General features: G+C 45.4%; 4 protein-coding genes across 15 annotated transcripts; 3 read left to right on the forward strand and 1 right to left on the reverse strand.

Annotated features, from left to right (window-relative positions):
- The first annotated feature begins 10,178 nt into the window (after positions 1 to 10,178).
- IKBKE (inhibitor of nuclear factor kappa B kinase subunit epsilon) lies at positions 10,179 to 44,654 on the forward strand. The gene is made up of 21 exons (XM_039534425.1): positions 10,179 to 10,455; positions 13,141 to 13,284; positions 14,996 to 15,136; positions 15,835 to 15,970; positions 17,427 to 17,608; positions 18,220 to 18,380; positions 19,787 to 19,897; positions 23,831 to 24,010; positions 24,656 to 24,852; positions 26,184 to 26,248; positions 26,343 to 26,434; positions 27,302 to 27,403; positions 29,691 to 29,766; positions 29,878 to 29,987; positions 32,893 to 32,969; positions 33,169 to 33,208; positions 34,195 to 34,296; positions 38,612 to 38,708; positions 39,694 to 39,806; positions 41,672 to 41,743; positions 42,801 to 44,654. Exons 2-21 carry the CDS (start codon positions 13,189 to 13,191, stop codon positions 42,832 to 42,834), a joined length of 2,184 nt encoding a protein of 727 aa, XP_039390359.1. The 5' UTR covers positions 10,179 to 10,455; positions 13,141 to 13,188; the 3' UTR covers positions 42,835 to 44,654.
- On the forward strand, positions 39,747 to 162,467 carry RASSF5 (Ras association domain family member 5). Of its 6 annotated transcripts, none has more exons than XM_039534438.1 (7): positions 39,747 to 39,806; positions 41,672 to 41,743; positions 99,027 to 99,145; positions 151,682 to 151,795; positions 154,440 to 154,737; positions 157,584 to 157,699; positions 159,458 to 159,957. In XM_039534438.1, exons 2-7 carry the CDS (start codon positions 41,710 to 41,712, stop codon positions 159,608 to 159,610), a joined length of 834 nt encoding a protein of 277 aa, XP_039390372.1. In that variant the 5' UTR covers positions 39,747 to 39,806; positions 41,672 to 41,709; the 3' UTR covers positions 159,611 to 159,957. The 6 variants fall into 6 exon arrangements, with proteins under 6 accessions (XP_039390372.1, XP_039390370.1, XP_039390369.1 ...); XM_039534436.1 differs by lacking the exons at positions 39,747 to 39,806; positions 41,672 to 41,743 and adding exons at positions 56,782 to 57,856; positions 161,027 to 162,467 and having other exon boundaries at positions 159,458 to 159,623; XM_039534435.1 differs by lacking the exons at positions 39,747 to 39,806; positions 41,672 to 41,743 and adding an exon at positions 56,782 to 57,856.
- Positions 162,468 to 163,007: 540 nt separating this feature from the next.
- Positions 163,008 to 186,841, reverse strand: EIF2D (eukaryotic translation initiation factor 2D). Of its 4 annotated transcripts, XM_039534426.1 has the most exons (15): positions 186,322 to 186,841; positions 183,535 to 183,725; positions 180,537 to 180,620; positions 176,421 to 176,511; positions 175,045 to 175,152; positions 173,527 to 173,816; positions 170,663 to 170,780; positions 169,640 to 169,685; positions 168,504 to 168,607; positions 165,990 to 166,148; positions 165,272 to 165,361; positions 164,817 to 164,912; positions 164,193 to 164,313; positions 163,380 to 163,554; positions 163,008 to 163,273 (listed from the first exon to the last, which is right to left on the reverse strand). In XM_039534426.1, the coding sequence occupies exons 1-15, from the start codon at positions 186,375 to 186,377 to the stop codon at positions 163,203 to 163,205; spliced, it is 1,800 nt and encodes a 599-aa protein (XP_039390360.1). In that variant the 5' UTR covers positions 186,378 to 186,841; the 3' UTR covers positions 163,008 to 163,202. The 4 variants fall into 4 exon arrangements, with proteins under 4 accessions (XP_039390360.1, XP_039390363.1, XP_039390362.1 ...); XM_039534429.1 differs by lacking the exons at positions 180,537 to 180,620; positions 183,535 to 183,725; positions 186,322 to 186,841 and adding an exon at positions 178,412 to 178,965; XM_039534428.1 differs by lacking the exons at positions 180,537 to 180,620; positions 183,535 to 183,725; positions 186,322 to 186,841 and adding an exon at positions 178,212 to 178,296.
- DYRK3 (dual specificity tyrosine phosphorylation regulated kinase 3) lies at positions 172,689 to 206,219 on the forward strand. 4 transcript variants are annotated; one of them, XM_039534431.1, is made up of 4 exons: positions 172,689 to 172,705; positions 173,879 to 174,008; positions 196,476 to 196,591; positions 203,485 to 206,219. In XM_039534431.1, exons 3-4 carry the CDS (start codon positions 196,508 to 196,510, stop codon positions 205,054 to 205,056), a joined length of 1,656 nt encoding a protein of 551 aa, XP_039390365.1. In that variant the 5' UTR covers positions 172,689 to 172,705; positions 173,879 to 174,008; positions 196,476 to 196,507; the 3' UTR covers positions 205,057 to 206,219. The 4 variants fall into 4 exon arrangements, with proteins under 4 accessions (XP_039390365.1, XP_039390367.1, XP_039390364.1 ...); XM_039534433.1 differs by lacking the exon at positions 172,689 to 172,705 and having other exon boundaries at positions 173,859 to 174,008; XM_039534430.1 differs by lacking the exons at positions 172,689 to 172,705; positions 173,879 to 174,008 and adding an exon at positions 193,608 to 193,801.
- The last annotated feature ends 51,187 nt before the right edge of the window (positions 206,220 to 257,406 follow it).

Raw genomic sequence — 257,406 nt, forward strand, 5'->3', positions numbered from 1 at the left:
TAGGAGTATAGTCTGTTTTCATCAGCTGCAGTTGCAGGAGGTGCCAGCAGCATAGGGTTCCTTTAGAAGGTCGTCATTCCAGTGGGAACAGTTGTAGAAAGATCAGCTCCACTTCCCACTGCCAGAGTGGGCTAGTTCCTCTCTGTGAGGAGAGAAGCTGTGGGTAAGAGTGGGAGCCAGGTTCCCCTCCTGCCCCCCTTTTCTCACTCCATAGAACCACCCAAGTAATAGCTTCTCTTCCCACCCTTCCAACTGCAACGTTCAGCACAGTGGAAACTAATCACAGTGGAGTGGAGCTTGACTACAAGCACGATGAAGCTTGACTGCAAAGAGTGAAAGTCACTGAATTGCACTGAAGCGAGTCAGAGCTTTCTCGTCCATTTCAGTAGCAATGTAACCAAAAATCCATTGATTTTTACCAGGAAATCTGACTTCAGTGGGTTTTGCATCTGGCCCACTAGAAAGCTCTGCTGTATGAAGTGATAGTCCAGTGTCCTGGCCCTGCATTGGCAGTTTTCAAAAGCTCTGCCAGTGGCTGTTTTTTTCCTTATTGACTTAACTGGAAGGAGGCAAGAAGGCCAGCAGGACACTCACAGCAGGGAGGGGCTGCAAAAGGAGCATTAAGGGAGTGTTTTGTCTCTACTTATTTTAAGTGGGTTCTTTATAATGTAAAATTATTTATTTTTAAGAGATGTTTGTGCCGGGCTATATATACCCCAGTGGGTTGTTTTGATATAAAGCATGACTGAAAAGACCCCAAAGCAATTGATTATATTGCCGTGTACTCAGTGATGTTTATAGCCCTGTAGGTATTCACTCCTGTTGAGTGGGTGTGGGTTTGATTTTTTTTTTTATGGATTCCATTTGAAATAAGAGTAAACAGTCAGAATATTGCCTTAGGCTCTTCTGGTCATGCCCTCCCTGTTTCTAAACCAGTGGTTCTCAAACATTTTTGTGTTGGTAACCCTTTTCATCCAGCAAGCTTCTGAGTGCAACCCCCCCCCCAACTAAAAATACTTTTTTTTAATATTTAACACTATTATAAAAACTGGAGGTTAAGTGCATTTGGGGTGGAGGCTGACAGCTCGCAACCCCCATCCCCACATAATAACCTCTCAACCCCCTGAGGGGTCACGACCCCCAGTTTAATCTCTGTTCTAAACTAACTTCCTGTCCAGAATCCATTGCTCTGTCCCCTGCTGAGTGCCCTTGGCATGCCTAAAACCAATGAAACCAAGGGCCCCATCCTGCAAGATAGAGTTGTAGGACTGGAGGGGACCTCAGAGGTCATCTAGTCCAGTCCCCTCCAGGCCACTGGGCTATAAAGGTGCTCAGCATCTCACCAAGTTGGGTCCTAATGTATTTTCATGCATTGTCAGCTCACATGCTGAAGCTTCTTGGTTCCACCAGAGCCCCATTTAGGGTAGTCTACAGAGGAAGAATGCTCTTGTGGTTAACGTGATGGATTTGGAATTGCAAGCTCTGGGCTCAGTTCCCAGCTCTACCATGGATTCAGTGTGACCTTTGGGCAGGGTCATTCTATCTGACTGTACCTTGACTCTCCATCTGTAGCATGGAGGATACTTGTATTTCCACAGCTCACAGGGCATTGACTATACATTTAATTAAGGTTTGGGGGGCATTCAAGAATACTATGGGAATAGGGCCACATGTTGGTAAGTCTCTGATAAATATCTGCTCCTAGAAAACAGTGTAAGGTTCTTCTAACAGGTTTTTGGAGATTAACCATCAGCATAGAATCTGAGTGCCTAAATCAGAACAACATGCACAGTAACCAGCACTGAATCCACAAGAAAAGGTTGATTCAGTGCCTCCAAGATTTCTTGGTTCCAAAAAGCTGGTGAATTTCAAACCTTGAAATCCATCCAAATATGCCTCCTTCCAGGGGCTGAATTTTATTTGTTAATGGACACCCAGGCTGCTAACATTTTCTGTGTTTTTAGCTCCCATCCAGTTTAGATTAGACACACCTGTCCGGTTACAAACAGGATTTGATGGAGCATGAACTTCTGCAATGGGCTGATTTAAAAAAATGCTTAATCTTGCTGGCGTTTTCATGGAGAGGAGGGGGCTCAAACTGCCCCTGGGGGGAAAGAGTTTGGCCATGTGGATTGTGAGTTGGAATTTCTTATGTTTTCAATATTTTGTTGGGGAAGGTGGAATCCCACCGGGTTTTTGTAATTGGGGGTTAGACATCCTCTTTTTGGTTAGGGTCCAAATAGTTAGTTACAGTAGAGTTTGGTGTGGGGAAGGGAGGGGTGTTTGGTGTTTAACGAAACCATTTTGTGTTGTGCTGGAAGTCAGCTGGGTGCAGCTAGCCATGGGCGCAATCATGTGCTGAACTCCCATCAGGAGGGAAACTGGCTCCTTCTGAAACTACTGTGACCGGAGCATGGCACTGAACCCTGGCAGGACCCTCTACATCTACTTAAGTCAAATGCTATTTATAAGTCACAGGGGGAATTCCTTTATAAGGAAAGGAGGGGGGAAAGTTCCTGAATAAGAGACTGTGGATTCTGAGATTTAATGTTCTGTCTTGTCAAATTCCAACTTGCATAACTGGAAACAAATACATTTTAAAAGTTCTTACAAACTTGGTTCACAACTTCGAGCTTCAGCAGTTGGATTTTTAATTTGATCTATTTATTCTGTAACTAAACATCTAACCATTACAGGTACAAACCACAGATAAATTATTGCAGAATGTAGCCTTCCCCCCTGCCACCCCCCCACCCCAAAAAAAGTTATAGGAGCAGTAATATACAGACAGGTTAATAAGAGAGATGTGTTGATACAGGCTACCATTTTATTTTTCTATATCTGCAAGGTAGCAAAGAATAGCTGTACACCTTGACACGGCAAAGATCAGTGTTGTCATCCAATGCCACGTCTCTCTAATGCAGCCAATGTATGGGCAGGAGAGCTGAGAAATTGGGAATTTTTCTCTAGTGGATTAGTGGTCTAAATCACAGTAGGCTAAATAGAAACACCATAAACCAGACTGGACACCATAGTGAGCAAAGCAACAATTGTATGCTGGGACATCTGCTTCCTTTGTATCTCAAAACTCTCTTTTCTCCAGGTAAGAACTTGCTTCTCTGCTATTGCTGGAAACCCTGGGCTTGTCTCAGAAATACAAGGGCTGCTTTGCAGCAAGAGGTGGAAGAGAATATTGCCTGGTTTAACCTAATTGGTAAGAGACCTTAACTGAGGAATGTTATGTTGAGTCTCTTTGTTGATTCAGGAGTGTCCCTGGGGGATGTCATCTGATCAGTTTGCTTTCCCTGCATGGTTCTGTCATGCTTCTGCTGTCACAGTAAACCCTGTGGCCTGGAACCAGAGCAGGCCTATCTCCCCAACCAGCCCTGCCAGCCTGTGGAAAGAGCTATGTTCTGTTAGTGAGAGAGGCTCTGACTTGAGCTGTGCACTCACATAAGGGAGTAGGGACCTTGCAGGCACCCCTCCAGCAGCCACCTGGATTTTGGTCCAGGAGTGTAGGGGTAAGTGGGACTATTGGTTGGGTTGCTGCTCCTCCCATGAGCAGGCAGCTGGAGAATGGGCGGAGCCTTGTCTCCACCCCTTCCACTCACTGGCCAGTGTAGCCCAGCCAGTTCCAGGGTCATTGGGTAGGAGTCTATTGCTGATGCAGGTCAGCAACAACTGAGACCCTTCGAGGAGGAAGCCTGTCAGGAAAGGAGCGCTAGGGAGGGACTGGGCCAGTGCTCCAGATTGTAAAAGATAGCTAGGCTGGTGGGGGGGGGGGGGGAGAATTCCCCCCCAGGGCAAACAGACTGTAGCACAGCTGTGTTGTCCTATGGGGCCCATCCTGCAAGCTCTAGTGTAGGGGGTATTCAAGGGCAGGGCTGGAATAGAGCAGCCCCATAGCATCTAGCACTACAGGGCCATTGTGCAGTGCTGTCACCACCGCCAGCAGGGGGTGGGCTGCCAAAGTTACTATAGGGCCATTTTGACCCCTGGAGCATCCGATTCCTGGAATCGCTGTCTTCCTTTCTTTAAGGTTATGCTCTCTCCCCCAGGGCTGCTCAGCCCACGGACACCCCCACACACTCCATCCCCAAGAATAATTCGGATGGAGAATGTACTGTAGGAAACAGCCTTGCACTGATCACCAGAGAATGTACTAGGTGCCCTGGCAAGTCATTTCCATCTCTGCCTCCCAAGATTCTGCTTAGCACCCTGCATTTCTATGCCAGGAGATACCATCCCCCTAAAAATCACACTTAGGTTTGCAAATGTCCCCACTATGATTACCAGTAGCCCCTAAGGTGACTTGACTACTGTCTCTTTGCATATGTCATTTCTTTCCCCCAGTTTGGTTTTGTGGATTTGACAGCATGGGCGACGGGGGCGAGTGATTGTCCTTTGCCTTTCTTGCGTCTTTGTGTTGTCATTGACACCAGGGTAAAATGGGTGCTAAAAACTGTGCCCCCTACCCACATTGCTGACACACTCCAAGATCATGCACAGTGCCTCGTGCAACAGGGCCAGGATCTCCCTTCAAGCTTCATGGTGCTAGTAGAATACCAGTGATGATTGTTCTAGGCCAGGGGTTCTCAAACTGGGGGTCAGGACCCCTCAGGGGGTCACGAAGTTATTACAGAAGGGGTCGCGAGCTGTCAGCTCCACCCCAAACCCTGCTTTGCCTCCAGCATTTATAATGATGTTAAATATATGTGTTTTTAATTTTATTAGCAAGCCTCTGAGTGCAACCCCCCTATGTGAAAGGGGTCACCAGTACAAAAGTTTGAGACCCACTGCTCGAGGCAGTGCGGGGAGCTACATCTGTAGTTATGGCTGTATATAACACAGGGCCTGATGGTGCCTCATTGAAGTCAGTGGGAGTGGGCCCGTAACCATCTGGGAAACTGCTAGTCTTCCAAGCGAGGTAGTGGTGTCCTTCAAATCTGCCCTTGTCTGTCGAAGACCCCCTGTGATGTATTTTGCCTCCAAGGCAGAGAGAGGCGGCACTGGGATGGGGACTCTCTGTTCCCTACAGGCTTCATCGCCGCCGCGGGGAGCCTGGGCTTTTAAGGAAATCAGGCTCCTTGCTGCTAACGTCCTCTTCAATAAATCAACAGGCTGATTGAATTGAACATCCCTTTCATTTTTATGAATCTTCAATTAGTCTCCATTGATTTCCGGGGGCTCAGGTGGCTCCCGGCGCGCATCTTTTTTGAGCGTATCAGATACACAAATAAAAATGATTTTTGATTCTCCATTAGAGCTGTTGCTGTCAGATGACATTGACTCAGATGCTGTAATCTCTTAAAACCTTTTAATCAGATCATTTATCGCAGCTTGGGTGTCTGGTGGGTTGGATCCCTTCCTCCCCTCTTCGAAAGCACATTTGATTTTATTTTATTCAGTGAAAAAATAAACGAATTGGGAAATTACAAGTAAAAGGTTACAAGTGAAAGGCCAGGTGGGGGAATGTTCCCAGCTGGGAAGCTAGGAGGTGACTAAGTAATGGAGGCTCCAGACCCATTTAGAAAGAGCTTCTGTAGCAAGGTGGCTGGAAAGGGTGTGATCCCTCAGAACCATGGGGAGATGCAGACCTTTCAGCAGGTTCTTCTCTGTTTTTATGAGCCTGATTCCGCCACCTTTCGTCCCACTGGCATAGCACCTTACCATGTGAGCCGCCCCGGTGAAATCAATGGGCTGAGACCACTGTCACAATAAAGCACTACTCAATGCACGGGAGGGTATTGGAACCTGGCCCCAGGCCTCTGTGCTGAGGATAGAGCTGGCTTTAATGAGCTTTCTCCTCTCATGGCAGAGTTACAAATGTAAATGAGCTGGGGCATTTTCCCGTTCTGTGAGGTTCTCCGCTCTAAGTCAAAGAAGGGGTTACAGCGACTGGAGATCTGCCGTGTTTGGGGCCCCCAGCCTAGGAGGTGAGCTGGGAGTGGGTGAGGTCATGTGTACCTAGCACTGAGATTCACTTGCCATTTGTTTGGGATGGTTTAGTGGCTTGAGCACAGGCCTGAGATCCAGGCTCTTTAGGGTTCTAATTCCAGCTCTACCGCTGAAAGTCAGTGTGCGACCTGGGGCAAATCACCTCCCTGCTCTGTGCCTCTGTTCCCCCCTCTCTAAAAAGGGAAGTGCTTACCCTCGGGGGTGTCGGGAGACTTAGTTCATGTGAATAAAGTACGTTCAGGGTGGAAAGCGCTGATGAGGGCTGAATGGTGTTACGGAGTTGGCTGTTCCAAAGGAGGTGAATGCTCCTGGGGGCTAGTAGTTGCGAGGGTCTAGCTTTGCTGTCTCTTGCAGATCGGTGCCGGCTGCTGATGGGGCAGGACCTTGGGGTGATTGCTGAGAGGTCCCTTCTGGGTGCTCTGAGTGTAAGATGCCAGACCCAGTAAGATACCTGGCCTGCTGCAGGGCAGGCTACTCAGGGTAATGAAGTTCTGCAGGTTGCAGAGTCTCACTTTGTTTCTATGTGTACAATTCCTCCACAGAGTACATGCAAAGCGTCCCATTGGATGTCAGTTTTCATCTGCCTCATTGGTCAGGATGTCTGGTCTCCATGGGTGTCCCAACCAAGGGGCGGGAGGCAGGGGGCAGGGGCCTGTGGTAGACACAGAGATGTGGCCCTGGCCTTAGAGCACTTGTGATGTTAAAGGACACAGACTGAACTGAATAGACCAGACCAGGAGGGGCGGTGGGTGCAGCACCCAGCGGTCTCCTCGCTCCTCTTTGGGAGGTGGATCGGCACTGCGGGCCCTGGGAAAGAGGTGCTTTTAGAGCACGCACGTGTATGGGTGGGGACTGCAGGCCGGACCTTGCCCCTTAGGGCCCAGAGCTGGAGAAGGCAGCATGTGAACACACCCACCTTCCTGCCTCCAGCTTTATTTTTGAATCTCTACCACCACCTTGTGGAGTGTCTATTTTACTAACAATTCAGCTTCAGGGAAACTATTGACCCCCCCCCCCCTTTAAACTGTGTCACTGCGGCCTGTGTTTGAAAGGGGGACCCTTGACAGGACTGGCTTTAAGCCTATTCACCCAATTCCCTGGGATCGGGCTCCGAAGAGGGCCCCAGTCCAGGGGTCTTCGGCATTTTGACGGCGGAGGGTCCTTCGGTGCTGTGGAAAACCCAGAGCGGACCCTGTGCCACCAAAGTCCCGGACTGCCATGGAGTATTCCAATCGGGCCCCAGGGGTCATAAAGCCGGCCCTGACCCTTGAGGGCTGTCAGAGAGAGGTTCACTTTGCCCAGGATAAGCTTTCACTGTGTTTGGAATTTGACTTCCTGTGTCTATTCCTGCTCCAAGGGGCAAGTAGCTCCACAGCGTGATGCTATCTCACTCCTTTCTCCCAGGGTTGGGCATATGTTAAGGGCTGTTATAAAGAGGACAGTGATCAATTGTTCTCCCTTCAGTGGACATGGAGAACAAGCCGCAATTCAATGCTTAATCTGCAACAAGGCCGATTTAGGTTGGTTATTAGGAAAAACTTTCTAACTCTCTAGTTAAGCTCTGGAACAGGCTTCCAAGGGAGGTTGTGGCAGTTCCATCATGGGAGGATTTTAACAACAAGATTAGACAAACACCTATCAGGGACGGTCTAACTTTACTTGGTCCTGCCTCAGTGCAGGAGGCTGTATTTGGTGACTTCTCAAGGCCCCTTCCAGCCCTACAGTTCTATAATTCCATGGTTTTTTCCTCATTGTTTTTGATGAAAGGTTTACAATTGTTTCTGATCAGTAGACGGAATTGAGCATCCGGTTCAGTTTTGAAGCGGGATGCAGCATTGTAATGTCGGGGAGGGGCTGGTAAATTTTGCACTGTGTGGAAAAACCACAAGAAAAGCTTTAAAGATGAAAAAGCAGAGTGTGACCACAAAGATACAGGAAACTTGGACCTAGTCCTTAACTTCCCCAGAGCATGGAGGGAACTGGATCCATCCTGTGAAACATCAGCAGTGGATGATTTAGTTGGGGATTGTTCCTGCTTTGAGCAGGGGGTTGGACGACTAAACCTCCTGAGGTCCCTTCCAACCCTGATATTTTATGATCCAAACCTGGGTGGGTTGTTAACAGTTCTATTATAGTGCTCAGAAGCTCTGAACAGGATCAGAGGCTCGCTGTGCTCGCCACTGCACGGTATCAGATGAGGTCTGTGCCCTGAGGAGCTTACAATCTAATTGTAACTTCGCAAAAGTTTGGGGGATTTTAGATCTGAAGTTGTAGTTTGGAGCTACCTCTGATTGAAGGGGGCATTTGTTCCTCTTCTGGATCTGGCTAGGGAGAGCTGTACTTTTAAAAGAAAAGGGAATTGTAGCAGTACCTGAAAATACTGTTTTGCTGTTGCAAAAAACTATTTTAATTGCTTCCTTCCTCTCTCTCTCATCAGCACCCTCAATTCAAATCCACCGAGCCATATGTGAAAGTCAAGGTAGTGTAGGAAAGTCAGAGGACACTAAACACACTTGGTTTTGAGCACTTGGACTTTAAATGTTAGGGTTTTGGTCGCTCTTCTGAGCTATGGGCTTGGCTCACATGATCACCTCTGGAATTTCCAGGCCTGAGTGTCTTTCATTGGAACAGTCAGGCCCCTGTTCATTGAACAAGTTTGGTGTTCAGGTTCAGCTCAGGTAGTCTGTTCATTGGTGGGTTTGGAAGCAGGATACAGGAAGCTATTGTGCATGAATTGGGCTCTTTGACAAGGGTGTGGTGATTATGGGGAGCCCACAAGACAGTAAAGGAAAGGAAAGCTGATCCAGTGGTTAAAGCACAAGACTGGGCGTCAGATCTGGCATTTACATATTGGTAGTGGCAGATTTACAATGGCATGCAATACACTAAGGGTTTCCTCTGGTGCTTTGTAAGGCTCTCTCTGAGGCTTGGAAATACTTTTGTTTTTAAAGTGCCTGCATTAGCAACTAAACAGGTGCTCTGTCCCTGGAAGTTGAATGCAGGAGCAGCAGTCTGCAAATGTGAAGTGGGAGTTCAAAATAGTCATGTGAATGTGAGCAGGAAACACTGTATTCTGGTTGTGTTAATATCACTATGCCCTCGGGCAGGGCTGCATGAGAAGATTGCTGGGTACTGCAGTGGGAATTTCCCTTCAGACTTTTTACTGGTAGAAGCATCTTCCTTATGTTAACTGCTGCTCACTTATACGCTCTCTGTGCAAAGTCACGAGAACAGAAACAAACTGCAAACTTTTTTTTCATGGGTAACAGTCCAAATATCCCAGGTACACAGACCAAGATCTTTGTCTGCTTTGAATGAATAACATGGAGTAACCCATCCAGTGTGTACCATGCATATTTGGTTTCAGAAGTGGAGTGAATTTAAAACTGGCTCCCAAATCAGTTCGGGGGCTTTAGTTGAACTTGGTAGGACCTGCAGATCTGTATTAAGTAATGTCACTGGGTGAGGAACAATAAAAATGTGATTTGCAGTGGGGCAAATATAATGCCCCCCTGATGTTTGTAGCAACTGACAGACAGTGTTCTTCAGGGCGCAATTTTGACTTAAAGCATAATTTTAAGACCTGGATTTCTATTGAGTCCTATAGTGACAGTACATCACATATTATTTGTAGTGTTGTTTTTATTCCAGCATCATCTAGAGAGAGCCCCTTTATGCAAGGCGCTGTACTTGCATGTAGTGAGAGAGCGTCTGTGCCTCAGAGGTTACAAATGAAAGAGAAGACATACAAAGGAAATATTACTCCAGTTTACAGATAGGAACCTGAGGCACAGAGAGACTAAAGTGATTTGCCTAAAGTCACACAGAGAATTTGTCAGTGTCAGACCTAGGAACTGAACCCAGATCTGCTGAGTCCATGTCCACAGGACTAATCCTCCTGTGTGTGTGTTTGTATGGAATACAGACCTCAACATTTCTGTTTCTCTCCTAAAGGCAAGGAATATCCTTAGGGTTGAGTGGGGGTGATTTTTTTCTCCCCTCCACCATTTTCACTGATTCTGATTGGATAATAATTAGAATTGTTAAGGACAGGGAGCAGAATTTGTACCAGGCTGGTGTAACTTTTCATGATAATTTTACTTGAGTGAGGAAGAGAGAGAAGACTGCACTGGAGATGAACTTCCCTTCAATGACTTGACAGGCAGGTTATGATTTAGTCCCTTTTTTGCTTTTATTGTCAGGCCATCCAAGCAGGAAGCAATGATTTGTGTTGATGTGCGTCAGCTCAGTGAAAAGGGGTCCCGTTTCGATGCTTGCAATGTGTTCAAATGACAAGGGAGAAACTGTGCAGTGTCCCTTTAAGAGAAAAAGAAAGCAGGAAGTCTGAGCAGAAAGAAAGTCTCAGCCTGGACTTCGATCCATCCCTGCCTGTGTGGGGTCCTTGTGGCTGCTTTCAAGCCCACACCATGGCTCCTAACCTGGGCACTTAAGTGTTTTCACTGCATATATTGCTCCTGAGCCAGCTGCTGTCTTCAGGTGAGTGGGAATTTCCTTTCACGTTTGTACATTCTGTCTTGCAGATGTAAAGAGCTAGGTAAATGCTACAGAATGTTCCTCTCTTGGAGTCTACACTGGCTTCGTTGCACTGCATTATGCTTAGGGTGGTGTATGGAAACCCCTGATGTGCAACCAGGATTACACGTAGTGCCAGAGTGTGTGTGTATTTTTGTAGCATGGTATTCTGTTGTAACAACAATACTGAAATGCATTGTTATCCTCACATGCATGTGATAATGTGAGACCAGAACAGTGAGAGAAAGATGGATCATGTGCTGATGACAGCTGCGAAAGGAAGCATTGGGGTGGGGGGGATGAGAAAGATGGGGAGACTAGAGGTGATATCCCTGTAATCAATACATGTTCTATGCTGGAATAGAGCAGAACTGGCTTTTTTGTTCGGGAGGAAAATTCATTGTGGTTAAATCATCTGGCATGACCTGATAGACCATGTTAATCTTGGCAAGAACATCAGCAGGATCACTAGCTCTTTTTAGCAACTTATACCTTGAGAACACTTCTGTATCAATCTGAGGATTCGCCGAGACACTTCCTCATTTTCTTTTCTGGGTGCTGACCTAAGGGAGCCTGTGGATGTACATCAGGGGACTCACCAGACTTATGTGCCAGCTCCCACGGGCGAGGGACAGGGTTTGTGTCCTTTGTGGCGAGCCACGTTTTTTAAAAAGTTGGTTTACTTTGAATAAGGTCCCTATCTCCGGTCTTGCATTTTGTGATCTATTTTTGCCTGGGATTTTAGAGCACATGCAAGAAGAGCGCAGGCCAGAGGGTGCTGGACTGCAGGTGTCCTCCATGCAGTTCTGCAAGCTCACTTTACCATGGGCTTGTAACATTTTTGCTACTCCGGCTCTGGACATCTCCTAAACACAGAGCTGGAAGGTGTGATTTCCAGCTTGGAGAAGCAGGCCGTGCACATGAATTGGCTAATAACTTACTCCGGCTATTCCAAGGAGGGCGGGGATGCAGCAAGCACTTTGCGAATTATGTGCGTACAGCTTTGCCACTGAAGGGGGTGAAGGGCAGCTGCCAGGAAGACAACAGCACTGTGTGATGGATGGGGTGTTCGGGGGTGGAAGGAAGCAAGTTTGGCTCACCACAGCAGTACAGACACCTCTGCAGTGGAACATGGCAGCCATTTGTCACCAATCAATTCTGCACAATGGCTTTCACCTATGGGGAGAGTTATCTGATGAGTAGGGTTGGATGGGTATCCCGCTGAAGCCCTGAGGGCTGCTTGTAAGAAGCATGATGTGTCCTATTCGCTTCCTATTCCCCAGTGGGGTGTTCATAGTGAGTTGTTGAGCCCCGAATAGGCCCCAGCTGGCATTATCCTGTGAGGGGACAGCGTCGAAGGCCAACAGAAGCATGTGCTTGTGCACTCGTCCTTAGAACAATTGCAGGTGAACACAGGTGACAGAACTGCAGACGTATGAAATTCAGGAGTGTTTCAACATAGAATTTTGGTTCGGCTCTTTGTCGTGACGGGTTCAGGTGCAAAACTTGGATCTGGATCCCAATTTGGATGCTGAGCTGTCTCCCAGGCTGTCCTCTCTGCCCAAGTGCAATCTCACACACCACTCAAGTCTGGGACAGCCCACTGTGGAGTTTGGCACAAGCCCATTTCTAATGACCACATGAGCTTGAAGGTTCTTTGTGCTGAGATGCTGCTGCTGGTAAGTGAGATTTGAATGCTGAGCAGAGACTGCTCTGAGTCTGGGAATTTTTTTGCTCTCTGGGCAGGAAGCTGAGTGCTTCCTCTTTAACCGGTGGCTGTGAAGCTGGTGTTGCAATCCTATAGGTTTCTGTTCTTGCAGCTGGGAGGTGCCTCTCTTACCTTGCAGCCCTCAACGCTTAGTATTTTTCTTGCATCACTTAGTGTTTCATTACCAACCTGAGTGGCTTCTGACTGGGTTTCCCTGCACAAGGTTCACAGCTCCATCCTTACCCCATCTTCTCCCATCCTTTCTGAGCTCTGCTGTCATGTTGTTTGCAGAGGGAGGTTGGTGGCTGCTTTTTAAGGGATATACAGAAGGACTCCACATTAGCAAGAAACAGCAGAAGAGTTGGAGATTGGGGGGGGGAAGGGGGCGCAGTGGACACAGGTAGGAGAACAGGTGGGGTGAGGTGGGTCAGTAACCCCTGAATAATAATGATGCTGCTAGAGACAGATTGTTCCTGGTTATGCTGATTGGTATTGTCTGTGCACCACTGATCTCTGCTGGACAGAATCCAAACTCAGCCGTATGTCAATGCTCATCTCTTCTGCTGAGGTCTGATGGAGATTCTCAGACAGCTGCAGTGGCAGCGGACTGGGCTTTAGCCCATAGGGATCAGACTTCTTAGACAAGCCGCTGCTGTGAGGCTGTGTTGGTTCAGTGACAACCGTGCAGTAGTAGGTGTGGCTGGCTGTGTTACAATCAGCTTCTTATGGAAACAGATGGGATCTGAACCCTCCAAGCGGTGGGGAGGTTCATCTCCTTGTCCAGGCTGTGTGTGGCTTGGTCCCACATCTCATTTCGGGGAGCAGGAGAAGTGGAATGAGTGTTAGAACAGCAGGAAGGCATGTGCACACTGGGGCTGGTATGACTTTACTGTCTGCCGGGGTTGTCCGTGTGTGTGTGTAAACGGCTCTTTTCCTCACAGACTTGTCTTCTCCCCCCTGCCTTGCACCTCAGAGCTTGAGCTGGCCTCATGCTGAAAATGCAGAGCACGCCCAACTACCTCTGGAACCCGGACGACGTGCTGGGCCAAGGGGCTACAGCCAGCGTGTACAAAGCCCGCAGTAAGGTGAGTGAGGGGCAGGAGGACAGCGCAGGATGGGATGCCCTGGGGGTGGGAAACCAGAGTTGATTCGGTTGCAGCCTGTACATGCTTCTCTCAGGTGCAGAGTTTACTGGCAGTACATGGACCCACGTCGGCTCCTAATTCGATTCCCCTCCAGTCTGTCCAACCCAGCTGCTCTCTCTCTCACACACACACACACCTCAGCGACGCATGGCCAAACCCACTCCCAACAACCAGCCCTACTCTGATCTTCCAGCTGCCAAGACCTCCCAATCTGTGACATGCTTCCAAACCCTCCCACAAATTCCTAAGTGATGTGCACCCCATCCCAACTCCCTGTAGCACCCCCCCACCACACTGGAGCCACCAACCCTTCCCATGCACTCTCTTGCAACCCGCTCTCAGCCGCCAATCCCCTGGCATGCCCTTCTCATCTCAACTATGTGTAAATTAGTCCTGGGTGGGTAGTTTCTATCACTATCGCTCCGTGCCCTGTTGGTGCCCTGCAGCCATTGCTTCATGCTGCGCAGCCCAGTGAGCAAAGCCAGGGTTGATTTTGTATTCGTACAGTTGATCATCATTTTACAGTCCCTGCACTGCTCTCTTCCTCAAGCAAAGACAGTGGGCTGCAAAATCATCCAAAGCACTTTCTTGTTATAACCTGATCCAGGCCAGTTTTCATTCTGAGGCTGACCTAGGCCATGGTTTTCAAGGGGTAATTTAGACTAAGGATATGGTTGGGTTTTTCAAAATGCTTTGGCTTATCTGTGTTCCCGTTCTATGCCCACGGTAAAACTCCCTGTGACCTTGGGGGAAGCGAGAGGCGAATGCCGAATGTTTTTGAAAAGGCCACCCATAATCATTTGGAATGTATCGTGCATGAGTTCCAGGAAATGAACCCACTGGGATTGGGCCAGATGCTGATCAGTGTCGCTGCTCTCTGACGTTTATTCAGAGGGTTGTCTCTCTGCTCTGTTCAGAGTAAGGCTCTGGAAGGAGATTCAGTTTAAAGGATGCTTTATAATGTGAACCACTAACTCTCGTGGAGGAAAGACTGGGGGTGATGGTTTTGGGCCTTGCTGGAGATGTTTTACAGAACTGGATAAACCTGTCCCGCTCAGCACCATTCACCTGGGCTTTGGGGGCACAGAGCAAAGTGCAGTGAGCATCGCTGTCCTGGCTTTGCAGTGGGGAGAATGGGTGAATCCTACAAAGAAACACAGACTTGCCAGGATCGTTTCCTTGCCAAACTGCAATGTACTAACCATGGCTGAGCTATTTTGGTCAGGACAGGAACTGCACGACGGCGCCAGGCTGGGTATGAAATGGGGAACAGAACTAGGGAGAGAGTCAAACAACCAGCTACTGTAGTGCAGCCGTGAGCAGCGGCGATGAATGAACAGTGTGTGAAACCCAGGGCTGCTCCGGATCTTGCGGGGAGATTTTAAGATGACACGAAGGGGAATTTGATTTCCAATGGGAGCTGATCATCTCACTTCCCTTTGTGCCTTTGAAATCCTCCCCCGTAATCCTTTCATTCCCAGCTGGAAACTGAGTTGCCTTCTGGCTTTGTTTTTATCATCCCCTCTAGAACAGAACCGGCCCCACTCTACAGAGCATGTGTTGTCCACTAACCTGTTTTCCTGGCGGGTTAGCATTCCACCTGGGGGCAGCTCTCTGAATCTATCCTGTATCTTTTCTCCTCCTTGCCCAGAGATCAGGGGAGCTGGTTGCTGTGAAGGTCTTTAATAATGCCAGCTACCTGAGACCACAGGAGGTACAGATGAGAGAGTTTGAGGTGCTGAGGAAATTAAACCATAAGAACATCGTCAAACTGTTTGCAGTTGAAGAGACTGTAAGTCTGTCACTAGCTCTGCAGTGGGAAAGGTGTGGCTTGGTGGTAATGCAGCGGGACTTGGCTTTTAGCAGCTGTGACAGGGCACCCATTGCCGGGATGTGCCACTGCTGCTGAATAACCACAGCTGCTTCCTGTGGCTTTTCTCTACTCGCCCTCAACCCTCCCTATTGTTTCAGCTCAAAGCACTTGACAAACATTCACTCGTGACATCTCCCAGCATCCCTGTGGTGTTATTCCCCACTGACGGATGGAGCATTGAAGTGACTTGTCCAAGGCCCCAAGGTAGCTGAGTGATGCAGCTAGGAATAGAACTCAGGTGCCCTGCCATCACATCTGGTGCTTTAACCACTAGTCTACCCGGAATCCCACCCCCTAGGCGATGGAGCCAAGCGTCCTGGATCTCACACTCAAGTGGTTCATTTGCCAATTCCTTCGAGTTCTGGGTGGGGTGTGTTGTGTTAATCAAGGACTTCGTTTTGGGTGGCAGAGCTCATTTTTCCCACCCAACATTCTTTTGCCTGTGCGGTCAGTCATTTCTGACTAGAAGAGCCATGTCGACTTCTTGGACAAGGAAGGGACGCCACACTTCCATGGACGGGGCAAGGGGTGGGACACAGCAGCCTGCCCTGGGACTCTGTGCATAACACAGCATCACAGGGCTGCTCAAGGGATCCATCTCTTCTTCTGCCCCCCAGACCCAGGGAAACAGCAAGCAGAAGGTGCTGGTGATGGAGTACTGCTCACGTGGGAGCTTGCTGAGCGTGTTAGAAGATCCAGAGAACTCCTTTGGCTTGTCTGAGTCAGAATTCCTCATCGTGTTGCATTGTGTTGGTAAGTCTCAGAGCTACTGGCTTGGGTGTCTGTGGCGGGAAAGGGGGATAAACGAGTGCTCGACGCAGCTAGTGGGGACATGGGATTTGTGTTCTACTGTATATAAGAATGGTCACACTGGGTCAGATCAAAGGTCCATCTAGCTCAGCATGCCATCTTCCAACAGTCGTCAATGCCAGGTGCCCCAGAGGAAATGAACAGAACAGGTCATCATCAAGTGATCCATCCCCTGTCACCCATTCCCAGCTTCTGGCAAACAGAGGCTAGGGACACTATCCCTGTCCATTCTGGCTAATAGCCATTGATGACCTATCCTCCATGAACTTATCTAGTTCTTTTTTTAACCTTGGCCTTCACAACATCCTCTGGCAAGGAGTTCACAGGTTGATTGTGCATTGTGTGTTCCTTTTATTTGTTTTAAACCTGCTGTCGATTAATTTCATTTGGTGACCCCTAGTTCTTGTGTTATGAGAAGGAGTAAATAACACTTCCTTATTTACTTTCTCCACACCAGTCATGATTTTATAGACCTCTATCATATCCCTCCTTAATCGTCTGTTTTCCAAGCTGAAAAGTTCGTTTTATTAATCTCCTCATGTACCAGCTCTCTTCACACTCAGCTCCTCGTCAGATCTGCTGTTGTGTAAAGATGTGGATGGGTGCAAAAACTAACTTACTGCATGCCTGGAGGTGCATTTTACAAAGCAGTGTGAATGGTGGAGAGTGAAGGCCTTTGTCTGCCGAATACACAGGGAGTATGGTCCCTCTGCCAGAAGTGCACTTCCCGTACCGACTTGTCCTTTGCTGAGGCCAGCTGTGACTGTTAGTCAGTTCCCTTAAGAACCGAAACTGCCAAATTCAGGCCACGAAATGGTAACCGCTGTCTGTCACTACTGACCCAGGCTGGATTTGAATCAGTGACTTGGCAGGTGAAAGACTCCATACCCCGGAACCAAGCCCTTTATACTGTCCACTTTCCCACCCTGAGAGGCCATTTGATGAGTGGGCATCTCCATGAGCCTATGTTGGCAGGACTCGAGGTGCTGCAGTGCTCTCGGTCCCAGTAGCAAAGCCCGCCTTGAGCATGTCAGGAATGTCACCCTATGCTTCTCCATCGAGGTGCTTGGATTCTGATGATGCCCTCAGCATCCTGAGGCTGCTGAGAGACTTAACTGTGCAACTGAACAAGAAGGTAGGTTGTGCCCACGTTGTCACATGTCTGAGATGGTACGGTATGGTTTGCCTGTGCGTGCTTCCTCTCTTTACAATGGGCGTCATGCTCATGAGTCTTCTCTGTTTTATCACACGTTCAAGTTAGCTTCACCGGGTCTGAAAGCTGAACCCAGGGCCGCCTGCCTGCCTCAATTTTAGTCCACACCGCTGCCTGTTAGCAAAGCCGGCTCAGAGAAGCCGAGGCCATTCTAAGCAGCGTCTCACTTCCCCATTGTGCTCGTAGTGGCCGGCATGAACCACCTTCGTGAAAACAGCATTGTTCATAGAGATATCAAACCAGGAAACATCATGCGGCTGGTGGGGGAAGACGGGCTGAGCATCTATAAGCTCACGGATTTTGGGGCCGCTCGAGAGCTGGACGATGATGAGAAGTTTGTGTCTGTCTACGGGACAGAGGAATATCTTGTGAGTAAAGCAAAATGTTCGTTGCTTAAGGAGCAAGAGTTCAGGAAGGAAGGGTTACTTTTCTCAACATACATGGTCTGGAACGGTAGGAGCATGGGCTGTTGCTATGCTTAGCGTATAATAACAATACCTAGTTCTGCTATAGCACTCTGCATCATTATCCCCATTTTACTGATGGAGAAACTGAGTCACAGAGACGGGGGTTGTGACTTGCCCACAATCATCCAGCAGGTCAATGACAGAGCTTGGACTAGATCCTAGGTCTCTAGTCTCTGTTGCTCTGTCTACTTAGAATGGATGACCTCTTCTGTCCCCAAGCGTTTGATTCATAGAGACTCATTTGCTTGATCTTCACTTTCTATGGCCAAGGTTTTTGAAAGTGATTGGAAATTTGGAATGCCTCAGTTTTGGGGAGCCCAGCTTACAGAGACCTGATTTTCGGTGCCTACATTTTCGGAAAACCAAGCCCTCTGAAGTGTCTCAAGTTGGGCAGCCAAAAATGGAAGAACCCTAAATCACTAGTCACTGGGGAAATCTTGGCTTCCATGACCGACCTGCTGTAAGTAAAGCGGATTCATTCACAATGCTTTTCTTCCACTTCGTCCCATTAGCACCCGGACGTGTACGAGCGAGCGGTTCTGAGAAAACCCCAGCAAAAGGCTTATGGGGTGACTGTAGATCTGTGGAGCATTGGGGTAACCTTTTACCATGCTGCTACGGGCAGTCTCCCATTTATCCCCTTCGGCGGACCTCGCAGGAATAAAGAAATCATGTAGGTAGTGCCGCCGACAGGAGTGCGGTGTTTAAATGGGGTTTGTGTTGTCTGTTTTGGCGGAGTTTGATGAATTGAATTGTGTCCTAAAGTGAGAAGCTGTAGTGACGAGTGGACGAGGTAGGCTACATGGAGAGCTAACAGTGCACCCCAATCCAGGCCTGCAATACCTCCTGCTCTGCCAGTGCTGTGTGCCCCTCCAGATCTGCCAGTGTCTCCTAGTCCTTGTGTTGCATTCTTTTCTCGAGTCCTGCCTCTCGCCCGTTCGGAGGCTCTGAGTCTCAGACATCTGCTGAAGACCCATTTCAGCTACTTGACACCTCATTGTGTTGTTTTTTATGAATGTGGAATTGATTGGGTGTGTTTGTGTTTATGCACCTTAGCTTACTGATGATTTAATCACCCAGATTCTCATGTATACTTAGATCTGCTGGAAGTGTAGCCTGTGGCTGGCTTCATCTGCAGTTCCCAGCATGCCCTGCTCCATGCTGTTCTTAGGAAAGGCCTCATGAGGCAAGATAGAACATAAATGATGTAGTAGGGGCTGCACTTTCTGTGGGGCTGCCCCATCTTGGCAAGACACCAATGCAGCCCCTGCTATTGACTGCCCCTGTGGTTAGCACTACAGGGACGGGCACCAAAGCCCCCTTGGAGACCAAGCTGGCCGTGCTGTCCCTAACTCAAGTAACTGGGTTCTGCTCAGAGTGAGCATCCAGGCAGGAAGATGGCAGAGCTGCAGTTGGCAATCAGTGCCCCTTTCTATGGTACGTTTGCCCTGATAACGGTGTTTCTGTGGCTTTGTGGTTTAACGGCTGAAAGACGGGGCAGCTTCTGACTTGACTTCCATGCTGTTGCTTGAAATGTCTTCCCTCCCCCCACGTACCGTCTTCTGAAAGCAACGCAGCTTTTCCCCTGAGGGATGATGCAAACAGGTTTTGGATTTTTCTTTTCATACCTTTGTACTTCTAGGTGGGGGGTGGGGGGATTGGTGGTTGATCATTCTGGATTGCAGCTTCAAAAAGCAGATGCCTAAATGGCACCCAGGAAACAGGCAGGTGCAAACTAGTCTAAGCATGTGTGGGTTATGTGGCTGTACGTGCAATTGCCCATTTGTTTTGCTAGCACGCACAGTCTCTGCTCGCTTGTTCCCGTTTGTCTGGTTTTCCATGCGCGATTTAGGCACCTCTCGTTGTTGGTAAATTTTGGTTCTGTCAATTGAAACTCCTCCCTGATGATGTGGGAAGGTGGAGACTGATTTTCTCCTTAGCCGATCCATTTCACTCCCTCTCTCTGCCTGTATCCCCTACGCACTTGCCATTAAATTTGCAAGCCCGGTGGTTGGAATCTGCCAAGGGGAGGCCAGTTGTCCAGTTTCCACACAACAGAAACGACTTTTCTTTCAACAGGTATAAAATAACGACCGAGAAACCGGCTGGAGCTATCGCAGGTGTCCAGAGGCAGGAGAATGGGCCCATTGAGTGGAGCTACGAGCTGCCCATCACCTGCCAACTGTCTGTGTGAGTATTGGAAGGGGTGGGGTTAGCCTGCAGTTTCTGATTCCAGGGAGCTGTCCCTCCTCCTGCTTTGATCATAGAGCCTCCAACCAGTCAGTGAGTTGCATGGCCAGAAGTGCTGCTTTGGGCTGGAAAAGAGCACAGGGACTCTGCTCTGCCCTCAGCGTACTCCAGGGATGTAGTTATAGCATGCAAACGTCCCTCCCCTAGATGTGCTCCTTCCATAGTGCCTGGACCAAGCGAGTCTGTAATAATATTAATACCTCTATATAAAGGATATTTTTCAGTGGTACTTATGGAGATGTACACGCCTTGTTCTATGGGATTTGGGCACTGAAAATCTCAGCTGTAAAAGTCTACTCGTTCCATCTGCTGGACTTCTCTGTGCATCCCATTTTCTCTGTCTCTGATTATAAGCTCTCGGAGGCAGGGACTGTGTTGTGCGTCTCACGCAGGCTTACACAGCATAGCTGTCTACCCCCATCTAGTGGCTGGACTGCAGAGATGGTTGAGTTGGCTACATCCTTTGAGCCAACAGAGCTGGGCTTTTAGCTCAGGCAGTGGAGGCTCTCGCTTGTTGATCATAAGGTGCGTTACTTCAATCCCAGCTGCCCACGACCCTCCCGAGTGTCCCGTGTCCCATACAGCGTTGGGTACATGGCTGGTGTTTAAATAAATAACCTTGAGCATGGTTAAGACTTTCGGAGCAATACGAGGCTCTAAAAAGCTGTGATTGCAGCCTCAGAGAGAATGTGTGGAGCCCATTGCTATCTCTGTGCCCTTAATTATAGTCTTGTGACTGTATACCTGTCTCCTGTGAGGTACTCATCAATATGTACCCGGGGCCTGATTCTCATTTATGTTAAGACTGGAGTGGTATAAAGGGCCTAAGTGTATATCAAATGCATCAAACCAGTTAGTGTTTGTCCCATGCTATAAATCTGGGGAAAGAGAATTTGCCTGTTTTGTCACATTATCCCTCTCCGTTGAAGTGACTCACATTGTTTTGGTTAATTCCAAAATTTCCCACTATTGACCGTGTCTATATTAATCCTTTCACAGTAGAAGATACTTTGGTACTTAAAATCAGAATTTAGGGTGTAATTATGCCGTGAGTCCTTATTGAACCGAACAGCCCTAATGACTTATCACTGATCAAGCCCATAACCAGTATGCGAGCGTATCATTGTCTTAACAAATAACTTGGAGACTTCTCACAGTCACAGTCATCTGTAGCAGCTGCGCTACTGGGTGGGATCTTAGTTTAATAATTTCTGTGATGTGTTCTGACTTTCGAGGGGATCCTGAAAGTTCCACTGTCTCTCCTCTTTCTCCAGGAGCTAAACGGATCATTTTAAAACCCCAGCCAGGGAGGTTTTCTTTGTCAATGAGCTCCCCAACTTCTATCTACTCCCTCTCTTCCCATGTCTCTCAGTTGTGTATTAACACAGGCTCATAATCAGCGAATGAGACTCTTGGCCAGAACGCCTGGGTTCTGTTCCTGGTGCTGACTCCGGTGCTGTATTGGGCAAAAAAAATTGTGGTTAACTTAGGGGTTTTGTCATTTTCCATCTCCGTGCCTCTGTTTTCCCATCTGCAAAATGTAAATAATTATATTCACCTACTACACAAAGGAGTTTGGATTCATTCATGTTTTGTAAGTGTCTAGGAGGAAGTGCATTATGGAAAAAATATACATCACTGGTGCTCAGGGCCGCCCGGGGGGGGGCAAGTGGGGCAGTTTGCCCCAGGTCCTGGGCCCCGCAGGGGCTCCATGAGCCCTGGCCTGGGTGGTGGTCTGTGTCTTCAGTGGCGGGGGGGCCTTCAGTGCTGCCGAAGACACGGAGCGACTGAAGGGCCCCCCACTGCCGAAATGCCCCGTGAGTCCTAGCCGGGCAGCGGTCCGGGTCTTCGGTGGCATTTCAGCAGCAGGGGGCCCTTCAGAGCTGCCAAAGACGCGGCGTAACTGAAGGCCCCCCCACCGCCGAAATGCCGCCGAAGACCCGGACCGCTGCCAGGTGAGTACAAGCAGCTCCCCCGCTTTGCCCCAGGCCCCCTGAATCCTCTGGGCAGCCCTGCTGGTGCTCCATTTTGGAACCATCTTTCTAGTACTTTGTAGCCTCTGTCCCAGTGTCCTTTCTCTTAACATGCTTTGAGGTGATAGTAACTTATAAACCCCTCCCCCCCCTTGGTGCCTTGCCTATGCATGGCACAGGGCACGGTTCATGAGAGGAGGAAAAATGAGCCAAGCACCTAATTCCAGTTCTACTACTTTTGTACAATGAGTGAGTTTCTTTATGTAGTTCCCCAGAGACATCAGAAGCTGAAGTTTCAGTGCTAAGGCCCTGTCCATATGCAGCAAAAGGCTACCCTTTGTATCTCTGTTGTCTTCAAACAGCTGATGAAAACTAAAAAAATAAAATTCTGTTGACACCCTTCTGATAATCAGTGTGAAATATACAGCCAGGAGTTAGGACATTTCCCAGTGGGCAAGTGTGCACATTGTAAAACACACCAGTACTGTAAAAATCATCCCTGCTCCTCTCAGGTCTGTTTTGTTCCAGGTCTTGTACTGTGCCCATTGCTGTGCTATCTGGACACCTGAGGTCAGGATTGAAACATATTGATGGGGCAAGGTGAACACTTTAATAAAGCTTACCTGAGCAATGGTTTTCCCATCCTGTGAAAAATTTCAAGTTACTGAGAATTTTTCTCATCCTAAATTGGAAAAGTCGAAATCTAGAAAATTTGCATGAACCAAAAATCCCCCCCAAAAGTTCCATTTGGGCTAATCAAAATGTTTTCTTCTGGTTGTAACTTCTTTTCTTAAACTTTTTAGTTTAAATTCACTACAATTTTGAGCAAGGCCTTTCGATTGGAACAAAACTTTTTCACTTTGAAAATGTTGAAATAAGGTGTTTCAACTATTCGGGGGGGGGGGGGGGAGGAGCGGAATCCAGTCTTTTTTTTTGAGTTGGGAGATGGACACTGTTTTGCAAACAGCTTCGACTTGAACGAGTGGGCGAAAAACCAGTTAGTCAAAATATTCCCAAGCAGCTCTAGACTTAAGCTGCTGCTGCTGTCTGTGCCATCCCTCTCCTGTGGCTAAAGAAGGGGTTTCAATCTCTAGGGCTGTCAATCCAGCACCTCTCGCCAGCCCTAAATTCCCCTTAAAAGAAAAGGCATTCATTTCTTAAACCCTCCCCTTGCTCCCCCCCACCCAAATCTTTCCATCCTATCAAGATGAGACTTCAAAGATTCGAAAGAGGTTTATATTCAGTCTGTCTCTTCCTGCCTGACAGCCTGTGAACCTGTCTATTTATTCTCCGTTACATCCCCAGGGAAATGAATATTGGGAAAACAAACTCCCTGGTTCCTGAGTTTGATTCATTTGCGAGGGCTAAATTGTAATGGAGCATCTGGAGAAATGCATGTGACAAGCCCATGGATGCTGGATTAATATTGTATGGGGCTGTGTCAAGGAAAGCTGAACGTATCCTTAATGATGACAAAGTGTAGGCCATGCGTTCCTGAGAGCTCGTCAGGGAAGCTATTCGGCCATGCCATGAAATAGGTAGTAAGTGGCACAATTTGATGATGTCGTCCTTATAATTCCCAGTCCCATTCTTTTTGTAATTGATTGGAAAGATTACAAAGGGAGTTGGATCAGGATCATAGAGTACATGGGTTCTTTACCTGGGGCACATGCTTCTCATCTATAGATTTCAAGGTGCTTTACAAAAGAAGGTCTAGTAGTATCACCATTTTACAGAGGCATAGACAGGCCAAGTGACTTTCCCAAGTCACACAGAGATCAGTGGCAAAGCTGGGAATAGAACCCAGGTCTCCTGATTCCCAGTCCAGCACCCTAACCATTGGAATGGGGTGTGTGGGTGTGTGCGTAACATCATCTTCATTCTCTTTCTTTCACTTCAGGGGGCTGAAGAGCCTGCTCATCCCCATCCTGGCTAACATTCTGGAAGTTGATCAAGAAAAATGCTGGGGCTTTGATCAGTTTTTTGCTGAAACAACTGACATCCTGCACAGGATAGTGGTCCATGTCTTCTCCTTGCAGCAAGCTACCATGCACCGGGTCTACATCCATGCCTACAACACGTAAGCACAGCTTAGCCCCTGGCAAATCTGGGAGAAGAATCCCAGAGTCCTGAGTCGCAGGCCAAATTTTCACTGCAGGTTTACGGTGTGACCCTGGGAGAGGCACGTGTTCTCTTTGCACCTCAGCCAAACTGGCTGAAAAACCAGTGGGAAAAGCAGAAGGTTCAGTTTAATGCTGAGCTGCGCTTTCCTAGGGAAATTTATCTGCTGGAAGGGGTTGCTTATTGCTGTCCCCTGTATGCCTGCTCTGCTGCCCTCCACTGCACAGGAGGCTGCATTTCATTGGAGGAGAAGTGACCCTTGAGGGTTTTTTTGCTCATATTGGGCATAATCCGAAACCCATTGATGTCAAAGGAAAGTCCCCCCACTCTGACTTCATTGGAAGTTAGGTCAGACTGCTAAAACATTCAGGTGACAGAATGCTCAGGCAATGGCAATTCACAATAAGTATCAATGTAAACAAGTCTGATGCCACATGCTGCCAGGAAACTTTGCTGGATCTCAACTGAGTTTCCTTTAGTGAATGATAAACTCAAGGGGGGCAGAATAATAGCCAAACTACAGACTATTGTGTGACCTTATCTTGGTTGCTGATAGCCTCATGTTTTATTTCCCTTCCGTTCCCTTGTTTGTTTTTTGTTTCAGTACCACCATATTTTTAGAAGCTGTCTTCACACAGACAAATATAGCCCCTCACCATCAAGAATATTTTTTTGAAGGTCACCCGTATCAATTGGAACCCAGCCTGCAAGCTCACAATTTCTCCAGAACCACAGAAAATAGCCCGCTGACCTTGCTGAGCAGTGTACCGCAGGAACCCGTGGGAGTGAGATTCAGAGATCGTGAGTACAGTCATCTCGTAAAATGGAGCCTTCTGCTTCCCGTCCAGCCATTTGAGCTCTTCTAGTGGGTTTAGTTTCCGCCATCTGTGTATGCACGCATATGGTCACGCTTGCAATGTCCTCCTGATACAGGGCTCTTGGTCACTTCATCTGGAGTCTCACTGCAGAACTTGAAATTATTAGGGCAAAGTTCAACAGAGAGGAAGGGATGGTTTTGTGGTTAAAGGCATTGGACGTGGTTGGGTCGGGTTCAGTTTTCATCTCTGACACAGAATTCCTGAGTGCCCATGGGGAAGTAATTTAACCTCTCTGTGCCTCTGTCCCCAATCTGTAAAATGGGAATAATAATACTCTTTTCCCACCCTTTGTCTGTCTTGTCTGTTCAGATTACACTTCAGGGTGGGAACCACCTCCTGCAATGTCTCTGTAGAGTGCCTAGCACAATGGGGCCAGGACTTGGCTGAGACATCCGGTGCTACTATCAGTCAGTAGTCTGAGCTCTGCTCTGCTGAACCCACAGATGTGGGCGAGTGATCTGAGCGCAGGACTAGGAGCAAGGAATTCCTAGCTTCTCCTCCCAGATCTGACACAGATTCCCTCTATGGGCTTGAGTGAAAATTTTCTGCCTCTCAGTCTGTCTATAAAATGTAAATTGTTTAGCCATGTCTTAAAGATGTGAAGAGGATTAATTAGTTAATATTTGTAATTCACTTGAGAGATCACAAGTGCTCTCTACCTGCTAAGTAGTTTTGTGTATTAGGATCCACACTGCAGTTCTCTGCTTTATATCCTCTCTTTATTCCATGTGCAGAATTCCAGGGCAAAATGTGTTGCAGAGACCCACAATGTGAGCTGGAGAGAAGAACATTCCCCTTCCCATTAGATTAGACAGAGAAGTGCCCACAAAGCCTTCAGGGAAGGATGCTTTCTGAGTTGATGTCTGTATAATAAAACATTGGTTGAGATGAGAGTGGCAGACAGTTAAATTCCTGCTTGGTTTTTGTGAACAGGAGCTGATGGTACAACTTCCAAGATGTAGGGTAAAATTTTAAGCATTTCCTATGTGACTTAGGCTTCTAAGTCATTTTTGAAAGTAGAACTCGGACTTCTAAGTCACGTGGGAGATTTGGAAAATGCCCCTCCATATCTGGTGTAATACCTGTGATTTGTGTAAGTGAGCACTAGATGTCACTGCTGATCCACAGGAGTGCAACTCCATGAGAGATTCCCTGTTAATGAAGCAATCATGAAGCACAGAGGTCCCTCTGTATAGTGGGTGATATGGGAAATATACCCACAAAGGACTCTGAACAATGTCTCTTTGTTTTCAGCATCACTTGAGTTTCCAAAGTTTGTCCCAAAGGTTGATGTCCTAGCTGACTGCAGCATGGCAAAGGTATGTTGGGGATTTCAGCTCAAGATTGAAATAGGCTTTGGAAATCACGCTCCAGTGAAGGAGTGGTCATTGGCAGTGCCCTTTTGCCTTCTAGGGTGTCCTGAGTGCCGTTCACCAGACACTGAAGATCTCTCGGTCACTTCTGAAATGTCAAGAGTTTATTCTGAGAGGTCTTTACTGGGTGATGTAAGTACATGACGGCCAGTGTACCCTGTTGGCGCTGTGTAAAGAACAGCGGGAACTGTTTGATTTCTTTTCTCTCTGGGTAGCTGATAGAAATATCTTGTGTTTGAGAAGCAGATCTCTTACTCAGACAATCCCCCAATACTATTCTACAGCGGTGCTCCAAATCTTGCAGTGTCACTGCATATGCTGCAGTGGTTTGGATCAGTACTCTTAGAGAGAGAGAGAGAGAGAGACCTGAGAGCTTCATTCAGAGCATGTGTTCCAGATGGAATCCTTGTCCCCACTGTGGCTGAGCACTCGTCACAGTCTGACACCGATGGGTCGGTTCAGTTCAGGCCATGGTGGTGAATACAGCAGTGTTAATGCACATAGTACAGTGTCTTACCTGGTTAGACTCTAAGCTCTTTGGAGCAAGAACTCTCTCATGTTATAGGGCCCCTGGTATCAGGTGATCAGAGTAAATGATAGATCTGTGCATATACTAAGAGCTGTGAGTAAATGATAGAGTTGGGTCTATTCTACTGTTCATGGTTACAAGCACCCAAAGGAAATTCTGAAGCACAAGGCTGGGGCTTGGGAGATGGGGGACAGATGTGGTTGGAAGCAAATTAAGAACATAAGAATGGCCCTACTGGGTCAGACCAAAGGGCCAACTAGCCTAGTATCCTGTCTGCCGACAGTGGCCAGTGCCAGGTGCCCCAGAGGGAATGAACAGAACAGAGAATCATCAAGTGATCCTCCCCTGTCGCCCGTTACCGGCTTCTGGCAAACTAGGTTTGCAAACTGGCAAACCCTCAAAGTTCAGCTGCATTGCACCCCGTGGGTGAGGGGTGTTGGGTGATTCCAGACAAACCTGACTCTTTGCAGTGAGAGCCTGAAAGCCAAGTGCTCCCGTGTTCTGGAGAGAAGGGAGGCGGCCGTTTCGATGCTGAGCTGCTTGCAGCATACCGAGCTGAAGGCCTTCGTGTTGTAAGTATCACTTTGTTGCTGTCACTTCTGCAGCAAGGGGTAATGCAGGTGCCAGTGCAGGATGCTCTGCAGCTGTGCACATGTGGTCATGGCACTGAGCTGTGTCTGTCCCACACGTGGGCTGGTCCGATAGGAGCTCTGCACAGGCCCTTGACTCTTGAGCTTGAAGAGAAGTTATTGCAGCTCTCAGAACATTAGGGATTAAGAGGGAAAGTTTCCAAAACTCCTGCATGACTCAGGAGCACAAGTCTAGCGGCAAGCCACTGGGATTTGTGCTCCTCCGTCGGGGCTTTGGAAAAATCCACCTGAGCCCTCTTTGGTGGCCCCCACCTACTGGACTGTGGCGTCAGTTATAGGACTCTTTGTTAATATAAATCCAAAGGCATGTTCTCTTCTCCAGACTTGGGACGATGTAGGTTTCTCACCTTCTGTATTGAGGCATCTGCTGATCTCGTGTGTGACAGAAAAATGTGTAGAGCTCCGTTAATGTCTCTGTGGTGAATCTGGTGCTGCCTATTTAAAACCCTGGTGAGTTCTGCTCCCCATCCCAGGAAACAGCAAAGGCCACATGCGCAGCCACCGAACCAAGAACTTAATTGACTGCAGGAGACAAAGAATCAAAAACAAGGGCAGAGCATGTAGCTCCCAAGGTGTAAACAAGGGATCCAGAGGGGAACACCAGGCAGAGAACTCCCCTGACAAGGAGGCCAAGGTCCTTTATTATCCACAGAGCTGGTCCAGCATGGAAAGTAAGAAGTGCGGTATCCCTCTCCTGCCCCCCACCAGTGACAGTTCCTTCACCCTGACCGTCTGAACCACTTTCCCATTCTGTTTCCAGGGCTCATTCAGTCCTTGTCCTCTGTGCTGAGATCTTCAATCAGTGGTGGAAGTTTCGGTGATGTGGACACCAGTCCACTAGGAACTGGATCTAGTTCACCACTCGAAGCAGCGCTTGGCAGCGCAGCTTATTGGATAGAGCACTGGGCTGGGACTCAGGAGACCCATCTTCTATTCCTGCCTCCTGCCCTTTGGTGACCTTGGGCAAGTCATTTCCTCTCTGTGCCTCAGTTTCCCCATCTGTAAAAAGTAGCTAATGACACTGGTCTCCACTGTAAAATGCATTGAGATCTACTGATTAAAAAGTGCTATACAATAGCTTGAGATTACTTTTATTCCTGAAGTGACGTGACCAAGGCAGTGCTCTGTGCAGGAGGAACTTGTCAGGAGCCCTTGCTGGTTATCTGTAGGTATTGTGCTCCAGATGATTGGGGCAGTGGAGAAAGAGACTTGTGAATAAACTAGGTTGCTGGTGAGTGTTACATTCCTGCAATCCTTGTACGTGGGGAATGTGCAGGAATGTATGAGCTGAATGGTTACCCTTCCCCCCTCCTCCCCCCAGATGATCAGTCTCCAGTTTCATAAGAACTTGGATTTTAGTCCCTGGTGGTCTGGCTGCTCTCTGGGGTTTTTCAGACTGAATATTACAGGGTACAGCAAACCTATATAAGCCACAGAGATGAATTCACAGCGTAAATTCAAGGAGACACCAGTGCTGAATGCAAATGGAAAAAAAGAGCCTTGTTGCTCAGTAAAATGAAAACCATGCGAAGAGTTACACTGCATTAACCTAAATCCCAGAGGGAGGTCAGTCAGACCAAGACGTTGTTCTCCCAAGTGAATGGGTGGAATCCCTGTCCTTTTGGAACAAGAATGGACGAAACCCTGTAGAATCTACTATAAGGAAGAATTCTGCATCTGCTCTGGAGGATGGATGTGTGTCTTCTGTCTCTAACCTCTAGGATTCAGACCCATTACAGTGCATTTCTGCTGAGTGCTGCCTCCAGCCTGACCGCACTCTTTTTATGTTGATGTGCCTTTTATTTCCATTTAAGAGGCTCCATTAAGAGACCAAGTTACAGGGAAATCGCTGACAATCCTACTAAATACAATACATCTATTGCTGTCACTGCTGCTCCAGTGAAATCCAAACCCATCCTTGGTCATTTAGCTCTTGTCTTTGTTTTATCACCTCAGTGGTGGAAAATGGTTTATTTGGGGTTGGGTTATTTTATTGCTGAAAGAGCTGCCTAGGGGGATTTAGAGGTGTGATTCCCATTCATTTCAATGGGAGCTGTGATTGTAAATCTCCTAGATGCCTTTGAAACTTCCAGCCTAAGAGGAGGGTTTTCATTTGCCCAGGTGTTAGCTGCCCCTCTTAGCCCAGAGCAGGAAAAGCCCCTCTGAATCCAGTCTCTGGTTTAATAAAGCTTTGATCTGTGTCTAATAGGTATGATTCTGTTTCTGGAGGCAACAGTAGTCCAGAGCTGAAGGATCTGGCTGAGGTGAAAACAAGGCTGCAGACTGTGAGTATGTAGCTCCAGCTACGGGTGTTATGTGGGGAGGAGCTGAGATGCCCATGTGGAACTTCTGATTAATGGAGAGCCCTGGTCTGGACCTTTTCTTTCCCACTGTAGGTCACTGAAGACCTCACCAGATGTTCCCACAGCATCTCCGAACATAAAGGGGCATTGGACTCTCTTTTGGCTGAGTTGGTAAAGCACAGGAAACAGGCACACAAAGACAGGTTTATGGAATAAGTTTTTGTTTAATGTTGAAAAACATATTAATATATTTTCATGTGCAACTGTCTGTATATTGCTGTACACACCTACTTATAGTGTGTGCATATATCGATGGATAAGTTACAGTACACTACCAATATTTGTGTACGCAGTTAATAGTACACGTTTTATATTAATATTACTTTGCATTTAAGTGGAAGATATAACAATTTTATGTCAGATATAAGTGGTGTATGTATATACAGTTCCAGTACACTGCCAATATTTGACGCCTTATTTTGCACTTTATATTTAAGTAATATTAATAGCTGTACCATTATTAGCACTAATAATATGACTTTGGATATAATATAGCTCCTTTCATCCATACAGCTCCAGGCACTTTCTAAACGTATCATTATTGTTATGGGAAAACTTTGGAAAATTGGCACCAAATATGTCAGCAATTCCTCCCTCCCCCCCCCTTTCCAGTCTTTTCTAATAATTACCCCCATTTTCATATGTGGGAAAATGGAGTCAGTGGCAGGACTGGGATTAGAACTCAGGACTGTCACACACATAACAACTAACCCTCTGCCAAGATGCAGGATTAGACTAGATGACTCTTGCTGTCCCTTCCAACCCATGGTTCTTTGATTCTTTGACTGTCAACTCCCAGGCCCAGTCCCTACCTACTGGACCATACTGCCTGTAACCTTCTAGTAATGTTCTTGGCGCATGTGCGTTGGCCAGCTGTGATTCTAGGGAGCATGATTTCATTTCAGGCGACTTATTTGGAACTTGTTTCACTTTCTGCTATGAGAACAATTCAGTCCCAGCTTCTAGAGAAACATGCGTATAAACGGGTAGAGGAGCAATGTGTATACACTTATGCCACCAAAGACTATAGTACCTTTGATCTCAAGGATGCTCTTTATCATTCTTATCTAACACTTGCATTGAGGATGCCAGTTTCCTGGATTAGAGTACCAGGGACTGTCTTATGGTATTAACAAAGCCAGAGCCTGAGCTTTTCCCCAGGAGCCAGAAGAGATTGCACTCAGAAGCCTCTGTGTTTCCAGGTCATTGCTGTTTAAACTAAGCTATATTTAGAATGCTGCTTATTGTTATAATGCCCATCATGGCAAGTGTCACAATGCCCGTTACGGGTGAATGTCGATAATATCCTTAGATGAGAAGGAGAAGTTTGGAGGGACGGGACTCCCCTTTGGAAGGAGATGGGGAGGTTGCCTCAGGCAAATGGAGCAGTGCAAATGAATCGACAGCTATAGACAATGAAGGAGGTGTCGGGGGAGGAATGGGCGGGAAGCCAAACCTAAAGGAGCAGAGGAGTAGGTGAAGATGAGGTTAAATGGAGACGGAAGGGGCAGCGTAGGTGGAGGTGAGGCTGGCAGAGCAAGTCTCTGGGGAGGTTTGACAATCAGGATGTGGTCTCAGGCACCAGCTCCTAAATACACCCACTTCTGTGACTCAGTTTGAGGTTTTCTTGGTGGGCTCCCAATTTCCCCATTGGCTCAAGGGTGTTTAAGTGTCTCCCCACCCATGCGTGCCACACCGGCCAGCTCTGCTTTTATTTGAATGCCCGAGGAGTGAACCAATGAAAACTGTCCAGGCCCTGCACCAGGGAGCTTGCAGCCTGCTCCAGGCACAAGCACAATATTTCAGAGGTGCAATAGGTAGGGGTTAAAGTCGATTGCAACAAAAGGGGAGTTCTCACTGCACCAGCTGAGCTAATAGGAGTGGGAACTTCCCTCCAAGCCTGGGAGGGAAGGGGAAGCACCTATCTGCTATGAGCAGAGGTGGTGGAGCTAAGTTCCTCTGTCCCACTGCCCACCACCACAACCCCTGGGCTAACACAAGCTGGGAGTGGGGGAGAAGAAACTTGCAATAGGCACCATTGGGAAATCTCTTTTGGGGCAGGGACTGTGCTGCTTTTCTGCTTGGAAAATGCCTCAGAACATTGCAGGCGCTACCAGAACCAACTAACCACAATAACAGGTGTGTTTTAAGGATGAAGCCGCATGATCCTGGCCTCCCGTGGGAAGAGCTGCAGGACAGCCTTCTTTGGCCAGGCCTTCCCCCTGATGAATTTCTGGCTGGCTGCCGCAGAAGGAGATGGGGTTTAAGCTCTCTTGAGCCTTTCCTGCACTGAGCTTTTAGTTAAAATCTCCCACTTGTGCATCCCACCTCTGTTAGCAACACTGGGAGCCTTGTTTTAACTGGTGTGTCGTCTAACCCCACTTGGAGCAGGGCTAAACAACATGGTGGTAAAAGCACCTGCTTGTGCTCTTTCTATGGAAGGGCTCCTGCTGGGGGAACTATGCCTGCAGCCGATGCAATGCTGGGAGATTTAACACAAAGCTCAGTGTCGATGCAGCCTTCTCGACATCTTGAATGTCTCAGCTTAAGTCTAGTGAGATGCCTGGACACCCCGATGGTGGGAGCCAAGTAAAGGCTAGTAGCAGTACTAACAAGGAAGGATTTGGTGGTTGGTTGTGTGAGATGACAAGTGAATACCTCAAGGCTGGTCTTGGCCACATAGATTTCAAAGTCCTGTTGGGGTTGTAATAATACCTCGCTTTGTGTAGAGCTTTCCATTTGTCAATCTCAAAGGGCTTCACAAAGGAGGTCAGTATAATTATCCCCTTTTTACAGAAGGCAAAACTGAGGCATAGAGAGGGGATGTGCCCAGGGTCATGCGGCAGGCCAGTGGCAGAAGTGGGAATAGAACCTAGTTATCCTGAATCCCAGTCCAGTGCTCTATCCACTAGGGGGCACAGCCTCCACTTTGCGCTCTGAGAGACTCACAGGGAAATGGGTTGCTGCAGACACAGCTCCTCATCTGAAACGAGGTTTAATTGAACATTTGGATGGAAAGAAAACGCATCTCATGTCCTGGTTCCACAGCATCCGGCAGATGGAGTGCTGCCTCGAGAAGATGCAGCTCATATACAAGCAATTCAAGAAGACCCGGATGAGTCCGCGTAAGTAGCTGAAGTTGGTGAGTTAGGCACTCGACTACCATTCGAAAATTTTAGCTGTAGTTTTTTTCCCTCAAGCGATCTCTTGCCATAGTGTAGCAGCTGTGAGTATATGTAGGTACGTTTATCAGTCTGTATGAATGTGGAAGGTCTCAGTGTTCTTTCCCTGCACACGACCAATAAATATCTTTCTCTTTTCTAGGGCTAGCTTACAATGAGGAACAAATACACAAGCTGGATAAGTAAGTAAATAACCCATTGTTCCAGGGTCTTGAATGCCTGGCCATAGTTAACAGGGCCGTTCAGTGTCTGGCATTTCTGGTTGCCTTTTGAGGAGACTCAAAATGTTCTCAGATTATTAATGCTAAGAATGTCTGGCCTGTAAATGACTTCCATGTCAATCAGTTTATCAATCCCAGCCCTTTCCTCCTAGCCAAACTACAAACTGCTTTAGAAGAAGGTGCAAGAAACCCCATAGTGTCAATATACGTACCCTGTAAGATTTTTGGGACAGAGACTGTCTTTTCATTATGTGTATACAGCGCCTAGTGCAAAATGGCTCAATCCGTGACTGCAGCCTTGAGGCACTATCACAATACAAATTAAAACTAATAGTCATGGAGAACGATAAAACAACCTGCCCGCAGGTTACTGCCCGCCAGCAATTACTGGCTGGCTTATGCATGAAGACCCCTGTTCAGGAAAGCAATTAAGTCACACGCTTAACTTCTGGTGGGAATTAGGTGTCCAAATGGCACTTGTTCTTTTAAAAATCTCCCTCAAACCCAACTGAAGCCAATGGGACTTAAACAGATGCAAAACGTTAATCACATGCTTAAATGCTCACCTGACGCAGAGTTTATACGCCCTATATATTTTATCAGATCTAATGTTACTGTGGACTCTCATTAAACTTGAAGGTGGAGATTTTTCAAAAGCACTTGTGGGATTTAGGAGCACAAGTCCTAATAGCTTTCAGTAGGACTTGTGTGCCTAAATCTCTTGGATGCTTTTGGAAAATCTCCCATTAAAGAGTTTCCCTACAAAATTTTGCTTGGGACTTTGTTTTTACACCACCGCAGAATTTGCCATGCCTTCAGAAAGTGCAGCGCCCCCACCCACCTTTCCTTTCTGGAGACCATCTCAGCGCTCATGTTACTTCAGCGACGGTACTGAATCCCACCCAAATCATGCTCATTTTCTTTTTCTTCTCCCTCAATCTTTTCAGGATGAATTTAGGGCATTTGGCCAAAAAGGTCTTGTCAATTTTCCAGGAGGACTGCGTACAGAAATATCAAGCTATGCTGACCATCCATGGGAACATAACGAGGTAATGGCCGTGCTCTCTTCTTCACCTGTGTCCTGTGTGTTACACCAGGTATCCGGGTTCTAGTTTTCCATGTAACCAGAGCTGGTACTTTGGGAGCAGCCTCTGTGTTCATAGTCGTGGGTTAGGATCACCATGGTGCAGGGGCTGTGATTCTTGTTAACACCAATATGTAGTCATCCCTTTGAGAACCTCTCGTAGCTCCTAAAGGTCTCCGAACATTACGCTAATGGTGGGGCTTGGTTCAAGATATATTACTAGTACCTTCCATTGGGGTTGGGAGGAAATAGCAATGTCACAAAGCTAGTAAGAAACGCTCCAAGGCTGCTACTGCCTGTCTTGTGTTTTTATTCTGTGCCAAGAATTTCTCAGCCGTTGCTCTGTAGAAGAGCTTATTAAGAAGCATGGCGGAGAGGCCCTGCCGGTGATGATCCTAATGGTGTGGACGGATGTAATTTGGAGACAAGCCCAAGTCTGAATCCTGGATCCATGTTCTAGCCTGTATCTATTTCTGCGATGGTCTGAATCCAAAGAACCTGAACCCTGGGAAAGACTGAATTTAGATTCAGATTCTGACCCCCCAACTTTTGGATTGCTTGGATGCAGGGTCTGGGTTTGGCTGACAAAGATTCTCTCTGGAGTTTGGATCCTGGGGTTTGAGGATCCACCTCTAGTTCTAATATATTGCCTATGTTTATTATTACGCTAATTTGTATTGTAGTAGCACCTAGAGGCCCCAGTCAGGGATCAGAGCCTCATTGTGTTAGGTGCTGTACATTCACATAACAGCCTGTTTCCTGTCTGAAAGAGCTTACAGTCTAGGGCCCTAGCTAACATCAGTGGGACTATTTATGGTGTCAGTAGGCCTTAAGCATGTGTGTAAGTCGTTACAGGGTAATAATAAATACCCAGCTCTTTTGTATAGCATTTTTCATCAGTAGGTTTCAAAGCACATTTACAAGGGAGGGCAATATCGCTATCCTCATTTTACAGATGGGGAAACTGAGGCCTGGGGAAGGTTAAGTGACTTGCCCAAGGTTAGCCAGCAGGGCAATGGCAGAATCTGAAACAGAACCCAGGTCTCCAGAGTCCCAGTCCAGTGCTCTGTCCAATCGGCTGAGCAGGTTCTAAGTAATAACCCAGAGCACAGGAAAAAAGTTACAAGTGGGTAAGAGGAAGAGAAAATTAATTCCCTGGCTGGGTAAGTGCTGACCAGTCGGAGTTGAGGGAGAAGACAAAAGGGGGTGATTTTCCTGACTGTCCCCTCACACCTCTGTATTAGGGAACACACACATGGCAGCATTTTAAAAAAAAAAATCCAGCTGACCATCCCTCCCAGTGCAAAACTGCCTCAGCTTCCCTTCAAGTGGCTGATTTCTTTGTTCACTCAACAGGAGGGTTTCACGTACCACAAGGAGGCTGCTATTGAGACAGAGAGCTCCACTTACAAAGAATGATCTGATGTTAAATGGTGTTCGGGGAATACAGCAAAGAGCAAATTGCCCAGTGGTGATTGAGTGCTGCACAGTGACTTATTACAGCAAAAAAAAGTGGAGTTACTTAGCTGTGGCTGTTGCCGAGGTTGGGTTTTTATTGCAAAGTTGCTTTTAAAGTGGAGCATCTTCTCCCCAAGGCTTTAGGTGTGGGTGGGAATGGATTTTCTCCAACCGTTCGCATTAGAACTTGCTTGTGGTTTGGCACCTCTGTTTCTGAGGTGGAATCGAGTTCAGTGAGATTTACTGTATGGGGCAACTTTTAGGACAAGCCTGGTAATGAAGCTCAAACCTCCTGTAGGTGGATCTCAGAAAGTCCTAGGACATCTTTTTCAGGAGCAAGCATCTGCCGTGGTGTCCTTGGCTACCATTTTCTTTCTCCCCACCCCCCCCACTGTTGGGCGGGATGCACAAGGCACCTCCGTGGAGAAACAGACTAGAGCGGTGGCTCTCAACCTTTCCAGACGACTGTCCCCCTTTCAGGAGTCTGATTCGCCTTGCATACCCCCGAGTTTCACCTCACGTAACTAGTTGCTTACAAAAATCAGACATAAAAATACAAAAGTGTCACAGCCACTAGTCCTGAAAAATGGCTTATTTTCTCATTTCTACCATATACTTATAAAATAAATCAATTGGAATATAAATATTGTACTTGCATTTCAGTGTATAAACAAGTCACGGTCTGTGTGAAATTTTAGTTTGTCCCAACTTCGCTAGTGCTTTTTACGTAGCCTGTTGTAAAACTAGGCAAATATCTAGATGAGTTGATGTACCCCAGGAAGATCTCCGTTTACCCCCACGGGTTGAGAACCACTGGACTAGACACACTCTTGAGGTGCCCTCCTTCCCTACCCTTTTCTAATCCTGTGCTGTGCAGGAGTTCTGACTAGCTGCAATCCCGGACCCCAAAAGTGGCTGCATTTCAGTGGTAGGGGAAGGAGTTCTCGAAAGTCATAATGGATGCAATCCTGCAGTCCCCATTCCCTGTGCAGTTAAATCTCTTGTTGACTTCAGTGGGAGTTTTTTCTCTGAAGATGATTTTCAGCCCTTTGCAGAGGGGACAGTATGAGGCCTTTGCAACAGTCTTATTTAGATTTAAGTGGGATTTGTATGGGAGTGGTGTGAAGGGTTTTTTTTTGTTTTTTAAGATTTCTCTTGTTTTCCTTTTCACTCCTGGTGGATTTCTGTAGTTTGAGGTCAGAGTTGTTTTTTTACTTTCACTTCATTTCTAATTGGCTTGTTTTGGATTTGTCCTTATTTAGTGGGTTGGGTTCTGTGGTGTGATGGGTCTTTTCTGGGGATTGCACTGTTCACTTTCAATGAACAAAAATAAAGCCAAAACAAACATACAGCCTTTTTCCGTAATGATGAGGGTTTCATCTGTGTCACGTCTGTCCACTGGGAGGCACCTTTGCACTCAGGCACATAGCACAGGTGGCAACAGGGTGAGTCCCCCAAAGATTGTAGACTTGTTCTTGGACTGAAACACACCAGTGACGCTGTTGGTAATCTGCACGTGGCAGCTGTTGCTCTGACCAAATACTGAGCTCTGTCCACCCGAGATGTGTGATGGCTCCGTTGGAGAGGGTCTCGTGACTCAATGCTAATTGTTCTGATCAAACAAGCGATCCCACTGACTGGGAGTGATCTGAGCTCTTTGGGGCAGGGACTGGTCTAATTTCTTGTCTGCACAGTGCCTAGCGTAACAAAACTCTGATCCTTGACTGGGGCCTCTACACCTTACTGTAAAACTGCTACTAAAATACAGGAATAGGGTAAGCTACACTTGGCCCTAAAACAGGGACCCCGAAATCAGGACTCTAAGGATATGTCTATACTGCCTCATGAAACTGGGTCTGTGGGACCCAGGCTTTTGCACTAGGTGTTTCCAAGCTTGTGTTTGAGCATCTACACTGCATTGTTAACCTGGGTTTACAGTCGCTGGAGCTGGGTCTCACAGCTGTGCTGACGTCTCCATAGTGCACTACGCAGCCCTTCTGACTTGGGTTTGCAGCTTGACTGGAGTCCACTTCGCAAAATGACAGGGCTTGAACCCAAGTCATGGCAGGATTCTGGCTCTGACCCACCCCCCTAGTAGGGTCCTAGGACCCAGGTTGTAAGTGCTTGCTGACCCAAGTCAGACTCGTGTGTGTGTGGACGGAAGCAGGGCTTGGACTCAAGCCTGAGTCAGAGCCCTGGTTTAATGTGCGGTGAAGACACACCCGAAGGTGCTATTCCCAGCTCAGCCACCGATGTGCTGTGAGACTTCAGGCAAGTCACTTCGCTTCTCTGTGCTTCGGATTCCTCAGCTGTAATGTTGACCTCATCATAGTAAGGTTTAGTGTATTGCTTGGAGACTTGTGGATGCTACAGAAGTGCAGTTGTTACTTGTAGGCACTGCCTATTTTTCTTTATTATTGGCTGTGTGGGAATTAAGCACATAGGGCCTGATTTAAAGCCCATTGAAGACAAAGGGAGTCTTTCTACTGGATCAGGCACAGAGAAAGGAGAGCAGCCATTGTTAGTTACAAATTTAAATAGCCTTGTAGAGTGAAATTTGGCATGAGGTGTGTGCACCCTCCACACCGGGTACATTTTCCCCATTAGTTTACTGCTAGTGCTCTTTGGCCAGCCTTGCCTAAGAACAATAGAGGCAAGGCTGTAATTATAACCTGGGTGTGACACCAAGAGCCATTCATCTGCTTCCCAGTTGGATTTTAACCCAGATTGAACATGGTTTTCAGAAGGGGGGGAAAAACCTCAAAGTTCTCATTCTTACCAAATATTTGAATGGAGTTTTTGTTTGTTTTTTTTGTCAATAGGGAAGTTTGGGAGATGAGAGAGCATTTGAAGAAACTCAGCAACTCTATAGTCGCTTGTAATGTGGAGATGATGGGATGCCAGGAGTGCCTCCATAATGTACCGTGTTTATTCTAAAACCCTCTCTGCTCAGAAGATGGATACTACAATGTAGACTTTTTTTAAATCAAGCTAGTATCTTGCACTTGTAAATTTCAAAGCGCTCACAAATCCCCCTGTGATATTAAGTAGTCTTCATTTTATAGGTGGGGAAAACCTGCAGAAGAGCAAGGTGAAGTGGGTAACACTTTCAAAAGGCAATGGGACCTTGGCTCTTGTGGCACTTAAGTGCTTTTGAAAATTTGATCCCAAGTGACTTGCCCAAAGTCGCACAGTGAGTTGGTGTCAGCAGTGCAGTTACAGTGCACTCATTCCTGGCTCCTAATCCTGTGTTCAGACTACTAGTCTGCAACACACTCACACTTCTTAAAAAATAATTAGCAGCAAATTAAGTCTCTATTTACAAGTTATCCCAGTGAGTATAGGTACTGGGCCCGTATCCTATATGCTACAACATACAATCTGTAATTTCATGAGTGACCCTTCTGATGACTCTTGTGGTTTTTTGCTTCATTGAGTGTTTCGTTAACACCCTGCCAAATTTCTGTGTAACTGATGGTCGAGTATGATGTGTTGATCTCTCAACTGAACAGGTTATGTAATGGCAGGTCCTGGGTGCCCAGTGGCCGGGAAACAATGAACACCCCTCCTCCAAGTGAATAGCTGCCTAGCGGTAGTTACTTCAGACTGTAATAAACTGGAAGTGGCAACAGTTATAAACATGATGAGCTGCCTAATGTGTTTAGGATGCATTCGCTGGCACTTCATGACGTAGACATATAACAGGTGCCCAGGTCCATCTGCTACTTTTATTTTGCTTTCCCTGGAGAGGTTTATGTGATGGCCCTGGTTATCTGCACATCACTCTATTTCAGTGTTTAAAACCCCCTTGCTGTTAAAACCTCCTAAGCATCAAAGATGCTAGAGTTAAATGTAGGAAATAGCATGTCATTTGCAGGCTGTAAAGTTTCCTTCTCCTTCACAGGCTTTGGACAAGTTACCTCAGAGAATCCTGCGGGAGAAACCGAATTTGGCCCAGGTCTCTTCTGCACCCCCACCAGTTTACATGAATCTAGCCCATCAGGAGATGGTACTTAGGTGAGTCCAGGCGGGTGACTGGAGAGAAGGGAGCTGGAAGATGTCCAGAACCAATGAGAAGGACCCAAGCTGTGTGCACCATTACGAGTTCCCTTATGCCTAGGAATAGGCCTGGGTCGTAAGCGTCCCCAGGTTGGTTTGGGCTTGGGCTAGGGACGGCTACCAGCCATGTGAGAGTTCATGGTCCCCCTTTATATTAAGGTTCCATTGATAAATGGTTTGAGGGGTTAACAAGTATCATGTTAGACATGTACATGTGTTTATAAATGGTCTGGCGTCCATCAGGAGAAGACATTATAGATGGTTATAAGCTGTGGCTGTAAGCAGCCTGTTGGACTCTACAACAATTGATAAACGGTGCATTCAGACGGCTGTTAACCCTTTGTGAACTGTTCGTAAAAGGAACCAGGGGCGGCTCTAGGCCCCAGCATGCCAAGCGCATGCTTGGGGCGGCATGCCGCGGGGGGCGCCCTGCCAGTCGCCTGGAGGGCGGAAGGCAGGGTGCCTTCGGTGGCGTGCCTGAGGAGGGTCCGCCGGTCCCGCGGCTCTGGTGGACCTCCCGCAGGCATGCCTGCGGAGGGTCCGCTGGTCCTGCGGCTCCACCGAAGCCGTGGGACCAGCAGACCCTCCGCAGGTACGCCTGCGGGAGGTCCACCAGAACCGCAGGACCAGCGAACGGCAGAGCGCCCCCCGCGGCATGATGCCGTGCTTGGGGCGGTGAAATGTCTAGAGCCGCCCCTGAAAGGAACCTTAATATGAAGTGTGGTGGTGGTGATTTTAGGTGTGGGTATCAGAACAGAGCAGGCTTGAGAACTTGAAGGAGCGGGGAGACCTTGTTTGTTCGCTAGCAGATAGTGTTAACCAGCTTTCTAGCCCTCCCACGGGTGCACAGGGGTTGAGGGAGGAGGGGACTGCAGGCTAAGTTGGGCTCTCAGAAGCAATGCAGGAAACTCCAGAATAGCTACTTGCGACACAGAATGGGGGGTGTCTGAGCAGGGGAGCTCTGTGCTTGGTACTCCTGCCTTATACCTAGGGCCCTACCAAATTCGCAGCCATTTTGGTCAATTTCACAGCCATACAACTTGAAAAACCGTAAATTTCATGATTTCAGATATTTAAATCTGAAATTTCACAGTGCTGTAATTGTAGGGGATCTGACCCCAAAAAGGAGTTGGGGGGGTCACAAGGTTATTGTAGGGGGGGTTGTGGAACTGCTACCCTTACTTCTGCACTGCTGCTGCTGGTGGCGGCGCTGCCTTCAGAGCTGGGCGGCTGGAGAGCAGCAACTGCTGGCCGGGAGCCCAGCTCTGAAGGCAGCACCCCGCCAGCAGCAGCGCAGAAGTAAGGATGGCATGGTATGGTATTGCCACTCTTACTTCTGTGCTGCTGCTGGTGGGGTGCTGCCTTTAGAGCTGGCTGCTTGGCCAACAGCTGCTGCTCTCCAGCCGTCCAGCTCTGAAGGCAGCTCAGAAGTAAGGGTAGCAATACTGCGCCCCCCTCCTCCCCAAAAAAATAACCTGGCAACCCCCACAACCTTCTTTTGGGACAGGACCCCCAGTTTGAAAAATTCTGGTCTCCCTCGTGAAATCTCTGTAGTATAGGGTAAAATACACAAGACCAGATTTCACGGGCCATGATGCATTTTTCATGGCCGTGAATTTGGTAGGGCCCTTATATCTCCTGCTGGGGAACGTTTCTCTTGTGTTCTTAGCTACGTTAAGCCATTTACTTTTGCACACACTGTTCTCCTACATGAGGGTGAGGACTTGCTGAAGAGAAGAGGACTTTCCACTTCCCTTCTGCAGGAAACCGTCCCACTAGCAAAACAGCATGTGTGTTAAGAGGCTTATTTGTGTCTTTATCAGAATGAAGGAGCTTCGAGAGCAGATGAAACTGGTAGCGAATGACCTCCAGAGCAACAACAGCATCATTGAGCGGTAAGAGAGAGTGCTCTGTGTGCAGCAAAGCTACTCAGCCGAGCATTTACTTGCCTCCTGTAATGTCTAGCTAGAGCTTAACCTGCTGCCTGGGAGGAACATGGGATGGTTCGGATAGGAATTTGACCAGGGGAATAGTGTTGATCATTGGTATTGTAATGAGATAAAGGAATATAAGGTATACAACAAAGTTATGCCAGCCAACTGAGCCATTTCTCACCATGATATTAGGACTATACTAAATTTACCTCCTGACCTAGAACTTCTGAAGAGTTTCTTGCCTTTGAAGTTATGCCTGACCTTAGCTTATGTGAATGCCTACCTAGGTTTCACCCTGCCATTTCGGGCATGCTTCCTTTGTTGCTCTGCACTGTTCAACAGTTGCTGTTTTCCACCCTAGAGGTGGCTGTATTCCAGTGACAGTGACGGATTAAGTGTTTCTTGTATGCACTTAGCAAATGAGTTTGTAAAGAATTTCTGGATGAAACACTAAGTGTAACATCAGCCTCCTCCTACTAAGAACATCTGGCACTTCTCCTGGTCCTTGGGTCTGAGGATCAGAGTGATTTAACAACATTAAATACATCTCTGCTTACAGATAGAGAAACTGAGGCAGAGAAGGGTTAAGTGACTTGCTTAGGGTCACACAGCAAGTCAGTGGCAGAAACAGAAATAAAACCTAGGAGACTCACCACCTGCTCCCTAGACACCACCACCTCAGTTACCATGAATCCTTCTGAATAATAAGAATCAAAATGTCAATATGTTTCAGGCTAGAATTTAGAGGGAGAAAAATTCCATTTTGTACCTCCGTGTTTGCATCCCTGCCTGCTTTTAGAGACATTAACTACATTATCACCATAGTCCTGGCTGTGAATGAAGAAGAAAAGAGCAGGTGTGTTTCAGAAACGAACAGCTTATTTCAGGAGATGTGGGAGGAAGCTGCAGAAGTTTGGATCCACATCCAAATTCCATCCCAGAGTTCAGGAGTGTATGAATCCAGTAAGGTTGCTTTGTGTCCTCCTCTAGTATAAACCTTTTGATTTTGTTCCCACAGGTTAAGTGGGGTTGCGTCCGCTCCAGATGTTTGAGGGAGATGTGATGTGATGGATTTGGCGCTGATGAAATAGTGTTTTGTTTTTTGTTTTTAAATTATATCTCACACTTTGGGTCAAGATCAATGGAGAACTTTAACTCAGACATCACCTTTTCCTACCTCTCTGCTCCAGCACTTTGGCACAGTTCACCAGCATTAGCCTTAGCTGGGCTGCAAGCCTCAAGCACTTGAATACTGGCAGTGTCCCTAACGTTGTTCAGACGTTACCCTGTTTGGGTTTCCTTTGAGAAAATGGATTATTTCCAATATTTTACATTTATTTCTTATTCCCATCGAATTGTTGACTTCATCCAGTATCAAGGAGGCCATGCTCTGTTAGATGAAATGGGTTAGATTAAATCAGCTTCTTTAAGCCACTTTACATCTCTCCCACCCATGGAATACAAGCAGAAGTCTCTAATTTGTGACTCCAGCTTAAAGATGATTCTCCATTGCATGATCTCCTGGTTTCTTTATCCTTTTCAATTTTGATCATCACGGGTCCTTGCCAGTGTGAGCCGTGTGCAGGAAGGATAGTGGACTCGATGGACCAAAGTTCTGCTCCAGTATGGAAATAGTCCCTCTTCCAACTGGGAGAAGGTGGAATATGGGCAATGCAGAAATCAACAGCACCAAATCTTCGAAGAGCTTCGCTTTGGAGTATAGCTGTTGTCAACTGTCTGCTGGAGACTGACTGGACCCATCTGGTTGTGTTCTGTCACTTCCTCTCTACCTAAGTCGCATGTGTTCTGATTACCAATGGCCATAAGAATATGAAACAATTGGAAGCTTCGGTTGCTGTGTCTTATAGGCCTGTTTCCAGAGTGATACATGACCTCTGTGCTTATATGCACATGCGTGCACATGCTCCCTGAGTAATTCCATATAGAAGATATTGTGTAAAATCCTTGAACGTGACATCCATGGGCTGCATCACACTGCATCTTTACAAGTAGGAGAAGGTGATTTTTGTTTTGGGATGAGCCGTGGAAGTCTATGCCAAGCAGACAAATGATCTATCTGTGAAATGCTGAATTATTCCAGAGAAAGCTGGTCCGATTGGCTTATTGGCAATTTAATTTAAATCTGTTAAACGGACATCCTAGTGAAAAATGTTCAAAAGTGACTTGGAGACCTAAATTATATTTTCAAAAGGGACTTAGGCACTTAGGAGCCTGAATCTTATTGAAAGTTAATGGAACTTCAAGGTCTTAAGTGCCCAAGTCACTCTTGACAATTGGGCTTTGACTCCTAAATCACTTAGGCGCTGTTGAACATTTATTCACAGAAAGCTACACCAATGAAACAGTATAAAAATAGCTCTTTCTGGAATAATTTCACTACCCACTAAGTGTCATCATTCCTGGATAATATGGGCCAGATTCTCAGCTAGTGTCTCCATTGGAGCTTCACTGATCTCCACCAGCTTCATGATCTGGCCCTATGAATTTCAATCTTGTTTTCAATCAGGAATCTCTTCTTTCTTGAATCTCCGCTTTTAACTGCCACCAGAGTTAATGAGAGCTGTGTGCGTGTAATCCCAGAGCACTGACTATCCGAATGCTTTGCTCTCCAAACCTTCTTTTCTAATACATTGCCCTGGTACCCTTTTGGCTCCCTGTCTCTTGACTCTGATTACCCAAATCAGTGATCCAGGCGTATTTGGTGGTACAGTTGATCTGGATCCGACAATGTATCTGATGCAGAGAAGCCATCGCTTTAATGCAAACCAAATGTAAATACAGGAATGGTCTGGTCTGTTTGGAGAACAACTTGTAAATGGAACTCGTTTGCTTGGTCATGTCTGTGGTGTCTGTTAACGTAGGCGTGATTATGGAATAAAATGGTTACAGAAATGGTGTTTTGTTACAGAAATGATTACTAGGACTATTTATAAAGCCTCTGCTCCAATATGCAGAATAGTGTGTCTGGAGTTTGCAGATCTGGAGAGTCCCAAACTCCCAGTAAATCTGACTGCAGCGTTCCAGGAAAGCATTTTGTTAGCTTTAATTAGGGAGATAATGGCCTTTGACAGTGGTTGAAAGGTGTCCTTATACGTGATACATGCACAGGCCCCCATCCTGCTTGGCCAAATTCCATATTCTTCAGTGGGATTCTGCATGGGCCCAGGGTTCTGCTGCATTGGCCAGAGTGCAGGATCCAAGCCATAATTTTCAGGCATAGTTTTGAAGATAAATCCACATGAGAACAGAACGAACGATGAGTGTTTCGTGTTGCTGTGCGCAGAGTTCATTATAAAATGTGGCTGCGTTTTTAAAGGAGAAACAGATTGTTTGCATGTTCTATAGCTTGATTTATTGCTGATCCCCAGCAGGCCTTTTGGGATTAAGTTTATCCCAGAATAAGAGAGACTGGGGCCTTGAGGATGCATGACCTAGTGGCTAGAGCACTGTGCTGGGTTCTATTCCTGCCTCTGCCACTGGTCTGCTGGGTGTGAATAGAAAAATCTATTCATGCAACTGATTCCCTTCTCTCACTCCTTTTGTTCTCTCTGTTTGGATCCTAAATTCTTTGTGTCAGGGACTCTCTCTGTGTTCCATGCAACATCTAGCACAATGGTTCCCTGATCTGGTCAAGAGACTGAATAAGTAGAAGCAAAGAACCATTTCTCATCTTCTGAGTTTTGAAATGGAGTAATCTATGGGTCACAGAGACAGAGGGAAGCTGTTCTAGATGGCAGGAGCCACTGAGGAGAAGGCTTTAGCACGGACAGCATTGAGAAAGGTGGTGGTGGTGGGGGGGAGGGAATGCAAGGGTGAGGCCAGTGCCAATTGAGCAAGGAGAGAAGTAGGAGTGACTAAGTCCATGAGGTTGGCTGGAGTGAGTTTGTGGAGGACTTAAAACAGGGCAGTTGGGAGCTGATGCCTGAAATGAATGCTGAGCCAGTGGAGCCGTTTGAAGATGCCACTGCTGCTTTGTGTGTGTGAGGACAGCCACAGCCCTTTGCCTGTGTTGATCTAGGAGAGCTGGGACTGAGGGAGAAAATTTCCATATAATTGTAGGCCAGGAAAAATGAGATCTATTCAAAATCCCTATTGCTCCAAGTCAATGCTGATTCCAAATGCTTTGCCTCCAGTATTTGTTATGCCCCAAACTTCCTACCATTTTTTAACGTTGGGCTTTACGAGGGGTTGTAATCCTTAGCCTTTATCCGCTGACTCAGCTGTTTGCTGGCAGCAGTGTGTCAGGTGGTGATATAGGAAGCTTAGACTCTCCAGGGGGCAAACATTAGATGATATCAAGAAGCTATTTGCAAGCAGAGTCAGATGCACTGTCTTTTCCCTTTTCCATCTTCCCGCTGGGTGATTTATGGGTGAAACCCCCAGCGGAGGGGAGCAGAGAGACCCAGATAAAAGGTCTCCAAGCTGCAAATGGAGCTAAACGGAGTGATGATGCCGCTCACAGAAAGGGGGAGGGGAGGGGGGTTGCAAGTGCAATCCATGGCTGAGAGGTGGCTATTTAGAACCTGGGAGCTGATCATTTAAAAGGGGAGGGAATTCCCCTGGTGCTCTCTCCCCCTGCCCCCACCCCACTCACACTCACAGATAAATCACTGCCTGTGCCCCCTAGACTCCTACTTCTCATGCTACAAAAAGGGAACTATGCTAATGATACAATGTAGAAGGTGTCCAGGAGTCTCTAGAGGGACACGCAGGCTCGCTGCATTACTTGGTCCTTACAGCCAAGTGTTTGTAGCCATTTAGTAATGGTAAGTGGAGAGACGATGTGATAAAGAAGGTAGGATACTGGGCTGGGAGCCAGGAGACCTGGATTCTATTCCTGGCTGTGCCACTGGCCTGCTGGATGACCTTGGGTAAGTCGCTTCCCTTTTCTTCCCTTCCAAGCCTGTCTATTCCAATTGCAAACTCCTTGGGGCAGGGACTGCCTCTGAGTGGATGCCTGCAGCATTTGGCTCAATGGGCCTCTGACTCTTTCACAATGCAAATAGGTGCTTTTGTACTGGCACTGCCGGTAATTAATCTCCATGTCTAGTAAAACCATAGTTGCCTTGTGGTTGTGGGTTTTCCCTTCACTGCGTACTGGTGTAAGATGTGTTACAAGTCAGGGCAAGCTGAGTGTTTCAAAGACATGATGGAGGAGAACAGCCCCTCTGTGTCAAGCTTCCTTGTCAGTTTCTCAAGGTTAACTTCAGAAAGAGAAACTTTATTGCTGGAGGAAAGTTTCACACTTATGAAACTTAGTGTTTCAATGTGTTTGTCAGTCCCTCTCCCTTGATAATATTTCTTGCTAGTTTTGATTATTATTGAAGCTATTAGCATTTTAAAAATATGACTAACTTGATACTTTTACGGGAGGAAGTAGTATCCAATGCTTACAGCAGGGGACAGGGAGCCAGGACTCTTGGGTTCTATTTCCAGTTCTTGAACATAGCATTGGATCATGTGCTCAGAGCGAGGGACTAGGAACCAAGACATCTGACTTCTGTTCCTAGCATTGGGTCTGATTATGGGACTGGGTTACCAGAGAAAGGGATTTAAGAGCTAAGATTCCTGAATCCTAGTGGATTTGATTTTACCTTAAGCAAGTCACTTCACCTTCCTGGGCTTCAGCATCTGCACCTATGTAATGACAATAGCAATACTGGGCTGCCCCAGGAGATGGTTGAGTCCAAGTGCTTTGAGAGCTTCTGATCAAGGCACTGGAAAAGTGCAAAATACTTGTGGTTGTTCATACTTTCCAGCCGATCTGCTGATCCCACATATAGAAAAAGAAGCGGGGCTGCTATCCAAGCATGAATGTCTGAATTAATAGCAAACAGGATACCAAGAATGACTGTCCCAGCAGATCTGTAAAAAGCTGTTTCTTCTCTTTCTTTCACCTCTCCTGCAATTCCCTCTCCAGTGCGTTTTCTGTGGCTAACCATTGGTTTGCTAAACAATCAACGGTAAACCCCACTGTCAAACCTCAACCCCCCTGAGTGAATGTTTTGGTTCCAGAGCGTTGACTCTTGCATCCTTCGAGCAGTCACGTCCTTGGGCTCAGGCAGTCTGACAGGTCACTTTGTCATTATGATTTAAAGAAACTCAACGGTCCCAAAGTGCTGCTTAAGCTCAGACTCTAAGCCCTGAGTGTATCCTTCACCCCCTGACAATAGGGTGGTGTCAACCTTAAGATAAATTAATAGCCTCACAGTCTGGATAAGCCTCAACTATCCTTGTGCCTGATTGGGGGGGGGGGGGGATACTTTTATTTTATTTTTATTTTTTGCTTTCTGCTTGGGGAGGCTAAACACTAGCTGTTATTACTGTTGCACATGATGTGTACATGCATGGGGCTGCTGCCTGGTCCCTGGTTAACAAGGGGTTAATTTCAGATCTGCATACCCCACCTTTTGAGCAGCCAGTTGAGGGGAGGACTATAAAGAGATTTCTTTGGGGATGGAGTTGGAGAGATGTCTTAGGAAGAAATCAGGATCCAAACCTCCAGGGCCACAGGACTGGGCTGGAGACCAAGGTGGGAAGTTTTCTACTTGGTTTTCTTTTGGCTTATTATTGTTAAATACATGTATTGTGGTAGCACCCAGGGGCCCCGATCAGGTGGGCCTCGTTGCACTAGGCTGTGTGCGTGATGTGCACACACGGTTCCTGCTTCAACGTTTACAATTGAAGTAAATAGCAAAGGACAAAATGTGAGTACAGCAATTGGTGGGGGTAGCACATAGTAAAAGTGAATATTAGTTAAGGTCAGTTTTTAATATGCAGTGGTCACATCACAAGGGCTTGTTTTGCTTCCTTGATGCAAATGTGATCCTTGAAGGATAAATCTTTTTTTTTTTTTTTAAATAATAATCTGGGGCCCACAACATGCATAAAATGAGCCCCAAACTCTACTTGACAGGGGAGAGATTAAGATTGGGGGCCACTTCTGAAAATGTTGGCTTTTAAAGTGCCTCAGTTTTTGGGTGTCTGTCTAAGGCACTTGCATGGCCCCCATCACCATAGGATTTGAGATCCTCATAATCTTTAATGGGTTTGTCATCACACGCTCCTAGGAGGCAGGGCAGTGCTAGTGCACAAATGGGAACGGGAGGCATGGAGAGGCTGCGACTCATTCATGCTCACACAGGAAGGCTGCGGCGGAGTAAGAATTTGAACCCAAGTCCTAGGCTAGTGCCCGGACCACTGGACCATCCACCCGAATGCTTGAGACATCTAGGGTCTGTTCTTTCAGACATGCTGGACTGCTGTTGTTTTCAGTGGGAGTTGTGGGAGTTCCATATCCACAAAGTCAGCCCCTGGGTTTGTCTGGTTGAATTCCTCAGAAATGAGGAAACAAATATTTAGTGGCCACTACTGGAAAATCGGGGGCTAAAATCAACTTGAACTGAAATCCATGTAATGTTTCAGACTTAGGTATACAACAAACAATTTAAACCGTATTAACGTAACGCTTCTGCAAAGATTGTGGTGGTGGTAGATATAATAATCATATACACCAAGTGAAACCTGGCATAGAATCTAAACATTCCCTTTCCGTTCCAATTTTAAATACCCAGCTCTCAAACCAAACCACTTGCGATCGTGAACACACTGGGAATGAGGCCCTGTTTTTAAAAACCTTACCCGCAAATTATTTTCTAAGAACCTCCTAATTTATAAGCTAGCATTTATATTGCAGTCAGCCTTAAACATACTTAGAACTCCTGGAGGAGCAGAGGACCAGAAGCTGAGCTGGGGGTAAATTAGCACAGCTCCCTTGACTTCAGTGGAGTGGCACTGATTTACACCAGCTGGGGTTCGGACCAGGGATTCATTGCGCTTTTTTGGCAAACTTCCTGCAGGGTTTCGCTAACCGCTCTTGTCCTGTTTAAACTGCCATAAAACAACAGTTAGATGGAACTCCCTGAATCAATATGAAACAGAAATCCTCCTGCCAAAATTATTTGGCTTGTAATTTTCTTACGTTAACCCTTGATATAGAAGGCTTCTTTCACTCCCTCCTGCACCCGCCCCCCACCATCTCAAGCAGCTGGGGTGAGCCCTGGCCTCACTGAAGGTGCTGGCAAAACTCCCGTTGCTTTCTGTAGGGCAAGAATTTCACCCCTTGTGTTTGGAATCGCTCAAACAAAAATCAACTGACCCCATAGAGCATTTTTTTTAAAATGAACAAATGAGCTGGGAGGTGGGAGAAGGTGTGTGTGTGTGTATCTGTCTCATTTATATCTTTTAATAGTCACCTCATGATTTTCAGTGTTGGAAGATGAGACGCACTGGTTCCTAAAGGTTATTTGGGCTAGGTTAACCACTGTTTCTAACCAGCCTTTTCCTGGCCCGTACAAACCTGCTGACAAATGAAAATGGAAACATTTTTCTAGGGAAGAAACTGTATCATCTTTTCTGCAAAATAGCGCTTAATAGACTGTAGCTGTCCAGTTCAGGAGGTTGGGAAAAGAGCAGCGAGCTTGCTTTTCCCCAAGTACTCTTGCAAGCCCTAGGCTGTATCCCTATGCAAGCTTAACCTAGCAATTTATCCAAAAACCTGCTTTTTTCAATGCTGCATTTTAATGTCTAAGTGGAAAGAAAGGGATGTTTTCCCGCTCCGTTCCATACAATACTATTTTGCATTCTGTAGCACCTTGCAGCCCAGGGCCTGGAAATGCATAAAAACATTCATTAATGTAGCCACACTGATCTGCTCTGAATCCCCATTTTACTGATGGGGAAGCTGAGGCATAGATGACTTGCCTGAGGTGTCACATGGATTCCATGGCACAGCTGGGGGTAGAGCCCAGGTGTCCTGACCCTTAGTCTCATGCTTTGCTCTCAAAAACATCCTTCTTCCCAAGAGTCAGAAGTCCTTTCTGCTCCTCAAAGTTTGAACGCACAAGATGGGATTTTCAAAAGCGCTCATATATGAAATCAGGTGTTGATTTTATAAAGGAACAAAGTGAGGCCAGTGCCGAGCGCTTTTGAGAAGCCCATCCAAATGATCGCGCTCTGTCATTTCTCCTTGGAAATCACAGACTTCTGCACTTTGTGTTCCCGCCACAAATATAGATTTGTTGTCTTCACCCCTTTGTGCACCGTTATTAGTGTGTGCAAACTTTCCCACTCCCTGGCCACAAGAGCTGACAGGGCGGAATCAGACACACGCAATACACTCACACACATGACCTGTAGGTAGAAGGTTTTCTGTTGTGATGTAAGGGGACTTTCCTCCAAAGGGAGGCTCTGCTTCTCTGGTGGAACCCCGCCTCTGCAAAATTTCCTGTAGCCTGCCTCCTCCAGCCTATGTCTAGGCATGTGCTATTAAACGGTATAAAGAGGCAATAAGGGTGTCCCCTTCCGGTATGCACAGGGAATTTCCTCTGGCAAGAACCACTAACAGACTGAATCCAAAAGCAACTGGGGAATCCCCAAGTTCTTATTTTGTCTCCGACTGTGAAACCAGTTGAAAGTGATGCTATCCCCCTGGATTTGTGGCAGAGGAGCAATTGACCAAAACAACTTTAATCCTCTCAAATGGACTTGGGCTTTGTCCTGCAACTATCTGTGCTCAGAACATGCACGCAGCCATGCACACCCTGTGTCAGCTAGAACCTCTCTCTCTCTCTCTCTCTCTCTCTCAAGAGGCACCCAAACTAGAGTGTAAAAAACCCAGGGTAGAGGTGGGTGGAAGGTCAGAAGCTGCCTGAATTGCCACCTTCTGATGCATATAACCAAGTGGGCTCCTGGTGGGCAGTGACTTTTACTCTGAGCATGTATTTCAGCCCCCTGAAAGTTCATATTATTAACATGTTGATACAATGACCACAATATGTCAAGACACCACAATACAATAATGGTGGATTGCGGGACGGGCCCTGCTATTCTGCTTGCTCTGTAAGGTAAAGGGGTAAGTAAGATGATAGTTGTATTTAATGTTCAGGATTGATAGTCAATGTCTTAAGCGTGTCTACGGCTTTCTCTCAAGTGAAGGTTCATTTACTAATCTCCTCTTGTGGCAAATAGTCCTTTAACAAGCTGTATTGGTCCATAGTGAACAGAAGCATGTTGTTGTCCAGCAGCTGAGAATGCATTTTTTGGTAGTGGAAACAAACAAAACAATAACACACCCACACACACACCCACACACACACCCCTCCGCTCTTTACAGGTATATTGGCTATGGATTAATACCTGCCAAGCAAACATTTAGATCAGCATTTGGAGGGTTGTGACATGATAGGGGACATTCACGGATCAGAGATGAGCAAACACCTGACTTTTTTTGTTCAGTGTTCAAAATTAAATTAGCTTAAATTTGGTTCCAACAAAACATCATGTTTGACCCAATGTGTATTTTTATTCTTATTTTGTTTTGTTTTTGGGGTGTCTTATTCTTTCTGGCAAGTAAATCTAGCTTTTTTTAAACTAGATGGCATTTTCAAATGAAAAATCAAAATGAAAAGTTTTTGACTTAACTTTTTTTTTTAGGGTATTAGTGTCCAAAACTATTCACTTAATTTGACCTGAATTTGCTAATAGTTTGGGTGAACCTGAAACTGTATTTCTCAGCAAATCAAGGATTTGTCCAGAAAATTTCACCCAGCTCTGTTGTAGAGAACTTCCTTTGGTGGAGGGGCAGGAGAGTGCTTCATAAATAAAAATGTTGCTAACTTTTCTAACAATATCCAGCATTTGCTCACTGTACTGAAAAGCAAACAGGGAAACACTGTGTTGTGTTCAGTTTTCCCAGGAGTAAATTCTACTGTTGGTTTGGATCTGTGCAGAGGTAAGAGCATTGGGCCTATCTAAATTCCACCTGCAGTTCCACCTAGTTAGTGGTGTTCTGCCCTAAACAGTTGTGTAGTGTGGCTCTGTGCTGTTAAATATTTGCCAAGTCTCTCCACAGAGGCTGCTGCATTTTAGTTGGGGGAAAGCAATTTGTGTGTATATAATGGTAGATCTGTTTAAATATGCAGAAGAATACATAGCACTTCACAAATATAAAAACTCTGTCCTCCTCCATCTTCAAGTTAAGTAAATATCCCTATTTTACTGATAGCCTCTCTGCCTTAGTTTCCCTATCTGATCTGCTCAAGGTCACAGACAAAGTCAGTATCAGAACAAGATTGGAACTCAAGAATTCCTGAGTCTTGGTCCTGTGTGCAGATCATGAGACCAGATGTTGACAGGACAAGAAACGTGTGAGAAAGTGAGTTCTTCCAGTCCAGCAGCCGTGTAAGTATAGAGGATGCATGTGATTGGAACAGACCCAGAATCCAATGGGGAATTGTCACATAATTGTATATGAAGCAAAACTTTTGGATTGACTCTTCCTGGGGCCCATGTATTTTTATTTGAAGTTCTGGGGTTTTTTTTGTTCTTTTTCTTTTCAAATCCCACATAACCTTGAAGTAGAAATCTCTGATGAAGCAGCCTTGACATAACATGCGTTTGCCTGTCTCAAATATTCTTCCATTCTCTCCTCTTACTGGTGTGTGTGGGTGGGTGTGTGGGCTGCAGCTGCATTGTAACTCTGTCACTTCAGTAAAACGCAGCCCTCGACTTCATAGAAAAGAGCGGCTGCGATGATATTAAAACAACTCAGGACCTGAACATTGTGAAGACGGGATCTTAAAAGGCAAAAGCAAAACAAAAAACGTTGTGCTGAAATGAGGAATGAAACTAGCAACTCTCTTGAGTGGTAACCTCATGCTATCTCTATGCTATTGTGGCACTATTAGCTTGTAAACCAGATCCACTATTTTTGGATTTAAATATCTCTGGTTCATCCCTCACTCAATTGTGACAGACACACTTAGGAACTCAAATTTTCCTGCAGTACAGCAAATGAAAAGCTATTATCTCTTTACATTATTGACCTGATTTTTCTCACATTGGAACTCATGTAACTCACTGAAAATTATTTAGAAGTAACACCATCGGAGTTGCACCAGTTTTACACCTGTACGAGAGCCCTTGTGCCAGAAAGAAAGGGTGGTGCTGGGATAGGGCAATGGCCTGGGACCTGGAAGACCCAATTCAGTTCCCGGTTCTACTGGTCACTTGGCATGTGACCTTGGCCAACATTTTCAGAAGTGTCTAGCAATTTTGAATATCTCATTTAAACATCCAACTTTAGATGCCTTAAGGTCCTGAATTTCAGAAACTGTGGAGCCATTCACCTTCTGAAAATCAGACCTTCTTAGCCTCTCTCTCGCTGAACACCCAAAAACTGAAGCCTCCAAAATAATGTCATTTTTTAAAACCTTGACCTAATTACTCTCTCTCCCTCAGTTTTCCTATCTGTAAAATGGGGACAATAGCTGGCTCATGGGCACTTACTGAACCCTCACTGATGTTTAGGGAGTGCTTGGTGTTCCCTGGTCAAGAAGCACTGCAGAAGGTACAATATTACATTTAATGGTATGATTGGCTTTTTGTTCTTTTTCTCTCGATTGAAAAAGCATAGAAAATAATGAGTTTGCAAAGCAGAGATTGCAGGAAGCTCTGAGGAGGAGGCAAAAATCTTCCACAGCAGTAGCTTGTTTTGCCACCCTTATTTTTGTGCTCCCTGAAAACCTCTTGTTTGCTTGGCACTGGTGAATGCAAAGCAGGTAGCTAGATGTGTACCCACTTGGGGTGTACAGCTGCCTCGAGGCCCAGGCTGGAGCCATTTTAAAGTTGGTCTATAATATTTTCCCCCTTTATATTGCCTGTGGCATGTATAGAGATAAGTTTCAACTTTCTAAATGCACATAACCTCTGTAATTGCAGTGGGAAAATTTCCATTAGTTCCCGTTGTCCACTAAATTGGTCTGCTGCTTTCTTAAAGGTGCTGATTACTGTGACTACTAATCTTCTGGTTAAAATCAAGAGACAAACTGGAGGGGTCTGCTGGAATTTCCTTTGGAAAGATCTTGCTGAGCCACATCACTCATTCATCCCATCCCAGGCAAAGCACTGCAGGAGCTCTCCCCTTTCATACCGAGCACTTCTGTGGCACCTTCCATGTCAAGATCTCATCCTTCTGTACTTTGCCTGACTAATCCGTGTGACACCCTGGAAGATTCTCATGTAATCACCTGACTCCAGGAGCTGGGGCTTTAAGAAAAACACCAACTATTGTGAGATGATAAAATTGAAAGGATTGGCAATACTGCAGACATGGAAATGGAGGCACCTAAGATCATTGTCTCCTTGCACCTAGCATTGTCACTTCCACCTGTGTAAAGCATGGGTCTTCCAATTTGGCTTACTCCAATGTGAAAGACAGAGAGAAGAAAAGTGAAAGTTCCACCTTGAGGAAAGGCTGAGCAGGGTGGATTGTGCAGACAGTCTTCTCACCATTCATTGGTGTTCTTGCTCACCTACCTTCTACCTACCTCAAAAATCCCTTGATGTTTTAAATGGACAGTCAGGTCAAATTTGGCCCATAAGCTAGGTTATTGTGGTGGGGGGGGGGGATCTAAAAGCAAAAGAAACATTTCAGGGATATTAAAAATTCAAATTGAAACTTAAAAAAAAAAAAGCCCCCAAAAGCAGCTAAACATTATCTAACTCTGCTTGCAGCTAGGTCATGCTAGTGCCAGAAGCTGCCTGCAATGGGAAGTGGATGAGTTCATTTTCACTTTGCTTCCAGGGAATAAAACATACCAAAAAAGAGCAGTAACATTTTTTCAACTTGGGAGCTCAAAGTTAGGCACCTAAGTAAGTGGCTTGATTTTTTTCTCTCTCTCTCTCTTCCTCCCCCTCCACCCCTGTTTCTTCCAGAAAACCTTGAGCAGCTGCAGTTCCCATTAAGTTCAGTGGAAGTTGTGAATGCCCGTCACCTCTGAAAGTGCCTTACATATAGACTTAGGCACCTAACAGCAAGCACCCAAGTTTGAATATTTTGGTGCACAATGAAAAAATCTTAATATCTTAATAAACAAGTGATAGTGACAAAGGTAGGAAAATTACATTATTATTAATATAGTTCCTAGGAGCCCTAGTCCTAGATCTGGACTGCAGGTGCTAGGTGCTGTACAGACAGAACAAAAAGACAAACCGTGCCCTAAAGAGCTTAGTCTACCTATAAAATAAGTGGATACAGACAGAAAGGGAAGTACAAGGAAACAATGAGAAAATATTGGTGAGCTTAATTGGCAATAGTATCTGCTCACTAGCTGAAATGTATCTTTGTGTATATAACAATATAGGTCTGTGGTAGTTTACTGTTTTGCAAAGGCTGTAATTTACTTTATTTATATTAAATATCCTATATTTATATAGCCTATTTATAAATAGGATTTAATGATTCAAAACTTCCCCTCCAAAAACTCCCTTGTTGCATCTTCATGCACAGCTTCCTGTTACTGTGTTTGGGGAAAGTGTGAAATTAATGGACCAAAGTGTTTTGCAGATAGGCGTTCAACAAATAACGGGAGGGAAGGAGGCGGTGCTGTAACTTGGTCTAAACGCTCTACCCTTGAACAACATTTTGATTTATTTATCATGGTGTATCAAAAACCGCTTGATCAATCTCCAAACTGTGAATGTTGTTTTACCCCAAATCAACGCAGGGGCAAAATTCTTAGATGTGCCAAAGGACCAGCTTATTAACAGAATTCTGGCGCTACTTTTGAAAATCCCAGTAGGTGCTCGACTACCTTTTAAAAATCTGGCCATAAATCCTGTTTTCAAAAGTGACTTGGGCACTTAGAAGCCTAAAACTATTGTAGATTTTTATTCTCCTAACTGCCTATATCACTTTTGAAAATGACGTGGGGGCAGGTGCATCAGTGAGACACTCTTGAAAATCTCACCTCTGGTGTGTTTGCCTTCTAGGGCCGGCCCCCTGTAGCATTTGGTGGAAGGGCTGCTAGCTCGGCTTTAAAACTCCGTGCCTGCCTCCCTCCTCTAAACACGTGACTGAGCTAGGCGTGCATGCACCAGGGTAGCGTTACACTGATTGCCTTGGGACACAGGTACACCAGTGTTTGCAGGATCCGGGCCCTGGACGGAATGGTTCTTGGAAGAAGTGTTTTGAGCTTCGCGCAGCGGGGCTGAGGTCGCTGATGGGCTCGCTTAGGTGCTATCCCCCGCTGAAGAACGATTCTGGTTTAACTTGCGCGGGGGGGTTGGAGGGTTGTTTTTTAACAGGTTGCCTCCCACTGCAGCTGCGTTTGCAAACCTAGGAGCGCTGCTGGCGTAGCTGCTTCTCGCCCCGTCTCCTCCTTTCTCCATCCCCCCCACCCCCTTGCTCAGCAGGGCTGAGGCTTGGCGACCGGTCCCTCTTAAAAGCGCCTGCGCTCCCCGGCCACCCTCCGGCTGCTCGGAGCGGCTGGCGGCTCGCAATGGCCATGGCCTCCCCTGCCATCGGGCAATGCCCCTACCCCCTGCTCCTGGACAAAGAGCAGCAGCTTTTCCTGCAGAGCCTCAGCGCCAACGAGAGGAAGAAGATCCTCAAGCGCTCGGCGTCCGGTGACATGAAGCAGTGGAGGCGCCAGACGCCGGCGCAGCAGCAGCTCGCCGCGGGGGCTGCAGCCGGAGCGATGCCCCAGCAGCGGGGCACGGAGCAGGGCAGCGGGCAGGCTGGAGGCGGCTGGGGGCCCGAGGACGGGGAGCGCCCGCGGGGCGAAGCTGGGGGCAGGCGGCTCCTTGGCACCGCGGAGGACCCCGGCCCGGGGCGCGCGGCGCCCGCCCAGCAGGACGCGGCTCCCTCGGCCGTGCCGCAGTCCCGGGAGCCGTTCGCGGGCAGCAGCGGAGCCGGGGCCCCGAGCCCGCCCGGGGAAGAAGTGGAGCTGGCCGGCTGCAGCCCCCAGGACCCGCCCGCCTCCCCCGGCTTGGGCAAAGCGCCCCGCTCCGGGCTGCTCCACCTGCGCCTGCGGCTGCGCTCCGGGGCGCCGCGCCAGCTGCCCGACGTGCGGACCATCTTCGAGCAGCCCCGGGACCCCCGCGTGCGGGAGGAGAAGGGGGAGGGGCACCGCTTCGAGGCCTTCGCGCTCGGCAGGGGCTGGTGCGACCTGTGCGGGGAGGCGGTGCAGCAACGGGCCCTGCGCTGCACCAGTAAGTGTCTCTCCCCCCCTCCTTGCTGGTGACTGATCGCTCCCTCCCTTTGCAGATGTCTGGTCTACCCCCCCCCCCCATTGCAAAGGACCTGTAGCCCCTCTCGATCCGAAATTTAATCACCCCCTCATCACCCAACCCTTCAGCCCCCATAACAGAATTCAGGTGCCACCCCCCTCTGGGATACCCCCACCCCGTGGCAGTTGATTGAGAATGGCCGGTGACCTCCAAATCCCCTACCCCACGCCCTACTGATTGTATCAAGAAAAATAAGCTGAAGGGAATCTATATATTTTAGAACATGATCTATTGTCTCAGAGAACTAATACATGGTGTAACCTTGTTGCTTCTGTTTTGCATTCTTGTAAAGCAGTTATGATTTCTCTAGGAGAGCTCCACTGCTTTATGCAGAAGGCTATTTCTGTAGTGCCTATAGTCATATATTTTAGAGGAGAGCTGTTTCTTTCCCTGCTTCTAAACCTTGAGTGACCTCCCAGGTGGGGAATATATTTTTCCCTCTGTCTGTCTCTCTCATTTTTCCGCATGGTGCATTATCATTTATTAAACCTATTACATCTGAAGGTATTTACCTTAATTTGCAGTTTTGAGATCATCGTATGCCTTGTCCTTTTCCCCATTGGTAAATCACCTAGTACTCTGACAATGTATTTGCAGATTTATTCTTGAGTAGGTTACCTGTTTTACCTTCTTCAGTAGCTGTAAAGGCATGCTAAGTACATAGCTGTATTGATGATGACAGATAATTGATGCACAGGGGCTGTGTTGCTCATTGGGATCTAATGTAAGATTGTCTATACAACACTGTGGACTTGCATATTGCCACGGTGCTTGAATAGATGAGACAGATGACTTTTTGATTCTGGTAGCAAAGAGCTTGTCGTGTGTTAATGTGCGGTAGTCAACTGCTGCTTCGAGGGTTCATTTTGGTCACTAGCACATAACGCCTGTCATTTTGGCTTTAAGATGTAGAACAGCTGTTCCATGAGGGCTGGTGACATTTAATAATAGTCTTTCCCCATCCCTTTCAAAGACTTTCTAGAAAATCACAAATTCATAGAGTAATAATGATGATGGTCCTACCTTCATTATAGAATTTCCATAGTTTAATGATCTACAATCATGACATTCTGACTCCTCTGATGTCAATGGGAGTTGCACCTGCTTATGGGATTTAGCCCCTAGAATGCAGGATGCTCCTGAATCATTGCATGATGTATATTTTTCTGCCAAGATGCCATTTGGCAATGTAAGGGCATTTCTCAATAAACTAAATAGCACACTGGGGGAGAGGGTTGATTGAACTTAATGATCAGTGTGGAACTTCGGATAGTGTCAAAGGAACTTGGATTATTGATTTTTTTTAATTGACTCTTGTATAGTAATCAAAGCTTAATATTTGATGGGGTGATTGGGTTAGGTAGATGTACATTTTCCTGTGCCCAGCACTGGCTCAGAATGGCTCATTCTCTCTCCCTTTTTGTAGCTGAAAAATATGCTTCCATGTTCAGTGCTGAATGGACATTCGCCCTGTGTCTGGGCAATAACATCTACTTGTTTAAGTAGCTGAAAATTACATTTTCCTATTACCAACTCCTTATAACTGCTAATATAGTTAGAGGTAGAGAGGACAGTAATTAAATTCCTCTTTCCAAACAATGGCACTGATAACCTGTGAAGTACTGGAGCAGTATTTTTTTTTTTAAGCAGCTAAATAGTTCTACAGTGATTTTTCTCTTGTGTTGTATTCTTTGTTTTTCTAACCCTGCCTTGTGCAGCATGTAGAATCTTGTAAAGTGTATCGAATCCTGACATGTGTTGGTATATTAAACTGTGTGTCTGGCAGGGGATGCATGCTTCAGAGGTTATACTTGGCACTGCAATGTGTGCGCTAGTGTACCATATTCAAATCTGAATTACCTGTATACTAGATATTGATGGGGCAGGGGATGAGTTCTCGTCCTTAAATTCACTCTGCGTGGTTTGTTCAATAGCTTATGGAGGAATATTTAGTTATTAACTAAAGAAACGGAGACAAGATAACTATAAGTTAAATAACTTTTAAATAAATAAAAGGTGAATTTTTAAAGTAGGTCAGTATCACTGTCCATCTTGAAAGTGCTATGATCTGGAAAAGGAAGCGTGTCAGGAGTCTAAATCTCTTGAGTCTTAATTTTTTTTTCTACTCCAATACCTGAGAAATTTTGAGGCAGGCTGCAAAAACAGTCCAGCACATGTGTTTGTGCACATGCCGTCAGTACCGTTTTTATTTCCAGTACTGCACAAAAATCCCTCCAAACAAGCAAACCTGCAGCAGTTAAAATACTCTGTTCCCAGTGCTGTTTTGACATCTGCAATGACGGCAGTGCCCAAACATGGAAGTAAACAAAAAAGCAAACCTGTTTAATTTTGATTCCATTGGCAAAACATGGAGTTTGGTAATACAAGTCAACATTGTGGTGAACTTACTTTCCCCTTCTCTACTGAAGGCATTACAGTCTCCTGTGGTCAGGGCCTGCTCTGGCTTTTTTTGCAAGCCAAAAAAAAAAGGGGGAGGGGGGCTGTGCTGCCCTAGATTTGAGCGGAATGCCGCCCCGTAGAATCTGCCACCCCAAGCATGAGCTTGCTCGGCTGGTGCCGGGAGCCGGCCCTGCCTGTGGTGTTGGAGGTGCCATCATTCAAAGGAGACCTAAAACGAAGGTCCTGGCCACTTATGGTTATTAAGGCCCTGACCTTGCAAACACTTACGCACATTTTAACTTTATCATGAGTAGGGTCATAGTAGCAAAGTTAGACGTGGACTTAAGTGTCTGCAGGATTGAAGCCCGAAATCTTACTGGCACTTTTCACAAAAGTAGGCGTGTCAATGTAGGTTCTTAGATTTATATACAGTAAAATATTTTATTTTTCCGGGGTTTTTTTTTCAGGTGACCGTTGTCATGTTTTAATTACCTTTTGTTATCTTGAGAAAATGCCTCTTCACTGGAGAAGACATTCCACATTATAACAGTGAAAGGGCAAGAAATTACCTGAAACAGCAGTTGACTAATAGATGGCAGGGTAGTATTTTCACTTAGCAGAGAAGTTCACACTTTTTGATTTGATTTGTCATTCACTAGAGCATAACATTAGCTGATTATAGCTGTAACATGAATCCTGAATACAGCATGGGGAAAAATGATGAATACGCTGAAAATCTATTAGTAGTTAGTCTTGCTAATGAATGTATTTGTTCCTTTTTCTTGTCGCAGGACCTAAATTGACACTAATAAATCAGTTCATTCACCTCAAGAGAAGTGATCTAAGAGAGCAAAGGGTTCTTGGAGATTGATTGCTGAACACACTGTCTGCTACTGACACACGTTTCTGTTGCAGTGCTTGGTTACTGACTGGTTGTCTCCAACTTGATGTGATTTGACATTTAGGTCTAGATTGTCAAGAGTGCAGAGTTGGGTTGGTATGTGCTCAGCACTCCCAGCTTATTTAGATGTCAGCTTTTTGGGGTTAGGAGCTGTCATCTTGTTCTGTGTCTGTGCAAAGCCTCGCGGCCTCCCGGTTGTGGCAGCACCTCCTGCTGCCACAATACAAAGAATAATTGGGGCCAGGTTTTCACAAGAGCTCAGTGTAAACCATGTACCCAGTGTACTGAGCTCTTCTGAAAGTCTGGCCCTGATGGTAGGGACTGAGTCCTTTTGGTCCTCGGAGCTGCTGCACACGCGTGGGACCTCATTCTCTGCTGCCTGGCTCTCTGTAGAGTCACAGCCATTGGTGTAAGTGGAGGATTCTTATCAGGGAGTGTTGTGCTCTCACTTGGCTCTAGTGTAAAAGACTTCCTAAATGCTGGTCAGTGGAGAACCAAGCCCATTGATTTCTGCTGACACTGCGGGTGTTCAGTGCGTCGTGAGACCCGGCCTTTTGTGTACAACTTAGCACCACAGGGAGAGTTAACACCCTAGTTTGCTTTCATCCAAACTGTGGTGTGTGTGTGTGTGTGGGGGGGGGGTGGTTGGGTTTTTTTTAGTGGTCTGTGGAGCCATTGGGCTCTAGGTCATCTGGTAGACATGTACCCTAGGTCAGTAGCAACTCAAAGCTGCGACAATCTGGAGGCGGTTCAGCAGCCCCTGTGAATGAGTTTGGTGGTCTGGTTCCTTGTGATAGCTGCCTGCCAACATCCGAGCTGAGCCCTGTTGTTGGCAAGATTAGCCATGAGGCCAGGAGTTTGACTAGGCCCCTGGAAGATGAAATGCCTGTCACTCATCAGCATGCTTTTCCCTTAGTGTTCATGCACTTTAACAGAAAGCTTGCTTTGCTGCTTCCCATGTTCATTCTATGGCTAGATGGAGCACATCTGTCTCCAACTCTCATTTGTGATGTTAAATTTCCCTTTCATAAAATTTATTGTCCTCCCACTCTCATGCAAATGTAAACTTAAATTGAGTGGGTGGTAGAAACTGTGTGAATGTGTTATTTATAATGTCATGAATCTCCTGGGCTTTTCACTGTCATTGCATTTGTTTCCTTGTAGAGAGGGAGACAGATGAGTAACATCCATGAAATATCTTCACCTTTGATTTGATAAATAAATAAAGGTAGTTTATGTAGCTGCCAATGATAGAGACTGCCAATGGGCTGATCCGTCCACATTCCTGGCAGTGGATGCAGTTTGCATCAGTTTGGCAGACTCAGTTTCTCTGGCAGGCAGGCAAGATCACAGTTTGCTCCTGGTCCAGTGGAAGGTATGGGTGGGTGGGTTGTGTGTGTGGGTGTGTGGTTTTTTTTTTTTTTGGGCAGAGACATGTTCTAATGCTGACCTTTCTGGAGCAATTATTCCCCTGTTCAGCCCTTTCTGGTTTTTATGCTTTTGGTACTTCATAGAATATCAGGGTTGGAAGGGACCTTATGAGAACATCTAGTCCAACCCCCTGCTCAAAGCAGGACCAATCCCCAGACAGATTTTTGCCCCGGATCCCTATAATGGCCCCCTCAAGGATTGAACTCACAACCCTGGGTTTAGCAGGCCAATGCTCTGGATTCTGAGTTAAATGTTTCTGGCTGTGATTCACATACTACGGTGTAAGAAGGGATCATACACATACCTCCTGGTGCCATTTGTTAATGAAGGGCAAGTGGGAGAGACAGTAGCGGCATATGGTCCTGTTGTATCACATTAAGGTTTTAACATATGATATTCATTAAGTGTAACCCTATCAAAATCGTATCACATGGTAGCACAATATGGTACAATAATATGTCAGTGCTGGTCAATTTGTCACATGGTACGTTGTTTAAATCCCTGCAGAATAGTGTGTGCACCTTACATGCACTTCCTTCCCACCTGCCCTGCTTGCTTCTTATTAAAGTACTAGTAATAAATGGTGCACGTGGTGTTTGTTCACCAGTGTCGAAAGTTCTGCCGTTAAAATTTTCCACATGTTATGCAAAAGGCGAGGCATGATTGACTGTCAAGCATTTAAAGGGATATGGTGCTTTAATATAGGACCAAATGTTTACATATGGTTTATTTAAAAAAAAAAACCCAACCCACCACCTCCAAAGAGGGAAATTTTTGAAAGAACCTAGGGGAATCTAACTCACTTAGGTCCAGGATATGGGCATCTAACTCACTTAGGTCCCTTTGAAAATTTTAGCTTAAAATGTTTGTGTGTGAAACAGTCAAGGTGTTACGAATAGGTTTTAGGGGGAGAGCTCATATTGCTTAGGAATGTTTAAAGACCCTGGAGGAAGATTTAAAAAAAAAAAATCCAAACGCGTTTAATTAGGAGAACCAAAAAGAGAAATAACTCTGAACAAAAATACAAACACAGATTAAGTAGTTTTTAGTATCAAAATTCCAAAAATAAACAAACTTCATATGGGGGCAGGGATGGAGTAAATGTAGGTTGTCATTCAGTGGTAAGAATCTAAAGCAGTGTTTGTAACGCAGGAGAAGAGGTCTTAAGTATCTTCTTAACCAGGACCCCTTTAAAAGTTATGTCCCCCAGAAGAGCAGTGTGTCTCAGTCAGTGCATTGCCTTCCCTTGATGAGTCCCGGTTGTGCATCTCTTGGAGCACAGAAAGTTGCAAATTTCACTCTTGCGCAACTCCTGATTGCATGTAAGAGGTGCGTCTGAGCCATGACTTGGATCCAGACCCGAAGTTGGAGGCTATTCACGGTTTCATTAGTACAGTTCTACCATTCTGGTTCTGGCCCATCTTTAATATTTATTTAAATTTAATTTGGCCTGTTCTTTACCAACCAGAGGGCTTTACCTGGAATACTGGGCTGTGTGTTTCCCAGTTCAGGTTTCTGTCTACATTAAGAGCCAACTTCTCATTCCAGTGCAGAACTTTACATAGGACGCAAAGCTGCACGTGCTGAAAGTGCAGTGGGAGAGTCCACCAGTGTCAGGGTTGAAGGGAGAGGAAGATGTTGAGTCCAGAACTTCCCTAACTTGTTTTTTTAGAGATTGTGTGAATGGTTCTGCTATTAGAAAAAGAGGTAGTAGGTGACAGCGGCATGTTGCTGAACAAAGACTGGGGTTTTGGCTGGAATTTTTTCTTTTTGTGTGAACCAAAAATGTTGAAATCCCCTATTTTTGATTTCCCCTTTCTAAACTGGTGGCCATAAATAAACCCTTTGCAAGAACTAGTTAGGGTGGATTCTTTTTGTTTCCTTCTCAATGGGAAAGCTAGGGGTGTGGTGATAGCAGAGTGTATGCCATGGTTATGTCAGAGGAAAAACCTTTCATTTCCTGGAGACTGCCTTCCTTATGGCAGCTGGTAGGTTCAGGTTCCGTCTCTCTCTCAAGATCGGATCCAAAGGCCATTACAGTTAATAGAGTCTTATTGACTATAGTAGGTTTGAATCCAGTCTTAACAGCATCCGTGATTGACATTCTAGTCAATGGGAGTCTTTCCAACAGCAGTTGGCTGAGACCTTTCACGATCACTTAATATGCGCTGGATTTGGGAAATTTTGGATAGGCAGCAGGGAAGTGGGCTGTCCAGAGTCTCGTTCCTAGCTGCTCCTAGGATGTGACTCAATTTGAGCAGAGGCCTGGAGAGAGTAACTTGGGCTGCCTCATTGGTCTTTTTCATCTGTTCCGTAGGGTGGACTACTGGGTCTTCACATGCAGCCCATTCATGTCAACAGATGAATGGATGGTATTCTGCGTGTGGATCCAGGACAGCATATGGTCCTTATTTGTCATCCTGTTAGTTAATTAAGAAACATTTGGGCTTCAGTCTTTAATCTGTATTGTTGCAGCAAATGGAATCAGGCATACGGGACTAGACTAGGCTATTGTATGCTGTGCTGGTAAAGCGTGAAACCTAGTCTGTAGTTTTAAGTATTTGTTTGGTAACCAGCATCCTGTGATATGGCATCTTACAAGGTTTGAGCTGAGACATTCAAGATCTCAGTGGGAGAGACCAAATACCAGGCTCTCCTGCTTCCTACAGCTTTACCAGGAAGCTTTACCTGGTAGCCAGGAAACTGGGAATTTGTTGGGGTGGAGGGAGCTCGGAAAAGAGATGCATCTTGCAGTGCTTTCTAAGAGTGTGGTTACATTTGTGATGTGGCTGCTGTAGTGGAGCAGAGGGCAGTTATTTAAAGGAAATGCTGACAAATTCAGTTCCAAACCCATCAGGTTTTCATCAAGGATTTCAGAGAACCAGGCTGAACCGCTGATGTCATCTACACTGTTGATGATAAATCTTGGGGGGAGAGAGGAGAAAATAGGAGTGGTTATTGCTAGATCGGACACAGGTCTCAGATAGAGCTAGGACAGCAGGGTATATAGAACAGCAGATAGAGTTATGGAAGACCGACCAAGTATGTCACCATGCAATGATGATGGTCTGAAATGACTTTGTTTGTAGTCCAAGACCTATAAAGGATGGCACAGCTACTGTCATTAACAATTTAAAGACCTTCAGACCCTGCTTTTGTTCTGAGTTGTTGGAGCGCTATGATATAGGTGCGTGTATATGTCTAGTGTGGTACACGTTTTTGTAAAGGAGTGAGTGGAGCAATTAATTTTCAGATTCTGTTGAGCAAGAATCTTGATATTTGGTTCTCTCTTATTATATCACTGAATATGCAGAGGGAAATTCACACCTCAGCTTGGACCTTTCTATCAGAGGTCCCCTGTCTTCTGTTGTAGGATTGCAGCTCTATTGAAGCTAGAATATTGAAGTCTGGTGCAGTCCCTGCTTATGGACCACGAATTATGGAGGTGAAGGGGAAGTCTCAGATTTGAGATTTGTCACATGTATTGTGGGTCGCTGAAAGATCATCAGTCTGACCACTTAAAAAATCTAGATAAATTAATCTAGGAGTTGGCTCTGATTGTGAAGCCTCCTACCTAGAGAGATGAAGGTCGCTCATTATATACAATGAATTTTAGCCAAGGAAGTAATTTTAGCCAAGGAAGATTTCAGAGGTGAGTTTATTGTTGGCACTTATTTTGATAGCTACGTCCACCTGAACCATAGATTGCTATTTTTGGGGAGTGTGTAAATACACACTCCTCCCTGCCACCACGATAATGTACGTTTGCATTACCACCTGGGGAGAAGATTCATGTTACCTGTCCTCACCATTAGAACTTCGTTACTTGATTAGCCTTGTTGTTTCTCAGCAGTCAAATCTGTTTCCCCTTCTCTGAGCCAGTGCCCTTTCATGTTTCCCCTGCTTGCATCTGTTGGGAAGTCTCATGGCTTGCTTTCATCCCCAGTGAATCCAGGCGAATGTGCAGCCATTGCATTTTGAGTGACCATAAAACCGCGATCGTTTCATTTGAGTGTTTGTGGCATGTCGATAGCATCTCCCTGCAAAGGGCAGCCTGCTCTGGGGTTCGAATCTGATGCCTTCAGTTTTCAGCTTGTGTGCATTCAGCTGCGACAGCTGTAACTTTACAAAGACAGGAAACCTTTTGGACTAATGTTTCTCTATAAGGGAATCTTCCGAATCATTCTGTGTGTGTTCTGCAAGGAAGCCTAGTCATGTGACACTCTGTAGAGGAGGCCCTTGAAATGTACACGGAACCAGGTTCTTCCCTTAGGTTCATATATTAGGGTGACCAGATGTCTCGATTTTATAGGGACAGTCCTGATTTTTGGGTGTTTTTCTTATATAGGATCCTATTACCCCCACCCCCGTCCCGATTTTTCACACTTGTTGTCTGGTCACCCTATCATATATGCATTGCTCACTGAGCTCAGGGTAATTGCACATGTGCATCTGTGGACAGGATTTGGCCTTTAACTTCTGCATTGTGGCCCTGATTAAACAAAACACTTAAGCTAAGCATGTACCTGGCTTTAGGCACCTGCTTGAATCCATCCGTGTTCATCAAAGCAATTAAGTGCATGCTTAAGTGCTGTGCTGAATCAGGGCCCGTTTCCCTAGCAAGGAATAACGCCACCGCCACCACCCCAATCTCTCCCCATGCTTCATGGAATGCTACATGTTTCTAACAGCACTCGTTCGTTTCAGGCAGTGCATTCCTTTACCGGGTGAAAGCATCCGTTTAATACTGATTCCAGTAAACCTGGGAAATAGAATTTCAATTGTTCACATTATTTAATGTTTCTCTCTTCAGGAGACCACTGGCAGATTAAAATAAGTCACTGTCTTTGTCTTTGTCTGCACTCCTCTTCTCCCCCTCCCCACTTTTAAATTCTTTCCAATTTGGGCACTTGAAGTAAAAGTCACTAATAACTCACCCAGATAATTTTTGGAGCAACATCCTGCTACTCTCTCTGGCTAGTCTAAGCAGAGCAGTGAGGCTTTGTCTGAAGCCAGCCATCTGGGCAGCTATGGAGGTGTCACTTTAACGGACAGCATGTTCACAAGATTAGACATAGGTCAGGTGGGGGAATGGTGCTGCTGCTAATGCGAAGCTGTTATATATGCTTTAAATACATAAACGTAAGAACTCTTTCCAGCGGTGGGCTGTGTGTTTTGCAAGCTGAGACACAGGGAGGGGAGGAGAGTTGACTTGTCCAAGATCGCACAGCAGATCAGTGGTAGAGCTGGGTATAGAATCCTGGTCCCCTGTCTCCAGGTCCATTGTTCTAGCTAGAGGACCATGTTCCCTTGTTGCTACTAATACTGCAAACCAGTTTAGTGCCGGGGGGGAAGGGAGGGAGAGGAAATGTGATTAGGTAACAAGCACAGATTGTAGCTCTTATTTTGTAAGGTAGTTTGTTTTTCTGGCCCAGTAGATTAAATTGGATCTGTTAGCCTTGAAAGTGTTCCCTTAACTTTTGTAGAGGTTGACTCAGTGTTGCGTGGCTACGGTACAGGATTAGGAGGCAGGATTCCTAGTTTTGGGGGAGAGGGGTTTGTGCATTAAGGGGAGTATTTCCTAGTGGACTGCCCGGGACTGCCTCTAACTTGCTGTGTGACGTAAGGCAAGTCACTCCATCTCTGCCTCTACTTACTCACTTGTAAAATGGCAAGAATATCTCACAGGGGTATTGCAGAATTTAATTCATATTTGTCAAGTTCCAACCTTGGATGGTTGTATAAATGCGGGATAGTAGCCATGCACTGGGATATGGATTGCAGGGCTTTAGAGGTTGTGAAGGGCTAGATTTAAAGTGTGATGTTAAACTGATTTCTTTTCCTGGCACATGGCGCTTGAGACGTGCATTTCTAGTTGTAACTGCAACTAGAAAATAAGCAAATTCTCTTCCTCCTTTGGATTAGTGCCTATCTGTGGCGTTTAAATCCATAATCTAGGGTTTAAGTTTAACCTGATTTTTACCCGTTGTTATTCCTTTATTAATCAATCAATTAAGCTTGTGAGGCTTTGACTTTAAACTCTGAGAACAGCAGAAAGCTATCACTTGCATGGAAAAAAAAAAAGGATATTGGAAAAAGACTTCCCAATGAAAGGATGGGTCCTGCACGCACTCTCTCGCTCTCGCTCTCTCTGCTGTAATCTCTTCCGTTAGCTTGTTTTATCTTATCAAACAAAAAGCCCCAGAAATAGAAAGTTTTCCATGGGTAAGAGAACCAGCCCTGGGATACACAGCATTAGGCTGTGTGCATTCCCCTTAAAAAAAGGAGCCCAAAGTGGCAGTAGGTTATAAGTGAACAATATTGATGTTCTGTCTGCATGGGGGAAGAGAGAGGGGCTTGAGTTGGAAATGTACAGAACTTGCAATGGTGCACACTGCGTCTTCCAGTGACATTCCGCATCTGAGTGCTGTCTGCTTGCTTCTCTAGTCTGCCTCGGTTGCTTGAGCCTGGAGAAGCTATTGATCTTCTGTTACAAGGATGACACAAGGGAAAGCAGAGGCAGCCGCTTGCTTTGGGGTTGTAACAAAGAGAATACGCAAGATATTCAGGCATTTTCCCAAGTCGAAATCTTGGTCCGAGGGTCTCCACCTACTCAGGAGGCCCAGCAGGGAGGTCTTACTGGTTAAAGGTAGGTGCTCTTCCAAGTTCGTATGCTAGGCATACTAGTTAATTGCCGAGATATATCAGGTTGCAGCTACTAGTTAAATGTTATGGGATTTGTGCAGTACTGGATTGTTGCATGTATTAGAAATGCAACACATCATAAAGAGGTAACAAACTGTAGTAGTTCTGCTTTGTAACAGGCCAGATGATAAGCTTCCCTTTTGGCTTTGTGTTCTTACATATGTTGCTATTGAGGATATTAAGCAATTTAAAAATCTTCTGTTTAGTCTCAGCTACTCAGGATTTATATTATGTTTTTCTACAAGTGTGTCCCCAAGTGCTGAAATATGGCTATTGTGGGCTGTTGTATTGGGGTGTTAAATTTCTTCTTTCCCCAGGAAAGCGCGACTTTCTAACTAAAGGTGACCCTATTGTATTTGCTAAGAAGCTAGTTTCAAATATTACCAAGATCAAGTAATTGTACGTTTTTCAAGAGTGTTTTCACAACAGTTATGGTTTGGGGGTATGTGCGTGCTTGTTCTGAAACAATAAGGCGAGATTTATTTTATTTGCTTCAAAAATTGGGTTTGTCGTCTCAGGTGAGAATATGTTACTGTGAAATCTTAGGACTGTAGTTGGAGACTAATCTTTGAACAAAGTAGTATCTGCAGTTCATATGCTGTGTGTTAACCCGGGAGTCAAAAAAGGCCGCTTTTAAGGATGACTATCTTGAATATGGTGCAGTTCAAATGAATGTCTGTTGGAAAACAGAACAGGGTTAAGTTTTATGCTCTGTCATCACTTAAATTGGTGGCAACTTTTTTAGATTACCCCCTCCTTTGAAATGTATTTGACAATAGAGGTTTGCTTTTATCTTGTTTAAAGGGCCAGATGCTGCAGTCTTTACTCAGGTAAAATGCCCATTGATGTCAAGGTGTTTTATCTGAGGTCAGGCTGAAGGACTGAACCTTCAATCTACTTGTGTTTGAAAGATAAGTGACAAAGCCTTCAAAATCAAATCTCCTATAAAGTGTGTGGTGTTTGTGGAGTTAATATGGAAATTGCAGGAAAGGCAGACTTTGAAAGTGAGTGAAAATGACTATGTAACTTTAAGGGATTTAGATGATTTGTGTTCAGGGTTCACCTTTCAGCATTGCTAAGATCATCGTAAGCACTTTGTGGAACTGCTGTATTCACTGCCATGAGTCTCCTGCTAAAATATCACTATTTGGTACATACATTTATCTTAGTGACTATCCCATGACCTTCACAGAGAGCGTGTTAGGCTGTGGAGTGCATGAAATGGGAACGGACTGATTCTCTTGAACAGCAGGCCAAGAATTATTCAACAGTCATTTCCCTGTTCTTTTTGCTTCTGAATTTGAGATGGGGCTATAAATTTAATAATATCAGTCAAGTATGGAATTGCAGACCTATGCTCAGTGGGGCTGTGGGGTTGCTGCTACACCCAGCTGCTGTGTTCTAGTTAAATAGTCACCATTCCCATTAGAAACTGCCGTTTTCAGAGGATTTTACTAGCTGGTTGTCAAGTGTTGGGGTTTTTTTTGTTTTTGTAAACCTCAGGCTGAAATTTTAGCATATTGGGTCTCCAGCTGTGTTTGCACTGGTGCAAGTGGGAGAATAAACCCCTTATGCTCTCCCCAGGAACGCTGTTTGTTACAATCTGGTGTATTTTAGAGGCCAATAATTTCTCTTTCCAGCTCCCTTTTTTTGAACTGTGAATAAAGTGATCTGGGAAAGGATTTCTTAGCCCCGGGGGCCTCAAACTTTTTCATGGCATGGGATGCATCTTCAGCATTGTCAACCCCAAGCATTCAAAAATGTGTCAGGCCTCAAAAAATCACGATTGGCTTAAAAATCATGAGATTTAAAATAACAAATGTTGTTGTGCTCTTTTTATTTACTACCTGTTCTCTGAGGGTGCACCCATGTCTCTCTTCCAAGCTTTTCTCCATGGCTATGAGGGCTAGCTTTTTTTAATGAAAGCAGTGAGTTTCTCTTATCACATGACTCCTGGGGCTTTAAGGAAAACCTCAAATATTGCAAGACTCATAAAATCGTGAGAGATGGCAGCATTGCTTTTTAATAGATTGTTACCTGGACATGTCTCCTCCCATTCACAATTGAATGGATCGCCTTCCATCCATCTTAGCAGCTGGAAACATTTGGCCAGCCTGCTTTTCAGATCACAGTGTGAGAACTGTTGGTTTAGCAGAAACCAGAGAGAGGGGGGTAGAGAAATTGCCTCAAACCATCTTCACCACCCACAGGTCTCATCTCAGGAACAAAGATTCAGAAAGTTCTCGTGTATAAAACCAACTGGATATTTTAAATCTTTTTTAATTTAAAATTTGTGGGTAATCTTTATTGCATCCCCCAGGTAGTTTGGTCTTCAGGTTAAAACTGCTCCTCAGGCCACGGGGTTGTTTTCTCGCTGCTAAGAGGAAGTGTGGCTGGTAATTGGAGCAGAAGGCTTGTTTTCAGGACTCCTTCGTTCTCTTCCTGCCTCTTCCATAGACTCACTACATTACCTTGAGCGAGTCACTGCTGCTTCTCTCGGTGTTTCATTTTCCTCTTCTATACAGTGGGATATTCAAGGATTATACCTTAGTTCTGTATGAAGTACCTTGCACGTTTTTAGGAATTCGTAGATCATAATAGTAATAAATACCCATCCCATAGGTCTACTGTGAGGTTTAATTAAATGTTTGCAAAGTGCTTTGAGATCCTGTGGCTATGTGCTATGCAGGTGCATCATCACATAGTGTAAGCATAGTCGAGCACTAGAATTACAGGGTAACATTCAAAAGAAATATAACAAGAAAATAGGTAAGAATAAAATATTGTAATAGCCTGAGACTTAGAAACAGTGGTAAAAGTGAAGACCAAGAGAGTGATCAGCAGCCGTGTTGAAACCTTAGCACCTCCTGTGGGAGACAAGGAAGCTGGTTTAAAGTTGTTGCTATTTTAAATCCTAGCTTCTGTTGATGTGACATGCTTGCTTTGTTCTGTGCAACTTCAAAATTGCTTTGATTGGAAAAGCAAGAGAGGATATTTGGCAGCTTAACGGTTCCTCTCCTAGCAAGCTCTGACTAGTTCTAATTGCAAAAAGGCCGTGATTCCCGAGGGCCAAACGTGGCATTCAGCTATACCAATGTTGCTCTGACATGACTCAGTTGAAATACATAAAATTGCCCCCAATTTAAACTGGTGTAGCTGAGATCAGAATCTGGTCCCAGCTACACAAGTATGATGGAGTAATCTGTCGAATGGAAGAGCTTAGAGATGCACAATTGTCTCTTGGAAACTGGGTTGGCAAAAGTATTTGTGCTTAAAACTGCAAGAGGTGCTGTTTGGTTTGTGCATTTGGGAAGGAGATGGAAGGAAATAGCTTCCTCAGGGGGCACTCATGTATCAGCTCAAAGAGTCTCTAATTTTAGCTGGACAAAAAATAATCAATCTCTGTTTTTAATGGAGGACGGCAGAGATTCTGATCGATCGCTAAACCCGATGTCTTTGTGGGAATTTATTTACATGTTTGATAGAAATTCAGTTTCTGTCCAATTAAGTGTCTCTTAATTTAAATGTAAAATATCTTGCTCATTGAATGGAGGCATCCTGCTTCAGAGGCTCTTGGCAAACCCTGTCACGTGGCTATATCCTAGAGCTGGGTTAAGTTTCTAAAATTAGCTTTCCCTGCAAGTTACTGAAGTGATTATATCTGTTAATAGGTGATAGTGGCTAGAGAGTGTCATAGTAAATCCCGTAAAGAAATGTCTAATAATCGTGGGCCTGATCCTGAGGGTTGCTGAGCGGCCAGGACTCCTGTTGACCTCAGTGGGGGGTGGGAGGGCTGGCACTATGGGTGCCTACCTGCTTCCAGGGTCAGAGCCGATATCAGTGTGTTTTTAAGCGATTGCTGTGGTCCAAGGAAGATGAACGGACCAATCCAATCTCTGTCATGCTATCGGTGCAGCCCTATCCAGAGCTGGCTACAGGCCCCAGGATATTATAGTGGTGAGGCTGGCCATATAAGTACTGAGATAGATGGGACAATGGTGCAGGGAAGGGGCCAGCTTCAAAGAGTTTGGGTTTTGTTTGGTAAACACCCAAAAGTTTGGCTGCTGTTTCTGCAAACTTGGGCTGGGGATTTCCCAAGAAGAGGCTTTTTACCAGTGCTCTCCAGCCCTTTCACTTCCCGTTTTGGGCTGAAAAGGTAATGAGAACAACCTGGGTCATGGCATCCTAGAATTTCTTGCTCTTCCCTTATGGAGAAACACTGCAGTTTTCTAGACATGCGCCCCCATGCACTACAACTGGCAGGAATGCGAGGCAGAATTAGGGTTGTTACTCTAGAATGGTGGCACTCAACCTTTCCAGGCTACTGGACTCCTTTCAAGAGTCTTTGTCTTGTGTGCCTCAAGTTTCACCTCACTTAAAATCTTACAAAATCAGACACAGAAATACAAAAGTGTCGCAGCGCACTAGTACTGAAAAATTGCTGACTTTCTCACTTTTACCATATAATTATAAAATAAATCAGTTGGAATATAACTATTGTACTTATATTTCACTGTATAGTATGCAGAGCAGTATAAACAAATCCTTGTCTGTGAAATTTTAATTTGTACTGACTTCGCTAGTGCTTTTATTGTAGCCTGTTGTAAAACTAGGCACATATCTAGATTAAAATTGGGTCTCTTTAAAGTGTGTCAAGTTGAGCTTTTGAAGTTATTAGTTGCTTCAGAAAAATCATATCAATGTGCAAAAGTGGGGTTGGGAAGGAGAGTAGACCTGAACCTATCCTAGACCTTAGCCCATTTCACAAATCAAATCCTATGTTTTTATGGAGTAAAGGCCAAGAGATTAAATGATTCAGTTGCCTAAGCACGCTGTAGGTGCTTTGTAGCAGCACCTTTCAAAGGAATATAGAGAAATTGGGTGACTGACTCCCTTAGACTGCTTTGAAAATCCCAGTCTACAAATAAATACATATGAGAGAGACCTGAGACTGTTCTGAATCAGTTGATGGTGCTTATATCACAAGCGGTTCATGGGAGCCCAACTTGGTAGGGAGCAGAATGAAGCCTCTTGAAAGTTAGGCCGTGTGTAGCATTGGGAGCAGATGTGTCTGTGAGGCTTTGTCTTACACAGAACATAGAAGGTGGAGATTTTGCCCTCCTGGATTCCTTGTTGGCAGGCCGTCCTTAGCCATAGGCAGAACAGGCGGCCGGCTAGGGCACCACTAGGTCTGGGGGCACCGCTCTGCTGTGAGCCCGGACCGATGGGAAGCAGTGGAGCATGTAAGAGCAGGGTTAATGGGTCCTAGAGAGAGCCGAATGCAGCACAGTCTGAGGGAGGGGATTGGCTGCTGGGGTCTCTGGGAAGGGGTGGGGGAAGGAACTCACCTGTAGGGTGACCAGATGTCCCGATTTTATAGGGACAGTCCCGATTTTTGGGTCTTTTTCTTATATAGGCTCCTATTCCCCCCCACCCCCGTCCCGATTTTTCACATTTGCTGTCTGGTCACCCTAGGTGGGGGTAATTGGTACCTATATAAGAAAAAGCCCCAAATATTGGGACTGACCTTAAAAAATTAGGACATCTGGATCTGGTCACCCTAGCTGGGAAGCACGTCTCTCCCCCGGGCTGGCAGTGATCCATCTCATCCAGGGGGAGCTGCACAGGGCAGGATGAGCTGCTGTGGCTCCATGGGTGCCCCGTCCCTGAGATCAGATGCTGTGCTAACTTCACCATGGTCGTTGGGCTGGCGGTGGTGCACATTGGCGTGTGATCGGAGATGAGGGTTTGCTGCTGCTGTTGCCAGTCTGCACCCCAAGAGGTGGATTTTGGGGTCCTGCAGTTTTCCACCTATCTCCTCCTCCTACTGCAGCTGTTGGACCAGCAGGCTGGGGGGTGAGCCAAGCATGAAAGCAGTACTGAGTTGCCATTTAGATTGTCATTTAACAACTTTGTTTGCCAAAAGAGCTTGCTAACAATCCTGAATTAAATTTCAATATATTTTTTAAATCAATATCTTAGCTAAAAACAGAAAATTAAATTGTTGACAATTATTTGTGACAAGTTTGGTATGGGGAAGGGAGTGGGCCAGTTTTCATCAGAGAAACAAAAAATGTTGACTGACTTTCCTATAGCCCTGTTACTGCTAAATAGAGCCCTCCAACAACTGTAATATGCTCATCTCCTTACTAATGTATAGAGCAGGGGTCGGCAACCTACGGCATACATGCCAAAGGTGGCACGCAAGCTGATTTTCGATGGCATGCAGCGGCGGCTCAGCCCGCCGCTGCTCTGGGATTCTGGCTGCTGCCCCATTGCCACCCGGGGTCCCGGCCGCCGGCCCCACTCAGCACCCACTGCTGGCCTGGGGACCCCCAAGGAACCCCAGGCTGGCAGCGGGCTGAGCAGGCTGGCGGCTGATACCCTGGCTGAGCCACTCAACCCGCTGTCGGCCTGGGGTTCCATTCACTTAGCTGGTAGTGGGCTGAGCAGGACTAAATTCAATGAAATAGGAAAACAAGAGCAACTAATGACACAGTGCAAGAACCTAGAGCAGTGGTCACCAACCTTTTACCGTGGCAGTGGACGAGCATCTGCCGAAATTCGGCGGCATTTCAGCGGCAACGCCTCTGGATGACGCTGCTTATCGGCGGCAAGCGGCATCATCCAGAGGCGTCGCTGCCTAAATGCCGCCGAATTTTGGCGGCATTTTGGTGGATGCTCGTCCGCCAGCCAGTACGCAGGTGCACTTAGAGGCCCCTGCGGGCGCCATGGCACCCACAGGCACCGCGTTGTGGACCCCTGACCTAGAGAGCCTCCTGAAGCACGGCGATCGTTTTGATTTAAATGGACTTGAACTGTATGAAGAATTGAGTACACTGTCATCAGTGTTGCCACATGCAAAATCGATAATGGACATTGTACAGTTTACTCATACCAGCAAACTTGTTGACATATATCCTAATGTGTACATTGCCACTCGTATTCTACTGACAATTCCTGTAACAGTAGCATCAGGAGAATGGAGTTTCTCAAAACTAAAGCTCATTAAAAACTATCTCCGCTCTAAAAGGAGTCAGGAACACTTGACTGGTCTTGCTATTCTTGCAATCAAACAAGACATCACTTTGTCTTTGTCATACGATTACATTATTACTGATTTTGCAGCCAAAAAACCCAGAAAGATTGCTTTTAATTAAAAACAAATCCTTGTTTCAATACGTCTTCATATAAATTTCCAGTAAAATGTTGACAAATTAAAAAAATTACATTATTTGCATCATTCTGTCAAATCAGAATTTTTTCTATAGTGCTACTTCTTTAGTGTTAGTTCATCAGCATTACAGTGTGCTTCATTAAGTTAAATTGGTTTTAATAACATGCATGTGGCAAGTTTTCCAATAGTGTAAGCTTATGTTTGTGTTGCTAAGAGCAAGACAGGCACAGGGGCACCAGTTTAATAATCCTGCCTAGGGCACCATAAATCCTAAGGACGGCCCTGCTTGTTGGTGTCAGCACTTGACCCAAGGCAGGGAACACTTACCTTCTGGTTCCCCCTTGAGGCTTCTGTTTCCACCTCACCACTATTATTAGTGTGAAACTGTTTCTGTCCAGAAAAATAAGTGGGTACATGACTAGGGCTGGAGAGATCCATGTTAGATGAAATAGCCCCTCCGTGTGACTCCCGTGTTGAACAAAACTAGGTCTGGTTGAGAAAATATGTATATTTCCCTTGTGAAAAATTTGATGGAAAATTTAAGTTTTTGGTTTTGTTGTTCAACATATTTCAGATTTTTGTCAAAGTAAATTTTCATTAAAGTGAAAATTTCCTTGTAAAGCTTCCATTCAATCAATAAATGTTTGGATGGAAAAATTTTTTGACCAGCTCTAAACCAAACCCTTCTGGAGATTCAAACAATACATTAGGTTTTCCCATGCATCTGGAAGTACTTCGATACAATAAGAACATCTAGTCTTGGAATGTTTCCAGTCAGACTGGAAGAAGGAAGCACCAGCTGTCTTCTGACCAAGCCCATTCTTGTTCACTTTCACCTCCCAGCTTTGTAGCCTCAACAGGAGTGGAGGGTTTCTGGAAGGGTCATTTGGTAATAATTGGAGATATACCAATCTCCTAGAAGTGGAAGGGACCTTGAAAGGTCATTGAGTCCAGCCCCCTGCCTTCACTAGCAGGACCAATTTTTGCCCCAGATCCCTAAGTGGCCTCCTCAAGGATTGAACTCACAACCCTGGGTTTAGCAGGCCAATGCTCAAACCACTGAGCTATCGCTCCCCTCCCTAGGGGTCAGGTCAGTAATGCCTGTATTGGGTTCCACTTTGCATATTCAGGTACCTCCTCCCTAACGCTTTGTGTGAGCCTATGTTTTTGCTTTAAGTGCTGTTCCTAGGGAGTTCTGATTTGGCTCGTCCTTTTTTTCTTTTTTTTTCCTAAATAAAGTAGTATGACTGCAGCTGAGGGTTTCTTTGGGTTTTTTTTTTTAAGTAGGTATCTGTGGAAAGATTAACAAAAAATGGTAAAATAAAAAGGTATGTATCCAGTGCTGATGAAGGGTGCTGGATGCTTTTTACACACAGGCCAGGTAAAGCATTATACAGTGGCAATATTAGCCTGCACCTCACCCTTGAGCTGGAGGGACCATCTCCAAGACTGAGTGAGGATAGTTCAGCCTCCGTGGTTTGTTCATTGTTTTCTTTGTGGAGAATGCTAAGAACGTGGCCAGTTGTAGCGGTGCTGGTACACGTTCACTGGGACTTGACCTGACGCACTCAAGTAGTGGTTGAAAGATGTCACTGACCTTGGCTGGGTTTGAATGGGTAGCCTCTAGCCCAGGGGTAGGCAACCTATGGCACATGTGCCGAAGGCAGCACGCGAGCTGATTTTCAGTGGCACTCACACTGCCTGGGTCCTGGCCACCGGTCCGGGGGGCTCTGCGTTCGAATTTAATTTTAGATGAAGCTTCTTAAACATTTTAAAAACCTTATTTATTTTACATACAACAATAGCTTAGTTATATATTATAGACTTATAGAAAGAGACCTTCTAAAAACGTTAACATGTATGACTGGCACGCGAAACCTTAAATTAGAATGACTAAATGAAGACTCGGCACAGCACTTCTGAAAGGTTGCCAACCCCTGCTCTAGCCCATTCCCAATCATCTCAGCCATCCAGTGCCGTCTGTAATGCTCCTTTGGTGTATTTAGAAACTCTGGTGGAGGGACACCATTTACAATGAAAATGCCTTTGAACTTTATGGCCATTGTATAGTGAGCTTTGTGGAAGGTACGACCGCAGAAATTAGACTAACGTGCTGTAGTGCAAAGCTGTCTCAAGACCCCTTGGAAGTTGCCAGATTATCTGCGGAAGGATATATGGAATTGAAGTCAAAAGGGATTCCGTTATCTTAATATCTAAAACAATCTGCTGGTTAAATTTCTTGGTGTGCATTGGGCTATACTCAGTCTCTGCTCCCAATTCACATACTCAGAACTCTATTCTTCCTTTTATTACTCTCTGCTTTTCCATGCAGTGAATCTGCTTTCATTGCAGGAACAATTAAATAATGCATATTCCAGGCATGTGGTAGGGAGAGCTGGAAGAAGGTCACAGCAGTAATACAGTACCCATCGTTCATGAAATTCCTGTTAAAGGGAATTTGTGGTACTGGGGAAGATCTAGAGTGAGGCTGTTATTACTTGTTCTCAAATGCTTGTGATCCCCAAACTGTGTGAGTAACTGAACTGGTTTCCCGAAATGCCTCCTTCGTTGTACAAGCCCGCGTGTGCTGCTTTCCATTCCGCTCCGGGTTCTCTGACTCATAACAGAACTGTCTGCAGCATCTCCCAGCTTTGCAATTGCCTGCAGAGCTGGAAGCCAGTACTGGGACCCAGCCCCAAGTTTATCATCAAGGTGTAGGGAGGGGGAGATTGGAATGCTGGTCGGATCAGCTGGAGGTATCTGCACTGGCCCCTGTGTCAGTGGTCTGGAATTGCTGCTTTATGACGTAACCCTAACTTGATCTAGGGAGGGGAGAGGGGATCTGAGGCTACAGTGAAGTAGGGGATGGTTACGTTAATTGCTTCATCTTTGCCATGAAGTTTTTGAGGTGCATGTCACTGCACTTACACGTACCCCTCATGTGCATCTTTCCAGAATGCTTGCTCCAAAGCTCCATTGCATTCAGCCCAGAGAGAGGCTGGTGGTATCTAAACTGGTGACCCACCACCTTTCTCCTCGCGCTGAGAAAGAGGCTCTGTCACCTACCCAGACTGTGAGGTGATAAAGGATCTCCTGACCACAGACTTGTGACCTTTGTTATCCTCATGCATGGAACTCTTCCCCCCACTCTTTGCATTAATAACCAGAGTTAGGCTCTGAAGTCTGTATTTATGCACTCGAATAAGAGGCCTGATTCTGAGAGGGGCTGACCTGCTCTCTAGCAGTTCTACGCTTATGAAAACGATTACGCTTATTATGGTGCCTAAATACAGGCTTCGGGGCCTAATTGTAGGGCACCCAGGTTTGAAAATCTTGGTCTATGGTGCCTTAAAAAGTCTGTGGCTTGTTCTAAGACGTGTCCAAGTCAGAGGTAACTGAAGGGTGGCCTGAAGAGTGCTAAATTCCAATCTGTCGTCTTCACCCCATGGGGAGCAACAAAGTTGATCAGCAGACAGCAGTATGTTTTTTATGGCTGGCAAGCTGCCCCATGTGACTTCTCGTCTTTGTCCAAGTGAGATACAAATAGAGTTGGGCAGGAAACAGTTGTTCTGTCCCATGAACGTTTTTGAGAGTTAGGATTTTTTTCTCATTTTGAATCATGACAAAAAATCAATTTCAAGTATTCGCAAACCAAAGTTTCTTTTGTTTCAGGTAAATCGGAATATTCTGATTTTGACCTTTTAACCTTTTAGTCTAGATAGCTTAAATTGGGAAATGGGAATCGGTTTGAATTGGAAAACCTGGAATTTTTCATTTTGAAGATGTTTCATTTTGACAGTTTGTTGAACCTTTTTCCCTGACTGTTTCTTGAATCGGGAAATTCGTTGAACCCAACCTTGTTCCACAGACAGTTTTGGTTTTGACAAAGTGGCATTTTTCAGTGAAAAATGATTGATCAAAAAATTCTCAGCTGGCGCTAGGTACAAGTAACTGTCGTAGTGTGCGTATATTTTTGATATGGTCCATGGGCTCCAATGTATTGTAAAGGGTTAGGAGCTCTGCAGTACTTCAGTAATGTTGAAGATTTTGAATGTTGTTGAGCTGGCAGACACTTCTGCTTGAAATATGACATTCAGTAGCATTACTGAGACTGTTTCCATCGGGCAACAAGTCTTTCTTGGTCAGTGCTCACTTGAGGAGTCTCAGATTTTCCATTTGCCAAGGCTTCCAACAAGAACGCTGTGTAAGGTCTATTTCCCTAAACACGACCGCACTGCAATAAACACCCATTCTTTCCAGTGGCCTGTGTGACATGCAGTTGATGAGTCCCAGCCACATTCCCAGTGACAGGAGTCAGTGTCGCCAGAACCACAAGCGCAGCTGGATCTAATTGGCACCCTCAGCAGAGAGGGAAGACTGGGGACGGAGCAGGCCAGTAGAGCTGGAATGCCATTCTCCACACAGAGACAGAGCAGTTTAAGGGAAGCTTGTGCTACAGCTGCTGCGGTGTAAGGAGAGCAGAGTTCAGTCTCCAGGGCTGTTGAGAAGCTCCTTTTCGGTCGTGCTGAACTGATGCACGTGAAGGAATAAATGCCAGAGACAAACCGGAGCCAAAAAGTTTAGATGGGGATTCGCCCACCTGGATAGTGCTTGGCTCGGGGGGCTTAACCCAGAGCCTCAAGAACAAACGTGTTTGCAAAGCTGAACCTTTCCAGTGGGGTTCTGTGACAAAACACTGCCATACAGGTGAACAAGCTAAATCCATCTGAATTCCTGCTACGATTTCCAGTGGGGTACAGAGCGTGGAATACGGAATCAATCTGTCCAGGGAATTGGCGAGTTGAATTTTTGCCAAGGGGGAGTAGTTTTTTTTAATCGTTATTTATATCCTGGTAGCATGTAGAGGCCCCAGCAAAGACCTGGCTGTCATTGTGCTTCGTGCTGTATGAACAATAAGAGACAGTTGCTGCCCCTAAAAGCTCACAGTACAAATAGACAAGACGGGCGGAGGGAGTATCGTTATCCCTCTTTTACAGTAGGGAAGCTGGGTCCCGGAGGGACGAAGTGACTCTCAAAGGGTCTGTGGCAGAACCAGAAATGGAACTAGGATCTAATGAGTTGCTCTCCAGTGGTTTAACCACAAGACCATCCTTCTCCATCTCTCTCAGTGAGTGTTGAATGCTGCGTGCCCGCCCCAACAGAACAAATGGTTCGGATTCAGTTCACTTTCACCCTAACTTCTGTTCAGCTCTATCATCCCACTGCACAAGCTGGGGGTTTTCCTCCTCCAGCTGCTCTAGGTGAATGCACAGCTCAAGCAGAACTGGCACCTCCCGCAAAGCATTTGTACATGACCCTTACTGAGAGGATGTTCTGATTACCCAGAAGGCCGTGCATTACAATTACCGGGTAACTGTTCAGCTAGTCTCTAATTAAAAAAAAAAAAAAAATCCTTCTTGACTTGCCCCAAGGCATATTTAAGCAAATTGACTCTAAATAGAAAAATGATAAGCAGCTCACGTCAGCTAACTGTGAAATGATAAATGACTTCCCTCTCCCTCTTGAGATTGCTAATGCCTTCCCCTCAGGCACCAGCTCCCCAGCAGAGGTTCAGCTTCTCTGATTCTCCATCATTTCTCCAGGAAGACAGTGCGCACAGCTGAACAGACACCACCATTGCCAGGGTAAACGTGGGGTATTCCTTCCTTCACCTCTCGGGCCAGCATTGCCAACCCTAAGTGTTCAAAAATCGCGCATCAGGTTCCAAAAAAAGAAGAGATTGGCTTAAAAATCATGTATCGGGGGTATCCGTGTTAGTCTGTATCCAAAAAAAACAACAAGGACCCACTGGACTCCTTGCTTAAAAATCATGAGATTTTTTTAAATTAATTTTGTTTTTTTGCTTGGTCTTTTGAGATTTTAGGAAACACGTTTTCAAGCTTTTTCCCAACAACCATGAGGGCTAAAATATTTTTGTTTAAAAAAAAAAAAAGAAAAAGCTGAGATTTTCAACATCATCCTCTGACTCCAGGAGCTGTGGCTTTAAAAACACAACCCCCCAAAATTGTGATGCTCGTGCTAAAATTATGTGAATTGGCAACGCTGCCTTCCACAGTTTCTATTTACTTTTTTTAAAAAGCTACTGAAATAACATTGATAGTCCCAGGAATGTGGGCATCGCCAGATGGGAGCAGACCAGAGGGCAGCTAGCCCACTATCCTGTTCTCACAATGGCCTACGCCAGCTGCTTCAGACAGAGGTGTAGGAAACTCCATAACGGACATTTCTGTCTGTCTGATACACTTACATAGCCCCGATCACTGTAGTATCAGAGTGCCTCACAATTGCTAGTGTACTTAGCCTCACAACACTCCTGTGAGTATTGTTATCCCCATTTTACAGATTGAAAACGGAGGCAGAGAGTCTGTGCTGCAGCTGAGGGGAGAGCCTTCTAGCCCAGGTAGGTAGATCTGTGCTAGCAGGGCTTGAGCTAGCCTGCTGCAAGTAGTAGTGTGGCTATTGTGACTCCGGCAGCAGCTTGGGCTCTCAAGCACATCCGCCCCTTAGGTTTGAGAGCCCAAGCTGCAATGTCCACACTGACTTTTATTTAATTATTTATTTATTTATTTTGCATGCTACCTGGAGCCCTGTTAGTGTGAGTCTGTCGGCCTGGCCTGGGAGACTGGCACTCTGCATCTTGTAAAATAGCCGCACAGGAAGTCAGATGGAACAGGGGCTTCAACCCAGGGATCCCAAATGCCAGGCTAGCCATCCTCCTTTGTGTTCCTTCCATTGTGCAATGACCTGCCAGGTAATGCATGGATTAGGCCCTCACACACAAACAATGCTGAACATATAAATTGCGTTCCTTCAGATCTAAGTGCAAGCTTTTTTTTTTTTTAAAGGAGCTCATTTAGGTTATCTTGAGCTGCTTCGCCTCTCCCCAAGCCTGGTGAGTAACAAGGGATTTCTCTCAGTAAAGAGGCAACTTTTTAAAAATTGCTGGGGGATCACAAGTTCCCTGCTAAACATTAGGGCTGCGGCATGTTTAAATTGATAAAGGAATATTATGCGGGCTTTGTGAAATCACGCTTGTTTTGAGCAAATCTTTTCTTGATCTTTAAAGCTACAGTTAGTTTAGCCTCCAAATGGAAGCTTTGTGTTTAAAAATCACAAAACCTGCTGTAAACCGGAAGACCTTTGTGATTTTTAAATAAAATCAATGTAGATGGTTTTGTGTTGGGGCTTTAAATATTTCCCAGCAGCATATGTAGCCCAGGACATGAGACGTGGCAGCCTATCTTTGCTGCCTAAGCAGAGTGAAGCTCAAAATATAGCACAGATATAAGAAGAAATGTTATATATTAAGTCTGTGCTCAGTTTTAACAATCTCAGGTATGAGGAACACAGGTAAGAAAAACTTGTTAAATTAAAATAAGCTTTTCAGCCCCAGTTCAGCAAAGCACTTAACTAGAATGGAGTGTTCTCGACTTCACTGGGATTTAAGCACGTGCTTGAGTGACTTGCATCCGACGAAGTGGGTATTCACCCACGAAAGCTCATGCTGCAAAACGTCTGTTAGTCTATAAGGTGCCACAGGATTCTTTGCCGCTTCTTGAGTGACTTGCTGAATCCAACTTTAATCCTGACAGCGTCCCTTTAAGTCTGAAATATTATGCTCCGTAAGGCCACGGTCCTGTGAACTCTTCCTCTTAATGAACTATCTCTGATCTTGTAGTTTCATCCATGTGGCTGGATCCTCACGTGCAGACAGGCCCATTGATGTCACTGGGTCTCCACATGGACAGACTCTCGTGCCCATGTGCTGTCTCGCTGAAGTCAGTGGGCCTCTGTGCAGAGTGCAGGGACCCTGCCCAGCTGGCTCACATTGCAGGATTGGAACCATCATGCCATTTCTATGAGTAATCCCGTTGCCGTTGAGCAGGGCTAGTCACAGGGACGTGTACTATCCCTTTCCAGGACTGGTCCTAAACCTAGCAGTTCAGTCATTGCGGAACTATTCTGGAACAGGGTTCCCAATCCAGGGGCTAATATCCAGATCTATGTGGCTTATCCAGTCTTCGATCATCTCTCTGTTTTGTGGGTGGTTGGTTTCTTTTTGTGGGTTGTTTTTCTTTTTTCTTTTTTTTAGTTCAAGAATACATTAAATTATGGTTTGAATATTCTTTTTCCGCAGTCCTTACTTGTTTGTGCAGTTCCAGTGAAGTCAATGAGATTGCGCATGTGAGTAAAGGCTGAAAGATCTGGCTCTCCTTTAATCTATGTTCCGGAGTGAAATACATCATATAGATCAGGGGTAGGCAACCTATGGCACGGGTGCCGAAGGCGGCACGCGAGCTGATTTTTCAATGGCACTCACGCTGCCCGGGTCCTGGCCACCGGTCCGGGGGGCTCTGCATTTGAATTTAATTTTAAATGAAGCTTCTTAAACATTTTAAAAGCCTTATTTACTTTACATATAACAATGGTTTAGTTATATATTATAGACTTATAGAAAGAGACCTTCTAAAAACGTTAAAATGTATTACTGGCACGCGAAACCTTAAATTCGAGTGAATAAATGAAGACTCGGCACACCACTTCTGAAAGGTTGCCGACCCCTGATATAGATAATTTGTGTGTGTTAAATAAAATAGGTAATACAAAAGATTCTTCTTGGTGTTTTCCATTTGCTTGTAATGCAGTGGAAAAGGTTGCTTTTTGTTTATACAGTCACCTTATTTTTCTTGTAAACATTGATACAAAAATCTGATGAAGCAGATACTGTTTTAAAAATACTCTGTAAATGCTACAGTGTAATGTTAAAGATCAGAATTCTTCTAGGGGAGTGGGTGTGTGTTCAATCTCTCCTTGCCTTATTTTTGACTTTGGTTTTGCATCAAATCAACAAAACCTAATTTTTTCTTAGCCTATTAGATTCCAGAGCACCCTGGGAGGAGGAGGAGGGGAATGATCTATGACTTGGAATTATAGTAGAGCTTACTCTAGCAGTAGAGTCTAAAAACTGTGTGTGTCCTATCTACGTCCTGGGTAGGTTTTAGGAGTTTTTTTTTTAGTTATGATTTTGAAGAGCTGGTTGTTTTCAGCTACAGAGTTTCCATTTCACACACACCCTCACCCCCATTTATGTAAGGAGCTTTTAAGCATAATTGATATATGTAGAATACGAATGAATGCGTTGATTTTTTTTGTCCTGCGATTGTGGAATTGTCTGGGATCAATTTCACACTTACCCTGGTAAGCAGTGTGTCAGCAGCTGCCAGAGTGAAGACGAGAGTGAGTAGCGAAACCTGGGGTTTGGCAGGAAATCTGTGAAAACTTCGAGAAATGAAAGCTCAATTGGGGTTTTGTGATTGGAAAAAACCCACAGGGTGGTTTGGTGGCTTTTGCTCCCTGCTTCTTCTCATGCCAGGTTGCACTCTCTGTTTTTCACTTTTTAGTTCTCCTCAAGCAAGAGGTAAAAAAAAACTGCTCTGTGTAGGCTTAATTTTCCAAGGGATCAGCTCCCACAATCAGGACAGGCTGTTCTCCCCCCCCCCCCCCAACACACTAAGGTTATCTCTGCATTCGAGTTTTATAGCTCGAGTGAATGGATAGTTGACTCAGATTAATTGGCAAATGTGTTTGTTCATGCGGGGCTGGACACTCCATAAATGTTAATGGTAAACTGCAACCTTTGTGGGGTGTCCACAGAAGTTAATTTATTGCCTGTGACGCTGATTTGGCTAACTCGTTAAAACGCTCATCTAAGCCTACCTTTCGTGCCAGATTTCCAAAAGAGCCCAGCACCCATTGTGAGCACTTTAAAAATTTGGCTCTATAAGTCTTTATTTTACATGTAAGCTAAGGAGGTGCTAATAGGGGCCGAACATTGGTCCTAAAATGTACTATTTGTGGTACGTGAGCTGTGCAAAACCTGTGAACCATTTTATGTTATGTTATGTTCGAGGATGTCAGCAGACTAAATGATCTCTCTGTATGGAACGTATTACAGACCTTGGCTCTTTTTCAGATAGGATGTAAAAAGAAGGCTCTCTGGCTATTTGTGATAATGAAAGGTCCCCTATTGATTTTCACAAGGGTTGGAGTGATAAATCCTATTCTTTTCAGGTGCTAGTTTGAGTGACTGCGATGTGTCCTGGGCAGTATGAATGGGATCTGAGACTCTTCTCCAATTCCTGTGTCTCTACTGCACGAAGGTCCTTTGCTGTAAATCTGGGCAGTTCTGCAGAGCCTTTTATCTGAGGCTCATGCAGAGTGCATTACAGAACATAATGAATTAACCCTCACAATGCTCTTGTGAGGTAGATCAGTGTTATCCTTCTTTGCATAGGTGAGGGGTTTTGCCGGGGCGTCACATGAAGTTGTGGCAGAACTGGGAGTAAAACCTCAGTCTCTATACTCCCAATCCCATACTCCAACCACAAGATCACCCTTCCTTTCCTAAGGCTTTTCTGCCATCTTAGCCTTCAGAGCTGATGTGTTTGATGAGCTTTCTGGTGCTGCTGGAACTCTGGAAGAAGCAAATCTCACCTCATTCTGGAAGGAGCCCGGTGTGTCGTCCAGTTCTGCAAAGTTTAAAAACCCTTCCAACAAACTGTGAAACAGCAAGAAGAAGAAAAGTCTAACAGTAAACCCTTCACCGAGCACTGTGGAGGCAGCGTCTCAGCCCGGCAAGGCAGGAGGTTACCTTGCAGTGAACCCTTCGTGCCCCCTCAGTTGTATTATCCTTGGATTCCAGTGACAGGAAATCCAGTGCTGATGTTAATGAGTTGCTTTGAGAACAGGGAAGAGTTACTTAGGGAAATTTAAAAGATCCTGCTCCTGTCCTGGGCTCTATAGTAACCCAAGCTGCATAGCAGTTTGTCTGTGCTCTGTCACCTGTGGTGGAATTGCAGTCAGAGAGTTAGAGCGGGAGACCTGAGCTTAGAACTCCGTGGGTTCTCTTACCAGCTTGGGAGGACGGGCGGGGGGGGGGGGGGAAGGAGTGAAGAGGGGGATAATAGAAGAGGGGCTTGACTAGGGGATTGAGGTCCTGGCTCTGTCACTTGGGCAAGTCACTTAACCTCTCTGTGCCTTATCTTACCCATCTGTAGGATGGATACAATAATACTCCCTACCTCACTGGGAAAGATACCTAATGTTTCTAAAAACACTTTGGGTTATTCAGACAAAAGGGGCCATAGAAGTGCACTAACAAAGCCATAATATTTGTAAAGCTGCTGTTTGTTTGACTCCTAAGAGATGGGCCTTTAGCTGTCTTTTCAAAGCAGAGACCCTTTTTATTCTAAAGAATGTCTTTTAATTGAGAGACTGTTGGCCATTTGGGAAAATAAAACTTCCAAAACATCTCAGTTGTTGGTTTAGACTAAATGTTACTGTGTTGTCTGAAATGTCAACTAAATGTGCCGTATGTTTTAAATAAAAGAATGGCAGATTAAAGGCTGTGCAGAGTATGCCTATGAATATTAATTTGATCCAGAATGAGGATGAAAGCCCTTTAATGAGGGATTCTTTTACCTAACATTGATATGATCAAGACTCTCTAATAGCTGCTCTGTGTGCGATTACACCAGTGACTGAATCCTGTACTGAAAAACACAGCCTAAGCAAGCAGGGACGGACAAATGTCTGGTGGTATGAGCCTGGGATTGAGGCAACAGGACTCCTGGGTTCTGTTCTCACGACTTCCATTGACTTGCTGTGTGAGCTGGGACAAGCTGCTGCCAAATCTTTAAATGTGACCCCTGATTTTTTGGGTGTCCAGCTGGAGGAATCTTGGGCTTGATTACTAGGTGCTCCGCTTCTTTGCCCATCAGACCTTCGGTGTCTCCAGCTGAGCTTCCAAAGCCAGTGGCTACTTCAGTCCCTTTATGCCTCAGTATTTTTCATCCTTCAAACAGGTACAACACACAGCTCCTTGGCAGTTCACAACCCCAGCACTTCTGGGCTTGCTGCATCAGTTATGAATGTAAAAAAAAATTGCCTGAGCCCAGGCCCCTCTTCCATTACAAATGAAGCGCTGCTCCCTGAGGTGAGGGGAGGGCTGACGTTTATAAAGCACTGCAAGACCCTTAGATGGAAGATGCTGCATTTGGGCAAAGGATTGTTATTTGAGATGGGCGTGTACTAAAAGCCCCAACCCTGCCACCGTCCATTTGGTGGTGTTTGAAACCTGGATCTGAACTGCAGCTTGATCTCCCATCTCCAGTTATTATTTGGAGCTTTGAGCTCTGAAAGTGCTCAGTGCAGTTGGAACCACAGTAATTTAGAGGCCTCGGGGTGCAACGGAGAACTCCCATAGACTTTAGGGCAAACTGTGAACGAAGAATTGCTGCTGCCCTGTTAATACCCTCTCTCTCTCAGGGCTTGGCTACACTGGAGAGTTGCAGCACTGGTGGTGGCTTTACAGCGCTGCAACTCACTCACCGTCCACACTTGCAAGGCACATACAGCGCTGCATCTCCCTGGCTACAGTGCTGGCTGTACTCCACGTCTGCCTGGGGAATAATGACTGCAGCGCTGGTGCTGCAGCGCTGGTGTGCCAGTGTAAACAGTGATTAATCTTACTACGCTGTAACTGACCTCTGGTATTTTCCCATAATGCTTTTAACTAAAGAACTCTCTTTGTTTTGTTATGATGCCTCTTTGTTTTGTTGTGAACTCGGGGCTCCCGGAGCTGCTTATCTAAAAAACAAACACAGCTCCTGTTTGCTGTGAATGAGGCAGGCAGGGGGATGAATGTCCACAGCCTAGGGCTTGGCTACACTTACAAGTTGCAGCGCTGGGAGTTACAGCGCTGCTCATGCAGCTGTGTAAGGGCCAGCGCTGGAGTGTGGCCACACTGACAGCTACCAGCGCTGCAGTGTGGCCACACTTGCAGCACTTTCCAGCGCTGTATTGAGAGGTGCATTGTGGGCAGCTATACCACAGAACACCACGTCCCGGTTTGGCGCCGTTTTGGCGCTGAGTATTGTGGGAAGGGGAAGGAAGTGTGCGGGTCATTCCGCTTCCTGTTTGCCAGCGCCCCGTGGTGCATCGCTTCACATCCCAGCATTCATTCCGGCAGCGTTTGGCGCCATTGTGAGTGTCTTTCTGTTACTCTCTGTGAATCGCGATTTCTGTGGCAAATGGAGCCCGATCTGCTGAGGACTCTGCTGATGAGTGTCACCAGCACAACACGTTTGGCAGTCGAGCTATTCCTTCAGCTCCAAAGTGACAGTGAGAGTCCGGCGATGATATCAATATGGATTTGTCTGCCGCGTGTGACACTAGAGTGCTTGCGGCATTCACGGAAATGCTCAGCACCGTTGAGCGCCGCTTTGGGCTCGGGAAACAAGCACTGAGTGGTGGGATCACATCGTCATGGAAGTCTGGGATGACGAGCAGTGGCTGCAGAACTTTCGTATGAGAAAAGCCACTTTCATGGGACTGTGTGCTGAGCTCGCCCCACTCTGCGGCGCAAGGACACAAGATTGAGAGCTGCCCTGACGGTGGAAAAGCGGGTGGCTATTGCAATCTGGAAGATGGCAAATCCAGACAGCTACCGGTCGGTCGGGAACCAGTTTGGTGTGGGAAAGTCGACCGTGGGAATCGTTTTGATGCAAGTTTGCAAGGCAATTAATCGCATCCTGCTAAGAAAGACCGTGACTCTGGGGAGCGTGCAGGACATTGTGGATGGCTTTGCACAAATGGGTTTCCCTAACTGTGGAGGGCGATAGATGGGACGCATATTCCTATTCTGGCCCCCACCTGGCATCAGAAATACGTTAATCGTAAGGGTATTTCTCTATGGTTCTCCAGGCGCTTGTGGATCACCGCGGGCGTTTCATTGACATTTACACAGGCTGGCCTGGAAAGGTGCATGATGCACGCATCTTCGGAACAGTGGCCTGTTCAGGAAGATGCAGGCAGGACTTTTCCCAGACAGGAAGATCACAGTAGGGGATGTCGAAATGCCCACTGTGATCCTTGGAGACCCCGCATACCCGTTACTGCCTTGGCTCATGAAACCCTATACAGGAAGCTTGACAGGAGCAAGGACCGGTTCAACTACAGGCTGAGCCGGTGCAGAATGACTGTGGAGTGTGCTTTTGGGCGTTTAAAGGCTCGCTGGAGATGTTAGTATGGGAAGCTAGACTTGGGGGAAAGCAGAATCCCAGCGGTTATAAGCGCTTGCTGTACCCTCCATAATATTTGTGAAGGGAAGGGTGAAACATTCAGTGAGGCATGGACCACCGAGGTTCAAGTCCTGGAGGCTGAATATGCACAGCCAGAGAGCAGGGCTAATAGAGAGGCCCAGCACAGGGCTTCAAGGATTAGGGATGCCTTGAGGGAAGAATTTGAGGCTGAAAGCCAACAGTAATGTTGCTGCCTTGCATGGGAGTGAATTGCACTGCTTACACTGTTATTCTATTATCCATAATAATAATATGATTTGCAGTGCCTCTTTCTTTACTGGGCTAAGGTGTCTTTCACTATCTGCTATAATAAAGACTGTTTTCAAAGCCAAGAATTGTTTTATTGAAAAGAAAAAAACTTCCTTGACAGACAGACAGACACACAACATTTCATTAACACAAGAGGGCAAGGGTGTGGGTTGGTGAACTGTACAGTCACAAGTTTGCATATGCCATGTCTGGATTGCTGTTTAATGAATCCTGCACTTCAGGGTGCATATACTGCATGGTGATGGGGTTGAATGCAGAGGGTAAGGGTGGTGGTAGGTATCAGGGCTGGTTGGGGAACGTACAGGTGTTGGAGGCAGCTGGTGGTGGTAAGAGCCTGGATGCTGGGGAAAGGTGGTTGGAGCTGACATTGGGGCACAAGGCACAAAGGACGGGGCGGGTGGGGGAGTAGCACGGTAGTGCTCTGCTTGCATGGCAACGAGTGACTCTATAGACTCCGCAGCGCTCCAGGATGCTTAGCAGCCGCTCCGTGCTTTCCTCTTGGCCACTGCATTTCTCTTGCGGGTCCTGCTTTCTTTCTGTCGCCACTCCTTCAATTCTTTTCTCTCTGTAGCAGAGTGCTGAAGAACAGTTTTCAGCATGTCCTCTTTGCTCTTTCGGGGATTTTTTCTCAAATTTTGAAGCCTCTGTGATGTTGAACATCTGGGCAGTCCAGTCAAGGTCACTGTACACACAGAAATGACAACATTTAACACGGGCAGCATTGTATCCACTATCTCCAGACATGAATTGTTACGAGTTCTCACTTGCAAGTTCTCACTTGCATTCTTTATCCCAAAAGGAAAACACAACAGAAGCCACGAAATGGTGAGTGAGGAGTGGGGCTTGAGTGAGAGGGAGCTGGTTGCTTGGGTAATCTGGAGTGCTAGAGGGGTTGAGTGAAGATGCAGATGAAGTGGTGATATTATCTCACTATCTCTTCACTAAAGAGTCTCCCAACATTTTTCACAGGACTTAATCCTGGAAGATGTTTCCCTACTGCGAGTCACTAGGGAACAGCGGGGGGCTCTTTTAGAGCAATGTGGATTCCGCCCGGGACCCTATGCGGCGTGCCTGTGTTCAGAAATGGTCCCCCCCCCCCTGGCCGAAGAGTGGCGCGGAGGCGTCACCGTCACTGGGACAAGGGACACAGTGGCTCTGCCTATAAACCTGCGCAGGCATATTGCCCACGCTCTGGATGAAGCTTTTGCTGAGATAACTGAAGCAGATTACCGCGACGTGATAGACCACATCAACGGGCTATTCCACATCTAGACGCTGCCATGCATGCATCCATAACCCCCCTTCCTCTCCAGAAACATTTCCACCCAGAAAATAAAAGCCGCTTACCGGTACACCGCTCCTCTGCCTGTCCTTCTGCAACTGCTGGCTGCTGCTGCGATTGGGTACTTTCCTCCTGGCTTGAGAAGAGCTCCTGGCTGCATGCCTCCAGGGAATCTGCGGTTTCTTCCCCCATCCCAGGAGCTTCACTCGCGGTTTCCTCTCCCCCCCCCGCAGCCTCCTCCTCCTCCTGTCCCCCAGCCTGCTCAGAAGTGTCCATCGTTACCCTGGGATTGGCAGTGGGGTCACCCCCAAGTATGTTGTCCATCTCCACGTAAAAACGGCAGGTCGTGGGGGCGGATCCGGATCTGCGATTCCCCTCTCGGGCTTTGTAATAGGCACTCCGCAGCTCTTTAACTTTCACCCTGCATTGTAGTGCGTCCCGTTGATGGCCCCTATCCAGCATGTCCCTTGATATCTGCTCAAAGATATCGTAATTCCTACGGCCGGAGCGCAGCTGCTGTGCCTGAACAGACGCCTCACCCCAAACACTGATGAGGTCCTGCAATTCACCTGTGCTCCATGCTGGGGCTCGTTTGCAGCGTGGAGGCATGGTTACCTGTAACCTGTAACTGATTAACTGATTGCACTCCACACCTGGCTGCAGCAAACAGGAAGGAGATTTTTAAATTTCCCGGGGCATTTAAAGGGCGGGTCACCTGAGGCAAGAGCAGTAGAGTGCAAACTGATGTGCAGAGTGGCTGAACAGGAATTCTGGGATAGCTCCTTATTCCCTGGAGGACAGGTAAAGCGCTGGTGAGTGTCCACACCTGCTGAGCAGCGCTGGTGTCACCAGCGCTGCACTCTTATACCCCAACCCGGATGGGTTTTCAGCCAGCGCTGCAACCAGGGAGTTGCAGCGCTGGTTGTGCCCTGCAAGTGTGGACGGGGTGTTAATTGCAGCGCTGGAAAGCCTCCACCAGCGCTGCAACTTGTAAGTGTAGCCAAGCCCCTAGTGTTTGCTTGAGGAGAGAAACAGCACGGCGGGGGGGAAGGGAGTCCGTCAGTGCAGCTGCTTATCTGGCCTGCAGGCTATTTGCATTTAAGAGTGAATGAGGGGTCGGGGAAGTGGTCAGAATTTGCAAGGCAGGGAGCTGACAGTGTTGGCTCCAAAAATCCACTCTCTCTCTCTCCCCCCCCCATGCTCCCTGTCACACTCCACCCCATCCCCCTCTTTTGAAAAGCATGTTGCAGCCACTTGAACGCTGGGATAGCTGCCCATAATGCACCACTCCCAGCACTGCTGCAAATGTGGCCACACTGCAGTGCTGGTAGCTGTCAGTGTGGCCACACTCCAGCGCTTTCCCTACAAAGCTGTACGAAGACAGCTGTAACTCCTAGCGCTGCACACCTGCAAGTGTAGCCAAGCCCTCAGCCAGAGGATTGTGGGCTTGAACAGTCCAGTGCTGACTACACAATGCGACACCAGGGGAGTGTTGCTATCTTGTTGAGGCACCATCCTTCAGATGAGATGCTGAGCAGGTGACCCCTCCTGCCCATCTGTTACCTTTCAGAACACAAACAGACTTGCACTTGCTCTCTCTTGCTCTCTCTCTCGGTGGCCTCCTAGTGGTGATGGACAAAGATGATAGGAAAGCGTTTGCCACTCAGGAGTTTGGGAGCCACCTGCACAATCTTTTATCTGATGCGTGCTATGGGTGCCTTGAGTATGAACGAGGCCTATGTCTATAAAACAAAACCCTGGTTCTGTTCCATGGCTTTGCAGCTGCAAATTAACCGGCACTTTGCAATGCAAGAGCTAATATGCATCTCTAAGCACAGCCAGATAGAATGGTTGGATAATTACTATCTTTTTGAAAGCTCCACTGTGATATTTTAATTTGCTGCAGCAGCAGATGCAAAGTGCAATATACATTTTGCTTTATAGAAAATATCTGATAGCCAATCTCATGCTGTTGATTGAATTACTTTTTCCCCCCAGTAACCTCTCTGGAATTTTGGCTAATGTAAAAGGGAAAGCAAGTTTGGTTATAGTATAGTTAAAATTGAAAAGGCTCACATGGGTCATGTAAATACCAACAGGATGTTTTAGCTGCAGTTAGTAAACTACAGTCAAGTCAAATCTTTGAGAGAGGAGGATGGGAGAACGGCAACAAATTTAGGCCAACACGTAGCTTTTAGTAAAGAGAAATGGTCAAGCCACATGTGGTGCAGGATGCAAACTTCGCTGTGCTGCGATTGCCATTGAAAATAGTTCTTTATAACAAAAAGAGGCCAAAGCGAAATGCTCGCTTCCTAAAGTTCTTTATGGAGCTTCTACTTGATTGAGCAGTTGAACATCTTACAGTAACACAGATCATCTTCCAAGAAAATCTGCGTCAGTTCTTTGTTTGTGCCTAGGCAGTGTGTGTATGAGGAGGGAGCTAGGTAACATGTCATCTGTACATTTGAGACCATGTGAAATTTCCAATATCCTGTCCAAGGGCGTTTTCAGGCAGAATCTGACAATAGATTTATGATTTAGGTACATACTTCAGTTACAGTAACTGGCAATGAAAGTGCTGATACAGAGAGACCTCTTTTCTTCCTAAACTTGCTCTTATAAATTGCTATGTAATCATACTAACACCTGCATAATCCTATTTAATCCAAGGATCTCAAAATGGTTTATAAAAAGCAGATCAGTGTTCATCTTAGGTACTTATCTGGCCCCCATCACCACAGTATCTGAGGGACTCCCAATATTGCATGTATTTATCCTCCCAACACCCCTGTAAGATATGGCAGTGCTACTATCCCCATTACACAGCTGGGGATCTGCTGCCCAGAGAGACTAAGGGTGTCTTCACTGACAGACTCTTTCTTTCACTATGGGTGTTAGCTCTCTGGCTGGCTGGAAAAATGTAGTGAAGCCAAGGCACTTCAGATTTACTGCAAGGCCAACCACAGATAGGGGGTACGGTGCTGACCTCACCTGGCGACCTCACAGTTAACACTCCAAGTGCCTCACCACCTCTTAGGATCTGACACCAAAATAACTCACCGGTGTCACCTTGTCATAAAGAAGAGCGGGGGACCCCCTTTCCCGCAGTGAAGACAAGGCATTTATGACTTACTCATGGTCTGTAGAGAAGTAGGGAAATGAACCCAGGTCTGCTGAGTCCCAGGCTAGTGCCCAAAGCCTTGGCCTGTCCTTCAGTGTTATCCCATTTTGCTGATGGGGGAAACTGATGCGCAGAGATGTGAAACGGGCTTACCATGGAAATGCTGGGCTGGAAGGAACCCCGAGCTAGCCAGCCCTTGTGCTGAGGCAGGACCATGTAAACCTAGACCATACAGAACCTGGGAATGGATCACTTGATTACCTGCTCTGTTCATTCCCTCTGGGGCACCTGGCATTGGCCACTGTCGGAAGACAGGATACTGGGCTGGATGGCCCTTTGGTCTGACCCAGTCTGGCCATTCATATATTCTTATCCCTGACGTGTTTGTCCAACCTGTTCTTAAAAACAACCAATGAGAGGGATTCTACAACACGTTCCAAAGCTTAACTATCCTTATAGTTAGAAAGTTTTTCCTAACGTACAACATACATCTCCCCTTCCTTCAGATTTGCTTCTTGCCCTCCCTTCAGGGGACGTGGAGAGGAGTGCATCACCATCTCCTCTTTAATGGCCCATCATATATTTGAAGACTGTCAGGTCCCCCTTTGTCGTCCTTTCTCAGGACTAAACATGCCCAGATGTTTTAATTTTTCCTTGTAGGTCACATTTTCTAAACCTTTCATCATTTTTATTCTCTCCTCTGACTCTCCCCCAATTCATCAATCTCTTCTTAAAAAAAAAAGTGTGCAAAACCCACCCCAGCTCTCAGCTCCCCACCTCACCAGTGCTGAGTAGAGCGAAGTTATCTCCTGCGTCTGATGTATGACACTCCTGTTAATACACCCCAGAACGTTGTTACCCTTTTTCTCAACTGCATCAGCTTGCCCCGTGTCTCACAATGAGTCAATGTTGGAGCTAGAAATAGAACTCAGAAGTCCTACCTTCCAGTAACTAGTCAATAATGGTGCCTATTTTAGGCCTTAAATATCAAACCAACACTTTACGTACAACTTACTGATATCGGAAGGAAGGGTTCTTGCCTCAGTTTAGCAGAGACTTGCAATAGACTTGTTCTTACACTGCTAGAAAATCGGTCTCTTAAACCCCCAGCACAAGAGGTGCAGTAAGAGTTGGAGAGACATCAGCTGCGATTCCCGAAGGAGCGTTGCTATAAAGACTTGCAAAGTGCTGTGGATTCAGTGGAATGGGATGCTATCTTCTACTCTGTGTATCCAAGTGTCAACACTTCTCAGTTCAGATCAGGAGAAAAACTAGTAAAGAGTAAGGCAGGAAACTTGTCAGCTTTTAATAAGTAGTACAGGTTTCCTTTGGGCAAAGGTGTGTGAGCAACCAGGCACAGCTGTAGCAGAGAATTTTGTGCGTGACTAGATACATTTCCTCACCCACCGAGAGAGCAGGATTGTGCTAAAGACTCCCCCACCACAGTTCTAACTATTCTTCTCTCTCCTCACAACTTTGAGATACTTTCCATGCTGATAAACCAATCCGTATCTATGAACCTTTCCTCTACTTGGGAGGAGAGGTGGGATGCTGGTAATGGTCTAGTGGAAAAATACAGGGCTCATAGCTGGGAAATCCTTGACTGCATCCCAGCTCCGCTTCTGGAGTGGGGTTTTGGTCCAGCTGGTTAGTGAGCTGGGAGCCAGAGACACAACTTCAAATGCTCCCAAAGTGTGTGACGTTGGGAGTGGGATCTTACTCTGGGCTCATCTCATCCGTAGCTTGACCACCTGTGAATGGTTTCTTGTATTGGTCAGTTTGGAATTTTTTTGGTGGGGCAGAGGTCAGTATTTCTCTCTGTGTTTGAATATCTGGGAGGGCACATCTCTTAGTGCACTAATTGGAGTTGAGTGTAACATCTGGTGCTAGGAAACACAAACCACTCAATCAGAGAAATGTGGATTAATTTTTTTTTTTTTGCAGTGGTTCCATGTCTCACTCCAAATCCTCTTCTAGTTGTTCCACCTGAGCAGAGCTCAGTAACCACATGGAATGATTTACAGGACAAGGGTCTTAATTTTTTTTTATATCACCTTTGCAGCAAATGTAGATGTGTCCTTGGCTCCAAGTAGCATAAACAATGTACTGTACTGAGTGAGTGACTCTTGTGTGCTTACGACTCTTACGGTACTCTGGGAACCAAAGCGTACGGTATTTCTCCTGTGAAGAATGTGTCTCTGGCTTAGCTGAGAAATTAGAGTTTGAACGGAGGCAGGAGGGGAACCCTGATATTTTCCTTCCGAAGTGTTCCACGTAGAAATAAAAGGAAAGAAATGGGAAGAAAACAATGCAAAGCTTTTCATTGCTCGTGGCAACGCAGTTTTAGAATTACTCTCTCCCCTTTGTAAGTTATCTCTGTGTCTGGGTAAAAGCACTCGCTGCTATTCATGCAAGTATTGCTGATGTCGTGTGTGCACTGGGGCAAGCTGGCTTTTCCGTGTTTAATTACAGTGCTCTTCACACTTTGGGCTTATGGGTTATTTCCCCCCCTCCCTTCTCACGGTGCATCACCAGCTGCTAATCTCTAGCGCTCACCTGCCTCTCTGCCACAGAGTCTTAGCATAAATGGGAGTAGGGTTTTTTCATTATTTTTGCCTTTATGCATTCTGATGGCAAATGAATGTTTAAGGCAAGTGCTGAGGCATCAAAGCCTGTGTAGTGTTTAGTGTTTCACGTAGGTGAGGCTGTTGGCACATGCTACTGAGAATTCTGCTAGCGGATGGTTTTTTCAGTCTGACGGATGCCATGTGGGGCACTGAGACTGAATGCTTTTTGTGGCAGAGACCTGGCGGTGGGGCTGGTCTGCAAAGCGCCACGTATACCTGGAGCGCTGCTGAAGTAACGATGTGGAAACCAGTTACATCACGGAGATCATTTGAATAACTTCTATGCCAAGCCAATACTCACAGGCTTCTGTTCACTGGTAAAGTGTAAAACTTCAGCCCATTAACATTTGTGATTATTTGCTGCTTCTCTGGTACCTTTTGTCTCAGGTACTCTGCAAATACTAGTGAAAACCTCAATACCCCCATGAGAGAGGGATGTATTATTACCCTTATTTCACATATGGGTAAACTGAGGCTCTGAGGTCATAATTTGCCCAAGGTGTGTCCATCTGAATATAGTCAAGAATAGGATATAGGAGTCCTGACTCCCAGTTTTCCAACCGCTAGTCTGCAACAGTTTCCATTAACTAGTCTTTATTGGTACTTCATGTGTACAGCTGTCTGGTTTGCACATGCATTTCCATGCTTGGTCACAATAAAAGTGCATGCAAATAACCAATTAGGCATCTGATAGGCCATTTAGGTGTTTCATTGTAGTAAATGTTTCTTTGCACATCACCTAGTACAATGTGGCCTGAGGCCTATGTAGGGTTTGGAGGCACTACCACAATGGAAATAATTGTGGCTGCAATTTGGGTGGGCACGTGCATGTTTCACTTGCAGTGGTGCTATCCTGAACATCGGGCTCTGTAACTTTAGAGTTTGACCTTCAGCAGAAATCTGATCCCTTTATTTCTCACTGTTTCATTCTGTTTTTATCCCCCTTGAAAACCAGTCATTATTTCTAAAGCATCCTTCATTTTTTTTGTTTCTCTCCCCCTCCCCCTCCCGTTTAGATTGCAAATATACCTGCCATCAAGAATGCAGAAGCCTGATTCAGCTGGACTGCAGCCAACAAGGAGAGCCCCAGAACAAACCCTCGCCAGAAAATACACTGACACAAAACTGCAGCCAGGTATGGATTGGGGAGCCCCTGTGCTGGGTGGCTGGCGGGAGGGAAATGGGATAAGAGGGTGTTTGGTGTTTTTATATGGAGAGGGGAGGGGGAGTTGCTTTTCTGGCAAGCAGGGGCAGTGCATTGCAGAGATGGCAGCCTGGCATTCTCGTCTTCAGTGCTAATTGCACTTCACTAACACACAAGATTTTTTGTAAGCACCTCCCAATTAAATTCCTGCCTCTTTAGATTTCAGAGCTCTTGCCCCACTGTGGTTTAACATGAGCTTTTAGCTTCTCTACTTAGTTTACCTGGGAGGATTTGCCAGGGGGATCAAATCATGCTTTCGAGGCAGGTAACCAGGAGAAGCTGTCTGATTGTCCAGGGCTGTTACTTGGGCAGGGTGGAGTGTGGGATCAGCTTGCGCTCTGCAGCATGAAAGCTGATTATCCCATTCGTTGTGTGCACAGCTACAAATGTTTGTCAAGAGCTTTAAAATCAAGTCATCACTACGGCTGCTTAACCGAAGGTGCCTGTGGTGCAGCACCTTGCACAAAAACCAGTGTGTTGCCATGGAAACAAGCCTCTGAGGCAGGACAGCAGTGTATTTTTGCAAGGAGGGGGGCGCCTGTGCATTTGCTGTTGCTTTGCCTGCCCCTTGTTAGAATGGGTCAGGTGTTCAGCAGTGCACGGCAATGCTATGGCACGGAAAATGGAGGCAAATTCCACCTGCAGTTTGTTTTTGGCGGAATGCAATTTAACAAAGATGGATTTTGCCGGGGCACGTCATGAAACTCGATGGCCTTGATTAAAACTTGGAAAGCATTCCAAGAGAACATAGATGCACATCTCCCATTGCTGTTAAGAGTTCGTGTGTGTGGGGGGGGGTTCCTTGCACGGCTTTGAAAAATCTCAACCATTCACTCTTACAGAGAGTGTGGTGGGTTCTCCAGTGACCGCCACTGGTCAGGAACTTTAGTGTTTGTGTCCAGTCCTGGAGAAGGAGGCCATAGTGCTTTGCAACCCCAGTTCAGCAAGGTACTGAAGCAGATGCCCAATTGTAAGCCAGCGAGCCGTTCAAGTGAAGTCAGTGGGAGTACTCCTTACGCAGAGGCCTAACTAAGCATTGAACATAAGATCCAGAGAAATAGAAAGGGTCATCAGCTGCATTATTCACTTTGTTTCTAAAATCTTCCCCTGCCAAACGAATGATGCAAAATATTACAAGGCTGTTCCAATATCCGTTTATCCCACGGTGAAATTCACAGTAAGAGTCTTTCGCTGGCTTCATGCAGGATGTTAATATCAAAGGACAGCAGTGAGGCTTCTATGGAGAAACGTTTGCCCGGATAATAGATTGCTGTCTCAGCTTCTCTTTCCATCTGAAGAGGAGCCTTGCTTGTGCTCAAGTCTGCATCCCAAAGGTGCAGCTTAACTACGGAAAAGAGATTGGTGGTGGGAGGGGAAGCCAGCATTGAAAATGCGGGAGTCCTGCAGCTGCACTGAGGGTGGATGTCAACAGGAGAGTAAAAAGTTGCTGTCAGGGAGACGATGGTTTTGGCTGTGCTGTACCCTCCACATCCTTAATGTTGCTCTGAGATGTAAAGGGGAGGGCAACACCAGAAGCAGCATGAGTGTCTGAGCAAAGGTTAGACAAACGCCTGTCGAGGGGTCTAGATAATACTTAGCCCTGCCTCGGTGCAGGGGAGCGGACTAGAGGACCTGTTGAGGTTCCTGCCAGCTCTACAGTTCTGTGAAGCTATGATTGCTGTTTGGTGGTGGTGGCTAGCCAGGCACAGGAAGAAAAGACCTGTTGGCTGAGTTGGGTATGTGTCAGCCTAGCGCTCCGGTTTGGTGTGATTTCCCCTGCCAGATTCTCGTTAGGTTCCTGGCAGCAGCAGATGCTTCGTGCACATGGTCAAAAGTCCCTGCACGTTGTCACTAAGGAGGGGAGCTATTGGGATGGGGCAGCGGCACATTCATGTCACCATGTACAAGGCCTGCTGCTAAGTCATTGCATATCCACCACATCAGGGAAGTCTTGGCCACTCCCTGATCCTGGCCATCGCCAAACCAAATACTAGCAGGAAACCTGCAGGGCCGAGCTGCCAGGCCTTATTGAAGGGGGTCACGTTGCAGTCAGCCCTGCTGGATGAGCTGCCTGTTACCCCAGTGTATTTAATGAACCATTCAGTCTCCACTGACTCCATCCATTAGAGGGCAGAAGTGCTCAGTTACGTGTCAGAAGCCCTAAACTGCGAAGGGTAAATGAGATTCTCCTATAGCTGAAATGGGTTTTAGAGAACAAGGACAATGGTGAGCTCAGTCCCTTCTTTTGTCTATGGATCTATTCTTCTTCAAGTTTCAGATGCCTAGATTAGTCCCTCTCCGCTGCATCCTTAATCTGCTGGTATTAGTGCCGCAAAGGGAGGTGATTTAAAGCTGGTCGTGGGTGACTTTTCCGCTTAACGATAGAAACGGCGTTAGGGTGGCAGCTAAGGCCTGTGGGCACCATCCACGTGGATTTGGACCGTGACCTGCTGGTGCCGTTGCCAGCCCTGGGAGGGTGGAAGGACTGGACGTTTTGTGGTTGGGGGGGGGGGGTCTCAGTGTTCCATTCATCACAATTCGGGCCCTACCAAATTTGCCATCCATTTTGGTCCATTTCACAGTTAAAGGATTTTAAAAATTGTAAATTTCACAGTTTCAGATATTTCAATCTGAAATTTCACTGTGTTGTAACTGTGGGGGTCCTGACCCAAAAATGGGTTTGGTTTTTTTTTTTTGAGGGGAGGGGGGTTGCAAGGCTATTGTAGTGGAGGTCATGGTATGCCACACTCACTTCTGCTCTGCTGACGGTGGTGGCACTGTCCCCGGAGCTGGGCTCGCGGCAAGCAGCTGCAGAGTTTCCTGCGGCCAGGGAAGGTTCCCAGAAATGGGTCTGACCTGGCCCTGGGAGTGGACCCTGCAGGGGAAGAGGAAGTCATGTTCTCTCCACCCCACCCCCGCAGCCCAGCTGGGACTAGCATCTGGAGTCCAACACAGGGTAAGAGCCCCCCAGCCCTGCCCCTCCCCTACACTAGCCAGATTTCACGGGGGAGATCAGATTTCACTGTCTGTGTAGCTTTTTTCATGGCCATGAATTTGGTAGGATTCTAATCATGATAGTTTGAGCAGCAGAAGAGTTTAGAGAGGGTGGTCCATTGTGCTAGGAGCTGTACATTCATCTAGTAAGAGAGAGTCCCTGCCCCAAAGACTTTACAGTCTGAATAGACAAGGCAGGCAAAGGAAGGTTTATCGCCTTTTTACAGATGGGGAACTGAGGCATGGAGAGGTGAAGTGACTGGCCCAAGGTGTCACACGCAGTCTGGCAGAGCAGGGAATTGACCCCGGATTTTCTCAGCCCCTGTCTAGTGCCTTAACCAGAAGGCCACCCCTCTTTTACCAAGAGTTCTACTCAGCCATATTCGAGCTGGGTCATTAGCAATGAATATTGCAATAAACTGGGGCAAACAGCTTGTGCCCGTTTTAGGCTACCAGAACTCGATCCTCCGAACGACATGGCCGGTTTGTTTTTGCAGTTTGTGGGCTGCAGTGGGAGGCAGGTTGGTCACTGGGCTGCAGTGGGTGAGTACTGACCTAGATGTCCAAAGTCACTGTGCCTTTGGAAGGTGGCATCTCCTCCCCTCGGGAATGCTCACCTAGGGATGAATGTTCTGTTCTGACAGCGTTGCTTTACCACTGTGACCAAAAATGGTCTGAACAGTCTGATCTGATTACCAGAGAGAGCGATAGCCTGTAAATCCTGACATGCAGACAAAAACAAATATGCCTCAAGCCCGTGACAGAAGCCAACAAATATCTGCAGGGATCTAAATAGCCAAGCTGTACCTTTAATTAAGTAAATACTGGCTCCTGCGGACTGATAAAATCAGCAGGTCCTGTTTGGTTTGGACAGGTCAAACTGCGTGTTCTAGCAAAAGTGGAATGAGACTATATCCTTTTATCAACAAACTGCTGCATTCCAACTTTCAGGCCTGTTCCCTGCACACTCCTTTTATGAGCAGACCTCTCCGATTGCCTCTTTCTCACAAAGTCGCTTCTCAAGCAGTAGAACTTTGCACACCACCCCTGGTACCTAGTTCACCTGCCGTGCCCAGCAATGGCATTTCCTAAGAGAGCTTCAGTCAATGCTGATGGCGAAAATCCACCACAGACCAGCTAGAAGTCAGGGTGCAAAATGCCCATCCAACTTTCAGTGGATCTTGATTACCAAGGACAGGCCATTTTGGTGTGCAAGGATGGGAAAATCTCTTTAAAGAGAGAGAGCGCTGTTACTCCAGTACGCTGCAAACAGTGAGGAACATTCCCTGCCCCAATGACCTTACAATCCAAATAGACCAGACAGGCAGTAATAGCTGGGCGACCCGACAGGTAAAATGATAGGAACTACAAAACTTGGACGTTAGCACTGATGAGACTTCCCTTTCTGTATTCCTTGCCCTAGGGCTTGCTTTGGCCTGATATTTGCAAAGGGCCCATTATTAGTTAATATGCTACCAAAGGTCTGCCTGGCACTCTGAAAACCCAAGCTCTGTGCCCCGAGGACCTTGCAGTCTAAAACGCTGAATCAGAGAGGTGGGAGTGGGTATAGCTGGGTGGGATTGGTGCTAGAAGGTTAAGAGAAGGAGCAACTTTTAAGAAGAAGCAGAGGGAATTCCTGTTTTCAAAGCAGCAGAGTAACTTTGAAGCCCCATCCACAGCACAGTCATGTGCCCCAAACCTCTCTGCAGCTGGAAGGGGCCCTGCTGCTCAGTTTTTGTTTTGCAGGAGGACCAGTGTCTTACCTAGTGGTGTCGCTTGGGGGAGCTGGGTGGTAAGTGATGCCTGGAATTGCATGCGTATGTGTTTGCACTGCAGTGCCAGGTGAGTGCTGCAGGCAGCTAGGAAGGTGCAATGTGATCACTTTGGTACCTGCACAACATTTCAGGGCATAACAGGTTGCAAAGGAATTGCAGCTAAACAACCTGATTTTTTTTCAATGGTGCTGAGCACCTGCAGTTCCCACTGATTTTGGTAGGAGCTGGGGTTGTTCAAAACTGGAAATCCAGCCAGTGGCTTTTAGAAGGATAGTGTTGTCTTGTGAATCACTTAGAGGTGGTTCTGGCCTGAATACACAGCTCTTCCCAGTGTAAGGGGAGAGAAACTTTACACTGATTATTTCATCCTCTGTGTTCACCTGGTGATTGCAAATACTCAGTGAAATCCCCTCATTTGCTGTGTAATTGGAGCTGATCCAAAATATGTCATCCCTCAGAGTAAAATTAACTTCCCTCTCAGAGCACTAAGCCACTTTGGTATGGGAAACTGCTCTGGCCTGTGGAGGGAGACACTCAACCTATGAACAGGGCACAGCGCAGCTCATGCTTTACGGAGGAGGGTCAGTATCATTAGCCCTGTTATATATGGGGAAACTGAGGCAGAGCGGAAGTGAATTTAACAAGTTGGGCTTGATGCAGGAATCGCTGAGTGAAATTCTCTGTGCTATGCAGGAGTCTAGAGTTGAAGGCCAGAGAGACCACTTGATCCTCCTCTAGTCTGACCTCCCTTATGTCACCAGCTGCCAATACAACCCAGCACGTGGGCACAATTATAGCCCACAGGAGACTAGACTGTTGTGCCACAGGCAGAGCACAGGAGTGACCAAAGCGCACCAATGCCCGAGGCCTCTGCAACGTCTGGGAATTGAGGAAGTGAGAGAAACCCGGATAATCCTGGCAAGCGACCTACACCCTGCAGAGGAAGGTGTAAAACTCCCTGAGGTCCCTGCCAATCTGACCGGGGAAGAATTGCTTCCCAGCCCCGCACATGGGGATTGGTTAGACCCTGAGCATGTGAGCAAGAACCAGCCAGCCAGGCACTTCACAGAGGATGCTCGGTGCCACCTCAGAGCCCTGGCCCACCCTGTCCAATGTGCCGTCTTCAGCTGTGGCCATCTCTGATGCTTCAGAGGAAGGTGACACAAAATCCCAAGCCCCAGAACACATTGGCAGGGTGGGGGAGGGAGAATCCTTCCTTACCCCTATGGGTGACTGGCTGAAACCCTGAAGCATGAGGAGAAGGTCAGACTAGTTGATCACAATGGTCCGTGCTGACCTTAAAATCAATGCGTGAGTGACTTGCCCAGTGAATTAGTGACCGAGCCAAGGATAGAACCCAGGCCTCCTGACTTTAGTCCCTCGCAAGTATTACTGTGCACTGACTTGCAGGCCACTGGACCTGTGTTGCTGCTGACTGACTTGCTGTCCCTAAATCCCTTCCCTGTCCCCAGATTCCTTCTCCATGGTGACCTATATGGAGCTGGTGCACAATTGCCACATGCACCTGCTCTGCAGCAACCCGACCGCATGGTGCAGAATTGGGGATTGGGGAGGCTTCTGAAGACCCTCCTCTAGTGGGCGAACTTCATCCTAAGACAGTAAATTCTTTATGCAAATGCTAACACTAATGGGGTGTATGCTTTAGTGGGGTCCCGGTGAAGGCACCGAGATGCTGCAGTGATAGGCTTGGCACAAGCACCTGCCTATACAGACAGACTTGACTAATGGAGTCCTCACTTCTAGTGGGTTTTCTAGAGCTGTTTTAAAACCCAATAGGATAAAACTTGGCAGGCGGGTTGTAAATGCTGACACAGTGATTTATCATTATGCGAAAAGGACTGTAGGTCGATCAATGGTGAATCCATTCACAAAAAATAAAATCAAAATGGAGTGGTTTCAAATGCTGGCTTTTTAAATTTCTTTTGGTAAAACATTGCTAACTACATAGCTGCAATTTTTAACAGTTTTATCCCCTTCTATAGCTGGGACCTTTTTAGTATTTTATTTTTGTAGGGATATGAGGGGAAAATCATTTAAAATGAGCTATTTGTGGAATATTTGTGTCATTTAAATGATAGGGTTGAAATCTCCTTTTTCCTCTGGCTCTCATTTAGGTTAGCAAATACCTGTATTTGCCTTAAGCTAATTATTATTTATTAATCATATTTAGTGCCTAAGGACTGACCAAAAATGGGGCTCCAGTGTACTAGGTTCTGCCGTCAGAGAAGTACCGTCCGTCCATGAAGAGCTTACAGCCTAAATAGAGAAGATGGACACAGAGTGAGAGAAAGGAGTATAACACATAACAGACTCCTAGAATTTGGTGTACAGCTCTAGCCATAAGTCAAGTATCCAATGGGCGTCTGTGCCATCTTAAAATGGGCAGAGAGATGAAAGGTGTGGGGAGGGACTGTACCATACAAGTAGGCTTGGAAGAATTAGATTTTTATCAGTAAATGTCGATTTCACCGGACACATGCAAACCAACTAAAAGATATTTCGGTGGACATGAATTGAAATTTACAGATAGGTAAAGTAAGAAAAATGCTGCTTGAGAATTTGAGTTTCATTTAAGGATATTTAATTTGTATATTTTTGACATGATGTTGACAATTTTTCAATGTTGTAAAGCTTTAACTTTTTGAATGTCAACCTCTACTGTAAATAGTCTTCCCCCTACCCCACAATTTCCTGCAACTGTGAAAATTTAAATCAATACAAATAAAAAAGGCTTAAAATCCATAATTTTGTGCAACTGTGAAAATTTAGAGATAAAAAATAAAAAAAATGCTTAAAATAAGCATTGATATTATCCTTTGAAATTATTAAAACAAATCAAATCAAATTCTGCCAAGCCTGCATGCAAACAAGATGACACACAGTCACTCTAGACTTAATAGAAATCTCAGGAGTAATAGGGGTTTAATTCATTTGTAGTAATGAATGTGAATGCAGCCACTCTCTTTATCATGCAAACCTTGGTTTTGCGCGTGGCTCTTATTTTCCACCTGTTCTTGAACAATTTTCCAATGTGTTTAGGCGCAAGCTGATCTGTCATCCAGTTTTCATTTGCTTCACTGTCCACTTACTGTTTCTCCAAGAAACACAGATTGGTTGGCAATTGTTGTTTTTAGTGGACAGTACAAGCAGGGGTGCTGGAAAAAATTTGTATAGTGGGGGTGCAGAGAGCCATTGAACCAAACTGTAAAACCTTTATATGATGGAAACCACTTCAAGCTGCAGGACCCCCAGTTCTAGCACCCGTGAGTACAAGGAAGTGTATGAATTGAGAGGGAATCAAAGAGCAATAGAAATAGTGAAGCAGCTGGAGAAAGTGATTTATGATGAAAGGTTAAAAGATCTGAATACGTTTCTTTTGGCCAAATGATGACTCTTAGAGGACAAGCATGATGAGCAGCTGCAAGTAATCCCAAAGGGTGCAATCTCCAAGGGGAGCCAGTAATTTGTTAGGGTGGTTTAGGGGGGTATGACTGCCATTACCAGGGTGAAATTTAAGAACATGAAAATGTATCTGTTATATGCTGCTGCCCATCCGTGTAGTACACCTCTACCGCTATATAACGCCACCCGATATAACACGAATTCGGATACAGCACGGTAAAGCAGCGCTCCAGGGGGGTGGGGCTGCGCACTTCGGTGGATCAAATCAAGTTTGATATAACGCGGTTTCACCTATAACGCGATAAGATTTTTTTGGCTCCCGAGGACAGCGTTATATCGAGGTAGAGGTGTATCTGGGTTCCTTCTGTGTAAAATCAATAGCAATAGCGAAATCCCTAGAGGACTTCATGGAGTCTCTGGTACTTCTCCCTTTTGGGGGTCAAACCTCTGCTTGGAGTAAAGGTTGGTTGGTTGGTTTTTAACTGTGTCTGTGTTTAGAGGTAGATTAAAGTTAAGGTGGAGTATCAGGGAAAACTTCCTGTTGGTGGAGAGTATTCTACTGGAGAATAGTTTCCCAAGGGAAGTGCCAGAATCATTATTGCTTGCAATGTTTAAAACAGGACTAGATAGAGCCTTGGGGGATATACTCTAGATTAACAGTCCTGTACTGACTGGAGGTATAGGTTCATTGGCATCTCTACCTGCTGTGTAATTTTTTATTTTTTAAGATATCCTTAACCCTTCAAAAAAAAATTGGGCTTGTTTAGTCTGGCGAAGAGAAGACTGAGGGGGGACATAACAGTTTAAGTGCATAAACAGTCGTTACAAGGAGGAGGTTGAAAAATTGTCCTATTTAACCGGTGAGGATAGGACAAGAAGCAATGGGCTTAAATTGCAGCAAGGCAGGTTTAGATTGGACATTAGGAAAAACTTCCTGTCAGGGTGGTTAAACACTGGAATAAATTGCCTAGGGAGGTGGTGGAATCTCCATCATTGGAGGTTTTTAAAACTGGTTAGACAAACACCTGTCAGGAATAGTCTAGTTATTACATAGTCCTGTCTTGAGTGCAGGAGGCTGAACTAAATGGCCTCCTGAGGTCCCTTCCAGTTCTACACTTCCATGATTCTATGATTCCAAACATGAATTCATATTCCTCTTAGTAGAACAGATTGGGCTTCTTCAAGACCTCTGTTTAGTGGATTCATCTATGTACGTGGGAGCTGTCTGGGTGTGCAGAGGGTGATTGATAAACCCGCAATTATCAGCTGCTGCTCTGCCAGCTATCTACAGCAACCAGAAGCCCATTAGCTCAAATAGCAAGTTTATCCTCTATGGCCAGGGATTTAAAAATCCAGCCAGGGCAGTCTGACATCTCCACTCCCACTCTCAACCACCGAATGTAGCTAAGAAGTGATTTGTCATTCCTTCTAGACAGCCGAGGCACCAGGCCCGCCTGCTCCGCTCCTTTGCATGTACTCATCCAAAACTGGAAATGGGGAACATGCACATTAAAAGGACATTCTATTTGTGCTTACTGTGCAAGGAGCAAACATTAAGAACTGGCTGGCCGTCCAGTTTTTGTGCTGATCTGGATTCTGCTGGGTTGAAGGTTCCTGGTCTTGGGCAATCTGAAGTATTGACTGTATTAATTATTCAGAGGGAAAATATTTAATTGTGTTGTCACTGTACAGCAGAGAAGGCATCCATAGAAGATTATGAGCTTGAGTATATTTTGCGAACATTGGAATAACTCATGTTTGTTTGAAAGCTGCTTGTGGTGGTGGTGGTGGTGTTCCTCCCTCCCCCCCCCCCCCCCCCATTAACCGGATGTAAAATTGTAAATCTTCCATCATAAACTCTATTAATTTTTTCAGTGATTTTAAAATCAGCTAAAGCAAACCGATGGCTGCGGAGTCAAATGGATAGGCTCCCTAGCACTGAAGTACAGGAGCTTCTGGGACACAGGCCTGAGAGTCAAGAGATGTCGGTTCTCATCCCGCCTCTGCCACAGACTCACTTGGGGTGTGCTGCTCCCCTGTGCAGAGAGCTAGCACATGGTTTAAGCACACTTAAGCCCTCTGTGCAGGGGCGAACTTCACTCTGTGCTCTTGTCATTTAACTTCTCTGCACCTTGATTTCAAACAAAGTGAGACTTTTCATGCAAACTGCATTGGGTCTAAATTCAGATATGACCTACCCGGAGCAAGTATTTTTGCTTTCTTCTTCCTTACTTTTTCTTTTTAAGCTATGCATTACAATAAGCATCTAACTAGATTCTCCATTAAGCCTTGAATGATTTTAATAGCAGCGAGTATGCTCTGTCTATTTCAAACGTATCAGGGTTTCCACTGAGTGAGAATGTGTATTAAAAGGCTTGTTTCATCTTCAGAGTGACAAAACAGCCAGTGCATTATTGATAGCTCTAATAATAAACACAGAGTCTGCGTATCACAGCAATTCATCATTCTGACACTTCCTTGGTGGCTTCCCTCAGTCCAGCCCAAAGGGAGGAGCTTTCAGTGACAAGGAAGCAGAACCGCTCCCCCTCTCCACACACACACGCGCGCACACACACTCCGTGTCTTCCCCCCCCCCCCATACACAACAGCTTCAGCAAATGGAAATCTATAAAACCGGCTCAAACCATCACTCAGCAATTAGGATTTGTCTTCTTACCTGCTCATTAAAAACCTTGCTCCAGCAAAACTATGCCTTTCTTTTTCTTAACGGTTCCCATGAAAATATCTAATCCATTCTGCACCTGAAGCCATAGACTCCCCCGGAGAGGAGAATCTAGCAAGAAGGAGGGAGAAGTATTTTGATATCAATCACCTGCTGAAGATAGCGAATCTGTTGTTTGTACCATATTCCATCAGGACTGGTTGGCCATGTCCTCTCCATGCCCCAAGTTGTGTCAGAAACAAAACACTAGGAAAATGGATTAGTTGTTTGATTCAGATGCTCTGGGGGAGGAGGAAACCTTGGCAATAAACATGCATCTTATTTGCATTTTCAGGAATGCATCTGTACCTGTGACTCTCCAGTGTATTACCTAATTAATGGGGGGAAAGCGACATTTAAAAAAAAATCCACTGTCGTCAAAAGATGGGAAAGGATAAGAGATTGTATCTGAGTTGCAAGGTCATATTTGCTGCTTGAATCTAGTTCCGCGCTACAGATCAAGATTAAGTCATGTGTTTCTGTTGGTCATGTAGTGTTGGCTTCTGGGAGGAAGTGGAAGAGCATGAAGGAGGAAAGATGATGAAGAAACAGTATCAGAGCACCAGGGAGAGATACGGAACCTATTTGTGAGCTATTTAATGTGTGGGGTGGAAAAAATCCTTTGGCAGCACATGTTGCAAACTCAGGAATTTTAAAACTGATTCAGAGTTGGCAAGCAATAAACGTGATTAAATGTAACTGAGCTAGTGAAATCAAAGGGATAGCCACTTACTTAACACGTCGTTAATACTTAATATTGCATGTTAGCAATGCTTAATATTTCGGGCCCTGAGCCAACAAAGTACTTAAGCATGTGTGCCCATGCTTTTATGCCCATGAGTAGATTCCTGGGTGAAAGCCCCAGTGAAGTTAATGGGAAAACTCCATTGATTTTTTTTTTCAATGGAACTACTCATGTATGTTTGTAAGTGTCTGCAAAATGGAGGTCTTAGATTGTAAGTTCTTAGTAAAATATAGAAAGATGTGTTCCCAATAAAAGGGAGTCCTGATCTTGAATAGCCTTGGGGTGCTACTGTAATCCAGATATTTAATAGTAAATGTATGTGCGATAGGTTTCTCTTCTCTTACTGACTTGTCTTTCAGTGCCCGCTATTGGTGGACAATGCAGAATTCTTCCAGCGAAGACAGTAATCGCCATATCTTCACCAGCATCTCCTTAGCCTTGACTTGGGTTTTGAATCTTTCCATAGCTGGGAGTTGCTTTTTTCCTCTCTATGGTAGTTCAAGTATGGAAGGATTTCCTGAGCAGATGCTTATAGTTATTCCAAACTCGGGGGTGGGGGCAATGGGCTATTTTGTGATGCAGACATTTCAGCTTGTCAGTGAAAGAATTTGGGAGGACATGGTTTACAGGAGGAGATTGATCTCCAAAACGTTGGTGACTGACATCTGCAAAGAGAACCATGAGCCTTGTCGGCTGGTGTACATTTGCCTGGTTCTTGACTTCTGTGGAACTACGGCCATTTACCCCAGCTGAGGATCTGATCCGGTGTTCGTGTCTTTGTAGCTGAAATGGTTGTGCAGCTGCTGCTGCTGTAGATTTGCATTCCATCCTTGCCACCAAATGTATAGGGCTGAATTTTCACAAAAATTGCTGACCTAAGCACTGCTAGCGGAGTTGCTGCTCGCTTTGTGCATGCAGTGGCATGTGTTTAGGCTCATTTATGCACCTGACCCTTCTGTGCGTATCTTGGTATATACAACTTAAGAGCCTGTTTTTAAACCCATCCCTATAAAGTCAATGTAACTCACTCACCTATCCCCAATCAGAAATATTCCATCCATGTGGTGAGAAAACAGCTGCTATATTGTTACAAGCTGCGTTGTAAATACTTGAATAGTTAACTAGTTCGGGTTTTTATTCTCCTCTCTGAGGCCCAAACTCGGCCCCCTGTCTTCACATGATTTGCAGTGGCCTCAATCATTTCCCACACTGAGGGAGTAATTCACCCTTGTGTTGAGACACAACAAGGTATATGCACCATTTAAGCCCCACTTCTGACCTCAGAATAGGGCTGAAGTGGCGATGGCTGTCTCAGCACAGGGGTCCGTTTCATCCCTCAGAGGCTAGCACGTAGCTCTTAATTTGTTAATGTTCTAAAGCTCATCGCTTCATTTGTGCTGTACCCCGCAACATAGAATCGGCTCCTCCAGAGGAGAAATAAACAAACCTTGGAACGCCAGGTGTTTCTATTCCGGGCCTCTTAAAGAAAATGCCTCGAGGAGGGAATTTTCTCCGAGAAGCTGGCTGAGCAGAATTCTCCCCTAATAGACATGCACTCTGTGTGAGCAGAGAGGAGTGGAGCTGCATATCCGATGTGTTGTCTTTACTGCCCCCGAGCGATTTATAATGCTGCTGTGTGTCGGAACCGCACAACACCTCTGTGCCCATAACGCATGTTTCATCTGCGCTTGGCAGCTCGGAGACCTCCTTATGCAGAGCTGCTGTTCGTGTGAACACGGAGGGCTGTCATCTGTAGTGCATTCCCAGCTTGTGCGTTTAGACATGGAGCCTGCTCCGTCCTGTCACAGTGGGAGGCTCTTGCTGTCAGTTGCTAGAATCAAACTTTCCTGGGCCAGGTGTTGGGGGCATTCTCAACGAGTCATCCAAACGTGTAGAACTTGCTCCTTTTGGTGGTCCCTGCCAGGGTCCAGTGGTCTTCCTGTATATTGCAAAGCTAACCTGCTTACCTTTGGCTTTCTGGTTCTCTGTAATCTCAGAGTTGCCCACGTGGAGAGTGACTCATATTTGTTGATTTGAAATTAAATGTGAATTGTGCAGGTGCCATGGCAACAGGTGGCATATAAATAACATAAGATCATAAAACACCATCTGTAAATTATCACGGGGGCGGGGGAGTTTAATACACAGCGAATTCTTTGCACTTTGCTGTAACTGAATGTATGTTAATGTTAGAATAATTGCTGCACTTATGCTCATCTGAGGATCTCCAAACCCTTTAATCCACAGTGAAGCCTCATAGCCTAGTGAAGCAGACAGTATTATGCCGTTTTCCGGATGCTGAGAGATGAAGTGGCTTGCTTACAGTCACACAGCAAATCATCAGGGAAGCTGGAATTAAAAACTAGGAGTCCTGATTTCCTGCTCTCTTTCTCTGTTGCTAAACTCTAAAAACACCAGGGCAGTCAGAATTACATCCTGAAAAGTAAGTGGATGGTTGGATGGATATTCCATATGAGAGAGAGAGAGAGAGAGAGAAAACTACCTGACTTTAAAATGAGCACATTGGTGTCAGATGCACATACAGCTCACCTGTGTTGGTTAGTGCCTAATCCAACTGCAATAAACTTCAGTGGAAGTTGGATTGGGGCCTTATTGAGCATGAAATAGTGCAAACCACAGAAGTTATATAGTGGAAGAGAAGAAAAATAAATTCCCAGGATGGGAAGAATTTATATATTTATAGCTAGAGAGCTGATACAAAAAAAGGAGAGATTTTTCCCCCCCTACTTGTCTTCTCTACCTGCCCACCCACCCCTCTCCTGTTTTATAAATTAAGCCCTGAAAAATTGTTATACATGGGGAAAGTTTCCTCTTCTGAAAACCTGAGTCCTACATTGACCATTAGTATTTTACTATTAAGAAGCTTCTTAATCTCAAACTGACTTTGGGTTTTTCACTAGCCCTGCAAAGCTTGTAGTTAATGCTTTTCTATTTTCCAGATGGGTCAAAATGTAACCTGCTACCCAATGTTACAGGATACTTCAGGGCCCAATCTGACAAAGTGCTAAGCACCCTCAACTCCCATTGACTCCAATGATCAGCCCCTGAGGGGATCAAGCCTTAGTCTGGTGGAAGTTTATGGATATAAAACTTACCTTTGCAAGTCTCCATCTTAATATTCAGATTCTTCACCTCTGTGAGAGGCAGGGGAGATGTTTTAAAACTAGAATTCAGAGTACGAGACATGACCCTGAAACCAACAACCCTGCAGTGGACAGGTGAAGGAAGGAGTTAGGGATAGACTAGGTTTATTCCATCTCTAATTTCTGTGATTCTGTGAATTGCAGAAAGTTACGGGGATTGAAAGGTGGGAAGAGGGGGAGTGATGGTGTTGCTACAAGGCTTTATCAACGCTAAAGAATCATTTTAACAGATTTGGGAATCTGTTGCCTGTAACGTGACAGCAATTGACAAACTGAAAGGTCTAACCTGGCAAGCTGAGCGGTGCTTTCTAAGGTTATAAGCAAAACTGCCTCATTTTTGTGGCAGCTTTGCTGAAGTCATCCTGGCTGTTCTAAAATTATCTGCAGAATGCAGAGGCACATACTGATTCGTGCATTAAAATGTCAGTAGGAAATCAGTCTGTCATGCACCCACTACCGTGGTGTCTGTTATTCAATCTGTGGTAACACATAAAGGCCCCAACTAGGGGCTGGGGTCTCATTGCGCTTAATGGTGTACTGAGCTTCTGATCCCTTGCATTGCCTCTCTTTTTGGATTTTCTTGGTGCAAAATATTTAAATAGCAGCTGAGCAAAGCTAAAACTCAGCTCAGCTTGTTCTTACAGCTTTAATTCCAGGAAGGCTGTAAATGAATTAAGCCACACAAGGATATCTACCTGGCAGAGTGTCGTAAGCCGGCTTTCTATAGCAATATACTTTTAAATGGCTGCAGGATTACTCAGATCACAATCCCCACCTTTATGAAAGGTATTGCAGGACACCTGAGAGGGAAGCCCAGATCCTCAGCTGGTGGTGTAAATCAGCACCACTCCACAGACGACGTGGATTTACACCCACTGCGGTTCTACCCTGGAGACGCTGAGAATTTGAGCCCAGTGCAAAAACTGGGTGCAAAAGCTTGCAAGAGGAAGTGGCTGTGTGAACTGAGAGTAGGCAGGAAAGGGGGTGGGGGGAGGGAGGTGATGTGTTCTTACAGCCAGCTTCACTGTGCTTGCAGGCAGGAGATTAAACCACAGATGGTGGGTGAGTCTGAGAGTGAAGAGAGAAGAAACTCAGTCAGGTCTGATCCCTCAGTATCCTCCTTGCTAAGGGAGTTGGTTGGGTGAGGAAAGGGAAGGGTAACCCAGCAAGGCCGTTTTAACAGAGAAATCACGGAGTTAAATGCTGGATAACAAGCAGAAGGAGCTATTGCAGATAAGGACAAGCGAAGCCGAGGATGTGAAATCGTGTCTGCTGCTGAATGTACAGGAACTGGATTGGGAAATCCCACTGCTGCTGCAGTGAACAGGAATCAGATGGTTACCTGCCCCTCCAGCTCCTTGGTGAGCCCCAAACGTTCTGAGGGTCTCAAATCCACTGTTGGTAGATGACCTTTGGCAGCGCAGCATGAGCAGCGGGTACAGTAGTCTGGATGAAGAGCTCGAGGATTTTTTTTTCACAGCCAAGACCACCTTCTTCAAGAGTGCACAGAGCAGAGCCCCTGCCAAGGTAATAGCTTTAAAACTATCTAAGGGGCCATGTTGGGTGTAGCATGGAGCATTCTCCCTAGCCAAAAAAAAAAAAAAGGCTGTGTGTGCATGCATGTCTATCTGCAGGTGCCAGGCTGTCAAAATTAGCTTGCGATCATAGTCAGGGTCACAGTCTGTTCTCAGAATGAGGGGGGCATTTACTTACATCTCTCTTTATCTGGTAAAGTAGATGAAATGTCTTTGCTCTGTTGCAATGGTTCTCACCTTTATCTATCCTGCCACTCCCTTTTCCATGGCAGGATATGCACCCCCACCCTACACCCTCCAAAAGATCCCCTTCCCAGTCATCCAGGATCTGGCTGAAACCCTTTGCCCCCCTGGGTGTCAGAACCCCTCAGGCTAAGAATGCCTGTGCTGTCACATGCAACATATAACACTTCAGATTATTTAGATTCTGAGAGGCATGTTATGGTGGCGGCATAAAGTTAATGGGCTAAATTCATCTCTGGTCTAATTCTATTGACCTCATTGGAATTACTTAAATGGACAAAGTTAATCCCTGGTGTATGTTTAAAAAGAGAGTGTTTGTTTGATTGTGTATACCATTTTATCCTGACTTCAAAACTATTATCGGTTAGTAACACCGACAGGGCATTACCTATATTAATATACACATTTAAAATCAACCCTCAGAGAATCTGTAATCACCAGCCAGCGCAAGGTGTAAAAAAGAGAAGAGAGGAAAAAGCTGTTACAGAAGTAGAGGTTTTACACAGGAAAAAAGAACCCTAAAATGTTCACAGATCACATGTTACGTAGGAAGCATGCGCTGGGTCACCATTTTCCTCCACTGCTGCAAAAAGTTTGATCTTGGCTGTGCTGTCGCTCTGAGAGAGGAAAGCACCATGTCACTGTAGCAGTTCTTCTTTTTCACTTAAGAAAAAAATATTTTAAATGATCAGTAGTGAAATTCCACTGTAGAGTGCTGCCATATTTGCATGTCTCAAACTGCAATGGTATAATCCTCAGCAGGTGCTTTTGGTCTCATCTTTCTCTGTGGTGCAAAAAAAAAAGGGGGGAGGGCAGCTCTGAGTTAATCTGAAAGTGTTTATTTTGCTTCGTCCAGTTGAGTGAATTGGTGCGTGCGACAGTGCCTTTATTATCCAGTAGTTTTTAGGATCTCATTTTACTCATCTGAAACTTTTTAGAAATACTCCCTTGGGTTATAACGTGGGACATCCCCCATTAGTCATCTGTGTCAGGAGCTGACAGCTAACAAACTTTTTTTTTTTTTCCAGAAAATGTCATTTGATTATCCATTTGTGTAGAAGACCTAAATATCTTTGTATAATTATATATATCCCTGTGTGCATTCAGTTCCTATTTAATTCTTTCTTCTGTGGCAGGATATTGAAATGCTAATTTTTAAATAAGCCTGCTCTTTCATTCACTGCTTTATCCTGCCCTAATATGTGCCCATCACTGTGATATCTGGGCTCCATTCTAATGGATATTAACTGCACTGGTTTCTCCCCTCCACTGCTCTCTTCTTAACAGTCAAACATGGTGAAAGTTAAAGGAAGTTCATGTCAAGTGATCTGGTATTACAGGTTTCTTGTACTGTGCGAAGGAAATGTTTCTTGTTTAAAGCAGCATAGCGGCCCAAGCAAACCATATTATATGATATATATATTGTCTGGCTTTACAATAGTACAGTAGATGCAAGTCATCAAGCAGCTGGTTGTTTTTTTCCTGGGGGAAAAATAGTTTAAGGCTCTTGATCATATGTGGGTGGTAGAGGCTATTCAAAGTGTGCTGTTGCTTTTGGCTTTCTTGTTTTGAAGGTGTGATTAATGGGAATTACACATGTACTGCAGCGAATTCTTAGACCCTCTAAGGCTGGAGCCAGCTCCTGGAGTTCTGAAGGAACAAGTCACTGAATAGTGGCAAAGAGTAGCTAGGAATAAATTTAGAGGCCTAATATAGCCAAAAAAGAATGATTTCCAAGGGGTAACTGGTACTTGCAAGAACCTGATCATCTGAGGAGCTTCCCATTGCCTCAGAACTGTGTGGGGGTGTGTGGGGGGAGACAGAAGATAGGGAATAGAGAACAGACTGTAAGGAACAATCCTGCACTGACAGTTATGTAGCAGCATGAACCTAATGAGTTTTTGTCTCCTCCCATCTCTGATGTAAATGTGAATCATTGAAACTAAATTCATCCTGGGTCCAGATGACACAAAAGCTGTTTGATAGGCACAGGCCGGGTGGTGTGGGTGGAATGCTGTGCCCCGGCATCCTTGGAGATTACAGAGGGGAAACAGGTGCAGCCATTATTCAGCCTTGACACCAGTACAGGCCTCGATGTGCAGGATGCTGGGACAGCAGCGGTATCGCCCCAGCAGGTGGGAAGTACTGTACAGTACACGCTCCTCCCAGGCCAGGCAAGACAGATATTTCAGATGTTGGTTTAACTTGACAGCCTTATTTTTGCTACTGGTCTTCTGGAGGCCCTCAGTCTGTCTTTACTCAATCAAAACGCCCACTGAAGCGACTGGGAGTTTTCCCAAGACTTTAGGATTTGATCCATTTATCTGCTCTTCTCATTCACCCTCCAAGTGCTATATAGTCTGAGAAAAGCAACTTGACAATGAGATTCTGTCTCCTCCGTCAAACTGTCTCCTCTGTGGCTTTGTTTGTTAGTCTCCAGGGCCAGGCCCCTCTCTTGGTCATTGTTTGTCACTAGGTGAAGCAGAGACTTTATTGACGTTCCAGAACCAAACACATTTAGGATCCAGAGAAGTCCTTCTTTTAATTAGGAGATGCCAGGGTTATGACATGAAGCCTGCTACAGTGATTGATTGCTCCTAATACCAAGTAGTGTGAGTGATGCTGGGCCAAAGCATGTATTTATTTGGCTGTCTGAAATCCCTCAGAACTGGGCAGGTATAGCATCAAATTAGGGTAATTCCCCCCAGGGATTTAGAGCAATCAAATTTTTGAATTGCTCCGCTCCAGCTCCAGGCAAAAATCTACTGCTCCAGCTCCGGGCTCCGCTCCAAAGCCCTGATTCCCCCTTCTACTTGTACCTCCTTCTGGAACCATTTTGAAAAATTAAAAGCAGTCTGTAAAAAACCTCTCTATGGCAACAATTTTGTGTTTTCAGCCACATAGCCCATCATCTGCCCGTGGCTGTGTGCAGTCATGTTCTGAATCCAAGATTTAATCAATCTGCTGGGCACACTTCAGCCCAGCCTGTCCCAGTCTAGATACTCAGGAAGGATGCCCAAATCAGAGATGCAACCCTCTCCTGAGCACCACAGGCTTCTTAACTGGACCGGCCCCGCAGGACTGATGGGACTCCAGATAGAACCATCTTGTCAAACCTAAAGTAGCTCTGCCATTTTCCGGCACATGCTTGTCCATGTTCTGTTTCATTCCCGTCCAGCTGATTTGTTTGAGCTGGTTTAATCAGCCTGTTCAAGCCAGCTCTTTACATGGTTAACCATGAGAAAGCAATGCCCCTGCATATGAGTGTAGCACCGACCCATCACGTAACATGCACGCTAGATTGAAATCTGAGTTGTGGGCTTTCATATGCTAAGGGCTGGTCTACCTGGCGAGGACGTCAGAGCGCACTATGGAACTTCCAGCATCATGCGAGATACAATATTGGAAATATCATTGTTCAGAGCAAACATTTGGATTTTCCTTGTAGCATTTTCCCCTGCAGCTCTGCTGCTCTATACTTTCATAATTCCCCATCTGACTGGTTCTGTGAGCTTCTGTATAAAGAACAATATGATGTACTTAAAGGGCTTAATCAAATTGCTTGTTGGCGTCCAGCAGTGACAGACCTGGGGACATTGTGTTTATAAAGAGAAAAGGGCAAATTACTATCTAGGCTCTAAAATGTGCATTTCCACATTATGATTCATATCTGTTGTTCTTCCGTTGTTGTTGTTTGATCAGAATTCTGTGTATCTGCAGTAACTTGCTTCTTAAAATCAATCTCACTTTTCCCTTCCCTTTGTAAACATCCATTTCAAGCAATCTGGCCTTTCTGTAAATGCTTTGGAAGGTCTTTAGGCTTCTTATGGCTAACTGTCCAACCCACTGATTTCTCTTTTATTCCCTGTCGCTTTCTTGCAGTCTCTTCCACCTTGGTCTGCCGTTATCGATCTATGGACAGAATGGAGACCCCCTGCTCAAATACAGGGGTAGATTAACACTATAGTATTCAGGCTCTGATTAATCAAAATTAAAGTCCCTACCCATATGACCGTTCAAAATCTTCAGCTCTCCTGCGTGTGCAGATTAAGTTGAATTCACAGGGCTGTCACCCAACCTACTTCACTTTGGTTGTATCAGGACCTGCAACCTCTAAGGCCTTAATTCAGGGGCCTCTGAGCTTCCACACCACCTCATTGATTTGGACGCTGGTCTGTAGCACTTAGGTCTGCCTCTGTCCAAATGTCTCCTCATTGGCCTCAGAGTGTGAAAGTGACGAGTACTGGAATGTAAGTAAGCAGGGCCAGTTCCTGAATAACTCTTTTCTCAAGAGCAAGTGCATTGACTTGGGGCAGAGGTCCAGAGCAAACTGCAGCTGCATTCATGTCTCTTCTGCTTACTAATATCAGCAAGCCAGCTGTGTAGACACGTGGCCTCCCTCGGCTCTCTAATGAGCTGAGACAGTGCACAAGCATAGGGCCTGATTCCGTAACCCAGCTATGCATGGAAGTCCTGTGGATGCACAAGATAGATCCACAAGTGGAACAGCTGCAGAATCCAGCCCGGGTTCCTTCTCGCCATGTGTGTCAGGCTGAGAAACTGCATGCACTCGCACTCAGGTGCATCTGTAGGATTTTAAGTAGTGGATTGGAAGATACTAGGAGTCAGTTTTTTCTCTGTTCTTTTGGACATCAGCCTGAGCCAGTTAAATGGAGACGTGACTCGAGAAATTTGAAAATGAATCTATTTCCCCACAGAGATTTGGAGGGAGAGGGGGAATACATAGCACAGCAAGACCTGGTCAAAGAGACCATTCAAGGTCTCAGCCTCAATAGCTTAATGAAGTTAATCTTCTGTAATGAAGATGGAGCAGAATTGTACATGCTGTGTTTAGGGCAGTTTCTTAAGAGAGGAAGCTATAACGAGTGACCTTTTTGTCCAGTTTTCAGTGCATATATTAGTTCAGGGGTTCTCAAACTTAATTGCATTGCGACCCCCTTTTGACGACACAAATTGCTGCATGACCCCAGGAAGTGGGACTGAAGCCCAAGAGTGGGAGCTGAAGCCCTTGGGGGACTAACCTGAGCCCCACCACCCATGATTGAAGCCCTCAGGCTTTGGCTTCAGCCCAGGGCCCCAGCAAGTCTAACACCAGCCCTGGTGACCCCATTAATAGGGGATTGCAACCCACTTTGGGGTTGCGACCCACAGTTTGAGAACTGCCATTTTAAAACTAGTTCTTAGGATGCTTACTGTTAGTCATGAGGGAAGATGGCACAAAAATGGAGACCTGAATTAGTTTGTGTTTTGGAATTATTCCACTGTTTGAGCCCTAGTGAGGCATGATGTTCTCTGAGCACTTTCCAAGCCATCTGTATTGGGAAGGTGTCCTCAGTGCGCACAGAAATAAGACCACTTGGCTGAAAATTGCTGCCCATGAGTCAAAAGTTCAGCACAGACAAGGTTGACTAAGAGTCCTGGAGACTGAACTCCTCTTTATCCAGAGAGCCAGAGACAACTGCTATCCCAACAATGTGCCTCAACCTAGTCTGAAGAGGTTTACCTCTAGGGGGTAAGAGAGGAATCCTGTCTCCATGGCCCATTCAGACAGACTTTGGAGCCTTTCTGAGACTGCAGTGAGAACAGAGTTTTTATGGCTGGGTTTGAGTTGCGGTGGCCCAACGCATATGTGGCTTTCCCCCCCCTCTGTAGGTCAGATGCTGGCAAATGTGAGTTCAGTTGTGGAATAGCTAAGTCTGAACGAACACCAAGGAAGACTCCGATATTTTGGATGTGTAACTCTGCTGTGGGGGATGAGTCACACTGGGTATGTCTCCCTAGTGAATTAGTTTGTGTCAAACCCTAGCTGGGTAGAGAGAAGAGAGGATTCTCCAGTGGTTAGGGTGCTAATTGGGAGACATCCCTGTACTGTCACAAACTGCATGTACGACCTGCGGCAAGTTGCTTAGCCTCAGTTCCCTATTTGTAAAATGGGATAGTGTAATCCACTTGGGTAGTGGGTCCCCGTCTGTTCCCAAGTATGTTATAGCCCCTGCAAGAGTGCCAGGGCTCTTGAGCTGAAGCTGTAGCATCTCATGCTTTTAGCACGCAAGGTCTCCAGTTCAGTCCCTGGTGTGTCGGCCATCACAATAGCACTTTCCTGCCTCACAGGGGTGTTGTGAGGATAAATAAATTAAAGATTGTGAGGTACTCAGATATTCATGAAATAGCAGCCATATAAGTACCTAAGATAGACTAAATATCTTTTCACGTGGGGGTGTGAAGGAAGAGGAGAGGGATGGAGAAACTGGGATCCAGCCTTTGTGAAGTGCAGCCGGAAAAAATTCCACCACGTAATGTCTTTCTCAATCGGAAAGAAAAAAATTAAATCATTCTTTCAACTGTTTGCCATGGAGATATGGAGAGCTATGTTGCTATGTTACCAGGTGATACTGTGGTGCTGACTGCGTAACTGTTTGCTTGGGGTTCGCAACAAAGAACATGATTGTTACCTTAGCCCTGTTGACCTCTTAGAGGAGGGGACCTCTCTTAAGACCAGATAAATGTGTCCAATTTAAACCAAAAAGTATTGGTAGGCAAGAGCTGTTTATCCTTAAGCATCTCTCTCTATATATATATTAGAGATTGTAAGTTCGTTGGGGCAGGGACTGTTGGAATTTGTTTTAGACAGTGACCACGGCTTGTTGGTGCTGGATATGCAATAACTGTGGGTATCACTTTTATGATTAGGTTTGGTACCAGTCAGATTATGAATGTTCGTAAGGTAGGTGTCCTGGTTTTGAATGTTAATGGCTCTCATTCTCTGGAAAAGGGCTGGATAAGTAGCCCTGGAGACTGGATTCTTTGTGCATAGAACACCGGAAGCATGTTCAGCAACAGTGCCAGCCTCCACTCCTATGCCACAGCCTTTAATTGGAGGGGCTGCCTCTAGGCAAACAGAGACAAGTGTGGCCCAGTGGCATTCGTCTGGGACTCGAGTGACCTAGGTTCTATTCCTATCTCTGCCAGTGACCTTAAGCAAGTTGATTCATCTCTTTGAACCACTGTTTTCCCCTCTTGCCCGTCATCTGCCTTACCTATTCATGTGGTAAGCTCTTTGGAACAGGGACTGTCTCACTAAGGGACAGTCGTGACAGCACGCGTAGGCACACCCAGGATAGCTTTGATCAAGCTAGCGCACTAATACTAGCAGTGTAACCATGGTGGCATGGGCTAGCCACATGAGTACATCCCTAGGGCCCCGGGTGAGCTTGTATTGGGCAGCTAGCTGGTGTCATTGTGGCTACTCTGCTATTTTTAGCAAGCTAGCTCAGGTATGCCGACGTGTGTCACAGTCTTGCCACCCAATTGCCGTGTAGACATACCTAAGCGTACCATAGTGCAAATCAGGGCCGGCTCCAGACCCCAGCGCGGCAAGCACGCGCGTGGGGCGGCAGGCTGGGCCTGCGGGAGGTCCACTGGAGCCCCGGCATGACCGGACCTGCCGCAGGCATGACTGCGGAGGGGGCGCTCGTCCCGCGGCTTGGCTGGACCTCCCGCAGGCGTGCCTGCGGCAGCTCAAGCAGAGCCGCCGGACCTGCGAACCGTCCGCAGCCGCGGGAGGTCCAGCCGAGCGACCAGCGGACCCTCTGCAGTCATGCCCGCGGGAGGTCCGCGGCTCCGGGGCGCCTCCCGCGCATGACTGCTTGGGGCGGCCAAAAAGGTAGAGCCGCCCCTGGTGCAAATAACGAGAAGAGGGGATTTGCTGTCTGTGTTCATTCAGTTCTTTGGCTTCTTTGCCAAGACTGCCAGGACTGTCACTTGTGGGGGCAGTTTTGTGGTGTGGAGCTGCTAGTATCAAGGCTGAGACCATCACAGATATCATTAATACCCACCGTATCATCGGTAACTACTGGTGTGTGTTGCACCCACCTTGCGATCCCCTGGCATTGGTGTAAATGCCCAGCACCTTGCATCTTCAATGGAAACTAGGTCAGAAAGGCACCCATGTGCCATTTTATACCTCAGGCAGGGGCAAAACAATGATGGCTGCCATAGTTACTAACTTCATTTTCAAGTCTACAGATGTTCAGGGAAATGGGTGCACTGCGGTTTTTTGCAGAGTTGACAGACCCACTGCTCATGTATCCAGTTTCACTAGTCTCTCCTTCCAACTGTGTGCGCTAGGACACTCACAAGCGCATTGCCCCAGACCCACTCCTGCTGCCCTTGGCGCACATCCTCTGTGCGCTCTACTTTCTGCTGAAGCCTTGTGGGATAGTTGCCCATCTTTCCCCAGAATTCCCCGGTATAAACATTGTGAGTGGCTGTGTGGACACTTGTGATGGCAGAGAAGCTGCTGTGTGGGCCTTGTGACTTGCCGACTGACTGTGTCCCTAACTAGTTATAAAATCACAGTGGGATGGACCTCAGAGACTGAAAATCCGTACTGAGATGGTCTTCCGTGGCCTGTGCAGGATTGTTCCTTTTGTAATTATTTCACTATTTTAGTTGCAGCAGCACCTGATCAGGACCCCATTATGCTAAGCACTGTACGCTCACAGTAGTAAGAGACAGTCCTTGCTTTTTAGAGTTTACAGCCAAAATGGGCAAGGGCAGACAAAGGGTGGGAGAAGGGACAGATTATACCCATTTCACAGATGGCCACTGAAGTAGAGAGAGATCCAAATGACTTGCGCAAGGTGTTTGTGGCAGAGCCAGGAATTAAGCCTGAATCTCCCGAATCCCTGTCCAGTGATTTTAACCACATCACTGTCCAGTTTACTTGCTAGTGCTTTGTCTAGTCTGGTTTTAATTGTCCAGGCACTGGGGTTTCTGCCACTGTCCTTTTGGGAAACTGTTGCCATGTCAGAAAGGCTTGTTGGCTGCGGTTCTAATAGGCAATCTGTAAAATTCCAAGAGCAGTAAAGAGAAATAAATAAATAAAACATTAGGCCTCAGAGTGTTCACTTTAATTTCCATTAACTGAGGGTTTTCTTTTTCTTTCTTTGCTGATTATATGTTCCTACCAGAGACACAGCTGAACTATTTAAGTTATTTATGATGCTGTACAGAGAAGTTCCTGGCCTGGAGCTGAGTTCTGGGCTGTCAGTCACAGCAAGTTTTTTTTATTTCCATTTGAATACTTGAAAATAACAACGTAACATTTTGTGCTGCCTGGAAGACTCGTTAATTATAGCGTAGAGAGTCTTGATGAGGTCTCAGTATTACCGTTAGTCCCATTTTTATGAGGTTTCTAGCTGGGTCCCTAAATTGTTTTGAAACTGGTAAAAGACAATATATTTATTTGTTGGTGTGGGGTTCTGGTTATTGGAAATGGGATGTAGAACCTTTCACCTCTTAGGTCAATAGTTTGAAGCCAACCCACATCAAAACTGATTAACTCACTGGACAGGGAGGGTCCAGTGATTAGGGCCCTAGCCTAGGACCTGGGTTTAATTCCCTGCCCTACCAAAGACTTCCTGCATGATCTTGGGTGAATTACTTAGCCTCTCCATGGCTCATTTCCCTCTTTGTCAAATGGGGAGGCTAGTACCTTACACAGGTGTTGAGGATAAAAATATCAAAAAGACTGTAAGGTGCTCAGATATTGCGGTAATCAGCAGGGCCATATACTTACCTAAGAGAGGCCACGAACAGGTGTTAGATCTATGTGAAATGAGTTTGGTGGGTCTTGTGCCACTTCCAGTGGAAAGTTGTCCACTTCTTGGAAATCACCAACTCCAATTGCTAGCCTCATTGGCAGTCTCGGTAAAGAGGTCGCCGATACTATGGTGATGAGTAGAAGAACAAGACCTTGAGAGGCCAGGTTACTCCTGCCCTTATAAGAGGTGGCGGTACACTGGCAGAGGGCCTGTGAAGGACACTTGTACTGCTATTGCCCGTGTTGTACCTGTCCCATGGACAAATAAAGGACTAGGATTCCAGTCAGCTGCTGAGGCGTTGTTGGCCTGTTACCTGTGCTGAAATTATCCAACAGCCATTAGTCTCTTGTGTCCCGGCATTGATTCTTAGAGCACCCGGAAACCCTTCTGGGATGCAGTTGCCTTTGTTAATGCTGTGGATTAAAAGGGACCAACCTGTCCATTTTTCTTTCCAGCTCTTGTCATGCAAGGAAACTGTGACCTCAGTCACTAGACTGAATCACGTGCTCTGCTCCTTTGTGTTTCTCCTTTTTATTCTGGGCCCAAGCATCCTGTCCAGTTATCCCTGCTGTGTGGAAGACATGCTACCAAATAGGCTCTATGATCCTTTGATGTCTGGAATATTTCCTAGATTGTTTTTGTTTGTTTTATTTATTATTCTAACAAAAATTGTTGCTAAAATACTTTGGAAGTAGTTCTAGTAGCATGTTTAGTTTACTGCCACTTGGTATGTTGGCAGCAATAGGCCGACATTGATTGATTCTCAGAGCACCTTTGTAAGGTAGGGTAAGCATCAGTATCCCCGTTTTACAGAGAAGGAAGTGACTTGTTCAAGGCCATGCAGTGAGTCCGTGTCTGGGCCTCGGAATACAGCTCTGGACTTCCAATGCTTGGCTCGTTCCTCCAGCTCACACTGCCTTTCACTTAAACCACATTTTCCATGAAGCGATCTCAAAGCACTTACTGATTTCAGTAGATCATTGACTTTCAGGTGACACTAGGGCTGTGCCTCTAAACCCCGAAATGGCCGAGGATTCGGATTGAAGGATAAAACCACAGGCTAATAGTGGCATTGGGGCTGAGACAACCTATTTCCAGTTGGTCAAAAAGAGCCTTGTTTGCACACTGGATGTTTTGCCAGACTCCCCTTCTGTTTCTCTTTTGTTAGAACAGACAGTATCTGGTGGAACCTATTGTAGCAGATGGAAGCAGAGCAAACAGATAAGTGTTCCTGGTGTTCATGAACCACCAGGCCATGTGAACAGCAGTCAATTAGCTGACGTCTTTATTTAGAGGCTTAGGTGGTATTTGATCGTAGAGCGAGGAAAACTTGCCCTCAACTCTGCTTCTACATACTAAACTCTTCTGACTTATTTTTCACTAAGGGCCTGATCTTGGGAGATGCTTAGCAACTCGTGAGATCGAGTGCTAAGGAAATTTTAGCGGTAAAGCCCCCTAAGAAAAATGCAGCTACTAATGGAATAGTTAAAAAGCTGGCTGGCAGGGGCAGCAACGTGAAAGAGGAGAAACTGTCCCCTCCCCTCCCCACCCACCAAAAAAAAAAAAAAAGGGATTGTAGTATCTTGTATAACGTACAGAGCACAGAGCGTTGGTCCTCAGCTTTTCCTGGCCACCTGAGTGAATTAGCTTTGTATGTTATACAGGCTTGCGTGCTATTGGTGCCTCAAAGAATATAAAGCCCAAGGACCAGATGAACAATAGATGCAGCCTTGACAACAGATTTCCACTGCATTGCTGAATCCACAACCTTTGTCAGAGGATGAACAAATTTATTAGCGTTAACTCCCACCCACACTCCCCCCTGGGTTTCTCTGTAGACTGTTTATCTTTTTTACTTTTCCTAAGAAAGGATTGAATTTATCAGATGAATATGGATTGCTGAATGTACCCTGTTTGCAAGCAAAACAAAGCTCCAGACATGTGAATGTGAAGATTGTTTCTCATTCTAGACAAATCTTAACAGCCTTATAGAGTTGGAAAATGCTTTCGTTTAAAGCTTCCTTGTAATCATTACTCAGTTATAAATAATCCAGTCCTATTTTAGGGACTAATTCTGCTCCTGTTACTAATTTCACCTTGTACATTACCAAGGGCCTGATCTAAACTTCATTGAAGTCAGTGGAAAGACTCCCAGTGACTTCAGTGATCTTTGGATCAGCTCCTAAATGATCAGCTTCATTTCTATGGGAATACTCACGTGGTAAGATGCTACTGAATGCAAGCCAGGATGGCAGTATCAGGCCTCATAGTAATTGTTTAAATATACTTTGTGTATGTGTGTATTTATAAGATTCCATTTTATGTAGAGGAGCTCAGAACACCTTGGAAATAAATTAAGCCTAATAACACCCCGGGAGATAAGGAAGTATCCCCATTTTATTATTGGAAACTTAGGTACAGAGGTTAATTAACTGTCCCAAGGTGACACAACAAATCAGTGGCAGAGTTGGGAATAAAACCCACAAGTTCTGATTGCTGTTCCTTTGCTCCAAACAACATTTCCTCCCATGTACCCTCTAAGCAAACAATGCCAGAGGCCCTGCCAAGCATGGATTTCAAAACACCTCGTACAGATTCCAATACCAAGGTCCTAATGTCCATAATCATCCGATTGAGAGGAGCGGGGAACCTGAAAGATGAGGTAGAGCTCTTCACTGCATGATGTTCAGTCATTTATTTCTGCAAAGCTGGCTCCTGTACCAGGGTGGGTGACATCTACTAATAATTCATAGGCACTGAGCCTCTCAAGTTTATCTTTTGGCAAAAGGTAATCTCTGTGTTCCTAGCAGCTGGTGCCCTTGTCAAAGCTGGCTACTGTCATTCACCATGACCAGGATAGATGTTCTACTCCAGTCAGTCTCCAGCCTCATTTGGAAACCAAAAAATGTTAGGTTGGAGATCTGAACGCTCTGATAATTTGTAGGGAGGAAGGGAGATAATCAGCAGTGCAATTTTTAGCATGGCTGCTGTTAATCTTTAGATGAATGTACTCAAAAGGAAATCCTTATCTGATACCAAGTACTCATTAATATTTGTCATTATTTTCAGCAGAAAAGGGATAACGATATTAGATATTCTGATACGGCGGCTTTAAAGTCAACTCTTTTTCTTTCATTATACGCCTGGTGAAATTCAGATTTTCCCACCTACAAATTCATCAGACAATACTTTACCCCTACTCACTCGCCATGTACAGACACCCCAAAAAAGTTCAACAAAAGCCAGAAAACTCTCGATATGGCAGGTTTTCATCCAGATGGATTTTTTTTTTCTGGTGGAGCTGTTGGTAGGAGCTGCTCATCAAAAATGCTCACCGTTTTTTAATATAGTGGCACAAATTACAACTGTTTGTTGTGAAATGGACGTGTGTGTGTGTGTGTGTGAGAGAGAGAGAGAGAGAATCCTGTTCTGAGAATGATAGTGTCGCTTTATGTTGATTGCTCCCAGCCTTTTCACTAGAGCAAATCAAACAAATTTTAAACAAAAAAAAAGTTTGTTTTTCTAAAAGAATTTTGTCAAATTGTCAACTCTTTCAAATTTTCAGAGGGAGGGATGGTTGTTAAAAGTTGTGTGACACTTTAATTACAAAGTTTGACCAAAACCATCAACACAATTGGGTTAGGAATTTCTTGTTTATCGAAAACTGGGCTTTTGGTAAATGAAAATTTTCAAGAAAATGACATTGAGATGACAAACGGGTCAATTTGGAAGCCTCTGGAATGAAAACATTTTATTTTAAAAAGTACCACCAAATTTTTTTTGTTCCACTTTTTTGTCCATCAGTAAAATTTTCAAAGGCACTTAAGTCCCATTTTCAGAAATGAGTTAGGATGTCTCAGTGACACTAATGGGATTTGGGCTGCTGAGTGCGCAAGTCATTTCTGAAAATGAGATGTAGGCTCCTAAATCTCACAGGTGCTTTTGAAAAATTTACTACTCTTCCCCTCCCCCCCCACACACTTTTCTCAGGCACCTTTTTACCAGTCTCAGACTAGAACCTCAACTGTGCCAGGCAGTAATGGCCTGAGCTGAACAGTGTTGGCTACAGCGTTAGGTATCTGAGATCCTGTTTGGGTGGCAGTGCTTTTAGGGCCTGGTTCTGTAATCATTACTCTCATAAGTTTTCCCATTGTAGTCTCTGGACTTACTACTCATGTGTCACATGGGTCACATAGGCTCAGACCCCTCTCGAGGAGGGTGGTATCTAGTTACAGGGGAATGAGGCGCAATATGTTGCAAAGACGGTGACTGCTCGGTGGCATCTAATGCACTGGGAACAGAGTTTCCTTGTTTCACCATTAGAAAGCACTGAATGTGGGGCTGTACTGTATCCCAGCCTTTCTAGAGGTCTGATCAAACACTAGCTCAGAGCTCTTCAAGGAGCTGTGTCCTAGTGTCAGACACTAAGCTGGGAGAGCCAGGAACTCCTTAGCTTTAATGATATTTCTGTCTCTCCTTTTGTGGACTCATTGGAATCCTATAGAGACTGATCCAAAGCCCACTGAAGCAACAGAGAGACTCCTCTGATTTCACAGGGTTAGGATCAGGCTCCAAGGGTCTGATTTTTCTGGAAGTGCTGAACATGCGCAGCTGCACTTTGAGTTCCTGGTTCTCGTGACCTCTGAAAACCAAGCCCTCGTCCTCTTCCTTAGTTTCCCCATCTGTAAAATGGGGAGAATGCACCAGCATCTGCCTCACAGGAATAGTGCCCGAGTTGTGACATGCACTAAGGAGCAAGAGTGACGGCTATATTTGCCTTCTGTTTTGCCAGAGCAGCAGAAAAGCCATGGGGCGCCCTTAACAATTGACAAAAAAATAACTGAATTACCTGAGGTTTCCTTGTTTTCCTCCTGGAAGCTTTTTTGTGCTGGACTTTGTTTCTCATGTGAAGTATTATCCATTTGTGTTGAAAAGGACATGGGCTCTCTGCCCTGACAGCTCATTATGTGAGGCAAGAGAGTGGGGAGTGCAAGTTGCATGTGGTATGGTGCACGCCAGACGAGACAGGAGATTTATAGGTGAGGATACATAGATCTAGGGAGGGGGAAAGAGAGAACCCTGTGTTTAAAGATCATGGCCTTGATTCTTCTCCATAATTCATAGCGTCCTGCCAAGGAGCCTTCCTCAGAGGGGAAGGCTGGTCCAGTGGTTAGTGTTTCCTGTGTGATTGAAATTGACTTCAGAGTCATCAGAAGTGAGTGTCTCTCTCTCTCTGGTTTGGTCTCTTTGCAGTTTTGTGGAATAGTTTGAATGGGAAGTTGTCATCCCATTGCACACCCAGGACATAGTTGATTATCCCATTGATAAGCTGGGCTTTTCCTAAGCCAGCTGCTCTCTACCTATTGGGTTCCGGGAAGTGGGCGGGCTTAAAGAATCCCGCCCCCAGCCTAAGGGGAGGATCTACAGGACCTCAAAACCCAACTGAGTTCGGGGGATAACTAATAAAAGAACAGGGACAAGAGTGCGGTCAGAGGGTCAAAAGAAGATGCTGGGCAAGTGACTGAGTCTCTCCGGGCTCCAGTTCCCCGTTGTTTATTGCACTGCCCTCCCTCACAGGGGTGTTGTGAGGATAAATACAGTAAAGATTGTGAAGTGCTCAGATATCACAGTGATGGGGCCCTCGAAGTCCTTAAGATAGGCAGAGAGGGACTCAGCTCTGGCAAAAGACAATGGGCTTAATTGTACTGTCGCTTCTCCCCCTCCCCCCATGGGTGCTGCCACCAGAAGGTTTTAAAATACAATCAGGGCTCCTCCATAGGGAACTCCCTAGAGGTGTCAAATCAACGTATTTCTCCCAGTACCAGTCCTTGTCCTTTCCCTGGCTAATACTCCACATTTGATGGCACTGATCTGCTCCATTCGCTGCTAGAGCAAAGGTCATAGGCATTTTGCCCTGCCTTGACTTTCCACCACATGCCAGGTTCTGTTGGCTTCCCCGAGTGGGAACCCAGAAGTGAGCTGAGTTAGGATGGTTTCATCAGCGGCTCTCTCCATCTTTAACTCATCTCAAGAGAACTTTTTTTTTTTAAACCAAAAGAACTAGCTAAGGATTAAAATATCGACCTTCATTCAGTCTTTGGCTTTTCATAGATCTTAAGGTCAGAAGGGACCGTTTTGATCATCTAGCCTGACCTCCTGTGTAACACAGACCAGAGAACTTAGCCTAGTGATTCTTGCTTCTCATAGACTCATAGAATTTAAGGTCAGAAGGGACCATTATGATCATCTAGTCTGACCTCCTGCACAATGCAGGCCACAGAATCCCACCCATCCACTTCTATAACAAACCCCTAGCCTATGTCTGAGTTATCAAAGTCCCCAAATTGCGGTTTGAAGACCTCAAGCTGCAGAGAATCCTCCAGAAAGTGACCCGTGCCCCATGCTGCAGAGGAAGGCAAAAAACCTCCAGGGCCTCTGCCAATCTGCCCTGGAGGAAAATTCCTTCCCGACCCCAAATATGGCGATCAGCTAAACCCTGAGCATGTGGGCAAGACTCACCAGCCAGCACCCAGGAAAGAATTCTCTGTAGTAACTCAGATCCCAACCCATCTAACATCCCATCACAGACCACTGGGCATACTTCTAGGACAGTAGCTTGTGGTTGAGAGCATCGCTTTTAGAAAGGCATGCCAAATTTTGTCATTTGGTTTCAAATGCGCTTCTGTTGAATCATATACTTTAGGACTAGATCTCATGCCTGGGTACTGTGACTATCAAGTGCTCCAGAAGAGACATGTGGGTCCCGTCTTTCCCACGTCCCAGTTAAAATGCAACTGTGCTTATTATACACGAGACAAGGTAGGTGAAGTAGTATGTTATTGGATCAACTTCTGCTGGTGAAAGAAACAAGCAGTCACTCCACAGAGCTCTTCTGCAGCTCTGTGGAACTCGAAAGCTTCTCTCTTTCACCAGCAAATAACCACCTTGTGTGTCTCCTATCCTGGGACCAACACTGCTACAATGCCGCAAACAACTTAGTGTTTTGTCCAATCTAATTTTAAACATTTTGCCTGTGAACAAAGAAACAGATAGCAAAAGCTGTTTAAGTTAAATCTACGTGGTAATTGAAAGACTACTTCAGTTTCCCTTAACCTCTTTTGGAATGGAATAATCATTTTCCTCTTCTCTCTAGTTGGATAGTTTCCTTTCAGCTTTTGTGCAGACCCAACAAGCGCAAGTACGGTCCAGCCTTCTACTGAAATGATTTGAAATGACTAAAACATCTCTATTTCTGTGCGTCAAACCCCTCTATCGTTTGATCCTTTCCCCGCTGTTGTAAATTGCAAGGAGTGTGGGGAGGGTGAGTGGTGGACGTTTTATAATTGCACAGCTATTGTGGGAGAACAAAAGGTACCCAGCCTTTTACTGAATCTTTTATGACTTGGGGAATCATTTGTTGTTAGGTTTGTTTGGTTTTCTTTTTCCCTTTAGATCTGCCAGAAGTGCATAAAAAGGAGCATAATCAGTTTCAAATGCAACACAATGTAGGTTTTGGAATTGCTGGCTTGTTTTTGTTGTATCTTATAATTTGAGAGGTCTTCATAATTTACTCAGATCTCATTCATCACCGCATGATCCTGGGCACAGGGCATTAGAAATTGACGTGCCATTTAATTTCAAATACGTCTAACGGGTTTAGAGTGACAGGACATAGGAAACTCAGACAAACTTCATACTTTTCTCATTTGTAATTTAAAACAAACCTTTGTCTGATAACCAATGTGAAGACTGAGGGGCCGATGAGCTGAGTAGTAAACTAGCATCCCTTCCCAAAAGGGATCTTTAAATCTATTTTCATTATATAAACACTTGAGCCAAATGAAAATATTGATTTTTAAATTGATTTAAATCCATTGATTTAAATGGAGCTGTGCCAGATTATAATAGCAGAGGATTTAGCCTGGTCTGTGTGTGTCTCTCTTTCTGGTTAGAATGATGCAGTGCTGGGGCCAAATCCTTCCCTGCAATTCAGCTGTTTTACGACTGGTTAACCAGCACATGGCATAGAATTGGTGGCAGTGCTTGATGTTTTCCCCACACAGAGGAACAATCCCTGCCCCAGAGAGCATATGACCAAATAAACAAATGCAGATGAAGGAGGGCAGGAAAGGGTGGAACATTCAGTGTGATTGGATTTGGGGAGGGAGGTGATAAATCCAAATTTTACTAGTTGTTTTCGTAGGGGTCACATCCCAGGGGAATTGCGTATTGCTCATTTCCACCTATGTTTCTTTCATCACACCCAGTTTCCCTAATGGTAAATAATGCAATGTATTGTACCTGCAAAATGTATGCTTTTGAGCTCTCCTCATCTTAGTCAGAAAAGTGACTCTAAGATTGGCTCCTCCTTGCTCTGCTTATCTCCTCTTGTGTGCCTTTGAGTCGTAGCCACATCATTTTATTCCTGTTAGCCCTGCCGGGCTCAATAAAGCTACGGAAGAGTAATCTACGTTTTATTCTGCCTTGTGCACAATTTGGTGTAATTGTCAGCAAGCTGTGGATATAAGACTGGATAAAAGAACCAGCGCTGGGCCTTTTTTTTTTTTTTTAAAGATCCCAGGCTGATTTTGTAAGGCCAACAGTGAGGGAAAAAACATGTCTTGACTTGGAAATGGAGCATATTTTCCCTGGAATCATTGAAAGGTGATAAATACAGAACCCCACCATGTCAATGTTAGAGATGCGTTTCCTGGATTACAACGGCTCTTTCACTAGCAAGGCCCAGTAATCCCTATAGTCCATATTTTCCCCTCTCTCCTATTAATAGCCTGGATCATGAACTTATGGCTCATTAGATAAGTGCGCTGTTGCAAAGAAAAGGCGAGTGTGGCTAACTAGCTCTTGAACTACATATGTCAAAAACATGAGCAGTCTACAGTGACACACTTTGTGTGGTTGTGCGGCTTGTCTCTTATCATGCCACGTATTTGTTCTGGGCAGGTTGTATTTCGGTGAGCATTAATCCCAGTGCCAGATACGGTGTGGGTACAGGAGATGGTTCTGACTTGGCAGTCTAGAAAGAAAAACACATTTTGAGTGGGCTGTGATGGCTGAGTAGGAAGGATGGCTAAGGTTGGGAGACCGGGCTCTGTCACAGGCTTCTTGGGTGACGTTGATCAAGTTACTTAGGGTTTGCCTACACAGGGGATACTCAGGAAAGTTAACCAACATTAACTAAAGGTGCAAAATTAATATGGGTTAGTTAAACTGCATTAAACTCCTTTGTGGACATTCTCATTCAGAATTTAAGAGGCCTTAATTCGGTTTAGTGTAATTCACTTTGAATTCGCTTAATTCACCTTAATTCCCCCATCTGTAAAATGGGGATAACAGCATTGCCCTACCGGTCAGGTGTGTTGTGAGATACTCATATACTACAGTGATGGGTGCTGTAGAGATGTAGATCCTAAGAGAGATGACTGAATAGGCCGTGGCAATTTGGGTTCCTTGTTTTAAGTGTCCACTTTTTAATTTTTATGCTATAAAAGGAGGAAGGTGGAGCTAAAACTTGAGGTCCAGGTATTCCAAAAGAGCTCTGCACCCAGCAGCTCCCAGTTAGGTACCTAAACAAGGGACCAGAATTTCATAAGCGTGTAGCACCCAGCACCTCCCACTCATTGTTCTCAGTGGTGGTAGGGAGGGTTTGCCATTGTTCTTAATGGAGACTGCTGAGTGTTGAGCCCTTTTGAAAATCTGGCTGCTTTCCTTAGGTGACTATATGGAGCTGACCTCTTGTGAAAACCCTGTCTCTCAAATGATTTTCTTCAAATGCTGTAGCCATGGCATGACAGTTGTCACGTCAACTGCACCTGTAGCTCCTTGGTGTGAAGATGCACTCTAAGAGCACTAATTTAATCTCCTGACACCTTTGCCAGGTGGGGTATGTGTTAATATCCCCACTTTGAAGGTGGATGAACGTAGACCTGATTTATACACGCACCGTTATTAGCACTGTGTTTTCCCCAACTGAATTAGTTAAACCAGTGCAAAACCATGTGTGGGTCCTCTTAATTTGATTTAAAACCTAATTTATATCAGCTTAGCTTGTGTCTGTGAATTTAAACAGTAAAGAGAAACAGATATAAGCCAGGGTTAAACTGAATTAAGAGTGTCTGCACCAGTTTTCTAGTTAAAGTAGTGCAACGTGTCTATGTAGACACGGCCTTAGGACAAAGTCACAGGGCAAGTCAGTGGCGAAGTTGGGAGTAGAAGCTGAGTCACGAGAGTCCTCTGCTTTGACCACCAGATTACAACAATCTGTGATGCACAGGAAATTGTGTCAAGGATGTGTACAATAATGGTGCAAGTTAGAGTTCACAGGAGATAGGAGTGTAGCATTATCATGTCACTTCTATGATGTTACTGCGCAGATACCAGCATCACTGATCTCTCTGCTAGCATCTCTAGCCTTTATTTAGTGAGAGGGTTTTCTTATTTTTATCTCCTCTTCCTTTCCCCATCAGTGTAATAGGCTGGTGGCATGAATGTCATTGTGTGGTTCTTTCAGAATGGCATGTGGTGTTGGGGCATAGGACAGAGCCTGATCTTGGGTGTCATTTCAGGCCTTCTTATTCTGCGACTGACCTGCGACTGTCCTGAATTCGGCATTGTTAGCCAGTGTTGAATCTTGCCATGGCTTCTCAGTTATGCTGCGTCACAGGCAAATTTAGCAGGACATCTGTGCACATCAAAGAAACACAAGAACATCATGTCAGTGAAGGAGTATTGTCTAGTGGTTAGAGCTGGGGTTTAGGAGTTGGGACTTCTGGGTCGTACCCTAGGCTCTGCCACTTGGATCACTGGGTGACCACTAGCTAGTCACTTTAACCCATGTGGGTTTCAACTCCTCCCCCCCCCCCCAAACCGGTAAGGGGGCGCTTGTGACTTTTGATTGATTGTAAAGCACTTGGAGATCCTAGGATGAAAGGTGTGGTGGAAGTGCAGACTGCATGCACATAAAAGGATTAGCTGTGTGTTACTGGGGCCAGTGTAGCTGGGTGTGCCCTTTAAATCCTGGTGTGGTCACTGATTTGCATGCTCTACTGAATCTTTACTAAGCAGCGGCCATGATCTACTGACACTGGATGAAGGGGTAAACAAACCCACAGAGCCTTCAACCTCTGTCTCATCAGGGCTCTTTTTAGCAAACCCTTGTTCCCTTGAGAGTACCAAATCCAACTCTGGAGTTAATCCCTCTCTTGTCAGCATCGTCAAGTGGATCCTAGCAGTGTCCTCCTCCATGCATGCACAGCCAGAGAATTACTGAGAAGTTTTGCTAACAGTTTATTTCATCCTGTTTCTGTGAAACAGGAAATGTGGCAACCGCTTATGGTTAATCGCTTCTGTTTTTTTCTTCAACCAGAATTGCAGGAGCTTTGCAAAATAGGAGCTCAGGGCAGATTCATGAAGAGTGGTAAAAGGTTTGCAGACCCAGGGCTAGACTTCATAGGACTCTTAACAAATGACTCTGTTATGATAGTTATTTTACTGCCACTGTTTCTCCATCCGGACAATGGGTCTTTGCCTAGTTGCATTTCAGTCCTTGCTCCCACCCACCTGCAGTGTTTGTCTTTTTTACTGTAAAAATTGTCGCATTTCCTAACTGGCAATCCTGATCTGACTTGGCTAGTGGGCTGCAGGTCCAGTTTGTCTCCATCCTTCACTGACAGCTGTCACTTGTGGGGCACCCAGCTCCATTCTGTGCGGCACCTGCCACACACTCGTGCAAAGATTTGTTAGCAGCCTTCACTCAGGTTTAACTTAGAGCGAAATATGGCCTGAGAGCTGTTGATGCCCTCTTATCCCCTAGGGAAACCTCTCCTTGTAGAGAAGCTGCATCTGCTTCGGCCATCTCCCTTCCTGGAAACAAAAACAATTGCTCAAGATAATAAGGAGGCTTTCGCTAGATCCTGTGTGGGATCCCATGACATGCTTACCTCTGCTTGGTGAGCAGTGAATCTCCCTGGGCTTCGGCGTTCAGATGGAAAGAATGAATTAAGTCCTGTAGCATTGGTTTAGTGATTCTCTTTGCGGATCCATCCCTAAATTGCTGTATGATCTTGAGCAAGTCATTGCATTTCTCTGACTCCATTTTCCTATCTGTAAAACAGGTATACTACTTCCCTCCCTTTTCCCTGGGATGCTGGGGGGTTTAAGCTCTGGTGTTTTGAGATTCTTGGATGACAGGTGATGTAGAGGTGCAAAATGTAGCATTCTAACTCCTTTTCTCTCCTGGGGAGAGGCCCATTGGATGCTTTGGGGCACTTGGATGGAGACGGAGACCATCTCGCAGCACTATGTGGAATGCAGAGGAAGGGATACGTCTGTCTCTGTAATGCATCCTTCAAACACCATGACACGTTGATTGTTATCCAGAACTGACACTGGGCCAAAGTAGTCCTTGATGCAACTCCACTGATGCTGGTAGATTTACACCAGGGATAGATTTTGGTTCACAGTGCCCAGCACCTGTCTCTGAGAGGTTAAGGGAAGAAGCCTTTGAACTTCCCAGTTCTTTATATATCACCCTGGGTCCTCTCCCCTTGTATCTTGGCTATTAATAGCTGTGTAAATAAAATGGGATGGGGCACTTGCTTTGGGGGATGTCGCGTCCAGAAGGGCTGCCACAGGTGTCTGACCGCTCTTTGGCATGCAGGGAAATCCCTTGACAGGGCAGCCTTGTGCTAGAGATGGACCTGAAACCAAAAACGGGCCCCAGACACACCCAGACTGCAGGAATGCTTAAGATCCAACTCCATGGGTTGCAGCTCGAGTCCCCTGGGGCTGACTCCGTGACTCAGTGGTGATCATCTCGGCTCTGGAGGATAACCTGATTGATGGACTAGTTGCTGGTTATGCAGATTCTTGTTCCTTAATAACAACTGGCCTCTCCATCCAGAGATCCATGTGCTTTACAAAGATGAGTGGGTGTTGTGATCCCCGTTTTGCAGAGGGGGAAGCTGAGGGAGTGGAAGTGACGTGCCCGGGTACCCAGCAGGCCAGGGGTAGAGCCAGGAATGGAATGCAGCTGGGAATATTGCCCCTCTGACTAAGCTGTGGCTCTCGCCACGGATTGTTGGAGAGTCCTCCATGAAGCATATCTTGGGGCAATGGGAAATCAGATGCTCATGGCTGCAAAAAGTAATTTAAGCCAATTTGGGAAATCTGATTATACCAGTGGGGAACTCCATTTCCTCTATCCTACCAGCCCTATGTCTTATAGTGGCACCATCAAGATGAGGGGTTTCTGATTGTTAATTATTCTTTATTGTACTTAGGATCTGTTTGGAATTATTTTAACAGCTTACTCTCCTTTGCGATTAGGGACAACGATTATATCATCTTAATCTGTTGAATTTTTCTTCTTTTGCTCTTAGGGAAATGTCCCCAAACGGATCCGTTTTCTCCCACATCCTCTTTATTAGAAATAATAAATTGTTTTCTTGTGCACATCTCGTGGCTTGCTACTCTATTGCTTAGTCTATATTGGTCATATGTCGAGTGGTTTGTTTCTTTTTCTAGATTAGGTGTGCATTGCTTTTTAAAATCAGTTTCCTGGTGTGAATGCTCCCTGGAAAGAGAACTTTGAAACATCCTTTCCGTGAATATTTGAGCATGTGAACTGAAAATTGACATTCTCAGAGCACTGGTGCCCGTAGAATTCAATAGCATAAATGTTCCCAGATTAGCAAAGGGAGCTGAACAGTGCCAAAGAGACTGGATTTAAAAATTCAAATGAATATCCATTGATTTATTGTTGGAGTATTTGCCCAGCTCCCATCTTTAATATTGCAATGCAGTGTCCCTTTGAAATCTGAGCTGCAGTAATTAGAATGGTTCTTACATTTCAAGCCCACTTAAATGCTGGTATCATGGAAACAGCAACTTCTGTGACTTGCAGCACATCTGATGTCTAACTTGGAGGGGAACAATATCTTGATAGTCTCTGGAGCCTATATTGAGTTTGCCTTGTGTAGTTTTTGAACAGCAGGATGCCAGTTTAGTTTAAGGTCTGGTAACTGAAAATTGTGTCAGTTTCTTTTAAAGCACAGCACAAAATGTGCTGCTGTCTGAGAAGTGTTTTAAGCACATGGTCAGCTCTTAACTACATTCAGGGTTATGGCAAGTGACTTGTGTTGGCTGACAGTTCTGTTTCCGAAACAACTTCGTTACTTTCCAGGCACCTTAAATTGCTTGTTAGCGATGGAAGCAGTTTAACCATCTGTCCCTAAACATTGGGGGCTTCATAAGAGCAAATTAATTCCATACCAGATGCAAAATGATTTGTAAAATAACCTCCTGAGAGAGCAGCAAGGCTGTTAAAACCCATATTGGTTAAGTCGTCATGCAAGGGTTCTTTTTTAATTAAAGTCGTACATGTAAGAGGGAAGAAGCAAACTATGATTTGGCCACTTCCTGTGTCTTTCTTAAATGGTTAAAATTATGACAGGAAGGAGTTTGAAGCCATGTGTGATTTGCTGCACCAAGAATGGAGAGAGTTCAAGAAAATTAATTAAAAAACGGTGCTGATGTCCATGCAGCAGCCAACTGTTGAAATCCATCATTGAGAGAGAGAGTTAGTTTTTCCTTATGCAAGGCAAACCACTGCATGGGTATTTTGATGTGGACACAGCAGCGAAATGAGGACAGATGCATGGATGGATGTTAAGCTGCAGGCCACAACTTTTACTAAATTTAAATAAAGGGGGGGAGCAATACCTGCCCGTCACCCATACTCCCTTATCCCAGGCATTTAATTGGTTCCAGTGCAGGAGTAACAGGGCTCCTACTGTAAAACCCATACCTTGGAGTATGCTCTCATCAGCCTACTCCCCCACTCCCACCCTGGACTTGACTACCCACCCTCCACCCCAGGAGGACAGAGAGTGCAGAGGGGCAGTGACCTCATCCCATGAGGGCCACAAGGCCTCACCCCATCTCATGAATCCCAGGTTTTTTACCTCCGGGAACCATTCATTTAATCCTTTTAACCACATTGGAAACCGGCTGTAAGTTGCGAGGAATGAACAAGTCAACCAAGATACTAAATGCATTCCTGGCTAACCAGCTGTGGCTTGACGGTGCTGCAAGGAAGGTGGAAAAACTCCCCAATCCTCTGCCAATTGGCCCATAGGAGAAAAAGTTCCTTCTTCTCTCTCTCACGCACATGCACGATTGGCTAGACCTGCAGCAACTGTCAGGCCAGGTTCCCCTTACTAGTTCAGGGTGGGTAGGTGGGGCGGCTGGAACGGGGCCAAAATAGGCTCCAAATGGCCCCTGCTCCAGAGTAAGTCCTGGAAGTTAAGGAATGCTAGCCAGGCTGCACCTCTCCCACCCCCCTCAACTGGCTGGAGATTCCAACGGGGAGTTGAGGGTGGGGGGAGCTGTATGATGTCCCTCAGTGAGTGTCTCCTTCCCTCGCTGCTGGGGCTGTCCCCTTTGACCGCTGGCCCCATCAAGTTCTCCCACCTCTTGAGGCAGATGGGTGGCATGTTACATCCATTTAAAAATGTAAATCTAGAAATGAGCAGAAGGCTCCTTCATGATGCACTTTGGGGTTGTCATATGCTTGGTCTTAAGGCCAGGCAATTGGACTTCTTTTGAGTCATTTAATAAGAGATCTGTCACTTAAAGATGTGTCATTGCTGGTGGTCAGTTATCCACAGTGACACCCGTGTCTTCTGTCCTTTCCCTTTGCTTAAAGAGGATGTAGAGACAAATCAGGGAGGAAGTGGTAAACGGCAAACTTGTAAAGTTTAGGTAGATTTGGAGGGAGGGGACTGAATTAGGACCCATTTTCCATTAACAGACTCTAGTTCAATCATCTTTGTAATCCTTGGTAGAGAACAGGAGCCAGTTAATAAATGAATAGCGTAGATACTGAAGCAAATGATTCAAGAGAGTCTTCGTGCAGATCACAATTAAGATGCCTCAGACTGAGCTGGGAGAGGGGACTGGACCAACAGGATTGGTGTGTGCGGCTATCCCAGGCTGGAATAGCAGGAGGTAGAGCTTTGGGAGCGAGGGGAACTGGAAAAGCAGATCTGGATTGAGCTGCATGGGGAGAGTTGTGGGGGGCGGGAACAGAAGTGGAGTTGGAAGGTGTTCTGCAGGATAGGATGGCACTGTGTTGGCAGAGCTGCATGGGGATTCAGGGATGGAATAGCAGAGGTTCTGCAGGTGAGGATAGAGGTGCATTGGCAGCTCTTGGCGATCTAGAACCAATGTCATCAGCTGCTTGCTTTCAGGATTATCAGAAACTAATTTAAATCGTTTAAAATAAATTGGAGGAAACCGTTCACAAATGAAAAGAATGCAATGGAGGAAATACAAGGATTTGGGCATGCAATTAGCCACCTTCTGCTAAAATGTTCCAAGGGATATGATTTGGCTGATGTTAATGAACAAGTTGCCAGTCTTTCTCACTTGGGGTCCAATTGCAGTATTCCCGTGTCAGCTCCAGTATGCTCCATAATTAATGCCTGCCTTGAGCCTGCTGATACACTGGTGACAGCTGTCTCCTTGGTGCTCGCCACATTACTGGAGACTCTATGCTTCCTCCATGGAAACCAAATGGCATCATTATCACAGACTTATTCAAGGGGCTCTTAACTGCCGGCATGTGTAATTTTCTCATTTGAGAACTTCACAACAAAGGAGTGACCTGCCTTAACAGGAAGAGGCAAATTACAAAGATCAAGAGACTGATGTAGCCAATCTGTCTGTTGGCTTATGCCCATATCTGCCTGGAATAATGTGTGATCTAGTAGCTGATGGAAGGGACTTAGGCCTTGTCTACATGGGAGGGTTTTTGTATGTTTGCATCTATGCATGGGGCTTTTTGGATAACCTAAGGTGTGAAATTAAACCAAAATAGTTATTCCAGTGTAGCCTCCTGTGTGGACACTCTTACAGCAGAATAAAATGTGTCTACATGGTGTGTTATACCAGTATAACTGTTAAAACTTTCCCATGTAGACATGACTTCAGTCAGTTCAGCAAAAAAAAAAATACAATTGCTTTATCTTGATTAGACTTTTATAGGGAGTTAATTAGATTGACCTGAGTTACTCAATCTAATATCAGACCTTTAAATTCTAGTCTAGACGTGGCCAGAGAGTCCTGGCTCAGAGACCAACTTGCCATGTGATAATGGGCAAGTCATGGGTTAGCAGTCTGAGCGAGACCAGGACTGAATAATAGAGTTAATGATTGGTGGTATCCCCAGAATACAGAAGACTTCACTCTTCAGGGTTCTCAGTAAAAACTCCAACTGATGGCTGAATAGGCTGAATCTTCCACTAGCACAAAATTCACCAGGAGGGAGTTAATAGAATTTGGGAAACCATGGGTGGAAAAAGAAATAAGTCACCTAGTGCAGAACTCTATCAGTATTGCTGTTAAATATATTGGTTAAGATTTTCAAACAGTCATGGGGATTTAGGCACACAATTTCTATTAATTTTAATTGAAGCTATGTCTAAATCCCCATGACTGCTTTGAAAATCTCAGTCCTTAACGTGTCTGCCTAAGGGCCCTGATTCAGCAAAGCACATGGGCTTAATGGGACTTAAGGAGGCACATAAAGTTAAGCACGTGCTTAAGTCATTTGCTGACTTGTGACCTTAAATAGGTTTGTTGTGGTAAATGTTCATCCTTGTGATACATGGATACAACATGAACCCAAGAGAAAGGAACAGAAAGCAGAAGGGTAAGTAGGCTGTCAGGCAGGTTAACTGTACAGACTTCTCCCATCAGGTTATTACGTGGGATTCTTGTTGAATGGGGCATTCATTGATCTGAGGGGCTCATTGGAAGTGTTTTGGTCCTTACCTGACCTCTCCACCATTCACCAGTAAGGTTTGGGGAATTTTATTTGGAAACCTTACGGATAAAACCGGCCCAGGGATCGTCGTCATCCTATGTGGGAATTGTGTTGACCTGGTGTCTCAAGAATGTAACTAAGATCCTTACGCTGATTCTCTGCTCTTTTTTAAAGAAACAATATCGCTCCTGGCTAATGATATATTATACACAGCTTGCTGATCCTGTGTCTCATGTTCCAGGACTGGAGTGATCTTTTAATAACAGGTCACTGCCTTGACGACAGAGCTTTCATCTTGCAATTTGCTGGTTTTGTTGCTTTTGTGGAGTGGCAGGAACATGGGGGCTGCATTATTTGTGGGCTACGTTGTGTTTGATTTTAAGTTCATGCTTACACAGCATAAAAGGAGATTGGGGGAAATGCAGCACGTACGTTCGCCATAATAGCCCAAGCTTTTCCATCCAGTGGTCTGGGTATATGAAAATCGTTCCTTCCTAGGCAACATGGAGGATTGCCTGAATGTGTTGAGATTTTGTTTAGGCCAGGATAGCTGCATCTACACTAGGAGAAAGGCGGGGCACTGAGAGTGCCCCCTACTGGTTACCCTCAGTACCACATGGGTTAATGTACGTGGAGACTGGTGGGAGGGATGGTGCTACTCTGAGAGTAACCCAAACCATGCAGCCGCAGCCATTCAAATGCAAGCCTAAACTTCCTTCATGTCCTGTTCCCATTCTGCGTGAGAAGGTCATGCAGCCATGCACAGCTGTCAGAACAAGGAGTGATGTGCACGCACACGTTCCAGAATCTGCTGGTTATCCTGACTTGGCATTTATAACCCCTTTTGACACGCTGCAGGAGGGATACTTTTGAAAGTCCCTGAATTCCTGCGCAGAAAAATGTTCTTTCTGTAGGGCAGGTGGCGTCTTAAAGCTCCAGGACTGTGCTTTACCATTCGGTTCTAATTAATCTAATTAGTACGAGTGGATTTCAGCTCTCCCTCTTCATTTGGGAATTGTCCCACAGGTAGGGTGAGGTGTTGAAGGGCTTACACCCAGGAGTCTTAGGGCAGTTCAAAGGAGCAGTGAGCTGAAATGGCATTATTCTGGCCTGCTCTGTAATGCCCAGTGAACGTAACCATACGCAAAGAAACCCAGTTTATCCCACAGAGCTTTTATGTGGAGGCTACAGGTCTCATTTTAGGCCTACCAGCCTTGATTTGTATATCCCTTAGTTTTAACTGAGAGCTTTAAGCATTAACTTTAGTCAGTCAACATAAAAAATGGGAGTCCTGCTAGTGATCTCAGGCAGCATCTATCTGAAATGTATTTATGGCCCTGCTTCTGGGGAAGGTGGTGTTTTATGACAAAGGCAGCAGTGCACTGTAGTGTGAAATGCCACTCGCTGAGACTATTCCAAGACACACATGAATTTGTTTATAGTACACAGGGACTCTGGACTCTAGAGTCACTGTTCTTTAAAGGAGACTTTATCCTTTGGCTCTCAGCCAAATTGAAGAGACTCTCTACAAATGCTTCTGGCTGCAAACCAAGCTATGCCCCAAAATGAAGAGGGAGTTGCAGTTGGAGCACATGAATAACATTAGTTAGTTTTTCAATAACTACAATTAATTTTTAGTTAGGGACAAAGGTATTGCCGTGCCGATCAGACCGGTGCTAGAGAGGAAAGCTGGGCTGAGATTCAGGAGGTTTGGGTGCAAGTCCTGGCTGTGCAACCGATTCCCTGTGCGACCTTGGGCAAGTCACTTCTTCTGTTTTGTGCCTCAGATCCCTATCTTTTAACCAGGAGATAATAATCCTTCTCTGCCTTATAGGGATGTTGGCAGAATAAATCCATTAGTGGATGTGATGGGCTCAAAGGTTACAATGGTATGTAGTCTGGTCCTGACACAACGCCTGTTGTCTGAATCTTTCACTTGACTTCATTGAGACATGGATTGGGCCCTGAGTGAGTACCTACCATTGTCGCCTCTGAGCCACTTACATCCACTAATGGTATAGATATATTCCTGGTCCACCATTTTGGGTACCCTGCCTCCAGCTGTGACCAACTTTCGATGCTTAGGAAACAGGCAAAACCTCCCTATAAGGAGGCTGCTTTCAATTGGCCAATACGATGCACAAGGCTAGGAGGGGGATTCCTTCCTGACCTCTGCAGTGTGTTAACATTATGCATTGAAGCATGAGAGTTAATTATTGGTCACATGGATTGCTACATATGATATGGCTATAAAATTATCCAGCCCTTTCTTTTAAAAAATGCCGCTACAGTATCTGACTATCTGATCTCCCATTGTCATTGGTACAAACGGCTAAAAAGAAACAATGTTGGGTTTTTTTTGGTTTTTTTTGCATCATAGCCCAATGTTGAGAGGCTTTGAATAGCAGAAAGCATCTTTTAGAATATAACTGCTTGTCTGCAGGACGGAAATGAGCACCATGATTTTGGCATGAGGATTCTGAGTTTCCTGTAATTAGGAGGATGGCTTCAGGACAGGTGTTAGATTAAGTACCATATGCTAAAATCTATTTTCACTCCAAACCTCTTTTGAGATAGACCCTGGGATCCTTAAAAGGGTGTGTGTCAAGATCCAGTTTGCCTTCAGCTCAGCACTGTCCCTTCAGTGGGTTATTTCCCCATAAGGAAACATAGATGGAAGCTGCCATGCCTTGCTGCACAGACAGTGAAGATGCAGCTTTGTGCAGTGTCCATTTTCCCAATAGATTTTTCTCTACCCACCTGTGGATTTTAATTCATTTCAGGGTCGCACAAACCCTTTTGTTTCCATCCTCCAATGACAGGGCCCGTTAATTTTATAAGGGACTGTGATTTGCTCTGAATGTGAGCGACTTCCTTTTTGGATGTAGCTGCTGTGTTTTCCCTCCACTGTTTCCAGACTTGGAGGGATGCTGATGCTTTCCAGGTCTCCCAAAAGGGCCGATGTGCCTTTCATTTGCCTAGAGCTCTTAGCCACGGCCCTGGAGTTCTCTGCCCTTGGTTTCAAAGGATGTGGCTGAAATCTGTCAGTCTTGCTCCTGGGGCGGGGCGGGGAGTGCTGGCAGAGCAGGACAGCTGGAGGCACGTTGCAGGCAGAGGCTAGATGCTAGTGTGGTGCTTCCAGGGGTGCTGTGGGAAAGCACACACCAGCAGCAGCCACTACAGGTATAAGCAATGCTCCAACCAAATGTTACCATCTGGATGTGTGGGATGTCATGGCCAGATGCAGCCTCGCTAGCGCCCAGGTCTTTCACTCCTCCCCAGCTCCCTGGTGCTCAGGGAGCCAGCCAAGCGTGTGCTATGAGCAAGGGGAAGGGACCTTTGGGTGGGGAACAGCGTTTGGGATAAACCCTACAATAACACACCAGGCTGTGCTGTGGAGGGAAAGCAGCACCCAGTTTCAGGTTTCCAAGGTCTTAAAGAAACTCAGGGGAGCATCAGAAACTTAAATCATGAAAAATCGCATACTTGCATCCTTCAGAGGGCACTGCTGGCTTTTTTCCCAATGATCCTGTCAGGGTGAGTTTATCTCTAGCTGGTTCATTTTCTCCTGGTAACTCACCCCCTTGATTTGGGGGGGGGGGGGGAAGCCTCTGAGAAAATTAATCATTTAATGCCCAGCCTTGGAGAGACGCTTTCCAAAGCAGGGGGAATGAGTCCTGATAGCGAGGTGGGGGATTAACGACAGCTGGAGCCCAGGCAAGCATTTGATATAGAAGGATTAAAACTCTCCTTTGCTGTGAGGCCAACAAAAAACTTTGACACAGTTAGGCTGCCGGTGTGCTGAAACCACTGCCATTCTACTGACCGGACTCTCGTTGTTTCTGTGTAGCCTCCCTCTCGGCTGTGGGTTTCCACAGGGAGCATAGCCGGCAGGGGGGATGAGCCTTTTCAAGGTGCTTCCTGCCTCCTTACCTGGAGCCCTGGCAGCATGTGTGCAGTGGGTGCGTATAGGAGGGCTGGGAGATTCTAAGGGCCTTTCCTCATCCGCAGTGTGATCCTCTCCTCTTCTCTGCACTCCCACCAAACTGATCTGAGGCCTCAGGACATGCAGAGAGAGGTCCTGAGATGTTTCTGGGGAGGATGTGGTACCCTGTTGTGTGACCTGCTTCCATGAATTAGAAATAAGCGGCAGCAATGCCCTGGATGTGCCTGTCGAGCTGAATTGACTTACCGCGGCCCAGCGGATGTTTCATTACCGTGCTGCTTTTTCAGTCTGTGGGCACTGGCAAGTCAGGCCGCTGTGATTCATCAGTAACATCTTCAAAGTCAGTACAAGGAGCCAGGAATAGACCATTCCCTGGACCTCTCCAAACACATCCACTGACCTTGCTGCGAAGCTGACGCAGACTCCGATAACACTGTCTCTCCCCCCCAGCTTGGTCAGAGACTAGGCTGTAATCTGGCTGAGGGAGTGTTGGTGCATCTCCTTGTCCTGGAAATGGCCTGCCCTGAGTGAGCCCTGCGTTCATTGCTGTCTCCATTCCTTTCCGCACCTCTTTATGGTATGGATCCATGGGAGCACAAAGACCCGGCTGCATGGAGTCACTTGTGGGATTGGAGTCCTGAGTCGATAAAGGAAGCACTTAGAACCAGCATGGTTCTGTTTCCTCCTTGGAGGACATTAGGGCCACTGTCCTAGAATCCACGGGGACTCCTGTGATCACCCAGTCTGACCTGCAATCCTCAGGCCATAGACCTTCCCCAGGATTATTCCTGTCTCAACTAGAGCAGATCTTTTTCCAAAACATTTTCTGTGATCACAGCTTAACCGCATTGAACCAGAAGCATGAACAACCACGTGTATCTGGCTCCGGCATCTGCTCCAGCTTAGCCCAGTCAGGTCTGCCAGCACCATCACATGCCAATGTTTTTCCTGGAACTCTCTCTGGAGAGTGATTTCATGGGACCAGTCTTGCCAGCTCGCTTTAGGTTCCCCCAAATATCAGAGCATTTGTGGTTGTCAGTTAATTACCGTTTAATCCCTGGGTTCTCCTAAATCTGCCTAAAGTTTGCAGTTCATAGACCATTCTAATTGAACTATATGTAAACTCTTTGACAGCAAGAGAAGACTAGGCTTTTAATGAATTTCTAGGCTGCAACAGATTTCCAATTCCAGTGAGCGGGGTCTGATTTTTCACCTGAATTTTCACACACAAGAAAATACCTGGGTCATTTCCTTCCCTCTTGCATGTAAACCTGTGGAAGGGGAGGATTTATTTGTAATCTCTCCCTGGTTTTGCTTTCCCTGATGCTGTTTCCTGCCAAAGAGGAGGTGCTGTGCCAGGGGATAGAACCCATGGTAGTTGAGGCACACAGGGGAAGTTGCTCCAAACCTCGCAGAACCTGTTGCATGGGGAGGCAGCATCCTGACTCCTGCACACCTCCCAAAAGCACTTAGTTGTCTCCCATACTGACATTGACCCTTGCTTCGCACCATCCTCCTCATCCCTCCGATGGGATTCATAGGGCACAGAAGCAGGCTTCATGCTGCTCCTAGAACCCTGGATTCTGGTGGAATCAGGACCCATATAGAAACTTTCCTGTGGCGGCTCCTCTCCCTGCCTGCCAAGCTCGGTGGCAGGAGCACTGCAGAGGAGCAGGTGGCAACAGGAAAACCCCCAGATTCTCCCTTCTTCCCATAATGGAGTTAGCTGATTTTTACACACTCTATGGTCAAGATCCTCAGCTGGTGTAAATCAGCATCGCTGCGTTGACTTAAACGGAGCTACATCGAGCTGAGGATCTGGCTCCGTATATTGGGTCTAGAAGTAGCTGGCAGCGCCCCCTTGAATCTAAGCTGCCTTCAGATACATCCATGGCCCGAGTTTCAAAGATGCTGTGGTTCCTGCTGAGATCACTGGGAGCTGTGGGTGCTAAGCACTCCTGTGCAAATAGGCTATCATGGCTTTTAATGAGCCTCCTTAATAAGCTCCTCATGGCAGGTGTATCCAGAAGTATTTCTTGCCTTTTTGCTTAAATGCTCTCAATGCCCAGTTATGTTTTTCGTTAGCTCCCCAGAGCTGTCTCTGTCTGTGATGGGACTTGATTACTGGTGTTTTTCCGATTGTCTCTAATGACTAACGAATACGTTTACATAGAAGACCTGCGTGTGAACCCCTCCTACGCACTGCATCTGACTGTAATTTAGCCTCCCAAAAGGAAATTCACCAAACCTGTGAAAGGGAGAGAAGAGCCCTTGTCCCTCTGTTTCCCCCACGCACAGAGAGCTGAGTGACTTCTAAAACAGGCTGTGAATGCCTTGATTGGATTACTGGGGACTTTGGGCGGGCGCGTGTTATGGATTAGCCATGCAGATTGCTCGCTATTTATGTGGAGTTATCGCATTTTAGCTTTGAAGTAATTACAAACTCCTCCAAAGCTGCTTGGAGGAAGAACCAAATGTAGATTTAACTGCAAATTCTGCCTGGATGAACCTGCTGTCAGCAGCATCCTGGCTATTCTGCACGGGGGTGGGGGGGAATGCTAGCAGAGCCATGAAAAATAGTCAGTGGCTCCCCGTTGCTGTGAGGGGCAGACAAATATTTCGCCGCTGCAAGTGGATGAAGTGGTACCTTCCACTGAGGCAGCAATGGCTAGTAGAGTGGCCTAAAGCCGGGGATACTGCAGCTGACTCCATGTGATCTCTGGCAAATCTCCCTCCATTTTACAGATAGGGAAGCTATGCTAGTTACTCCCTTCGTAGGGGGTGAGGTGAAGCTCACTGCCGGTGTTCTAAGCACTCTCAGATCCTTCTGTGACTGGTGTTTATAGAAGGGGGAAAGTACCCTTACGTCCCCATACAAAATGGCAGGGAGCAATCAGCTGGCTACAGGATGTTGTTCTTTTGTTCCAGTCATGCTCAACAAAGATGCCCAAGTTCCCAGGGAGTTTGGACTTTGTGCGTTTCATTAATTGCACGTGAGCTTATTGCAAGCACTGGGGATGCTGCCCACAAATTGCCAGAATGCAACTCCCTCAGGTCTCCTGTGTTGCCTGCTGGCTCAAAGGTCTGTTCCATGGCGAAAACGTTCCCCATCCTTGGTGAGATTTTTATTTTGTTCGGCTTGTTTCCCAGCCCCTCCTTTGATCCCTCCATGAAACTCTACAATCTTTGCTGCTTGATGCTTGCAGTGCGTGAATGTCTTTCTACACTGCTGTGGGAAGTGGCTCAGGAAAGCCATTCTTTCTTTTTCCTTGCCATCAGCAGCACTTATCCCAGAAATATTCCTCTCGGGGACTGCCAGAAACCAAGACTGCAAGGAGTAAACATGAGACGCCCACTGAATGGAACACCCATTGCTATGCAGATGCTGCAGGCTGCTGGCATGTGGCGGATGGAGATGTTTTACAGATGAAGTGTGTGGTGCAGCAGCATCCAAGACCCTGAGAGAGCAAAAGCCTTTTGTGGCTTGTCTGTTCCTTTACCTCCCCATTGGCCTTCCCATTGATCAGCCTGTAGGAGCCATTGTCTGCTAGTCATTAAACCACCCAGAGCACTTTGGGTCAATACCTCACTGAAGAACTCATTGGAATTATAACAGCCATCTGCCTGTCATTACTGATTGCTCAAATCTAAGACCCTCCTGCATCATAGACCCATGTGGCATTTCTCAGCTTTCCAGAAGAGACAACTTAGAGCTTTAAGCATCAGGTTGGAAATCACCTAGATACCTTGGAATCATATGTTTGAATTTCAGCAGGGTTAAAAAACAAAAACCCAAACCCCTTCTGAGAAAATTCCATGCAGGTTTAATGAAGTGTCCTCTGAGCAAAACTCTCTAAACCCTCTTCACTCAACAGGGAAATTAAGAAAGCCATGAAACTTTCCATGAAAATGGTGCTGGGGGTGCTAAGAGGTGTGAGTCTTTGACCAAACTTTTCCCCTTTCTACACTATTGTGGAGGGGGCTGTGTGTGTCCTTTTCCAAAAGTAGTTGCATGGCTGAGGCGTCTCATATAACCATTAAGAATGTTTCTTAATAATGAAGAAGTCGCTCCACACACCTGTGAAGTGCAGCTGCCAGTGGATGGAAGGTGAGCAGACAACTGATGGAGGTTGTAGTCATCAGGTGGCTCTTGCTTAAATTGTAAGCTCTTTGGGGAAGGGACTAGTTTTTTGTTCTCCTGTGCACAATGGCTTAGAGGCCCAAATCGCCCATACAAATAATAGCAATAAATGGCATTATCTTCGCCATCATTCTTATTGTAAACTCTCAGGATCAGGGATTATGTCTGTCTGTGAGCTTATCTGTATATCCTGGCAAAGGCAGGCCATGAAGGGCATACCATTTGCAGCATACCATTCGTATGGCGCTCCTGGCTGCAAAGTGACGTACACACCGAAGGTTTTCACCATTGTTTATTTCTCGTTTCAGAATGTAACAAAACCAGCAGAAGAAGAAAAACCCAAAGCTCCCACTACCCAGGAGATCGAACAGATAATCAATAGTTACAATGCCAAGGTTACAAATTGCTTCGTGATGAAGCTGGTATGTATTTTGTTCATCTGTCTGCATTACTTCAGGCACTAAGGGCAGGCTTTTAATTCTGGCTTCAGAGGTGACTAGGCCTTGCGCTGAGCCTTTGCACAGGGGTGAAGTTCACCTGACATGGATAGCTTCAAAACCTTTGATTCATCTGCCAAACAGCAGCAGGAAATCAGGTCCTACTGCGAGGAGAACACACCGCCAGAGGGTATAAGTGCATAGAAGACACAACTGCATTTGTAAACGGCAGATCATCAGATGATGTGGTAACTGCATCAGTTACCAGTACAGGGGCTGCTTGCCTTGCATTTGAACGGCAGTCTGACAAATGAATTCTGAGTATAGCATTCGGATTAACCTGTCTGAGCAGTTGTCTTCTCCTGAAACTCTTAAGGCTACAGACTGACCTGAATCAAAAACTTGGGTCTAAACAGCCCCAGCCTTGGTGAGGGAGGGGCAGCATTTGAACCTGGATTTTAACTTTGACTGTCCAAGGCTGCTGTTATGCAAATAGGAGAACAGCATAAGCGCTGTGGGGGCAGAGCCTGTGTAGATGCAGCATCTAGCCCAAAGGGTCTCAATTGCTGACTGGTGTGTCAGGGCGCTACTGTACTGCTAATTGATGGGAGTATGAAACATGCTGGGTAAAAAATTCAGAAGCATTTAAGTGCCTTGGAAGCCTAATTCACTTAATGAGACTTGAGCTCCTACATCATAAAAGTGTGTTTGAAATTTGTACCCACTGGATAAGACCTCAGTAGAGCAAAGCACTTGAGTCTAGTCTTAAGCAACTTGCTGACTTTTCAGTAGCCACTATGTACATTGAATTAGATGCTTCTCGGCTTCTGCCTTGGAGACAAGTGTCAACAGTTGAAAGAAAAATCCACCATCCTGCCAGGCTCCCTCAGTGGGAGTCTCAGGAGAGGCTAAATACTGTGGCACGGAGACTGAGCTCGCTGCTTAGCCCTGCTGGTGAGATGTGGCTGAGATAAGGAGGAAAACTTGCATTGCCGGTGTCTGTGCTGTCCAGGCCTGATGCAAAAGCCCACTATACTGGTGGAAAGATTCCCATTAATGTCAGGGGCTTTGAATCAGGCCCAGTCTGTCCTACGGATAACACAGAGCTTCAGTCTTGAGGGCTGTCACTCATTTCAGCACCTAAAGTGCTTATTCGCCAGCCTTATTTGTACCCGGGTCCGCTTGGTGTGAGCCACCACGCAGTTCAGAGGATGGTTCTGTTTTTTTTTTCCCCCCAGTGGGGAAATTTTCAGAGTAATTTCAATGTCCAGCAAGTGATTTGCCACACATAGATCGGGCTGTATTGTTCTTGCTTGGATGAGTCATGATAACTAGAAAGCTGCATCACTGCAGTTCAGCAACTGTCACACAGCCTGTTTGGTGACATCGAGCCCTTGGGGAAACAGATGTGCCATTCTGTTCCTCCACGGGCAAACTTTTAAACAAAGTTCTGGAACCCTAGTAATTTGCTTACAGTTCCAGCCATTGATTGCAGCCTTGTTTACTGCTTGGAAAAACCAACCATGTAAACCAAGCCCTGTTGGTAAGTCTTGGGAGGCCAAGGGAATGGCTGTGTTCACAAAGGAGATTTAACAAAAGGAGCAAATTTCACAAGTTCTTATAGATCAGAGCGAAGAAGGTTTTAAAAACAGAAGAAATGGAGATTTTACAGTTTCAGAGAACAGAGTTCAGTTGTTTATGGTTTTTCCGGTAGCTTGTCAGTTTGTGAAAACAAGCCCCAAGTTGTCTTTAAAACAGACGTCACTTACGACTGAAGTGAACAAAAACTACTGCAGGAGTCCCTGACGGTAGCCAGGGAGTCATCAAAGGGATCTTTTTCCATCTCCTAAATTTTGTGATCCATGAATTAATGTTGGAGTAGCCTAGGTTCCAAATGAGTTATTTATTCTTGGATCATTTTCTTTTAAGGCAAATGGGCTATCTTTGGCCTGGAACCTGTGCAGTCTTGGGACTCTGTAGCAACTCACTTCAGCTCCAACTGACAGCTGTGAAGTAGCACCTGAGCAATCAGTTCCAGAGGTTCTCATCTTTTAGAGTTTGTTACAGCCTGGCACCCATGGTGTTGTCCATGCTCATGAAATTTTCATCATTTAAGATGGAGAGCTGCAAGATTTCAACTATTTGGAGCTAAAACCTTATGAAAACAGCTAGCATATCCAGCTCAACCCCCGGAAACCTTAGTTCAGATGCTTATATGTTTTCTCCAAGCCCATCTCCAGTTAAAGGAGACAGAAGTGCAATTGCAGGCACAAATGGTATTTAATGTCAGTTAGTTTCCATAACCCTTCTCTGTAGCAAGAACAGTTTACATAGGATGAGACAGCAAAGGGGTGGGGAAGAATCCTAGGGCATTATTGAATAGTAAGGAACAGGAAGAATTCTGTAGTGACTAACCCTAAATTGCTAGTTCCTTTTACATTATTAATAGGAAAGTTTCAAGCACTACAGGAAGTCAGCCCACCATGTCTACTGCTGGGTTAAGTACTGCAAAAAGCCCTTCAGCTGGGGGTGGGGGAGGAGAAGGGGGGAATACTGGCAGTAGCTGAAAACCTGTCTTGCCCCATGAGTGCTCATTGAAACTTGACTTTAGTTATCTCCTCTGCCTTAGAATGAGGATGGCACTTACACGGGCTTCATTAAAGTGCACTTGAAACTGCGCCGGCCTGTGACGGTGCCAGCAGGGATTCGGCCGCAGTCTATCTATGATGCCCTCAAGGAGGTGAACCTGGCTGATATGACGGAAAAGAGAACTTCCTTCTACTTGCCGCTGGATGCAGTCAAGCAGCTGCACATCAGCAGCACGACCACAGTCAGCGAGGTGATCCAGGGGCTGCTCAAGAAGTTCATGGTGGTGGACAACCCTCAGAAGTTTGCACTTTTCAAGGAGATGCAGAGAGATGGGCAAGGTGAGTTCAAACTCTGCCGAGCAACCAGTCCCATGGGGGCTCAGTGCAGAGAGGGGGATTCCCAGATGCTTCCCCTCTCTGTCACAGTTGGTAAGATTGTAATTTGCGTTACAGTAGAGGCGTTAACTGAGCCATGCTGTGCAAGGTGCTGCATATACAGACAGCCCCTGCCCCAAAGACTGACAAAGGGAGGATAGTCTTACAGATGGGGAACTGAGGACCAGAAAGATCAAGTGACTTGACCAAGCTCACAGAGGGAGTCAGTGGCAGACCTGGGAAATGAACCTAACTCTGTGGAGTCCCAGTCCCTAAACCATAAAGCCATCTTTCCTCTCATTCATAAGTGTCATTCCTAATAGCAGAGCTGTCAGAGGCAGCACTTTCCCAAGGGAAGATCTGCTTTGCTGTGTGGTGTTCGTACCAATGCCTTCATCAGGGAAGAGTCGTAATAGCCAACCCGTGTATATGTGGCCTTCCACCACACTGATCCTGACTTCTTGTGGTCATTAAGGATCAAATGTCACTTGTTGCAGGAGTTAGGGGTTGCCTGGCCCAAATCTAATTTAGATAATCAAATATGCCTAACTAATTCCCCCGGCAATTGTTGGATAATTGGCTCCCTGCCCTAAGCTGTGTGGAGCATTTCTGTGACCAGCTACACCCTTGCCACCTTGCAGCAGGGGCTGTGTAGAGTGGGTACATAATCTTTCTTGCTGTGGTGCGGTCAGGGTGAAAGGAGCTATATGGAGATTACAGGACAGACACTTTGCAGCCTCACAGGTGTTGGGAGGATGAATACATTGAAGATGGTAAAGTGCTCAGATATTACAGAGAAGGGGACTATTTAGGAACCTAAGGAATGTTTAATTACTGTTCTGCAGCATACTAAATCCCTGGGCAATGTTGGCCTTCCCCCTGTGTAGTAAAAATATCACCCTACTGCCTTATTCTGCTTCAGGGCCAGCCCTCGTTGGCTAAGGCAGGAGTTGTAGTTTCATCGTTATACAAGTAATGTTCACCGGTGCATACACAAGATCTAATTTCCAGCACCACAAGTAGCTCCGGCTTAAGTTACAGGGTCTTGGGTCAGAGCAGAGATGCCAACATGGCCACCTTTGTGGAATGCAAGCTGTTGTAACAGAAGCTAGGAGATGCGGCTTACTGGCTGGCGAGCCCCCTATAGACTGAGCCAAATTGAGTTGTTGCCATAGGTGGAGACAACTCCTAGTGAAGTCGATAGAAGTTAGTCGTTTATAACACGATCCTTTCAGTTCAGTTATAGCAGACCGCTTCGTGCTTTAAAAGTATCATGTACTAAATTTTGATACTGTGGAGGCACAAAACCGTCTCAGGATGACTCAGCCCTTTGAGATGGACACCCACCTTCATGGAATTCAGTCTTTCCCACGTGGTCCTGTCTGCTGTGCGTGACTAGCAGAGAGCCCATGGCTCTTTTCCAAACATACCCTAGTATATACCCTAGTGTCCCTGGCCAGAATTTCCCCTCTCCTCATTTATTTAACTTCTGTGTATCAACACTGATCTTTGACAGTGCCTCATCTTTGGTACTTGAAAAATAGTATTGGCGTTCTACTTGACTCATAGACTTCTGGAGTTTTAACCTTAGGAGAATCATCATTGCCCACTCACCCTTATAAACAAGATATGTGCATTAAAAATGTATTTATAAATTGGCAAGGAGTGCAGCTGCTCTGAACAGACTTGTCTGGCTTTCTCTTTTCCTCTAGTCCCATGGTTGTCATCTGCCTCTCCCCTGTCCAACTCCCACTATCCTAACCTTCCTCCCCCCCCCTCCCCCAAATCCAACAGAAACACTATCAACTGTCAGGGCAAAACAGTGTAGGAGATTGTGGGTGGGAATTTCAAAACCATTGAGGGAGTTAGGTGCCCTGTTCCCACTGAAGTTCCAGGGGATTTGGGTGTATTGCTGCCCCTTTGTCTGTTAAAATCTCCCACCCACCCACAAGGGGGGCTAAACAGCACAGTTTCAAGGTGGGACAGATTGGAAGGTGGATTTGGGATGGGGGCCAACTCAATGAATTTATGTACATCACACTAAGCAACTTCCAGTCTACCTGGGCCTGGTTGTGTTGGCCAGTGGGGTAGGCTCTTCCCTGCTGATAATTTGTGTTTATATAGATACTTTCACTGAAGGGTCTCACAGCCCTTGGGCCAAGACTTTCTAAAGTGGGTGCATAACATTAAACTTCAAAATCCTAATGTAGGAACCTAAACAAGGGGCCTGATGTTTTTCAAAAGGGCTGAGCCCTCTGCAGCTCCTGTTGACGTTGATAGGAACTGCAGGATCTTCAGTCCTTTGGAAAAGGAGGCCACGTGCCTAGGCACCTAAATAGGGCTTTTGGGGGCCTCACTTCAGACACCCAGTGCTGAGTGTGTTGCCCATGAAGAGTGTTAATTAAGCCTCACAGCACATTCAGCTTGAAGCGGGGGGGAAGACCTGACACCAGTACAGCTAACATGGATGTGTGACCAGATTCAGCTGCGCTGGTGAAGTCTGTTCCTGGCAGGTGTCTGTCTGTATCTACACTGATTCTAATGTCCTTAATCTGGACAGAACCTTTACTCAGCCTCACATAGCTAATCAGCAGCAGATGTAATATCTAGATATTGCAACTGTCAATCATTTGCTTTAACCACTAGTCTGCACAGCCTTACCCTTAAACACCCTTGCTGGAGATGGTATGTCCTGTAGTGACTATAAAGTCCAGCTCAAGATGCCTTAGGACCTATGCTGTGTTTGCTCAGTAACTTCTTGAGCATCTTCCTGCCTTTGATCCTAAGAATCTCTCTTTTCCTCCCTGCAGTTCTCTTCCAGAAGCTCTCTCTCACCGAATACCCCTTGTATCTCCGGCTGCTGGCTGGCCCTGACACAGATGTTCTCAGTTTTGTGCTGAAGGAAAATGAAACGGGGGAAGTTGAGGTATGTCCGGGAGTCTTTCCCTTGGCTCTCACACCAACATCAATAGCTTTACAAAAACACGTGGCCTTGTTAAACAAACCTGTGAGACTCACCTGCAGGAGAAACACAACTTTATTTATTTGTCCAGGGAGCAAGTTTACTTTCTTTGTGTTATGGTTTGATCATCCAAAACCCTGAATTAGACACCAACCTTCCACTTAAGAATATTAAAGCATCTCAAAGGATTCCTTGAGCTTAGCCTGTATTTTTCAGAACTTTTTAGCTAATCAGTTTAATGCAGAAAACTTTGTTTTTAAAAACCTGATCTGTAAAAAATGCTGTGGCCTGTTTGATGTTTTTAGACCATAATCCATTTGTGTGTGTTTGTAGAACTGCATTGCTTAGTTCTATAAACAGTTAATCCTCAGAGTAGATTAGCTAAATGGAGCCATAGCTAATCCACTGATTTTAAAACTGAGGCCAGCGCTATGCTGTATAATAAATCCACAGCCTCCTACGGCTTCATATGCCACACAGTATGGCAATGTAGAACTTCAGATAGATAGTGTTTAGCTAAACCTCAGGACTATCACCTGTGCTGAAGATGAATCTGTCAGCTGCTAAGGAGTACAGGGCATTGACACACAGTCAAGTAGTTCAGATTCTAACCACTAGAGAGCACTCCTGCCCAAAGGAGAGATCAAAAAAGCAGGATTAAGTGTCTCTAAATTCTAGAATTATGGCCCAGATGTCAGTATTTCTCAGGGATACTGCCTAACATGCGTTACTCATAATATCGCTGAGTAGAAGCTAGCCTCTCAGAGCTTTAACATTAAGGGGTTTCCATCCCAGCATATCTAACAATCTTTGGTTGATTTCTCAATAAATTTCAAGTAATCTAAGTAGAACTATACCTGCTGGTTACAACATGGCTTGCTGGGGAGTTCAGACCCCCACCCTTTGTGACAGAAAGCACAGGTGATTGCATTAGCTGCCGCATGCCACAGCTCAGTTACTTGTCTGTTTTTTCAGTCCCTTGGGAAACTGTTTTGTGGAGCCAAGTATTGCAGTGGAAAATTTTAAGCCCACCCAGGCTAAGGTCAGGTTTTGCTTTGGAATCAGAGTCCCAGATGGCTCAAACTTAGGCTTATGTGTTGGATCATAGATGGCGGACTCCATCTCAGAGCATTCAGCTGGGACATGTACATGTCCCAGCTGAATGCTCTAAGTGGGAAACTGTTCTCCTAGCCTATGAAAAATTGTGTTTTTGAAAACGTTACTATCCTGACTTGGCCCAAAAAGTCTACCTCACATTTTCTAACCAAACCTACTCCCCAACCTTCCTGCTTTAGGTCAATGGACACATTTCAGTTTTTTATGAAACAAAACATCTTGTACAGCACTCGTTTACATTTCTAAACAGTCACTGCAAACTGGAAAATTGGAATTTGTCACTTTGTCTTAACTGCCCCTTTGCTACAGGTTTTTTTGGTTTTGATGAATCAGCATTTTTTATTAAAAATGTTTGGTTTGAAAAATTCCTGACCCACTCTATCAGGGGAAAGATACTTGCAGTGTCTAGTTGCAAGGCCAGTTAACTAGATCGTTCTGTATATAGAAATCTAACTAACTGACCTTGCTAGGGAGCATGTGTCTTTCCCTCTGATTTTCAAGATGAGCACTCAGCTGCACAATACACCACCACAGTGTGTATGTTACAGGCAAGCAGAGATAGTATTCTGTCTGCTCATCTCACGACTGTTTTTGCTTTCTTTGCAGTGGGATGCATTCTCTATCCCAGAGCTACAAAATTTCTTAATGATACTGGACAGAGAGGAAAAAGACAAAATTCAGCAAGTACAAAAGAAGTACAGCAAGTTTAAACAAAGACTGGAGGAGACTTTGAAAGAAGCAGGAGGAAAACCTGGATAACCAAACAAAGCATGTATAGTACCAGACTAAACTAGATATTTTTTAAAAGAAGAGTCTTCTCAGGACACCTCAGATTTGTCTGACCCTTTCTCCCTGTTCCTCTGACTGAGGAATGATGCACCCCACAAAGAGACAAGCGTTGCATTTCTTTTCCCTCAGACATTATCGCTGGATCACAGCCAGTCAGTAAAGAATGGAAAGCCTCGATTTAAATCTGCAGGCCCTCGATAAACCAAATAGAGCTGCTGCGTAGCTTTCAGTTGTCGCATTGAGTCACCAAGCAGGGAAACTTCACGGCAACAGCTGAATGTTAAATAGGAATATCTACTGGGTAATTGTGTTGGGCAGGATAGAACTGCATTTCTTTCACCCTCCTCCTGCCACCTTGCCTGTTGGCTTTGTTTTAAGATGCGGCGGCTGCCTTGTTTGTGGTTGTTGTGTTGTGTAGTTCCGTCATTTCATAAGTTAGGTGGCGCCACAGGAAGCGACAGGGGTTGGTTGCACCAGCTCATGTGCATGTTGCAGCTGTCGTTGGTGCCAAAACAGATTGTTGCACAATTCTAAGATATCTACTGAAACATAAAAAGTCAGGTGCCAAGAAGGCTCCAAGTCCACCATAGTCTTTCCAGTAGGTTTTACTGGGATTTTAGATTACCTTTTTTTAAAAATTCCCTAGAATTAAGGTTAAGTTGGATGAGAGTGAAATTAGGATTGTTTGGTCAGCCAGTCTCTGCCTGGGAGCAAATGTTCCCTGCTGCTGAGTGGGGCTATTCTGTGTATTGCCAGTTTCCTACTCAGGGACCAATGTTTTACAGATTTACTCCTTTTACATGCAAGATGGTTGAGGTAGGAACAGGGATGATGGTTTAGTTTGTGCTCCAGTTTTGAAGGGTTCTAATCTCCAGCCATGCAGAGGAACAGCAACTGCCCAGCCTCCTGCAGCTTGTCTCCCATTACCGTCTCACCTCCTGTCCTTGCACCCTCACCCAACCACCCACAGAGCCTCCCCATCCTCCCACTGTCTTCCTTCTGCACGTAGACAAGAGGCTGCTAGGTTCCCTATATGACTACCAGCCTGCCACGTGTGGTGCTTAGAGCTGGGAGAATGCAACAAGAATGTCCTTACTCACCATTCTCTCTCAGAGCAACAGCTTAGCCTTTTACAGATAGATATTGTTGCAGTTGGAGACAACACAGTTACTGCTATTAATCCAGTCCTAGCTCCTGGTTACACACACCTCCATGTGGCTGGTGTAAGGTTCCCCATGTTAAGGACTCCAACTTAAAAATTATACTTCTATCTGGAAAGCTTTAAGGTGTTACTTTAAACAGGTTATTTTTCCAGCGTTTCCTCTTAATGCATTGGATTACGCACTTTGCATGTAGTCGGTTTCACTCTTTCCCTTATCTGCATAGATCCTTCGCACAGCAACAAAGGGATGTGTGAAAAGGAAGGAAACCCGATGGTAAAGCCATGAAAAGGGGTAGGTGCAGCTGGAACACCTGAAATGACTTTAAACTGACTACCTGAGTTGAAAGCATCCCTTGAAACTTGTTACATGGCGAAATAATTCCACTTCAGAGGTCCGGGTCCACTCGATGCAAAGTGATGACAGAAGGCAATTTTAAGAGTCTCAGATTTACCTCAGTGCCTTTTTTTAAGTGTAAAATCTTTACTGTAAAGCTAATGAGGATCATCGGTTGGGAAGGGCTTTTCTGAAAGGCCTCAGTCACTTTCCCTCTGCCTGTTCTCTGAAGTACTATAAGTATGAAGCTGATTTTGTGGGGGGAGGAAGGAATGGTCAGTTCCCCCCCCCAAGGTGACTATATGCTTGTTTTTGTTTGTTTCCAGTTTTAAACGGGAGAAAGTGACTGCACCGCTTAGCAAGCCCGCCACCATGTCGAGACGCCACTTTGTGTCACAGCTGGTAGCTTACGTTTTAGCTAGTAGCATAGACAGGCTTGATAATAGGGCTGCAGGGCAGGGAAAGGCACCTAGCTGTACTGTATTCCTTCCCCAGGTGACCTTTAACAACCATGAGGTAGCAGCGCAGGCTTTGTGGGTGTTTGCCCACTTGTAAAAATGGGGAGAATACTTACTGACCTCACAGTGTACTTGTGAAGTCAGTAAGTAGCACTTAGTGCTTCAGCCCTTGAAAGCACTATGTACAAATATTGACTGAGCAGAAAGAAGCACACTGTAAAATGTCATTGGTTCTGAGAAGCAAGATCCAGATTGTTTTTAATTTCATCTCATCTTGCTGGCTAGAAGTTTTATGGGTGTTTTTACTGATTTTTTTTTTCCAGCGACCATCCCACACTCTGGACCCCTAGCATGTCTTTAACGTTTTGTAGAAGGCATGGCTTCTTATGCAATTATGGTGAATGCTGCTGAAAACCTCCTGCAAAGAGGGAGGGCTGTTTTTGTTGGCTATGGGGCATTTAAAGAGAAAAACCTTGAAATTCTGATGCAAAGCACAGTCAAGTGACCTGTGCCAAAGGCACAAGCTTTAGACATTAGCAAAGGCCCCCTTCCTTCAGATGCGCAAAATACTGCTGGCAGTGCCTTTGGTTAGTATTGTGTTGCCTACTGTATGTGTGAAATTTTTTTGTCAGCTGTACAACCTGTAAAAACTATGTATAGAATGGAATAGTAAAGCTTCTGTGGCACAGTGAAATGCATTTTTGCAATGCTGTAATTTATTTTTACTACTCCCTCTTAATTCTGTGGTATTTTTAAAAGTCACTCAGCTTTTATGAAAGTTCTGCAACTTGGTTCAGATGCAAACAGTGTAAGAGAGAGATAATAAAAGAGTCAATGATAAAGAGGAATTGTGTCTGTTCCATTTAAAGTTGTCTGGTGCCCTCGTGTGGTGTTCAGTGTTTAAAGGGGATCTGAGTGTAAGGTCATTAGTGTTTATAAAACACATTAACTTCAATAAGGGAAAAGCTTTAGTCAGCAGTTTATAAAAGACTGTATGAAGCTCATTGCAAGAGCAGAGCCTTAAATAAACAGTCCTTTTGTATTTACACCAGATTCTTCAATTAGTTGCAGGAGTGGGGTCCAATGTGGTTTATTACACTGTTAAAGCTCAATAAAGGGGAGGAGAAAACCTAGTTTATTTTTCACAGCTAGTGTGTGGTATTAATAATCCCTGGAAAGATTCATTTCAAAGGGATGCTGACAACTGAAAATATGTTTTTAAAACTACAAGAGGTATAAATTCTAGGCCATGATGTGCTGGAATAGGCTTTGTTTAGTTGTTAGACTGCTTTCATTAACCAAAAAGAAGCATAGTAAACATATGCAATCATGCAAATTCAGCATGTTAACGATTAGCTTACAAGCTAGCAATTTGGTGACACATTGGAATGCTTTAGTAAAATATCTGGAAGATGACGACATTTGAGAGTTTTATTTTAAAAAATTTGAACAGCTGAAGCAATTACATTCTTTGGATGAAATCCTGGCCCCATGAAAGTCAACAGCAGAACTCCCATCAACTTAAATGGGGCCAGGATTTCACCCCTCAGCCAGAGGCAGAACTGGTTATAAATAATGAGATTTGAATATTTCTTACACTAGACATATTTACTTCTTCCGGCTAAGCTTTGGAGCCTTCTCCAGCCCTTGAATATATTTCCGCTGTAGCTGGTATTCCTCTGCAATATAATGAAGAGTCCAACTTAAGTACATCCCAGAGCTAGATTTTATAATCAAAACATTTACCTCTTATAACTGACACCGTCCATGTCGGCTCAAACTTACCGAGCAGCAACTTGGCAAGATGGTTGATTTGGTTGCCTTGGATCTGGACCTGGACTCTGTCCTTTGCCCCAGGTAGTGTGTGAATAGTGGCGCTGGCCTGTACTCTTTGCTGGAGAGTGTTGGCAACTAATTGCGGGTCTAGGCCATACAGTTCAAGATTCTTAATAATGGTCACCTGTGGATTTTTGCCATTGTCATAAGATGTTCACTTCATGGATTAACACCACCTACATAGCAGCAGCAGTCATGACCCTGTCCTGCTTTTCTGATTAGAACTGGGCATTAAGGGTTTCCCCATTAGTGCCACCTCATAGGCTCATGTACAAAATCTCCAACTGATTCAGTACAATCTGTTCTAATTTATAACCCCCCTCCACCTATATACACACACACACGAAAAGCATAGCTGCAGGCAAAATATCAAAGAATTCCCCCCACAAACAATCATTTGTTTGCACTTAAACACAATGTGATGTGCTTGACATTCCAGGGTCTTCAGAAAACATGCTTGATCATTTCTGTGCCAGGGCTGTGTTAAGAATTTTAACATCTTTAATGCACTCTAATCCTTCGAGTTCTAACCTGCAGCATTGAGTGACAGCCGGTGCTCGTTAGCACAGAACTACACCAGAGTCCTGGGCCAAGTTGTAGCAGTTTCCCAGCTGCCCAGGCTACTATGACCCACCCCCACCCACTTCTCCTCCACAAAGGGCAAGACTGGCTATGCAGAAGCCTCAAACTCCAGCATGGACTAAGATCCAACGAGGAGTTAATCGTCCACACCTCTTCCCTATCATCTCTCTCTGCCTTTACCTTTTTATTGGATGATCTCTGCGCTATGGTTATGTCAATGGGATCAAGGTTTCCTTTCCTCACAATGGGTTCATGTCCAAAAAACGTCACCTGATGGTAAGGCTGCAGTTGTTCCAGACACCTGAGAAAGGTATGGCTTGAGTTTAGTTTGTCAGACACAGCAGGATGGACATTATGAAATCTGGGATTCCACAGATATGTAGACCATAGGAGGGATCAAGGGTCTCAAAGTTCTGAACACATGTTTAAGGCCGTTCTTAAATTTATATTAGGATGGGTTCGAGGACAGATTTGTATTGTGTGTGTACGTACATAGATTGCATACACAGCACTAGGTTCTGTTAGACTTGCCTTGTGAATGCTTATCAAAAAAGTTATCCATTTTTAAATTACATTTTTAGGTTATTAGTCATTTGCAAGGTGGCAAGAAAAGAAAGAATGGAACTTACACTTTCTTAGCAATATCTACTAAACTCATTACAAATTAAGGTTTATTTGTAGGTATTTTTATGTTGACAATAAGGAAGCCACTGCCTGCTACATGGCTTTGCATCATGTAGTAGTCTTAAGTGCTAACTCTGAATCTTTGCAAATGTTAAAGCAGAGTCATGAAACATTAGTCACCTGCTCAGGAGATCATCCCATTTGAGCTTCGAGATCTCGTCTTGCTCCCATTTATCCAACAGGCAGTCGCACAAGATTGGATTCACCTTTACAAAGCTGTAATAAAACAAGCTGATTAGATGCGAGCCTGCCCCATCTCTTCCCAGAGATGTGAAAATACAGCATATGTTCTCTGCCAAGCATGCCACCATTTGTCATTGTTTCCATGACCTGCTCATGAGTAATGGTGGATTTAGTTCAGCTCCCTAACAGGTAGTGACTGATTAACTTAAAAGCTACACTGGCCTCCACACAAGTCCAGTGCACTTGTGCTGTAGTTTGGTTACACTGACCAAATTACATGTTAATTTTTTAAAATATTCCTTGCTACTCAAACAGCAATAAATTAACCTTTTGCACTGCACTCAGCTTGACTAGTGAAAATAGATGCACAAATAAGATTCACTTCTACTCACTTCTTGTTTGTTTCATCAACCAGCTCATTAGTCTTTACATAGCTGATGATGATATTTCTCACATCGCTGCTGGAGAGGATGCTGCCTTTCCTATAGGAGGAGGAAATGGTTACTGTGTTGAATTAAGAAATCAGATGTTCATATTAACATTTGGTACTTCTAGAGTAGCTTGCATTCTGAGGACCATGGGCTGTTTAAATTACAGCATGCTGCTCCAGCCCTGTCTTAAGTCACCTCCGTCCCCACCTTGGGCTGAAAGTTGTGCAGCACAGACTCTTACCCCAGAGGGGATAACAAGGCAGCTGTTTAACAGTACATGACAATTCTTCTCCTAAACTGCTGTGTAGTCAGGTAGAACACACTGTATCCCCTTGAAAATTCAAAGGGAGCTGACATAAGTAGACTGTAAATACCTGATCTGGAATGGGGCCAGGTCACCTGAGTTATCACACCTATACTGGTGAACAGTGCTAAGGAATTCTCTGGTGACTAAGCATCAGGGCCTCAATCGTTCCTCTCATCCCAGCTGCGTCACCAGCAACAGCCAAGTGCTCCTAGCTGCATGCTCTAACATTGCTTCAGTACTGAGCAATGGAAGGTGCTGACGACTTATCACCATTCCCTTTAGCACCTGGCATAGGTCTTCCCTCTACATCTCCTATCGGAATGCTGGCTTAGCAGGACAATTATGGTTTGATCCTATCTTCCTAGCACTTACTTGTGTCCCGACTCCTGGAAAAGCAGAGCCATTTTGGCTGAGACGCCATAGAGTGGTATGATTTCAGGAGCATGGTACAGCTGCTCTCCGTCTCCACATTTACTCTCTGGGGCAGTTGACACAGCAGAGAACACTTCAGGGACAACAAATGACCTAATGCTGAAATGCAACAGGGAAAACATCAGGGAGCTCAGTTTCACAATTATTTCCTGGGTGAGAAAGTATTGGTGACTGTTTAGCTCTTACATTAGCCTCCAGCTTCTCAGCAGTGTAATAGTCCTCCCACAACAGACACACTGGTTCACACCCTCTCCCCCCCTTCCTGTCTACACACTACAACTGGCTACAGGTGCAGGCCTGGCTGATGCACCTGACCCTAGTGTCCTCTGTATGGTGCCCAATTTTAAGAACCAGCAGCAATGGTCAGGATTTTAAATCAGGAGGTAAAAAAGGGTTTGGACTGCACAAGCATCCTGACTTGCCTTGCTAATACCCAGCACAGCTCCTCAGCCCATGCTTGGGTCCTAGACTCCAGAACAGTTTCCCAGTTACTTGAAACATACACTGTTTTAAAGAGAAAGCCAAAGTGGCTTCAGGTACTAACCTGCCCCTAAATCCCAATGTCAGGTTTGTGGGGTTTACAAGTGTATTTTCCTTATTCCGTCTTCAAATTTCTCCCTCTTTTTCTGTATGAAAGAGACACCCCTCCCACACACACACACGTGAAAGTGACTGTACATGAATTGCTACCAAATACCCAAAGTGTACTAAAGAGGTAGGAACTTTTTTTTCCTCTAATCTCTTGCTGTGAAAGGTTCAGGGGGTACTCATAGCAACAGCTGTCCATGTGATTAAGAATATCCATATTAACAAGAATACCATCATAGCTGAAGTGCTGCAATCCCTACTGGGTAAAAGTAAAACCTCAGACACACAAGTGTGGCACTTTAAAGTAGATGGAGTTCAGACAGACAACTGGGAAATGACCAGTTTTGAAAGAGGAGGACACAAGAGAGACTAGGAAACATCAAGGGCAAGTGCTGAATTTCAGTCTGCTAAATAAATATGCCAAGTCTCAGCTAATCAGAGCTCTGTTCTTGCTTCCCAGCATCAGAGACTGCAGCCCTGGATCCTGTGCTTGGAGGTAGAGAGACTTGGTGAGTTGCAGGTTTGGTGTGTCAGCAGGTCACATGTCTGGGGTTTTAGACTCCTAAACAGGGCAGGTGAGACACCCTGTTTGTGAGCATAAGACTTGAACCCCCGGGTCTTCAATCAGACCCAATGTTTGAAGTCTGAGTAATGCAAAAGGTGGACCCCAGGAATGACAATTCATTTAAATCAGGGCTCTGCTCCACCAATATTTGGAGAGTCTTTAGGGATGGCTCTTCACCACAAGGAAACAACTGTGGTGACTGCCTTGGACGTGCTATGTTTTCCTTTCTGCCACACACACACACACACACGAGATTTCTGATGCTTTAAATCCCAGCCGCGGCCGGGAATCAGAGGGCTCTGGGCTGCAAATTTCAACACTGCATTGCAGGGAGCCCAGAGCCTTTTAGACAACCTGCATGCAGGGAATCAGAGGGCTCTGGGCTGCCCGCTTAATGAGGATGTTGAAAAATTATTCAGGAGCTGCAGAAAATACCTGACAGCGAGACGTCGAGCTCAGTCTGTTTAGCTAATCCAAAAGACTAAGAGGTGACTTGATGAGCATCTCTAAGTACTTTCATGGGGAGAAAATACCTGGTACTAAAAGACTTTTTAATCTGGTGGAGAAAGGCAGCACAAAAGTCAATGGTTGCCAGCTGAAGCCAGACAAATTGAAATTGGAAATAAGGCACAAATGTTTACCAGGGAGTGTGATTAGCCACTGAAACAAACTACAAAGGGAAGTGGTGGATTCTTCATCTCTTGAGGTCCTCAAATTAAGACTGGATGAATGCCCTTCTGGAAGATAGGCTTTAACCAAACAAGTTGTGAAGCTCAATAATGGGATACCTGGGTGAAATTTAATAGCTTGTATTATGCAGGAGGTCAGAATGAAAGCGTTAATGGTCCCTTCTGGCCTTAAACTATCAAAAATCTACAGTAATAGCACTTGGTGTGGCTCTTTCATCTAGATGTGTCACTTTACAATCAAATCTCACCCTTGTGAAGCAGACATTAGATGAGGCTCTGTGCCTCAGTTTCCCCATCTGTAAATTGGGGATGATGTTACTTATCTCCTGTGTAAAGTGCTTCATATTCTAGGATTCAGAAGTGCTACATAGGAGCTCGGATAGACCAGTTCACCTACCTCTTGAGTGGACTATTTTACACTATACAAGACCCCCTACATAACAGTTTAGGGCAAGTAAAGAATATAAGGGCCATTTAAATGGGGAATTGAGGTAGACAGACTAACTACCTGAGGTGAAATTTGGTTGCCATCCCTAACTCATATGAAAAAAAGCAGCGAGATCACAACATTTTACATCTCTACCAACTTCAGTGCCATTTATAACAACTTACTCAGAGTGTTTCCAGTCTATATGCACAATACTCTCCACCCCTTTGTTCAGCTCCTTCACTTGTACAATCTTCTGCTGCTGCATGTACTGCAGGAACTTGGAGAGCTGAAGGGGAAACATCAGGCACGTTGAAATTTGTGTTCATGCTGCCCAAGCCATCCAGTCTCTGCTTTGGGAGCTGCACAATTATCTCAGTAAGTCACAAAACCAACTCCTCAGCTCCATAAATGTAACAACCCCATGGCAGTATTTTGCATGCTCAGTGCAGTCTAGGGTTGAGAGCAAGACACCAAGGGTTCCATTACTGGCTCTGCAACTGATTTGTTTTGTGACCTTCTTAGGGCCACCTACTACTCCCAGCTGACAACATTTTAATTCCTTGCTCTAGCCTATGAGAGATCAATTGCTAAAATCATGTTAGCACTGAAGAGGAAAACAGCAGGATGGTAGAGTATCCCAGCAGGGAAGGATCAGCTTGCAGTTAAGGCACTCAAGGAGATCTGGGTTCAAATTCCCACCTCTGTGACAGATAGAGTGTGACCGTGGACCAATCACCACTTCTCTTTGTGGCTCAGTTTCCTGTCTGTAAAACAGGAATAATCAAACTTTCTAAGGGCTTGTCTACACCTGAAATGCTACAGCAGGACAGCTGCAGCACTTCAGTGTAAACACCATCTACACCCACCGGCACAGGTAATCCCACTCCGAGAGGCGGTAGCTAAAACAACAGAATAATTCTTCCATCAACCTAGTGCTATCTACGCTGGGGATTAGGTCAGTTTAACTACACCACTTCTGAGCAACATGGTCAAGCTGACTTAATTTTCTAGTGTAGACCAAGCCTAAATTCCTTGGGGACGATCTCCTAGTCTGTGTATGGACAGTACCTAGCAAAATGGATCCCCAGTTTTGATTGGTGTTCCCCTAACACAAAATAGTATAGACAGAGCTAGCAATATTTGATGGACCCATACAAATGATTTCAGGACAAGTTAGTCTACCAAGGTGATACTGAACAAGTGATGAGAGAAAAGAATACAATCCATGTCTTTGGGAAGGGCTTCTTTACAAGGGGGCCTAAGAACTTTACCAGTTTTTTTTTTTAAATATATAAACGTAAATATCAAGAAATCTCACCTTCTTGTAGCTTGATTTCTTTATGTCTAATTGTTGTCCTTCTGGGCTACAAACAGATTAAACAATTAAACCTTTAAGATACAACAAATAGCTGGAACTAAGGAAAAACATTTGATGTTTGGCAAGATTAACAATAAATGCAGTTTTCAAGAATCTCTGTGCTAAAAGCTTCTTCGTGGTTTGAATATGAATTGCACATGGGAAAGCGGCTTTAAATGTTGTATTTGAGATAATGGTTCTGTTTTGTAATCGGCAGAGGCAATGCTGATATTCCAGTGTGTTAGGTGTAACACCACCGGGGGCATGTCTGTAACATACAGTGGTTTCCTAACTTTTTTCTGCCAAGGACCCGTTGGCATCTGACTAACCTTCCCAATCAGTTGTTAGGCATAAGTTTCATGATCTTATTTTTTTTCTATTAGGTTAGTTTATTATTTATTTAAAAAATAGACTCACAAAGGAACCAGAAGTAAACAGTCTGCAGTTATTACATCCCCCTTATTTTCACATAAACTATGATTTGTGGTGTAGTCCTGAATGGGCACTACCAGAATGCCCCCACTGGCACGATCTCTCACACATGGTGTGTGCAAGGTCATGGTGCACAGACGATGCTACGTTGAGAACAAAATAGCATCCTCCATGGAGCAGAAGTGCTGGAATGCTGTTCTGACCCCACTGCAGTACTCCTCAAGGGACATACCCACCCACCATAACCCATGGCAGAACCCCAGCGGGCCGGGAACCACTGATAGTGTTTTTAAATGTGAACTAATTGCCAATGGCCATTTGAAGAGGGAAATTGAGGGAGACAATCTTGGAACAAACACTTGCAGAGTCCAGGGTAGGATGTATAAACTTGTTAGCCAACTTGAGTTGATTGGCAATCAAATGAATTGAACTCTAGTGTAAACATTCACCATAAACACCTGAATTACATGAAAGGCAGCAGCTTCATCCTAAATATCTCACTGTCCCACAGCAATTTCATTTAAACCCACGGATGGTCGTCTTATCACATACCAGCATGAGAACATATGGTTGCGCAGGAAGGTGCTGGTCAGTAGAGGGAGCTCTGACTTCTTCACTTTACATTTTAAGGCATGAAAAAAACATTGATGCAGTAACTCATCCATTCGCTCTGTAGAAACACAAACATTTCTAATGGGTCTCTGTGCAGAAAGGGAGATCGTGCTCACACGAATGATTTCTCATTCATCTGGACCTTTATTTTTGTACTGATTCCTCTGAGTTTGCACCTTACAATGTTAAATCATTTTGATTTACGCACTACGTTCACCACATCTAAACAGCAAGAATGGGAGCCAGGATCTTGTACGTTCTAATCCTAGTGCTGATACCAACTCTCCGTTGTGGCTTTGGGATAGTCACTTGGGGAAACCTTGGGCACAAGGTTTCCCCATCTGTAAAATAAGGATAATAGTGTTCACCTCCTACTCTCCCCCTCTCCAGGGTTTTATCTAGATTAAAGTAGGAAGATCAAAGGTCTAAGAGTTATTATGAAGTGGAACTGAGTCTAATTATATAAATCTGTTTTAAATACAATTCCCTTTAACATATCATAGGCCAAATTCTGACTTTCACCATGCTTATTGCCTAGCCCTACTGCAGCCTGTTAAACGGGGAGCCACTTCTCAGACTTCACTCAGGTGGGCTGTTTTCCCTCTGTGAACTCGGGCACACGGAGCCTGCAATCCTGTGAAGAGCACTTTCCCAAAGTGGTTTGTTTGCAGTGCACTGTCGGTTTGGAGTTCACGTACATAGATCATTTCTACAGAGCGCTGCTTCTAGTTTAAGATTCCAAAAACGGCACTCCTGACTAACCAGGAATTACTGTTTTGAGCCCAGAAAGGGACACTTATTGTAAGACGTGCTCCAGAAAAGCCTCACACTAGGCAACTTTTGCTCAGGGGAAGCAGCTTTTACAAATATGGACCTTTAGGCTGAAATTCTCAATTTAAAAAGTGCACAGTCCCAGAGAAGCTTTTTCCTCCTAACGGGATACTGGAATCGCTTACATCTGAGACCAGCTTGGCTGCAAAATTATTATTAGCTCCCCCTGTAGTCCCATCTTGGGCTCACCTTATCTACTCAAGAGGTAGGAGTGTCTCTGTTTAAGCACTGGAATGGGTTACCCAGGGAGGTGGCGGAATCTCCTTCCTTAGGGGTTTTTAAGGCCAGGCTTGACAAAGCCCTGGCTGGGATGATTTAGTTGGGGATTGGTCCTGCTTTGAGCAGGGGGTTGGACTAGATGACCTCCTGAGGTCCCTTCCAACCCTGATATTCTATATTCTTATCACCACCTACTTTGGCAACATTTGTGAAGCTCGTCATGCCAAAAAAACCTCACTGGATTGAATATATCATCTATACCATGTCATGAACTACACTACTTGAACACTAAGTTTTCTGCAGTATGCCAGAGGGTGCTTTCTAAAGCACACCATCACCCAGGGTATCCTTTGAGCATGGAACCTTCAGCGCTGCTCTCACAACCATTACATTTAGCTTAATTCATAAATCTCTCAAAGCGCTTTAACAAAGATAAGTATCATTATCCTCATTATACAGATGGGGAAATGGAGGTGCAAGGAGAAGTGAATCGCCCACAGTCACGTAGTAGGTGAGTGGCAGAGCCAGGAACAGAATCCACATCTCCTCTCAAGTCAATGCTCTAATCATTCAAACGCATCTCATAACACAAGCGGAACCAAAAGAGGGAAGTTTTGGTACTATACTGAAAGACTGTCACGTTGTCAGCTCCAGCAGCTTCAAGCAAAACAGTTTCATAGAGCCCAGACCACACAGCTTGCTGAGAACCTTCACCTCACTGAAGCCAAGGAGAAGTCAGCCCACCGAGACACATGCTCAGCAGCTAAGGCACGAGGTTGCTGCTGAATTGCTGCCAGCCCATCAACTAACAGGCAAATCCCTGGGAGAGCCAAGAGACTGAACATAAGAACGGCCATACTGGGTCAGACCAAAGGTCCATCTAGCCCACTGTCCATCTTCTGATAGTGGCTTCAGAGGGAATGAGCAGAACAGGTAATAATCAAGCGATCTATCCCATCACCCATTCCCAGCTTCTGGCAAACTGGCTAGGGACACCATCCCAACTAATAGCCACTAATGGACCTATTCGCCATGAATTTATCTAATTCTTTTTTGAACCCGATTATAGTCTTGGCCTTCACAACATCCTCTGGCAAAGAGTTTCATGGCTGACTGGGCGTTGTGTGAAAAAAAATACTTCCTTTTGTTTGCTTTAAACCTGCTGCCTATTAATTTCATTTGGTGACCGCTAGTTCTTGCATTATGAGAGTAAATAACACTTCCTTATTTACTTTCTCCACACCGGTCATGATTTTATAGACCTCTGTCATCTCCTCCCTTAATCGTCTCTTTTCCAAGCTGAAAAGTCCCAGTCTTATTAATCTCTCCTCACACAGAAGCTGTTCCATACCCCTAATCATTTTGGTTACCCTTTTCTGAACCTTTTCCAGTTCTAATGTATATTTTTGGAGATGGGGCGACCACATCTGCACGCAATATTCATGGAATACTCAGTGAGGAAAGGGAGGTGTTTATAGGTCAGCATGGTATCCAAGGAGCCACATTATGCACGCAATGATTTCTGTATGAGTGCCCTGGCTCACAGCAGTCACTACAGGGCTTTTGAAAGGATTGCAGGCTCTGTGTCCCTCCACTGATCAAGAACTGGGCAGCCGCTCTCAGTACAAGCTGAAGTATTTGTAAGGCTTGCTACGGCTAGTCAAGTAACAGGAACACATGGGAATCTAATACAGAAGTGACAGCTACAGAAGATCACAGGCACACAACTTGGTTTCATTTTCATGCTGTAGTACCTTGTGGAGTTCTGCCATCTTCCGTTTCCGGCTGAAACTCGGCGATATCTTCAGCCATTTCTGCAGCTCCAGTCTCACCAGGTTCCTCCTCCTCCATGAGCTTCGCACAGCCATCTCCCTCCTGCAGGCTCAAATTGCCAATGTCCATTTGTAGTGACGGGGCAATGCAGAGGTCGCTGTCAAGCTCCGGTCCCTTCTCGTCTTTGTCATCGTCATCAGGGCTTTCCAACTCCGCAGGCTCTGCTACCAAGGGAGCTATTGTGGGTGGGTAAGACTTGTCTCCAAATCCCCTTTAAAAACAACAAAAAGCATAACGCAGCTTTATTGATGGTTCTTTACTCTCTTGATACAGGATGGTTCCCCGTATCGCTGTGAAGCCTCCTGTGCTGAAAAGCCTGGCCAGTCCCCGCTAACTGTTACAAAATCATGGAGCTAGAAAAATACAGATCCATCAAGTGATGAAGAACCCACCACACTCCTAGGTAAGTAAGTTGTTCCCCTGGATAACTATCCTTGCTGTGAGACGTCTGTACCTTATTTCTAGTCTAAATTTGGCTTCTAGCCATTGGGACTCATTCATTTAGCAGACAAAGGCATAGAGTCCTCTATTTTCAGAAATCTTCTCCCCACATAGGTACTTCTAGACTCATCAAGCCACTTCTTATCCTTCTTTTCCATAAGCTAAGTAGGCTGAACTTTTGAAGCCTCTCACTATAAGGCGGGTTTTTCAGCTGATGGGGTTTTTGGTGTTTTGCAGCTACTAGCCAGCCCAAAAGCAGGCCAGTCAGGATCCCAGGTCCACTCAGAGGCAACTTGTCACTGCCAAGCCTACAGCATGTCATGTTTTTGCTGTCCCCAAATACTCCATTTTGATTTTTAAAACCCCTTGTGGTCAAACTGGTGCCCATGATAAGCACCAGACTGTTAGTCCAGGAGGCTCAAGTCCTTTGTTTATCCACACAACAGGAATAACACAATCAGCAGCAGTGCAAACTTCTCCCACACCTTGCCTTAACTCTAATCGGTGGCTTTGTCCTACCAGAGCTGAGAGGGCAGTGGAGTCTCCATGGCTCATTCAGGTCTGGGCCTCCCACCTGTAACTCGGAACAAGGAGGGCGGCTAGTGCCAGGCGGGATGGCGGGTTTTGATAGGAGTATTTGAACATCAGGGACTGGAGTGAGACACACCCATGTCCAATTCATTTCGCGTAGGCCAAACAGCCATCCAATGGCATTACATTTTGACCCCAGGCATGATCTTAACCCTGTCCTGATTTATTGCAGTAGCCCTTTTGTCTGGACTAATTCAGCCTGCCTACCTTTGCACCTTTTCCTGTCAACATGTGTGGTTGTAGGTTATTGTGGCATTCCATGAACTCTCTCACCTCTCACAGCTGAGCTCACAGTGAGGGTAAATTTGTAGGGCCAATTACAACAACAGGTTCCAGGTAGTATTTCCGATCCAGTACTCACTTATCTCATTTTCTAAGACACACTGAACTCTTGTCTGCACACTCACCATAAGTGGTCTGTGTAAGCATGCAGCACGGTGAAGCCCTTCCCCTTCATTCCGGCGGCCAGCATCTCTGCAGTGGACATGGTAGCGACTCCTACTGCTACCGGGGCTCTGAGAAAACAGCATCAGAGTGGGAAATAGCTAAATTTTCATGACACCTGGAACACATGATTCCTAAGCCACTGTAGCACATTAGCTTTCTTTCGCAATGTCCTTGATAAGGGAGGCTAATTACTATCCTATGACAGTTTTACACTGAATCTATTCTTTACATTCTGCAATTTCAAGTCATCAGGATATCTTCTATGTTCACCCACTCCTCTCTAATATGCAAGGTCTTCTCCCAATACTACCCCACATGAATTGTCACTGGACAGCCACCCTTTCTTAACGTAATTTTCTTTTTGCTAGAAGCTGGGATTGGACAACAGGGGATGTATCACTCAAAAGTTGACCTGATCTATTCGTTCCCTCTGAGGCATCTGGTACCAGACACTGTCAGAAGCAGGGTGGATAAAAATCAGTGATTGATATATATATATAAAATCAGATTGTTTACATAAAATGCTTTTTGAGGAAAAAACATATCTAAAGATGAAACCTACATCTATCTCTGAGTTGTGAAGAATATGTATTAAGGTTATAACCACCACCAAGAATGAACTTTTATGTAGAAATCCATGATTAAATTGAGTCTTCCTGACTAGTGATTTAAATTATGATTTAAATCAAAGCCACCCTGGTCAGAAGACAGGATACCAGGTTAAATAGACCATTGGTCTGACCCAGAATGGCCATTCTTATGTACTGGGTGAGCCGGCTACCTACCTGCCTTTCTCCTTAGGAGGAGACTAATTTACAAGGTTGCAAAGAGCACTCAAAACAACATTTGGGAAAAAAAATTGAATTTACAGGATTTAGGCATTCTTTTAAATTTGTAAAAGTGTTCTGCTTTCACAAAACAAAAACCAACCAACCCATCCCAACAACACTGGTAAATTCTGTGGTCCCTGCCCCACATACTTCAGAGGAGAAATTAGCCCATTTCCAAGAGAAAATCTAAGCAGAATTTCATTGTTTTGTTAAAAATGCTCCTATTTCAAAACACAACCCTCAACATTGAAGAAAAATCTTATATTTATTTGAATGTTGTGCATTTTATGATTCAAAACCATTCAATTTGCAAAATTTTCCACCAAAAGCGAAATCTGGAGGACACTAATGATTATGCCACAGCAAAATTGTAAATAGTTTTTGCAGAATTTCCCCAAATCAGAGTCTGCCTTCATATTTTGTTTCTCCTAATCCCTCTCAAAATCCTCACATAAAAATGCAACTTTTCTTCCCTCACTGTAAGAGAAACTATAGATAAATTGTACCTGTTTCCCACCAGGGTGATGGCACAGAGAGTTCCCTGCTGTACCTGAGGAAGACCACAAGATGGCACCATAACTCCTGGCAGCATTAGATCTGAGATAAAACAGTAAAGAGCCATTAGTATCTGCTCTGCTTTAAAGAACAGTTGCAAGCCAGTGACTACAACAGACCCAGAACTCAACTGTGCATCATAGGCTCTATACTGAGAGCACTAGAGGACATTCGCTTTCCGTTCAAGTGGCAGGGACCTGTGCCTTTGGAACAAGAGGATCTGCATTCTGCCCCAGCTGTGTAAGGGAAGATTTGCATGGCCAGGAAGTGCCTTGTCAGCTGTGCACTGCCAGGTGGCTGCAGATTTTATCAGGTTAGAGCAGTGATCCTCAAACCTATTTGATCGGACCCCCCTTCTTTGCATCTGTCGTCATTTTATGCCGTCCCCCAAATACACCTCTTCTGCTCCCAGCCCTTCTGTTATTCAGCAAAAAGACAACCCTGGTAACAGTCAAGCACATGCCAGGTAAAACACAATCTCCTGTATGTCTGCTATCAAGTTAACACTTTCCAGTTTCCTTCCAGAATTGGGTGGGATAACCAGCCTGATTCAGGAGGGTATTGAGCCACCCTCATGTCCCAAACGGTACGAGACACAGCTGAGTGTCTGCTCAGCAACTGGTAATGTCAGGGTCAAAGGGACCATTAGCAGGAAGAGGTGAACTCTATGTAAAGGACCAACTGAGTAACTTGGCAGTAAGTTTGTTTGCTACCACAAGGGAAACTAGTCCTGTCCCACCTCCAACCCCCAGAGGAGCCTGGTTTCTAGCAGAAGACAATGGCTTCCTTCCAGCCATTTTTCTTGGCTCAGAATGACATTTTCTAGGCTGATTCGTTACATTTCAGTGCAGTGTGGAAATCAAGTACTTTCCTTAAAATACAGTCCTAACATAGCTGTGGTATTTGCACTAAGCAGGTTGATTTTTCATTTCTCTGCAAATAACATCACTTCCCTTTTGTGACACACAGGAAAACAGGATTTTCAGAGAACTACAAGGTAAATGATTTGCCCAGGTTCTCAAAGCACATCAGCAGACAAGCATGGAATTAAAACCCAGGAGCCCTGACTCTCAGACCTTCCTTTTCTATCTCACTAGACCAAACTCCTCAAGATCCCAGGAGGCCCGCCTTCCAGACTCCTGCCCAAAAACCCTTAGAATGCACCAAACAATTCAGCGAAGCAATGGCAGAGGCTGTTAGAAAATCTGCCATGTGCCACTTAGCTTTAAGGCTCAGAGCCAAGGCAATTTTCATTGAGGTGCTTTAAAAATTGATTAGCAGGATCAACTTAAATCTAAACAAGCAAGCCAGAAGCTAATGAATGAAGTGCAGCCACCACTTAGGTTACTTACACTTGAAAATACCTCACCCTTCTATACACAGTCTAAAGAGTAGGGATGGGGAGGGAGGACCTACAAAACCATCTTACCATCCTATTAAAATAGAAACAACACACAGATCCAAAAGAGGCCCATAGGCCCAGATCCAGAAAAGATATTTAAGTTCCAAACTTCTGTTGAAATCAATGGAAGTCAAGAGCCTAAATACCTTTATGGATCTGGATCACAGCTTCTTATCTAAAACAATCCTGCTGACAAAGGCAAAGCTACTTTGAATCGTGCGCACCGTACAGAGTATTTTCCATATGGAAGAAGATTCCCTTCCCCTAATATCTCTGAGCTGGCCCCTCATCATGGATTCAAAAGTAAAGCTCTCCACCAAAAGCTTCTAATTCTGCACACCGATGCTGCAAGAAAACAGGGCTCCAACAGTCTGCCAGGAGCCCATCCAGTACATTACTGTTAAAAGGCTTCATTCAACCTGGTTGTTAAATTAAATTACAAAGCAGGAAAGCTTTGGGCATCTAAACTGACCCCATATATTTAAAATAAGGGCATAGGAAAAGGAGAGGGAGGAATAAAGGAGTGTGTTTCCAGCTAACTTTTTTCTCCTTCAGCCTCCTAGTAGGTTCTAGCTTCTTCTACAAGCCAGTGCAAGCCCCTTAGTGTACTGCCCTCAGAGTGCAGAGGTGATTACCTAATTAGCCCCAGCTGGGCCAGCCCTGCTAACCTGACAGTGCCTGCACTGAGGGCAGCTGTGACCTTTCCTCTGCACGGGACACAGTGTTAACCCTCTTCTTGCCAAATACAGCATTGCAACATTCCCCTCGTAGATTACAAGGGTTGCCTGCCTCAGATATTGACCATGGATGGAGGCAAGGAACAGGACTCGACAGCTGAGTGGTCTGATCTGACTAGACACTTTGGAATACTGCACGCCCCTCACTCCCCAGCATCATGGATTTTTATACACACACAGAAGCAAACCCTTTTTTTTTTCCCTCCCATTTACCACTACAACAGCTTTCATCAAATTTAAACACTGCGATATGCATCCAACTCTGGCTCCCAAACTGGGATTGATTTGTGAAATTCCTGGGCAAGGGAAGGAGCTGCACAAAGGTCTCAGTGCTGCAGGATGAAGTAAATAACATATCAGAACAGATCTAGCAAATGATAATGGCAAAAAACACCTGGCTGGATGCTTAGAGCCCAACAAAGAGATAATACAGATATCAGAGTAGCAGCCGTGTTAGTCTGTTGATTGGACTTTTCCAGTTGGTATGCGTACTTTCACCTTTTCATGTTCTCTGTATGTATAAATATCTCCTGTCTGTGAGTTCCATTCTATGCATCCGAAGAAGTGAGCTGTAGCCCACGAAAGCTCATGCTGAAATAAATTTGTTAGTCTCTAAGGTGCCACAAGTACTCCTGTTCTTTTTGCAGATAATAGAGTGGCCCTGCCTTGGCTTTACCACAACACTTGTCTCCCTGCTCCCAAACTCCAGGCTACTGCAAAGTCTCACCCCCTTTCCAGAGGCTTCTGCATCATTGTCTCTCTGCCCCTCCCTTCTGCTATGACGGCTACTGTCTCCAGGGCCACCCTCTCATCTTGGGCTCTGGCTCAGAGGTCAGTTGAGGCCACCTGGTTGCCAAGGGAGACCAGAGACCTGAATCCCACTTTAATCAGCCTCCCTCTCCTACCAACAGGACCTTCTCCATGCAAACTAGGTCGCTGCAGGTCAGTGGCTAGGCCCACTCCTCAGCTGTCGATCTCTGTGCCAGGCCACAGGCCCCTTGGCTAGAAAGCAGAGCGCCTCAAGTGCCACTGCAGCCCTGCTTCCACCTGAGGCAGGCTATGTGGTGGGAGACAGGCATCCCCCTTCTAGACACACATCCCCACACACGCTGAGAAGAAAAGCCTTCAGATTCTGATCGGGTTTAGGTTTGAGGTCACACAGCTCTCATGAGCAGTTATGAGATTTCAGCTCAGAATGACATGACTCATGAGTCCAAATGGCATCTACAGCGGATTCTGGAAAACCAGACACCCTTCCTGTTCTGGAGCTGACCCACAGCCAAATCACAGGGCTGAGTTCAGAGCCAAGGGTTTGAACATAACCCCCCACGTGACATGCACAATCCAAAATGTAGAGGGTGGGGGATCAGCTCTGAGACTGCAGCCGGGGCCCATCTCTAACACAGGCACACACAGTGGCATTTGCTTACACTGAATTTGGATAGAGATGCCCCCTAATGCAAAGCAAAATGAAAGCAGCTAAACTGAGTTGCCCTGTGAAAGTTAATCACAACAAACGCTACAGAATGAGGAAACAAGTACTTCTAGTATCCCAGTTAATGGCTGTTAAATCAATACCTTTCTAACCAATGCATGAGGAGCAACGACAGGCAAAATTCCAACTCTAGCGCCATCGGATGGGAAGGGTCAATGCATTTGAACAGATTGACCTATATATTATATTTAGTTCACAAACTGTATTTGTGGCTAATTGGTTTTCCTTTTTAAGGAGCCAAAATAAAAACACACCACACTTTCAGTGCATCCTTGTGAACAGCGAGTTTCTGCTTTTTTTTTTTAAAAAAGCAAATCTTAAAATCTTGTCCTGCACTAGAAAAATTAGCTTAAAAAGGTACAGATCCAGAAGAACTAATTTCCGAAGGCAACTGACGCATGTATCACAAAGTAATGAGTTTTGATTCGCTTACCTGCTCCTCCTGCTAGTCTCTGTAGCACAGGGGGCCATGTTGAGAATGCTGGAAGAAGATCTGGATAGGACCACAGAGTATAAACTGTCCAAAAGAAAACTGATTTTAAAAACATGGCATTACAGATGTCTCTAGCTGTTGCTTCTCGCCATCTTCAAGCCCCTGTAATACAATTACAGCAGCACACCCTTGACTGTAACTAGCCGGATTCTTCTCTCACATGGATGGTCAACAAATCAGGCTGCACAGCCCAGCAGCATCAAAACAACAAGCCAGTAGCTACTCACAACGAACAAACTAAAATGCTAATGTTTCAGTTTCAAGCTTCCAATGGATTTTAATAAAGGATGGATAGATGATCTATGGCTATCTTGACACTGCCTTCTTTAAATCAACGATGCTTTGACCTGAATTGTTATAATAACATAGGAGAGCCACTGAGCGGGCAGAGAAAAATGATGGAACCGCATATTGCATCAGGGCAATTCAGTTTTTTCACGCACAGAATTCCACATAAAGAAGGTTGAACTTCATACTCATGGCAGTTGTGCCTTACAGTAAGTGGGCCAGAAAGGAAGGATGGTCCGGAAGTAGCCTAGGATCTGGGAGACTTGGGTTTAAGTCCCTCTTCCACCCCAGACTTCCTGTGTGATCCTGGGCAAGTCACCTCTCTGTGCCTCAGTTTCCTATCTGTACAATAGGGGATAATACTGCCCTACATCACAAGGGTATTGTAAGGATAAATACATTAAAGCATGTGAGGTGCTCAGATACCACAGTAATGGTGTGTACAAGTACCTTGAATAGATGGGCATGCACAGAACTAGTAGGAGAGTTTTATGTCTGAGGCCTGGTCTACACTAGGCACAGTGCACCTGACCGCTCTGGACAGCATTCTCAACTCGGATGCACTGGCCAGGTAGAGCTCATCAGCACAGTTAACAATGCAGTCTCCTGAGAATCGAAAAGAGCCCCAGCATGGATGGATCTGATCGCTATATGGGGAGATGATTCAGTGCAAATGAAAAAAAAAAAAAAGAATTTCTAGGCTATGATGACTAAAGGCCCAAGCAGGGGACTGCACAGTGTGCAGAGAGAAAAAAAAGGAGAGCAGACAAGCCAGAAAGAAAAAAAAAAAAAAAATGGAAGGTCGGGGCAGGGAAAAAAACATGCGCTTCTATGCTGAGCTGCATGCAATTTAGGGCCATGTCTGAGGATTATGCAGGACGGGAAGATGAAGAGGAAGAAGAAGAGCAACTATTGCAGAGAAATGACCCTGGAAGGGAGCTCTGGTGAGTGTACCTTTGCAAATAGCAAACAGTGTTTTAAGTTTGTTAACATGTCCGGAGATTGAGAGAAATCCTCCAGGACATCTCGATGAGCGCTCCTGTAGGTACTCCAGAAGCCTTTGCAGAAGGTTTCTGGGCAATCTTGTTCTGTTATCCTCAGCAAAGTGATATCGTTCAGGATAACCTGGTTAAAAATCAGGAATTTAAGTAAGGGGTGGCCATTTTGATCTTTTCTGTTTGGTCAGGACAAGCAGTGGGTGGGGGGGGAGGTTGTTGATTTAGCAGGAGCTAGCGTGGTATTAGCCATGCGTTGGGTAAATCACTGAGACAGGGCTTACCATGGCCGCATGCAAGCTGAATCCTGATGCCTGGACCTGTGTCTGTGAGATCTGTAACCCCAGAGATGCAAGCAGTCACTATTAAGATGAAAAAAATCACATGTGCTATGTAAGGTGAATAGTGCTTTTCACTGTGAAAGAGTATAACCATTGTTCTGTAAAATGTATCTTTCTAAATATTTATCTCCCTCATGCAGCTCCTCCATCCCAAAGGCTAGCACAGATAAGGCGGAGAAAAAGAAGACGCGAGATGAGATGTTCTCAGATATTATGGAATGAAAGAGCTCATCTGAATGAGTGGAAGGTTTCGGTTTTCAGTTTCAACAACAGGAGTGAGGCCAGTGGAGGACAGGAGGGGAGGGAGTGAGGAGGAGGAGGAGGAGAGATGAGAGGAGGGGGCAGGGCAGGAAGAGAAAAAAAAAAGGCGGGGGGCAGGAGAAGATCAGGTGGCGGGATGCAACTCTGGGGCTGCTGCGTGATCAAACTGACATGCAGCAGGATCACAGAGTGCCACTGCCCCCTATAAACCACCTCCCCCTCACCATGTTCCTTAGCCTCCTCACCATAATGAAAAATAAAAAATTAATGCTTTTAATGAGAGTGACTTTATTTGCATAAGTAAGCTGTACTCGTGTTCAACAAACACAGCAGTCACACAGATGTGGAGAATACAGCAAGCAGCAATAACATAGGGGACATTGGTTTGGCTGAGGTCTAAATGCACATTCCACCACCATTCTGCACTTGCTCAGCCTGTAATTGAACAGATCCTGACCACTGTCCAGGCTGCCTGTGTTGGCTTCATGAGCCATGGCATCAACATCCCCAACTGTTATTTTCTGGTCTGGGAGAAAAGTCCCTGCTGCAGCCGTTTAAACAGAGTAGTGCTTCTGAATACGCGAGCATCATGAACCCTCCTGGCCATCAAGATGGGGGATATGGGTTCCATCTATCCCCCCCACAGTTAGGAATCCCATTGCAGCAAAGCCATCCACTATGGCCTGCACGTTTCTCAATGGATAGAATCTGCCCCATTACCATCAGGATGAGATAATTCTGTGTCCACGCCCTCATCACTGTCATCGGTCCTGGTTCAGCATACTACTGAGAGTGCGCGAGGGTTAAAAAATCCACCGATTGCGGTATGGAGCTGAGCAGGGTCCATGCTTGATTTTTGCCCCATCAGGCACTGGGATTCAACCCGGAAATGCCCACCACCGATTTAATGTGTTTAGTGTGGCCACGCACACTCGATTTTATAAAATCTGTTTTACAAAACCGGTTTATGCAAATTCGGAATAGTCCCGTAGTGTAGACGTACCCTGAGAGGCAGGAGGGGTTGGGAAAGATATTCCATTTCATGACTCATACCTGTTGGATATAGGGTTTTCTCCATTTCAAAAAGGACCGGGTTCCTGTTGTTGGCATACACCATGACCGCATCCCCTTTGTGAGCATACAGTTTGACTACGTTGAGTTCCTCTCTGTTTGGAACAAGTTCTGACAGCTGTTCACTGCTGAGGGCGGGAAAAGCTGCTGCAACATCAGTCCGCAGTTTCCTCCTGTAAAGACAAATCTGTGCTAAGCAAAAGTAAGGGTTTTGTTTGTTTGTTTGTTTTAATTTTTTTAAAAGGACAGGGTACAGGCAGAGATTAGTCATGTCTAAGGAGACGTGGGATCCTAGCTATGCAGTGGTTCTCAACCTGGGCTACGTGTACCCCTGGGGGTGCGCAGAGGTCTTCCGGGGGCACATCAACTCATCTAGATATTTGCCTAGTTTTACAACAGGCTACATAAAAAGCACTAGCAAAGTCCCTACAAACTAAAATTGCACGCAGACAAAATGAGAACGTAAGCAATTTTTCAGTAACTCTGCTGTGATGCGTTTGTTTGTTCATGTCTGGTTTTGTAAGCAAGTAGTTTTTAAGTGAGGTGAAACTTGGGGGTACTCAAGACAAATCAGACTCCTGAAAGGGGTACAGTAGTCTGGAAAGGTTGAGAACCACTGTGTTCGAGGCATTTAGCTATCAGTTCATTTCTTATGTCTCACTCATGGCACTGGGTGGCAGCAGCAAGATGGCAGACACGCAGCAGCACTGCTTTAGTGACTGCAGGATCCACTCCCTCTGCTCGCCCCCCCAGTTCCGTTCACATTTTGCCTCATGCTCATTCACGTCACACTCCATCTGCTCTGAAGAAGGGCTTCAGCCTGCAACAGTCACAAACAACATACAATTCTACATCAGCAAAGCTGCCAGTGAAAATGCATCTATCTGAAGATGGAGGGCCTGATTCGCCGTTGTCATGAACCTTTGTGGGGTCATTCACACCAGCACAAAGTGGGTGTAAAACGTGAGAAAATCAGACTGGTAAAATTCTACACTCACTTTGCACGGGTGTAAGTGACAACACAAACGTACACAGCAATAGTGAACTGGGACCCCAAGCCTTCTTTCGGGTAAAGGCTATTGGTTAACTTAGGCTATGTCTTCACTGCTAAAAAGGTATGTGTTTACTGTGAGATAGCTAACTCAAGACAGGTTTCAGATGGGTAGCTGTGTTAGTCTGTATCAGCAAAAACAGCTAGGAGTCCTTACCAAGTGCAGGGTCAGTGCTAACGAGGCCAATTCAATTAGGGTGGATGTGGCCCATTTCCAACAGTTGACAAAAAGGGGTGAATATCAGAGTGAAAATTCTTTTTTTGTAGTGACCCAGCCCCTCTGTCTTTATTCAGACCTAATTTGATGGTGTCAAGTTTGCAAATTAAATTCCAGTTCTGCAGTTTCTCATTGAAGTCTGTTTTTGAAGGTTTTTTTGTTGAAGAATGGCCACTTAAGTCTGTTATTGAGTGTCCAGGGAGACTGAAGTGCTCTCCTACTGGATTTTTAATGTTACAATTCTTGATGTCAGATTTGTGTCCATTTATTCTTTTGCACAGAGGCTCTCTGGTTTGGCCAATGTACATGGCAGAGGGGCATTGCTGGCACATGAAGGCATATATCAGAGTGGTAGATGTGCAGGTGAACAAGCCCCTGATGGTATGGTTGATGGGGTTAGATCCTATGATCATGTCTAAGGCAACTCCCATCTTTTCATGTGCTGTATATTTATATCTGCCTACTGTATTTTCCACTCCATGCATCTGATTAAATGGGTTTTAGCCCACAAAAGCTTATGCCCAAATAAATTTGTTAGTCTCTAAAATGCCACAAGGACGCTTCGTTGTTTTAACTCAAGACAGTTACCTCAATGTCAAATCCTAGCAGAGACAAGGCCTAGGTGGTTTTAAACTATAGAGTAGCTCCTCTATGTCATCCCCATGCCTCCCACCGGATAAGTTATTGATATAAAAACATTTTTTAAATTTTAACTGAAGATGCCTTCACAGCGAACACTAGTACTGACTGAACTTCGTGAATGCTAGCTTTGTGCTGCAAGGCTCTTCATGGACTTGGTTTGTATTATTACAAATATTTAAAGTATGCAGTCCCAGGATAGTATGGGGACGAGGTAATATCTTTAATTGGACCAACTTCTGTAGAGCTCTGTGTAAACTCAAAAGCTTGTCTCTTACCAACAGAAGTTGGTCCAATAAAAGCTATTACCTCACCCACCTTGTGTTTCAAATATTTTAAGTGTTACTATGTTCACTGTAGCATCATACTAAATATTACAAATAGACTTCCAAAGGCTAGCAGAACTATGATAAGGGAAGTTGCCCTGCTAAAAGAAAGAAAGCCTTCAAATTTTGCCTCACAACATGACTCAGAAACTGCCACATTATTCAAAGCCCATCTGTTTCACAGCTACTGTGTAACCTGTCCTTGGGTGCATTCCATCTGGCAACGCTTGTATACCAATGCTACAGAAAAAGAATCCACTTCACTTATTTGGAAGGAGATACATTGCAGACTCTCAGGAATGGCATTTAAGCAATAATAAAAAAGCCTCCCCCTCTTGTGAGGCAGGATATTGCTGTCTGCTCTTCAGCAAGATGTAAAATCTGACTCATGCCTCTTAGAGATCACTCCTGTTTAAGCTTGTAAAAGCATGTGACTGCACCTGACTTAAGGAAACAAAGCAGGAGGCGGCAAGTCATGCTAGCCACCCTAAAAACCTCACCGTGGGCCTGGAGTGACATTAACACAACTCACTCACCTATCAGACCCTTTGATGGCAGTGTTGGATTTCACCCTGAAGGCCTTGGAAAACATGATCCACTCCAAAGGGGGGCTTCACGCCCTTCGGCTCTGCCCCCAAAACCCCGGCAGGCCGAGAGGCGCTGGGCCAGCCGTGCAGCTAGGATGCTAGAAAGGCGAAAGCATGAGTTAAGCCCCAGGATTGCAGCGCTCCGGCTTCATTGCATGGAAGCAGCCATGTTGCAGTCCTGCAGCAAAAAGAGCCCGTGTGGCAACACGCAGCTGCTTTCTGCTGCTTCCTCTGCAATGGCCAAGCTGTCTAATGCCTGCTGGGCGAGGGAGGCTGAGCCTGCCAGCGCGTACACACGCGTGAGTAACTGTGCCTACAGAAGTAGTGCTACTGGAGTCAATGGGACCGCTGCCGTACGCAAACTACTCATGAGTACAAAGACCATTGCAGCCCGGTTAAGTTTGCAGACACCAAAACATTTGGAAGACGCATCACAGAGAGCCGGGCTGCTGCTGGAGTGGCAGGACGAAATCAGCGTCTCAGCGTTCATTAAACAAATAGTTTCCAGCCCTCGTGGAAAGGGGCGGGGGCGGGGGGAGGAGCTGCGAAATGTGAACGCGTGTCTGAGTCTGGAGACAGCTGGTCACAATACAAGCCTGACGAGGTATCAACTGCCCCATCCTGGAACACACCCTCAGGAGTTGTGGCTTGTGCTTTAGGGCCCTGATTGCGTTAATTCAGCCCTTCGAGCTAAGCAGCTCTGCCAAAATCTCACTTCTTTGGGGGGACAGTTCCTCATTTTAGATTCTTACTTTACAAAGTGTACCAAAATCTTCCTAACCTTTGTTAAAAATAAACCTTACAAAACCACTTAATAATTCTCACCCAGTTTGCATTTTACTTAGCACGGATAGTGGATAGAGATTTTTTGTACTTGCCTCTTGCAAAGGGTGCAGTCACATAGCTTTCTGTCTCTCACTTTTGATTAATTGCCTGACCTCCTGCCAGAGGTCTCCAAACGCCTTCCCCTGCAATGCTACATGGCCCATCCTGTATACAATAATATTTCATGTATGTGTGTATGCATCTGTCTTTGATAAAGAGTGTTATTTCCCCCCTTCTTTTTAGTGAATATTACTCACAGGTTCTCATGTCCGGAGCTGCAGTGATTGTCTTGCAAACACTGCAGGGGGATGTTTAAATCAAACCAAAAATATTTTCATTTAAACTTATATAAACATTTCTAATCAAATAGACCAGGCAGAGCGAGCACAGCATAGAATCATAGAATATCAGCGTTGGAAGGGACCTCAGGAGGCAGGGGCAGCTCTAGCAATTTCGCCGCCCCAAGCACGGCGGCACGCCGCGGAGGGCGCACTGACGGTCGCCGGTCCCGCGGCTCCAGTGGACCTCCTGCAGACGTGCCTGCGGAGGGTCCGCTGGTCTCGCAGCTCCGGTGGAGCATCCGCAGGCATGCCTGCGGGACGTCCACCGGAGCCGCGGACCAGCAGACCCTCCACAGGCATGCCTGCGGGAGGTCCACCGGAGCCGCCTGCCGCCCTCCCGGCGACAGGCAGAGCGCCCCCCGTGGCATGCCGCCCCAAGTACACACTTGGCACGCTGGGGTCTGGAGCCGGCCCTGTCAGGAGGTCATCTAGTCCAACCCCCTGCTCAAAGCAGGACCAATTCCCAATTAAATCATCCCAGCCAGGGCTTTCTCAAGCCTGACCTTAAAAACCTCTAAGGAAGGAGATTCCACCACCTCCCTAGGTAACCCATTCCAGTGCTTCACCATTCTCTGAGTGAAAAAGTTTTTCCTAATATCCAACCTAAACCTCCCCCACTGCAACTTGAGACCATTACTCCTTGTTCTGTCATCAGGTACCGCTGAGAACAGTCTAGATCCATCCTCTTTGGAACCCCCTTTCAGGTAGTTGAAAGCAGCTATCAAATCCCCCCTCATTCTTCTCTTCTGTAGACTAAACAATGTGGGAAGCATGGCCTGATGCTGTCATGGTTGTCCCCTTACTCTGATAAACAGAGGACTTTAGAGCAGTCAATTCAGCTCCTGTAAGAAGCACTAAGGCCTCAATCCTACAATAGGATGCATGCAAGTGGACCTGTGTCAATGAGGATTTACATCAATACGATGCTGCACTGGCCTGTCTGAATGGATCCAATTGCAGGACCAGGGCCTAAATTAATTTTTAATATCCCTTTTTAAAGCTGTTTTCAGCAGACATCTGTCTTCTGATATCTGGCTAGAAAACAAGAAAAGCAGAGTCCCAGGCATACCAAGCAAGAAGATACAGCAATTTCAAGACAGAAACTATTTGAAGGAAACCAGAAAATTAGTCACACATTTTGCTCTATGCAAGGTATAATGGGGAATGGCTGATGCAAGTAGGAAAGAAATGTGTGAGCAATTTTCTGGTTTTCTTCAAATAATTCCCACTTTGAAATGGGTGCGTTTGTGTTTGGGTGATACTAGATTTTGTGCAGGCTGACTACTTTTCAGATCCTTTACTGTATTTTAGGAGAAACATTTGCAACTTTAAAAAAAATCTGTGTTTCCAATTCAGACTTCTGTATATTGTTCAGACATCATAAACTTGCAGAGGATTCCAGAACTGTGACAGTATACGGATCTGATCCTGCAAACACTTATCCATCCACCCGCTTCACTTTACTCATTGTGAGATGTCCCATTGAAGGGATATCACAGAAACTAGATGGCTTAAGTGTTGGGCAGACTGAAAACAGGCAAAGTTGTTGCACAGTATGGGCTCACAGATGTGACTGGGGGTTGAGGGGGAACTAAGAACAGGCATTCTTGATGCATAGCACAGGAACACAGCACTGAACCTGGGGCCTCTCTTGGAGCATGCGCCAAAGATGCCACAGTCACACCACGCTGAGACCAGGGGAACTGAGAATAAGCAGGTTCAGTGCATGCCTTTGTTGAGATGCACGATGAGAATACCCACTGCAATGAATGGGATGGTTCACACCCCTCTTAGCTATTCTTTCAAGCTATTTTAATCTTCATGAGATTTTCTGATTCCACACCTCTGCAAGTCTCCTGTGCTACAGAGGAGCATGCAGAGCCCCTTCACCCTACACTGAGGTGGGGTAGGGACTCTGGGGTCCCTTCCCCCTTTCTACCTCCTTCTAGCAGATGCACTCCTCACAGACCCACCTAGAGAACAAGGAAATGCACAGTTAAAGTAACCTCTTCTAGACCATACACGCCACACAACATTAACTCTGCTACTGGGAAGATGGCCTTAGTCACAGGGAATATACCAATACCTTATCCATCCTAACAAAAACTGATAGTTTCATAGTGCCCACAATGCTCCATGTCAGCATTCCTATTATACACTTCTATGTACCTTCATTGTGTTCTCTGTTGCACCATTGATACAAGATGCTGGTAGGGCACAGGCAGACCTCACAGTGGTATAGCAAGGCCATTTTCTTGAGGCACTTCTGAGAGCAGGAATCAGAGGGTTTAAAAGATGTAAAATTTCCTCTGATTTAGGATGAAAAAGGGCAGTGTTGGGCTAACTGCTGAACTCCACCCACTTTAAGGAAGGAAGGCACTGAGATCTCCCTGAGGTACTCTTTATTGTGGTGATTAAAGGGTAAGAGGGTTAAGGCAGTGGTGGGAATGCTATGGGAAGCATTATCTTAACTAAAAGCAGCAAAGAGTCCTGTGGCACCTTATAGACTAACAGACATTTTGGAGCATGAGCTTTCATGGGTGAATACCCACTTCATCGGATGCATGTAGTGGAAATTTCCAGAGGCAGGTATAAACATGCAAGCAAGAATCAGGCTAGAGATAACGAGGTTAGTTCAATCAGGGAGGATGAGGCCCTCTTCTAGCAGTTGAGGTGTGAACACAAGGGATGAGAAATTGCTTTTGTAGTTGGCTAGCCATTCACAGTCTTTGTTTAATCCTGAGCTGATAGCGTCAAATTTGCAGATGAACTGAAGCTCATCAGTTTCTCTTTAAAGTCTGGTCCTGAAGTTTTTTTGCTGCAGGATGGCTACCTTTAAATCTGCTATTGTGTGTCCAGTGAGATTGAAGTGTTCTCCTACAGGTTTTTGTATATTGTCATTCCTAATATCTAATTTGTGTCCATTTATCCTTTTATGTAGGGACTGTCCTGTTTGGCCGATGTACATAGCAGAGGGGCATTGCTGGCATATGATGGCGTATATTACATTGGTGGACGTACAGGTGAATGAACCAGTGATGGTGTGGCTGATCTGGTTAGGTTCTGTGATGGTGTCACTGGTGTAGATATGTGGGCAGAGTTGGCATCGAGGTTTGTTGCATGGATTGGTTCCTGAGTTAGAGTTACTATGGTGCGGTGTGTAGTTACTGGTGAGAATATGCTTCAGGTTGGTGGGTTGTCTGTGTGCGAGGACTGGCCTGCCACCCAAGGCCTGTGAAAGTGAGGGATCATTGTCCAGGATGGGTTGTAGATCACTGATGATGCGTTGGAGAGGTTTTAGCTGGGGACTGTATGTGATGGCCAGTGGAGTTCTGTTGGTTTCTTTCTTGGGCTTGTCTTGCAGTAGGAGGCTTCTGGGTACACGTCTGGCTCTGTTGATCTGTTCCTTATTTCCTCATGCGGGTATCGTAGTTTTGAGAATGCTTGGTGAAGATTTTGTAGGTGTTGATCTCTGTCTGAGGGGTTGGAGCAGATGCGGTTGTACCTCAGTGCTTGGCTGTAGACAATGGATCGTGTAGTGTGTCCGGGATGGAAGCTGGAGGCATGAAGGTAAGCATAGCGGTTGGTGGGCTTTTGGTATAGGGTGGTGTTAACATGACCATCACTTATTTGCACCGTGGTGTCTAAGAAGTGGACCACCTGTGTAGATTGGTCTAGGCTGAGATTGATGGTGGGGTGGAAGCTGTTGAAATCGTGGTGGAATTTTTCCAGAGTCTCCTTCCCATGAGTCCAGATGATGAAGATGTCATCAATGTAGCGTAGGTAGAGAAGGGGCATGAGTGAACGAGAGCTGAGGAAATATTGTTCCAGGTCACCCACAAAAATGTTGGCATATTGTGGGGCCATGCGGGTGCCCATAGCGGTGCCACTGGTCTGGAGGTATATATTGTCATTATTATCTTAACTGTGCATTTCCTTGTTTTCTAATGTTTGTGGGTTTTGTGTGTATTTGCTGATCCTTAGGCATGTGCGTTTCAGGTGGCCACTTCTACATTCTGGGAGGGTATGATGAGGCATTGCTAGGCAACCTACCCTCCCTTTAATTGTGTTTTGTTAGTGAATAAAGGATTCCACATGGCTTCACACACAGGAACAGTCAGTAGAAAAAGAACAAAAGCCCTTGTACACTTTAAAAGGTTTTGAATAATGATTTATAGAAATAAATCACAGTTTAGTGTGAATAGAGTCTCCAATTCCTCTCACATGCATGACATGTGCCTCTGGGGATATGGGCAGGGTTGTGATGCCTGCTGCCAACACTAGATGGCTCTCAGGTTTTCCTTTCAGAGGGGTAGCTGTGTTAGTCTGTATCAGCAAAAACAACAACGAGTCCTTGTGGCACCTTAGAGACTAACAAATTTATTTGGGCATAAGCTTTTGTGGGCTAAAACCCACTTCCGTGAAAGCTTATGCCCAAATAAATTTGTTAGTCTCTAAGGTGCCACAAGGACTCCTCTAGGTTTTCCTTTGCAACACAATTCATATCTCCCCTCATCAGCAAACCAAGAGTTAGGGACACAGGACTCTCATTAACATCTCCTTTGTTCAAACACGCATTAGAGGACCGTAACACTTTACATAGAGTAGACATATTCCCTACCCTAAAAAGTTTCTCTCCCTCTCTCTTAGGTACTTATCTGACCATTATTGTAGTAGCTGAGTGCTTTACAATCTTGAATGCATTTATCCTTATAGTACTCCTGTGAGGTAGGAAAGTGCTAGCTATTAGACTCATTTTACTGATGGGAGTCAGACATCTTCACTGACACAAGAGTTTTTTTTGGTTTTGTTTTTGTACAAGATCCCTAATACATACTAGTTATCTCACTGTAAAATCCTAAATGGAGACAAGGTACTGGTAGTTTTTGTCACAAGGTAGCCCTAGCCAGCAGTATAGTGCTGACTTCTCCTAGTTCACCTCACGGTAAAACCACAGTGCCTTGTCTCTGCTCTATTTTTCCCTTGGAGTAGCTAACCTGCATTAATTATCCCACAGTAACAACGTGCCTTTTTGGCTAGTGAAGACAGCCGCAGAGAGGCTAAGGCCGAGTCCACGCTACAAACTTCTGTTGGTCAGGGTGTGTGGAAGTGTGATCCTTGACCAAAATAGCTGTTTTGGCAAAAAAAACCTGGCAAAACTGTGCTTTTGCTGGTATAGCTTATTTCATTGGTGAGGAGTGTGTGCTAGAATAAACTCCACTGGCAAAAGTGCAGTTTTGCCTTTATGATCTGTGTCCACACTAGGAGCAGTAATATACTGGTATAGCTATTCCAGAAAAATACTTCTAGTGTAGACTTATCCAAGGTCACACAGGGAGTCTATGGTGGAGCTAGAAATTGAACCAGGTCTCTATCTAGCACCCTAACCGCTCATCCAGTCTTCCTGTTATCTCAGTAGGCATCACAGGAGACACAGGAGGAAATGAACAGGGCTTTGCAGTTAAAAGGGGCTATATGTAAAGGAAGAATATATATAGATATATATATATATTTATATTTATATATATATATATATATATGGAAAGGGGAAAAGCCAAACCTTATTACACTCCAGGGACCCAGGGGAGGGCCTCTCCCAGCAACAAACGTGTTTGCTTAGCTGCAGTTATGTCAATGGAATGGAAAACTTTCCATTTCCAATCCCCAGTAGCTTTTGACTGGGTGTGGGTGGGTGTGGAGAGTTAAGGTTTGTTTGCACCAAGTGAGTCCCAGGCAGCAGCAGCAGCTCTGGGTCTTGCACACCAGAGTGGGGCACGGGGGGGACAGGTCCCCCCACTTTGGGGCACACCTCGATCCCGCCGTGTGCCGGGCTGGGGGCTCTGCGCGGGGAAGCAGAGACACTGCTCCCCACGAGGGTCTCAGAGAAGGGAGCGCACAGGGCAAGGCCAGGCCGGGAGCTTCCAGTGTTCCCCCGCCCCAATCCCAGCCCCGTTCCCCTTCCTCCGCCTCCCCGTTCAGCCCGGGTTATTTTCCCTGCTCTTTCCCCCTCTCTCCTCCCCCTCCCGCCCCTTTCCCCTCCCCCTCCTGTCCCTCAGCGCGCAGACGCGGCCGCTGCCGGGCCGGGCGGGGAGGACGTTGCCCTAGCAACCGCCCGGGGTCCCGCCGCTGCCGCGGCCTGGGCCCGAGCGAAGGAGCCGCCCCAGCCCGGGGGAGCGGTGTGCGGGGCCGGGAGGGGGATGGGGCCCGCTGCCCCCCCGCCGTGATGCTGCTGAGCAGGAAGCCGGAGGGGCCGCTCACCGCAGGTAACGCGGGGACCCGCATCCCGGCCGGGGTCTCGGGGCCGCCCCAGTGCAGCCCCGGCTCGGTCCCACGTGCCAGGGCCTGGCATGGGACACGGTCCCCCCCACCCCGCCTCCATGTGCCCGGGGGAGCCGGTGGCCGATGCACTTGGGTCGGCCTGGGTCCGTCCCCCCCCCCCAGCGGTGCACCCCTCGGGGGAGTGATGCACTTGGGCGGGGGGGGGGTCGGCCTGGGCCCCCCCAGCGGTGCACCCCTGAGGGGGGTGATGCACTTGGGCGGGGGGGATCGGCCTGCCCCCCCCCCCCCCAGCGGTGCACCCCTGAGGGGGGTGATGCACTTGGGCGGGGGAGATCGGCCTGCCCCCCCCAGCGGTGCACCCATGAGGGGGGTGATGCACTTGGGCTGGTGGGGATCGGCCTGCCCCCCCCCAGCGGTGCACCCCTGAGGGGGGTGATGCACTTGGGCTGGGGGGCTGCCTGCCGGGGGGGACCCGAGGGACGTTGGCAGCACAGGGCGGGGAACCCCTGGAGCTGGGGGAGGGAACAGAGGGATCACAACACCACGGGGCGAGGGGGTTTGATCCCGGGGGTGGGGGGCAGCTGGGAGGGTCCGGAATGCAGGGGGAGGCGGGCTTCCCATCCACTCAGACAGATGGAAACCCCCCGGGGGTGGGGGATGAGTGATTAGAGGGATAAAAATAAGGAGGAAAAGTGGTTGGTCCTACGGAGGGGACGACAGCTGGGAGTATAATCAAGGGCAGGGGAGTACTGGGGTGAGATCCCATAGGCGCGGGAATAACTAGGGGGAACCTAAAGTGTGGTGGGAAGTGAAATCGAATGACAGGAGACATAGACTGTCTTGGGAAACATCTCCTAAGGGTGCGAGTTACTCGTTGTCCCAGGAAACCAGTGGAAGCCTAATCATCACATGAGACTTTTGAAACTAGACTGGACAAAGCACCGGAGAACAGATTGTAACGAACAAGCCAGTTCTGGACAAGGCGTGAAATATGCAAACAATAGAAAACTTCCTTCCGTGGTGATTTCAAATGATGCCGAGTTTCTTTCAGTGCCTACTTTTTTTTTCTTTTTTTTTGGTAACTTAGTAGCTGTTATGTCTTTGTACATTTCACTCTGCTAAACCAAAAGGGGAGGATGAATACAGCAAAAACAGCAATTGGTTGTTAAAACAACACATTTTATCTGTATAGCATCCATCTAAAATATCCTAGGTGTTTTTACGGGAAAACAAATGTGGATTAAATGACTCAAACCAGGCCAGATTTCATCAGGACTTGGGCAGACTCTGCACAAGGAAAGGAACATTCCTGGCATTTTTCCTTTGGCAACTTATTTTATATCTTTGACTGTGTTTTCAATTAATGCTTGAAGTGCAGTATTCATTTGTTATTCTTTAAAGTAACCACAAGAGTAGAGTAGTTTTTGAGAATCCAAGTTTAAAGGAAGCTAGAGAGTTTCCAGAGGTTAAGAAAAGGAACACAATTTTCCCACTCTTCTAATTTGTACAGTATCTGCATTATATAATTCTGTAAATATGTGTTCTAGCATTCAGTTCTGTGACTTATACAATGTATTATAAATTTACTATTGAGTACCTTTCACATATATCAGTATACTGTACAAAACATTCCTAATAACACACAAGTTTACAAAGAAGCTGGTGATACATTGTTGTAAAAAAATATAGTTCATTCTTCATACACAGCAGTGAATAAGCATGTTCTCTGGTGGCAGATGAAATTAGCTGATCACATTTTACCTTGAATTTGTAACTGGGAATTTTTAAATAAAATTTTCAACTTCCCAATTGTGATTGCTTGTTTGGAAGAAGTGATGGAGTTTTGCATTTTGTTAGCAGAACTAAAATGAAAAACTAAGTAGTTAAACTTTTAGAGCATTGTTTTGGTATAAGAAGGACAGTATTTATAGCAATGAGAGAGGATGTCATATTATTTTGATATAAATATAGTTAGTACTTTTTGTCTAACTCACACTGACATTTTGAGTGCAGATGGTGATCAAAACTCTGGAGTTTTAATGTTAATTGCTTTAGCCAATTTTATTTTAAGCACAGTCACAGAACTTTGTCTATTACTGTAGAAATCATTTAAAATTCTTTTTTTTTTTGCCAGCCATTGTTAGTAGCAACGAATTTACTGACTTTGGTTCCTTCACATCATATTTACAGAGAACCTACTTTAAAGGATAGTCTTATCCAGTATTTAAATGCCTGCTCATTTTCCATTGCCACTCTAAATACGGATAGTTCGGGATTATCCTTCCTTTTCCTTAAAATAGGATATTGGTTAAAGGTTCTTAAGGATGTTTTTGCACTGCAAAAAAATGACAGATGAGTCTAATTAAAGAGAAGCTCCTAGTTTTTTTTAAAAAAAGAACCAGAAAACTAAGGTTTGCACAGTGCTTTCTAAATGCTTAGGATCATTAAAAGAAATAAAACTGTTGAGTAGCTCATTAATATTCAGCTATGATGCTCTTGCTGTATTTTATCCAATAAATTAGCAAAAACGGAATGTCTTAGCAAAAACTTTGAAGAATGATTACAAATGAGAGAGTTTTTAGGAGCTGAGACAAATGTCTTTTCCTGTATTAGTGCACACGGTTGTGACTAACTGGCTTCTGTATTTGACATCTTTAGCCAGGTTTGGAGATGGATTGTATGATTCCTACATGAGAATAGATCAAATTAGGTACCCAGATCCTACAAATGAAGAACACAGCCCTTCTGGACTTCCTTCACTTGGGAGATCAAATGTGAGTAATTTTCTGGCTTCTTGCACTGGTGATCTGGTTGGTAATGAAATCATGATATAAACTAAGTAGTCACACAGTAAATTAATAAAGCTAGATATTATAACCTTGTCACAGCTTGTTAACACACTTGCTTTTACTAACTAGCAATAAAAAGGTAACAAGATATGGTGTTCTGCATGAACTGGCTAAGTAACTCTGAATAAGCTAATTTATAATCCATTGTCCATGCTTTGATCAAGAAAGTTAGTTTACAACCTGTTTGGGACCTCATGCCATAGCACATCACATACTGATATATATGATAGTTTATTAATCCACAGCTGTATTCTACTTTAACTAGTGCACACTTATATTTATTGTCTCACATGAAAGTACTGGAAATAACAGGGGCATAATAGTAGAACAACAACAAGAAGTTCTGTTTTTACAAATATGTGATTTGTAGATACACCCAACATAATACAAAAAAAATATTTTTTTGTGTGGGGGCACTAGCATTATCTGGCACTTTAATTGATAGCAAAATAGCACTTCACAGACTTCTGATGTTCAATTTGTATTTTTGTAGAAGTTGTACATTTCTTAAACAGACGTTTTGAATCATGTGATCCTTTCTTTAATTGTCTCAGCTGGACTGTAGCAGTCATATTCAGCTGTGTAACAGTCATACTGTAAAATGGTCTGGAAATATATTTAGGCTCCAGTTGAATTCTGTCTGAAATCTTGTGCTCCTTGAAAATTTGTGGCTAAAAGCCAGATTGAAGAAATGGGATAGATGAAGGGACAAATTTAAAAATGAACGTATTGAGAAGTCAATAGAGTTGAGATCACTTATGCCAGCAGTTAATTTGACTGTTTTCTTCCTCAAACACTGAGGTGCCTATGTGTGAGAGAGAGAGATGTGTGAGCATATTGAAGCAAAAGAGCTGTAGTGCTGTCTTTAAATAATCCTTTAAATGATTAATGATTGTGCAGTTTTCTTGAGATATAAAGTGCTATATCTAACTTACAACATATCCAGACATTTTCACAACTGTATTAAAATCAACTCTGGAACTAACAAGACACATGCCAAAAATAGCCCCTTGATCACTTTGCTTGTGTGTCACATCTCTTCTTTTCTCCTTCATCTGTATTTTGTCTGTTTAGACTGTCAGTTCTTTGGGACAAGGACTTTGTTTTCTTTCTTGTTTGTAAAATGCCAAGCATTGTCTTTGTGCCAAACAAAACAAATACTTAGTAGTGTCCTGATGAGCAGGAATTAGGAATGCATGTGGAAATGAAAATTTTAAGCAGTTTTTAATGGGAAAATATTTAGATTGAAGAGATACTTCATTTCCTTTCTTCAACATTTTCTGTTTTGACATATAAAATTGCATTTGTATTGAAAACTCCAGGTACCCTCAACTGTCTCTCCTCTCAGTCAACACAGTACAGTAAACTAAATGTTTCTGCTTTCAGAGAGAGACAGTTTTAATTTAGTTTGTAAAAGTAACAGTTGAGACACTTGGAAGGGCAAAACATTTAGCAAACTGGCTAGCCATTTCCTTTTTATTCATAATGAAGTTTTTCTGAGTATGTGAAAACCCCTAAGAAATCTTCAGTGGAGTATCATTTGTGTTGTTTATCAAGTTTCTTGGCTGCTGACAGCTAATTTATGGCAAAAGTAAACTGTGCAGTTGCTGGCTTATAAAATGAAGCCATTGGAAGAAGGTTGATGTGTTGATTTCAGACCAATTCACCAATTTGCCAAGGTCATTTTGAATTCTAATCCCATCCTCCAAACTGCTTGCAACCCCTCCCAGCTTGGTGGTGTTCATCCACTTTATAGTAATTTCATCTACCATATATTCCCCATTTGCTTGTGAGAATGTTGTATGGGACTGTGTCAAAAGCCCTATTAAAGACAAGATATATCTACTGCTTCCCATGCATCCACTATGCCCGTTATCCTGTTAGAGAAGGAAATTAGTTTGGCTTGGCATGTTTTGTTCCTGACAAATCCATATTGGCTATTACTTATCATCTTATTCTCCAGGTTTGAACAAATGCTTGTTTAATCCAGGGCTTTGGAGCGGAGCCCAGAGCTGGAGCGCGGAGCAGCTCCGGAGCAGTGGAGCTGCATGTTTTTGCCTGGAGCTGGAGCGGAGCCGGAGCAATGCTCCAAAGCCCTGGTTTAATCATTTGTTCCGGTATCTTTCTGAGTATCAAAGTTAGGCTGACTGGTGTATAATTCTCCTTATGTTTGCCCTTCTCCGGCCCACTAGGACTTCACCTGTCCTCCATGAGTTCTTGAATATAATCATTAATGGTTTAGAGATTGCTTCAGCTGGTTCCTTAAGTACTCTGTGGTGAATTTTATCAGGCTTTGTTGACTTAAATACATCTCTTTTATCTTTCTGAAGCCTTAGAGCTTTATTCACCCACCTGGGTACAGAGGGATACAATTTGCTCCTTCTGTACCTATTTCCAGAGGAACTCTGCAAATTGAGGCTGCCATGGAGATGCATTGAATCAGCACAGATATCTGACGGGCCTTTAACAGCCATTATTCTGCAGTTATAACTTTTGATCAAATACTACAATTTTTTAATAGACTAAGTTGAAGCTAGTAGCATGTAGTAAAATAGCTGCACAAGTTTAAGCTCAGATGGGTTTTGTGAGTTGTGCAGGGCTTATAAATGCAGCAGTTCTGATTTCCTCAGCAGTATTGGTAGTCTGAAGTGTCAGAAGACTTCAGGATAACTCAGACAGCCAGTAAATGAGGACGAACAACATTGTGGATGAGACCTTGCCACTTGTGATGATTAAAACAATATACCGTATATACTTGTTCATAAGCTGAATGTTTTTGGTAAAAAAGTGACACATCAAAGAGCGGGGGTCAGCTTATAAATGGGTTTACACCAAAATTTGATGATTTTAAACTCTATGGAATCATTGAATTGAATATCTAATACATTGTTGTTTTGTTTAGCTGGAGTATCTGCAGGCATGGAGCCCCTCAGTTCCCAGTGTCCGTGGTTTGCTGTTCCCAGCCAATGGGTTCCCGCAGCTTCCATTGGCTGGGAATGGCAAACCACAGACACTGGGAGCTGAGGGGCTCCGTGCCTGTGAATGCTCCAGGTAAACAAAACGTCCAGGCCTGCTAGCGGCTTACCCTAATGGGCCAGGAGCCAAAGTTTGCCAACCCTTGAAATACAGGGTCAGCTTATGAAAGGGTCATACAGTTTTTGCTCTTTTTACCTAACCATCTTGGGGGGTCGGCTTATAAACAAACGGGCTAATGAACAAGTATATACAGTATATTTTTAACTACCTTTGTCTATATTAAGGGGATAATATTCACCATTTTAAAAAAATCCTTTACCCTTATTATCATTGTAGCATCTTAAAACTAAAAAGTGTAAACAAGTAAATCAATAAATCTTGCTTTTCACCATTTTTACTGTTTATTTTTGGGGTGGAGGGAGGAGAGGGTTTTTTTTTTCGTTTGGTTGGGTTTTTTTTGGTTTTTTTTAAGCACATGAGTCAGGTGCTGGCTTCAATGAAACTGAATTAGTCAGTTTCACCTGCTGGTTCTCAAGTACAGGCACAAGGCAGCAGTTTGGGTTTCTAGCTCTACAAGGGATCACCACAGTCAAAGAATTCATAAAAGCATTTCTCTTTAGATTTTGTATTTCTTTTTAGCCCCCTCTTTTTTTCTTTGTGAATCCTAAATGTTATGGCGGCACTATTTGCTAGTGCCCTTTGAGGTACATCATCATTTGGAGAATGGTTATACCATACTTAGCATGATCATTCTAGCCCTTAAAGTGTTGCACTAGTTCCTAATTCTGCAGCACTGTAACAGAAGTGTGTATGATGCTCTAAGGCCCTGTTTGTATTCTAGGATGTCTCGTGACCAGCTCTGGGTTACAGGACAACAAAGCAAAGTTGATTCTTTATATTCTAGGGCATCTTGATGAGTTTGTCTAGTATAGGAACATAAGATACCTGCAGGGCGGTGTATCAATGTGAGATTTAAATGTAAGTTAAAGAGTTCATTAGCCTATTTTAAAGGGTGAAACTCTGCCTTAACACCTTCATCCTGAATTGTTTTCCAGGTATGAATTTTGGGAAGGGGGCAGGGCATGAAAGAGAATAAAAAATGCATAGAAACTGGCAAAGTAATTTGTGAGTGGACTGCAGCTGCATACAGGCAAGCACAGGAAGGAATCCCAAGTAATGCAGGGATGTGAGCAGCAGTGGGTCAGGCTCTGTGAAATGCTTTGATTTTTGAGCTGTTCCCAATATGCCACTAAAGAGTTAACCACCAATCTTGCTGCTTTTTAAAAATGTTTTTTGAATTTAGAGAAAGTTCAGTGTTTTGCTTTTCAGCCCAACCTCCTTCTACATCCTGGTGGGAGGAGTGTCAAATGGAGGTCATGCTGGAAACAAAATACTGAACTTTTTCTAAGTAGTATTGTGTGTATGTAAAATATATAATATCATGTACTCAAATTGACTTCACCTTTAAAAATCAAGTCAAGTTCAGTGGACTTAAAGACCTTTCCAATAAAGTGTTTCAAACACCTGAAATAAGTATTCTGTAATGGACCATTAAATAGCTGAGTGAAAGCTCTGAAAGCCTTCTATTAAAAGGATATGGTTAGAAGTGCTCCTTCAATGGCTTTTCATCCCTTGCTGTTATGGGTAATTCATCTGTTCCTGTTGCTTATTCCTCACCTGAAGTTCTAATTCTCTTGCATAATCATCTCTCTAGGACCATTTATTTAGGATTAATGATGTAGAAAAGGGAGAGGCATCAAAACTTTCAAATGGCACACAATTATTTGTAAAGTCTAAAGAAGACTGAGGAACTTTGCAGGAATCTCATAAAGCTAGATACATAGGCATTACTTGATGGAAGATGAAATTTAGTGAAGTTCACTATAGCACATACAGTCATGGCCCTTTAAAATCCTTCCTGCCTGCATGGTGAGTTAATTTAAATAACAGAGAGTTCTTGTACAAAGAATATTCTTTCTTGTAGTACAGGTAGACTTTTCAAGGACTAAGGCTATGTGCTTAATCAAATTCTGATTGCAGTCAATGTAAAAAAGACATGGTCACACACAAGATTTCTGCTATGGAGAGCAGTTTTTCAGACATCTTAACAAAAACAAAACAAAACCCCAAAACAAAAACTGAACCTTTTTCCAAGTCTGGATTCTCTGTTCATTTGCAAATTTACCATTTTGATCTATTTGCCCTTCATTCTATTTGCCTTTCATTTAGGATCTTGTAGTATCTCTCACTCTTATCTCAGCAGTTCAGCCACAGGCTGAAAGAATAAAGTGTTTATTGTATGTTTTCAGTGAGTTCCTGGAAAGGTGGGTCTCTTACAACGTATTGTCCACATTTCTGGGCAGACATAGCACTGAATAAAAGGGAGATTCCAAAGGCCTAATCATTACTGATCTGAGACAGGCTCCTAGAGGAAGTCTGCATTTTCCAGGCTCCTGTCATGAAGTGCACACTAACATTTCAGTGCAGAGCCAGCAAATTGACTCTTACCCAGGACGGAGGACAGGGGATATTTGCGAAGTTGTTTTTGGCAAACATAATCATTGCTCCTATTTACTGACTGTGTTGAGATGGTGGATTGTATGTAACTAAAAAGTAATTGGATGTTATTGCTCTGGAGTTACAGGTTTATTTATATTTTTGCTTGATTGCTAAGCAGCTATTTTAGTTTCAGGGACTGGGCTTGGCATATGTCTCACATCTTTATTGAGATTAAAGGCCAGAATGGAAAACAGATGTTGCTGCACTAGTCCTGACTTTCTTCAGCATTGCATAGGATAGTATCTCATGCGATCTTGCAGTGTAGAATGCTGGGGAAATGAAAGGAGGAATAATCGTGAATGAATGCATTGCCTTTAAAGGAAGGGACAGAATTTCAGGGAGCGCAGCATTGGCTAATTTTAATCCTGTAAAAATGACAAGTCCTAAATATATTCCACAATATTTTCCTACTAGTTGTAATGTTCTGTCTGCAACAAATTAACATCATGGTAGATGAAAATATTTATGCCCAAATTAGCTTAGAGCAGTGAGTGGAGATCTCTTGTGTTTTAGAACACTGGAAGGGGAGGAAAAAGGAAGGAAACTTGATGGAAGCTGGTATTCTTGGTGATACACACTGTATCCAGTTTTGCAGTCCGACACAGTAATGGGACCCTCTTTAAAGTCCATTGGAGTTGTGGGTGCATATTTGAGCATAAACACAACCTATTTTATCTTGTTTTGTCATCTTCCTCTTGATTGCTGTTGTCCCTTTTTTCCCCAACCTTTTACCCCATCCATCGTGGATTCCTCAACCCTATCCCTCTTACTGTATATCCCTTGTCTCCCCTCTGCACAGTTGTCCATGTAATATTCTCCCCCCCTCTGCACACATTCATGCTAGGTTGCATATTTCAAACAGGTGCAAGCTGCATCTGCCATTGGGTCATGTTTGCCGCACCCACCTCCAAGACTAAACATAGCAATACTGGGCTGCACCACCTGCCCTTCGGCTGACTAGATTCATGCTAGTGGGGATAGGCATTTGTGCAAGTCTGCTTAAAGTTTGCCTTTTCTGAACTAGAAGATAGAGTATATTTATACGTACTCCATTTTCAAAAAGTTCGTTGCATTTGGTGTACAATCACATGTATGGCAGTGCATATAACTCAGATTAGAATAAATAACAATGTAAATTATACAGTACATTTAAAATACATCTGCATTGTGAAAATAAATATAAACCTAATGCTGATGTCAAAGCGTTTTCTTTTATGTGGTATTATAATCTTATTCTATCCATTTAAAAAAAAAATTAAGATTGGCTTTTTTCATCCCTATAGGTTACTAGCAACAAACTCACTATGAAAGATCATCCTCTGACTGGAAGTCAGGTCAAAGTTGAGCAACTGTATGAGGACTCTGGCAATAAGAGGAGCAGTACTCTTCAGTCTGCAGGAATCAGTAGTTCCGAAAGATCTCTTCCTTCCCTGTCAAAAGATAAAAGTATAGACAGCTTAAGCACAGCCAAATCTTGTGGAAGTTCATCAAAAGTGCGCAAAGCTATCTCTCAGGCTCCAGAGCAAGCAGTGAAGCAATATAAACATCAGTTATCTGCTTACGAGCAGCAAGAAATATGTAACTTTTCTGAAATTTTCTTTGTGGGGCCAAATGCAAAAAAAAGGCAAGGAGTAGTCGGTGGCCCCAACAATGGAGGATATGATGATGACCAAGGTGGATACATTCATGTGCCTCATGACCATCTGGCTTACCGATATGAAGTACTTAAAATAATTGGAAAGGGCAGTTTTGGACAAGTAGCTAAAGTTTATGATCATAAACTCCACCAGCATTTGGCCTTAAAGATGGTTCGCAATGAGAAGAGGTTTCACCGTCAAGCAGCAGAAGAAATTCGGATTTTGGAGCATCTCAAGAAACAGGATAAAACTGGCAGCATGAATGTTATTCACATGCTAGAAAGTTTCACCTTTCGGAACCACATATGTATGACCTTTGAGCTCCTGAGCATGAACCTGTATGAGCTGATCAAAAGAAATAAATTTCAAGGGTTCAGTGTACAGCTGGTACGCAAGTTTGCCCACTCTATATTACAATGTTTGGAGGCTCTTTATAAAAACAAAATCATACATTGTGACCTGAAGCCAGAAAATATACTTCTAAAACAGCAAGGGCGGAGTGGCATCAAGGTTATTGATTTTGGGTCCAGCTGCTTTGAGCACCAAAGAGTCTACACGTATATTCAGTCTCGATTCTATAGGGCCCCAGAGGTCATTCTGGGAAGTCGCTATGGGATGCCCATAGACATGTGGAGTTTTGGTTGTATTCTGGTGGAACTGTTGACTGGATATCCTCTTTTTCCTGGAGAAGATGAGGGAGACCAACTGGCTTGTATGATGGAACTTCTTGGAATGCCACCTCAGAAGCTTTTGGATCAATCCAAGCGAGCCAAGAACTTCATCAACTCCAAGGGTCATCCTCGCTACTGCACTGCAACTACACATACAGATGGGAAAGTGATCCTCAATGGCAGTCGATCACGCAGGGGTAAAATGCGTGGTGCGCCAGGCAACAAAGACTGGGTGACAGCATTGAAAGGCTGTGATGACCCCTTGTTTATAGAATTCTTAAAAGAATGTCTTAACTGGGATCCTTCTGCGCGCATGACTCCAAGTCAAGCTTTAAGACACCCATGGATTTGTAAGCGAATGCTCAAACCACCCAGTACTGATAAAAGCATGGGTAAACGGATATCTAACTACACAAGCTCCTTCCCAGGAATAGGTTCTAAGTTGCCTCCAGTAGTTGGAGTGGCAAACAAACTGAGGGCTAATTTAACATCTGAATCAAATGGCAGTATACCGCTATGCACTGTGCTACCAAAACTGGTCAGTTAATAGAAAATTATGTATTCCCAGAATACATACCTTGTATTTTAATTATCTGCTAGAAATGTGTAAGGTGGTGAAATGCAGAGGTTTTTAATGGATTTACTTTTCATTAAACACTAAATCTTGTATAAAAAAAGATGAATCAAAATATAAACATTTCAAGGGCTAATTGTTTTATCAAGTTGTTTCAGTTGCAGTGTGGTGCATATTACATCACTTGATAGGTCAACACATCTGTTCTGGTCAGTGAGATTACATGCTTTAACAGTTGAGTTTAATAGCACTGTTTAAAAAAGAATCAAACCATTTCTTATCAGGACAGTTTTAGATAGCAAATGCTTTGTCACAAGAAAGCAAGAAAAAAGCATTTAAAATTGTATTCTGTTGGACAGAATGAGCTCTGCTTTCAATTAATCCCCAGGTGAACTTCTTTAAATTTGGATGAAATTTTACAGATTTACTGTCAAGAGCACAAGTGTTTTAATCAAAAAAGTGAGAATGTTGCTTGCCAATTGCAAATTTAGATTTGAATGATTTGGCTTCCCTATAGAATGCTTTCCCCTTACACATTTTGGAGGGCTCCTGGCATATAGGGATCCAAGTTGCTGCATTCCTAAATTTCTTAGGCTGGGATTTTCAAAGGAGCATACAAGTAGTTAGGACACATCAGTTGTGTGTAGACCTGCTATGATCAACTTCTGTACTGGGATATGCACTCACTACCCCCACTGAAGTCAATGGGAGTTGCAGGCGTGCACAAGAGCAGAACTGGACCATAACATGAAGTATAATTTGCTCAGGGCTATTGAAAACATTGTTTTGACTTAAATTTAATGTACACGTTTGCTAACTGATTCTTTCCCCATCCCTCCCAAAATGAAGATGCCCAGCCAAAATAAAATACCCTTGCCATTAGAGATGTTTACAGTACTGGCCTCTTAAAATCTTTTTTTCTGTCCTGCAGGGTGAATTCCACTGAATAACATTGAAATCCTTTTAAAAATAGTCACTCCTTTTTGCTAGATAAGTAGAATTTTTAAGGGTCAGGACTGTAACCAGAGGTTATGTGTGAGACAAGAGACTAGTCACTGAAAGAGTGGCCTGAAATTTTTTTAAACACAAATTGTCAGATTTGGTAAAGAGTAATAAATTTAAGTATTGAAATGAAAGTTTGTAAGGGGAGAAAGTTGCTTTGTTTCTAGCAGTGTCCTAGCAGGTGGCTGAAAGAATGAGATGCCTCAGATGCTGTTTTGAATGCTTCAGATATATTCTCTCTCTCTCTCTCCTGCTGGCAAGAATGTGAAACATTGGTATGACCAATAGAGACAGCAGCACAACTTGTCAAGATTGTTACTCCTCAGAGCCCCACGGTCCGGGAGGATTCAGTTACAAAAACATCTGATCCCTTGCCAAGTGTCTGAACAGAGTTTTAAATACAATTTTAAAGCTTTTACAGGCAGAGCATTTTAAATGTAACAAGTTTCTCTAGAGCAGGTTTTATGTTAAAACAGGGAAATGCTTGGTTACATAATCAAAGGAATTACTGGTGTGATTTGCAAGATATATTGACCAAACAGCTAAACCCCAGACTCTTTCTGAGAAGATGGAAATGCATTTTTTGCTCTGTTGCATTTAGTTGTATCTATCCGTAAAATGTTTGATAAAAGGCCCAGTCCTGCAAGTTTGTCAGTATATCTCAGGGTCAGGACCAAAATTAGGCAAAATGGGGCTTTGGATCAGGCTCAATAGTGGTGGCAAATGCCCTCAAACTGTTTGGTAAATACCATTGTAAAAATTCAAGAAGACAGAGCACAAATCGGATATATATCTATTCTGATCTCTATATTCCAAACTCCCTCCCCGGCTCCAGGATGTTGGCTATATTAAGGGTTCTACAGTACATGGCCTTTTACATTTTGTTGTAATTTTTCTTCAAGAAGCTTAATAATCACATTAACTGAAAGTAATGCAGCTTAGCATTTATCCATAGGTTAATATGTCTCAAATACCACTACATGTGGTCCTTATATGGTCATGTTGCACTTTATCGCAATCTTCCTCAAATGGCTGGCTGAAGTAATTTTTTAGTTGAATGGAAAGTCAAGCAAGCACACTTTAATAAGTGCTATAAGATGCCTATGGTTTTAGCTGAATTGAATACATATGGAGCATCTTCAGAAGCAAGAGTAATTATTTGCACAATGCGAATGAAATCTTTGGAGAAACACCACAGGAGCCATTCAAGGCTCAGGAAGAATATTCAAGACAAATGAAAAAGAATATTACGTTTATGAGGATAAATTATCATTATTTATATTATGAAAGCACCTATAAACTCCCTTTAAGGATTAGGGCACCATACACAGTAGAAAACAAGTGTCTGCTCTAGAGAGCAATGAACACGGTCCTGGATGCCAGAGGTTTTTGATCTATTAAAATACTGCATGAAACAAGATTATTTTAGTGTTTTAGTGTCACTTCTCCTAATAACCAAGAATACCGTAGCTACCAGTTTAGATGGCCTCTAATGTTACACTTCTTGTATAGATACAGTGTTGTCATTTGAAATGTGTGTTATAAAGCAGGAAATATAACAATGGCAGAAAAAACACCACTGCTTTTACCAGAAACGTGTTCACCTTGACCCCAGTTAAACAAGGTACCTAATCACATGCCTAAATTTCAGCACATGAGTAGTCCCATTTAACTAGGGCTACTCACATGTTTAAAATCAGGAACATGCTTAGGTACCTTCTTGGATAAGGGCCTTTGTCTGTATAGACAGCAGATAAGGAAAAACAGATCACCTAGTATGTTAAGTGTGTTTAAAATGGAAAAAAGTAGCTTTTTGTTGGTACTGGTGCATTGTCCTCTGTTATTTTCTCTATTTTGCAAATCAGCAAGATCCCAGTGGGTCTCCCAGGCATTAGTGAGGTTCTACTGTAATTTAAATCATGTTCACCTCTGACTCTAACACAAAACAAATGTAATTTATTGAGGTTTATAGTAAAACCATAACATTAAATTTCTAAGAATTTTTAATGGCTTAGTCCAAACTTCATTTTTAAAACTTCCTTATAATGTTCATTATGTTTTACAACACATAATGTAGACTCTGTATTGTAAATAACACGGGCTGTTTATTGTGTGGTTTTTAATCCTCTTTTAAGAAGTGTGGATTGTAGCAATGTAGTTTAGCAATATTTTTAATTTAAATTACTGAATAATAAGACATAAGCATTACATGTGACATACAACTGTTTACTTTTACACTGCGGCAAACTTAATATGACTATCCAAGATGCAAGGATAAACATGTTTAAAAGTCAGGTGGGCAGTGGAGTATTAATCTTCCATTACAGATTAGGATAAAACACAAACATTTAAACACAGCCTCCATTTAGTACTCAAGGTTATGTTATGTTCCTTAATAGGTTTGTTCTTACTAGTACTGATTATTGAAAAAGTGTTATTTTCACATTTATATTGATCATTCCATACAGTTGTCATTTTCCACATGCTGCAATTACTATTAGAATTTTTGTTTTTTCTTCCTACCTAGTTTGAGAGAGACTTCTAGTCTAGTGACAATTTAAGAATCTAAACTAATTGGAAGGCATTTTTAAAGGGGGTTTGCATTCTGAGAGAATTTTTGTGGAACTGTGGGTCTGTTAGTCAAAATCTGGTATAGTTCACTTTGACTGTGATCCCTTTGGACTTGGAGGCGGTAAAAAAAAAAAATCTAGTATCTTTTTAATGGTAAACTGACACTACTGGTGCTTCATTACAGTGATCCTCTGAAAACTACCTCTGAATAAACCCTGGGCCCTTTAAAAAGACACCCACTACAAACCACAACCATCCACACACCCCCCATTAGTAATGGCTATTTTGGTTGTGAAACACATACATGATGACCTCAGCAGTGTTTTACTAATCCCAGCCATACAAGCAAAAAGCTGATTCTGCACCCAAAGCTCTGTGTTGAAAATGATAGATGCCAATCCCCTTCCTGACAGGCCATGGCTACACTTGCAAATTTGCAGCGCTGCAGCAGGGTGTGAAAACACACCCTCTCCAGTGCTGCAAATTGCGGCGCTGCAAAGCGCGGCTCCCAGCGCTGTACGTTATTCCCCACAGGGAGGTGGAGTACGGACAGCGCTGGGAGAGCTCTCTCCCAGCGCTGGCGCTTTGACTACACTTAGCGCTTCAAAGCGCTGCCGCGGCAGCGCTTTGAAGTGCAAGTGTAGCCAGTCTTTAATGCTATAGTGGAAGTGAAGAGCCAAAATAATATGGAAATATTTGCAGTACATTAATGCACTATGTAACAAGATTAAAGACAGGCTGTGTACCCAAAACTTTTTTTTAATAGACAGACCTGTGGGTCTGTTTTCCCCCACCTGCCCTGTCTGAGCTGCTGTGCACCTACAGCTCTCAAACTTCCGTAGGAATTTTGGGTGCTCTGCAATTGTGAAAATTGGGCTCCGAGTTCTGATACACAAGGTGTACCCCTGCTCTTTTCAATGATTTTATCATGCTGCTCTTTTTAATAAGGAGGCAGAGAGATTAATCTTATGTATACGTGTGTGTGTATATATATATCTCATACTTCCCTTAGAAGAACCCCTATCTAGTCTGGTATAAAACTCTCCTGATGTCCTATTAAATATAGCTTCTAATTACAACTCCCACCATAATATGCAAAACACTTGGCTCCTCAGAACAGTCTTGTATAGGAGAACATTGTTCTATCTGCATTTAAACAGGGTGCATTTACTTTACACCAAATAACACCCTTATAAATTAGCCACCTGGTTGAAGTCTGTGTTGCTGAAAGAACAAGCCATGTTCCCTGTTCATAGAACTGTGCCTTATTATTTTATGAGCCTACATTTGTCTCAGTGAAATCAAATTACTAATCAGGGTTTCTTTTACATTGCACCTGTTCATACTAAATGTCAATATGTCTAAAGAATTTACAGGTTAGCCTTTTTATTATTGTAAATTGTTATGAGGTGTAATATGGTGGCGAATGCAGAAAACAGTAAGGTGCATGTGAACTTAACATTTTTTCTTTGTGAAGGAACACTTTTGAAATAAGCCAGTTTTAAACTTTGTATGTAAATGTAATGAACAAATATTTCCTAAAATTGTACTTCAGTTCATTTTTTTTAAATAAATACATAATTTTCTTTAGCAACAGTCTCTGCAAATTCCTAAAAGAAATACTTGCCTTTTTTTTTTTTTAAAAGTGCATTAATTCTTTCTGGATGGTATCACCTAACTTGCATTGGCCACTATTACCCTCTGTGGTACTTAACTAGAGCGCAATTAAAAAATGTCAGCAGTTACAGGAGACATTTCCCATGTGGTAAAATGTGTCGTGTTTTGTGTGCAGAGGGAGGGAATGAGAAGATTAAGTGAGAAGGGAAGCAAGCTATGATTATACTAAAAACCAAACCAACCAACCAACAACAACCGCAAATAAAAATAGCATGCTGTAATGTAATTGTGAGGGAAAGGAACTAAAATATCAACTACTTGAATCTGAACCTAAGAATCTTTTTTCAGACTGGAAGTTTTCACCTTCACTGTATACTTAATCTTCTCTCCTTGAACCAGAGGAAAACTTGCTGTGGACATCTATGATTTCAATATGCTCATGCTAAACATGAATGACCTGACAAATGTTCTTCTCATCAGCAGTGCTGCATTTGAACATCTCAAAGTTTTGCCATAGCATTCTTGAGTAATCACTTTCTTATTTAATCCATTGGAGGTTTTTAGGGTGACCAGTCAGCAAATGTGAAAAATCGGGACAAGGGGTGGCAGGTAATAGGAGCCTATATAAGAAAAAAGACCCAAAAATCGGGACTGTCCCTATAAAATCGAGACATCTGGTCACCCTAGAGGTTTTTGTTGTGGAGTCAGAATCCCTTTAATCCCTAGGCTGGAAGGAAAAATCCAGCAATAGCTACTTAGGAAAGATTTGCTTTTAATAGAAACCTACATTTGTGTACAGTGGGCTACCCAGTGAGATACTGGAATAGTTTGAAGCTGAAGTCACACTGCCATAAAAAGACCTACATAGCTACAGCATACAGGATTAAATCCTGCATGTTTCATAAAGAAGCACTTAATTTTCATGAAATCAGTCACTGCCCATTATTGACCAATTTAACCAACTGAACTAAAGCAGAAAAGTATATTAGTTCTCTAATGATTGATTTAAGGATAGCCTTCAATTAGGAGACTTTTACAACGGGAGAGAGTGGATTTTCCTTCACTATATAACTCCATTGAATGACAATTTTGTTTTATTAAAATAAAACTGTTTACAATCCTAGGCCTGTTGTAAAATAAATACCCATTGAAACTTGAGTATCTTTTAGATTTTTTTTTTCATAACTAAATAGTTCCTGCTCCACTTGCCTGCCAAGACCATTTATTTTGGTAGGACTTTCACTGTTAACAATGTTTTTCAATGAGTCTAGTACATGAGTTTGTAGTATTCTCATACATACTGTCCCTTAAGATATTTTGCATCGCTCTGTCGTACTGTGTGTTGACACAATATTATTAGACAAATTCTGAAATTGAGCGCAATTACAATGTGCAATACTATGCGCTAGTTTAATGCTGCAGGTTAAGGAAGCAAGGAATTAAATACTAAAACTACACTTAAACAGCAGTAGGAGCTTCACTTAAACAGACCTATTAAGGAATGTCAACATAAGATCTGGATCTGTCTTTGTGAAATTAATTAATCGAGTAGTTACTTGCCAATATAGGGAAGAAATTCACAATCTGGCCTGTAATTTGTAATGTGAGATATGTGCTTCTACTGTGGAAAAACTAGCATTCACTAATTAATCTTGGATTATTAAAAAGAAAAATTACACATTTAAGAAGACAGTCATAGATCACTTGGGCAGGCAGAAGATGGAAAGATTTATTTTTCCATTTAGCAATATTTCTTTGGGTTCAATGGGCTCAGCTTTTCACTCTTTGCATAATAAGAAGGCATTGCTGTTACACATAGTGGGACCGTTTAGCACAAAGTGATTTAAAAACGCAACTGCAGTCAATTTGGCAAGTGAGTTATTGCTTAGCACAGCTCTGTCTCGAGTCCCTAGTGTTTAGTGTCTTTCTTTTTTTAAGCATATAGGTTGAGATTTTTTAAGCAGCCTAGCTGATTTATCTAGATGGACCAAGATTTTCAATGTAACTAGTAATTTTGCGTCCTCAATTTTTTGTGATGCCCAGCTTGAGACATCTTAAAAGGAGCTGAATTTTCAGAGAGTGGGTGCTCAGCACTCTCTAAAGGTCAGGCCCCTTTAGGCACCCAAAATCCCTTGCCACTTCTTGTGTTGATATTTCTGGCAGATATGTGCAAACCTCAACCAAAGGACTAAGCTGCACTGGTGCTAGTGATATTGGGAGCGTTAGTGTACTGGTGCCACTGGCATTTTAAGGACTGTGCCAGTTAGAGCTGCTCTAAATCGGGTTCAATGACACAGTGCTTAAAAGGCCAAGGGCCACGAGCTCCCAACATTGCTACTGCTGGTAGAGTTGTGTCGGTGTTAGCAATGGTAGGAAATGGTTGCAGACTTTTCCTAGTGGAGACAAGGCTTGTGTGTCTCCAGTTACAAGGGGCCCGTGGTGTTTCAGAGGTGCCCAAACAAAGGCGGACAATACCCCATGTTCCCACTGCCACCGGTGGGCTGCCAGGCAATACCTTCTACACAGCACTACCCAGAACTTTGAGTTAGAACATTCTGTAGAAGTGAAAATGGTTCTGGTGTTGCTGCTTAGTTCCTACTGTCTAGGTACAGGTCCGCAGTCTCCTATAACAGTGGGTGCTCTTGATTCCTGCATATAGACAGTTCCTACTGGGAGGGAGAGCAGAGTATCCAAGTCAAGATTCTCTGTGGATCTAAAAGGAGAATTTTGCCCATAAGGTGTTTGGCTTTAGGCATCAGCAAATACATTAGTTCTAGCCATAGTTATAAAAGGTTTAGGTGACTCATGCAAACTTCTTGCTCACAGAAAATGAATGGGTGTTAAGCACTATTTTTACCTTCTGTCATATTAATAAATACAGCTTTATAAACACTTCTGATGAATCCACGAGCAAAGATGCCCAAGAATGCTTTTTTCCTCGGTTGATCATGCTGTTGTAGTGGCATGAATACCTGTTCTTTGGATTGGCTGAACTTAATATACGCCAAACATTTTCCACCCATACCATCACTGTCTCACGCCAGTGTTTATACTGAGGTAATAAATGTGCATAATTTCTCTACTTGCTATACATAGTTGCGGCCAGTAGCAGACAACCATGATGCAAGGAATCCATGCAGTCTGAGCTTATAAGGAGTGAGATGCAAGCAAAGGGAGGATTGTGAAACTGAAGTGGGAGTCTTTCACTGATCATGCAAAACTGCCGGAAGGAGTCACTGGTACTTTGACAAAACAAGTTTTCCTCTTTTCCCCTCAAATGAAGCTTCAGATGAATCTTCCCTCATGTGCACATTAGCTTGCTTAGTCTGCAAGGACAATGCCTTTCTTGATCAGCAGCCTCTGCACGAGATGCTTGCCAATATAACCCTGCCAATTCCTGGCTGCCGAGAACAGCTCTTAAAGATGACAAAGTGTCAGCCCCTTCCTCTAGCCAGGGAGTGAAACCATGTAAGGAGTTGCATTCCTCCTGCTAGCTCTGAAAACCATATGTTCTTTGGCTTTAAAAGTGGAGATTGCAGAGAAGCACATTTTTGTTTTGCTTTTTTTTGGGGGGGGGGGGGGGGTTGGAAGCAAAGACATGACTCTACCACAGAGGATAATGAGAATAAAAGCATATCTAAGAGTGAGAAGGAATTAAAGAAATAATGCATAATGTGTGAGATCTTTTAAAAAATGGGTTAAATCCTGATCTGAAGAATGGCATCTGCAATTACACCACCCCCGTTACCAGTCCTCATTCTTCAGTGATAAGCTGACCAGTGGCAGGGGTCAGGAGGAACTCCTCTTCCCCATGGTATGTTATCACACAGCTAGATTTGGTACCAGGGGCTAGACGTGTTGCATTTTCTTCTGCTGTATCCAGCTGTTAGTGACAGGATATTGGAGCTGTTTAACTAATTATTGATTATTTGTGTTACTGTATCTTCTAGGAGACCAAGTCAGGGATCAGGGCCTGGTTGAATTAGGCACTCTGTGGACAATGAGCAAAGAGGACAGTCCTTGCCTTAGAGAGTTCACAGCCTGCGAGGCAGGTAGTTTGCAATAGGAGGATGACACAGAGAGTTGGGCTAGGTTGGAAGGATGAGGTAACAAACACAGGAGTTACAACTCGCCACTGATGTACCCAATGCCAGATGGGTGAGCTAGCTGTGTGTTCCAGCTGATGATCCCTAGGTTACTAGTTAGATACAGGATGGGGAAAAATGTGCATCTTGAAGAAATATAAAAATAAGACACTGTTACTGATGTGATTCATTGTGGGTGACTGTTCTCATTTGTCTAGTACTGCCCTGGGCACATTGTGGCCTAATTTAAAATGGTAATATGCTCTAAGCCTTTAAATAAATATCCATCTTCCACCCAGCAACTCTGCTACAATGTTTGATTACAGTAGCATTAATACTAAAAGCTGTCAGCACCTTTGCAGGATGTTGATGATGGATGACATAAATGAAATTATATTTGAGCTCTGGGTAACTGATATACTGTAATGTCATCAAACAGGAAAGGTCATGTAAGTAATTTACCACCAGTGGTTCGCTGCATTCGACCTGTCAGTAAATGGACAATCAAAAAGCACAAAATAAATATGTGCAAGCAGAGATGGCTTCCGCCCTCCCCCCCACAAATGTAGCTTGGATATTCCTCATGAAATCACCTTCATTACTGTTGTGCTATGCAGGGTTTATTCATTTTAATGTTGTGCAACTTGCCCGCTCTTCTTTGAAATGGGGTAGAAATGGAATGGAGACTGTCTGCCTTGAGAGTCAGGGGCTATATTCGAGTACACATTCTGCAGGTGTGCTCATGAATAGTAAAGATCCCTTCTCTCTCTCTCTCTCTGCACCTCAGCACTTGCGTACAGCCTGTGCTTCTCTGGGTTCCTTCCTTCACAATCTTATTAATGGTGAGAGCAGCAAAGAATCCTGATACGTCCGAAGAAGTGGGTATTCACCCACGAAAGCTCATGCTGCAAAATGTCTGTTCGTCTATAAGATGCCACAGGATTCTTTGCTGCTTTTACAGAACCAGACTAACACGGCTACCCCTCTGATACTTATTAATGGTGGTGAGCCTTTGCCCCTGCAGCTCATGTCATTTCAAACAGCCTCCCTGCATCTCTTGAGCCTTCTTCAAATCTCACTTGAAAACCTTGCCTACACAGCTTGATTTCTTTCAGTATCTTATTCTATAATTGCATTGTGAACTAATGCAGTACATTATATATGTTCTAGTAGAATATTAGCTTGGACAGCTGTTAGACTTATGAAGCCTAACAAGTATTACATAATTCTGTAAGAATACTCCTAATTTTCTGTTTGGTAGATTCCACGCTTTATTCTCAAATGTGTAATGTGATCTGTGATGCACTGGTCTGAAAGGTAGCCGATTAAAGGAAGCATAATGCAGTCGTTAGGGCACTAGCCTGGTACTCTGGAGACCTGGGTTAATTCCCGCTCCACCACAGATTCACATATGACCTTGGGCAAGGCATTTTGGACCCAATTTTTTAAGATATTTAGGTGCCTAGAGATGCAGATAGAAAATGGGATTTTCCAAAGCACCTTAATTTCAATGGGAGTTCCACAACGAGGCACTTTCTCCTTCTAAGCACCTATCTGCATCTTTAGCTTTTCAAAACCAGAATAAGGGTGGTTCAGATGCAGGTTCCAAAGCACCTGAGCCATCAACGTTCAAATGAGGGCAAGAGAAGATGGGCTTGGATAAACGCTTCTCTTTTTGTGTTGTTATTTCTAGTGGAAACATACCATGTCACATTGGCTTGACAAAGATGTCCTATAATTTGGAAAGCAGCAAAAGGAGTTTGATTGGACAGTGTGCACAACAATCACAGTTCGGACTCATTCCTGCACTGAGAGCATTCAGCACCTTGGCTTTAATGAAAGCTGAAGGTGCTCGGGAACTGGCAAAACTGGATCCTTGATCCCTTGAATTCTAGGTTTCTTTTGAGAATAGCCCGATTGATGGTAGGCTCAATGGGGAGGGTCTATATTCAGCAAGGACCTGATTTTTCAGAAATGCAGCATCACCACAACTTCAGCTGAAGTCATTGGGAGCTAGAGGTGCAAACCAGGAGGTGTGTCTTGGAAGGAGATAGGGAAAGAGCTCTAAATAAGCTAATGTGACTGTGATGTAGAAAAACATTTGATCTGTGCTGTGTATGCTCACCCAGTGCTAATTTTAAGCTGCCATCAAATTTGAAATACTGTATATGGCTGTCAATGGGATTTTTTTAAGCATGCAGGTTTCTGCTACACAGATGCTGGCAATGGCAGCTGAAGTTTCCCATGCTGTCCCGCCGCTGACCCCTTCCAGGGCCTAGAAGCAGTAGTGTCCAGGCTTGCTCCTGACTGAATCTATGACTGCTGTGCAGGCTGATAACATTGCTTAACGCGGCTTATTGTCCGCCAGTGAATTAGCTGAGCTTCAAATGCAGCCTGCCTTAGGCATCAAGCATGGACTAAAGGCCGAAATCTCACCAGGGCAGCAGATCTCATGAGATTGGAGGGGATGTTGGAAGATTTTGGTGCCTTAGAATCTACGGTAGAACTTGAGCCATGATTCAACCTAACCCCCCCTCCTAAACCCAACCTAAACCTGACTGGCTCCCAACAAAGTATGGAACAAAGCCGAGGTTTCTGCCTGCAGCATCACCTACTTGCCTGTTCAAGAAGTGCCCGGCCTTAGGATCCAGTGCAGGGGGCTTTCACTCCCTGTGCGCTCCAGAGCACAACTCTAGGAGCTCCTTGTGCTGAGGCCTGGGCGGTGTCTAGGTAGCAGGGGTGTAGTATGAGTCAGGACTGGCCAGGGGCCAGGACATAGCTATCTGGATCCACCAGCTCTTGCCTGGTGTGGGTGGGTCAGAGAAGTCTGAAGTGCTGATCATCTATGCTGCAGCCCTGAAGCTGTGATAGTGGCTGCTGAGTGGTTGGGGGTACTAAGCTCAGCTGTTCACCATAGACGGAGGGATGCAGTTTGCCATAACATTTCAGCACCATCCTGAAAACTCTCCTGATGCTCAGCAGTGTCTGCTATAAATAGACACACCTGGAACGCCACATCAGTTTGAGTGATGCTGGCAACAACAGCCCCACTGGGGCAGCAGAGACAGCCAGGGCACTAATCCATTAGCATGCTGACCAATCGACTTCTGCTGCATGGCTTGCCCTGACTCCATACACCAACAAGAACTGGGTCCGTTCCAGGCCTTGTTGATTTCCGCTTATGAGACTTTAAATCATCTCAGGATGGGCACTACACGCTGACCGTTTAAGAGTTGTGTTTGCAAGGCAGTGTTGCTGAGCAACTGGGGCTGGGGCTGGGGGGAAGGGAGAGGGAGGGACATTAAACTTGTAGCTATTCCTGTCCTAATTTCCCCAAAGGCTGGGAAAGTGCCCTGTTCTGGCTCCTCGGTTCCTCAGGAGGGTGGTTTTCTGTTCTCTTAGGGTTTGCCTACATGGGAGAGTTTTCCAGTTATACTGGTATCAAAATACCAGTGTGGTTAAATTGCTGTCGTGTAGACACTTCCTACAGCAACAGAAGGGGTTCTTCTGGCTCTGTAGCAAATCCTTCTCTGAGAGGCTAGATCAGTGGAAGAATTTGTCCACCAACCTAATGGCATCCACACCGGGGCTTAGGTCAGCTTAACTACGCCACATGGGGCATGACATTTTTCCCAGCCCTGAGCAATGTCATTAAGCTGACCTAAGTCTGAAGTCCAGAATGAGGGGCTTTCTGCAGCTTAATTTGAACTACTTCCAACAGCCTATAAACTAAACCAGAAGAAGGCACTGTGAAAAGAGAGTCCGCAGGGGGATTTATAACCAGGTAACTCTAGTGATTTAAATTCACACGCTGCCTTATCCTGGTGTAACTTTCCGGGGTAGACTAGATTCTGAAACTTTACTGAGGCTGAGTACTAGTATGTTGCTCGCCACACAGACCCTTTCATTTCAGTCTGATGACTTGAAAAGTAAGGTTCTACTCAATGTGAATAAGGGTATCTCAATCTGGCCCTTACTGAGGGTTTCGTTTGTTGTTTTAGGTGAGGACTCCTTGTAGATATAGGGACAGGCCGTCAGCTATGGCTCTGCATAAGAGATCATCTGCATGGCCCAGATTTTAGGATCAGTGACTTAGCTTGCCAGTTCTTTGGAGTCAGGAAAGTCTTTCTGTTTGCCTTATAAAACACCCAGCACGCCCTTTGGGTTATCTAAAAGTAACAGTATTGTCAGTACAGAAAAAAACTGCCACAGGTGAGGAGAGATCTGAAGTCAGAAAGGTTATAAAATGACAGAATCATAGAACAGTCTGGCTGAGAGGTCACGAAATCCAGCCCCCTCTGCTGAGGCAGAACCAAGTAAACCTCCTAGACCATCCCTGACAGGTGTTTGTCCAACCTTAAACATTCCTTAAAACCTCCAATGATGGGGATTCTACAACCTTCCTTGGAAGCTTATTCTAGAGCTTGCGGTGTGATTGCTACAGAGAGCAAAGGGCATTTTAATTTATTATGTCTTTTAACCTAAGCTGCAGTCTGAGTGTGACTTTCAAAGGAGTTAGGTGCCCAACTCACCTTATATTTCAATGGGATTAGGGTTCCTACCTCCCTCAGTCTCTTTTGAAAATCTCACCCATAATTCTTTTTTCCTACGTTCCTATCTGCTGGCACCATTTGGCCTGTTCTGGGCATGGCTGCAGCCCTGGTATGTTTCCAATGATTGTTAAATCCCTGCCAGTGGTGAGTAGGGGGACGGGGAAACCTCTAGCTATTTGTGGGGAGGGGGACAGGAGGAGGAGTGCATAGCACAGCATTCATTTTCCAGCCAGCTGGTGCTGATTCAGGACATTTTCGGACGTGACAATTGAATGGAGAAAAGCCACTGAGGGATCAGTTACATGTGACTGCTATAGTCACAGCGTATGCAGCTGAGTTCTAGCTCCCTTGTCTTTCTATTTTGCACTGTGAGAGACACAGATGGGTTGTTTGGAGAAGTAACAAGATAGCAAGAAAAGGTGGGGGGAACCAACCCCCCCAAATTCCTCCCTCTGGATTCCCCTCTTTTCCCTATGGCAATGTGATCATATGATCCATTGCAACAATTTCTGTCCCCCTCTTTAGCCACTGTAGTGGATAGCAGGGGTGAAGCATGAGCCTCTGACACAGCCCAGTGTGAGGGGATTTGCGAGAACGACATGGGCCTTTATAAATATCTTTGGGTGATTCATATTTCCTATTACATTGAAACCACAGGATCATGCATCATTTGGACTGTTTGTTAGTTAAACCGCATCTAATTATACACAGTCGATAAGTCAGCCCCTGTGAGTCCTGACCTCATTTTTTCCCCCAGTGGGTTGATGAAGAATCCAGCATTTTCTGAAAGATGGGTCACTTAATTCCCAAAGAGCCATGACAAATTCAGGGGATGGGGATATCTGTTAAAGAGTGAGTGGTTGCAGGCAGGGACTGAAATCGAGTTCAGGGGCTTCTCCTGGTGCTTTATGCGGCCTCCTTGCCAGGTGGAAAATACTAATCTTTAATATGGATAAGAAAGGAGGCGGTGTGGGCCAATGGAAAGAGCTGGAATGGGAGTCAGGTGACCTGAGTTCTGTTTCTAGCTCTGCCACTGATCTGTGGTGTGACCTAGGCAAGTCATTCTCTGTGCTTCAGTTCCCAATCTGCTAAATGGGGACAGAGATCCTTATCTTCCTTTGTAAAGTGCTTTGAGATCTCCAGCTGAAAAGCCGCTTGTAAGTAGTATCACTATTGTATGTCTTCATATGGAATCAGTTCTGATCCCTTTGCTGTCCCATGTACTCACCTCTCATCCTGCTAGCACAGGGCAGGCTCTTTCACTCTGGACTCACTTTTCTCTATGATCTTAAAAAATAGCCCCACTTTGCCTTATTTTGACTATGATGAATGCCCATGGCATGTTTATTGTTCAAACAATTTTTCAGTATCAAGAACGTATTATCAGGAGCACATCTAGCGGTTTTGCCCCCAAAGTGGTCAAGCAAAAACCAAACCAACCAACCAATTTCCTTCCCCCCTCCCGCAGCTGGGGAATCAGTGGAGCAGATCCAAAAAAAGAGCCCAATGGCACGGCAGGGGCCCTGCGCGCCCAACCCTTGAACTGGCCCCCGTGTATTTTATGGGAGTGTGAGTTAGTCTCAGAGCAAGTATTTGAACTCTCTAGTGGTCAGACTGCAAAACTAGCCACTAGGATCACTACTGTTCTAATCCTGGCTTGGCCACTGTGTGACCCTGGCAAGTCACTTAACCTTGCTGACTCCATTTTCCTATCTGTAAAGTGGGAATAAAACCTGCAAGCTATTTGAGGCAGGTACTGTCAGTTATAACATGTCTGTACAGCGCCTAGCACAATGGATCCCAATTTGGCTGAGGCCTTTAGGTACCACCACACCAGCTGTATCTGTTTTAGGTACTTTTATGGCCTTTGTTACCATAGTCTGAGTGCCCCACATCCTTGAATGTATTTAAATGTTTAATAATAAAACTACCTCTGGCATATGTGGTGCCGAACATGTGAAGAGCTAGGCTGTGTGGCTAACGCTGTTTGCAAAGCCACTCAGGTAAGAGTAAAGCATGTTTAGGCTCCAGGACACAGCCTGTGAAAGTGACATTGCAACCAAAACTCTCTGGAAATGTAAACAAAGCCCTTCAAAAACAAAATAGATTATTTAAAAAAAAAAAGAAGACACACCTCACTTAGCCTGCTGTTGCTATTTCTCCTGGTTGCTATGTAAACAGTTTTATTTCTGGCTCGCACTGCATACCAGGCCATAGCCTGGTGCGATGTAATCCCACATTATTGGTTAAGCACACCGGGGCGGATGCGTTGGTTTCAGAGCAAAGCTCCTCCAGCGTTTCCCCGAACAGCTGTTCTGCTCGGCCCATGGCAGTTGCAGACGGGCATTTTCGTCAACTCACTAGCCCAAGTGTTTTTCCACTGCAACTGAGAATAGATAACATTCCATCAGCTGTGCTGCCCCACCTCCTGGGGAGCGGACACCTGCTGAGGAACGCAGATAAGATAGGCCAGAGAAAAGACTGGGTGGTGAGTCAGTAAAGCTATGTAGGGGAGGTGCCCAACCTTTCGGGTGGGAAATGAACTACATCTGCTGCCTTCTCTTTCCCATTTGGGTCCATTAAGCTGGAATCAGGAAAGGAACCTAGGTTGGTCCAATGAATCAGTGACACCCACGGAGGACTTTGAAAGCTAGCTGCTATCCTCTGCCAGCAGCAACAAGGTGACAAAGTTACTGTAGTGTCAAGAGACCTGGGTTCCCTTCCCAGCTCTGCCTGATGTATGACTTTAGGCAAATCATTTCCCCGGTGGTGTTCTGTAGTCACTCATTAAATGTGACCACATACCTCTCACTGTTAGATTATTTGTATTGTGCGAATGCCTCAGAGACAGCGTCAGGGACCAGGACCCCATTGGCACCGTACAAACACAGAACAAAAAGATCAGGGGTGGCCAACCTGAGCCTGAGAAGGAGCCAGAATTTACCAATGTACATTGCCAAAGAGCCACAGTAATACGTCAGCAGCCCCCCATCAGCTCCCCACTCCACTCCCAGTGCCTCCCACCCACCGGCAGCCCTGCTGATCAGCACCTCCCCCTCCCTCCCTGCACCTCCCGATCAGCTGTTTTGTGGCGTGCAGGAGGCTCTGGGTGGGATGGGGGGAGGAGCGAGGGCACTGCAGGCTCAGGGGGCAGGAAGGGGTGGAGTGTGGGGCAGGGCCTGTGGCAGAGCCAGGGGTTGAGTGGTGAGCACCCCCCGGCACTTTGGAAAGTTGGCACCTGTAGCTCCAGCCCCGGAGTTGGTGCCTGTACAAGGATCCGCATATTAACTGCTGAAGAGCCGCATGTGGCTCCGGAGCCACAGGCTGGGCACCCCTGAAAAAGATGATCCCTGACTAAGGAATTTACAGTCTGTTTTACAGAATTTATGTTTTTTTCCCCCCCTTTGTATTGCCTGTTTAGATTGCAAGCTCTTAGGGGCAGGGATTGTTTCTTAGCATGTGTGTTGTACAACGCGCCGTACAATGCGCCTTCGGTCACAAATAATGAAGGCTACTAACAGTGCAAGTGATCCTGTTGTACACGCGAACCAGGCAGTGTGCATGCAAAACTGCTCTCTTTGTGATGTTCAATTACCCCAGTTGTATGCACACAGGCAGGATTTGCACACATATTGTCATGGTGCCATGACCATGTTTGAGGATGTGGCCTTGAATGTGTAGGGGGTGGCTAAGCATGTGACAACATATCACGGGAATGAGCTTCCACGCACAAAGAGGCAGGGCAGCTGTTTCTGCTCACAGTTTGATGTTAAGGGCCACCAGATATGGTTGTGTCTGACCAGCTCTGGACCCATGCGGAGGGTCCAGCATAAGGCCGCCACCCCAATTTAAGTCTCACTTAAGTCCTATCTTGAGGGGTTAAGTGGGACTTAAGTGGTGAATTTTATCCAGGGTGCAAATTCTTGTCACCTATCGCTATCTCCTCTGCAAATAAAAACACTAGCTGCTAGTGGGGAGATGGCAACACCCATCACTTGGATTAGGAAACAGCTGGAAGGATTTATTCTCAGACCCAGATAAAACATCAGCCCATACAGCAGGTTAGTTTATGACCTAGTAGCAATCCTGACTGGCGAATACAAATAAAGCCTCCTGTCCCTGATGCTGCCTTTCCCAAATTCCAGTAAGGAGGGGAACTGTTGGGTAGCGTCATGTGTGGTTTTATGATGTCATCTGTAGTTACGCTATAACCCGCCAATTCATTTCCATTCATGACCTGTTTGAATCCTAGTGTCACTATAGATGAATGAGCAGTGGCTCTAAAAGGCCGAGCACCAGGCCTCCCCTTTCTGCTGAATCCATACTGAACCAATGTCACAGGACGGTGTTAGGGGATGCAGTGCTCTGCTGGATGTGAAGGGACATCTCTCTTGTACTCTGAAAAGCTTTTTACACAGGCAAGAGCCCAGGGTTGTGCTGATGGCATCCACAGATAATGTGCTACAGATAAAGTCGTGAACCAACCAAACCAAACTCCATTAGAAATGGGCTGGGGAGGAGGAAATCGATGTCTGACAAATGGAACCAAATCAAATCAATAGAGATGGGCTTTTTATTTTCAGGCTTCTGAGGCATTGGAGATGGGACTGAACCAATACTTTGACTCCTCACTTTGGGGACATTCGGATCTGGGTTCAAACTTTGGGACTGGCTCATTCATCTGTGACAGGCTGAACTAAACATGCCAGAATTCAAATCTGGACGTGAACATCGCAGCTCAGGCCCATCTCTGATACATATTAAGATATAAGTAGGTGAGTTTCATGCTTCAGGGCATAGGGGTCAGGAAGGAATTGCCTGCTGTGCTCCCTTAATATACATCAGGGAGCTATGGAAAGCAGAGCATAAACTGAAGCAGCCTTGAGTCTGCTCTAACTGATGCTGGGGACTGCACAGCCTAAGAATATGTGGAACACAAAGGTGGTTTAAAGGTACCCCCTCTAACCATCTTTATTCCTGCGCTAAGACAAGACCAGAGTAAGGAAGACTTGGAAGTAAAGTCTTAATTACAAGCAGTTGAAAACATTCTCTTATTTATGTAGCTCCTAACTGGCCTTGCCAAAAGATGTAAAAAAGACAGATCCCCGCCCCAAGAAGCTCCTATTCTGATTACAACAACTGAGGGATTGAAACATTTGAGGAACAATAAATAACAATACGTGGAGAAGAAAAGCCCTTGGGAGAGTGTCCTGTTAATGGGTGGCTGGGCTAATCAGAGGATGATTGCAGATTTTACATGGTTGTTCATTCCCCGGCCTGACCTACAAACAATGGAAAAAAACCTCCTCCAGCCCAACTGTGTCCTGGAGGGCATGTCAATAAAGGCAATAAATGCCGCTGTGTGAGCTGCAACTGCATATGTCTCACTGGATTAGGGCCAGCCCCAGGAGTCGTTTATGCTAATGGAGCTAATCTCTGTAATCTTGTCACACAAATGCCTCCTCTCTGCTGGCAGAGTGGCAGGGATTTGGGATTATATGCAGATAACATCATATGTGCTCCTCCACCTTTGTGCAACGGGAAAGGGGCAAATGTAGGGGATGGTGGTGATACCCTATGGATTTAGTTCTGGGAAAGGGTTATATATCAGAGTGTGAGTTGAGGAAGAGATTGCCAAAATGATAGGGGAGCTATGGACAGCAGTGGTGCAAGTTTCAACTGTGCTGACATGCCCCACCCTGACCTGAAAGAATTACCTTGAGGGAGTGAAGGGCAGTTCATGGTCTAGTCAACAATTGTCCTCTTTGCTCAAAGCACCCAAGGATGCCAATTACAGTGCTAGTTGTGCTGGACTGTAACAGGCTGGCAGTGTTTACCTGGAAACCCTAATCTGTTAGCAGAAATTAATCCTGCTGAAAAAGGGTTAAGTAGGTTCTGCTAACTAACTGAGGCAAGTGGATAGTTATGCACCTGGATATAAAGGAGGTGGGAGTGGCTCTCTGGGATCTAGGGTGTGGGCTGACCAGTCTTGAAGAAGGACCCAAGCCTGAGGAGAAGGTTTGGGCTGAAGTTTTCTGATGTTAGTTCTTTGTTAACAAAGCCAGACGCCAGAGGAGGGGGGTGGGTTTGGACTCAACACAGCGTGTGGACTTTCTTTCAAAGCACCTGTTCATCTGGAGGTTTTTCTCCCTTGGACAATTGTCTGCTGGGAACAGAACTGCGACACCAACTCATTTCACATAGGGAATGCCAAACAGCAGGTGGTTGCAGCTTTTGGTTATGCTTGAGCTGCGAAGGATAGAATCAGTCAGCCTTGAGTGGAAAGGTTCTGTCCTGCTACCAATCCCCCCAGACCCCCAGGACTATAATAGTCACAATTACCTGGCCAGATTCACCCTGGGTCAAACTCTGCTAGTGGGAATCACAGCAGAGATGAATTTAGGCTGCTGCTAGGAGGTGCAGGTGAAATGTTTGAAAGCAAAAACTATATTCCTTTGATATTTATGGAAAAAGACTCTGCTGCCAGCCCAGAGCAAAGGCCATTCATTTCCCCTCACAGCTGTGTTCTTTGGTGCAGATTCCTCCTTTAATTCCTGGATCTCTTAGCACCATTAAAACAGGCACTTGGCAAGCCCAGAAATGCACTGGCATCAGCTTGGGAGATCTTTGGCTGTGACTCAATGGACAGGTTCCAGCTTTCTGAAAAATGACCTGTTGCTGAGCCATAAGTGCAAACCAGCGAAATGATGCTTGGTGTCATTTAAAACTCAGACTCAATGCACCTGATATTTCTAAGGTAAGAAACAAGCAAAAAACCCCACTCCCAAAAAAACCCTCTCCAGCATTCTTTAGCCATCAGAACAAAGCAAAAACGAGCACAAGCTCAATATTTAAAAAAATCCTTTACAGGTCACCTTAAAGCCGTCTCTCCTCTGAGTCTCCCAGGCCGTTTCCAATCATTCCCAGTGAGTGCCCCAGGCCTCCTTTTGCATTAGGGTAAAGGCCTCCAACCTGTTTCACCCTCCTCTATCTTTGCTTTAGGTTGCAGGTCCTAACCCAGTACAGGGTTTCAGGGTGCTAAGAACCAGAGTCCCCGCAGTCTTCAGGATTCTAGGCCTCAAGCACCCATATGGCGGCTCTTTGCTTCAGGTTGCCTTGCTGGCCACAGTCCTCTTTCTCTCTTCTTGCTTCAAATTCGGGCCTCCCCTTCCCACATCCTTTCTCCTGCCCAGCACGCTCATCGCTATCTGTTTCTTCCCCTTCACGCACCCTGTTTTTCCAGATACCTTGGTGAGCAGCATAGTATAAAAACCCAGCTAGATTATGACATGCTCCCGCACCCTCTGACTGATGGGCGCAGAGGGAGGTTGGAGCTGAGGCTGGGCTCGGGGATTGTCATGCCAACTCCTCCTCACCTCAGAAGTTTCACTTCTGGGTGGGCTATTTCATTTCCATGCTGTTTGAGGGGGTTTGGCTTAAATTCCCCCAAGAGCCTCTCCATCATCAGCCATGTGCCCTCTTCCTGAGCATAAATTGACAGCTCATGAGCCTGGCTTTGGGCATAAAACATGCTTTAAGGATTAGCTGGAACACTAATTAGAGTAGGCGTGCCATGATCAGTAAACATAGCACAAGGGGAAAGCCAGGGGCGTTTCCACCGCCCCAAGCAGGGCGGCACGCCGTGGGGGGCGCTCTAGGGGTCGCCGGTCCCGTGGCTCTGGTGGACCTCCCGCAGGCATGCCTGCGGATGCTCCACCGGAGCCGCGGGACCAGAGCCGGAGCCGCCTGCCGCCCTCCCGCTGGGACGCCGCCCCAAGCGCGCGCTTGGCGCACTGGGGTCTGGAGCCGGCCCTGGGGAAAGCAGATGGTGGTGATCGTACAGCCGTCATGGAGAAAGGACTGAAGGATGCGTCACAAGACCCTCTGAGTACAATCCTTTCAGACAACCCCTCATTTTAGTGCCAGACTGTTTGTGTCTCAGCATATGAGTGTAACCCCTCCTCCCCCGACACACACACACACACACACGACCTGTGGTTTGGGTTTTGGGCACATCCCTGTTAGAAAATTCCCCTTAAAGAACCTTTTAACTTGCTGTTCTTTGAGGCTTCAGTAAAATACATTGCTCTAGATGTAAAAATCTCATGCCCCAAACTTAGGCACAAGCAAAAATTTTTTTATGGCTGAGCTCTATAAATCCCTGAACAGGGCGGTTTATAATGAAACTGCTGACGTGAAGCTGAGCAGTAGCACATGAAGAGATCCCTGTTAATACCAGCAATCTGATCACAAACAGAACGCACTTCTGTCATCATTTGGCTTAGTCAATAGGTTGCTTCATTGACTGCTCATTTGACGGCTCAGTTTAGTCTGTTGCATTGGAAATATGGAAACCGACAAGAGAAAATCTTTGGTGCCTTTTTCCCCCCTCCGACTTTCTTTCTTGGCTTGCTGACAAAGAAGGATTTGCAGAGAGATGATGAGCATGTGAAGAACCCTGAGCTCCGCTCCCTCTGCATATTTACAGATGGCCGGCTGCCCAAAGGCATTCTCCTGTGTGTGTAGCCTGAACAGTAGATGCTCTGCGCTATAAAGCTTCCCACCTTTTTATTACATCCTTTCCCACAAGCGTAGTCAGATTTAGTGGGTGTGCTGGGCTTGGTTCCCCACTGCCTTAAGTTGCACCTGGTACGGTCATTTACTCCTGTGCCAAATGGGCATAAGAACACTGCCAAACCGGTTTGGTGCAGTGTTGTTGTAGCTGTGCCGGTCCCAGGGTATTAGACAGACAAGTTGGGTGAGGTAATATCTTTTATTGGACCAACTTCTCTTTGTGAGAGAGAGACAAGCTTTCAAGCTTACACAGAGCTGAAGCTAAACTGGTTTGGCAGCATTTTCAACTCCCTTTGCACACAGAAGTCTATCAAGTGGAATGCTGTGGAGAATCTCCCTGAAAGCATGGAGGGTGGGGTTCTCTGATCACAAACTGTCTTAGAGAATCATAGACTCATAGACTTTAAGGTCAGAAGGGACCATTATGATCATTTAGTCTGACCTCCTGCACAACGCAGGCCACAGAATCTCACCCACCCACTCCTGTATCAAACCCCTAACCTATGTCTGAGTTACTGAAGTCCTCAAATCATGGTTTAAAGACTTCAAGGTGCAGAGAATCCTCCAGCAAGTGACCTGTGCCCAGGGCTGGCTCCAGGGTTTTTGCTGCCCCAAGCAGCAAAAAAAAACAAAAAACCGAGATTGCGATCAGCTCTACCGCCAACGCTTCAGTCTTTGGCGGCAATTCGGCGGCTGGTACTTCCCTCCAACAGGGAGTGAGGGACCCGCTGCCGAAGAGCAGGACATGCCACCCTTCTCCATTGGCTGCCCCAAGCACCTGCTTGCTGGGCTGGTGCCTGGAGCCGGCCCTGCCTGTGCCCCATGCTGCAAAGGAAGGTGAAAACCCCCCAGGGCCTCTGCCAATCTGCCCTGGAGGAAAATTCCTTCCCGACCCCAAATATGGCGATCAGCTAAACCCTGAGCATGTGGGCAAGCCTCACCAGCCAGACACCCAGGAAAGAATTCTCTGTAGTAACTCAGATCCCACCCCATCTAACATCCCATCACAGGCCATTGGGCATATTTACTGCTAATAGTCAAAGATCAATTAATTGCCAAAATTAGGCTATCCCATCATACCATTCCCTCCATAAACTTACCAAGCTCAGTCTTGAAGCCAGATATGTCTTTTGCCCCCGCTGCTCCCCTTGGAAGGCTGTTCCAGAACTTCACTCCTCTAATGGTTAGAAACCTTTGTCTAATTTCAAGTCTAAACTTCCTGATGGCCAATTTCTATCCATTTGTTCTTGTGTCCACATTGGTACTGAGCTTAAATAATTCCTCTCTATATTTATAGAGAGCACTTATATCTCCCCTCAGCCTTCTTTTGGTTAGGCTAAACAAGCCAAGCTCTTTCAGTCTCCTTTCATAAGACAGGTTTTCCATTCCTTGGATCATCCTAGTAGCCCTTCTCTGTACCTGTTCCAGTCTGAATTCATCCTTCTTAAAAATGAGAGATCAGAACTGCACACAGTATTCCAGATGAGGTCTCACCAGTGCCTTGTATAAGGGTACTAACACCTCCTTACCTCTACTGGAAATACCTCGCCTGATGCATCCCAAGACCGCATTCGTTTTTTTCACAGCCATATCACATTGGCAGCTCATAGTCATCCTGTGATCAACCAATACTCCAAGATCCTTCTCCTCCTCTGTTACTTCCAGCTGATGCCTCCCCAGCTTATAACAAAAATTCTTGTTATTAATCCCTAAATGCATGGCCTTGCACTTTTCACTATTAAATTTCATCCTACTACTATTACTCCAGTTTACAAGGTCATCTAGATCGTCCTGTATGATATCCCGGTCCTTCTCTGTATTGGCAATACCTCCCAGCTTTGTGTCATCTGCAAACTTTATTAGCACATTCCCACTTTTTTTGTCTTGCGTGAGTGCGAAGGAGAATAGCAGCATATTTGCAGTAGATTGGGAAACGGGATGGCTCAGGAGATTAGGGATAGGACATAATCTTTCACACTCAAGTTCTCCAGTTCCAGGGCAGCTCAGGTTGGTAGGAACCATTCTCATATGAAGACTGTTCATTGGCCACAGGAAATGAGCTGGGGGTTTGGTGAACGAGTGCCCATATTGCAAGAATCCAAGAGTGCAGGTGGAACTAACTTCTCCCCCCTTGTTGGCAGCCTCAGCAGAGAAGCCAAGGATTCTTCATAGAGAATGACCCCCACCCCTCCTGCCATTAGGGAAAGTCACTCCAGTTCAGGTTGAGTCATGGTGGTGGGGACCAGGTGAGGACACTTGCATTATATTTGTACTTGTGCTGTGGCTCAGAAGAGGACTTCAGATGCGAGGGTTGCCAGGGTGGCACCTTTCACTGGTACTATGCTCACTTAATTAGAGACATTGATGGGTTAGGCAGGAAGGAACATTTACAGTAAATAACTTATGTTGGGATTTTTGGTCATGCCCTATCAGTCCTCAGCTGGATCTGACAGCTTCAGAAGTCTATGGGGAGCAAGAATGGCTCAGTGGTTAGTGCATTAACCTCGATTTCAATAGGAGTTAAGCACTTTTAAAAATCCGACTAGGTACCTATGTGCATTTTTACACACCTAAATACCTTTAAAAATCTGGCCCTTCCTTGCTCTGCATCTCAGTTCTCCATCTGCTGTAGTTCCCTGTATTCAGCAGGAGGCCAGGCTAGATAATCATAATGATCATCTTCTGAATGTAAAATCTATTCATTTTTACCTGTTCCAACAGCCTTTCCTGGTGACACTGACCTGTATCTGTTTGAGTTGTGTCCGAGTTATTTAACACTCAGGGAAGGTACTTTGGACCCACTATCACTGGCCTTGAGCTGCTGCTAAGTTGCACACACAGATAACTGATAAGGGAGTGCAGGTTATCAAGGCAGCGAGGCTTAGGAACTGAAAGCTCTTTAAGGACTCAGACTATCATGTGTTCATTTGAAGTCCTGTATTAGGATGGTAGTTGTTTGCCCTGATAATAAACAATATCCTCAGTAACATCAATGTAAGAGATGGCAAAAAATACTGGTGGGAGCTGGTCCCTTTTAACTGTTAAATAAACTGATTCTTTCTTTGCAGAAAATTCAGCTCATAAATTAATAGGAGCAGTGGAGTTCGTGGTGGAAAGTAGCCAAACGAGCAAATGCTTCCAAAATCGAAGAGGTCAGTTTTCTACATTTTACGTGCAGCATGAAGGTCTCTGCTTCTTGGTTGTGTTGAACCAGTGCAATCACTTAAAAACTGCTATTGCCAGCGAAAGGGAAGGATGCTGTGAGGCCGGGCTTGCCCCATATAGCTGGGAGGTGTCACAATGTTTTCCTAAGCAAAGAAGACCAACAGAAAGAGAAACCAGAGTGCCTGGAGAAAGGATGGTCTTGTGGTTAAGGCCTGAGACTGGAAGGTTGGGGAAATCTGTGTTCTATTTGCAGCTCTGCCACGGCCTCCCTGTGTGACCTTGATCAAATAATGTCACTGCTCTGTGCCTTGGTTTCCCTGTCTAAAATAATGATAGCAACAACAGTAGGGGATTGTGTGATGCTTTTTGTCATATTTAAAAACATCTGAGATTATGCCTGGAGAGTGCTGTAGAGGGGCCAGGTATTATGGGGATGGGCACAGTAGAAAGAAGACAGACAAAAGGACAATGGTCAGATGAAAGAGGTTGAATCTCTGGCAGGAAAAAAAACTAATTTGATTCCTTTCAGGATAAATCTCCATGTTTCCTGATGGCAGGACAAACACATGAATCTGAGTTCCTGCCGGGAGCTAATTTACATAGACCCTGTCTAGACTGGCATATAAATTCAATTCTTTACAGGGATGGGATGCAGTTTGACACACTTCAGGGTTCACTAGAGGTTCCCTCTAACCCAAATGGTCCTAAACTTCTATGGCTACCTCATTAACCTCCATGTTTTCAAGCCATGTCTGCTCTTCTGTGGATTCACGGTGTTCAGAATGACTGAAACAAGATGAGGTTTAGAAATAAAACACACCTAGAACAGTCCTGACAGTTTATCAGTAGATCCAAGCAGCTGCTCAGCAGGTGCATGGCAAGCTTTTAGTCTTCCTTTTTGGTGTGATTTGGATGTTGGCATGCCAGATAGATCCCCCTCCCCCTTCCACAAAAAGCAATGCAACCGAAGAAAGATTGTGACGAATGTTCCTCCTGCGTACATATACATTTTTTCTGGAGAGCACCTAAGGAAGCAGAGGTCATTTGGATTATAGTGGGGTAGACAAATCCCCACACCAAATAGAACAGGGTTAAAGAGCCCCTGGGCCCAGTTAGTCTCCCTCTGCTACACCTGTGCTGAGCATTGGGCTTAAGAGGAGGAAAGCCCAGCAGGGGAGGGTAGTTGTGAAGAGAGCAGACAGGCTGACCTGGGTGGAGCTGGGAGCCTGGTTTGGACCAGGGATTATAGTAGGACTGGGGCCTGTTGGAGGCTGTGGCTGGAGGGTGGGCCTGGCCTGGATAGTTAATTAGATGGGTTGCTACGTGGAAAGACTGGCTGTTGTAGCTGGACTCACCTGCAAGAAGAGAGCTGAAGGCTCAACCCAGATGGACCGAGGATTCTCTTGTTGGGTTGGTACGTTTATTAGAGTTGGACTAAGTGACTCTGTTCCCCTGGAAGGGGTTGGAACGTATTAAAGTTGTTTGGCCGATCGGCCCAATCACCACAGTGGCTGAAGATCATTGCAGGGAAACTGAGGCAGAGCTGCTGCATCACCGTGTTCAGGCCTGAGGGTGTGTGCTGGGATGGCAGCTCCGTGCCAGCAATGAATCTGGACACACGTCCATATCACTCGCTGGTACTGGGAGCAGCAGTGCACCCGTTAATAATACTGGGCCCTGGCTCTCTTGTATTTAGTTTTGACTGTGGTAAAGCTCTCCCTGGAGTCAGTGGCAGTTTTGCTTGAGTAAGAAATAAACAAACACTTGAGGATTTGCCCCATGGTCCCTCCTCAGTGGGAATGTTCTGCCTGAGGCCTGGGCTGCACTTAAAACTTAGGCTGACGTAGCTCCAGGCTCTGGAGTGTGAAAAATCCACACCCCTATGCTGCTGTAACCCCAGGAGGATGAGGGGTGAATGCGTTTGTCATCCTAGCTGCCATTGCTTAGGGAGCTGGTGTTCTTCTGGGTCCACACTATGGGGTGATGCCAGCCTAGGTACGGTGCCATAGCTATGTTGCCACAGTCCCCGTAGCATTCACATGACCTGGATAAGGACTTTAAGAGACTTCCCATTATTAGCGGCATAGCGTGAGTCACCGTCAGTGTAATGTGACCAGCTGGACCAGTTCAAACGCCTTCCCTGTATCCTCTGCACTGCACATTCAGGAGATAAGGGCAGCGAGGGCAACAGCCTCTCCAAGAGGGGATGGAAAGAGGAATTCAGGACGCTGTCACAGTCTCATACCCATTAATCAAATGGATTTAATCCTGAACAATATTCCGTGACATGACATTCACTTATGGGCTCTGCCAGCCAGTCGGAGTATGCTCAGCCTGATGGATCCTGCAAACTATTTTACTCTGACATGTGAGCAATTCTGGACTCTGCCATCTTGCTAATTTACTGGTGAAAAGCCAAACTCTGTTGCTGTTAAAACCGTTCCTGACACACAACTGAATGCCAGGCATGCATTTCTCTTTATCATCCTGTCATGGTAGAATGGTGTTTAAAAAAAAAAAAAGAGGAGCCTCCTAATAAGTCGGGTTTCCAGCAAGATGCATACAGCATAATAATGCCAGCTAGAAATGTTTTCTGATTCTACAATAGTTGAGTCGGAGGGTCTGTTATTATTGTATAGTGCCCGAAAATGTAGCCTGCAGGTTCCAGAAACCATAGACAGACAGTATAACAGGGAATCATGTTCTAGAATCTTCCTAGGGATGCGGGAAGCTTCTGATTCATTCTGATTTCCCGCACTAGGACACTGTATACATACAGGGTGACTTCTGCTGACTCACTCTAGTGTCAGACCATGTGGATCCTGTTTGCTCCAATCCAGGAGCATGAAACGGTGTGAATATCGCTCTGTCAGGCAGCGGGAACTGGGGGCAGAGATACAGGAGGTCCTGCAGGGAAAAGTTCCTTGAAGTAGCCATACTGAAGAGAAAGCATAGGCTACAATAACGTCTAAGGCAGTGGCTCTCAACCAGCGTTCTGGGGCCCCCTGGGGGGGCCTCAAGCGGGTTTCAGGGGGGTCTGCCAAGCAGGGCCAACGTTAGACTCGCTGAGGCCCAGGGCAGAAAGCCAAAGCCCCACTGCCTGGGGCCCTGAGCCCTGTCACCCAGGGTGGAAGCTGAAACCTGAGCATTGTGGGCGAACTTGTGGCTTGGGGCCATGGACAATTGTCCTGCTTGGTACCCCCTAATGCTGGTCCTGGCATTTATACGCAGAAAAACAGTTGTTGTGGCACAGGTGGGCTGTGAAGTTTTTACAGCATGTTGTATGTTGGTATGCCCGCGGGGGGGGGAACGGGAGGGCTCAGAATTAAAAAGGTTGAGAACCCCTGGTCTAAGGTTATAGACTACTTCCAGCAATTAGTAAGCTCCTACTTTGGTACTAGCAGCCAAATAAGACCGTCACAATACTTAACTACTACAGTGATAGGTGCCAATATATGAGTGGGATTTTTCAAAGGATTTTAAGGGAATTAGGCACCCATGTTCCACTGAAATTCAGTGGGATTTGAGTGGCTAAGGGCCAGATTTTTAAAGGTACTTAGTTGCCTAAAGAAGCAGATAAGTGCCCAGTGGGATTTTTAAATGTGCCTATCTGGATCTTTAAACTCCTAATACCTATAAAAATCTGGCCCTAAATCCCTTAGGCCCCTCTGAAAGTCTTGATAAGTTCAGCCCTCTTCATCTGATGCACTGCTGGCAGGACAGGAGCTGAAAGCAAATGTGCTGAGGCTGTTTACTACTGTACTTGCCTTTCTGCAATTCTTGAGATCAAACATAAGCCCCTTTTGTAGAGCACAAACACAATAAGAAAAATTTTGGTGGAAAAACCCACACAATATGGATAAATGGATTTAGGGTTCCGTTGGATGTTATTACGTAATATTTATACCATGGTAGCACTGACAGGTCCCCAAACTGGCTGAGGCCTTATTTTGCAAGGTGCTGTACAAATATATAGTAAAAAACCCAAAGACCTTGAATATGTTTTTTATAATAGGAAAAGTTTTCTTTATAAAAAAAGATCTCCCTGCTGAGCTGTGGTCTTATGATTCATTTCTTGGTCTGAGGGTGTTTCTGTACATCTGTCAGTCTCAGTTACTTTCCTGGCAATATGTCCAGGTTATAATAGTATCAGAGGGGTAGCCGTGCTGGTTTGGATCTGTAAATGCATGCATCTGACGAAGTGGGTGTTCACCCACGAAAGCTTATGCTTCAATACATCTGTTAGTCTCTAAGGTGCCACCGGACTCTTTGTGTTACTTTTTACAGGTTATAATAGTTCCTTTCATCCCAAAATTCTTTCTAAATGGACACACAAACTATACATGGAGATCATTTCACTCAGCACTAAAATGCCACCACTTCTGGGGAGGAACACAGCAGCTGTTTAACAGCATGCAGCAACACTCCACAAAAGTTGAGAGTAGGCGGTGAAGAGGAATTGCTGTCTGCAATTAAAACAACTTGGGGAATTTAGTTTGGCAGCAAGTAATTGGAATGAGGCTGGCTGGTTTGGTACTGGTTCACCAGTCCTGCTTTTTGCGGTGCCCTAAGCGTTCTTTGGCAGCCTCATAGTCAAGGAACAAACCATCTAGACTCTGCTTTGCCTGTGAGATCTGACAAGATGGAAGTGCGGGGTGGCACAGCAGCATCGGGGATGAATACGTTTCTCTCATTTACACAGATAACTACATGACCCTCTCCAGATTTTACTGAAAAAGGATAACCACAGACAGTACATTTACCAGCTTGCTTCTTGCTTGCTTATTATATATACCCACCCCCCTCCCTTTTTCCACTGCTGCTGAAAGAAGTGGTGTTCACCACAAGCTCATCATGCTAAAACAAACATCTGTTAGTCTATAAGGTGCCACAGGATTCTTTGCTGCTTCTACAGAACCAGACTAACACGGCTACCCCTCTGATACATTTACCAGCAAGCTTTCCCAGCACTACCTCCTGTGCTTCTTGCAGCATTCCAATCCTCTCATTACTCTAAGGACTTTAATAGATTTAATGGGATTTTACAATATTTCTTCAACTCAGGTTGCTCTGTCCTGAAAGCCTGCAGGGTTATTTAAATACAGTATCATTTTTTAAGTGGCAAAGTTCATACATGCACAGACGTACCCAAGGATAGGAGCTGAATACATACAGCCTTAATAATCATCACCCTGAGCCACAAGGACCTTCCCCCCCCCTATAACTCCGCTATAATCAGATAATAATCTAGTTTACGGCTCGCCCAGCAAAGTGCTTTAGCAAATCAGCCAGTTGTGTTACGAAGCTATAAAGGCTGAACTTGCCGCCAGCCATTTCTTTTCCCTGCTGGGGAGTCAGGAGAAGGAGGCGGGAAACGATAGCTTCCTCTCATTGAAAGCCACATCCTTATAAATGATTCTAATGGGCATGGAGTGGAAGTCACACTATTCAATTGGTTCCTGTGTTCCTAGGTGTGGCTGGGGTTTTTACTCATCGCTGGGGACAAATTGCATTTCGCACGGAACAGCCTGCATGGAGGTGGTGGGGGGTGGAGGTTGAGATGAGAGTCCAAAAAGCCAGGGGGAAGACACATCCGATAATTAAATTATCGCCCATACTGCCATTTCTCAGGATAAGTATTGACTCTCTGTCTCTGGGATCCTAGAAGTTAAGTATCTATATATCTGTCCTCCAGTTTGTCAGTCTATCCATGGTATTTCTATATATCCCTATAATAGAATCCTAGTAGTTACCTATCTATCTCCTGGCAGGCTGCTCTGTTTATGATTTTTCTAATCACAGAAGCCTTGAAGCTAGAGATGGGAAAGACCTGTCATATCAGCCAACCCATCCTTCAGGAGCAAATACAGAATTGGCCCGCCCAGAAATAAGGCATTAGACGGATGGAGGTTTGGGGGTCATTTTTTACTAGCTAAGGCTGAAATAGCTAGATATTCTGGGGAAGAACGTGCTGAAAGAAACATTCCTGCAGTAGACTCAGGATGATGGGTTGGATGATCTAATAGCTTTTTTCTATCTCTAACTTCTAGAATTCTCTGATTAGAAATGCCATTGATAGCTAGATTTCAGAGTATCTAGGCCAGGGGTCGGCAACCTTTCAGAAGTGCTGTGCCGAGTCTTCATTTATTCACTTTAATTTAAGGTTTTGCGTGCCAGTAATACATTTTAACCTTTTTAGAAGGTCTCTTTCTATAAGTCTATAATATAGAACTAAACTATTGTTGTATGTAAAGTAAATAAGGTTTCATAATCTTTAAGAAGCTTCATTTAAAATTAAATTAAAATGCAGAGCCCCCCGGACCGGTGGCCAGGACCTGGGCAGTGTGAGTGCCGCTGAAAATCAGCTTGCGTGCTGCCTTCAGTACCCGTGCCATAGGTTGCCTACCCCTGATCTAGGCACTTCAGCATTTGATAGTAACTGCTTCCACCCTTCTAATACTTCAAAAAGAGCAAAAAAAGGGCCACAGAGAGCTTCAAACGCCTTAGGGTGGGGAAGGAGAGCACAGCTAACGTGTGGTCGCTGGTCCGATTTATCTCACTTTTACTCGTGGTGGTGAGCCCTATTGGGCTATATCTGTGATTTCCCTCGCTAGCTGTTCGGCCTGTTCTCCAATTTATGGTGGGTTCCCTTGGTTCTGGCCTGTGCCTCTGAAACAGCTTCTCCCAGCCCTCCCCTCCTCCCTCCTCTGCCCTCCCCCCTCCCTCACCTTTTGCTTTGCTTGGCCAGCAGTGCAGGCAGCCATAGCACGCTTTTCATGGACCCTCTCACCATCGCACCGCAGCATGGCACAGCTTTAGGCTCACCTCAGCACCATATGCTCGCAATATGCGCAACACAGTGACTGCACCGAGAGAGAGTAGAGGACCTTGCGCAGCGCGGGGCGAGGCGCTGATGGCATGGCGATGGCAGCAAGAGATGGAGATGGCGGAAATTCTGGGAAGATTCTGCCCATTGCACGCGCTGAATGGATCGCATTGGTTGGGAGGGATGGGAACAACCATTGTGTGGGCATTGTGTTGGGAGCACTGTGTGGTGGGACCGCATTGTGTTGTGGGTTCGCACATTCATGGCACTTTCATGGAACTTTGTGACACTTGCGGCTTTTTTCCCAGTAGCAGCTTTGCCATACTTTGCTGAAGCCATAATCTTGCCCTAGAAGCGAGTGAAATCAGCCCTGACCAAGCTTGCAATGCCAGACAGCTAGTGGCGATTGGCAAGGAAAAGCCAAGCAAGGGCAGCTGTGCTGGTGCGCTGCTGTGCACTGCTGCAGCTGCTGTGCTGCTGCACGATCAGGATGCAACTTGAACTAAGCTAAGACTCTGGGAATGGCTTGTGGCAATGGGACATGGTGGATGTGGATGGCTGCAGGGCAAGGGTATTGGGGGGACCAGATGGGAATCACCCATGCCCAGCACGCGCACACGGGCACCCACTTGAAACTTGCTGAGGGTGCTGTATGGCAAGCACTGGTGGATCACCAGGGGCGCTGACGTCATTCACACAGGAGCACTGCAATGCCAGGAGGGATGTTCATGGCTCAGGAAACATTACAGCACAGAAACGAACAGTTGGGGAGGTTGAAATGCCTATCCACCCAGACCCATGCCTGATGCAGTTGCTGATGGTTAAATGCCTGCCCCAGCCCCAGGGACCCAGCCTACACAGTGAAGCCAGCTGGACAGTGTGCACAGTGGTCAGGCCTGGGGTGTGGTCAGGATCTGCTCAGCTAATGCTAGTGTGGGTCATGATGGTGGTGAATGGTGACCTCAGCCACTGGCGCACGGCTGAGAAATTACAGGCTTGTGCTAAACCAAAACCAGCTGTATGTATGCTGGTTGTGGACTGTTCTCCTTGCTCCTGAGAGGAGGAGAGACCCTGAGACCACCTATGTGCTGAGGTTGGGCTGGGAGGGAGAGGGTGAGAGCAGCCAGAGGCGTGGGGCCCAGGGAGATGGGGAGAGAAGAAGCTGTCACAGAAGAGAATGAGAAAGCTGTGAAAGCTGTCACTGCCACAATACAGTGTGAACACTGAACCTGTGTGACTGCACCAGCCCTCTGAGTACACTCAGCTATTAGTCTGCATAACCCCAAACTCCCCATTTATTATAATACTTTCATTCATTCAATTAAAAAGTAAGAAAAAAAAAAGATGATAAATAGAGGGAGAGAAGTAAGGGGAGAAAAGGGGAGAGAAAAAAAGGAGGGGTGAGGGAGGGGGAAAAAAAAAAAAAAAAGAAAAAAGGTTGTATTGTGGGTGGTCCACGGGGAGGACTGGGCTCGGTTGGGAGTGAGGGCAGAGGGGTGAGGTAGGGTGGAGGGGGAGAGTGGGGGTCTGGGTGAGGGAACAAGGTGAGGGGACTGGAGCTGCAGGCTGGACAAGAGCATCTCTGTGATCCTGCAAGCCAGCAAAGGTGAGCAGCAGGCCACCCCTGAGCTGCGCCAGCGCCACAGCCGCATCCCCTGCCGCCACTCTCTGATCTTCCTGCCGCCTCGCCTCCTGCCTCCATCGCCCCTCTCGCCCTCCCCTCCTCCCCTTCTGTCCCCTCTCTCCTCCTTCCGTTCACTGGCCCTCTTTCCTCACCTTTCAAACCACGTCCTTCACTCATTCTCATCTCTTCTCTTCTTTTCTCTCCCTCATAATCTTTTCTTTCTCCATCGCCCTCTCTTTTCTTAGCTTTGGGATGGAGGAGGCTTTGGAGGGAAGGAGGGAAGGGCAAAAAAATTTTGCAGGGAGAGAAGAGATAAATAATTTACAGAAAACATTTTAGAACAATACTGATTTATACATTTTTCTACAAGGTTCATTTTTTCACCTAGGTTTTCATTTTGCATTCTTTTGCATGTTTCAGTCTCACACACAGCAGATTCACATCAGACATCACAGACACATCAGCAGCACATTCAGCTTGCATGCGGCTCACCCCCCCCTGTCTCCAACGCATACCTAACTCCCCCCCCCTAACCTCCCCCAACCCCCCCTCCCCCCCCACCTTGCTCCTCCCCCCCCCCCCCCCCCCCCCTGTGGTAGCTAGGAAAAGATCGCCATGCCGAAAAGAAAAGATCATCGGCATTTCACTCTCCTCTTTTTAATTTGCTGCATGCCAAAGGATTTTTTGAAAAAAGTGTCCAGGAAAAAACCTTAAATTTTGAATTTTTTTTTCTAACTTCTCCTCCTTGATTTTTTTTTTTTTTTTAACACCAAACAGATATGACTTTAGAGAGGACTGAATGCCAGCAGATGCGGATGCTGGATGCAGCAGCAGTTGCCACAGCCACCATGCGCGATATGCTGATGCATTGCTGTATGCATGGCATACTGTACATACATGGGTGCATGCAAACCATGGTAATGCCCAGGAAACCTTCCTTGCCCCTTCTCCCTTCTGCAAGGGCAGCTTGCTTCGAGCCCTTCCTGGAAGATTTACTCTCGGCCTCTCCCCTCCTATTTCTCCTCAAACCCTCTAACTTCTTACTTAAATTTCTAACTGTTCTAAGTAATCATATCAATCCATAAAAAAAAAAAAAAAAATTTAAAAAAAAAAAAAAAAAAAAAACAAAAAAAACTCACCAGAGCTCCCTTCCACTGCGTCCTTGTCTTCTTCCATTGGGCTGAGGCTGGAAGCAGGGCAGCAGGTAAGCTGTGAGAAAAAGCTCTGGCTGCTGGGGGGGGCTCCCTCTGTGCTGGGGTCACTCTCTGCTCTCTCTCTCTTCTCTTCCATCTTCATCTCTTCATCTTCATCTTCATCTTGCCAGCAGAGCACAACCCCCACATCGACAGGGGGGGGGGGGTGGGTCGGGGGTGGGGGTAAAGTGCGCAAAGCTCAGCATAGCATTGCATGCAGCTCAGCATGCTTCGTTTTGTTTTTCTTTTTTTCCTTTTCTTTCTCTGGTTTTCTTTGCTTCTTCACTTTCTTCTACTCTCTGCTCTGCACTTGCACTCTGCACTGGTGCCTGCCCTTTAGAAAATTTTTTTTTCTTTTTTTTTTTTTTTTTTTTTTAAATATTTTTTCATTTCTCTCTTTGCTGATTCCTCTTCCCCAGATAGCGATCCATCAGATCCCCCAGCTCCTCTCCCTGCTCTGTCTCTGCTGGGCAGAGACATCTCATGTGCAACTGCTGATGTGTGTTGTGATGAGCTGTGTGTGGTGTCACCTGATGATGGGAGCTCTCCAAAATGGGGATCAAAAAGTCAATTTTTTTTCTTCTTTTTCCTGCCTCTACCTGGCCAGTGCATCCGAGTTGAATGCTGTCCAGTGCGGTCAGTGGTGCACTGGGGATATACGCTGGAGGCCAAATTGCGGCACACTAAACACTTCCGATATGTTAATATACGATATACCGATATACTCTCCTCGGCAGGAGCACAGAAACCGATTTAAAGAGCCATTAAAAAAATATTAAGGTGCCTCTAGTAGTGGTGTGTGTGTGTGTTAAATCGGTTTTTTGCTAAAAAAAAAACGAAAAAGCGCCTAGTGTAGACCAGGCTTAAGCAACAGGCAGATCCTGATTGTTTTATGTGATCCAGGATCCCAGTGTGCTACACACTGTGCAGACACACAGTAAGACAAGTCTGGGAGTATAACTGTGTCCATTCTACAGATGGGGAACAGAGGCACTGAGAGATTAAGGCCCAGCTCCTCAACGGTATAGAAGTACCAAACTCCCTGTGAAATCAATGAGAGATAAATGCCTAAATACCTCGGAGGATCTGCTCCCAAGTGCATAGGTGCTGACTCCGTGAGTGCTCCGGGGCTGGAGCACCCATGGGGAAAAAATGGTGGGTGCTGGGCACCCATCAGCAGCCCCCCATCAGCACCTCCCCCTCCCTGAAGCACCTCCTGACCGCCAGCGGGCCCCGCGTATCAGCACCTCCCCGTCCCTCCCCGTGCCTCCCACGCACCAGAATCAGCTGTTTTGTGGCATGTGGGAGGCTCTGGAGGAAGGAGGAGAGGAGCGAGGATGCGGGTGGGGCCTTGGGGGAGGAAGGGGTGGAGTGGGAGCTGGGCTGGGGCAGAGCCAGGGGTTGAGCACCCCCTAGCACTTTGGAAAGTCAGCGCCTGTGCCTATGCCCAGCCAAGACCTAGGAAAGGAACCTCTCCAAACCTGCTGCATAACATTGTATCTGCTCTGTGGATCAACAAAAGGTGAATGTTCCCAGGGCTACAGGTACGGACAGATCTAGGCAAAGGGATAAGCTAGTTTAGCATCTAGGTGTGAAGAAAGATCTCCTGTGTGATGCCTGTGACACACTGTCGAAATGGTTTGGGATTGCTTTGTCTACCAGGTGTGAAACTAGAATCCATGAAGAAATTGAAGGGTGGATAGGGGTCAGGGCAGTGTGAGGGCAGGGAACAGGGGGATTGAATGAGGGCAAGGGTCCCGGGGGGCAGTCAAGAAGGATCAGAGGTTGGATGAGGCGGTGGAGGCCAGTCAGGGGCAGGGGTTCCACTTCCAGGGGCAGTCGGGGACAGAGAGAAGGGGTGGTTGGATAGGGCAGGGGTCCGGGGGGCCATCAGGAATGAGAGGAGGGGTTGGATGGGGTAGGGATCCGGGGGGAGGGCGTCAAAGAATGTGGGGTGTTGATGGGGCAGGAGTCCTGGGCGGGGGGACGACCGCCTCGTGGGGTGAGGAGGAGGGAACCTGTTGTTAATTTTTTGGCAGCTCATCACTGCTTAAGTGATTATAAACCTGTTGGTGAAGTTGCCTGGAACCAAATGATCCCACAAGACCATAGGACAGTCTCAGAGCTGAAGTGATATCTCCCTCTGGTGGTTAAAGTAAGAGAACAGCAGTCTATTGGGATTCAGGAGGAAACTGAAAACCCTGGTCCCTGAATCCAGTTTTTTTCTTTTTTCTGTAAAGCAGAAACTCAGCCCAGGTTTGCCAAGAGGCTCCCTGAGATTCACCAGTCCTTTGAACTGAGCCGGAGCAATTTTGTGACAAGAAAAGGGGAAACTCTGCGATTTCTGCTCCGTTTGAATGGGAGGCTTTTGGCTTGTTCGCCCCCTGAATCCTAAAGCAAAGGGCGTGTGAACCCAGCGAGAGTCACAGTTCCCATGGAGCCCTGTCACCAGCCCCACCATGTGCCACAGGGCACAGTTACTGGGGGACTTTGGGGAGGAAAGAGCAGAGGAACGATTTGTTCAGGCTCTGCCCCTTATGATGTAGGGATTTGCCCATTGAAATGAGGAGAGGGGCAGACAGCCTGGGAAGCCTGGGGGCTTTATTTCTGTTGGGATCTTTTATTGTGACCACATACAGGCTACTACAGTAGCCTATGTAGCCCCCACATGACCGGACTGTATCCGGGTGACGGTGGGGGGCATTTTCTTCCTATTCAGGGGAATAACTTCATCAAGGGCTAAGGCAGGGAAATACAAGGCATAACTCCCCCGCTCCCCACACCTCCCCCATAGCACAGTCAGCAGACAAGCAGAGGAGCACTTTCCTAGCACCAGCTGGCCTTTTCCCCCAAATGCATTGGCCAGTCAATCTTCTCCATGTTTCTGTCCCTATGGTTCAGGCTGGTGGTCACCCACAGGGAATAAGGGCCCTTTAAGAATGAGGCATGTTAAGAGCGCTCTCTAGGGTATAGACCCCTCCCCGCCCCTCCAGTCTTTCCAGCAGGCACTGGAGGATGGAGGCAGGACCTATAGCAACGGAGGAAAACTGACTTTGCTCTTTGGGGATTGTTTCTTTTACAATGGTTTGTTAATGAACCAATAAACTGCTTTCAAACTGCAAATGTTAGATTGGTCCCTGGTTAAAATGCACCAAAGGGATGGGTATTTTAGTCAAGTTACCAGCAGTCCAACCCTCCGAACTAAATTCTGTTCTTAGATAACCAGCAGCAGAATTTCCCCTTCTTTGGCTCTTTCACTCTTCCCTCCTTCCTCCCTGCCATTAGTTGGCAGCATCTCCACTACCACAGGTTTCATGAGAGTGTAACTCAGTTGTTTAGAATATTGTGAGCTCCCAACACCTTCTGCAGGGTTATATTCTCTAGTCCAGGGGTCGGCAACCTTTCAGAAGTGGTGTGCCAAGTCTTCATTTATTCACTCTGATTTAAGGTTTCGCGTGCCAGTGATACATTTTAACATTTTTAGAAGGTCTCTTTCTATAAGTCTATAATATATAACTAAACTATTGTTGTATGTAAAGTAAATAAGGTTTTTAAAATGTTTAAGATTAAATTAAAATGCAGAGCCCCCTCAACCGATGGCCAGGACCCGGGCAGTGTGAGTGCCACTGAAAATCAGCTCGCATGCTGCCTTCGGCACACGTGCCGTAGGTTGCCTACCCCTGCTCTAGTCTGAGGATAGGAAGCAATATGGGACCCACACAGGCCAGCCCATAAACACTACTTTTTTCCTGTCTGGCTTCTGAAATTGTAGCACTTTACATGAAAGCTATCCTGGAATGGTCTACGTAGGCCAATCTGCAGCCTACTGTAAGCGTCTTACTGTGGTGAGCATGGCACATGGCTAGATAGACACACATACAGACTTACGCTCCGTACGGACATAGACACACGCATCTCCCAGTATGCATCCTTACTCTCACTTCACAGCCATGCAAACTATTCCTTCCTCCTCCCCATGCCCCGCAATCACAACTTTGCTGCATCCCATTAGCTTCTTGGTCTTTACTGAGAACTGCAGTCAGTCGTGGCCAATACGAAGGGGAGAAAAACGAACCCACTAAGAGGAACTAAAGCAGCTGATGTGCAGTTTTCATGTCCAAATGAAAATTGTATACGTGGGATGATTTCCTATTTTTAAGGCTATTTCCCTGCTGTTTGTTCCTGGAGCTGTGACATGCAGTTTGTTTCAGACGCATGTGGTACATAACTGTGCTGCACGCTGCAGACTGTTCCGGGAGCTTGGCCTTTCTAGTTGCACAGCACGACAACCATCCAACAAGGTTTCCTGTGGTCTGTTCACACTATTTCATGGAGGGCAGAGGCTTGTGATGGAAAGCAGAGGGACTTGTCTGTCATGTGTGCTGCATGGAACACATGCTGAAATGCACAGTCTGAAAAGTTCACTACTAGATTCTTTGCGGAGCTAAATCAATGGTATCACTGGGAGAAGGGAGCAAAGGCCACAATCTTTGTATAGAACATATGAATAATGTGTTGGATGGATGAGATCTGGATCAGATCACATGATGCCTGTTTTCTACATCTGATTGGAGGCACCGAGGAACAGAACCCTCTGAAACTCTTAGCTGGAAAGTGGGTGAGTTCTGTATTTCTGTTAGCATTAGTTATCTGCTTCCTCTCCTTCCCTGCCCTTTCCATCCCTGGAGACAATTGGGCTGTTTCTTGCTAAAGGTCAGTGTGATGCCTGAACTGACTCAAGAAGGAAGAAAAGGAAATTGCTTCTGGTTCATTGTGAAACCAGAATGGGAAGTAAAATGACCTGCCCCTTTTGCCATCAGAGAATCAGTTTCATCCGGAAGGTCTTGAAATGCTCATTCTTCCTTGAATTACACAGGGGTTGGGGAGGATTGTGGAGGGTGAAGGAGGTTTCTCAAGTAGGATTACTCTCATGTGATATGGCCAGAGTAGTTGAGTGCTTCATCCAGGACACTGGCTGGCCACAGGTTGAGCCCGGTTGTTCAAGGCCCTTAATAAAATGGAGAGATCCCTTTCCAAGATCACTGTGGATTGGTTATTTCTCCTGATGAGCTGCAATTCCTGAATCCCAGTCCAGTGTTAATGGGGTCACCAGCAACACAGAGTCATGGGAAGTGCTGTAGTCATTCTCTTGGGTTAGGATGTCAATGTAATGGGGAAAGGAGAGCCATAGATATACAGGAGTCTTGTATGTGAGAACAGGAGGTAACTGTCACTCTGCTTGGCACTGCTGAGTTCTCAGCTGGAGTACTGTGTCCAGCTCTGGGTGCCACACTAAAAGGTGGACAAACTGGAGAAAGTCCAGAGGGGACAGCAACAAAAATGATCAAAGGTTTAGAAAACCTGACCTATGAGGAAAGGTTAAAAAAACTGGGCATGGTTAGTCTTGAGAAACAAAGACTGAGGGGAGACCTGATAACAGTCTTCCACTATGTTAAGGGCTGTTATAAAGAGGAGAGAGAGAGAAATCATTTTCCATGTTCACTGAAGGTCGGACAAGAAGTAATGGGCTTAATCTGCAGCAAGGAGATTTAGGTCAGATATTAGGAAAATCTTTTTAACATAAAGGATAGTCAAGCTCTGGCGGCGTGGAAACCTCGTCACTGGAGTTTTTAAGACCAGGTTAGACAAACACCTATCAGGGATGGTCTAGGTTTACTTGGTCCTGGTCCTGCCACGGCCCCGGGGGATGGATTAAGATGAGCTCAGCCCTAGATTTCTAGGATTCTGTGTTGCTGGTGGAGAGATGTTTTATCATGACTGCAGACATGAAGCACAGTGATGCTGATGAAGTCCTTCCTGACTCTCTCTCACGCTGATTGGCACCATTGCTTGCTTTTTGGTGCCACCTGGTGGATAGTTAGTTAACCACTGAAGCCATAACTGATGTAATGGGATGAGACGTGAATCTGGGGCAACAGCCAGTTAAATATCCCATGGCACATATTACTAGAGATATTAACTTGATTCCAACTAAGCTAACTATATCACCCTTGGTTATGGCATTCTTCACTTCCTAACCTAAACCACTGTGTAGTGTTGCTGTGTGCTGTTAAACAGCAGCTGTGCTCCACCCAGAGGATGAAGAGTGCTCTGTGTACAGTTTGTTTGTAAAGTGCTTTGGGATCCTTTTGGTTCTGTATAATGCAAGATGGAGAGTAGCATGACATGTTTTTTATCTGAGGACTAAGTCCTGACCATGCATGGGAACAGACTCAATGGGTCCATTCTCCCTTTAACCACTCTGATATTGTCTTTAGATTTTTATACCTAGCGAGTGACATGACTGATTCTTGTGTTTCCCTGGCAGAAATCTTTCCCAGCTTGTAATCATTGGTGCATAAACTTAGAAGCAAAATTATCTCTTCCTTAAAAGATGCTAGTGCCCCCCCCGACACCTTTTTTTTTTTTTGGCACGAGGGGCTAGCAATGGATTCACGAAGGAAAGAGACCATGTGTTTCAGTATCTAAATCTCCATCCACACTGAGATTGCTTGGGGCAGAGATATAATGAAGACCTTCACCTTCCCTTTATTATGTGGAAATATTTCAGTTAGACCATCCATTTCGTGATGCTGAGAGGCTTTTGCAAGAATCCCCATGAGGAAGGGGTGCAGCCTTTGTCAGGCAGTCAAATACTGTGGGTGAATTTTAAAGAAGAGTCTATGATTGTGTCATGTGGTGGATGGATCCCTCATGGGGATTGGCAGGTTGGGGGTTAATACAAACTCTGATTCATGCAGCCAGCCATCTTCAGGCTTGCCTGTGTCCCCCAGGAAACTCCTGCAGCCTGCAGGCTTATTAAAGTCAGCAGGCACCTGGATCCTGGATGTATTTCCCCTTCCTCGGAAGCATCAGCACAGCCACTGATGGAGGCAAGGTGCTGGATTCAACGGATCAATGGCAGAAAGGATAGTCACGTGGTTAAGGCACAGCATTGGGACATAGGAGACATGGATTCAGTTCTTGGCTCTGCGATAGATTCCCTGGGTGACCTTGGGCAAGTCATTTAATCTCCTAGTATCCCCATCCTAACTCCACCAGAGAGGTCCTTTGGGGCCATCTGCCTGTCCCAAGTCAGGGTAAAGGAGGAGGGTTGGGCGTGGGGCTAGCAACTCCACCCCGTAAAAATCAGCTTGCTACAGAAACGCCAACAATAGAGTTAACAGAGACTTTTAGCCTGGAAAAAGAAGGGTCTTCAACTCGAAGACGCATGACACTGGGTGGTGAAAGCCGCGAGGAAGCCACTAAGCCGATCACCCTTCTTACAACCAGGAGGATTACCATCGGCACATGGAACGTGAGGACCATGTACGAGTCAGGAAAGACGGCGCAGGTTGCAGCAGAGATGAGGAGCAACAACCTGACCCTACTAGGCATTAGCGAGACAAGATGGACGCAAGCTGGACAGAGACGACTGTTGACAGGAGAGCTGTTGCTGTATTCAGAACATGAAGAGAGCAACGCACCCCACACACAGGGAGTAGGCTTCATGATGTCCAAACAGGCACAGAGAGCACTGATTGGTTGGGAGGCACATGGTCCCAGGATCATCACAGCATCCTTCAGAACTAAAATGAGGAGGATTAAGATGAATGTTGTTCAGTGCTACGCTCCAACCAATGACAGTGAAGAGGAGGACAGAGACTACTTTTACAACAGACTCCAGAAAATATTAGAGACTCTCCCAGACAAAGACATTACCATCCTTATGGGAGACTTTAATGCCAAAATCGGACCTGATAACACAGGATACGAACAAGTCATGGGGACCCACGCTCTGGGAGAGATGAGTGAGAATGGAGAGAGATTTGTGGATCTGTGTGCACTTAACAACCTGGTCATAGGAGGCAGCATCTTTCCTCACAAGCGGATCCACAAGAGTACCTGGGTATCGCCAGCAGGCATGACAGAAAACCAGATCGACCATGTCTGCATTAGCAAGAAGTTCAGAAGATCCTTGCAGGACGTTAGAGTTAGAAGAGGAGCAGACGTGGCGTCCGACCATCACTTAGTGGTGGCCAGATTGAAGCTGAAGCTGAAGAAGAACTGGATAGACGCGTCAGACAGAAGAGCGAAGTACAACGTCAACCTTCTGAAGGACCATAAGACCAAGGAAGATTTTGGATTGACGCTGAAGAATAAGTTTTCAGTACTACAGGATCGGTCTGAGGAAGAGGAAGACAGTGTACTCAACAGATGGCAGAAAGTGAGAGACACGCTTAGGTCAGCATGCCAGGAAGTGCTTGGAATTAAGAAACACCAGCAGAAAGAGTGGATCACAGCAGAGTCCTTGACTAAGATAGAAGACAGAAAGAAGAAGAAGGCAGCAGTCAACAACAGCAGGACTAGAGCAGCAAAGGCCAAAGCTCAAAAAGAGTATGCTGAAGCCCACAGAGCAGTGAAGAGGAATATTAGGAAGGATAAGAGAGATTATGTGGATGGACTGGCAGCAGAAGCAGAGCAGGCAGCATACAGCGGTAACATGAAACAGCTGTACGATACTACCAAGCGACTGTCTGGAAAGTTCAGCAAGCCAGAACGTCCCGTTAAAGACAAGCAGGAAAGTCTATAACAGGAATAGAACAACAGATGAACAGATGGGCGGAGCACTTTGAGGAACTCCTGAACAGACCAGCACCACCAAATCCACCAGACATCGACCCAGCCAACGAGGACCTCCCAATCAATTGCGATAAACCAAGCAGAGCCGAGATCAGAAAAGCCATCACCATGATGAAGAACAGTAAGGCAGCTGGACCTGACGACATCCAAGCAGAGGCCCTGAAAGCAGACCTGGATACTTCAGTGGAAATGCTGTACCCCCTCTTTGAGAAGATATGGGAAGAAGAAGTGATTCCGGCTGACTGGAAAGAGGGATATCTCATCAAAATCCCCAAGAAAGGAGACCTCAGCAACTGTGCCAACTATAGAGGAATCACACTCCTGTCGGTGCCAGGGAAGGTCTTCAACCGAATCCTCTTAGAGAGAATGAAGGATGCCGTCGATCCACAGCTACGAGATGAACAGGCAGGTTTCCGGCAGAACAGATCATGCACGGACCAGATAGCAACGCTCCATCATAGTCGAGCAGTCTATGGAGTGGAACTCCTCGTTGTACATCAACTTTGTTGACTATGAGAAAGCATTCGATAGCGTGGATCGAGAGACCCTCTGGAAGCTCCTTCGGCACTATGGCATCCCAGCAAAGGTGGTCAACCTGATCAAGAACTCATACGACGGCATACACTGTAGAGTGATCCATGGAGGGCAGCTCACAAACAGCTTCCAGGTGCGAACCGGAGTCAGACAAGGATGCTTGTTGTCACCACTTCTCTTTCTTCTCGTCATCGATTGGATTATGAAGACATCCACTTACGGCGTAGGAACGGAATCCAGTGGACGTTGTGGACCCAGCTTGATGACCTGGACTTTGCCGACGACCTTGCACTCCTTTCACACAGTAAACAGCAGATGCAAGAGAAGACCAACGTAGTGGCAGCCACGTCATCACAGGTTGGCCTCAACATCCACAAGGACAAGACCAAGATCCTTAGGATCAATTCCATCAGCAACGACCCAGTCACACTGAATGGACGCCCCCTGGAAGAAGTACAGTCCTTCACCTACCTAGGTAGCATCATTGACCAGCAGGGTGGCACAGACGCAGACATCAAAGTAAGGATTGGTAAGGCAAGAGCAGCCTTCTTACAGCTCAAGAACATCTGGAGCTCCAGAGAGCTGTCTTTGGCAATAAAGATTCGACTGTTCAACTCCAACGTGAAATCAGTCCTACTGTATGGAGCTGAAACCTGGAGGACAACCAAAACAACCACCAGGAAGATCCAGACCTTCATTAATAGCTGCCTCAGAAGGATTCTCCAGATCCGCTGGCCAGACACCATCAGTAACATCCACCTCTTGGAGAGGACCCGTCAACTCCCATCAGAGGAAGAAATTAGAAGGAGAAGGTGGGGCTGGATAGGACATACACTATGCAAGCAGCCAACCAACATCACCAGACAGGCACTGCGGTGGAACCCCCAAGGCAAGCGGAAAAGAGGCCGCCCAAGAAATACCTGGCGACGCGACCTTCAGGTTGATAGCAAAAAAATGGGCTATACCTGGAACCAGCTAGAGCGAATGGCCCAGGATAGAAGACTCTGGAGATCTGTGGTTGGCGGCCCATACCCCGGTTGGGGTGACGGGCATGAATGAATGAATGAATGATCCCCATCCTCCATCTGTAAACTGGGGGAGAAAATACCTCCCATCTCACCCCCTTTGTCTGAATTAAGATCATAAATTGTTTAGGCTGGGCCGGCTCCAGCTTTTTTGCCGCCCCAAGTGGCGAAGCCAAAAAAAAAAAAAAAAAGCAGCGATCGGCAGCACTTCGGTGGCAGCTCTACCATGCTGCTTCATTCTTCGGCGGCAATTCGGCGGCGGGTCCTTCCCTCTGAGAGGGAGTGAGGGACCCGCACCTGAATTGCCGCTGAAGACCCGGATGTGCCGCCCCTTTCCATTGGCTGCCCCAGGCACCTGCTTCCTTTGCTGGTGCCTGGAGCTGGCCCTGTGTTTAGGGCAGGAGAGTGCTTTTTCTGTGTGTAAGTATAGCACCCAGCACAACAGGACCCTGTGCTCAGGTGGGGCCTAGAAATACTAATCAAGGGTCTATCCGTTCAGGCAAACCCTGCATTCCCAAACTGTATCTTGAATAGTGCTGGATCTTTGGGACAGGCTATTGATTGGAATAAAAGGTAAATGTAGCTGGGGATTGAGGGAGCAGAGGAAGGGAAATGAGTCAATCAGTTTTCTTCGCCCCCAGATACTTTTACTAAGAGAAACTTTGGCTTCGTGGATAACTCCCACAGCATCTAATGAAAGTAGTCTGACTCAAGGGAGGCAGACAGCAGGAAAAACCCAATGAACTGTCTTTAAAGTGTCTTTAATCTCTAAATTGCATTGCTGTAAAGTGAGTTGACATTTAACCGCCCCCCCCAAAAAACAAAACAATAAAAAAACTTGATAGGGTAAAGGAAGCAGAAAAAAAATTCTTAATTGAAACGAAGATTCTGTAAGACAGCTACAAGCTTGGAATTAATCAGGTTTCCCAGGATGAAAATTCACTTAAGTGGTGATATTCTCCGGCTGCTCTGGAGGTTTCATGGCAAAACCCAGATCTTCAAAGCGGAAGACACTGATTCCCTGACAAAGATCTTATTTATAATGCTGCCCAGTGACTGGTGTAGATTTAATCCCTCGGACAGCCCATGGAAGCTGCTGCAATGGAGTGACAGCTGCTCAGTCTGTCATTACTGACATGATGCATTTTGATGAGGTTAGGCCTGTTGTTTGCTTCAGCCAATCATAGATCAGCTTTTCTAGCAAAAGTGAGGCTTTTGTAAAAGCATAATACATCTTTACAAATCAGTGGATTTATTGTATTGGTGTGGTTTTAAAACCTGGAAGGAGTGTATTGTTCATGGAAGGTGCTGAGTTGACAGTAAAGGGAAAGTATCAGAGGTAACTGCACACCGCACCATGTTAGTCTGGTTCTGTAGAACCAGCATGCAAGAATCCTCGATGCCAACTCTGCCCGCATATCTACACCAGCGACACCATCACAGGACCTAACGAGATCAGCCACACCATCACCGGTTCATTCACCTGCACGTCCACCAATGTTATATATGCCATCATATGCCAGCAATGCCCCTCTGCTATGTACATCGGCCAAACTGGACAGTCTCTAAGGAAAAGGATAAATGGACACAAATCAGATATTAGGAATGGCAATATACAAAAACCTGTAGGAGAACACTTCAACCTCCCTGGCCACACAATAGCAGATCTTAAGGTGGCCATCCTGCAGCAAAAAAACTTCAGGACCAGACTTCAAAGAGAAACTGCTGAGCTCCAGTTCATCTGCAAATTTGACACCATCAGCTCAGGATTAAACAAAGACTGTGAATGGCTTGCCAACTACAGAACCAGTTTCTCCTCTCTTGGTTTTCACTCAACTGCTAGAACAGGGCCTCATCCTCCCTGATTGAACTAACCTCGTTATCTCTAGCTTGCTTCTTGCTTGCATATATAAACCTGCCCCTGGAAATTTCCACTACTTGCATCCGAAGAAGTGGGTATTCACCCACGAAAGCTCATGCTGCAAAACGTCTGTTAGTCTATAAGGTGCCACAGGATTCTTTGCTGCTTCTACAGTAATGGGAAATTAAGTCTTTTGTTTACAGGGCAGGTATCATATAGGCAATGCAAGCTTCTCTTGTCATGAGGTAGTGTATGTAGCTGTTGTAAGCTTCAGTTTGGTTTTCTGTCTCTAACTTTCTAGATGTCTGTTTTCTGCTGGAAGCAGCTGCCATTTTGGGTTCAGTTCAGATGCAGCATGTTGCAAAGGCGACAGGCACACTGTGCTCTCTCTCATGGAGACTTTACTTCTGTTCTTTCTCATGCTGTTGTTTCCCTCAGTTTAAAATAGAATAAAAGTCACTCAGATTGGAAATATGTACTCTTTATGTCTGGTTAAATATAGCACCTGAGTTGGAGATGTAAGTGTGAAGTTTGGTCTCCATGACCCCATCTGTCCCTGAGACTGCCAACTTGGGTGCAACCAGTGACTGGTTTTTGTGATACAGATACATGTCTACATGGAAATGGACCCTCGCGAGGCACTTCTTACAGGCCAGCAGACTGCTATAACTTTTATGCAGTATTGACCAGGGTGATAACTGAACAAACTTACGCTTTAAAACTAAGGATGACTGTTTTATTGTTTCATGTTTCAGTGAATAAGTGGCTGACAGTGGTTCCATCTGCTGGAATCAGATGCAAATCCCATTTACTGATGCACCCTTGTTTAAGGATGACAAGTCACTGAGGCTCAAGCTTCCTGTAAAAACAATTTAGCAACCTGCATTGTTTTCATTAAGTCTGTGAGCAACTCTGACAGTGTTTTAAAAAAAAAATCATTAGACACAGAGGACCAGATCAAGCAAAGCATTGAGTAGTCATGTGTATCTAAACATGGGAGTAGTTTCAATGGGTAAAACTCTCAAAAGTGCCTAAGTGATGTTGGCTTCTAAAGTCCATTTTCATAAGTGACCTGGGCCTAGATCTTCAAAAGGTATTTAGTATCAGAGGGGTATTTAGACTCCTAATTTCCACTGATTTCATAAGCACCTCACTGTCAAGAATTAGGACTGGCCGCTCCACCTGCCCAGTCTCCAGGAAGCCTATGAATGCAGCAGGACTGCCTGATTGACCACTCTGCCTGACTGGCTGAGGAAGTCAGTAAGCCCAGCATCTGATTTCTGGTAGCTTAATGCATGCCCCTGCAGCTGTGATCTCTCCTGTTTGCCTTGCTCTGTCTCTGAGCCTGCCTTGTTCCCAGCCTTGCTCCAGCCCTGCTTCCCTACTGGCTTCCCAGCTCTGACTGCTGGCTTTGATTCCTGCCTCCAGGTCCCCCCGGCTTGTCTCTGGTTACTGGCTTCCTGAATCCAGTGCTGACTCCTGCTCCAACCACTAGGCATGACTGCCTATGTTGCAGTTTGTGACACTAAGCTCCATTAACTTTCAGTGATGTTTAGGCTCTTAAATGCCTAAGTCCCTTTTGAAAATGGGACTTAGATGTTGAAAATTTTACCTGACTTCAAAGGGACATAAACATGTGCTTAACTTTAAGCACATGCTTACATACTCTGCTGGATAAAGGCCTTAATAAAGAACACGGCAGCCTATAATGTAGGCAAGAAATGGATGTAAGACACCACTATGATTATCACCTTATTTGAACTTCTGTGCATGTCCAGCTGGTTTTGCACTTTTCCCAAAGGTGTGCTTTGTCACAGCTCTGCTCTTGCTTTCCTAATGCTATTCCTGCCTGTGGGCGCAGTTCTTCTTTGTAACCATTAATCTTTTCTGACGCTGCGTGTAATAGAGGGGCCTTGGGCGTAACCTAGCACAGCAGGGATGGGAGATAATAATGGCCGATGGTGCATTGAACTAAAATGGAGTCTACAATTCATTTTGTGAAAAGAAAAATGTAATATTAAACAGTGCAATGGAATGTCCGTCCGTTTTGTATAACCCATCGTAATTTAGGGTGAAATTCACTGCTGTGCAGAACCCAGCCCAAAGCCTAAAATCTCAAAACAGGGCTCAAATGGGAGTTAAGTGGTCCATATAGACCTTGGGCTGGCTCTCTGCTTTGGGTGACAGTCCCTGTCTATGCAAGCCACTTTGGATACTGCAACCATGGGTTCCAGTACCAAAATCCCTGAGCCCTTTCTCTGATTCTCATCCAAAGTATTGCCAGGCTGCCAGCTTTTATGATTTTACAGCAAATCTTCCAATATTTGGTGTTTTGTTTCTTAAAACCCCAGCTGCTGGAAGCAGGTTATGATGGGAGATTCTCAGCCTTTGTGTAAAAACAAAAATCTCAGTTACTAGCCCTTGTGGTTGCAAATGCGACCCCTCCAGGCTCAAACACCAGAAGGGAAATTACCCTACCAAAAAAATAAAAAAATAAAATTACTTTTTAAAGCATAATTTTTAAGCCAATTTCATGACTTCGGGGGGGCCTGACTCATGATTCTTGAATGGCTGGGGTTGGCTACACAACATCCATGTCTCTGTACCCATATTAAGTGTCCTTTGCCATGGTCTGGTTCTTAACCTGGGCTGATATTCACATGTTACTGTTTTCTACAAAGGGAATTTTTTTAAAAATCAGCAACAATGTTCTTTTCTCCCATTTAAACCTTCCTCTGCAGTGTTCACTACAAAGACACAGCAGCCTTGAACCCCAACTGTGCTGCTGAGCCATCTGGTTTCATTGTGGAAAGAGCCACCTCCAGAAAATTAAGGGCAGGAGCTTAGCGAGGGAAAGTGGGCACAGCACCTCTGAATGTCAGTATAAATGGCGGAAAGTAAGCCAGATTTTAAAAATTCTTGGTTCTTACAGTCTCAAGCAGGACGGATGGTCCAGGGGTTGAGGCACGAGCCTGGGACTTTAGGAGACCTGGCTTCAGTTCCCTGCCCTGCTACAGTGACCTGGGGCGAGTGTTTTCGGCTATATCTACACAGCAGCCGAGGGTGTGATTTGCAGCACATGTAGACGTACCTGGGCTAGCTTTAATCTAGCTGGCTCACTAAAAATAGCACTGAGGACGTGGCTGCGCAGGCTGCACAAGCGAGTACATACCAGGGGGTCAGGTGGGCTTCTGCAGACCGCAGTACTCACAGCTCTTTTTAGGTACATCTACATGAGCTGCAAATCACACCCCCAGCTGCAATGTAAATGTAGGCTTAGTTTCTCTGTGCTGTGTGCCTCAGTTACCCATCTGTACTATGGGGATAATAACACTGTCCTGCCTCACAGAGGTGTTGTGAGGATGGAGGCATTAGATTGTGAGGTGCTCAGAGACTATGGCAATGAGGGTCACATAAGGACCATAGATAGTGTGGTTAAGGCACTGGACTGGGACATCGATGTCTATTCTTTACTCTACCTCTTACTGCATGTGACTTTAGGTAAGTCACCACAACGCTCTCTGCCTCATTTCCCCCCTCTGTACATGAATGCTTCCCTATGTCACAGTTCGGTACGTTCAGGAATGTTGGTGAGAGCATCAGGCACCACAGTGATGAGTGCCAGAGAAAATCCTACACATGAATTAATAGGTAAATAGAATTAGGTATTATTAGTGACTCAGATACGGCATTTCTTAGATGGAGCTTGACAGTGACTCTTCTATAGCCGCCACATATCGAATGCTGCTAATGTACAACCCATTTCACATCCATAAAGGAAAAATCTCTGCTTTCCTTCCCCTTAGCCCCGACTAAAGAGCTCTTCGTTGGCTCTTGCCAGATGCCAGGCTGCTGCATGATAAATTGGCTCTCAGCAAGGATTCCTTATCTGTTTAGCCCAGTTCTGAGGTGTGTTAGACTCGTTATTGAATTCTGGACTGAACGTGGAAGCGCAGGTTAATTTGCTATCAGTGGGATGTCCTTTGAAGAACAGTTTTCTTTGCCTCTTGCCCTTCCCCTGACACTCAGTCTGCCTGCTCCATTTTTCATGTCTCTTCTCTTCATGGGAATTGATTATAGATAAACGCTCATCAAAAAACAGGGCATTTGGGCAAACGCAATTATTTACCCATTGACGTTTTAATTTGTAACGCTGTGGATGCCTCCAGGATCCAGGGAAGAAGCTCCAAATGGTGTGAAGCTTGTTAACTGGCTCCCCGTGGCGAGGATTTGGAAGCCTGCAGTGCACTGAACTCTCACCATGCGTTTTGCTTTTATCGGATAAATAGCAAAATATCCCCTGATTTCACTATTTCTTGTTTCCCGCTTTATATGTGAAGTAGAAAAACAACGAAAGAACATTCAGGGAGGCAAGATGGCTGATGATGTGCTAGGCAATATGATAGTACAAATAATAAACAATAAGGCCCTTACTGCTGTAGTATCTGACTGCCTCAGAACACCCTTGTGAGGTAGAGAAATACTTTCCCTATTTGACAGATGGGGAACTGAGGCACAGGGCAGATTAAGTGACTAGTCCAAGGTCACACAGAAAAATCTGTGGGTGAGCTGATAGTTGAACCCTTATCTCCTCAAGCCCAGATTAGTGCTCTGCCCACTAGGCCATCCTTCCTACCTAAATGAGATGCAAAGCCTTTCCCCTAAGGATTGTTAGCTTAAGTTTGGACTGGGACCCAGTAAAATACCTCTAAGGGAGCAACATTTGGTGAGGCTCCCTGCCACCACACCACCACCATGGAATAAGCTGCAGGGCCCTCTCCCAAACCTGGGGGATCCCCAGCGACTGGCAGAAGCTCTGGTCATCTACACAGAAGTCCTGTGCCTCTGTGCTGACTCTTATTAGCAATTATGGGTGCTTGCTTTGGTCTGCTCTCTACAGAAAAGCCTCTTCTCTCTAGTCTCTTCATACAGAACCTTTACTCCTGCAGTTGTTCCATCCTGCCAGCTTCCCGTGTGGAATAACAGAGCATCTTCAGTGCTCATGGCTGTTCTTTCCATATCTATGGACAAGCACTCAGCCACAAACTGA

The sequence above is a fragment of the Mauremys reevesii genome, linkage group 4 (genome assembly GCF_016161935.1).
Source record: "Mauremys reevesii isolate NIE-2019 linkage group 4, ASM1616193v1, whole genome shotgun sequence".
Taxonomy (NCBI): domain Eukaryota; kingdom Metazoa; phylum Chordata; order Testudines; family Geoemydidae; genus Mauremys; species Mauremys reevesii.

Coding starts and splice junctions, on each gene's coding strand:
- IKBKE (XM_039534425.1), top strand. CDS start 13,189: ATGCTGAAAATGCAGAGCACGCCCAACTACCTCTGGAACCCGGACGAC. Junction 15,137..15,834: donor TGTTTGCAGTTGAAGAGACT/GTAAGTCTGTCA, acceptor TCTGCCCCCCAG/ACCCAGGGAAACAGCAAGCA. Junction 32,970..33,168: donor GAAGACCCGGATGAGTCCGC/GTAAGTAGCTGA, acceptor TCTCTTTTCTAG/GGCTAGCTTACAATGAGGAA.
- RASSF5 (XM_039534436.1), top strand. CDS start 57,145: ATGGCCATGGCCTCCCCTGCCATCGGGCAATGCCCCTACCCCCTGCTC. Junction 151,796..154,439: donor ATTGCTTCGTGATGAAGCTG/GTATGTATTTTG, acceptor CCTCTGCCTTAG/AATGAGGATGGCACTTACAC. Junction 154,738..157,583: donor GATGCAGAGAGATGGGCAAG/GTGAGTTCAAAC, acceptor TCCTCCCTGCAG/TTCTCTTCCAGAAGCTCTCT.
- EIF2D (XM_039534426.1), bottom strand. CDS start 186,377: ATGTTTTCCAAGGCCTTCAGGGTGAAATCCAACACTGCCATCAAAGGG. Junction 176,512..180,536: donor GAGACTAGCAGGAGGAGCAG/GTAAGCGAATCA, acceptor GTTTTATCTCAG/ATCTAATGCTGCCAGGAGTT. Junction 166,149..168,503: donor ATAGACTGGAAACACTCTGA/GTAAGTTGTTAT, acceptor GTTGCATTTCAG/CATTAGGTCATTTGTTGTCC.
- DYRK3 (XM_039534430.1), top strand. CDS start 193,762: ATGCTGCTGAGCAGGAAGCCGGAGGGGCCGCTCACCGCAG. Junction 193,802..196,475: donor GGAGGGGCCGCTCACCGCAG/GTAACGCGGGGA, acceptor TGACATCTTTAG/CCAGGTTTGGAGATGGATTG. Junction 196,592..203,484: donor CTTCACTTGGGAGATCAAAT/GTGAGTAATTTT, acceptor TCATCCCTATAG/GTTACTAGCAACAAACTCAC.